Consider the following 249,375-nt stretch of genomic DNA (forward strand, 5'->3'; position numbering starts at 1 on the left):
GGATCACATCTGGATCCTTAAAGCAATTTAATCGTGGTGCAACAACAAAATAACAGCTCAAGCTGGCACCTCCAAGGAGGGACCCTACACAAAGGAATCCCTGGGCTTTTATATTCCTCAGTATTCATCATATTGATGAAGGAATTGTATCTCTGGGTGCTCTGAAATGTAATCTCTTACAGGAAAGATGGGCAGTTGTCCTCTTCTCTGATTGTGTTGTAAAACAGAAGGATGCTGCAATGGATTCTAAATTGAAAGTCCTGGATGAATGAAGGCATTATCCTGCAGCTCTGTGCCAGGATCTGTGTCACAGGGAGCTCAGCATTGTAGTGCTGTTGCTGTTGCAGAACAAACCTTTGCTGTGATGTGGTGGCACACAGCTCAGCCTGCAGGCTCTGTAGGTTGTCACTCTGACTGCCTTCCTCTCACTCATCACTGCAAGGACATCTTCTGCAGAGTTCTGATGTTTCCTCCAGAGATCAAATGCCTGAAGCCCTTTGCTGTTTCAGTTGTTTATTGCATCTGTCCTGAGAGGGCTAATGGCCTAGGAAGGATTCAGCCTTGTAGTTATTGAACATCTCCTGAGTAAAAGCATGTGTATGGATGTGTAAGAGACAGAAGAGAGTGTGGGAATGGGAAAGAGAGGAGGTGTGTACAGAAGCTGGTCTTCCCTGTAATATAAACCATGACAAATCCTCTTACACATAGAGAGATGTGAGTGCAATCTTAAAATCTGTGTGTTGGGTGGCAAAGCCAATTACATTACTTCATTCCTGATGTCATTTGATGGCTGTGGGCAGTGAGCACAAGCCCCCTAGCTGCAACCTTGTAAGATTTCTGCAGCTTATATGAGAACTTGACAGTAAATTGCAGTAGCTGACTACATACAAAGTACAGCAATGCTTCAGAATGGGGAGAATTTTTGTATTTTAATAAAGGCATGGGAAACAGCTGACATCTTAATTCAAACATGAGCAGAATACTCTTAAGGTAAACAATTTTACCCTGTTATCACGTTGGCTGTCCAGCAGCAGTCCTCTGGCCAGGATCTGTGAGGTGTTAATGATCCAAAGTGCCTGAACAATGCAAGCAGCATTGGTACTCAGGCAGTGAAAGTGTAGTGCTGGTGTTTAAAAGAAAGCCAAAGCACTGCTCTGTTGGAGGCATCACTGCTCAAGCGCCTAGAGGCTCTGAGTACCTTTCTGACAACAGCAGCCTGTTCAAAGGATTCAGAGGAGGTATATCCTGCCTTTAAGATTGTTTTTGTGGCTGAATCATCCATAGTCTGAGCCAGAAAGAGAGTAAAAATTATAGGATGACTCATGAGTGTAAGATCTACTAGTTCTAGAACCTTTATATGTTTTCAGCTGGAATCTGATTTTCTTTCAAGTGCAGTTTGACAAAAGAAAAAAACAAGTAAAAAAGAACAACTTCAGATGGCATAGAAAATGGGTCAGTCAACATTTTCAACTAGCATAAAAACTGTTTCTAAGTATGTTCAAACTATATTTACTTCTATTAAAATGTATAACTATCCTCCTACTTGACCAGAATGTTGGAGGTATTCAGTTACAATTAGCAAGGTAAGATAAACATTTCAGATAAATTTTCCTGCTTTAAATTTTTAATCATAATTAACATTTGTAGTTTAAATCAGGGTATAGTTCCTGCTCTCCTCCCCTATGGCTCAGAGCAATACAGACCCAGTATTGCACCCCAAGCCTCCGAGCACAGGGGTGAGCACACACGAGCAGAACCCTTTCAGGGGATCTCTGTCCTGTTTTATTCATCTGAATAATAAGGGTACCAAATAATTTGAAACAACAACTTTCAGGCCATCAGGAACTATGTAGACTTGCTAAACCTTGGTTTTATTATTCTATTCCACTGATACAATTGGAGGAAAAGAAAAGGTACACCCCTCCAATTGTGAATAGGTTAAATTTAAGAATCTTGCACCCATCAGAAAAATGAAATGCTTTACTCTCTAAACATTTCTACTAAACATCTGGGAAATCTTAGCTTAAAAACAGTGCAGCAGGCACAATGGAAAATCCTTGAGAGTGATGACAGCTCTGATTTCACATGTATTTATAATCCTGCACTTCGTTTATTTTCTTGGGATTTCTGAATTTGACAGAGACAGATATCTGAAAATAACTGACATGCTAGCTGTCAGCCTGTCCTTAAAATGTGTGGTCAATAGATCAAGGGAACTAAAACACAGGGGGCACAATGTTATTCTCTGTTACAAAATGTAGAGAGGATGAAGCATTTTATAGTTCTGGAGTGAAATGCTCATATGGGAAAAAATAAATAGCTGACAGTCTCTCACTTCAGCAACTTGTATGTGGTGCTGAAGGCAAACTACTACCTGCAGTCTGTGGAGGAAGGACTCTGCCACTGTGGCACAAACACGGGAGCACAAAAATGAGAGCTGTTGCTACAGGGGGCAAACTTTCACCTGGTTTGGCCTGAAACCAGGTCTGTGAAAGGTCCTTCCTCAATTCATGGGATCATTTTGTGCAGTAACTTTGAGATAATTCAATTCAACGTGCAGCTCAATCTCCTTTGCTCCTGTAGGCATTAGATGTAATCCATAGTTTTGGCAAGTAGGAAAAGCAGGAGAGACCTAAATGAAACTAAAGCTGCTTGAGACAGGAGTTTTGTGTTATACAAACTGCAGTTCCCAGTACAAAGAGGACAGTTTCTTCAAATTAAACAACATCCCATACAGGCTGCTGTGGCAATGAGTTAACATAAAAGGCCAACACGTTACTTTTAATTCAAAAGGCAAAGATAATAAGATTAATTTTTAAATTCTCCAAATATGAGGTGGAAGACAGCAGTGATTGCTTGCTGTCCACAATACTGAAACTTCTTGTGTGGTGTCAGTAGTTCTGCCAAGACAAGCAGGGAGAGGAATGAATTACTTACCTCCACTTCCTATATCTGCTAGGCGCTGCAAAAATTTCGGAGAGAGAACCTACCAGTGAGTGGCTGCAGATCAGACTAGACAAAATTTCTTCCACATGTTACAGCCACACTGCTCATTAACCACAGAGATCCATGAAATCTGCCCTGTTCAGTTATCTCAGTTGTGGGTGATGGCTTTGTGTAACAAGAGCCGTGCACAAAAGGCAACTAGGGCTGGGAAAACCTGCCAGAGAGGGATCCTGGCAGCTCGTTCTTCAGAGGGATAAGCCCTGCTTTTCCAAGGAAAATTCAGCAGGGGTATTCCTGGAGCACCTCCTTGCCTAGAAATAGAGCTGTAAGTGTGGGTGTGCATTTATATATGTATGAGGACCAAAAAACAAAAGGTAGGCTGCAGTGTGTATGACTGAATCTGCAGGAGCAATGATTTTGAGTCCCCTTAGAGTAAATATCTTGTTACAAAGACCTTTTGGCTTAGGAGATATGTCACTTACTATTTCATAAGTAAATAGAATCTGTCTTGCAAGGAGATAATGAAACATAATAGAGTTTTAATGTAATGTTTATTATTAATCATTAATTAATCAGTCATAGTTCTCTGTTCATACCACAACTCCCAACCACATACAATAGTGTGTGTGACCATCATGTCCCACTCCTAAAAGGAAGGGACCACCCAACATTCCCAGATGCCAGTGGTGGAAAATGAACAAATTTCAGAGGGTCTGAAAAAATTTATCAAGTATTTTTAGTATATTTGCTGTCACTGCAGCAACCCTGAGGTGCCTCTATTTGGATGTGGGAGGACAAGAATAGGACTGCAAATGAGAATATGGAGTTGAGAGAGGTTGTCAAGGGGTTTCAGATATTTAGGCAATTTCCCTGGGGAGAATCAGGCTGACAAAATCCTTCTGAATTTTGCAGTTTCAGCAAACCTTTTTATAGGTGTCTTTCTAAATTTTCTCTTCTACTTCCACTTTTTCTTTTTTTTTTTTTTTTTTTTTTAATAAAACACTATTGTTTGTTGTACAGTGCACCTATTGCTGTTGTGGCACTTTGTAAAATTAGAAGACTGGATTCACTCTGGCATTCTTGCTAGCAATGGCAATGACAGCAGATTTCAGAAATGCAGAATATGGCAACCAGGACAAGGAATTCCAGAGTATTCTATTGAGAATATGGGCTCCTCATACTTGTCTCTTGTATGAATACTTTTTCTGTGTACACAGGAGATTCGTGATGATATTAATTTCTTACTGCAGTGAAGATGTTTGTAAGAAGGCAGAGAAAAAACATAATTGTAACTGGAGATAGTCTTCAAACAAGTCTGAGATGAAAATGTCTCTTACACAAGCAGTGTTTGGGAGAAAGCCTTTGAAAGAAAAAGGATACATAATTAAAGTGGTTTCTTATGCTGCTTAGAAATGGACTTGGAAGGCAGAAAACATTGTACCAGCATTTCTCACTGCAAAAGTCTGCTGTAGCCTGATAAATGTTCTGAATAAAAGATAAGGGTGTGCACTGAAAAAAAGCTGTTAATTACACATGGCTGCAAGCATTATGCTGTCCTGTGGAATGGAGATATTTTTCCAGATGCTTGTTATTCCTGCTTGCTTGTCACTCCTGAAAGTCCAGCTGGTACCTTTTCATGGGTCCAGGGGAGCACGAGTGCTCCCTGTTGCACTGCTGAATATCTCAAAAGAAATCATCTCAGCAGAGAAAGAGGGTGAAATTTTGACAGCAGGATGATAGTTTGCCAAGCAAATTCTGTTTTCTTGACAAATTTATTTATTTAAAATTCAAATTATCAGTAGTTAGCTCAGCATATTCTATGGTATACCCTCTGATGAAGTTCATACCTCTGTCAACCCATCTGGAGCACTGACCATCAGTTTTGAGATGGACTTGGGAATCAGCTATGGAAGGCATAATATCATTTCTTTAAACCATCCTAAATATCTAGGTATGTGAATAGTCATTACACTTCACAGGCTGGCATTGCTTTTGCTTTGAATACTTAATTTTATGGTGCACTAAATATTTGAACGTATCATGATCTGTGATCAGTGCCAAAGAAAATGAGTGGCTTTTGTGGTCAACGGGCATTTCACTTCCATGTGTCCAGGCTTTTCCACCTGGATGCATTTTCCATACTTACCAAGAGCTTTGAGATCTACACAGTCTCTTTGCAGGTGTGACATACAAGAATACCCTCATCAAAACTGGAGTGTTTTGGGAAATGAGCAGTTCAGAACTTGTCGTACATATGAATAGGACTTGCTGTTCACCTGTTGGTCTCGTCATTTCTGTGCTCGCTGCACACTTGGTGAAGTGGGAAAAATCTTTTCAGCAGATCCAAAACTGCTGGAGTCACAGATCCCATTTGGTATCCCAGCCCTTAAAACAGCTGTTTCAGGAGCCAGTCTGATTCAGCCAATAGGCAGCACAGCAGAATGATAAGCACAGCAGGGGCAGGCTTTTGAGGTCTGTGGCTTTTGGTGGCACTCCTTTGCTGTGGGGACAGTGACCCGGGGATTTTTCCCTGGCGCTTTTGCCCTCTTGAAGGCACAAAAAGAAAAAATGAAGATGTTTAAGACAATACCTGTGTTCATTCTGTTGTTTACAGGTGAGTGAACATTTCTTTATCATTTTTCTTCAGCTAATACTTCCTCTTTAATACTTGCAATTACTTTTTGAAAATATCCCTAGGTACATTCTAAATGTTAATTCATATGGCTAGATCTATAAGTACAATAATTGAAAGTGTTTTGTCTGTGTATTATTATATTGTACCACAGGAATGATTATTTTCATTATATCTCTAACAGGAAATTAAGCTTAATCAGTAAGCTAATGCTTAAAAAGCACACAATTATTTTGCCATGTAATATAGGCACTCCTAATAATAAAACCTCAAACATAATTTAGGTTGTATTTTAAAGAAATCCTCTGCAGGTACAGAAAAAGACAAGTGTCAGTATAAAAGGTAAGACTTGTTGCAACATTAGTCATCTTAGACTCAATAATGAATGACAAAAATAAATGTTAATATCAGTTATGATCAATATTCTAACAATCAACAATAAAACTACAGAAATTACAACACCTACAGCTCATCCCTTTTTACTTGTCTGCACTACTGGTTACAGGTACAGTGGCAATATCTCAGTGATGCTGCAAGAAAACAAAAAAAATAATTTATTTCAGGCCTTTTAACAATAAGCACCAGGCTTTCCCACCTGCCCCACAAAGACTTTGTAAATTTACTGAGTAGAAGTGAGAATGGCTGGGATCTTCCGCTGCAAGTTTCATGAACTTCCCAACTGCACCATTTGCACTACTCAGGACCCCTTGTATCAGTTCTGTCTAATGAAAATGTTTTTGTTTGATACTCAGAATTTGTGACTGAATGTTGTATTAGAGAGACCTTACATCATTTGAGTATAATACTAGACAGTAATGAAAGAGATTAATGTTTCTCTGTAGGAATTTGTGACTATTAGTATCACAAATAAATCACACCAGAACACTGTTTCCTTGTGAGAAAAAAAAGAATAGGCTCAGTCTGGTGCAAAGACTTTCTTCTTTACACTTTGAAAGGCAGAAATAGAGGGAGAATTTAAGAAAGTGCAAAGAGGTGGAGGGGGTTGGCTAATGAACCTTCTTATCATGAGGGCACACGTGTTCTGAAATAAGCCTGGCTGAGAATTTCTGTCCCTCTTCTAAAGAGTCCATGGAAATACATACATCACCCCTCTCTGCTGAGCTGTGCCCTGCTTGGCAGAGTCCTGGGAAAGCTTCAAAGTGACAAAGCAAGTTTCTCTCCTGACCTGGAGTAAATTCAATGCATTGCTAACAGGTGCTGCGCGTTCTCAGGGAGAGGCAACATCCGCCCATTAGTACTGCTGGGGGCACAGGTTTGCTCTCTTGCAGAGGAGCTGTGGATGGATGTTATGTCTGGAGGGGATGCTATCCTTCTAGGAAGGACTTTGTAGATAGCAAATCTCAGGGGAGACCAGAATTAAATAAGAGGTTTGATGATGCTGATTTTTTTTAAACTTGTGCACCCAAGAATCTCACAGGGCCGAGCTTTGCCCCCCTGTGATGTTTCAGAGTCCATGTGGAATCTCCTGGAACTTCTGCTTCAATAGGAGAGGTTTTGCTTTTTGGTTTGTTTTTTATGTCATAACTGTGGCTGTGAAAAGCATCTCCTTAATGCTCCAATAACTTATAAAAGGGTATAGTTTTCCTCTCTTCCTGTCACTAACAAAAAGTTCAGGAAAAGTATCTTTCACCCCTCCCCAATTCTTTTTCATTAATTTGCAATTGAAGGGGAGAATAATGTGAAAGAAGGGATTTTAATTGAATTTGTTAATTAATGCAAGCAAATGACTGTCATCATCTCCATCAATGTGGTTGCTTCCCATTTGAGAAGCATAAAGGGAAAGAGGAAAAGTGAGAACAAGGATGAGCATATCAATAAACATCCCAGGTGGGCTGAGCTGCTATATCCTATCAACCCACATCAAAGCAAATGAAAATGGGTTTGGTAATTTTCACAGAGTGCCCAAATCTAGTAAAGGCTCTGCTACTGTTCCCTTATGGAATTTAATTTTTTACTCCAGAGCAAGGAAATAATAGCTGAAAAGAATATCTGTGATTTGTTTGTTTTGTTGTTTTTTTTTTTTTTTCTAAGCTGAGTAAATGGCAGTGAGGGGAGTTTTTCTAAGCTTTTTTTGAGAAATGTCTTAACAATTTCAACTGAAATGTTCACGCAAAATAAAGGGAGGGAGGGAAACATTCCAAATGTAAAACAGCAAGCAAGATTGTCCAAGTTACAAGCATTTGAATCTTATATCTGAAATTATCAAACAACCTTATTAATAAAGGATATGACATACTTCAGCAATAATTTACTGAATTTTTTTAATTTTAGGATATGTTTGTAACGCTCAGGAGGAAGAGACAACATTGGATGCTTCACCCATTAAGGAATTTACTACAACAGGTTACTACACTGTGGGTCCTACACCAGACCCACAGTGGAGTGATCATGATCCAGGTCTGTTTTTTAAGTTGTTGCTTCCTTCAAATCCTGAGTCAGTTCTTCCTTCAGGTGTGCCCATCTGAGTCTTGGGAATATATTGTTGCACTTTTGTGCTGTTGTTTTCCAGCCAATGACTGTCCTTAGAAAAATTGTGAGCACAAACCAATTTAAAAGCAATATAACCCTGTGATTGATTTAAACAGGTTTCCACCTGTTTCTACTGAGGTGGAAGCTGAAGCACAAAGAATATTTCAGACATCTCAAATAACACAGCCTAAATAATTGTCTGTCAAAAGGCAGGAAATGTATCATTTAATATAAAATGTTCTGCTTCTTATACTGAGGTAGGAAAGCCAGCTTTAGCTTCATTGCACGTGGCTGTGCAGTTATCTCAAATTTCTAATTTTTATTATTTTCCTTTTGGCAGAAATAAGTCTACCAACTCCAGAAGGTAAGCTGACAACTTCAACATATTGTCCTTCTGTTACATATTTTTTCTTTACCTAAGTTTTGAATTTTTAACTTCTTTTACTGCAGTTGGTTATGGAATACAAAAGCTATGTATGGAGCTGTCATTAGCCTGAAAGACTCTGTTTTCATATAATAGTATTTAAGACACTCCTTAATGGCAAGTCATAGTATTTCTCTGCTGATTTAAGTAATGACAGTATTCATTACACATGGCTGTGCATTTTTCTCAAATTTCTAATTTTTATTATTTTCCTTTTGGCAGGAAGAAGTCTACCAACTCTAGTAGGTAAGTTGACAACTTCAACATATTGTATTTTTGCTTAAATATTTCTTTCTTTACTTAAGTTTTTTATTTTTAACTTCTTTTACTGCAGTTGGTTATAGAATACAAAAGCTATGTATGGACTTGCCATTAGCCTGAAAAACTCTGTTTTCATGTAATAGTATTTAAGACACTCCTTAATGACAAGTCATGGTATTTCTCTGCTGATTTGAGTAATGATACTATCAGTCAACCAGACTAAACCAGAATAATTTGCTTTCCTATTACTATTACTTTGGGCCTTTTTCTTTTAATAAAATCCATAACACAAATATCAATTTTTGATCAGCAGTAACTTGCTCACAAAAAAAAAAAAATTAAAAAATTTGGAGCTTAATTATTTGGAGATTAATTATAGCACATATTTGCACTGCCAAAAAAAATACTGTAATGATCTCTGACATGATTGTCTTATTTCTGTACAAACCCAGACCTGAATGAGATTTTTGTTTGTAGGAAAAATCAAGACCTATATTTTATTGCCCCATAGAACTATTTTATGCTGCATAATTACCCACCACAAATGTAGGTATTAATTTTTTCCTTGTCTTAATGGCTTAGAGTCATGGTTACCTTTCTTTTTGCTCTTCTAGTGGCAGGAGTCAGCATTGCCCTTGTGTTGCTTTGTATTCTTATAGTTGCTATTTTTTGGTATGCATGGAAAAAATCACAAGTAAGTCCAATTTTTTTCTTTGGGTATTTGTCACTTTGGGTATTTGTTATATATTATAGAACACGAAATTTCAGCTTTTTACTTGTCACTCGGGTTTCTGATGTTCATTTGCACTGTAGTTGTATCTCCACTGGGAAGGGTTTTTTGTCACCAATGGATGGCATTCTTAAAATTAGACAGCTTATAATTAAAAATTAATTTACCTCAGCTGACCTCTCTTCCTGGATAGGACCTGCTCACATTTTTGTAGGAATGGTTTCTGGTCTGCAGGTTTTTTTCATCGAAGGTCCTGCATCAGCAATGATAATTGAAGTGTTCAAGTGAATTTTACCTGTCTGAATTATTTTAGATCCTATAATTACTTATTATCATTTATGCTATAATAACTTATCACAGACAGTTTTATCTGTGATGAGTTAATATTGATAAAAATTAAAATACTAGGTATCTTATAATAAGAATAAATGCAGTAACACTATAGAAACAGATATGCTAAAATAGTCTGTTACTGAAACAATTTAATAATAAGGAAAAACATGAGGAGAACTAGTATTGTATTGACATTACTGGTTTTCCATCTGTGCAGCTCAGTGATGATGATGCATTTGTCTTTCTTTCCCAGGAAGGTTCAATTGAGCTCAATCCCATCCCCTATGGTGAGGCTGGAGTGTCCCTACGGAGCCTTTCAGTGCCTGAGAACCAGCAAGAGTGGCCTTTTGAGAGAGCAGTGCAGTGACAGCAGGGGAGCTGCTGCACCACCCCCTGGCAGGAAAGGAAGGCCCTCTCCATTGTACATTGTTGAACAGCACTCTCAAAAGTGAAAAAAAGTTACATTCTTGAAGTTATAAATGTCCTGGTTAGGGAAAATGCCACACTTAGACTATTTTCTAATAAATTAAACCTGCACAGGAACATGACCACTGTTGAGGTTAGCTGGAATGGCCACTGTTTGTGCTTGTATACCTATGAATTTCCTCTTGGAAATGGCTCCTGGAAGGTTTTAGCTTCCAAAGTCTGGCTTGGGCCACAACTAGTTTACCAGCATAAACAGTGCTATTCCAGAGCCTGGGAGTTTCCTAGGCATTGTTTCCTTTGCTAGTCTAGATATTGTTATCATTTACCGTTCATTTTAAATTACACAGTTGATACAGCCACCCACTCCTGGTCAGGGATTATTCAAAGATGGCCACTGCAAACCTTTGCTTGCTCATTGTGCTACTCAGTGGAAGAAGTAGTGGAAGTGTGACAATAACATCCAATAAAATTCAGGGTTTTGGGCTTAACTGATTCTTAAATTTAAAATCAATTTAATAATAATCAAGAGTGATTCTTCCACTGGTTCTTCCCCTGACTGAGTGGCACTAATGTGTGCCAGGTCCCTTCAGCAGCCAGTGAGTGCTGCAGGGCTCTGGCTGAGCAGGAGCTGGGTAATGCGGGGCCCAAAGGCTGTAACTTGGTACAGGCAAGAGGTGCAGAGAGGCAAGGGGGTTGTCTGAGATGGCTCCCTCAGAATATTCCTGTGTGAGCTTTGGCAAGTGACCCTTGTTCCTGAGACTGAGCTCCTGGTCTGGAGTGCAAGACCAGTAGTATGTCCTTAGCTTATTTTTATCTCTGAAGATAAATATATTTGAAAGCATGCAGTATGTGAACCCTACAGCAATGAAGGTACCCCAGAACTCTAAATTGGCAGGAAGGCACAGATTCTGTTTTTATGTAAATCATCTCAAACCAGCATTAAATTACCCAGTAATAGAGAATGTCAGCTTTCAAATTCAGGTGCCAGCTGACATTTTCTACAAATAAAGGCAATTTCTTCATGAAACTCAAGAGATTTTCAGGTGACTTCTGTGAAATAAAATGCAAAGGAATATTTGAAAGCTCATCCCTTTTTCCATCAGCTCCATAGATGACAATATCTTTTTCATTTCTGTTCATTTACTCTGAGTTTAAGAATGTGGTAATTGTATTAATTTTATATTTTGCAATATTATTTAGGATGGGAGAGTTTGCTAAATCTGCTTGTATGGTATATTTTTTAAATGTGCATCTTCTGTTTTTATTTCATTTAATAGAAATTTTGTAACTGCTTAAATGCTTTTTTAGATATTAGATTAAGAGTACCCTGGGCAACAAACAGCATTAGTTGAATACAGAGGAAATAAGAATAACAAATATTTGTGAGGAATAATTCATATAAACAATGTTTACAGTGCTTTTTAACTGAAGTTTCCAAGCCTCTTTGTGAATAACTTTGCTTTTAAAAACACTTTCAGAGTGGTTGTATTTTTTTTCTGAGCTTTTACAGAACTTGTGTGCTAGAAAATATATTTAATATTTGTTATTTGGTGTTCATGTTGGTTATTGCACTGTTGAAGAGGTTTGTGATTGCTGAAAAAATTTTCCTCTACCTTGGGTGGCCAGTGCCAAAGAAGTGGGTGCTGAGTACTTCGGAGATAAACTACTTGTGGGCTTGAAATTACTTGTGTCAATGAAGCCTGAGCAGCACCTGTGCTCACAAATTATGGGGTTTTGGCCCACAGCTCTCAGTTCCCTGCACTTCCATGCCTGCCAAGCAGGGGAGCAGCTCCTGGGAATGATGGAGCCATGGAGGAGAGGGCAGTGCCAGCTTTCTGGGAAAGAGGAGAGATGGTATGGCAAAACTTGAGAGACACATGTTCTGTGGCTCTGATTTGGAAATGAGACAGGAAATAAATGAAAAGGGAGAGCTCTGTGGAAATCAGGAAAGCCCTGATGAGCAGAAGCTGTGGATGTGGAAGTCAGAGCAGCAGCACATCCTACCTGTGATTGGATTGTCCTTGCCTTGATTGAAAGGTAAGCACATTTTTAGTTTATTCACACTTCTTTTCCAATATAGGAGAGATGAGTAGGAATTGCCTCGATTTGAAGGAAATGAGTTTTATATAATTTAGAGATGAGTCTTTTCGAGTTCAAGAAGAGAAAAGCAAACTACTCAAAGTGGCATTGGAGCCTTGCCAACTGGGGATTACTTTTAAAAACAGATTACCCAAATTACCCTTATTACCAGCACAGTGTGAAGAAGGTTGCATTGAATAGTCTCTGCAGGTCCCTTCCAGCTCTGAATTTCCAGTTCCCAACAACTACCACAGCTAGATAGTTGTATTTGTACAGCAGCTTGTTTCATTCATGGATAACTTGCAAAAAGCTGTGCAGCCAGCAGCACTAGGAACAGGTACCTTAGCAAAAAAATAAGCATAGGGCAGATGTGGGTGATCTTCCTCAATTTGCATTCAAACCTTTTCAAATTTACTGCCTTTCTAAGCAGTGTAGACTTGACCAGTACAATGTGCTGAAAACATCAGTTACACCACTAAAGATCTCTTCTCCCTCCCTTTAAAAAAATCTTATAGAGTTGTTCATTGTCCTCCTCATCTTTTTACTATGAGAGCAGTGGACAGTTCTCTTTCCTTTTCCCCTGTCATTCATATTACAGAACCTCTAGCACAACTGGTTTGGTCTTCCAAACTAAAAGTGTAACTTATTCTTCATTGATTTCATGTTTAGCACTTCAAAAATGTGAAAGCACATCTGCTTTTAATAACTGGAGGTTAAAAAGGGAAAGCTTACTGTACTTTCTGGGGTAATAATGGCAATTTTTACAGTTACTACAAAATTTTTAGAAGCTGGAGTCTGCACTTATGGTGTTTGAAAGAAAAATGATGCATCTGGCTAAAAACCATGGTCACTATTTTACATAGTCACTGGTATTAGTTTTGTACATCCCTGGATTTATACACATTAGCCATCTTGGTCACAGCAAAAGATTTACTCTTGCTTACCCTAAGGATGAACATAAATTGAAAGGTTCACCAGAAGCTGCATTAACCTATGTTTCATAAACAGAAGAAGAAGAAACAGGAGAAAAATTTTCAGTATTATTAAAGCCAGGCTGTAAAACTTAGACATCTTTAACCTTTAAAACCTTTCTTATGCAAAGTCATCCCTCAGGCCTTTAAAATTTTATTTGTATCCAGTTGTTTTCTATTCCTGCTCTGTATATGCTAGAAACAAACCCAGCAGCGACCAGCATGTTTTCCTGCCTATAGAGGTTTAACTTACAAAAGAAACCAGATAGAATATTGTAAAGGGGAAATATGATAGGGGGTGATAAAGGGTGTTATTAACAATACGTGTCTTCATTTAGACAAAGAGTAGGTGCAGCCACTGCTGCCAGGCCATTTCACACCACCTCAAACAAGAATGTGAAAGCACCTTGCAGTGAATTGTCAAAACTCTGTAGGACTGCTCTGTTCTTCAGCAGTCCTTGCCAAGGAGCAGAGCATCCAAGAGGCACAAAGACCAGCACATGCAATGTCTTTCTGTTTCACAAACCTTCCTGCTAGTGAGCTCTGAGCCAGGCTGAATGGCTGGAAGCAATGGTGCTGGACACAAACTGGATGCTTTCTGTTGACAGCACTTTTGATAGAAAGACATCAGTCCATTGGCAGGGAGTTTCCAGCCAGCTGATTTCAAAGCACCAAGTTAAGCTGTCAGACACCACTTTAGAATCATGTTTTAGTAGTATTCAAACAATTGGCCATGGCTTTCTGTTCCCTCCTGTGTGTGTGCCAAAGCACAGGATGGATGTGTGACAGAGGAGGACATCTGTGCTCTCTGATCTGGGGACTCCAGCCCCCATAAAGAGCGGGAATGGGGTGTATTCCAATGTGTGCCAGTGATAAAGCTTGTGTGAAATGCCCCTGCAGAGATAGGTTCTCCTGTGCCCCTCCCTGGAAACACCCTCTTTGTAATTTCATGCTACTCCCTAACTTCATTTCTTTGGGGTTTGTTTGTTTGCATAAAAAGGATGTTTTGAACAAGAAGCAGCAGAATTTCTTTTGCCATATTTGTGCCATCAAAAGTACACCAGACAAGAAGTTTTTCCTGCAATTAGTGAGAGATCATCCCGTGTAGCTGTAGTGTAGCCTTAGCAGATGGAATGCCTGGGCTGATTTTAATGGAACAACTTTGTGCATATTTCAGGTATATCTGCCTCCATTTAAACAAAAATGAAAAAGAAATTTCTGGAGGACTATTTACTGAAAATTTTAATCAGACTAACTCTTATACTTTGTAGCAACCTCCAGCAAAAATTCTGAAAATTTAATAGTACAGACTGGACAGGTAAACATAAAGATGTATAAGCCATGTAGAAAAAATTGTGTTTCACATACTCTGGTTAACATAGTTTTTGAGTATGCAGAATCATTGACTGGTTTTAGGTGGAAGGAACCTTGAAGATCATCTATTTCAAACCCCTTGATGGGTAGGGATAACTTTTACTAGGCCAGGCTCTTCACAGTCCATTCCCACCTTGTGCAAACATTTTGTTTTTTCATTAATAAAGACAGCAAAATCAGCTCTGAAACAAAGCAAAGTCCAGCTCCCTCTCTTCTCCACAGAAGGCAGAAGCATCGCTGCTGTTAGCAGAGAGTAAAAATGTTCAGAGGAATCAAACCTATTTAGCCAGTGATTGATTGTAACAGGCTTTCAGTAACCACTAAGGAGGCTGTTGTTTTCCAGGGGGAAATAAAACCATTTTTATGTTGTTTATTCCATCAGCTTTAATGGTTGGTAAAAATCTGATCTTTGCTCAAGGAGCCCTTCTTCATCTAGCACAGGTTTTGTAACATTCTGCAATGCTGATGTCCATATAGACTCTTGTTAAGCAACTTTGTGACATTTTGAGAAGTTGGCCATGATGCTTTGTGCTTGTGGGGCTCAAGCCCAGACCATGCAGGAGGTTTCAGAAGTGTTGCTGATCACCTCTAAACCAAATTAATTTTTGTTGTAATCGTGAGCCAAATTGTGCAAAATTTTCTCACACCAGTAATTGACAGGAGTCATCAAAACCATGCACAGGAGCAATTTACTGACCTTCATTTCACTTGCTCTGTGCTACAGATACTATGCTGCTATTCTCTTCTACCATGCCACTTCTTTATAACTAGAACTCTAGACTCAGATCCCTTTTGTGTTAACAAAGGAATTCCTTTTACAGTTTCATCCAGTTTGGCATATTCTTTCACGGGCTATAATTCCACCAGTGCATGTTATTCTGAGCTTGCTAAGTGCCTTCTGACAGTAAAAAGTTGCTTTGGGATTCTAACAGAACAAATGAGCACAGACCTAGTGCCTGCAAGTTGTGTCATAAGAGAAGTGCTGTCTAAATAACAGGAGAGGGAAATAATCTGGCATTCTTCAGTCCAGATCTGCAATTTCAGCAGCAGATGGCTTGGATGCTGCAGGGTCTGGGTATATGAATAGGGACATTGTTATTCCTCCCTCAGCCTCATTACACCTAGGCAGTCTGTCTGTGCCCCATTGTCACCTCAGAACAAGCCTTGTTCAAGATGTATAATCCTAGCAGTAAATTAGTGCATTTTTAATGGGATTACGGTGAGGATGATTAACAAATCCCAAATTCTGATTTTACTGCAATTAGAAGAATTTATTAATCACCTCTGCATTTTGAATCTTAGCATCCTGAGACATTCTAGTGACTCAGGAGGCTGAAATTTGTTTCCTAAGTATATACTGAATTCCTAGATAGGCCCTGATGATAGAAAAATACTCTGTAATCATCAGAAAGATTCCCATTATAATAATGGCATTGCAAAAAAAAAATTAAGCATAAAAGGAAGTATCAACTTCTTGAAAGTGCATAGATTTGGCATTAGAGGGAAGAGGTTACAGAATCATGGAATGTGCTGAGTTAGAAGGGACTCATCAGGATTACTGAGTCCAGATCCTGGCCCTGCACAGCACCATCCCCAGGAATCACACCCTCTGCTCGAGAGCATTGTCCAAATGCTTCTTGAGCTCTGTCAGGCTTGGTGCTTCCCTGGGGAGCCTGTTCCAGTGTCCAGCCACCCTGTGGGTGGAAAACCTTTTCCTGATATCTGTCTGATAGATACCCAGCTTTAATTTAGGAGGAAGACTGAAAGAAAAAAGGGAACATACACAACCAAAATTAGGACATAGCATGTTTAAGGTTTTCGAAGATTAAAGATATATTCCATTCAGGATTTGCATTTGTTTTACCATCAGGAAGGGTCTGGAGCTGGGGGAGGGCAGGGGAAGCTATCTTTCACAAGGTAAGGTAAAATATCTGCTACTTCTAGATTTTATTAAACCCCTCAAGTTTCTGTTTCCAACATATTTGTAATACTTCTGTTTAAGAAGCTGAACACTTTTCTGGGATTTGTAGTGACTGAAATTTTTAAGGGTTTGCTTTCAGACAAGTATTTTCAGGAACACTCAGCATGGGTGAAAAGCAACAAATAAGAAAAAGACAAAGACTGAGGGAAGTGTTGCCATGACATAAAAGAGAAGGTGGCCACCAGCTGCAGTAAAACAGAACTCTGTAGAGTATTTGTGTCTGCTGTATTTGATATGAGCCATCACAGAAAGCTAGTTTCCCCTAGAAACCCTATATGGATTCTTTCCTTTCAGTAAGCTCTTGATCAGCTTGTGCTGGTGGAACTGAGATGAAGAGACTTTGTTCTACACATTTTATACTAACCAAGCAAAAGAGAAATGTGACCCCTTGGTCACAGGCTACTTATTTATCAGGAAAATTAAACTGATTCTAGAAATGTTGGCAGGAATTGCAGTATCTTTGGAAAAGTGGATCTTATTTCACACGTTTTACTAACAGGCATTTTGGTTAGCGCCAATAAAGGCCATGGGTTTTTTTTCTCCGCTGTGCAGGTATTTGCTAGGAAGCCAACTGAGAAAATGAAGCAGGTGTGCATGTGCTCATTACAAATATGATTGGGACCAAAACTGGGTTGTGTTACTGGGGAAAATAGCTGAAAACTTTATTTCAGGTGAAAGTTATTGAGAACACCATAGATGGTTTGGCACCTTTTTATGGCCTACTGGTTCTGCTCCTCAGTTTGTTTCCATACCAATGCCAGCTAAAGCCACCAGTTTCTCTCTGATAATGAATTCATGGCAAACCTGCAGCTTGTGAGCCATGCTGAGCTGTCTGCTCTTCTCTTGTGAGCAGGGTTGTGACATGCACAAAAATCCTGTCTTGTGCTGCAACTCTCATTTCATGGGCAAAGAAAGGGCATTCACTGAGAGTGCAGGAACTGAGATGGAAACATGAATGGAGCCTAGTAGGAAGGTCTTGGAAGGAAGTCATGAGCTCAATGACAATATTGTAATCCCTGTGTCTGTCCTTCTGCAAAATATTTGCATTGGATTCAGGGATTCTGATAACTGAACAGATAATGTCTGATCCCAATCTCCATGGACTTCATTACTGTTACAATTACTGAGTTTTGCCCAGAATGGAGCAATAAACATAACCAGTCAACGAAGAAAAATAAAACTGACGTGAGGGAGTTCATCCTTATTCACCAAGGATGAATATATCTATATCTTCCCCTACTAAGGCACTTCATTCTCTGCCCACTGGTGCAAATGGGAGGAGAACATGAGGAAGCAGTCCAGGCTCCTCCAAGGCACTGTCTGGTGGCAGGATCTGTCTCTCTGAGAACGTATCTCCTTTTCACAGAATCCTCAGCTTCCTGTCTGTAGGATATATTAGGTAGCTTTTAATGACAACTCCAGACTAGTGGAGGCTGGTTCTCAGCGTTTTGCAGCCACATAGGTTGTACCAAATTCAAAGAAACCACAAGTCTGGAGCTCAATGGCAGGTTAGAGGTAGATGTGGCTGGGCTGATTATTAACCAAAGAAAGTGGATATAGTAGCAGCCCTTTGAATAGTAGGGTTAGGTTGGCTTTTACTACAAAAAAGAATTTCATTTGGATTCACAGCTAAAAATGTCACTGTTGTGTGCACTCACTTCAGCTCAGAACGAGCTGTCAGTGGAAAATACGATCTTCTAAAAGAATTCCCTTGTGCTTTCTTGCCACACAGAATCCTGGAACCCTCAGAGGTGGTGCAGAGGCACAGAACAATGAGATTTTTATGTAGTCACACAACGTGCATGACCAAAATGTCTTCTGCATATAAATAATACAGATACAGATGCCCCCTTTGTGAAGATGTAAGAAATAAAGAAGTGCAGTTCTCAAATGCTGAAGCAAAAAGCTGTATTTTCAATTTGGAATGAGACCTGGGAGCATGTGAAGAATAAATGAAATGGAGAGATTAAGCAAGAGTATAAGGCTTTAGTGACAAAGTCAGATACCCAGGGGACAAGAATGAAGCAAGGACAGAGATCAGGGATAGAAATAGTTTACATAAATTGAAGTAATATCTCTAAGAAGTCCAGAAGATTATAAAAGCTAAAATAGCAAAAAAAGTTTTGAAAGATCAGTGACTGGAAGAACAGATGGGGAATTGAGATTTGAGGGCTGGAAGCAGCCAAGATAATAAGCAACCATGAAGTCTCTGAAGTGAGGGAAGACAATTGGAGGTGGTGGCTTGGAAGACTGAAGGCATTGGAAAAAAGGAAGTGGAAAGTAAATGCTGAGATTTAGAGACTGAAATCAAGAAATTCAGTGTTCAGCCTTGTGAAACCAAAGGTGACTACAAACCAAAATCACAACTATTGATTGAGGTGTCAAAAAGTGAGGAAAGACTCAGAGTAAGAGCTTAAGTGTGAGCTGAGTACTGTAGCCAAGGACTGTCCTCATAATGGGAAAAAAACCCCTGCAGCTTGAAGCAATCCTGAACTCAGAGTGTTTTGGCCCAAACATTGATGATGTAAGCATTCTTCTTTTAAAAAAAACAGTATTTTGTACCTTCAGCAGCTTTGCAAACATAGCTGTTGGGCACAGGCTTTAATTATATTTAAGTCAGTGTATTGGTACCAGCTTGCTGGTTAGAAGATACCTACCAATTATTTATTTTTTTACTTGAAGACCTTTTAGTTAACAGAGAAGTCCAAATGAACTGATATTTCCAGTTCAGACTGAAATCAGCTCAGTTAAACTGTGTCCTTTCAGGTGTTTGTTCACAAGATAGAATAGAACATCTTGCAGTCTTTGAATGTTACATAATGGGTAAATGGGGAAAGAGGAGTTTTGTCTGAAGGACTGGATGGTTCTAAATATGAGTTGTTTTTCTCCTAGTGATAAAAGCCCGTCCTATGTTAATTCCTACTCAACAGCCCTGCTGTCTGGTTGTGTGAACACATATATGAGTTTCAAAAACCAAGTGCAATGCAAGTTAATGATGCACACTATAGCCCTAAGGGAAAGGTTAGTAATAATCTTTTGTTTCTCCTTTACAGGAGAATTCTTGATGAAACTTTGTATTTGGGGGGTTAATGGGGGAGGGTTTGGTTGCTGTTGGTTTTTTGTGGGTTTTATTCACCAGGAGCCAGCTTCTGTTTCATCACTCATTTCTATGGTAACCTAACAAAAATCCCTCCCAATGAAAAAAGTTGAACTCTAGAATGTGCTCAAATTTCAGGAAGCAGTGTCCGAAACAATTCCAGTATGCATGGGGCTTCAAAGGACTGGAAAATTCTCTAAAAATTGGAAAATTACCTTCTAATAGAGATTTCAGTTTAACCTGCTGAGAATTCCTTAACAGAAGCACCCAAATAAAAATGGGCTTGAATACTATGACAGTGCATTTCCAGCAGCAATTAAAGCACCATGGTCTCTTCAGATGACAGTCAGGAAAATTAGCATCTCCCTTCAGAAAACCACAGTGAAACCAATGGACACCCAGAAATTTCAGGGAAATCTAATTTTATACTCCAGTGTATGGAACACAGTGTGATGGCAGTGGTGAGAATGACATCAAGGTGACACAATGCTGAGGAAGAATTCAGAAAAACCTGACTAGATGTTTGGGCAAAACACTCTTTGTTTTTATTAATTCTTCCCATCAGCCTGCTGTGAACTTCTGTGAAAATTTTCAGAGGTTTTCAGAGATTAAGAAGTATATCTTTTTTGCTTGAAATGGAATACATAAACTATCTCTTTATAAAAAGAAATAAACGTCAAAATTATTCCTTGTTTTCTTCAGGGGAAATAGTCTTCCTCTTGCCCCTACCCTCCTGTAACTCTACAATAAGAAGCTCTTGTGTCTATTCTACCTCATCTGTGATATCTAATTAATGGAGTGAGAACAAAAAATGAGACTCTATTGTAGGAGGGCTTCTTCCTAGGCATGTAGTCAGATGCCAGTTTCTGCTTCAGTAAAATGAAATAAGTGCTCTCAGTGTTTCCACTGTTGTTCCAGTCAGCTACTGGAATTGTTTCCCCTCTTGGTTTTAGAAGGTGTGGTGAGTACAGCAGTTTATTCATAACTGCCCTCCATTTCAGTGTTTGCCACTAACACTCTGCCTGCAGATGAAGTTTCTCTTATTCCCAAAAGAGCTGTAGGCCTCCTGCTAAGGACGCTGACTCTCTTTTGGGGTGCTTTGACATACAAGTGAAAAACATTAATAACAACTAGATAATACTGGGTTTGTTTATAAGACTCATTCCTCAAAAATAACCCACTTTGTGTGCTCTGAGACAGCATCTCCTGTTCTTCTATACCAGACCATAGCCTTTGACAGTGTTAGACATGATTTCATTATTAACTGATCATTCCCACTTCTGGTCTGGGAAAGGATAGTGGATAATAAGAGTAAACTAACTACATAAAAAGAAGTTTTAAAATCATGGAAAATAATGTCTGAATAAGTTGTGTTTGCTTCATCTTAACCGATTCTTAATTACATTTTATTAATTCGGGTTATTTCACTTTCTGGTGTGCAAAATGTCTTGCTTTCTTCTGCTGGTTCCAGTATTTTAACATCACTGTGAGACTTTTTGGTCATACATTAGGGTGATGAAAGTACTTGCTGACATGCAAACCCATGCTCTATATGTGCTCTGGAGGCTGTCTGCTTTAGAAGATGCAGTGAGGATGAGACGATACATAATTGCAGCTCATTTTTTGGTTGTCAAGTTTTAGTGTCTCCTTTTAAGCCTATTGTTAGAGTTTTGATAGATTTCATTGGAAGATTACAGACTGGTGCAACAGCTTTTTGATCAAAAATTGTCTTTACTTGGTTGGAATGGAATTCACGGCTTAAACAGGCTAAAGAAAAACTCAAATTCCAAGACAAGTTCAGAAAATCATGCAATTCTGCAGCTATCACACTTTAAGAGTTTGAAATGATAAAGACCACACAAATTGTTTCATGAAAGATCTTCAAGCAAAGCTTAATTTTTTCCCTTTGGAGAACTGGAATTTCTTCATCTTAATGAAATCCTTATCCATGGCACTGGTCTTTTTCATTTCCTTCCATAAAACAAAAAAATTACCCCTCTTTTTTTTTTTTTTTTTTCCAGCTGTAATCTACTCTGGAAATACAAACAAATGCACATGCTTATTGAATCCTACCAAAGTTAAAAACTAATTTTTGAGCTGTTGTAGCACTGGAATCTGAGGTGAATGCAAGAAGGGAGCATTTGCATCCAAGGAGGCTGCTTGCAGCTGTGCTGGAGTTGTCCAGCAAAACAGAGAAAATGATCTTATGTTAATACAAAATATAGAGCCACTCCTTTCAATCTTTGGTTCAATCTGAACTGCTCTAACAGTTGTACAAAATGAAGTTTTTATACATACACCAAAAATTCAGATGGGAGTGTGGAGCAAGTTGGGGTTTTTTCTATCTGACCTCAGTGATTAACAGGTGGACAACATCTGACTTTCGTATATTTAAAAAAAATGTAGAAATGTTTAGTCTATTGGTGTAGAGTCTTAAGAAAAAAATCCCCTCATTTTCAAAAAAGGTTTCTGCATGAAATTTTGATGCTTCTGTATATGTGTTGTTTTGGGGTTAGGCAGAGCAATTTAGCTTAGAGCTGCCAATTGAAACATGAAGTGTTTAGCAAAAAATGTGCATCTCTGGTCTGACATGGTTTTCAGAGAAGTGTCTGCAGTTTGTTTTGTCGTGGTATTTAGATACATATTCAACTTCTTTCCTCAGCAAGTCCAATTTTTCTTTCACAGTTAAAACTGGCCTCTGAGTTAACAATATACAGATTGGTCTGGACAAGAAGCACTACAGGTTAATCTGGACTGGAGATAGCTGGATCTGAAGAGATGATCATAGAAATGTGTAGGTAAATCCCCTGATCATGGGTAGGATACATATTTTCATTTGGTGCAAAAAGCTGAATGTTTCTAAATGTTTTATAAATATTTGGGACTTCTGCTGTATTTTGCAAAACTGTTTGTAGAAACTCTCCACAACAGACACACCCAGATCACCAATCCTGTCTGCTGGACCCAGAGCCAGGAATTCTATGCTTTTCCTGCCTATGCCCTAGTTTCTGATTATTTTTAACTTTTTTTATTTTCCTTGTAAATCTCCCCAAACCTTTGTATCCTGTGTCTTAACTCATTGGTAATTTAGGACATACCTGCCTCACAAAAAAATCCGGCAAATGGGGTTAATTTTAAGTAGTTTCTTGGTCCTCAGAACTCATGGTTGCAACAACTAACACCCAAGTGTGCCCACTTAGCTTTGCTTAGCCCAGGAGGAAATGCAGCAAGCAGTGTGGCACTGGCTGCAGGGATGTTGTTGGGTCCATCACTGCTGTTCAGCAGGAATCCCTTTTCTCTGCTCTCTCTTTGGTGTAGAGCTGGAGGCTGCTGGTCCTGCTGAGGGTGAGGGGCTGCTGTGTGGGCAAACACGGAAAGCTCCCAGCAGGGCATGGCTGTGGGGAAGGGGGGAGGGCACCACAGAGCCTGGAGGGGTGCCAGGAAAAGGGATGGGGCAGCTCTGGCTGCCCATCAGCTTCGGGTGGGGCAGCAGTGTGGTGATGTCCCCTGCGGCACAGAGCAGCAAGGCAGGAGTGGTGGAATGGGGAAGGAGAAGCCTGCAAATCTTTCATGGAAAAATACCCTGTTCTTTCCAGCTAATGAAGCTCAATGGCTTCCCTTCATTAACTTGGATCATTTGTTTCATCCCATGTGATTTTGAAGATGAAGTGCCATACCTGGACTCTAGCTCAGTAAATCTCAAAGTTATCTCAGTTAGACTCGTGGAACAAAATCATTTCTATATAAAGCAACATTTTATGTGCTAACATGAATATGAAAAGCTGGGGAAGGAAAATATGAGTTCTGATACTTGATCTCCTTGAAATCCTACAACTATAGCTGTGGTGTATTTCAAATAACTGCCTTACTGAGAAAAAAATGTCTTCTATTATTCAAACCCTTGCTACCTGATTTGAATTTATGACTGTCTAAATATGCTGTGTGGCTGAATTACAAGGCATGTGTATATTAAGCCTGGGGACTGTGGGAAGCAAGTAACAGTGATATACAAGGTAAAGAATGATCAAAACCAGGAGCTGATGTGACCAGTGGACTGTAATAGATGTAAGCAGTTTGAGTGCTTGTCATCTGTCCCCATGATCCCTAGTGCTGGCAGCCTGTGGAAAGTGATGCGTGGGAAACTAGTGCAAAGTGCTGATTTATTTTATGCTAATGGGGAGAAGTCCATATTGTTCAAATTAAATCCTAAAGCAGAAACAAATCATCCAGCCAAAGCCCATCCTATGGAGTTTCATTGAAACAGTTAGTGGTCTTTTTCATGACCTCAAAGTAAAAATTAAACAATGTTAGGGGCTGCTGTTTTCAAGTGCTTCTGGCTGCTGAAAGCAGCTGAGATTCTCCTACAGATGGCTATTTAAGTTAAAAGCCAAATGGGGGGATCACAGCAATTAGTGTGCATTGGCTTCTAACTGCACCAGAGTGAATAATGTGGGAGAAGGGAGCCAGGACTCTGCCTCGGCCCATGCTTTTTCCCACCAGAGGCTGAGTACCAGCAGTTCTTCTCAATTAAAAAAAAAAAATAGAGAGCGGGGGGAATTTCTTGCTGCTGCTTCACTTGAACAAAATAAAAGAGATTTGGAACAAAATAAAAGAGATTATGCAAAGATGGACTAAAGTGGGAGTGGGAGGAAAGAAAAAAAATATTTCAAAGAGAACAGCCCACTTCAGGGCTCTCCAACTGGATCTGTAGTACAATGTTTCTCCTACTTTTGCCATAAACTGCCTCCCCAGAGGCTCACTGCAGGGTTGTTGCTCTCCCAGGCTTTTTTTTTTTTAATGTAGCCTGAGGCCTAGAAAAGTGTAATAGGACTTCAGCATTTTTATTTAAAAAGAACTGAAGGGAGAAGTGATTTATCAGCTTGGAGATTTAGAATTCCCTAAGGAAAAACAGAGGGTCAGAAGGCTTATGAGTTATTTTTTTTTTTTTACTCATTTGTGCAAGAGATACAAAACTATATGATAGCATAACTCCCATTTCACTAAAATTCTTACAAGGTTGTCCTGTACTTTTACCCTCACTCCTGAACTCATTTTTCCAGAAGTTTCTAACTGTCCACTGGAATGGCTTGGAGCAGTGAGATGATGTTGGAAGATTCTGATCAGAGAACTGGTCTCAGATTTCAAGTCAGAAAATGTCTCTGGAGAATGGTGAAGAACAAAACCAGCATTTTTTCCTTCAGGTCTTTTTCTCAGGGTGAATGGAAAACAATGGCAACATGTTTGTGTGTCATGGTCTTTGTTGAAGCAGACACTCGGCTTTTGCCTCTCCCAGCTGGAGTGATAGAAATGTGATTGCCTTATGCTCTTTTCTGGCTTGTCATTGCCACCTTGGGACTAGTAATCTGTAAATTAGAATTTATTCTGTTGGTGCTCCCGTGAAAAGGTTTATTGGTGAAAAATTAAAAATGGGGATTGCTTTCTACACTGCTATTATAGCCTCCTTAAAAATGAGGAATGAGGAGCCCACAGCTAATAAATCCAGAAGAGGAAGGCTCCTAATATTGTGTGAAGGGTGGCTAGGGGCCATTGCTCAGTGATCTTTGAGTGGTCATGGTGATGGGGTAGATTCCTGAGGACTGGCAGCCAGCAATGATTTATGATAAGCCAACCTTCACCAACCCATCAGCCTTTTCCCCTGTAATCTCAGCCTTGGTGGAGGAGAGCAGAGCAGTGGATGTTGTTTACCTCAACCGTAGCAAGGCTCTTGCCTCTGTCTCCCAAACCATCCTCATGGATGACCTGATGAAATACAGACAGAAAGGGGGTTGAGAACCAGCTGAGGCACCAGCCTGGAAGCCAGGGGGTACCCCAGGGATCATTTCTGGGGCTGTGTCAGTGCACAACTGAAAATGTGACGAATCCTGCCCCTTGATGGCATCTGGCAACTCTGTGTCCCTACACAAGGGTGGTGCAAGGGGACAGAAACTGAATCAATGCCCAGGGCACAGCCAAGCTACCTCAGGTTTTACCAGCACAGATCATTTTGAGTCAAGGTTGCTGGGGTCACAGGGGGAAGCAGCGTTTGTGCAGCAGAAAGTCTCAAGCTGATTGTAAACGGAGAGAATAGAATAAATGGATGCCAGCCAGCTGTGGGAGCTGGTGACAAAGACAAGAGGCTGTGGAGCTGACCCTTGACACTGGCAGTCACAGTTGCCTGGCACAAAACTTCCCCTATTGCTGCAAGAGAAAGACTGGGAACAACTGCTGGTGCCAGCAGGGGCCTGGGGAGAAGCTAAGCCGAGCCCTTTGCATCGGAATTTATTTACTCACAGATCAGATGAGATACAGACCAGGGAGCTCAGCGTGGCTGTGGGCACTGAGGGGTTTGCACCACTTCAGGCAGCACAGGAGGCTCTTTGAGACCATGGCTGCTTGTAGGGGCAAGTACAGCATCACAAACCAGCAGCTTGTAGTGCTTGGAACCAAAGGGATCATTCATTGTTCCCAGGAAAATCACAGGTGCAATCTCAGCCTCCCTGCTTGACCTCTAGATTGGAATGTTGGTGAATGAAGGTCCAGCCACCTTCTCCAGTATGTTTTAGTAAAGAATTACAGCACCATGACTTTGAATTGACCATTTCTTTGAATAATTCTGGGAAGTATCTTAATTTAGGATAATATATGCTTTTTAATATTAAAACACATCCCACATTCACAGAACAGTGCAGTGAAGTGTTTGCCCAAATTCTGCAAAAAGCAGTCCCTGAGGTGGACAGTTTTGAGCAGGAATTGTACACACATATTTTGGACCAGAAATTATTCTATACAGTGCAAAACACAGACAGACACACAGACACATCCCCCAGCCCCCTCACCCCTTCTTTTTCCTATGAAATGCAAACTCCAGTGGCTGTTCAAAATGTTAATAAACGTACAGAGAATATGGGGTTCAATAAACCTTTCTGCAACTTGGTGTTTGGGAATATTGAGCATCCTCTGTCTTAGCACTGAAACTCTCTTTTAATGCAATTTGGGATTGAAATTCAGATGAGTGATACAAAAGAGATAATACAGTGATAAATTAAAATCAGCTATGCTTGTAACACCAGTTGTTTTTAAATGAGATTGAGGTGTTTGTGTATATACAAGCAGTGTGTTGCCTATGAGATGGGTTGTAGAAATTAACAGTTCTTTAAGCTTTGAGGGTGTTGGAGGGAATTTTTGATTTGAAATGTAGATTCTGTTTTTATATGTGTATATATACCACATGGACTATCAGAAATTTGCAGGGAGAATAGTGAAATAATATTGACTTCCATCATGTCTGTTATAACTGCAGAAATCAAATCTACAACGTGTTACACATCATCTGTGAAGGTGATCCGGTGGGTCTGTAGAGCTTTTGAAAAAATACTAAATACAACAAAACAAATATAAATTATAGCTCCACTAATAATGTATTTGCACATTCATTTTTATTTTTGCAGTAGTACACAGAAAGGAGAGTAACAGCTGATAAATGATAGCTTTAAATATGATTTTCTTAAAATAAAATCAACATTTAAGATAAAGTTAAACGAAGTCATGGGATGGCACATTCAGTAATGGACACTGAATCCATTTATTAAACCTGAAGAAGGAAGACACTGCAGAAAGAAGTTAACACAACCCACACTGGAGGGCAGTGTTGGCTGCCAGAATTACTGTCAATTCCTGTTAACCCAGAAGGGTTTGTGCAGCCTGGGTTTGGGAAAGGCTGGGTGTCCCATTAGGGGCTTCTGTGTTTTGGAAAGTTAAAGATAGGCATCTGTGAGGCATCTGCCTCACATGCTTAGACATCATATGTAAATTTTAATTTTTTTCCTTTTCAGGAGGAACTTTGGTGTGGGTATTGTCTTTATCCAGGGCAGTATCTGAAAGAGTTTTGTGAAATGTGGCATAAGCCACTATCTTATAGCTTCAGTCATGGACTTCAACCTATGTTTAACACAACTGATGTATGGAAAAAATAGCTGCCAGATGTAAATGATTTGGAGGAGCACTTTGATATATGTGAAGAACAACACAGATTTTAATAACACAATCCCAGGTTAAATGGATAACCCTTATTTGTTGTTGTTGAAAAAAGTTGTTCTTCTAAACATCAACTGTCTGCAAAACAGCTGAAGACAAATATCTTGGTATATAACCTCATGTTTAAAGGGCAATGTCAGTGTTTAGAAGAGGAAATAAAAATTCAGCAATATAAATGTCTTTATTAGAGAAAAATGTGCAGCAAAAAAGCAAATTGGTTTATTAAGCAAACGTTGTTACAAAAGTAGTAAATCTCATACTCAAAAAAAAATAAACCAGTAACCAAAGAAACCAAAATGGGAGTAAACATCTTCTTCTGTGGCTTTATCAGCTGATGACTGGTGGTTGATTTCCTCCTGCCTAGACATGTCACACATGATTTGCACTTCTCAGCCTGCAAGTCAGAGGCAGGTGAAAGCCTCTGCTGAACATGTTGTACTTAGATATTTGTCAGAAGCTCTCTTGCCTGCCTCTACCAACAAACAGAAATTGGCATTTCCAGGAAATGGGCCAGCATAGCTTTTGCAGTATTTTTATTACTTGTGTAAAGAGGTTGAGAAGGATATTCTCAGTAGCAATAACAATTTTTCCTTCAAACATTTGGCATCACAGTGATACAGGAATATACATATTTACATGTCAACCTGACAGCCAGTTCTACTTACACCTCCCCACAGCTGTGATGTTGATGGTTCATTTTTATCCTTGGTAGTATGTCAGTGCCAATATCAATTTCCCTTAACAGCAGGATTCTCTGTAAATAGAATCAAACAGAATCTGTCATAAATCAGGGGGGTTTGGGGGTTTTTTTAGAAACAATTTGTGAGATTGTGACTTTTCTACCCTTTTCCCAGTCAGAGTGTTTTGGGACCTCTCAAATGAGCCATGGAAAAATACAGTGAAGTCTTTCTAGGTAGCACTTTATATTCTGTTAATACACAGGATTTTTGGTAGCAGTTATCATGATAAAGAGGCTTTTTAGATAGCATTTATATATATAACAGAGCTCAAGAGATTACCTTTCATGTTTCCATGTTCTTGTTGCTTTTGGTGGGCATGGTAGTATAAGACCTTAAAGATCTGTGTCCATCAGGAATGGACAGAGTGCACTGGTAGGTTATTCACTGGTTTAGATGGAGATTCTCTCTTCCCTACACTTACAAGAGGTGGTCTCTGCCCTCCATGTATTAAACTGTATGTCAGGTTAGGGTTAGGGCTGCTTATGCTCATTTGGAAGTCTTTTCTATCACCTTCACACAGACCCTGGTCCTAGCCTCCAACTGGATCTCTGATTTCTCTCCTCTCTGATCTTAATTCTTCAAATGCTTTTGCCATTGGAAAGCCCACTTTGAATTGTGAATGAAGGTGAATTTCCTTACCAAAAGAAACTTGTGTTCACAACAGGACCCCCCATGTGAATCTCCTTACCAAGTTCATCCTTATCTCATCACGAGCTCTGCCCCCTGCCCTGGGGCAGAAGGGACAGGTTCTCTTGGTCTTGGTGTAACCCCAACTCTGCTGACATCTTGCTTATCTCTTTCCCAAGGCCACTGACTCAGGAATAACACACCTCTGATCCTGGGGTCTGATCAGGAAATACAAACTTCTCTCACTAAATTAGTCTCGAAATAGGTCTGATTTCCTTTAAAACAGGTTAATTATCTATTAAGTGCCTTAACCTTGTCCTTGTTTCAGTCTTTGCTTTAGTTCATCTGAGTAGATACTCATCCATCAGAAACAGGACTCACCATTCTTAGTCTGCCACTCCCTCTTGTATTCTTCCACGTGGGGTCCAAATGCCCTTTTCTCAACAGTGGACATTCTTAGCTGCTTGTATATCCTGCTGCTTTGTGTTGATGTGCCTTTGAAAATAACAAAATATAGTAAGAATTGTTAGAAGACTCTTTAGGGGAATTCTTCTCCATTTCTATACACTAAAACACTCACTTCAGATCCTAAGAGCAGGGAAATGTCATTCCAATGGAGTTAATTCAAATGGAGAACCAAGCTGAAAACGTTTTTAATCTGTTTCACTCTGTTTTGTCCTAGTGCTCCATTTGGATAATTAGGTACAGCTTCCTGAAGGAAATCAGCTGCAGTCATTAATGGCAATCTGGGTGTCTGCTGATTTCCAAAACAGGTGTAAAAGAGTAAGAATAAACTGAAGTTTTCAGTAAAGAGAGAATTTTGGTTTTAGATGAAATCAAGCTTTCTGGCTTGTATGTACAGAAGCTCTCCACTCCCTGTCCCTCTTGTATGAAACAATCTGTAGTTTGCTTTAATTACCGTGTAATTAATTCCTAAAGATAATACCTCCTTTATGGTCACTGCCTCTGCTGCAAGTCAGAAAGAAGCCTTTACACTAAGCTAGTCCTGCAAAAATCTTTTTGATCCTTCTCAAGTCTAGCTGTAAACAATGAAAGAAGCAAATATTCTCAGACTTCAAATGGTCCAGGACAACCTTCCTTTCCTTCATTATCTGGAGACAAGGCTTTCATTTTGTAGCCAAATAAGCATCAAAGCACCACAAACTTGGAAACAGCAGGTTATGGAGGATTATGTGGAATGATTGCAATGAACCCTTTTATTATTATTATTATTATTATTATGAGAGTCAGTGCAATACTCCTTTGGCAGCTCCCAGTTCAGCATTTGTAATAGACAGAGACACTGGTAAGTGAAACATTATGGCATTCATTAAGTGTAATTTTATAGGTTGTAACTAAAACCATTGACACTCAATAGAAAATTTTAATACAATGCCTTTTGTTGTACATTATATTGAAAAATGTATGTATATCCAAGAGAGTTTGGTCATGGTTATGTTTCTGTTAACAATGATTAAGGGCAAAATAACATTTCTTTTACCACATAGTTCAACAAATTAACTGCACAGAGAGACTGAATTCTAATCCAAGAACTAATTCCACGTAAGCAAGGAACAATTGCTAAATGCTGCTGAGCCAGCCAAGAGAGAACGAGTGTGTGCCAGAAAAGCAACAAATGAAAGCCTGCCCTGTACACTGCTGCAGGAACCACTGGGAACATCACAACTCTGGGTGTTCCTAATGGGGTGCCAGAAATCTTTCTTCTTGCCTGGTGGTCGGGGAAGATGCAGAGCACTGCCTTGTTGGTCTGTACAACTGAATGAAAATGCAATTTTTCTCCTTTAGATAAACTGGAGAACACATGTTTTGCAGAGGCAAGAAGATGAGGAAGAAAATAGCATGGGAGTAGACAGAATCTTGATTTATGTAACTCCCTTTTAAAGAACAGGAACCCCTTAGGTTCTGTCAGGGCCTTGAAGTAATTTCTTATGCAAACCAACCTGAGCTCAAAGCCAATAGAAATTATTCCTTTTAAAAAGCCCTCTAGCTTTTTTAGTGGGATCATGAAATTTGCAGGAACAGGTGAGTTGATGTGAGAAGAAAACAGCTTGGTATCAATTGCTTTGGGGCTTGTCTCTCCAAGTGGATTGTACTGAGAACCTGGAAAAAGCATCCTGGCATCTGCAGGGAGAAGATTTCATTCCTCTTTAGAAATTTGTGATATTTTAGCAAAGTACAGTGCAGAACTGAGGAACATCTATACTGTAGCCTGAGACCATTAGTGAGGATGACTTGGATTAAAACCTTCCTCTCCCTGTTAAGCCAAGCAAAATCTAATCAGAAGGGCAGCTGAGCCTTTGCCCTACCACACTGCTTCTTATCTGTAAGAGCTGGCATTTGTTGGACCTGAACTGAAGTGGTTTGTCTGCTTAACCAGATGGCAGATGACAATTTCTGTAGTTCCTAAGCTTTTAAAACAAATAATTATCACAGCGTCAAGTCCCGTTGAAATGCTCAAGACTGCATCTCAAAAAAGAAAGAGGAAAGATTAGCACTACACAGCAGAGCATTTGCAGAAATACCATAAATAAACCCTGATGGCACCTGGAGGATGAAACAAAGTCAGCCTGGGAGAGACAGTGCTCCCCTCCTGACCACAAACTGCTGCTGTACCCTGGTGAGCCAAGTTCTGTTTGACACGCTTGGGCACAGACTAATCCAGAGATTCCCTGAAGCTGAGGAAGGGGACCCCTGGCACTACAAGAAACTGTCCACACCTGCTCCTAACCCTAGGATGCCTCCTAATCCATGGGGCTGGGGATGGTATTTACTCAAATTCTGACCCCTAAGGTGCAGACCTCAGGAAAACAGACGTGAGAACTCCAGCAGCTTCTCTTCCAAAGACTCTCCCCTGGTATTTTTACAGTTCTGTATTTACCCAAACTGATTTCTGTATCCTTTTGTTGGACTTATTTGATTCCTCTTCTTTCTGCATTTCCTCACCAAGCCCCAGGCAAACAACTGCTCTAATGGAACATGGATGCTGCTTGGAAAAGTTAAACCTTAGGTACCCTCCTTTATGAGCTTTCCCTTCCTTTCAATGCTGCTGTCACAAACATTGAAATTATTGTGGGCAGAACTTGATGTCTTTGCATACATTTAATTATTTGAAGAGATACCTCAATGTACAATCACAGAAAACATTGGATTATTGGAAAAAAATAATAATAATAAACAGCTTTGGCTTCACTTCTGAAATTCGGGTTTTTCCATGGAGGCTTTGCCATCTTCCCCTGGAGTCACTGGCTGTGACTGGAGTCAGGAGTTACCTCACTCAGGGTGAGCTCCCTGTCCCAGCAGCTCCAGCCTTACCTGCAATTTCCCTGGAGAGAGGACTTCTTACTCTCAGCTTGCAGAGGCAGTAGTAAGAATTGGGATTTGAAGCTGTTCCTGTTGACCTACAAGGGATGGAAGGGAGAGGAGACATCAGTGCTGCCCTTTCCCTGCCTTTCAGACAAGCAGAGAATTTCCTTGCACAGACAGGCTTTCTGACAAGGAAAATCACCAAACCCCTGTTCCCCAAGAAGGAGGCACTCAGGGAGCCCTCAGGTACCAAGGCCAGACCGTGCAGCTGCTTTGTCCAAAGGCTCCAGCTCAGGCATTGAATGAAAAAAAGGTGGCAAGAAATTCAATTCTGTGACTTGCGCACTTTGAGCAGTGATGGAAACTCAGGGAGGCTCTTTACCAATCCAGACAGGAGAACTCCTGGAGCAGGGCCACTGCAACAAGAATTTCACATGTAAATTATTAGTTAATTGGATGAGAAAAAGCAAATTGACATTAGAGTGCTGTAGCAGCCCAACCCATCTCTATGATTCACAGATTCTTTACATCTCCTTCAAAGTACAGCTGATTCCTGAAAGAACTCATGTAAGAAAAGGCTTCTGCCCATCAGATGGTGAATGAATGTGGTATAAAGTCATCTCAATCAAAGAGACACAATCTTAAAAAAAAAAAAAAATCAAAACAGTACATCCCTGATAAGGTAGAAACCATCAATTCCAAGAATTTCTAATTTGGTGAACAAATCAATGAGATGGTTTGTTCACCTCCATGATGAAAAATAATCTCCAGATAATTTTTTTCATGGGAGCAGATTCCTGCAGCCCTGTTGCTCTGACTACCTGTCAGCTGCACAATCTTCTTTCATATTTGATTGCTATGCTGCAACTCTTTGTCCTAAGATTTTCTGTGAAAAGAGGGAATCCCTTATTAGATTCCTATTCAGGTGAGTTCTCAATCACAACAGTAACAGCACATTTAGCTACCTGCCCTCATCCAAGACACAAGAGCTACTGCCCAGCCTCCTTCCACTTAACCCAGTTTCCCAAGCCTGAACTTTTAGTATCACTGGAAGTAAAATTAGAGCTTTAATTTCATTTCACATATTTTTAGTTTTAAGATAGTATTTTCTACTTCCTCAGCTTTAAATGTACATTTGTGTTTTAAAGAATATAAGCTCTTGTGTCCCATTTTCCCATGCTTACTTCTGGATTTATAAAGAAAATTATTTTGCCGTTGGACTGCTTAAAAAAAAAGATACTTTAAAAAAATTCCACATTTATTTCTTTACCAATATTCTTGCAAACAAGTTTGCCATTTTCCAGTTGCCACCAGTCATTGCACTCTTGTGGTGCATGGTCTGTCCCGCTCACAAAGTGCCAAGGAATCACTGGAGAGGAACAGGGATGCATCAGGACCATGTCTGAACTGTGCTGTGTCAGCTACCAAATTGCAGTGTGGGATTTTCTGTTTTCCAGGGCAACTCTTGCCCTTACACAAAGTAACAGCAGGGGGAAGTAATGCCTCTGTCTAGAGTGATTCTTCTCCACTGGCTACAGAAATACAATGAACCCTTTGCCTCTTGTTTAATAATTATCACAGAAAACCCACTGGCTGTCAAGAGACAGGTTCAGGGTGCTAAAATAAATGTTGTGCCCAGGATCTGCAGATTTTTCTTCCCCTTCTACCTCAGCCAGACTGTTTATTCTAATCTACTCCCTTCACTCAGCTTACTATTCTACTTAGCACTGAATAGAATCAAGGTAAAAGTCTAATTTCTCTCAGCTGTGTGGGACAAAAATCTTAGAAAAGATTTTGTGCATTGACTGCAAGATTTACATCCCCAATGGCCCTCAAGTTCTGACCTGCCTGCCATGTCCTGGGCTGGAGCCCAGCTACCTTTTACCCACAACCTCCCTGGTCCAAAAGATTCTAACTTCTCTCAAGATACTACATTGTTTAAGTAATTACTCCTTTACAGTTGTTAAGCTGACAGGATTTTCTGATTCTTTCAAATGAAAATTTAAACAAAGACTTGAATTTACCACAGCTGTAGTTTCCAAGTAAAAAGGTACAGCAGGCATCTGGGAAAACCTCACATGGAACAAGTGAAAAACAGATGCATTTTGGAAACTGAAAAAAAAAAATCTGAACTATTTTTTCCATTTACAAGTATTTCTTCGTATGGAACTGCCCAGCAGTAAAATCAAGATTTCACTAAACAATCTACAAGTTTTGCAGATGCCTCTAACAGTGTAAAACACAGTCTTAATGCTGCAACATGAAGGGCTAGATCCAAAAAACCCCTCAGCAATACTGAGCAGGAGAGGAGGAAAAGCCAGTGGGAACTCTGGGAACCCCACACCTTGACAAAAGACATCACAAAGCAGCAGTCAGTGCACACTGCTCCTGCAGCATGCACAAGTTTCAGGGACACAAAAGTTATGGAAACATATTCAAAAAGGTTGATGATAGCCCAGGAACAGAGTTGGTTTTTTGAGACAGGGGTTGCTGAAACTGCAATTAATGTCAGGAAAGCACAGGCTGCCAAGGGGCTATTTTAGTATTTGGAGAGCAGCATAGGGCTGAGAAAGTGCAATCAACTTTAACTCAGCCGTTTTGCCAAAAATGACATTTGTTTTTGAAAAGGATAAGCCAAGCCAAAGGCAGAACGCAAGCTCATCTATAATCAATAAAAAAATCTCAAAATAAATTAACCAGGATTGCAAAATTAGGTTTGGGCAATAAAGACTCGATAATTAAAGAAACTACAACAAACTCTTATTGGAAAAATATTTTTGGCTGCGTTAGCCCAGGGGGGCCACAGCCCTGGGCAGAAAGCCAAGCTGGGCTGCCAACACTTGCTACAGCCCCACATCCTGCCTGGCTTCTGGATGCCCTCCCTGTTGGCATGTTCAACCCCATTTCCATCCCATCCCCAAAATTAACCCTCCCTGGGTTAATTTGCCCCAGCCCTGCACCAAGCACAATCCAAGAGTGCATTTCTGTGCCCAGCACCTGGAACAGCAGCAGCATTTCCAGTGGCATTCCCAGGTGTCAGCATCCCCTACAACTCACACAGTGCATGAGAAAACCACATCCGTGATTAGCAAACATCCTGGGGGCAATGCCTGCTGCAGAACAGACCTGAATCACAAAATGTATCCCAATGGTGAACAGAGATGCCAAAACTATTCTTCCAAGGAACATCTTGAAAAACAAAAAGTGGGAAAAGCCTCCAATGAGAAGTACAAGGCCGTGGCAGAGATCCCCTTGCACAACCAATGAGACAACTGCCACCACAGGGCATGAAATCCTGTGGGTTTCCTTGAGGGAAATCCTCCCCGCAGCCCTTCAGAAACCAACCCACAAACTGAGCCCTGCAGCACCTTTGTGGCAAACACAGAGCAGGACCCTTCAGCCACCACTTCTGTGCCTTGTCTCCTGCTTTTCTAATGTACCTCAGTGAACTGTCCAAAACCAACCTGTGGGATGCTCCTGCCAGGGAGGGCTCAGAGCCAGGCCCTGCTGGCTGCAGCAGCTGGCCCAGCACAGCCTTCCCTGCATCAGATTTGGGAGGGCAGGAGGAACATGTCCCAAGCGATGATGCTCCTGCCCCTCTGAGCATCTACATTTGCACCACTTTTGGTCATTAAGGAAAGGGCAAGGGGTGACAAACAGGGCAGCAAAGGGAACAAGAGACTTCTTGTACAGGAATTCATACCTAAACCTCATTCAGAAGGGAAACAGTGAGTCCATTCAGAGAAAAGCTACACTAGAATTTCTCTGCAAGAAGCTGAGAACACAAGGACTCTTGAAACACCTCATAACAAACATTCATTTATTGTTTATTTCCCCCATATGAATCAACCATCTCAGAAATTCCATCACACACAGGGCAGAAAAAGGTTATGTACAAGAGGGACATACATCCCCAAAATAAGATGCACAGATTTATCGTGGAAACCAAGAGGGATGGGAGAGGACAAAACCAAAAAACAAGGACATTGCAGTCAGACTTTGACTTTCAGTTACACAAGAGATCTCTATCTCCATGTAAGTGGGGTTTTCAACTATTAAATAAATGGCATCTTAAAAATAGAATATTTGACAATTTCAACGCATGTATTATTATTTCTTTTAAATAAATATTGCGTGGAAATGATGCTGCTTTGCCACCATAGCTGCCTCCGTTCTTTCTGGGATTAAACAATCACCCCTGGTTTTCCTTGGATTAATGGTTTGCTTCTGAATGGCAAATGCTATTTCCCCCACTGCTACGTTTTGATTTCTGTTTTTATTTAATTTTTGTTTGTTTTTTTAAAGGCCTCAATCGGCCCAAGTGAAAATTATGAGCTTTCTTCCAAACCCTCTGCAGGCCTCTGACCTGGCTCAAGGTTGAAATATGATGGCTTTCCTTAAAATTTCCTATTATGTGAACAGTCTTTCCCTGTGTCCTGAAACAAAACCTAGCTTCCTGCTGTGGAGTGATGCTCCCACAGATTGCTTTTGAGCTGAGAGCCCCCAAAGAGCCCCCACATGCCTGTGACACAAACTGCCTGTGATGTTCTTCCCCTCAAAGCCCAGGGGAGTTGGTCCTGGGAATGGGAGCAGCCCTCACACAGCCACTCCTGCACAGCAGCAAGCAGCTCTGCTGGCAGCAGGGAGGGACATGGATGCACACAGCAGGGGAGTACCAGGACACCCCTGTCCCTGCTGCCCCTTATGCTTTCCCCTCACACTCGGCTACGGTTCCTGCAGGCTCCCACAGTGGTTTCCAAGTTCAATAAAGCTTTCATCTTCCCTCCTCCTCCTCCTCAGCTGGTGATCCTAGAAATAGCTTTGTCTGAAGACAAAGTCCAAAGGTGGCATCGATCCACCAGCCTGGGATCAAGTTCCAAAGTGCACATCAGCCTCCAGGCTGGCTGCCCATCCCCACACTTCCTGAGAACAAAACAGTTAATGCTGAGCCCTTCTCCCACCCTGCTCTCTCTGAGCAGTCGCTGCTCCAGGGGGGAGGAGTGCAAGCAAAGCTTGATAGGTAAAATGGGGACATGGATCTTCCTTCCACTTGTTAGGACAGCTCATCCCTGAAATGCTCTGAGGTTTTTAACAAAGTGAACGTAAAAGGCCAATCCCTTCAAGGTGCAGAAAGGCACAGCCATGATCCCGGTGGTCCTGCCCTGCCAGGGAAGGTGACAGGAGAGATCCCCTGTGCTTGGGACCAGCACACTCACATCATCTCTCCCAGAACCAAGAAGAGCCCAGGCTTCCCTGTGGCAGAGGCCACTTCTACAGAACCTACTTTTGGAAATGCAAACCTTTTGCTGATATTTATTCACTGTCCATTTTCATGAGTCTCAAACCCATGAGCAGGTATGTTACAAAGGGGGTACTTATGCACCTCTGCAGACCTGTTCCTCCCTAACCATGAAATTATGTGGGAAAGGGACCTGATTCTTTCTCATAAACACAATTATTTATTTTGGGGTACCATCCTACTCTTCTCCAGTCCCAGGGGTCTGTGAGAGTGGGTGAGGGATGTGAGAGGGGACCAGTGGGCTAAGGCACACTATTGCGCATGAGGATGGCAGGATGCTGCTGTCACACCACAGGGAATCTCTGGGGAGAGAAGGGTGTCATCTCACTGAATACACAAATGCCATGGGTGCTGCCCTCACTGATACTGTGACAAGGAAAATAATGCTTGGCAACAGCTCATTATTCCCTTTCTTGTCCCCTTGACAGGTTTCTAAGTCACTGGGCCCATCCTGTGGCATGGCTGAGAGAACACAGGAGTTGTCTCCCACACAAAGACTCTACTTTGGTACAAATCCTGCTCTTAGATATTCATCAAGACCCTCAATGGTTTCAGGCAAATATCCAAATGCAAAATTTATCTTATGTTCCACATTCAGCCACTTAATCCCTCCTTAACCAGAAGCAATTCCTTCCCATGGAAGCTCTCAGAACAATGTTCAAGCAATCACAGTGAACCAGTGCAGCTTTCCACCCCCACCCACTGAAATGACAAAAAAATCAGCCCCCCAAAGAATCCTCATGGTGATATCTCTCAGCAAAGAGGCAGAGCTATTCCAAACACACCATGTAGTTTTGCCACCCCAGCTGTGTTTGGCTTGCAAGGCTCGAGCTGAGCCAGCCCCTCAGTAACACAGCTGGAGTGCCCGGGGCATGGATGACAGCGCAGCAAGGAGGACCAAAGCAGCGATGGCTTGAAAAGAACACTTGCAGCACTGAAGGCAGTGGCTTCCTCAGTTTTGTCAGCTGGCTGACAAAAGCAGGAGGGTGAGGCTGGAAAGCAGGCAGAGCAGATCCTTTTGCTGCTTTTCCTGTAACATAACGCTGTTGGGTGCTTGACGAGGCTGCTACTTGCTCTCTGAAGAACAAAGACACCAAAGATTGCATCTGTGCTTGCAAAAGCAACTCCTCTGGCATGTTGTCTGGGCACACAACTGCTGCAGACTGTGGGATGTTGCATAACCACCTCTGGAGGCAGATGATTTCCTTCTTGTCAGCATCATGTGCAATTATTGTCCTGCTGGTTATTTGTAAAAGAAATGTTTATAGACCATCAATACATCAGGCCATTCAGACAATTCATTGCACTTCATAGTTTTAAAGGAAGGTGCCATCCTCTGTCTCTTCTTTTTCAAGGTAGCAAAGTGCTACCCTAGAAAAACACAGTTCAAGGGTTTTCCAGTGTAGCCAGATAACTTCCAACTTTATTTAAAATATTTTCCCTTGCAGGTGCTTTGTATTGAACAATTAAAACAAAAATTAAACTGTTTCTGAGGCTTCAAAAGTGCAAAAAAACTTCAAGGTATTTAACCACCTGGAGAACCAGTTAAGGCATATTTGCTTCCAGTCTCAGCCACTGTAATCCCTGTCTGATGTAGTGTACCAGGTCTGTCAGGCTGCTGGTCAGTGCCAGAGCACTCGTCGCTCTGCTGAGTTCAGCAAAAAACTCTGGGGAAAAAGAAGAAAACATTTGGTTGGTTTCATACGCCAGGCACACCTGACAGGCGAGGAGTGACTGCAGCAGCACAGTCAGCTGGCCAGTCCTGCTAAACAGTGCAGTGCAGAGAGCCCAGCAGTGTCACAGGGCTGGGAAGGGTGACCAGCACAGCGGGCAGTGCAGGCAACAGGAAAACATTCACAGACACTGAAACACCTCCTCATGTCCTCACTTTAAAGGACACAGAGACTCCGTGGTAGGGCAGCAAAAGTTTGGGTGTTTGCACCACAGTCCCTGCTTCAAGTTTCTCCCAAATTCTAAACAGAACAAATTTGAGTGTCTTCCTGAGCAACACCCAGAAGCACACACAGCTGTGGCCCCTTTCCTTCATCCATCCTCAAACCTTGGAGATATCTGGATTTCTCTATTTGTGCAGCTTGCCAGGCTATATACAGCTCTGGTTTGGATTGCTTTTAGCTGAGCATGTCAGGCAGATCTCACATTCCTCCCATCCCACCAGCAGCTCCAGGCATCCCACTCCTCCTCCTGCACAGGAGGTGGCTCTGGCAGCACACCTGACCCTGCTGTGAGGGGCTGGCAGGCTGCAAGCCCTGCTCTGGGCTGGCAATCATCTGTGCAGGTGACCATGAGCTGTGGGACATTCTCACACCTGCTCCTTTGCAGTCACCTTTCCAAGGCATTCCTGCATGACCTGCCTCCCACTAACACAGGCCCAATCCCTCACTCTTCAGCTCAACCATGTTGCTAAACAGCTTTTCAGAAACTGGCCATTCTCAGCTCTCCTTTCTGACATCCAAAGATTGAAGCTAGAGGCGGAAAAATTCTACTTGGCTGTGCAAGGAGCTCTTCAGAAGCAAAGTGCACAACACTTCCTTTCTAATACTTGCCAATGCAGAAGCAGGGAACACATTCCCTCTGATTTTCCTGCTTTTGTTTACAGAATCCATGCCCTCCATGGGGAATAGAAGGAATTCAAGCCCCTATCTGAGCAAACAGAAGATAACCTGATCTGTCAGCACAGCATCATGTGAAAGGAGAGGGACTTCACATCCATGCCTGCAGCCTCAGCTTGTCCTTGCAGGGGGAGATCAGAGCACGAAGACAACCCTGTTACAGCCTCGTGATCCACAGTGCTGCTCTGAATTACAGTGAGGAGCTGGCACCTGGCAGGGGACCCTCCAGAGGGCACTTCAGCTCTGCACCAGTGACTTGGACAGCAGTTACAGCTCACTGCTTCCCAATAGCTCAGGACTTCCTTGCTTATAAGATCCTGATAGCTAAAGGCTGCTGCTCTTTCTTCCTCTTCTTATGTCCTATGAATTGCATAAAAGAATCAAGGATGTGGCCTTTTTTGTTCATTTTGTGTTTTCACTCTGTACCTCTTTGTATATTACACTGATTATCACTAAGTTCCAGGTCTGAAATGCTTCCAACTGTCCTGAACAGTGACACCACCACAAAGCCTACATGAGTATTTACAGGTCTCTGCACAGATCCTCTCCCTATAGAGTATTTAGTACCCAGTCATTATCCCCCTACGTCAGGACCAGCCACCAGAGCACGTTTTGAATTTAGTCTTGACTGATGCAAGGCTGTGCTCAGGCTGCCCTCCCACACATTTTCCTCCATGACTCATTCCTCTGGCTTATTAGCACCATCCACTGCTCCTATGTGCCAGTCTTTTATCAGCCTTTTGAGGACAGAATCAAAAATGCCACACATGAACTGCTGCTGCAGGCAGAGATTTGCTCAGAGGACAGCCAACAGCCAGTTTTTTATTCAAAGATGACTTGGAAAGCCTTTTGATTTTCAGCAACCGCCTCATTGGTGTGAGGATTTTTACAGCCTTCCAACAATCCAGCCAGGCACATTGTGCTTATTTTCTTTTGCAAGTTTGCCAACAGGTCATGGCAATGCATCTCTTCACCCACACTAGCTCACAAAACTTTGTGTTGTATGGAAAATGACACTGCTGAGGCCATGTGGGATGACAAGGTCACAGGCTGGACTGCACCCACCCTGTGGCTTTTGTGTATTCACCACTGCTTGAACCAAATGACAATACAACATTTTTAACAACAAAACTGTAAAATAGAAAAGTTGCAGCAATTCTAGGAATTGCTGCTGGCAAATACTGGGCACGTGCCCAGCAAGGACTCAAATTCAAGTGCTGCTCAGCTTCTCTGTTAGGCAGAAAAGCCAGCTTCGCCATTTTCCAAGACAAAATTACCTGGAAATTTAACAAAAACTAAAACACAAGGCTACAGGCCAAAATGATACTTTTAAACCCACTCAGAAAAGCTCAGTGCCCCAAAGAGAAAGACAGAAAAAACCCAAACCCTTTATGGTTCTTGTGTTACCACCAAGCAAGTTGGCTGGTTTCCTGCACTTGACACCCTCATGCCTTAGCTCCTGGACATTTGAGGATGCCAAGAAAACCTTTTAATGGGAACACTCATCAATATATCACCATCAAGTATCTCTGCCAATATGCCCTGGCAGAGATATTCAACATATTTCACGCTTTGAACTTTAGGTATGGTTCTTGCTGCACTGAGTGTCAGGATTGAAGCAAATAGACACATAACCATGACACATGAGCCAGAAAAAACAAAGGGCAAAAACTTACCTTTATTCTTCCTGGCCAGTGCATCAGCCTTTTCCCAAATTTCATATGCATGGAGGATATAGGAGGTGATGTTGACATAGGAGGAGGTGACACTGGAGATATGACAGGAGACAGTGACAGTAGAGCCAGTGCTGTTGCCAACGCTGCTGTGGCCAACGCCGTTGCTATCATTTGATCCTGGCTGAGAACTCACAGATCCAGCAGGAGAGGGTATTGGAGAAAGAGGAGAAGGCAAGCCTGTGCTTCTGCAGCAGAAAAGAAACACCATCATAAACATTCAGCTTCAGAGCTAAACATCTTTCCACAAGGCTGCCTCATGCCAGGAGCTATCCGGTGTCACCCAGGCCTGCAGCATGGAGTGGACTGCTGAAAAGTGAGATGTGTTCAGCTACAGCACAAGCAATTGTACCTCGAGGGCAAGACCAAGTTTTTGGAAGTGATTTAGAAGGACTCTACTCAACAAGAGAAAATGTGGGACCAGACACTGAAAAGGGCCACCCATCCATCTTCCAAAATCTATACCTGCTTGTGAAAGTCTTCACCAGATTACCCAAGTGCTTTCCCTAATGCCTTCCAAATCAGGCACACTGAAGCTCCCCTCCTGAGGAGGCTGGAGCTTTTGGCAGCTCCTTAGAGCAGCCAGGTCAGCCTACACACATTTATTTATAGACCCAGGGCAGATAAATGTGGTCAGCCGGCCGCTGTCCAGACACAGCCTGGCTCAGCACACCCCCACCACTTCAACCAACCTAATTTTAGTCACTGGTATGGCAGGGCTTCCACCACTGCTCTCAAGAGAACACTCACTTCTCAATGAACTATCCTGTGCAAGGTGGGCAAAAAAATGTAACTGGAATCAGCACCACTGTCAAAGTCCAAACAACCATCTCTCCACCACAAATTTTGAAAGATAAAAAAAAAAATCTTCCATTTCCTCTCTGCCACATGAAATGACCACAGAAAACAGAAAAGCTCCTGCTCCTTGTCATTGAAACACAAAAAAACACATGACAACAAATTTTTAAATCTTACCTTGCAACACCCGGAGAAGGTGCTTGTATTACTCTGAAATTACTCTGCAGCAAGGAATAAAAGTCTAGTTAGTTTTGGATTGTTCAGCTGACATCAGTAACAACCACAGCCATCCAGCTGGCAGCTTAGTGATACCCGTGCCCTACCTTGAAGTGGTCATTCAGGAGTCTGGAATACCTCATTGCAGTGTCCTTTTTGTAACCAAACATTGCCATGTGCAGAATGGACTGGCAGCGCATGCTGTGGACAGAAACACACCTGAGTGTCAGTGTTTGTGCCCAGCCCTCATCAGCCTTGAGGGATGGAGGCAGGCACACCTCAGCTCTACTGCAAGATCAGGAAAGCTCAAAATTTCTCCTCCTTCTGATCATGATCAAAAAAGACTTTGTGAAAAAAAAATCACAAAGGAAATAAAGAAACTCCAGGAAGGGCCTTCTCTGGTCTTTCATACAAACAGGTGCCCAGGCTCTCAAAGGTGCCAAAGGCTGAGTAAGTCCCCATCCAGAAGTACCTCATCCATGTTCAGCTACAGTTTCACTTACACAGCTCAAACATGGACAGCCAAATCACATTCTTTCACCTTAGGTGAAAGCCCTTATGTGCTCTCAAGTTACCAGAAGATCAAATTTTGAAGTCTGTGCCTTCTCCATGTGGTCCCTTGTGATCTCCCAGCTTACTTTAGAGATGTTTCAATTCATTCTGGTTTTTATACTGTTTTTTTTTCTGTTCCTTTATATTGTTTTTTTTTCCTTGCATAACTCTAACTCCCATTTAACTCATCCTTCCCCCCTGGAAGCAATGGACCTTTCCCTCAGTTCCAAAGCAGTGCACAACGGAACAGAAGCGCAGTTACTCACCGTAACACTGCAAAGATTTTTCCGTGTGAAGAGACTGAGGAGTCTGCAAATGGTTTCAAAGTCATGATGAATCTAGGGAAACAGAATAAAAGGACCTTGTCAGCCACCAGAGCACTCCGAAGCCCCACAGTTTATGAAAAAACAGTGCATGCCATTTTCTTTAAACCAGTTGGAAAGTGAGGAAACCTGCCCCAAGTCCTTAGTCCTGGGACAAGAAAATTTGTAAGGTCTTGAGCAGAGGACTGTGTGTCAAAATGCCCTCCCCTCCAAACATGCCAAACTGTCACCCTCTGAAAGCCACTTACTTGATGAGAACTATGGTGTCACTGAGTATGCTGTAAGCTGATTTTGGTTCCAGCACATCCGATTCCAAGGCAATCCCATATTCAATGAATAAAAGGGCAGCTTCCAAGTACTGAAAGGCCTTTCCAGTCTTGTCAGTCTATTGGGAAGAAAATTCTCACTTTTTTACTAAGACCAAACACACTTCTCTCAAGTATACTTGAACTCTCTTTTCTTCCTAGTTAGGCAGGATTTGAAGAAAGAAAAAGATTTCAGTCTGACCTCTGGGTGAAAATTAAAGGGTTGTCAGCAGAACACTTAACGTGATCCCAGTCTTCAGCTTTGTGGGCTCCATTTGTCTCTCTTTGCTCAATGGCTTCCTTGAGTAATTTATTATCTTTGCTTTTTTTTAGATATTGTTGTCTGATCTTGGAAGTTTGCCTCGCAGAGGATTTCCCACTGCAGCATTCCCTCACTTCATTTTCACAGGTAAACAGAAAGTAGCAAATGGACATTATCTGACTGAGAAAATTATCTGCCATAATTAGTAAAGCAATATGTTCCCTTGTGCACACTGTTAAACTGCACAGAGCAGAGAAAATCAGATCTGCCAAGGCCACTTCCAAGTCTCAGTCACCAGCAAATCAATGACTGCCTGACTTTTCAAACTGTCTTAAAACTAACTGTTCCATCTGTTTTCCAAGGAAGCTTTTATGGCTCTTAGCAAAGCCCTTGACAATGCCAGTTCTGAATCCCATTTTCTAGATGTGTTTGCATGCCAGAGAAACATCTGACTATCTGGCAAATAAAGACAGCCTCCCAACACATGACTGACCCACTCCATGTATGGAGTATGGAAGTCCTGGTAGCCAGTGAGCCTCACTCCCACCCACACAGGTACCAGGGAGCAGGAGCTGGTCAGCATTCCCAGCACAAGGTCAAGACTTACCATTGCATCAGCTTTGTGCTTCAGCCTCTGGGCCTGTTCAATGTAGTATTCCTTTGACTGTTGCCTAAATTGGGGACAGAGAGGAAAAACACATGAAAAAGGATAGGATAAATATCAGTTTTACTATCTTATCTAGAGGATGCTATGGGTTGATTGATTTCTTAAAAAATATATGTTGGAATAATATTGAAAATTTACATTTGGAAATAAAAAAATACCAAAGGTAGGGCTTCCATGGGAACAAGTTAAATTCCTCATTTCCATGGAAAGACAGTAGCTATATCATCTATCACTCCTCAAGTACAGACCCATAAATAAATTTTAATTTAAACAAAGTAAATTTGGCAGCAACCACACACTTATCTGAGACCAAAACTTGTATTCAAGTTACTTGCTTACAAGAGGAAAGGTCCCTAATTTCCAGAGCAGCTTCCCTCAAACCAAAACTGTTGTAAAACTTTGCTTGCTTGTAAACCTTTACTTTGTCATGGGTGGCATGAGAAGGCATTACAGGGCAGATCTCACACATCTCTCCCCTCTCTTTCCTCCCAAAGAAGTGCTCAGGAAAAAGCAGAACCCAGAGCGGTCTCATGGCCAGCCCTGCCTCATGCCTTCAGAAAGTAAAGATGAGGGGTGTCAAACAAAAACTTACTTTTCAAACTTGAGCAGAGGTCTCCTTGGCTTAGAGGTACCATTTGGCATAGAAGGCACTGGGAAAGGCTTTGTGACATCACCTACAGATCCCTGGAAAAGGATAGAGATAAAGCTTGTTAGAGAAATATGCCTAAACCAATTCCAAACCCTGGCTTTCCTAAATTTCAAGTGAAAATGTTTATCTGTCCCAAGCATAGTCTATTCTCCAGGCTCTCTTCCCCTTGCTTCTCACCTGACTGCTTGTCACGCCTAACACCATTCAAACTTCTCCCAAGCTCAGAGAAATTCAGCAGCAGGTTTCCTTGCACAATGACGAAGAGGGCAGTGAGGCTGCAAGCAGCACAGTTCTCATGTCCTCTAGCCAAGGCAGAATGATAAGATCTATTCACACTTATTTCCACCTTAACCACACAATTGCTGATTCCCCATTACTAACTACATGGAAAAGGAAAAAGCAAGCAGTTAGAGCCAGCTAATAGTGTCCACAGTCTGGCTTAACACACACAGAGCAACATCCCAGACCACACGCCCAAGCCTCCAGTAAACAGCCACGTAACCAAATTTTGTAACCCAGAAATGCAAATAATCAGCTGCAAGGATCATGAACCATTTTGTAAACAAGCTATAAAAGCTTACACCTGGGTTGTAGTCAATGCCACAGGTTGCTTGTTTTCTTATTGTTAAGCAATCCTCTCTTTCTTTTTGTAAGCACACTTATTTTCACACCAATACCATCAGTGTTGTATAAGCAGTTGCCTGCAGTCTGAAATGGTAATTAGGATAAACATGACTGTCATGCCTTTGGAGCTTACAGAGTATGTTTCTTAAGAGAATCACATATCACCCATGTTGGGGGGAACATCCCACCACTTATCCTGGATACCTACTTTGATGCCCTTGGACAGTTCCGTATGATTTCCCTCCACTTTCCTGCGCTTGGCAAACGAGGGATCCTTGTGGTTGCTCTTGTTCTTGGCAGGGTTATCAATGGCAGGCAGCTCATCAGTCTCATTTCTGGGTCTCTTTTGGGTCATCTTGGCTGACTTTGGGGCAGGTTGTGCAGCAGACATGGATGGCAGTGGTGGGAGCACATCTTTCTTCTGGCTTTCACATGAAGCTTTTGATGCTCTGGAAATGGGAAGCAAATTCATGAATACGGTGTACATACAATGTAGGGATTTTTAACAAACTTAGTTACATCGTGTGCCAATTCTGTTTAAACTCTTCTGGAAGTGGGAGATGACTTGTTAATACAAAGAATTCAACAAAAGTGAAACAAAACTTTAGGGGCTTCATTGTGCTTTAGACAGCAAATGTTCACCTACCACCAACATACAAGCAAGCTGCTTTACAAGTAGGAATAAGTCTCAGAACTTGTCCTTGGAGCTAACACTTGTAACCAGAACATCAGGACATCATTGTAAAAAAAGCATGCCTCCAATCCAGTGCCTTTTCACTCAGTGAGGGAGGTGATTACAGTGACTAAAATCCCTGGGACAAATCACCCAACAAGGCAAATGAACTGCAGCCTTGCCTGCCTCTCCCCCTTTTGGTAGATAGTATTTTCTGTGGTAAGAGATACTCACCCTGACACTTGATCGTGTATGTGCTTTGATAATATTAAGCTGATTCCTCCTTTAAGGCTTGCTAGATCAACTAGACAACACTCACAAAGTTGAGAGAGACTTAATATGCTATGCTTTTAAATGGCAGAGATTACCACATTTAGTAACATTAGATTTCTGATCATCTGAAGTTAGGATGAGCAGCCCTAAGTAGCACCAAATAGTTCTAAATTTCGTTTCACCACTGTTCATTTACATATTTTTATTCAGTTTCTCAAAGTTTCCAAGGAAACTCTGAGCAGGGAATCCCAGCTTGTGGACTGAAACATCAGAAGAGGAGGAAATGAAGTTTAACCAGTGAGGAGACTGAGGTGTGATGGTGCACATCCTGCCTCATTCTGCTGAGTGTGGGACAACCCTCTCCCCTCTTCCACCACACACTTTTCCCATGGTTTGGTCCCCACTCACATCACACATATGCTCTCAAGCTTCTCCACTTGGGCACAGCTGATGCTCCACAGAGCACAGAACCATCACCTGACCCACCCAAGTGCACTCTCTTCCCAAAAATGCATCCTATTCTTCCCAGTCCAAAAGCCAGAACATAACTAAAACAGGTGCTCATTTTCACTGAGAAAAAGAGAGGAATAAGCCCCAGAATTAAAGCTCTTGCATGACTACCACAGTTCAAATATCCCTTCACCCAACTAAATGGCAGTCCCAATTCCTCAGTGCTTGCAGAGTGCGTCGGTGTTTTCTCTTCAGAAAAGCAGTTTACTCCTATTGTCAGGACACAAACCTCAACACTACATACCAATCCAAGCCAACACCTCAAATTCAAGCCACAAGCAAGCAGGAATTGAATGCAGTAGCCCATGACTGAGGCATGAGTCTCCCCTCTCGGGAACACTGCCCAGTTGGAAACATGCTCTTGGAAGCAGTCACTGGAGCAAAGGGCTAGCCAGAATGCTGGCAGTGCTCTGCTATGCAAATGACAGGGCAAGCTCCAGCAGACCTACCAGAAGCACTGCAAATGCTACACTAGGAAAAAAAAGAGGAATTCTGGTCACAAAGGCCACCTGAAATTGCAGACAGTCAGGACTCAAAAGGCACATTGGTTTTGTCCACTGGGTCACTTAGGAAAACAAGGCAAAGACAAGAGGATGACTTTAGTGGAGAAGGGAAATGCTCACTGCCCTTACCCACCCACACCTACAGAGCTGCTTTCTGGACTGGTTGCTTCCAGGATGCAAAGGCAAATCTGCTGTAGATCAGGTTTCAGAAGGAAAATTGTGTTAGAAGCAAACTCATGAGTATAAGGATAGGAGATATAGTTCCTTGATCTTAGCTGTTTAGGAAAGATTTGGATTTATACATCCTTCTGCCATTCCACCACTGTATACTCACTTCAATTTACTGGAGTCTTTGTTAGCTGAAGACTGCAATAATTTGGGGTTTTTTTCAGATTTCATTTTCTTCCTATCAGTCTCCTCCTTCTCTCCCCTCTAATAGGAAGGAAAAAAAAAGGAAACATAAAATCACTTAGGTTTTCAAAGTTCACATAAAATACAGACCAACACAGCTAAGTTTGATTGAGTCTGGTTAAAAAAAAGAAGAAAAGATACCTTATTGAAACCAAAAAATTGCAGACCCACAGCACAGAAGATATAGATTGCAAGCTCACTGACAGGTAATCTAAAATTTTGCTTGGATAGATTAATTGCTTTGCAGTGGGAGGGGATGGGACTGCTAAACCTGTTGCTACTAACAATAATCAAAAGCAAGGCACTTTCATGTGAGATACTCCACACAGGTACTCCAGATGTGCAGAGGGTTTGGTTTTTATCACCAAGATGCTGATACAGGTGAAATTTTAAAGCACCAGTAACGTGGGGACCCCAGAGCTGATGCAGCACTGAAGGGGGGTGTCACCAGAGAGGAGCAGAGGGGCACAATCCCCTTCCTCAGCCTCCTGATCACACATCTTTGGATGCAGCCCAGGCATGTTTGGCTTTCTGGGCTGCAAGCACACACTGCTGGGTTGTGTCCAGCCTCCCATCCAGCGGAGCCTCCCACTCCTTCTCCGCCAGCGTGCTCCCAGTGAGTTCTCCTCCCAGCCGGTCCTCATGCCTGGGACACAGCCAGCTTTGTGCCACTCACAGGGGTGTGCTGTGACACAGAGTCTGTCTGGCAGGGTGCTCAGGACAAGGCTCCAGCACTGAGATCACATCCCTGCACTGTGTTCCAGGTTACCTGACCCAGCTGGGTGCTGTGAGACCTGAGTCCCCGAGGGTACTGATGCACTGACAGAGCTGACAGTGAGGCCCTCAGGGGGTTTCCCTGCAGTCAGGCACTGAGATTGCAAGAGAAGACATGTCTAACCTCAAATAGCTCCTCTCCTCTGTCTCTTAGACAGACTGACTGCCTGTTTCCCTTTGTCCCATTGCTCTGCAAGAGCAGAAATTTCTGAGCTCTCTCAAGTTTCTTCATGATTTTCCTGCTCTTCTCAATTCTCCCTCACAACTACAGGAAATTCATAAAATGGCAAAAGTAAATTAAACCCAAACCAAGATTACCCAGTCACCTGCTCTGTGAGGACCAATAAGGGACACAGGGACTGAAATACCCAAAGGGAATACCCATTCCCCACAGGGTCTGCAGCCAACTCTTTGTGCAGCTGACCCAGCTGGCTGGAGGTATATTCATAGTCTCCTTTGGAAGTCAGCTTTTCAAAAAACACTTGTGAGCAACAATCACCTCAGTTAAATAAAGGGCTGTCTTGTAATTCAAGGGAAAGCCACTGTTACAACTGGTTTTATTGTCTGAGAAAACCAAGATTTCAGGAAAACAGAGCAAAAATATATTCTAAAATACTAAAAGGTGTTAGACAGCTTACAGGGCTTTTCATTTGCTCAGGAAGGGATTTGTGACCAACAAGAAACATCTGCAGACAGTTTTGATTCCCATTCCCCTTGATAATAGCTTTACAGAAGGATAATGGCTCTACTTCCAACCTATGAAGTGGGAAGTCCACATAGGCCTTTCAAACATCACATCAGTCCTTGTACAAACCCAGCTCCCACTCCATCTCTCACCTTCTTTGCAAGGGACTCCTCAGGAGTGTCCGTGGCTTTCCTCTTCAAGTCCTGCTTCCTCACATCAGGAAGGTCCTTGGTCTCTGCTTTCCTCTGGTGCCTGTTTTTCCTGGAGGGCTGAGGGACTTTTTCCAGGTGACAGAGATCTATTTTCACCACGAGGTGCTCACGGCTTGGGGGATCCCTCACTGGTGAGAGCAACTTCTCCCCGAGAGGCAAGGGCAATTTCTCCTGGTGCAAATCCTGAGGCCTGTGCCTGCTGGTCCTGATTGGGGCTGTGCCCTGAGGAAGGGGACTGAGAGCATCACATGCCTGGGCATCTCCCATGAGCCTGGGCTCCAAGAAAGGTTTGGCCTTGGCCTGGTGGGAGCCCTTGTCCTTTTTTTTCTCAGAGGGCTCTTGAAGTCCTGGTTTCAGGTCTTTTCTGTCATTGGATTTTGTCTTCACTGTTTTTTTGACTTTTGGCTTGTCCCTGAAAGACTGGTCTGTGAGCTCCAAAGGACCAGGCTCACTCTCCACCTTCAGGCCCCTCCTGGGCCCCTCGTGCACCAGGGGCTTGCTGGGCCCTTTGATCCCCACGGTCTGCCTGGGCGAGGGCTCCTGGGCGCGCGCAGGAGCCTTCTGGCAGCTGCCTTTGGTCGGAAGAGGAGCCTCCTGAGGAGCTCTGGCCACTGGGCTCTTGTGAGGAGGCTCCCTCAGCTCAGTGTGCTGCTGGCAGGAATTGCTGCTGCTGCCCTGCTGCTGCCCCTTGCCCTCCTCACGCCCATCGCCTCGGGCAGTGTCACTGGGGCTCTCTGCTGGCACTGCTGCTGGGTTCACCTTGGTCAGCCAGTTGTCCAGCTGCCACTTATTAGAAGTTGGTGGCTCAGGCTGTAGACAAAAAGAGAAAGGGAGGATTCAAAGCTGATGCCTTTATGGGCTGTTTCCATCCTAGCACAGCTTACCAGAGCCCTAAGACTGTCGCCTAGAGGCCTCAAAGTGTTTGCTTTTGCATGTGAAGAACTAACTATAAACAAACAGGCCATGTGCACTAACTTACTCCAGAGTATCATGGATGAACAGTTGGCTGAATAAAAAAAAGGACAGAAAGGTCAATGGCAAGTAGCTAGGACTTCATCAGTATTTTCAGGACAAACCAGGCAGAATTTTGTAAAAGATGAGAAGTATAACATCTTCCTTCAAAGACACCATATCGCAGTGGGCAAAGTCTGTAACTCAGCTGCTGGAGGGCAAAAAGTATTAGAGTGAGATGGAAAGATAGGCAGTCTCAAAGCTTGTTTTTGACTTCTCCCTGTTCATGCACTTCTAAGGTGAAAAGAAAGAGAGCTACAGCTGAGGGGAGGAAAAATAAATTACAAGGGGCTGTGTAAGAGGACCTCAAACTGCCAGTGGATTGTTTTGCATCAGCTCTGGTCTGCAGACACATGCAGCCATGTACTTCCCAGTCACCTGAGAATGCTTTGCAAGCTGGAAGAACTGTTTAAAAGCATGAGCACTTCTATAGCAGATTTTTTTTAAAAATGCATGGTCTCATAATTATGAAAGTTTAAGGCACCAAGTTCTGTTTGTCTGCTTTTCCCAATAAAAGCCTCAGAAATGCCAGTGCAGCAGTATCCAAGCCAAATTCAACAGCAGCAAGACTAAGCATATTCCAGCCCTTTCTGGAGGTCTGATCCCTTCAGCTGCAGCCTGGGAGAAGCTGAATCTGTCACTCAGACACAGGAGCTGCAGGGAGGCAGCAGCTCCTCTTAAATTATCAGGAAACTGCTCTCACCCTGACACTGCCCATAAAGGCACCCAGAAATCCTGCACAGGAAGAGGTGGGCCCCAAACAGCCCAGCTGTGCTTTCCCTCTGTGCCTCCTCTTGTCTCCCCAGTGAAGGCACTGATTCCTCCAGGACAGCTGGACAACTGTGCCAAAGGACACGGGGGATGCAATGCCCAACAAAGGCTGGGCATCCGAAAGCCTAATTATGTTGGTAGTAAGGGTAACTAAGGTTGACAAACTCTAGAATGGAAGCCAAGGGCAAGAAAAGTTGAGTGATGCAGCAAAGATGTCAAGGGGACACCTGCTCAATAAGAGTGTTGCAGGTCCCCTGCCCTGAGTGCCTTTGGCAGCAGAGTGAGGCACAGGGCTGTGGGAGCCCCTCTGCCTCCCCTTTGCATTCACCTCAGGCGCCGGTGCTCTCGGGCGGTCGCTCGTGTCACTGTCACTCGAGGGGCTCTCTGTCTCCGAGTCTGAGGAGCTCTCTGAGTCACTGGTGCTCCCTGACTCCGAGCTGCTGGAATGTGCTGATGCCACACTCTTGGGCTGGGACTGTAAGGAACTGCAAGGCCACCATGAGATAAAATTAGAAAGCAGTATGGCTGAAGGTTACTCACTTATTATATTGACAGTTTTATTCAAAAACAAAAACTGAAACCCCATTATTTTGGCACTGAGATGAGAAGGCAGAGAAATACATTAGCATACTCAAAAAATAAAGCACCAGAATACAAAATTGCTGGAAATAATAAAACTTTCAACTCCAACCCAGTCAAATATGTAGCAGGATGCCACTACCACAATGAGGAGCTGCATTTTGCCAACCAAAGTTTAAAAAATACTGAAACTGCCCAGTGCTTCTCTGAAAAACCCAACTCTCAAAATGAAAAACTTCCAATAAAAGTGAATGAGGCAGGAACATATACTTCAGGATGGTTTCTGTTTTTTCTGTTCTCCCTCTTAAGTTTTCACTTCATCTGTGTTACTTGGTCATGCTGCTGTAAGCACTTCATTAATAGCCACATCAGGCAGGAGCATTTCTTGCAACACCCTGCTCTAACAAAAAGTGTTTTCTCCACACTGACAATGGAGTGGATAGAATCAAGGAAGAGCTCTCCCTTTTATGCACAGTGTTTTTCTTTTTGAAATGGGCTTACAAAATTAAAATGTAGATATTTTATTTTTTCTACTTTGGTTTTCCACATCAGTATCAATGCATTTGTATGAGTTGGAGGCAAACTCCTTGCTGATCCAAGACTGATATCATGAGAACACTCCCATTTTAAGAGTGTGCAGAGACACAGATCATGCCAATCATGCCATTGGTGTGTTCTGCAAGTCTGACTAGGTAGCCCACTCTTGTGCTTGAAGAATATACACATCAAGCCCAAAAAAATCTATGTCAGTGCTCTCATACAGGAAAAATTTTGAGCTTTTCCATCTTTCTTCCTCAAATGCGTACGGCTCTTCAGTCTACCTTGAATATTGCCTCTGACTAACAATACATGGCAAGAACTGCTTACAATCAGCTTCCTTATCAGGAGGAGCTGAAACAGCCTCAATGAGTCTTCCTAACCCTTTCCTGTTCTTTACCCACTTGGCTGTTTTGGGCTTCCTTCTGAGCTAAAACTGGACTCACATCTCACCCATGGCCACTACAGCTGAAAATCCCATTAGCTGCAGTGTGATCTACAGACACACTGGTGGAGGGGAGGAGGAGAAGAGAAAGGAGCAGTTGAGGAAATACAGTTCTGGTTCATAGGCAAGATCCAGGATACCTGGATAACTCATTTCTAATGGGAGCTTTCTGGAAAACCCCACACAACTAAAGCTGATTTTCAAGAGCAGCCAGAAACCAAAGAGAAACCAGGAACCCTTACCCTCCTAGCCCACATATAAAAAGCAGTTTTGTTTTTCTCCTTATGTGGTCTAGCTAGTAGTTTGGGAACAAACCTGTACCTTGGAGGAGCAACTGAAGAAGGTGACTTTTCAACAACCTGTTTTGTTCACAAAGACAAAGAGGAGAGGGGGAGGAAAGGTTAGCTCAGAACTCAGAACAATGCAACAAGTGGTGATGTTTAAAGGGAAGTCTGTGTGCCTAGTGTATAAAACAGCTAAAACCGACTTGATCGTCACCACTCTCTTCACTATCACTGAGCTGCAGGTCGTCCTGGAGCATTCTGAAAGACAACCAGAAGATAAATATCAGCCAAGGCAGACACATTTTGAAGCAGCAGGCAGTGATAAAGATTTGGTTTGTACTTGCCAAAGCAAAACAACCTCCCCCACCTTTTCTGAACATTTGGCATGCTCAATCTACTAAACCCTATCATGACTTGAAATTAATGGTTAAAATGTTTTACTACTTTTTTTTTTTTTTTTTTTTTTTTTTTTACTGGTACAGTAAGAGACTCTCATGCTGTCAGCCTGCACTGGGTCCCCAAGGGACAGAAAGCATCAGAAGTACCAGAAGATGTGCAAGTTCACACACTCTGCTCTCAGGGACTGCAAATTTTTCTTCTGTCCCAGGGGTTCTCATTTTGCTGCTCAAGTCTCCTATCACACATGTGTAAGTCAATGCCAAGGTCAAGCCTATCTCCCATCTCTTCTCTACTCAAGGAACTCCATTCTCCTGCACATTTCAGCAGTATACTGTCAAGCAGTTCAGGTACTCAGAGCAGTTTACAAGTGGACAGGCACGAGCTCTGTTTCACTGTTGCTAGAGAAGAGAGCAGGCTGCCCACAAACATTTCCAAAAGCATCATTTAGTCCTGTGGCTGCAGGTGGTAACTACTGTTTGCAATTTTTAATTAAAATGCTGGAAGGGAAGGAGAGGGACCCAAAGCTCTCTCCCAGATTGTAATCTCCCTCTCTGGCAATTGTGCAGGCATCCCAAAGGAGTTGAAAAATAGGCAGGTAAAACCTGGCTATTCAAAAGTATAGTTATTCAAATCTTGAAACTACCTGGCAATTGACTCCTCAACCCAGATGATTATTCAAGTGTCCTTTGAAAAATGGGATCAAAAGCTTGGGAGCTGAGACAGAGATTTTAATTTTAATCAATCAGGACAAAACTCAACTCTGCTTATTTCAACCTCATTTCAAACCAAGGGCTTTCTCTGAGAAATTTTTTTGTGGCCAAAAAAGAAAAATAGGACTCTGACCCCTCATGACAACATGTTTTATAGCAAGAAAACAACTATAAATGATCCCCAGTGAACCACATCACCCTGGAAAAAGGGGGAGAAATTAGGAAAAAGTCGGTGCTTTCTTTGTTCATTTTGACTACCATTCCCCTGTGATCTACCCTCCACTGCCTCATTTCCTCACACACCTTCTCGCTGGAAATCACCTCTTGCCTCTTCATTTAGAGTAAACACTGAAGGGAAGCACTATGAGACACCACCTTGGAAAAGGAGAGCTCCAAATTTCCTACAGAAGGCAAACAGCCTGCAGCAACCCTGCACGAGCCAGCTCTGCTGTGGGCCAGAGCCTGAGCTCACTGCCAGACAGATGAGGCACAGAAATGAAAAAAGAACAGTGACAGCACAGGCACTCTCCACACTTCTGGGCAGCTTGGCTAAGGATCTACTGGTATCTCAATGAATCCTTTTTATTTTCTTTTACAACTCCTAAGGGGAAGGAGTCCTTCAAAGATGGTAGTGAAGAAACTTTCAGGGATGGTAAAACATACTGAAAGGTTTTAAGTTTGGTTTTGGGGTGTTGTTTGTTTTTTTTGATTTTGTTCTGTTTCGTTCTGCTTTAAAAATTGTGGACTAAAGACTTATTTCATTTAGAGGTGAGAGGATAATCACAGAATCATAGAATGGTTTGGGTTGGAAGAGACCTTAGAGATCATTTAGTTTCGAAACCCTGCTGTGGACAGGTTCATGCAAAGACGCTACCTAGATCTCTTTAAATCTGATTTAACTGTTTGTAATAAAAAGGACTACCTTTTCCACCTGAGCTGCTGGTAAATAAAATATATCAACATAAAAGAGCACTGCAACTACTTATGCCCTATTTGGGATCAAGGAAGAACACTAAAACTTCAAGTCATACTTCTGCAATGGTAGACAAAGCCAATTTCCACAAAAGATTTTGACAAATTGTTAAGTAGCCTAGTTAAAGAAAATAAATCTGCCTTAATAATTTTAATGCTCCAGTTAGCTCAGGAATAATAGATGCCAAGGTTTCATTTGCAGGACCTGTTCATTTGCAGCTTATGTACACACCATTAATCTCCCTAAAGCTATTTAAAAAGAGTTCTTTTAGTGAGTGAAGTGGCACTAAAATTATTATCACTTGCCAAACAACCTCACAGAAAGCACAGGCTGGTCCCTCTCTGCTAGCCAGGTTAAAGATGCATCACCAAGAATGAGCTGGTATGTCTCCTTTTCAAAGAAGGGCTGCTTCCATTCCAGCACTGCCAGGTGCAAACTTCAGGGCTGCATTCAAGAATGAAATCCATCTGGGAAATCCCTGCACACTCTGAAAAGCTGAATGCTTAATTTGGGCACACAGATGCCCTGGGATTTCATCTTCTAATTAACAAGCACAATCACTGTTTGTTTTCAGCCAGCTACACTTTGCAACACAAGCCACTCCAGGCAGCTGAATTTTCAGACAGTCACGTGTGCTTTGAACCGCACAGAGAGCCAGGCTTGTTGTGCCAGAGAAAACAAACACAGAAAAGAAGGGATGTATCACTTCAAGGGAAAGATGCAGAAGAAATCCTCAGGCAAACTTCACTCAGACACAAACCCAGGCCATCCTGTTCCTCCTGCCTGTTCCACAGGCTCACACATCCCTTGCAGATGATCACTGGCTCTGAAGTGCCCAGCAAGGACACTGAGCAGAGAGGGGCTCACAGCTAAGGACAGAGCTCCATACTGTGCCAAATTTACAATTCTGGCCCCATGGGCTAAGGAAGGAGTCTCTTCCAATTCTTGTCTGCAGGAAAAGTCTCTTCTCTCTCTCTGCTGCCTCAAAAACTGACTAAAGGGCTAAAGGGATTTTTACAAGCAGCTGTGAACTGAAATAATGATGATGGTCATAGGATAGCTGGGGAGGAAGGCACAGCCTGGAGCAGTTGGAACTGCTAGTTTTAGTAGTGCAATGAAAATTTTCAGACATCATTGAGGAGGAACAAACTGGGGTAGATGAAAGTGAAGCAAAATAAGGAAGAAATTAAAGGAGTACTGCTCAGCAAGATACTATCCCATGCTCCCAGTGAGTGAGAGCTCCTCTGCATTATGCTAGAACAGTAGGAAAAGGGATGTTTAACAGACCCTACAGAGCTTAAGTGAAAAATTCTACAATCTCAGCCAAGATGGAGACATGGTTTTGCTTTTACTTGTGACTAGCCCAGTTTTGTTTAGTTTTTAATTAAATGATTTGTGATAAGGAAAAGGCAAACAAGTGGAGTAAGTGTTGTAGTCTGTAGTTTGAAGCCTTCCATGGAAAAACATAACATGGAGTAACAAGATCTTTATGTATCATATGAACTGACAGACATTTAAATTTAATGGTTCAGCAAGTGCCTTGCACATGGACCCCTGAGCATTCCAGACATGGAAAGATTTCTGTTTGTTACTGAGGGCTCAGAACCTAGCAATGCTGTATTTGGCCAAGTAAATCCTGAAAGATTAATGTCAGCCCACACAAAACTGCTTTCAAGCAACTTCTGTAATTAACCTAATTAACAGATAATCACTTTCACCTACAAGGACAGCACCAAGTTATTTTATCTACCTTTTTTTTTTTGCTTTAAAATTTCAGCCCTGTTTTTTATACTTCTTGTAGATGTAGCTTTGATAGCCCTCCCAGGCTTCAAAAGAATATCCAGGACCAATCACATTCAGTTTGGGCCTTTTGTAATTTATGTCAGTTGGATGCATTATTGTAGGCTGAAGAGCACAAAATGGTGATGTTAAATAGCCACAGATAAAAACAACAAAATACCTTTAATCTGGTACATTAATAATAATTGGGATTTTTCTTCACTTTTGTTTTGGTTTTAACAGTCATTTTAATCATGACAAGTACATTGGCATCATCAGGTTAAGAGTTGGACTGGGTGATCTTAAAGGTCTTTTCCAACCTAAATGATTCTATCATTCCATCATGAAACAATAATATTTCTGTTGGTAAAAAATCCCTGCATTGGAAGTTTTCTTAGAAAAATCAGACTGATAAAACGTTAATCTTCAGAAACATCAAGTAACCCAAAATTTAGTTCTTTCCTTTAGGTCTTTAATTAACTGCACAGTAGAGATGTGGGCAGGGTCTGGTTACTTACGATGTTCTTGGCTGAGAACCTGGCAACGTTTCTGAAGGTGCTCCATACTGCTCTGGAAATCAAAAATGAACTGGTTGGGTTTATTTGCTTCCTTTGTAGCCTATTTTATCCTATGTTCTCTGAGCACCAGATTAGACTCATCACTTTCTTCTAGAACATAATTGTCATCAGATTATTCATCCTTCCAAATGAGATTTCCTAATGAAATACCATTTGTCCTCTGATGAACAGCTGCCTTAATGTCTAGGTAATGAATGTACACAATCTCTTATGCCATTTCTAAATTCATCGCTGTTTAACACAGCACAGGAAATCACGCCTCTTCATCAATGCCAATCAATTGACATGTCATGTATAACACACAACACACAAAACTATCTGTCAATAAACATATTGTGTGTATTTCCTTTGGCTATCTACTTACTCTGATCCTTTGCTACAGATCCTCCAGGTTGCAATTCCTAGGAAAAAAAGGACAAAGTGCAAATTGAGAATAAAATAAATGAGCTCTCTTGTAAGAGTTATGTACCGACGATTTGTTTTCCGTGTGTTACTTTACTGTAATAAACATTTCATAATAAAGTAGCTTGTCAAAGTGTCCAATAGTCTAAGCTGGCCTGACATAGCTTAGCATGGACAGAAATGATAACGTGCTACTATCACCAAAAACTGGCTGTTGGCACATTAGGGGTATATGGATTCTTGAAGAAATATTTTTAAAATTTCATAAGATCTGCCAAGCACATCTGTTTAACACAGTCAGCAAATATTTCTGTTGACAAAAAGATAAAATACATTTTGTGCTTCAGCAGAGATACTTAAAATGTCTCACAAAAGTAGTTGTATATGAAGACCACAGTTACAACAAATGTCTAAGTTGCTGAAGCAATTTTTATTCACTCCCATTGTGCTTTAATTTATCTGACTACTTCTGAAGGTAATACCCCCTAACAGCCCTTATTTATAGAAGGGGGAAAAAATTGGATGGAAACACATGCAAGAGCCAGAAAGCTCTCTTCTAGTTTATCAAAAGAACTGGCAGAAAGAGGGTGTCTTACCTTTGTTGGGAATGGAAATTTGGAAGGCTCTGCTTTAGTAGGTGTATTAAGAGCTGTCAGAGGAGGTGGCCAAGAGCGGGTCATTTCCTGGAAAGAGATTGAGAGGAGCAGCTATCAGGAGTTTTGCTGATAGGCACAGAGATTTGGATCTACCTCTTCATGCATTTGGGCACGTTTCCCCATGGTTGCTACAAAAATAGTGATATGCATTACTAGGCCAGAACACAGGATATGCATGGTGAAACACAAAAAGATGTCAGACTTTTAGGAGGAGTCCTTGTGCTGCAACCCCAACCAGCATGGAGTAGCCAGTGGGCACCTGTGTGCAGCTCCCCTCCAGCTCAAACACTGCCCCAACAGCAGCTTCTGGAGACCTATCGAGGCATCAGGATTTTGTAACCTCAAGCAACTGCACAGGAAGTGAATTGCAGAAACCAAACTGTTCCACCAGGACTTCAGCATCTCAGAACAGCATTTGACATCAAGGAAGCCTCTCCTCAGGATCAGCACCACTGGCTTGGGAATCCCAGGGCATTTTCACACTGTGCACAGGGAAGGGATTCAGCCACAGCCTGTGCTGCTCAGAGAGGCAGTTCTGACACAAGGTCAGACTTGCAGACTTGGCTTTACTCTGCATGAGCAGACTGGAATTACAGTGAGGGAGCAGCAGCCCAGCAGCAGTGCCATGCCCAGGCAGGTGAGAAGGACACAGGTGTGTTCCTGCTCAGAGCCACGCTGCTGGGGCTGGCAGCACAGACACGAGGCAGCTTCTCCAGAGCCTTTGGAGGAAGGGCACTTGGGATTGGCAAACCCCTGACTTGATGCAGGAGTAGCTCTGGCTGTCTCGGATGACTTGTCAGCCTTGAACTGCGCCAGACTGTATTACACTTATGTACTGACAGAGAGACTGATCTTACAACTCCAGCTGTATTCGAGGCTGACTCTTATCTCTACTTCTCCTCAGCACACCCCAAAACTAGTGACAGCTACATCTGCTGAGTGAACAGAAGCAGAGAGGTATCTTTTCCCCAGCCATTACCTTAAGGCATGCAAAATCTAAGCAAAGACAGAGATCTATTATTTAAGAGTACCTACCCTCAAAATTTCTTCAATGGACTGCACATCAATGGGGTTGGTTTGCTGTAAGAAAAAGAAAGAAGCAGCATGAATTTGCTTGGGTTTTTTACCAACTGACATGAGATAGGCACACACTCAGTGAACATTTGCTTACCAACAGCTCAATAAATTTCATGGAAGCCCATCAGTAATAAAATGCTAGTAAGGATTAAAATCCCCATCAGAAGGACAGTTAATAATGCACTTCTAAAATGCCTCATTTTCAAGTCCTGGGCAGAGGTGATTGCGGATTCCGCCAGGACACTCTGCCTGGAATGAGGTAAAATGACTCAAGCAATGCCACCAATGGCAAATGGTATTTGCAAAGCTACTGGTGGTAAATGGAAAAGGGGGCATCACAGGACTTTTGGTGTTGAATAAAGCTGAAACCAGTCTGACTCATCAATCCCAAAGTTAAACATACTGATAGTGAGATAAAGATGTGGTAGACCTGGTAAAGTACTTGATAAAGGAACAAACATTCTACTGATACTACCAATAACTTATCCAAAGCTGCTCAGCTGACACAGCTGGCCTGAAGAGATCTGACAGTCAATCACTTGATACTATAAAAGCCCAGTCCCAAATTTTAATGGCAGAGTCTTCTAATGTATCCCTTCTAGGAGGGTATGTGTGCTTCCACACACTGATGTGCTCCAGCCATGGGGAACACCACTTCCCTTCTACACATCACCTTCTCTACTAACAAGGCATGTGTTTTAAAAGTATCTGTCATTTACATGTCCTTTCCTAACTGATATCATTAAAGGAGGCTGAAACAGAAAACAACTAAAGAGCTGAGTAGTTGTAACAAGCAAAATGCACACCAGATCAGTTTCTTGTCTATAAACAAGAAATTCTATGGAAGCGTTCAGTCATCAGAGTAATTGCTGAAAGGGAAAGGCCAGGAAGAATTTATTCACATTTAAGAAAGTGGACAGTGAGCTACAATGCCCAACCAGAAGGATCTTCCCTAGAAAAGAGTAAAGAGCAATGCAGGCAAATACTTCAGTAAAGTCCAAAACTGTCATTCTTGGCCCTTTCACAGGAAGTCCACTCATCTGTTTCCCACATGCTGCACTATTTACACTGGAAGGAGAAAAGGAGATGAGGAATGCTTTTTCCTTGTAACCTCATTTGTCTGAGTCTACATAAAGCTCACATTGAAGCAGTGCTCATTTGACAAAGCCTTGAATTTCTTCAGACAATCACACAGGGAGAGCTGCTTCTGACCTTACACACCCAAACAAACGAAAGCCGAGGCATGGCCAGATTAGTCACACAAATGAAAGCAAGGCCTGCAGATGTGTCCCACAGCAGGCAGGAGGAGGGGACAGGGAGGGCAAACTGCAAGGAACTACCACATGGCAAGAGACTGCAATGCTTCATAACTCATGGTGCCAAAAAAGGCACCCCTTTTCCTCTTTTTATTCTCAGCAGGCTTAACCCAGTAGCTCAGCCTAGCTTACTTCTTAATTCAGTAAGTGGTGAACAGCAGACACATTCACTCGCATCCTCCTCCGCAAAATGCTTCAGAAACTCCTGAGAAATCCCATGATAACACCATAGAAATAAACTTCCCATGAAACTGGTAAGAAATTAAGATCCTGCCTGGACAAAGTATTTCAAAACTCTCTCTATAATGGATTGATTGCAACAAGCCAAAGCAGTTTACTTCACCCATTTCAGAAACTTAAGTTTTATGAGGTGACAAGTGATGACAGAGTGGAATGCAATTAACCTGAGAATAAGAGAATAACTGTAACAGCCAAACAACCCACATTCCCCTTCCTGGAGTTCTTTCTGATGAGCCTAAAAAGACTTTGACATTGATACAGGTTTACATACACAGAGTATTTATAGTTCAATTGTCAGGAGGATTTATCATAACCCCCAAGGGTTCAGTAACTGGTTCTTCACAGGTCCAGGGGCTCAGCAGAAACCACTTTCTTCCTCATGGCTCAAAATTTAAAGGAAAACAAACACACAACACTGAACAAGCACCACACAAGTCTGCATCGGCAGCATAAGGACCTCTGTCTTTGTTGGGTTTTTTAGGACACCATAATCAAATACACGGTGAAATGATTGCTCTAGAGATTTCAGTCTCAGATTATTTGGAACAAGCACAGGGTCAAAACCACACCAAAACTGGTCAGAGTGAGCTGACTGCATGTGGGTTGTGCTCTGAGGTAGGACTGTGACTGTCCCTGTCCCCCAAACCTGTGGGGCACACCCCCTTTCCCTCCATCCCAGCTCCAGGGACTGAGGACAATTCATCTTTTACAAAGCTATCCAGTGCCTGAAGCAGCTAGGCTTTTCTGCATCCTGAATATTTTCCCCCCTTTTGTTTGTTGGGCTTTTTTTCCTTCAAGTCACATTTTGGCTGTGTTTCAGCTTGTTAAACCACTAAACCACCATTAAACCACAATTACCACCCAGCAGCAAGGGTGGTAACTTGTCACTCCTTGTCAGCTGTAAGAGAAGGGTTCAGGGGAAAGGAGAAATACGATGCTGCTGCAGGAAGAGCTACAAAGCCATAAAGCCAAAGAAATCCCTGAAAGGAGCTCAGCTCCACTGAGGACTGTGGGTGTGGGAGACCAAATATTCCACATTGCTGTCTATCCCTGCTAGCTCTTTTACAGCCTTTCCTGGGAACACTGTAACGTGCAGACAGACAACTCCAGTTAAGCCTGGTGCATATTTGGTGTCTGACACTGACATCTGTACAATCCCCAGCTTGGATTTCCTTATGCCACATCCACACTCTTGCAGTTTGGGAATGACACAGGCCCCTCCAAACATCGCTTACAAAATATTTTGATGGCCGTGATCGAGCACAATCATGGGACATCCAGAATTTTTGGCTTGCTGGGTTTGGTATGCTGTTTTAGAACCAGTGTTCCCATCCAAACTGATGCTGTACTTGTATAACAGCTAGTTCCTGCAGGAATAATACTAATTTAATTACTAATATTATTAATAAGAATACTGATTTAAAAGTAAAAAAAGGAAAACAGCCCCTGAAGGATTCATTACTACTTTGATCATGAACTGAAAAGGACTTCAAGCTAAAATAATTTCAAGCATCTACACAAACGTAAGAAGCCCTAGAAGTTACTTGAGGAATTAGTCTGTTTTTACTACAACAGGCATGCAGAAATGCACAGGTGCACATACCCACAAAAGAAGAGAGGGAGCTCTTAATTTAGAAAACAATTTAAAATCTGCACAGGCACTCAATTCACACTGCATAGCAAGTGTGTGATGAAACTCTCAGAAATACTTCCATGTCCTCTCCTCATGAGCAATTCCAAAATCCACACACTGTCATGAACTCACGCCCTGAGCCTCGCTCTGCTCTGTTAGGGAATAAATAAGGAAATCATGATAATAAACTAAAAATCAAACCCAAACTAAACTGCCTAAGGAACCACCAGGCACACAAAAGAGATGCCCCACTGGCCGTGATACTTTCTGGGCCAGAGATACTAAAAAGAATAAGCAGTTGTTGTTTTGAGTTTTGGTTTTGTGGGGTTTTTTTGTAATGAAGATGGGGTTAGAGAGCTTCTAAGGTTATTTCTATTTTAAAAGATATTCCATTAAAAATTACAGCACACACTTTCATCCCACTCTGTCACATGTGCCAAGTGGAGCTGAAGGACCGTATGTATGCTCTCGTGTGTGGAAGAAGGGGGCTGAGGCTTTCTCCCTGGTCTTTAAATAGCTTGCCTCATCAGGAGGCTGTGCCAGAGGAGTTCCAAGCAAGATGTCAAAAAAATCACCTCTCAGAGAGAGTTGGGCGTGCTTTATTTCAGAAGCCACCGTGTGACACCGCTGAGATGTGTGGGCTCAGACAAGGCCAGGGGCAGTCAGAGCACACAGAGTGTGCAAGGACAGGGACAGGAGGTCTGGAGCAGGCATTAACTGGAACAGATACAGGCAGCCTCTCAGGCAAGCATTAAGGTGTTGCAGACCTTTCTGTTCCTTCTCATCTCAGTAATTTCCACCCCACTGCTTATCCCTGCTATTTGCAAGCCTCTGCTGTCACAGCCCATTTGGAGCTGCCTCCTGACATCCTGTGTACAAACAAGCCCCTTGTTTCTCCATCTCCATCTTAAGTGAAACTGGTGCTGCAGGTACCCAGGCAGTGTAGGAGAGGAACAGCTACAGCACGAGTGCATTCCTGGTATCTCCTCCTAATTAAAACTGAAATGTGTGTGTGTGCGTACAGCTCAAGCATTCCAGCTCTTTGCCTGATCTCAGACTGAGTTATTAGCACCAACAAAACCCAAGCAAGTGGTGCAGCAACAATGAGAAAAGCCAATTATGAGTTCCATGCCCTTCATTCTGCTGTCAGGTTTTCTTTGCTTCCTAATGAGAGCTTTGCCCCTGCAACTATCAGCAGAGAAGGTTGCCAGCTCTCAAAACCCAAACAAACAAACCAATCACATTTTCAGCTGCTTCCCATTTAATACTATGCTTTAATATATTTGAATAAGATTATCTAGTTTTAAATTTATTTTTTCATGTCAAGTGCACAGTCATTGCCACTTGAATGCAATGAAGACCACAAAACTGCATACTTCACTGCATGAAGGCTTAATTTGAAACCAACAGGCAGGACAAAAATCAGACTGAAACCTACCATCCTGTCCTCACTTCACCCATCTGTGCTCAGCCAGTCAGAGCAGGAGGAGATTTTGCACATTAGATGCCTTCTCCTCCTCGCACACAAGTCACGCTAGTGATAGCAAGCCAACTTACTCTCCAAAGCAACTTCCCACCTGTATTTTTGTGCAGTTAAAAATCCATCCTCTCTGTGCTACAGACAGATGCAAGATGGACACACACAGGGCATGTTTCCAAAATGCCCCAGCCAACAAGAGACAAGGCGTATTTTAACCAAGCCTCTACTAATCCTGATGGCGGATGCAATAATGTTCTGCCATGTATTGAAAGAGGCTGCCAAAGCTTGAAGATCAAACCATATTGTTGATTGACACAAATACATAAACATGAAAATTCATAAAGGCTTTCACACACCATCTTGAGGAACACCAGACACCAAGCAGATTCTCTGCCAAGGCCATTTAAGCGTTCCATATCACAGAACATAAGTCCTAGAACTATTTTCATTTTACAAATCTGTAACACCTCTTATATTGTACCAAATATTTGCTAGAAAATAATTGCTAAATAACCCATAACTAGAAAATAATAACTTATAAACCTTTATGAAGTAGGTATTTTAGATTATGAGAAAAAGACAAGGAAAACCTGTCATGCAATCAATGTATGCTTTGCTACCAGCAAATTTTCTGTTCCCTAGAAAGCACACATGTGCAACCTGGTATTTTCCCATGTGCACTAGCCCAGTCCATGGCCTTGTATCCCCTGAGCTATGGATCAGGGATATTTTAATTGCTTGTATGGATTGGAAACAACAGAAAATTACTTGGTTTTGAAGCACATCCTGGTGAAACTTAGTAACCACAACAGCTCCCTGAGGCATAAAACCACACTTTCACTTCCAGCCCAAAGATTCCATCAGCACCCAACTCTTCTAACAAAACACAACTTCCTCAGCTCTGGCATCAACAGCCACTTGGGTGAACCTGGGAAAACATCACTGCTGCAGCTGCTGTAACTAAGAAAAACCCTGCAAACCACTAGAGAAGTGACTACACAGGGGAAACAGGGATGAAAAGCTAACAAAACCATCAAACTTGTGTAAACTAAGAAAGATGCAGGCAGATAGTCAACACAAGATTTTCTTCTGATTTCTTTCATGTTAAGAAATTGTAGGGATTTGGGGTTTTGCTTGTTTCCTTTTTAAAGCTCATGCAAAAAGTATTAGTGCTTTTAAAAGCAAAAAGGTGGAGTTTGAGCTAAAGCTTACAAGTGTAAGTCTTCGCACTGTTGCCTGTGAGCTTTGGATTAAATCAATAACAAATCAGGCTAAAGTGTGTGCAAACACTTAAAAGCAAACTGTATTTTAGGGATGAGACCATCCCTTCCTTGACTTCACACCTCCCTCATATGCAAGTGTGGGAATACTTGCATATATTTAGGTTTTCCTTGGTGCTATTTTTCTATTAAGCTCAAAAACATTTCAGAAATATACAACAAAAAGGGACTTAAATTACTGTAATGAAACCTTTATAGACATAATTTGTTTAAAATCTCAAATCATATGGAGCTCAGTATGGACTTAATGACTGACTTCATAAACTATGGCTACAGATTTTAAAGGCCATTTTATTACAGGGAATATTGTCTGAGGTTTCATTACTACTGTAAAATAACATAGAGGTACTATTTGGCAGCAGAGTCCCTTTAACAGCAGCTTGAGCTGTTCCAGAAAATTCAGGAAGCTGCTGTCACAGAACAACAAATCTGTGAGAAGGGAAAGCAATTTTCTCAGCAGGTTGCCCAAGACTAGGATTAATTTTCACAGGAGAAATTACTGCAAGGCACATCATTTTTGGCACAGAGGAAGAAAGCTCACTCCATTTCAACAGAAACATGACAACCACAACAACAAAAAAAACCCCAAACATAAGGTAGAACACAAAAGGACAAAAAGACAAAATTAAACACAAATAAAATTGAAATAGCTGAAGTTTTACAAAAACCTTTTATCAGATTCTCTTTGTGGAAAGCAGTAACAAGGTAGCACCCACTCCAGCAGCTGTAAGGAATACATGTTGGGGGATGCACTTATTTGAGTTTTGTGCCAGCTTCAGGCAGCCAGATGGGTGGGTTAAGCTATGGACAATGAGCAGCAACAAGCAACATATCCTGGGTCTCCCCTCTCACCAACCTAGTTCTTCAACCTCACGGAGTGAGACTGGAATAATTCCAGCAAATCAAAGCAAAGCTGAAGTAGATCTGCTTGACATTGCTTCCAGTGCTAAGTTCCACTTGTGTAGTTCATGACAACCAAAACCTATTTATGCTTTTTGCTGTATGCACACTAAAACAATGCTGAGGCACTACAGACATGTACAGAAGGGATTCTGTCTTATCCAGCCAGATAAAGTCTTTGAAATTATACTATAAAAGCATTTGTTTTCTCATTTGTGTCTATGCTGCTTGCTTGACATCACAAGACTTCATTGTAGACTACAAATCCAATCTACCAGTCTCAGAGTCCACAGGAGCCTTCTAGAATAATTTCTCTGGGTTCTACTTCAGGTCCTCTGTGGGCACCAGGGTTTCACCAGCAGCTCTCCTGTAGCCAAGTTCCCTGTGTACAGTTCCACAAGCACACTTAACTCCTTTGAGTCCACAACTCTCTTTTCCAAAGCAACACCAAAGTTATTCCACTAGAAAAATGCCACACCACCTTCTCTTCTGCTTCTGCCCACACCTCAACTGAGCAGCCCAGCTCCAAGTGAAGAGAGCAGCTCCAGCCTGTCACTGCCCTCGTCCCAGGTTTGAAAATAAATCAAACCATTCCCACGAGCTTTCTTCAGCTGACACTGAATGATCCTGGCAATTTAAACATTTTACATCAAAATACTCAGCAAACAATGGTTGCACTGTCCTGTTCCTGCGTGGGTGCCTGCAGGAAATAAAACATTCTTTAAAGATTTTACACACTTTTCTAACCCCGAGATGGATTATTTTGCTCAATCTAAAAATAAATACTCGGGCCTCCTTGTGTTCAAACAGCGTAAGAAAAACAAATTGCTGTTTTGTCTTTCTTTGACTGAAGCAGCCAAGGGGGTTGTGTCCCGGGGGAACAGACTGTTGATATGTTTTAATGAAGGATTCGTTACAAATCCTGAGCTGCTGACAAAAATTTGTGCATCTCTTGTTAGCCTCCATCTAATAATAATAATATAACTGAAATCCAAGCAAAGTAAGCATGGAAGTTAAGTGCAGCATCACCTGTACATCGCCATGCAGACCAGGACTCCAGCCAAGGCTGATTCTCTCTCTAGTAAATTGCTCTGCATGAAGAGCCTCCACACAAGAGCACCTCTCCACTGCAATGACCATCTGTACAGTAGCTCTCAAAAGTCTAGTTCTGACCCCTTGATTCCACAAAACTTTCTTACCTACTGTCCCCTTAAGGTCTCTCCAGTAAATAATTTTTAATACTGCTTTATGTGAATCTGTAAGTATTGTGTCCATAAAAGGCCGAGGTTGTGCACCCTTGTTCCCTGCAGAATGAATACACAATTTTCTTTCAATGGAAGCATTTGAGTGAGACCAGAAAGCCACTGTTTCAAGTATTTTCTCATGTCCAGTACCACCTCATTGCAATTTATGCTCATAGATATACTTTTACAGCATTTTGAGTAGCCTGACTCTAGCCTACTCCAGAAAAAAGCCAGTCACTGCAGCTGAAACAACAAAAGATAAGAAAATAATAACTGTGCTTGTTAAGACTATCAAGGAAATTGGAGCTTTTGGTGGTGAGAGGTATCCTGTGGCTCTGAGGATCACTTCAGTTAATTAACTGCTGCTGTCTCTCAGAAATGCTTTCTATTTCCAAAGACCACTTTCCCCTTGGAAAACAAGCAGAGTTAGATTTATGATGGCAGTGGTGGCACTTGGTGCACCTCCCCTTAAAGACTCAGTAAACAAGACCTGGAGATGCAGGCTCTCCCAGCTGTTTGAAAGCACCCTCAGCTCCTCCCTGCATTACCAACACTGCCAATAAAAGTTTGGGAAATAAAACAAATTGAAGAGGCAGGCTGGAGCCTGGAGCAACATTACCAGTCCCCTGCCAGCACCCAGCTCATCTCTGCTGCTGCTTGGGACAGAGAACACAGCCTGGGGGGAGCTAAAAGGCATCAGTCACCAGGACCAGGGCATCAAAGGAGAAGGCAAGTGGGAGGGACATGAATAAAGGGATGCTTGTTAGTACATCTAAGGATGGTATTCCCAAAGGAAAAAAGAGAAGAAAACACATGTGTTGAAAGGATAGGAATTGTATCTCTCTCCCTGAGAAAATGAAGTTCTTAACTCAGAAAGAGCCTACATGCTATTTTTAAACTTTAATGCAAATGGAAGAAATATCTTTAAATGCTTCCAAACCAAGGAACTTAACTTGCAAGGGAAAAAATAGCAGGATATCCTTTTGCTTGCAAAGGCAACTATCACTATTGTTTTATAACTGAACTAAATAAAAAAAACCCTATTTCTAGATTTTATGTTTTGTGGATGGAACAGCAAGGTGCCTTATTATTATCACCATTATCATGTCTACACAGATGAAAGTTATCTTCCTCAAGACAAATATTGGAAAAGTCCCTTGGAAGCTCCCTGTCTTGTTAAAGACAATGGGAAACCAAAGCAAGTCCTGTCCACCAGTTACCTGGTCACTCTTCAATTTTGTATGCTAAACAGAGTGACCAGGTAACTGACAGTAGCCTAACTTGGAAGCAGCTTAACTCACACTTTCAGCTGTAAAAGCAGCATCCGAGGTTGACACAGTCTGCTCCCAGGAGAAGTTTGTTATTACTCAGCTGAGCACGCACAGACACTTTCATCCTCTCCTCAGAAAACAGCTTTGTGCACTCAGCAAAAAGCTCACAGCACCCTGAGCTTGTTTGCCAGGTGGGAACAGAGGCCAGGGCTGGACAGAGCCTTCAAGAACCTTCTTTGCTTATGCTGTGCCTAGAACAACCAGTCCACAATATTTTAAATCTGTATATAGAAGACACTTGCCTTTGTTGTGATTCAAACACTTTTATCATTTTTATCATTCCCTAAACTCTGCATTAAAGGCTGCAGACAGTGTTCCCCAAATCCCAGAAATTCCTTATGGCCAGGCTTGCACACTGCAGAGCTGTCACACACAGTTTTTACCTGCAGCCAAGCAAAGCAGGAGCTAACATACCTGGCTGGCACTTGAGAAGTGATCCTTGTCACTCAGGTGTAATAGGAAGGCTACAGGCCATGAACCTCCCAGGCTCAAAAAGCTATCAGAAAAGAAAGCAATGCTGAGAGGATGGGAGAGGATCAGTTCTCTGTTTCTTTCCTTGTTTGTATAATCTGGAGGGAAGAAATGGCTTTTTTGCTTATTTAACATACTGTCTGAATGGCTTGGAATTAAAATCCAAGCAAGGAGAGATGGTTACAAGAAGTACCAAGACACCAACCAACCTCTGCCTAAGGAAAAGCTTTCTCCATCTTTTCCTGATGCATCCTAGGGACAACAAACTGGAGAAGACTACAAACATTTCCAGATTTTCTGTATCACTACTTCACTGCCCATAATTTCCTTCATACATAATTGCTCAAATGATGCCAATGTTTGTGAAAAGTTCCCATGAACCAATGGCAAAACACTCAAATAATTTAAAATACCTCAGGGATGTGAGCAGGCAGGTTCATAATTTGTCACCATGATGGATAGGGCTCACCACCTTTGTGTCATGTGACTTTTTTATGTCCTCTCAGGCAATGTCTCTACATTGTAATAGTTTCACATGCAATCCTTAGACTCCTGAAAGCTGGACAAGCATTTCCCTACGTGTGCACCACAGAAGGCTCTGAGGAAATGTCTAAAGGAAGGGTAGGACATACCCAAGGGGTTACTGCTACCATAGCAAACAGAAAAATAAATACCACACTGCTTCTCCTCTTGCTTTCATTATGAAAAAATGTACAATATTATTGTGGTAACATCAATACTGTGTTGGCAAAGAGGGGCAGGAATGGAGCTGACCTGCACCAAGGAGGCAAGGGATGTCCTTTGCACTGGTAAAGCACAGATGGCATTCCTTCAGCACACACAGCCAAGGATTAACAAAGCAAAAATGCAGACAAGCAATGTGACAGCCCAAGAGCACCTTCAGTAAAATGCCTACTTCAAGTGAAAACATTGAGGCTGAATATACCAATACCTTTCACCTCTAGAGAACAGATGGTGTCCAGCCAAGTCTGAATTACAACTTGTTCTGAACAGCAGTAAGCTGACAGGCTGATGAAAGAAACCAAAGTATTCCTTGTCTGAGGAGGAATAGGTTGAATCTAACATAACTTTGTCTCCTGTTACATGAATTCATCCTATATCCTCCTAAACCTCTAGCATTCTTCACAAGCCACTGCTATTCAAAACACAACATGCATAAGTCATGTTTAAAAAAACTAATGTTCTTAAACCAAGTTAAAAAATATAAGCTTTAGAAGAAATAGATACCACAGAGTTAATAAGGAATCATTCCACACACTGTTTATTTTACAACAAACTTGTAAAATGCTCAGTCACTCTGCCAGTGTGCTCATTCTACAGACACAGAAATATACTTGTAAACACATACAGCAGTTAACCTTAAAAAGCATGGGGACGTGCTCACTCACTTCTCTCCTTGGGGGTGCTTTCAATTCAATAGTGTATTAAAACAAATACTTGCATTTAGGCTCTAATTCAAGACAAAAGCTCTTAAAATTATGCTAACACAGAAACTGAATTCTCTCATCTCTCAAGAAAAGGAAAAAAATAAATATTGCTATGTTGTTGCTATTCTTTCTAACTTTGAGCAGTGAAAAAGATCTGAAAACTTTAAGTAGGTTTTTTGGGTTTTTTAATGGTCAATTTTTTCTTTTCACTTAGTGAAGCTTAGTCAGCCAGCCAAGATAACATTTCTGACTGTGGCATAACCTAAGCTACATGGCAATCTCTTGAATAGCAAAAGTTACTGTTTGTCTTCAAAGGAAAGTGCACATTTGAACAAGTCACCTAAACTGGAGTTTCTGTAAGTAATGGGAGTTTAGGTCAAGTTTCATAACTGGTTAAAAATTAGTCTATAAGCCAAGTACTGTTGAGCTCTATTTCCTTAGCAGCCAAAGCAAACATCACCCTTGTTCCTTCCTCCTTTGATTCCAGAAAAGCTCCATCTGAAGAATAGGCAGAAAGGCCAAAGTGGTTGAATTCAGTATCCTGGAAAGGAGGGACTCATAGAAGGCCAGAGTATCTTTTATGAGATGAAGGAGGCAGTGGGGAAAGGAGGGGACAGAGGACACTTTGCAGCATCCAGCCCTTGCTGGGTCTGAAATGAGCACAAAGTGATGCCCGCTGCAGTTTGTCTCCCTGTGGCTGGGTGCATGCAAAGGAAGCTGGGCTGATGGCAGAGCCTCTCTGGGAATGCACCCAGACCTTTTGCTTGGAGTATAATGGACTGCCAAGATACCCCTGAATGCATGCAAAAACAGCATCTCAATATCTAATGACATTTATGAACCATTTGACCCAGGGAACAAATTGGCAAGAAAATGCAACACTGCTAAAGCAGTTTGGAGGAGAAATTGGTGTGTCAAAAAGCAGGATATCAAACAATTAGGAGTATCACCTTTTCCAACGGGGAATTAAAATATTCTGCTGGCTTAAAACAATACAGCACTATTTTATTGTCTAAGTAATAAATGCTCATCATTATGAAGATAAAAACTGGCATCTAAAGCTTGGAAGGGAGAAGGATGTTAAAGATAATTCAGACAGCAACATTGTTAGACATCAGAGAAAATGAAAAATGAGACCTGAAACTTCAAAGCACAGAATAACAACACAAGGAAACAAATAAGAGAGGCATAACTCATATAAAAAGAGATTGCACTGAGTAGTGTGCCAGGGCAGGAACACTACTACTTGCTGACTTCTTTTCAAAAATTACCATTGCTGTAGTCAAGCTTTGGTGAGCTCTGGCAATCTCATGCCCTATCCAGGGCCATCAGAAGCTCTTCTCCAAGCAGGACTGTACCAGCTCATACAAACAGCAGGGGAACTCCTCTCCCCTTGATGCTGGTGCTCACTGAAAACCATAGAGCTGACCAACACCTCAGTGAGGCACCTTCCTGCTGCAGCACCCACGTGGGGCAAGAGCACTGCAAGCAGTGCCCAAGAAGCAAAGGCAGTACCACCAGACTTGCCATAACCCACATCATGTGCTGACCCATATTTCTATGGAGCATCCTCAAGCTGCAAAATGCCACTTCCACCGAGGCTCACTGGTAACCAGTAACAAAAACTCCCATAAAGTAAGAAATACAACACAAAGCACATGCTAGCTAAACATTTTCCTATACTCAAACAAAGCAAAGAATCAGATCAAAGTCCAGGAGGTGCTCAAAGTAGCATTAGGAGAGTGCTAATGTGATGACCAATGTAGGAAGATAAATCTTGTGTTTCATTCCTGAAAACACATCTCTTGAACCAGGAGTCTACAGCCAAAATAATTCAGAGGCTTGAAACAAGCAGATTCACTCTCTGAGGAAACATCTCCAGTGGCATTTGTGACCACCAAAGCAAAGACCTCCAGGCTGGCACTTACCCATGAAGTACTGCTTGGCCAGGGAGAAGCACAACCACACACAGGTGTTTTAAGACTTGCCTCGTTTATAAGCTTTTTTCATCCTTCAGTAACTAGAGAAGTTAATTCCATCTACAGGAGGCAGCCTGCAATTATTACAGGACTCACTGGAAACACTCCCCTCTCCCTGCCAGCCTGTCCTTCAGCAACCTGCTCCCAGTCAGATGTGAAAAGGCAGACACGGCCTCCACTGGACTTCACGGGGCCGGGTGCCTGCCTGGGTTCCACCTGGTCTCGCTGAAGCCAACTGCTGACCCCACCCTGGCACCGGCTGTGTGCTGCACTTACCTCTCTGAACATGTCTTACTGCCTTCCCACATGGCAGGGCAGATTTCCTGTTTTCATACATTGCCTTGTCAGCCCTAATCAGTGTCAATAGGTTATGGTGTCTTTTGTGCTGGCGGCGTCAGCCCTGACAGGAAAGAACTTTTAATCTCTTCCCTCACACCGAGCCATGAGAAGCTGCAGGCGCTCCCAGACATAACTCCCTTGGCTCCTCTCCGAAAAATTCTCTCAAGCACTCGGTTGCTTAGCAATATTTGCCTTCCCCCTGTACGGTTCAAATTGGCAACATCTGTCCCTTTGGCACTTTCCACTAGTGCAAGAAAGAGCGCGGAGAGTTTCAGAAATCTACAGAGAGGTTGGTGGAGGATGATTCGCGTGAGCCATCAGAGCTGCTTTGGCATTTTATTGCTGGTTTATTTCCAGCCTGGATAGAAAATGTGGCTTCTTCCAAAGGAGATGCACACAAGGGAAAATCCTCTTTTGCATCCAGTGGGACTGACCTATTAAATCAAATACAAGTAGCTTTTTCTGTTTACATAACTACACCCGTACGCTCTGGCTTGGTTTAGCTGAAAAACCCAAACAAAACACAGCACTGACATACAATTCTTTCCTGCCAACTGGGATTGACTCTGACTTCTCCTAAGATATTGCATGCTCATCATGTGAGGGAAAAACAAGAGAAGCCAAAATGTGTTTATGCATTTAAAAATGCAAAAGCTGTGTGCTATCCTGACCTCATAACCACTAGTCAAACCCCTAGACTGCCTGTGGTCCATGCAACCATCCCAAGAGGCAGCAATCAAGGTCATTGCCTATGGATGTACCTGCAACCCAGGGAGTGAGGGGAACAAGACATTACGATAATGTAAGAGCATAAAAAGTACCAACTGCTTTCACTTCTGAGAGCCAAAAGGGAACATGGGGAAGACCCAAGTGAAAGGATTTATCTTTGGGCACTTGGTATGACAATGAGCAGCAGAGAATCCCACAGTAAACCCTCCTCTGGCTGCAATTCATTTCTGCTTACACCACATCGCCCATCGTGAGAAAGGCATTGTATGGCACAGCTTCAGATGTTTACATGCAAGTTGTTAGGGAAGCCTACAAAGAATGACAGCTTCAGTTCTCATGGTGAGATTGAGGTTTACTTTTTTTACCTTTAAAACTTTTCTTATCCAAACCAGTCAGAAAAAGTAACAATTCTCATTCATATTTGATCTGCTTCTTTAGCAGTCACACACCAGCAGCAAGACAAATTGACACAATGGCTGTGGGGAAGCATGGAAACCCTTCTCCAATCACCTGAGGCACTTCTGATTATAAAAAGGCTGCAGAGGCGACACAGAAGTAACACCTTGTTGCCTGTCTTGGTGCAAAGCAAGGAAAATAAAATAGTCAAAAAAGGACTACAAGGGGTAAGGGAAAAAAAAACCCAAACAAAGCACAATCTCCCTTCTATTCAGTAAATGAGAAATACATAAAAGATTGGAGAAAGATAACAGTAGCTTAATGCTGACTACTGTGTATTCATTACATAAGGCCAACAGTGCTACATATGTCTTTAAAGATTTTCATTTTGAAAGGATGCAGAATTAAAACAATATATTTATTTCTACTCTACAGGGTTCACCTGACAGCTTCTGCCAGTAGAAAACCTCAAGTGCCATGAAGAGTAGTCCAAAACCAGACTTTTTATGTATTTGCCATTCAAACATCTTCGTAGGTATTTAGCAATTCCTATTTACTATATAACAACCACATTTTAATTGGTGAACCTTGATAAATGTTTACTGAGGAAAACAGCTCCATGACAGCAACTTGAGCACAAGGATAATACAGTGTTACCAAAATGACTTAACACATCTGGGCTGCTTCATTGTTGTTTAGGAGCTCTAAATTGGCTGCTTCCCTTTTTGCTTCCCAGTTCACAGGCAGGAGAGCCTGATGAGGCCTCATTACACCAGGTACAAGGACCCATGCCCTAACATCCCCAAAATTTTTGGGAAAACAAAGCCAAACCTTCAATCAGCATCAAGGGCTGTACATTCCTCCATACACTATGCCCTTAACAACGCTTGAGGATTTATAAACACTCTCCCTCAAAACAGCCTGGCTGCTTCTTCCCTTGCTGTCAAACTGATTCCTTTCACACATCACAGTCTGTGTCAATGGAGGCAATACAAGGGTCTTTGTTGGTGCTGCAGCCCTCCTAGAGACATGGAGAGGGAGAATGGCTTTAAAAGCATCTTTGTTTAGGTGCTGGAGAAGAGAAAAAACCTGACACATGAAGAGAAGGGATACATCCAAGCTTCTTCATTTGTGCTATATTTTTAAGCCTTCTCACAACAAATTTGGGAAAATGCCTTGAAGGAACAGTGATGACATTTGAAAGTGAAGGCTTTGATTTGGGGAAGAGGGGAAAGAGCTGTTCAGTGTCTCTGTGAATGCAAAGTGAGTCACTGCGCTGTTCCACTGTGGATTCATTCACTCTGCAGTGAAACTGTGTGTCTATTTGGCCTGGAAGGCTGAACTTTTCAGTGTTCCCAGGAGCAGGAGCTGTCAATAATGAATTCACAGCTGCAGGTGAAACATGCCTTAGAAATTCAATTAACCAGAACACATGTTGAGGAAATGGCTTTCCTAAGTCATGTCGAGGGAGATTACAGGAAAAACTGTATTTGGCATGTGGCTGTTCAGTAAGCTGGGGCCAAACAGTTCAGGGAAGAGGAGGGAAGAGCAGCAGAGTTTCTGCTAGTCTAGAACCATTCACTGCCAGGGTCGTTGCAGGGCAGGAGCCTTCCCACAGCTCCTGTTTCACCAAGAACTAAAGAGGGGGACAACCTTCCACCAACAGACCCCCAAGCAGCCTCTCTTGTACAGGACATCCAGCACACAGGTCATATACCCAGGGGTGCCACCTCACTGTTTCCCCCTCTTGTCCCTCCAGCTTCAGCCCTGGAGGGCTCTATTATCAAAGAGATGTTCATCATTGAGACCAAACAGAGGTAAGCAAATGTGACAATGACAAGACTGAAAAAAAGCAGAAATCAAAGTAATGTATTTTTCACTAGAGCTTACAGAGCCATTATCCAAAATGCCTGTATTCCTGCCTGCCTAGGCACAGAAAACAATCAGGGGCCACAGCCTAAAGATCCCTACTGCAAAGCAGGATCATTCAGCATATTCACAAAAAAGGTTCCTCTATCAGCTTCAAAATGGACTAAGCATATAATTAAAACCAGGGTCCTGGCTTGTGCAAAAACTTTTTTTTTTATTATCTTCAATTCCCTTTTTACTGTGTTCTTACTTTGCCACAGATGAAACAAGGAGCATGAGCAATGCTACTCCTGCACTGGCAACTGTAGGATTTTCATGGGCATTTGGACTCAGACTCATGTGCTCAACAGAAATTGAGAAAAAGGTCTCATTCAGCACACAGCATCATATCTAATGCTGCCCTATCAAAATCCATATTAAACCAGAGTTACATGAGATGACAGAAGAAGCATGGGGATGGGAAAAGAGATAAGACAGTAATAAAGATGAGACATTCAGATAATGTGGAAGGTGATGCCCTGCATTGCTTTCTTTCTCTGCCAGGAGTAAAATCTGGTTAAGCAAATAAGGTAATGTGACCTCAGTGAACTTCCTGTTTTGAGGTGTGATGTGCAATGCCAAACCCACTTGGTAGCAAATAGTCTCTCAGCATGAAAGTATTTTCACAACTTCTCAGCAATGTCATTTTGACAGTTTCCTCTCATTTCCCACAAGATACTGCCTACAGCCATTTGCAGCTGATCCACACCCTTTTCCATGAAAAACAGACTGCACCCACACTCTTTCTTTTCATTACAGAGGTGGCAAAATACAATTTGAAACAATCTCTGAACAATCTCTCCTTGCCCAGCTGCCTTAGGACCATGGGATCCTACATCCCATAGGGCCTAGCAATAACATCAGGGCTGAAGGATAAGCATAATAAATCCCCAAAATGTACCAGGGGACCAAGTGCCTTTGAGCTCACAGGAGGCCAAGTCCCAAGGCAGGCAGAGTCAGCATGCAGGTCCCTTGGCACAGCCGAAACTGGGCTTCAAAGGGCACAGGAAAAGGAGCTGCATTTGCTGAACAACACATGTACAATGTTTCTCTTCCTCTCCCACTGCTTTACCTGCTTTCTGCCTCCATCCCACATGACAAATCAGAGAGGTGGCATTGGGTCAGCAAAAACAGATGGAGTACAACAAGGAAACTTGCAATATCAAGTCATACTTTCCTGTGGGTCTACAGTGAGATTTTACTAACTTACAGAGGAGAATCTGTGCTGTTCACAGTCACAAAACCCAGGTGACCTCAGAATCCACTGCACTGGTGGCTGTCCATATTCAGTGAGGATTTGGGGCCTCCACCCACCACTCAGAGTCCTAACACTCTGCACTTGATCTTCTCACCATATCATTTCCCCTTTCTTTTCAACAAGCCTTAGAGGAAAACAAAAATTATGGGCACAAAGGCGGGTTTGAACCATAAAACCTGCTGTAGCCTCACTGAGAAAACAACAGAAAAATCACAGGAAGTGTAACATTTTGACCATTCAAACAGGTATCTTACACCCAGGTCAACCTCAAAATGCACCTGCCAAACACACACAGTCATCCCTGCTTCTGGCAGTCACTGCTGTTTGATGACCTGTTCTCCCACAGCCAAACTTACCCTGCTCCAACAGACATCCCCAAAAATTGCACTCACCTCTATGGGCTCAGAAGGGGTTTCGAATTTGGATAGTTCTACTTTGGCTTTTGCCTTCAAATCTGACAGATCTTCATCAGTCTCTTCCTTAGGCTCAGAGAGGGTTTCCAACTTGGATAGTTCAGCTTTAACTTTTGCCTTCAAATCTGAGACATCGTCATTGGGTCCTTCATGGTATTCCTCCAGGAGAGGTTTGAGCTCCAGGGATTCAAATGGTGCCTGATCTTGGCCATCCATGGGTCTGACATAGGCAGTTGGTTTCTGCTGCATTGCACTGGCTTTTGATGTTAAAGAAGGGGGAAAAGTCTGAGAGGAAGGCTGAGTGGTGCTGGTCAAGGTAACGGCTGGGCTGTCCCGACTTTCCTTCTCCTGTGATCCCGTCACCAAGTCCTGTAATGATTTGGTTTGACTGTAGGTTGACCCATGACTTTTGCTGCTGTTCTGTGACCTGGAATTGATATGCTGGCTGGAATGTAGAGGTGACAGGGGTGCCACGGGAGAAGACAACAAACATGGCAGGAAGGGGGAAAGCGCCAGAGGGGAGGCCTGCAGGCCGTGAGCTCGACCTTCCCCGCTGCCAGGCTTGCCATGGTGGCTGTGGGGAAAACCCGCCTGAGCGTCCCGGCCAGCCCGGCTGTGCTCTGGGCCGTGGCTGCGAGCGCTGGCTGAGCTGCGGCTCTTGCTGTGCAAACCCAAAGCTGGCTCTGTCCCGGGCTGTGCCTTTTGGTAGTGGCTGGAGTGGCTTGGAGGACGAGGGGGTACAACCATGGGTCCCACGGGTGGACGGCGGGTCAGGTGCTGGAATGAAGATGGCAATGTACGGATGGCCTTCTCAGGCGGCCCGGGGGGAAACTGAGGGGCAACGCTCTTTGGAATCCCTATAAGGTTTTGACAAGATTTGTTGCTCATGAACTCCTTGACCTCCTCATAATTGCCCAGCATGTTCTGAATTCGGCTTGACAACTCATCTCCTTTATTAGTCTGCAACAGAAGAACAAAGAGGTGGACATTTCAAAAGCCCCCCAAGAGATCCAGCTCAGGAAGAGACATTCTTCAGGATCTTAACTTAATCACCACACATCACCATGAGTCAAGTTAGGTAAGCTCATCTTGATCCTACAAATCTCTCCAAAGCAGATGGGACTGCTTGAGCCGCTATCAAGCCAAGCTTGGTGCACCTGCAGCCTCCAGGAGTGTTAACATCAGATTCATTTGTTACACCCACAGCTGCAGACAGACAGGCAGCCAAGCTACTCCTGAGCACCCTCCCTCAAACTACAGGAGGCCAGCCCAAAGTCCATACTGGTTCTGCACAATCCAACTGAGATTCAAGTACCTACTCTGAGGAATTGAAATTAAGCAGATGGGAAGATGCTGTGTTTGTATTTATCATGCTCAAGTCTATGCAGAGCCACAGCTTTTCTCTTTCACCCCAGCCCTCTCTCCTCCTCTCTTCCCCTCCCAGCCCCCATTACCTTGTAGGGTTCTGCAAAGAGGGGAGTTTTCTCAGAGAACTGTTTTTTGTCTTCCAGAACCTCCTGACTCCGTCTCTCTTTCTCTCGAATCCGCAGCAAGTTTCTGTCCTCATTGCACAAGCTTTAGGAAGGAGAGAAAGGAAGCATGATTAACATGGTACACCAGTGTTATCAACAAGTATCTACTCTGTGCAGAAACCCTGGTTTCAGACAATGGCATACATCCAAAATGAAAGCAACTTTGAAATCTATGGGATGGTTACAGCTGACAAATCAGTTACATCAAGAATTTCCTGCACAACACAGTAATGTGGCACACAAGGTATATGCATCCTTCTCAGTGATTTCTTCTCCTGATACCATCCTTCAGGAACAGTGGGAAGGAAAAAGCTATCCATCCATTTCATTGTGAAACAAATTGAGGAGCAGTCAGTGGGGGTGACAAGCACACCAGCTGGCAAATCCATTTGCAACAATAACTGTGAAAAACTAACATTCTTGTTGTTCAGACTTCCACCCCAACTCTTTACCCAGGAGTAAAAGAGAATCCATTATTTTGAAGGTGTTGCCACTTTCAAAGAACAAACTTTGCCTACTTGACAAAAAACAAGACAACACTACTTGGCAATAAACAGGCTTGAAAGCTGCTCACCAGGAAACCCAAGCAGCTGCATTTAAAGCAATTACACAAAAATATTTAGAAAGGTCTCAGAAACTCAGAAAACACCAGGTCAAATCCCCCTGTTCCTCCTCAACCACATCTGCATGGACTCAACTCCAGCAGCCCCACACCAAAGCACCAATAAACCTGTGTCACATGCACAGCAGAAAGACTTCACAGAAAGCCAGATCCTTTAAACTACACCTTGCCTGTGAAATTCTACTGCAAAACAAGGGAATCTCTTGCTCTAATCTTTATAGACATTGGGGAAGGAAAAGCATGCAGCTATCTCTCTCCTGCCCTATTTCTACCCTACTGCACAGTCTACTGTATACATACAATTCCTATATTCTTCTTCATACTCGCAAATTCTCAAGTGCCCACTTTGCAAGCCTTGTCCACCCCACCAGTGACATCTTCCCAAATGCTACACCAACAACCACCCTCTGAAAGTTTAATCATCCCTAGAGGAGAGGCAGAGGACTGGCTTTGCTGTAGCAGTTAACCAAAAGGTCTGACTGCTGCAGAGGGGGTTTCCTGATTCAGTGGGAGCTCTGGAAAATGATGCTGACAGATGGCAAATTTCTATATACGGAACTGCAGTAAGGATGTACTTGTACCACTAAGGCAGAAAAACATATTCAGGGGTTAGACTGTGCACGTTTAGCATAGTTTCCAACTTTGCTAGTGTCAAACTGTTTCCAAATATAGCAAAACAGAAGTGTCCAATAGTAGCTATGTACCCTACTCCTACAAACAATTTTAAACGTTCATAAAAGAAAAAAGAAGAAAGCAGGAATCACTGGCCACTGCTTCAGTAAATACATACAATCCTTCTGTAATAAACTGTACAATAGAACCATTTCCCCTGTACATCTGATGTAATTTTACATGTCAGCAATTTCCTATCTGTAAGCAGTTAGTGGGCAGTTGCACTGTGTGTGCCAGAAAAGCTTTGTCCAGTCAGGTGTGGGAAACACCAACTGCAAAACACAAAACTCAGGAAAAATTATAAGGCAAACTAAAAGCAATATTGGCTAGATTTACTATCTAAAATGGTATGCTTGCAAATTATTTTTTTTAAGTGAATGTGTTTCACAAAAAGGCAGGTCACATATTATGACCCTGAAAATTGCTTTTTACTAAAATACTGTGCTTACAGCCATGTGGATTACGGATGTCCTTCTATTTCTAGGCTGGCAAGCACCCAAACTCAAGTAATCAAGTTGTTTTGCTCAGAGGTTCTGATTACATTCAAACAAAAGGAAAACCCTAAACCACTTGAGTCTCTCACAACAATAATATTTATGATGAGAAGCAGCTATGTTTCCTATATGTACCCTGACACTGAACGTAAAGCAACTTATGTGCTGCTTACTGCAAAGACAGCAGCTGTAATACCTCTAAAGGCCTTTTCTTCTCCTGAACCTTCCTTGACCCCAAGCTCTCTTCCCAGCAATAAATTCTTTCTAAAGAGTGTGGAGGGGGGGGTAGAGGGGAAGGGCAGGGACACTGCCTATCTGCCATGGTGCCAGTTCCTGAAGGTTTAAGAGGAGACAAAGGTGCCTGCTCAGGACCCTCCCAGCAGACAGGGGTGCTCACACAGGTACGGGAGCACCGGGCACTGCTCAGCCTTCAATACCCTCACGGGGTACTGTGCCCGGGCTGCTGGCCATGCACAGCCAGCTGCCCTTGCAGCCAGGCCAGGGGTCACTCCCCTCCCCTTTGCTGCTCGGGATCACCACCCACCCTCTGCCTCCCTGTCTGAATTGGGTCAATGTAATTTTCATTCTGAGTTTTCCTCCAGCTTCATTGAACAGAAGGAGCTGAAGTTTCAAAAGCAGAAGGATAAGGGGAAAAACACTATGTAGCTACTCATTTCATAATGCAGTTGACAGCAGCAGCCTGCCCTTCTCTAAGCTGCAGACCAGACCTTAAACTGCCTGAAGACAAGAGCTAAAACCCCTTCCCATTCTATTTTATCATATAGGTGTCACGAAAACCTTTTGAGAAGCTGGGCTATGCTGTAAGTCACAGGGCAGCTCCCTAAGGTCAAGTGTCAGGAAGCCAGGCAGAAAGCCTCTGAGAACCACGGTCAGCTCAGGCCCTGCGTGGCCCTGTGCCAAGAGGAGAGGAGGGCTCCATGTCCTGCCAGGCGCCAGCAAGGAAACCCACACGGAGACGCCGTCTGCCAGGCTCCGGGAAGGCGCCCCTCGTGCACCAACTGCCCCAGCCCTGCTACTGCCAAAGCTGCGGGGAGAACCCCAACTCCTGCTCTTCAGGAACCTCTTCTGACTCACAGCTTTGACACTCAGATTCTCCTAGAATGAGAACTCAAGAAAAAACTCAAAACCACCCCCCAAGCTCTTCCTTACTGGCTTGTAGAAATGCTTTGGGAAATTGAACCTCGAGGCTTGGCACCAACACACCAAGCACAAGGGAGCCTGGGAGTTAGGGGATACATGCACAGATCACCTCCACCCCCCAAAAAAACCCAAATAGTGCTTTGATACAGACTGAAACAGTAGGAATCTGCTAGGCTCAAAGAAGCCCAAGGTGAAGGCTCCCATAAAAAGGGATTTGGTTCAGGAAGTTCAGCAAGGCACACGCCCTGATCCGCAGCATCATCCAGACTTGGGTCTGTAACAGAAGCCATAAAATGCCGACGTGCTCTGAAGCTGCTCTCAGTGACATGCCAGCCCTTACTACATAGATTCAAATGCTGATATGTGACAATCCAGACCATGACAACATTTTCAAAAAATAGACTGGTGCAGGAAGAAATTCTGCCTCTTATGTGCCCTGTGTTCTCCGAGTGAAAATGAAATTAAAATAAAAATCTGCTTTAATTGTAATAAGATCTAGTACTGGCTCCCAAAAAAAGGACTTATCCAGGAGCAAGGAAGGAATGTGGAAAAAGGCTAAAAAGCAAACACACAGAGAACACTTCCCTCTCAACATGCAAAACCTCTTCCTCTGAAACACAACATTTCATTTTAGTACAACTGCAGGAAAATACAAATTTATTTAAGCTGTTTTGTCATTAACGTTGACTCTTTTTTAATGTGAGAAAATGCTAATCACGATTGAGAGACATATTTTTGCTTAAGGTAAGACACATCATCCCCGAAAACAATTAAACAGAGATTAAACAGCCTTGCTGCAGCACCCCGGCTCAGTTCCTATTAAAATCTCCACAGAAAAATTACCACAATTAATAGAGCCAAGATCACATCTGCAAAGATTAAATATGCAGTTTCTTTCATCAGCCCATCAGCCTGAAAAGAAACATGGATAAAGTCATGGCACAGAAAGCTCCTGAGCATCACAGCTGTGCTCAGCTCTCACACTGGTATCACCTACACAGCCTGACAGTGAGTGCAACACAAGCAGATGGAAGGACAACACTACAGCTAATACCAAACAGCATCAAAAACTCCCTGTCCCAGCCTTTGCTTCCTTTCCTTTATGGAGACATCGACAAGTTGTGACTTGCTGAATCTTTTAAGTTCTGTTTCACATCAAACACTATTTCTCAGAAAATACACAATTTGAACACACACAAGTGGTAAGAGAAAAACACAGGGTAGAAGTACAACAGATGGTACAGTTAGTCAATTATTTTCTGCATCATCCTCATCAATCAGCTTTGGTACATGCTTCCCAAAAACACATATCTTCACACTGAAGTGATATGAATTGGAATTAGCTTTTCAAGATTTTGCCTCCTCTAGCTCCTTCAACTCATCACATCTATCCAGCCCTGTTTACTGACAGGGGTATCAGACCCACTGAGCAAGAGATCAAGACCTCACAGCCCACCTGTTTATCTACAATGACTGTAAGAAACCTCCCATCAAATATTTTTGGACAAAAAATGTGTTCCAAGAAAATGCAGCACTGCTGCAACCTTTCCTTCAAAGCATATGGAATAATGATCCTGAATACACCTCTTTTTATGTTTTAAACACATAACCCTCCAGGTTACACAAAAAAAAAAAATTGAAGCAGAGAAGGCTGGGATGTTGTAACAGGCAGAAGGGAACTGCCACTTTGCTTAAGTAGAAGCTAAGTTGGCCATTGCCAGAAAAAAAAAAAAAAGTTCTACTTTTGTAACATTAATCATCTTCTCACTCAGCCTCTCCTATGGTAATCTTTGGGTTCAAATTCTTACTTATTTGTTTCCTCCCACTGTTGCCAAGTTTAAAATTATATTCATTACTCAGCCATTAAAAGGCTTTTGCTTCCTTTCAGCATCAATAGGCCTTTGATCATCAAGCAGTTCCCAGGAGTAAGCCTGATCTTTTCCTAAGAACTGAGCCCCTGCAGCGCCCAGCGACTTTTGCAGGAACTGGGAACTCTCAGATGTTCTTCAAACATGACAGATCCTTCATAGACTCAACTTAAACCCCAGTGCAAATGGCTATGCACTTAAAAACACACCCCAAGATTTCTCAGCCTGTGGTCCAGGAACCACTGAAGTCTCAAAAGAGGAAAAAGCAGATTTGTCAAAAGATGCAAATATCTGACAGTAACGACCTTTTTTGTGCCTACTCAAGAAAGGCAAACAAGTGAAAAGTTTATGACTTGGACTTTCCCTCACACCCTGAAATGCTTAAAATCTATTATTTAGTCATAAACTGCCACGTACAACAGCAACTTAGGAAATCTGAAAAAATGTGACAATTATAGAGCACATAACTATGGTGCCACAGCCGAAGACCTGAGCAAACCAAGAGGCAGCATCTGCACTTGTGTTGCTGCAGAAATGAAGTCTCTAAAGTAACCCAGGCTTTCAGCCTCTCCCCATGTAGGTGACGTTAATAGAACAGTCAGAAAAGGTGTTAATTATAAGTTAGACGGGGAACACGAAAGCTGTCATTCTCCATTTAAATGCAAATATATTAGAAGGGCTTTTAAGAAGGTGTGATTGTGTGAAGTGTAATTACAAGGAAAGCAGACAAGGAGTTGATGAATTTAAGGCTTTGTTTGTTCTGGATGTGGCAGGCAAAGCAGGAAATGTGAAAAATTTAAATCACCGGGTATGTGTAATGAAAAATCCTGACCACTTCGCCTGTGCAAGGCGTTCTGTACGCGGCAGGCTCAGGCACACATCCCAGGATTTCCTGCAGCCACGTGAGTGCTCTGACTGCCATGCAGCCCCGAAGGCATGCGTGTCTTTGTGGCTAGGTGAGTAAAGATCCGCAACTCCGGTGCTATTTCAGGGATCAGGTGTGCAAGAGAGAATCCAAGCTGCTGGCGCTTTGGCTGCAGCTGAAGGAGCAGCTCTAGAAGCGCAGCCTCGGATGGGATCCGAGTCCAGGGCGAGTTCCCCAGATTTTAAGAGCCCTCTCATAGCTGCACACCAGGCAGCCTTGATTGCGGTGACCCAACCGTGACAAGACTGAATTTCCAAGTGAGCAGCATTTGCAGGCAAAAGGAGCCCATCCAGGTCTCTTGTCACCTCATCAGCAAGGATCAAAAAGTTACCTTTGTCAGGATACAGATATAACAGCTGCCCCAATGGGTTTATTTTGCAGAGGTGACACTGAAAATTAAGTTATTCTAAACTTCACTCTCTGTAGCAAAATGGGAAGCATCAGTTTGCCTCTAACTCATCTACAGTGCTCTGCTGCACAGCTGAGCAAACATTTTCACACAGCCCCAAGTGCCTCCTCGCGCAGAGGAGCCAGGGCCAATCTGGTGAGGCTCAGCTGGTACACCCAGATCCCTCTGACAGCCTGCTACATCCTGCCTTTGTCTGAGAATCCGCTTCCACGGAGAATCGGCATTCCCTGCCGAGCAGATCCTGCTCCAACCGAGAGAGGACTTTGACTCACCCACGATTTTCTCAGAAGTGACCTTTTCCCATTTTTATGGATTTAAAAGCCAGCTGCAGTCACGGAGTCTCTCATCCACAAAATGCAACCTGGCATTATTCCCGACTTGCCAGAGGGCAAGCGCAGGATGCTGGCACAGCAGGGTCACCAGCCCTGTGTCCCAGCCGCTGTTGCACAACTGTTCCAGGCACCTTCCCTGCCTCTGCAGCACCTGGAGCTTGCTGCGAGCTGGAGTTCTCCCTTAATGAAAACGGAGGTAAAGCACCTGGCAAGTGCCGTGAACTGAGCATGTAGACTTGAACTCACAAGTGGCCATGTCAGAGCAGCACGGGAGCAATTTGGATTAAGCCAGTGTTCAGGTAGTAGGCAGGCAGCAAGAAAAATTAAGTTGAATAGACCCATTAGAGACTCAGCTTGACACGTTCTGCTCTCCACCAGGATCAACAGCACCCGGAACACCTCTCACTACTTGGCAATGGACTGCCCTGCAGCATTACTCCCTCCCAAAGTGCTTCTTCCTCTTGATTACCTACATGTCACTTACAATAAAAAACATCATGCATTTCTCCTGATTGTTTAAGTCAGCCTGAGACATGTAAACAAATTTAACTCATTGTCTTACAAACTCCAGCTCAGGAAAATTATGTGACTGAAGTAAAATCGGTAGAAGAATGCCAAATCTCAAGTTTTGTTAAGCCTGGCCAGATCCTCCAGCACTCTGCACTTCAGTGCCCGGCTTTAGTTGTTATCTCTAAGCCAAATCTTTCTGGCAGGGCTCTTTCAATCAGCTGCCTGAGCACAGGAGCAGGGTAACCACCACATGATGAGCAGCAATCCTTTCAGAGCATGTACACGTGTGCACAACTGCCCAGCACGGGGAGAAGGTGTTCCCCAGTGGAAACAGCAGCAGGATGGTGATATTTTATTAACTCACCCACCAGTAGCAAAATATCAGTGTCTCTAACGCTGACAAGGCACACTTGAATAGTCAGGAGTGGTTATCAGCTGCTGCCCGAGCAGTCTGAAGGCTTTCTTCAGTGAAGTGGTGCATGAAATCTCCCACTGTACCCATCTGCCTCTGAATTCCTCATCTCAATGGCAGAAATCCAGCACCTGGGATGAACTGCCGGAGGCTTGCCTGGGAAAATGCATAGGGTACAACCTACATTCTACCTTACATAAAACCTATCCTACCTGTTAATTTGCTTTTGCCTTGAAATACCTTTTTTGCTGTTCTTGTTGTTCAATAAAATCAATAGATTTAAAGGCAGCAAGAGAACTGTGTGTTTGCAGTAGTAATGCACAGAAAGCAGAATGCAAAAATGAAATCAGGTTTCTATTTTTTTAAATGCTCTAATACAATGTTCTTTACTGGCAAACCATGAGAAACTAGGTAAAAAGGCTGTTGCAAACTAGTACAATCTGAAAAGGAACCAAACAATTAAGGGATCAACAAAAAGCATTTTTACCGTTGATATTGATTTCCCAGACCTATTTAAATTCATTTTTTCATACAATTGCAACATTTTGGTTCACACATATTTCCACCTTAGTGGTTATAGGAAATTAAGCCATGCTTGCTGAGACCTACTGTTTCTTCCCACCCGATATCCAAATATTTTATTTCTCATGTAGCACAGAAATATTCAGTCAAGCAAAGCCCAATGGTCCCCTCCAACCCAGTTACAGTTTCTCCAGTATCCTCATAAAAATGATAAAGCTTTGAAAGAACTCTCAGCTAAAAGGCCTTAAGATAAAAAGCAAGTTACAGCAATGTAAAAAAAGAAAAATAACAATCCAGGTGATAGCAGCTGTTAAATTTCAGAAAATTAATGTTTAATTTTCTATGTCAAATAATTTTTCAAGTTAAATCAAAGATTGAAATCTTACAATCTATTTTACTACCTTAGCTCTTTGAGAGGATACTGAAATGCTTACTGCATGTGCAGGAAGTCAAAAGCAGTAAATATTCTATTTTAGGACTACATTAAAATTATTCAAGTGGACATGCCTATTGTTCATTGATTTTATAGAATTTCCTAAATGCTACTAAAAAAATCCCAACATTACTGTTCTCCACCACAGTAAAAAAAGAATTTCAACAAGATACACAGTTTGTAGAAGAAAACCTGAAATGTTTAGTGAGCAGCTGCTTCATGGGTGTGCATTTTAAATCCCTTCTCACACAACACTTCTCCCCACATCCCTGCACATCTGGCCAAGTGAATATATCACTGTTTTTTCCCCAGGAGCCTGCTATCAGCTGACCTTGTCCATGCTCTGACAAGCAGCTCCTATTCCATCAGTCACTCTGCCATGTGGCCCACAGGCGCCTCAACCTACACATACTGCCACATTCTTGCTTCACACACAGCTCAGCTTAGCTTGGCTCCCTTCAGCCATCCCCAAACCCCCGTTTCTTAAAGAGCTGACTTCATCCAGCTTGTTGTAAATGCTGTCAGACAGCTTGAAAGGGCTGGCAGTGAGACCTCTGCAGAGCCCAAGAGCCTTTCACCTCAGATTTCCTGCACAGTCCAAAGGGTCCTCCTTTCTTCCCTCTGTGACCATCCCAGCCGAGAGACAACACAGGCTCCTGGAGCTGACAGCTCAATGCAGCTCAAAGCCCAGTGTGTAAAATGTAACATCAGCCTGAGAACTTGCTCCTTTCCCGACTGCAAACCTGAAGCTGTTCAAAGAATTAGCTCCACACATCAAATGCTATCAGTGGTTTAATTTGCTGTGAGACATATCAAAAGCAAAACCTGCAAATATGAGCATTTGAAACTGTCTCAGAAATATGGATATGTGCAACTCTGCCTCCTGAATCTTTAATCCCCTGCAACCTATTAAACACAAGAGCAATGTCTTGTGAAACATTCTTACTGTAAATCCTTCCTAAACAACTGAGTAAATCAAATCTAACATGCTAAGAACATGATAGTACTGTAACTAAATTGAGATTAAGAAAAGTTTAAAAATATGAAAGAGATTAATTCTTTCATACTTTCATAGGAATTAGCAGCAAACACATCATGCATGAAAGAAAGGTTTCCTATCCTTATGAGTTTTTCACTTACATAACAGCATGTACCAAGTAACAGGTTGGACAAGTCTTATCTGCATAGCAAGGACTACGTAGAAGCATAACGAGATTAGCAATGTTTGTTGAAAAGATCTGTTTATATGCTGAAAAGCCTATTTAAAAACCTTTCCTGCATTCTCTGCCAGATTCTAATTATTCCAGAAGTTTTTCTAATTTTTTTCATCTATACACAGAAGGGCCTGCTAACTTTCTTATGGTTTGTATCTTTTTTTCCATTTTATTAAGAGGTGCACATGCTCTGTAGCTGACTACCTCTCTGTGCTGGAGTTTCAAACTGCAATCGAATCATCAGCCTGAACAAAGCAGCTCATTGTCATTCTGAAAGAACTTGGCAAGTGTTCAATCTAAGCAAGAGCAATAATCCATGACAGGGTGCATTAGGCAGGTACTGATGCATGCCTAATGCACACTGCAAAGCACATACCCCTCCAAAATACACTCTGAATTATTTTATCTTTCCTTTTTCCTGCTTTTTAAGAACGTTTACATAAGCTGTTACTTTTAGCAACTACAAAAAACTATCCCTTTAAAGAATAATAATAAACTGGATACAAATACTCTCCCACTTCAATTCTGTACAAAAGTATTCAACATATTTCTGTTTTTCCAATTCAAAACCAAAAACCCAAACCAAAACAACAACAATAAAAAACCCAAACCAAAACAAACACAAGCCACATTTTCACCACATCACCTGCACCTCTGTTTAAAAAGCACCTATTTTCCCTTGGTGCTGGAAGCAGGCAAGTGCTCAGCTCCAGCATCATTAGCCACACTTGCATGCAGGCAGTGGGAACATCACCCTCTGGCTCGCACCAAATCAACAGCCAGCTCCCGTTCCCACGGGACAGCAGCACGGCTCTGGCATTGCCGAGGCCACTGCAAACACTGTAAATCTCTGAGCTGCCTGCTGCAAGCCTGGTGCTGGGTCTGCATCTGTGTGCGCCTGGCAGAGCCCAGCAGGCACCGGGCCTGTCCCAGACGTGCCAGGAAATGCTTGAGCAGCACAGGGGCTTCTGCAGGCAGGTGAAGTCGGGCATCCTTGCCTAAGGCAGCACTGGGAATCCAGGAACTACCTGTACAAGGAACTACACCTTGGGAAAGGAGAGTGCTGCTGGGAACCAGCGAGGCCAATTCCAAAGCACTTACCTCGCCTCCCTGAGCAGCACCTGAGTGCTCCTGGAGAACGTGCTCCCTGCTAACCATGCCCTATTCTGGAAAGCACACAGCTGTACACCACATCCACAGCCAGCTCAATACCCACCCAAGAGTTGTTTCACCTGCTGCTGCCTAACCTAGGTGAGACATCTGAAGGATGGACACAGCTTCTCTAAGGACTACTGTATCTTGAAAGGCATTATCATTGACATGATAATGTCAATGTGCCTCTGAGCACATCTGCTTGGCTGTCTAAAAACATGAAGTATTTTTTGTGAACCACATAATACAGCAACCCCATGATTTTTACAGGGAGGCAGAGGGACAATGTATTTTCTAGCTGAAGTAGCAAACTACTACATACCAGGAGTTATCTGCCAATAATTGGGCAATGTGCTGATTAATACTTTTTCTGGGTTGCCTAAGGACACTGCATGCATGAGTATCTCGCCACTATTAATTAATCACTCTTTGTGCTTTTATCCTGGTAGAATTTACATGTTGCACACAGTGAATACCCTGAATGAGGCAATTTCTACCTCCAAAAGCACTTACTATTGTCAGTTTATTTGCCCTGCTTAGCCCGATGCTCAGATTGGCAATAAATCATCATTCTTAGCAGCTGAAGCGTTTAGTGTCTTTCATTCAATATTCTTTCCTCCTTGCTGTTCCCCCTGGAAGTACAGTAATCATGTGCTGAAAAGTCATTTACATACAGCACTGCAATTAAGAGATTATTCCATTAGGCTTTGTATTTCTATCCGGTTTTATGTTTCCATTAAAAGCACTTTGTTAAACAATTGAGCAAACAACTTCATGCAACAGCAGGAGCCTCACAAGCTGATGCCTGTCAGGCAGAGTCTGGTGAAGCAGCCCAGGATGGGCAGGAGGGGCTCATGGATCCACAGAGACCCTCCTCTTAGGCAGGATCCCAAAACCAGGGACAGGACAGGCAGCACGACTGCAGATGGGCCAGTGTGGCATCAGGAGTTGGGGGAGTGACTGCTGCCAAGAGATTGGGTGGAACTGGGGAAGAGTCCCTGGCCAGACACCTGTGAGTGGGTGCATTCCTCTGTAAACACAGCATCATCTCTTGTACCTCTAAGAGCAGAGCAAAATTGCCAAGGAAGTTCTACTTCCATAAAAACTGACCATCTGCTCAAGGAGCAAAACCTGAGAGCCAAAGGAAGTCACATCTGCCCAGGCAATGACTGTGGTGATTTCACACCAAGCTTGAGACCAAGGCTGGAAAATCCCACCAAAATGCCTCAGAAATACACATGAGGAGTTTCACCAGGCACACCCAGCATTCTGTTCACTCAGTGGTGACTCCGGGCACTTCCAGGGAATAAACCACCTTCTCTGATAAGGTCCTTCCAAGCCTCTGCCCTTACGACTATTTTCATGGCAGCAGCCAATGAGTTCCTGTCCTCAACACCACGGTGGCAACAGACTTGCAAGGAGAATGAATCAGCACTGCCTCTCCCTGGGGTTCCTTATCCCTGCCCTCCCACACATGATCCCAACAACAGCCACTCCTTGCCCTCAGGATGAAGCAGGAGGTCTGTGCTCTGCTCACCGAGGGACAGAGCAGATGCCCTACAGGAACCACTGCACCGAACTCCTGCAGAAGGTTTTCCATCCTTACATGCAGGCTGCTGGACTTTTCCTCACCCCCTGAGTGTCTGCCCAGAGCTACACTCAGTGCCAAGCACAGAAAGCCCCTTGAACAACCAGTGTCCCAGCAGCCAGCTTCCCGCAGCGTCACAGGGATGCGCTGACTCAGGATTGCTTCATCTCTCTGTGCTCTCTCGCTGGCCCTGAAAGTCATTCATGAAACATCCACAAACACAATGAGTAACACCCCCAACAGCACCTGGCACCTCACATAACCCAGGTAACATCCAGCCAAGCCAGCTGTAGAAAGCTAGGTATTTTCAAGAAAATGCAAGTTGATCATAGTAATTTGGAACCATGGGATAACATTCTCCACACACACTTTTTAACACATTCAGTAACTTTTCCATCTTGCCCAATTTCTTGGTTACAACAGTGACTAAACATGGGCTGAAAAAAGAGTAAAATTCTGCAAAGCAAAACTTGCTGCAAATATTTCTGGAAGCCACTTGAAAAAAGGGAGTAAGGAAAGAGTCTCACTACTTACGCATTTTTCTGTTCTTCTTGAAACTTCCATTAATCCTCAGAACAGCTCTTAGAATCCTTCCCAACTAGCAAATTGTGCCTTAACTCCACATTTTTTCACTTAACAGCCCTGCTTAGAAATGTGGAGCTTGTAGTAATGCATACAACAGGGAAAGAACACAGGAAATTGTAAGGTTAATATCCCTCCCTTTTCTACATCTCTTTTTCTGTCACTCCTCAGTTTCAAGCTGTGAATCAGGAATCCATTTTGAGCACTTGCTTATACACATGCAAAACCCATTCTCTGTGTAAAAGCTCCAGGTCAAGAATTCTTTTTGAGCACAAGCTCAAGCAGAGCTCTTTACCAGGAACACCCTTTGAAGTGGACTTGAAAACTTAAAAGCCAAAGGAAACTAGAAAATTAGATAGTAGCATAGATTCCTCTTTTCACTAAAGTACAACATTGCCTTATAATACACAGTTGAAGTTTCTCAAAAGATATGGAAGAGGTAGATCAGCTGGAACCCCGTGCACAAGCTGAAGGCTACAATTTGGCCCCAGATGAGGACAGCATAGAAAAACCCAGAGGAACCAATAAAATTTGGAGCAGCAGCTGTAACAACACCTTGTGTGTTCACCCTGCTGAGCCCTGGCACATCAATTCTCACCACTGCCTCAGCTTTCAGCATACCCTTGGCCAGCTGAACTCACACAAACCATTTCAATCCTCCTCTGGTTTCCTACTTTCCATTGAGACTCAGCTGTGTGTAAGCAGGATCCTAGATCTGTATCCAGTCAGTGCCTGCACCTCCCTTGCACTCCCATCTCGTTTGCACTCACCCACATGAAACAGAAGAGGAAGGGGTGAAAGAATAGTTCAAGGGCCTTCTAAGAAAACTGCATGGCTTAATTAAAGACCTTTTAAATGTATCTTATTAACCTCAGCAACTGCTACTGGTTGTTCAGACCTCCCCCTCTCTGGGGGAAAGAAAGAAATATTGAACAAGTAAAACCAAACCATTATTCACTTGGCAGATTACTGTACACAAACAGCCTTTCAAGTTGTTACATTAAAGTAAACACAGCTTATATCAATATCATCTGTACTTTTCCGTCATTAGGCTGAGAGGGAGGAGATGGCCTATTTTCAAGGAAGCAATTTTTACAAAAGGAAACCATTAACTTGATATTTAATCGATGAACAAAGGAACAGGGAAGTGAAGAAGAAATAGCCCAGAAGATGGGGATGGGACACAGAAGAGAGTTTTCTTCACGATACCTTCTTTTACATGGCATTTCTATCGACTTTTCCATGGGGACAGTGGGGATATTTTCAAACAGGATTTTGATGTTTTCTCCTGCTATAGTTGAAAATAGGACCTTTTCTCCTATTTCTACTGTCTTGACTGGCACAAATGACAGCCAAATCAGAAAGTTACAGGAATAAGCACTGTTAAGGGAGCTGAGTGGAAACAGTACTGAACACAGGACCCCTGGCTGAGACACCGTGAGCTCCATACGTGTCTCTTTATAACTAAGTACAGCATAGATACCAAAGTCAGTTCTAGCTAAGAACTGAAACCACTGTATTTGGCCAATGTTCAGCCTAAAGGACAGAATGTCAACTAAATGTTCATTAGATTTAAAAATTAACCCAGACTGCATCTGGGTTTATAAGCATTACAGGATGGGGGTTGTGTGTGTGTATGGTCATCGTCTTCTTTGATTTGGGGTGTTTTGGTAGGGTTTGTTTAATATGCACAGCTCCTCAGTTTTCACAATAAATTCTCTCACAAGTTGTTCAAATAGCAAAACAACATCAACACACACCAATACAGTTGCCAAACCAGATCCCAAGAAGGTTTTGGTTGCAATTACCAGATTGTGCAATAATTACAAACTGCTTTCATTTATTCAAGAAGTACAGAAGGAGCTTCTGGCTGTGAAACATAGTGCCACGCTACATCAGCTGTCTATATTGCAAGAGGAAGAAACAGCAATAGGTTCCCTGCACATAAATTCTGTCTGTCCCTCCAAACATGCAGAAAAAAGGGATGTGTAATGAAAGAAACCTATTTACTGTCAGTCAGTTCATCCAGTTTACTTAACTGACTTGGAAAGAAAACACCCTTTCCAAATCATTAAGAACCAGACTGATTCACATGTTTAAGTAATGGAAGAACCAGCTTGGGAGCCAAGTTTTAATGTTATCAATTTCTGCAGACTGGCAATTTCATCCATCTGTTTTACTCCACTGTGGTCCCACTTGTGCAGAGCTGCACTGTCAGTGCACCATGGCACTAAACAACAGCAATACTCATCAGTGACATGCTCAGGTAGGTACAGAAACTCCACCTGGAGGCTGGCTCACTTGGAACCAAAACCAAGGCTGAAGTCATCCCACCTGCCCACTAAGAGCTTGGAACTGGTTTGGAAGGAGGAGGGAACAACAGCAAATAGTTAAAGGCATCTTCAGAGGAAAATTCTAGACTGAAGCTGCTAATGTTTTTTCTTCTCCCATCCTTGGCTAAACTCTTAATTTTGATTACAAATAGAGAGCTGCAAGGGAAAGCTTTGTGCCACTTAATTCACTAAATGACCAAGCCTTTTTTCATATGTAAAACACTGAGTTACTGAATTTTCCCAGCCAATTTAGGAAGTTATTTAGGTCTATTGTTCTCAATTCCTCATTGTACAAGTCAACTTCTGCAATGGCAGAAGTACCCCAGGTCTCCAAATAATAGATCTCATTATTACAGTGTTTCTAAAAGCAGATTAGACCTTCTCAAAGAACAGCACATGATTTCACCTATTTTTCTCTCTCCCCAATATGGGTGGTTGCAGAGAATGTTCCTATGCTCTAGGACTAGTAGTTTTTTTACCCCTGTAGTGCATTACACACAAGCAGGCATTCCCTCTATGGAGGGCCACAAACCCAGCTAAGCAAAGAGAGCCTATTATTAGTTTGCTGAAGCCAGTCCATGTAAAATGGATAAGGGTTTGCAAACAGATAAAGATCACCTACAGTGTTCCAAAACCTCAGCAAAGTGATCACATTCCCTTTAAATATTAAGGCACTTGTTCATCTTGCTTCCAGAATGAAAGTTACAGAATGTCATGCATTAAATCAGAAACCCAAAAATCAAACCGATGACCAATTAAAAGTTAACTGCTGGATAAAGCTGAGCACTCTGCTGCAAGGGACCTGCAGAGTCTCAGCAAAGAAGTGAGACACAGTGGTCCTAAAGAGCTCTTTGGCCAGCACTGCTTGCACCCACCATCTCACAGCCATCCTCCCAAAAGCCATATGCCAGAAAAAGCAGCCTCCTTCACCAGTATCATGGAGCTCACACTTGGGCCAACACAGTTATCTCACCTCTGCAGTGCACTTGCTGCCTTTCAGCTGTGCCAGCACTTTTCACAGTAAAGAAGGTCTGCAGTGACAGACAGACAGACACACATGGCAGCTTCCAGGTAGTGGCAATTCTAAGGGAGTCTTCTAAAAATCCAAGCAAAGCTCCCTGCTCTGCAGCAGAGAGGGACAAACCAGGCTCTCTTTCTGTTAGCATGTGTTATTTTAGTAAAGGTAAGAAGAAAAAGGTCTCTAGACTGACAGCCTGTTCTCAGCAGAGCCACAGGTTTACTGACATCAGGAAAACAACTTTTCCTAGAACAGCTTGTTCTGCCGAGGGTTTTGGGGACAGGGAAAAGAGAAGAATGTCATCAAAGCACTTCTAAACTGCCAGAATATTCCCTGCCTTCAGATTAGGATGATTTTTCCAAAATAGCCTACAGGGGGAGAGGAGTATTGAGAAATAGCTGCATACCAGTTATGAGGGAGAGTTTCTGAGCTGTGCTTGAAAAGATTAATTACGCCAGTAATATCTTTTTAAGCAAAACCTTACAAACTGCAGAAGAACAAAAAACCCAAAAGCAATTTCTTATCACGTCTCCAGTTCTCCAGAGATGTAAATATCCCTTTACTGCTCCACATTTTAGTGATTCCTTTCCATTTCAGATGCAAGCAGACAGCTGTATTTCAAAATGCAGTGCTCACAGCTCAGCTCAGCTCAGAGGCACGTGCACTGGAGCTTCTCACACATCTCACATGCACACACCACCTGCTAAACACCGTGCCATGAAGGAGCTGATCGTACACTGCTGAATACATCCCTTGCTGCTTACAGCTTATACGCTATTCTAGGAAGCAAAGATACACAGAATAAAAATACTACCATATGCTCAAGAGTTTCCTCTTTTGTTTCTTATTAAAATACTTCTTACTCAGGTTTTGGTTGAACTGGTGATATAGGTGTTTTTGTGGTTTGTTATTTTTTGATGAGTTTTTGAGGTTGGTTTTTGTTGCCTTTTTTTTATTTGCAAGTACAGAAATGAAACCCACAGTTCTTGCAGTTCTGAAAATGAGTTTTGCTGTTGTCTCTGAGGTTAACCATTAACAATTTGCTTGTTGAACTTTCTCTAAAAATTACAGCAGGGACATTATTTTCTCTTAACCTGATGGTAACATTGCAAAAACAACAGTAACGAAAACTTTAGGTTGCTAGTACAATAAACACTCGGAACAACTGAAAATGACAATTCTACAAACAATAGCTAAGCCTAAACTAATCCAGAAGTTAAACATCTTCCAGAAGCATTTGTGATGAAGGTTGCCTAATCAAGTGTGCCTAGATACCTCAGCTTGACAATTCTGGAGCATTAACAGGAGCAGATCAACTTCTCAAATGCAGTTTTGTGCCCACACACCTGCTCTTTTTCCCCGTTTGCTACCTCCCCCTTCCTATACAAGAATAAGGCAGCAAAAGAAATGCACTTTTTAAAAAGCCATGCAGTTCATTAAGGTGATCAACAACTTCTGCACCTCAGCAGCAAAAGAGCTGAGCTGGGGGCTGGCTCTGCACACAGCAGCCACTCCAGCTGAGAGGGAAGATGGGCTACAAGAGTTCTACCTCTCACCGCTTCCCACAGCTGCTTGATTCTGTACTGATAGAGAATTTAACTTCACTTCCCTGAATTGTCTATGAATAGGCAACTGTGGAAAATCTTCTCCTAGCACACACAGCAGCTCTTGTCTGTTCCCCACAAAAGCATTCTGCTGGAGAGGCAGCTCTATCTTAATCTACTATGGTAACACCTCATTTGGGAGTGATAATTGCCCCAGCCAGTCCCACACTCTTCCCTTTTTTATCACGGACACAGATGAACTGCAGCAGCCGAAACTGCAAAACATAAAATAGCCAGTACATTTTCCACTATAACATACCACAGGGGTAAAAAAAGCTCCAGGCTGTGTTCAAGACTGAACAGAAAAAGTACTTTCTCTTTTTTCTGAGGCTCGTGCATCTCTACAGTAACTCTTTTGTCATGCCAGGTAAGCAAACTCTGCACCCCCAACCACCCAGCACCGAAGCCAGCTCCTAGGATGACACCTTGCACTCTTCCTCACTTCACTGCCCTCCACCTCATGGAAAACAATGCCATTGTAGCATTCCCACTTAACTTCAAGGAGACACCTTTTCTATTCTATTTTAAAGGCATTTAAAAGCTTCATGTATCATTCACTATGACTCCTCTCAGAAGAAAAGTGCTGAGGAGAATTTATGCACCTCATTAAAAGCTTGTTTCCTGCTCTTCATGCTGCATCTTGCAGTTGTACTAGCAAATGATTTTCTCATAAAAAGCTGTGAGAAGAGGCCTCTCTTTGTAACACAGATTCAGACATAGGAAAATTACATGACCTAAGGAAACATTCCCTTGTATACCAGCTCAAGTATGCCATGACAAATGTACTTCAAAATTTTCAATGGCCTATTGCAAATTGGAATATCTACTGCTAAAAAAACCAAACCAACCTGAAAAATCCACTTCCCTGTGAGCATCTCTCTCTTCAGTGTGGGAGTATTTCAGCTGCAGGTCTGCCTCAGAGCAACTCCACGCTCAGAAAGTCCAGGCAATAAGGAACTGCAAACTGAAAATCCCCAGCAGCCCACAAAACAGGCCATAGATCATCCAGACATCTGGTTCTGGAGAAAACAGGTCTGTATTTCTAGGCAGGGCTAGTAGCAAACAAAACCAACAGGGTTTCATGGCATGTTTTAGCTTTCAATAGACAAGTAAACTCCAACAAGATATTGTTTCAGCCCTTCTTGACCTCCATCAGCTGACTGGAACCCAGCATCACCAATACTGGCAGTTGCTTGTATCAACAGGACCCATGAAACAAACAAGTTATGAAAAGTGTCTTTACATCTGGCCTGGAAAGCTGTGAAATGACACGGAATGAACTAAAGCTGCATCATTCAATGTAGCTTCTCCTCAGGGAAAAGCCTTAGCTTTACTCTCTTCAGAATTTACTGCGTTTTAAATATAGATAAAGTCACATTTTATTTCATTTCTCCAAAGCATCACCTTTTTTCTACCAGAACAAGCAGTAGTACATTCTCCTCTCAAGACTCTTGTGGGTTTAGCTGGTACAACTTGGCTTTAGGGGATGGAAACAGAGGTTTTCCCAGGCTGCTGTCCATCATTACCCTTCCCTGCAGGGCTGGCTCAGGAGAAAGAGCAGTATGAGCCCAGCAGGGATGACAGCACAACACTCAGATTTCATGTTGCTCTGACTGTGTACTGTATTCACCTATGTCCAAAGATTTGAAAATTGCATTGGTTCTGCACACCAGAAATTATGCTAACCATGACCACACTGAAAAGCAAGTTATAGATAAGACAATCCGAAATTCTTAGCATCCAAAACAACAAAGTATTTTGTTTATCCTCCAACTGTAAATAAGTGTAACTGACAGCGTCTACAGACAATTTTAAATTACCTCAAGCAGCCTGAGAAAAGCAGCCTGCATCTTTAAAAAAAAGAGGCAGATATTCATCTAAAGATCCTCACCCTGCAATTGCTGCACCAGAGCAGGTATTTTAATGAAAAAAGAAGCAGAAATGATGGGCTCTGTCAGTCTGTCCCACACTCCTCCCAAGGGTCCTGCCATATTCCCAGAGCAGCTGAATGGCACATGATGAACATCACACCACCGTCGACAAGAAACTAAATTTGTCCTTATTCAGATCAGCTCTGCTTCTGCTCACAAGTTGCTGAATACACCACAAAAACCTGACACAAGCCCTGTTGCCTGGGGACACCACAGGCATCAGATCATCTGTGCACTCCAGAAGGGAGCACACAGAAAGCTACAGCTGCAAACCTACGGCTCAGCGAGCAACTTAAAAAACCCCCACAACCCCACATTATACACAAAAAAAAGCTAACTGGAGGATGGTTTCTCCAGCTAATAGCTCCAGATGTAAGCTACTTGCAGCAGCTAATGGGAGAAGCTGATCATTCTCAAACAGCTGAAACCAAAGCATGCCAAACTCGCCCTGCAAGCATTTCTTATTTCTTAAGATCACGATTTTAAAGAATCCTGTGGCATCCATTAGCACATCAGTTCCTCAGTTATCACCGCTACAGTTTTTGAAACGCTAAGGAGCAGCAACAGGTAGGTTTCATCACCTTGTTTTCCCTACCCTTCCACCCTTCAAAACTGTGAAGCCCAAATGCCAGGTGAGCTGCTGAGGATCTGAGGAAAGGATGCTGGATTTTCTTGTTTCTAAACAAGCATCCTCCCCTGTGTCACATCACTTTCACTAGCTAAAGCAAACAGCATGTGAGAAATAGAAAACGTGAGCAGATGGAGGAGAGCCTGAAGGCCTCGCACAGAGTGATACACAAACCACTACTGAGCTCAGTATCACACCACCTCATCAGTAATTTACTGAGCTTGCAAAAATTGCCTGTATTTTTTGCAAAGCACAAATAAACACAGAACGCTCACCCATTTCTTTTGTCAGCTGCCTTGCAGAGTAAACCCCCTGACATGTTTTGGCAAAATGAATTCTGGAGACATGTGGCTTCTCAGTCCCATGCAGCAGAGTTCTAATTATTTATTGTGAATATTAACTCATCCTTTACTATTGAATAAAAGCTTCTACACACCCACAAAACACATTCTTTTTTAAATGGGATGGATACCCCTGGAGATCTATGCCACTGAAACAGAAACATCACAGGCCTTCTGGCAAATGCAATCTCTGTCCTACAGACTCATTTCTGCTGCTCATATGCACTCCTACTCTCTTTGTCTTAAAACAAACAATAATCAGAGATCTTAACACTGATCTTCAGGCATACAGAGTAACCTCTGTACTCACTGTGCTGAAATGCTCTGACACAGTTTTACAGCTTGAGCACCTCACAGCATCCTGACAAAAGCAAAAGCGAACACACAGATGGAAAAGGAAAGAGGGTACAGAATGGCAGGTGCATGTCTCGTCCCCATGTCTGTCTCAAATAGCAGGTGTGGGGCACAGTCCTTCCACCTGCCCTGCAGTATTCAGCCCCACAGTTGCAGCCCTTGGACCATTTTCCTGCCTTCAGCCTGAGCCACTCAGTCTGTAACACTTGGTTCTCTGCACCATTCACCTGACAGGTCAGGGATGTGGCTCCCTGGCCCCCGCACCACTCTGCCCTCCCTTGGCCAGCTGGCTGAAGCTGGGGGCTACTGCTGGGACCCGGCTCCCTCGTGGCCTCCTGCCACCCAGCAGAATGGCTGTGCGACCTCTGAGACATCAGGCACGTCCCTGGCCTTGGAGCCAAGCCAAGCTCCAGGGCCAGCCAGCATCCCTAGGATTTATGCTGCATCCAGCATGCGGTCCTATTACAGCAACGCTGATAATGCAGGCCAGTAAATCACGCAAAGGGATGATACAAAGGAAAAAAAAAAGATGCTAGAAACTCAATCTTCACCTTTTTGTTAAGTACTCTATATGCAAAATAGTCCCAGTATTGGGAGAGTAGGCCATGGAAGCTGGAGAAGAGCTCAGCTGTTAACCAAGCAATCAATCTTCCCCTGCTTCTTCCACAAACCGCAGGGCTCTGTCCTTCTCCAGTTTGTAATTTAAAGCCAACTCTTGGCTTCAGACCTGCAGAAAGGCACCACTGTGAAAATGCACCGTGAGTGCCAAACTTATGTGTAGGATACACCTCCATTTTAATGTTTTTTTTCCCTGACTGCAGGAAAGGGGAGCAGAGTGCCTGTTTGGTGTGGGACTAAAGAGCAAAACTGAATTTCTCTCTTTGGCATTTCTGAAATGCCCATTAAGGCATCGTAAAGGCTAAAAGGCATTTAACAGGTACCTTAAATAGCACTGCTCCATCAAGTACTACTGCTTAAGAAAAGCTGCCTCCCCCATGCTGAGTGTGAAATTTACTTTAGGCAGGACACTCCCCAACTCCCCCGAGAGCAGGCAAAATGCTGCTTCTTTAAAACCACAGCTGAAAAGTATTTACCCAAGATCGGCGTTTTCGCTTGAATTTTGCTCCCTGACAGCAACTAAGTAACTCATTCCCGTACTCTTCTCTGTTGTAACCATACCTAGAAAATGTAACTTAACATTTTCTATGCTCGCAGCTACCCAGCAGATACAACCTGCTTCCCCCGGCCCATTCCCCATTCCAGCAGAACCATTCCCCACCTTCTGAGCCAGTGCTGGAGGCAGTGACACAGACCCGCTCACGCCGGGCTGGTTACGGGCGAGCAGAAACAAATAAACGCGAGAACAGAATCAAAGAGCTTTTAAGCAGACAAGTCCACCGGGGAGAAGGAAATCGGTTTCAAGGAGCTTTTAACTTGTTGGACAGGGAGAGATTTGACGGGGAGCAATTAAGACACTGTTTTTCCTGCTGGAAGAAAGTTTACGCTGGGAAGAGGGAGCGGGCACGGCGGTGAACAAAACGCAAGGACAAAACCCACCGGGGGCTCGGGGTAAAGCCCCACAGCCAGCTGAGCCTGAGCCAGGGCATCACAAACCCAGCTCCAAGCCAGATGCACCGGGCGCCACCAAAGTTATTTAGTGCCGTACCTCGACTGGGCAGCCATCGCGGGGTTATCCTGCCAAACGTCCTCTATCCATGAGCTCCGTCCGCAGCTGTCCAGGCGCTACGCCGCTGCCGAAGCCCGCCGTCCCATGTGCCGGCCGCCTCCCCGCCGGTGCCCGGTGCCGCCGCGCCGCGGCTCCCCCCGCCCGGGCGGCCGGCGCAGGGCTGGGGCTCGCTCATTTTGATCGACATCCGGGCGCCCGGCCCTCCCCCGGCCGCCGCCAGGGAGGGGGGCCCGCCCGGCCTCGGGGGACGGCCCCGCTCCGGCCCGCAGCCGGCGGGGCCTGGTGCCGCCGTCCGCCCGGGCCGCGGCCCCGCTCGGTGTCGCCGCGGTGCCCGGGGCAGCGGGACCGGCGGCTGAGCGGGCCCCGCGCCCGCCCCGCGCCCGCCTCCCCCTGCCCGGCCGAGCGCTCGTGGTACGGCCCGGCCTGGCCCGGGCGGGCGGCGGGAGGGCTGGGCCCGGACCGGACCCCTCCTGAGGCGAGCGGGCCGAAAGGGCACGGGCCGGGCGGGACGGGCCGCGGCTGCCCCGGCAGCCGGCCCCTGCCCTCCGCCACGGCCCCGCGGGTGCTCCGGCGGCGTCTGCTTCACTTATCTGCTGGTTTATGTGGGATTTATTATTTTATTATCATTATCATCATCATTACTTGGGGGGGGGGGGGGGGGGTTTAGAAAGACAGAATAAAACGGCACGAATTTTTCAAAATTTCTGGAGTTTCCAAATTTTCGAAGCGAACACAGAGCTCAGCTGCAGGCACGCATCCCAGGTGTCCCCACAGATTCGGCAAAGGAAGTCCTGAGCGCGCTGCTGGAGCCAGAGCTGGAATTGCAGGCTGAGAACCTTTGGGGAAGGGTTTGTTGTGGCAGATGAAGCTGGTTATGCAACTTCTGCCGGGCTCCGGTCCTGGCCGCGGTTTGCAGACGCGCTCGGAAAGCAGCAATACCTGTCCTTTGCCCTGGGTGTTTCTTGGCACAATTATAGAAACAAACTGCTCCTGCAACTGCTCTTAACTAGGAATTAACCAAGCACTCAGCAGGCAAAAAACATTCATCCAAGGTCCCCTCAACTTTTCTCCACGACTGTGTGTGTCTAAGATTTCTACGGACGCTGCAACAGCATTATGTTCCTCCTACTTTTATGGTTTAAAGCACCGTATGTGTCAAAGTACTTGGCAGATACCAGGAGGAGGGTTTGTACTTGATTGTTTTCCTATTCCAGATAACCTTTATGAGAATCTCGAGTCTGAGCTATCTCCTCGGAGATTAAGTAAAATTCATATCAGCTCTTTCAGGCAGAACAAAATAGAACAGAAAAAAAAATATTCTCTAGATTTTCCCCAACAGCTGAGCTTTCTCCAGGAAGAAAAATTTGTTTGCTTTCACCCAAAGTTTCTAGCAGTTTTCTACCTGCCCCCTTCAAAAGCACTTGTACATCTGACATAATCAGTGTTTCTCCAAGGAAAGCTTTCTGTCAGAATATGTCCTGTCACCTGTTGGCTCCTCCCTCGTGCTTGTTTCCAAAATCAGCTTTTCTCACCTGGTTCTAGTCACTGATCAGGGATGTAAGTGTCCTCTTTTTTTACATTGTCTTTGTAGGATGTATTGCAAATGAAGCAAAACTTAAGTAAAATGCAAACAAAACAAATCAATAAAATAAGCTCTTTGTACTCCTCAGCTCATCATAAGCTCAGAAATGCACCACTGAGCTCTCTGTCTTAAAAACCTAACAGGAAAGGCTTCCTACAGGTGATCATCATTCCAAATGCTATTTAAGCTGTATAATATTTGAAGATCCATTCATATCTACCTGTGCATTGGATGAGAATAGAGTTCTCCAGAGATGAAGCTTGTGATTTAAAGACTTCACAGAAATGCAAATCCAACCAAAAAAAAAAAGGTGTGCAGGCAGCCTGGATGCCATTTTTACTTAATTCCAAACTCCTGAAAAGGCCAGACTGGCAACCTCAGACATCGGTGGTAAAGCACAGGCTGTGGGTACATTATGTTTCTTTTAAGTCCCCTCTCACCTGCTTATAGACCTACCTGTATCTGGACATGTTGAACAGAAGGACATTTCAACAGAAAAGAAAAGAGAAAAAAAAGATCCAGAATTTTCAAGCATGAAGCAACATTATTTCCAGATAAGGTGCAGGTACTGATGCATTGCCACAAAATTTACCCACAGCATCTACAGCAGAGCCTGTAGAAGGAAGATGGGATCTCTCTGTTCACCACTAACCGTGCTGGCCATACCCAGGTGTTGGTTCAGGAAGGGGAATGTAGCATCCCTTAACTCCAGAAAAAAATAGAGCATGGCATTATCGTAATAAAGGTACGATAATTCATTAAGTTTGTGGGACAAATGCCAGAAGCTTGTGGCATTGTGAAACAATTAATCAAGCATGGAGTACCAATGAAGAAGGAGCACATACCAAGCAATAGTAAAATCATTAGAATAAAGACATGGTCAGTAAGCTTTCCTGAAACACATTTGCTGTAGAGTAAAACATGTTATTTGTTTATACACAGAAATAGGTCAAATCCATGCCCTTACCATGCTGCTCAAAACACTTCATTGCACTGCACTGCACTGCATCAGGTTTTTAAACAGACACACCCCTTTACCTTCACTCTCCAGGAGTCCCTGCTGTCCTTTAATTACCATGTGTTCTCCCAGCCCTGTTGACAAGGAATCCATCTTACCACTGCAGTTTATTGCCCCTGATGAGCCCCTCACATTTAGAGGTGAAAAGGGTCCAGTGGATATTGTGTTTCCCGGCCTGAGGGAGCCGTGGGTGGCCTTTCATTTGCAAAGGGCACTTCTGCAGCGGGTCGGGAGGCAAGGACTGTGCTCCATAAAGGCTCTGCTGGCCCAGCCCGGTGGAACAATCCCTGACCCCTGAGCCCCTCTGGCTGTCAGCGCCCTTCTGCCTTGCATCCCCCTGCTGCCTCTACAGAGAGCCAGAGGCTACACACCTGCGGAGTTGCTTGTGTTCTGCCAATCCCAAACCCTACACAAGCCTGCCAAGGGCTTGATTCTCTTGTGCCTTTCCCCGCGGGTAGGCTAGGAGCCAGTCATACTGCAGATGTGTGTGTTGGTGCTGTAAAGCAAGGGCTACAACCATAAAACACAGGGTTTCAAGAGTTCCACATATTTGGAGGAGTTCGTTAATCTCATCCTCAAATTCCTGCCTCCAAAGCTGAGTTGGAAAGTGAGCAAAACTCAGAAACCCATCCAGGCAAGCACACACAAAAACCAGTTCAACAAGGTAAATGAAGCTGTGAGAAATGATGAGTCTGAAGAAGGCTGAGGCAGCAAAACTCTCTGTTAACCCTGATTCAGCAAAGCACTTCCCTCTAGACTTGTTTTATTGCACCTCCTTAACCTTAGCACTTTCCAGAAGCAAAGCTGACTGCCAGGAGCACATCCTTGCTGGGCAAATCCTGGAAAGCACTTGCATTTCACTGGGTCTTACCCACCCTGTGTAGCTGCAGTGAGGTTAGAGGAGCTGCAGGGCAAAGAAAGAAACAGCTGAGTACAACACTGAAAAAAGGGGTAGGGAAGAATACAACCAAAAGGATATGTTGACTTTAAGAAAGAAAACTAACTTGGGTACAGTCTGTTATGCAGGTAATTGCTCTACAGATGTTAGGAATCAAACTTTTCTGAGAAGAGAGGAAAACAAGCCTTCATCTTTCAATATCTAAATTGAAGAAAACAGATTTTAAAAAGAAACCACCTTCTTGCAGGCACCAGACTGTACTAGAGGCTACGCCCTACTAGCTTTTGGCAGCCAACAGGAGCAATTTCCATCATCTTACTTGGCATTACTCACTTATCACTCAGAATGCCTTAAAATGTTCCATAACGCACATGAACTTTCACAAGTTAAGGTTCATTCCTTGCAGATGTATTGCCAAAAAAAAAAATAGATGTAATTTGGAGAGTGATAGCAGGTGGTATAAGTGTAGAGCACACTGGCAGCTGTTAAGATCTAAATGAGAAACAAATGGAAACTGCATAACAATTATCCTTGGGAGGGTTGGGCAGGGACAGAATAATAAATTTTGCAAGTTATATGTGTGTAAAACCCTCATTGTCCGAACTTCCAAAGAATTGTTCCTGCAAGCACTGTACCCTAAGCTTTACATCTGCATGAGGGTCCCACTGAGACCCAGTGTCCAGCACTGATAATTTCTCAACAGATTCAAGTTACAAAAGGCATCAGTTGTTTGGTAAAGGACAGCATGCTAGATTTAAACCTCCTTCCACTCAGTGGTTATGCTTCTTGCATTGAGGGGGGGATTATTTTGTTTAAACAGTCTCAACATTTGTCACAGCACCTGGGAAGCCAAGATTTCAACAAATTAATTCCTAGTTATTGCCACTGTTCTGCATGTCTGTAAATTCCATTATGAAGGCTCAATTTGGGTCAGCTTCTCTAGAAGAGAAGAAGCAGATATTCAACATCTCTTTTACAAAAGAGCAGCATTGTACACAATAGATGCTACCCAAGCCTTGCTTCAACAGCTAAAAAGGTCAATGCAAAATGCTTTCTTGGAGTCAACAGTGGGGAAAAAAAGGGAAAGTTAAGCAAGCAAACATGAAAAACCTTCAGTTTCCAAAGCAGCAAGTCATTCCAGTAATTGCTACAGTGAACAAAAACTGGTATCCAATGTTTATTTCCTCCCTCGATGTGTGCCTGTGGGTGCACACTCTGCATTTAGGTTTGAGTGTGTTACATCTGAAATCTCCATTTTAAATTCACTCTCCAAAACAATTTTGTACTGCAAAATTAAAACACAGAATACTCACCCCCAACACTCCCTCAGAGTTGTGTGAATCTCTAGATTCTCCCTAGCATTCTAAATCATCATTTAGCTATGATTATGTTCAGTGAAATACTACACAACAGGAAGGTTAGATGGAACTTAAAGAACAGATTGCTTACCTGAGGCAGCAAATCATTTGAATTTTTGATGTGTACTATGTTGACAGCTTTTTCCACACAAGATTCCCAATACTGATAGGCTGAGGCACAATCTTTGCATCAAACACACAGCTCAAGAAGCTGAGTTCAGGAAAAGCTTGTGAATGCTGGGAATTCTTCTGTAAACACTCCTTTCAGTTTCAGAGAGACCTCTTAGAGCCACACACACTCATCAGTAGATCGTGATGAATGTTTGCAGAATTTTGCCTTAACTGTTAAGAAACAACAAACCAGATTTAGCAATCGCCTGTCTAGAACTGCGAGGCAGTGGAAGCTGCCATGTGATGTTGGCTCTCATGGCAGGTTTTTCAAAGGACCAGCAGCTGCCAAAGCCAGCATCTCTGCTGAGCTCTTCAGAATTCCTCACAGGGAACTCAGCTGCAACTGGATGAGGGACACTGGCTCAAGATCTTCAGGGACTTGCTAGGCAGAGAGCCAGGAATGTCCAACTGGCAGTCACCAACAGTGCTCCTAAACATACAAGCCAAACATGTGCATCATATGTAGCTAAGAAAGGGAGAACCAAAAGATCCATTTTTCCCTTCTCCCATTTCCATTCCCATTTCCCTTCTGCTGCATTTCAGGTCAGCTCCTACAGAGAACTTCAGACCTGGCGAAGAGCATGACAAATGAGGCTACTGCTACTGGCTCCAGGACGTTTTGCTCAACTTTAAGAATAAATGAGCTGTGAGGGCCCTTTCTTTAGACAACCAAAGAGGCCTCCAATGAATGTCAACATTCATGAAAAGAGAGAAGAGAAAAAACAAACATTAAAAGGACAGCTATAAAGGCAGCACTGGGTAAAAATTCAAAGCAATGTTCAGGAAGCAAAGAGGAAAGAGAAGGGGAAGGATCTTGTAGCAATTAAGCTCCTCATGTCACTGTAGGGTGAGTTCCACCTTGTAGGGTCCTCAGACACAGCTAAGTTTCAGTCACTACACAATTGGCACCATTTTGGCTCATCACAGTAAATTAAAAAAAAAATCCCCTTGCTTTGTCCATGCAAAGGGGGTGAACTCACTCCTACAAGGATGTTCACTCACAATGGCCACCACCTATTTCTCACCATCCTGTCTGGCCCAAACTTGTCTTTGGTTCACAGTAGAGCAGAACTGATGACATTAACATCATTGTCATGAGATCTGGCCTGGCCCATGGGTGTGCTGTGCAGCCATGTTCTACAATGACATTGGAAGAAGCGAATCCTGCCTGTAAACATTTTAAAGAAGCCTTGATTAATTAAATGCAAGACCACCTCAGCAAAAGCAAAGTCTCAAACAAGAAGAAATAGGACAGAAAATGTTTACATTTACATTCATTTTGTGACATTCATTTACAGCATGCCACGCTCCTGATTGAGTAAAATGACTTCTGGCAGGGTGGACTGTCCAGGCTACAGGAGCTTTATGTGAAGCCTTGTGAACCCACCCACTTAGAGCAACTGATATGAAACAGGACCCCAGGTGCTTTGATGATTAGATGAAGCAGCTGAGCTCTAGGTCATGGCTTTAACACCAGGTGAGGGACCATCAGACAACCATTCTGCAAGTCACAGAAGGAGGGGGTTTCCTCGGCTGAAGCACAGACCTCACACTGTAACAACATGGGCAGATGGAGATGCACGCACATGTGACTGAACAGGGTGTGGGGAAAGCCTGCTCTGCTGTCAACTCATTTTAACACAGCTAGAAAGCATGTGAGCAGCCAGCAGTGAAATCTAGATTTCACTAGACAATCTACAAGTTTGGCAAATGCTTTTGACAGAGTCAGGTTTTCAACCACATTGATGCCCCACAGATTTGTGGTTGTGTGGGCATTACTAACCTGACGTATTTCCCCAAGTTACAAATGCTTTTGCCACCAAGTTATGTTTCAGTTCCTGGAAGAGCTACTGAAGAAATCCTCCTGAGGCTACCATAAGAAAAATTAAGCAGGTGATTGGGAAAAGCCAGGATGGATTCACCAAGGGCAAATCGTGCTTGACAGAGCTGATCACCTTCTGTGGCAAAGGAACTGCTCAGTCCAAGTGGGGCAGGCAGTGGACATTGTTTACCTGGATTTCTGCAGGGATTTCCAAATGGTTTCCCACAGCCTCCTCCTGAACAGACAGACACATTATGGTCTAGAGGGGTGGTCCTTGCAGTGGGTGGGGAAAGGGCTGGCAGGAAGCACCCAGGAGGTGCCAGTAAACAGCTCCTTTTCCGGCTGGTGACCCATCACACGTGGGGTCCAGCAGGGATAAATATTGGGCCCAAAACTGTTTGATATCCTCACAAGTGATCAGTGTGATGGGACCAAGTGCACCCTGGGGAGGTTTGCCAAATGGGGAAACAGGCACTTGGGATGTAGGACTCACCCTGCAGGAAGACCTGGACAGGCTGGAAGAGTGGGTACTATGGGTAACTTGGGCTAACATGAACCCTATGAAGTTCAACAAGGACAAGTGTAAGGTCACAGAACCTGCTTGAAGAGACAAAGGTAAGAGCTAGACAGAGGATGTTTTTAAATATACATTTCACTTTGACTAGACCCTTCGTAATGGCTTCGTTAGAATTATGATTGCTCGGCACAATTCCCTTTTGGATTCCACTCCTGGATGAGCTGATTCATACACAGTGAGTGAGGCAACCTTATGTTCCAGAGGAAGGGGAACATTTTGAAATGCCCTTTGTGGAAGTCACCTCTTTCCATTCACCTCTTTCAGCTATGCTGAGCTCCTGTGGACTCTAAGGTGAATTTTTACAAAAATTAACTGGAATGTAACATAATCTACCTCTCCACATACATAATATGAAAAATTTCTCATGTCAGGTGCTGATTTGTGTTCTTACCTAGGGTCAAGAACACTGGCAAACCTCAAAAAATTAAGTGAATGAGACAACTGGACAACATGACACAGACTGCACAATAAATTGTGCAAGGGAAGCCAGGAGGTCTTGAATGATAAGGTACCTATGTGTTTCCCTTGGTTGCACTTGTTTTCTGCCCAGTTTCACAACCTTGGAGTGCAAAATAAGGTTTTTTATGTCCAGGAGCCTCTGATACTATGCCCAAATTCAGAAAACAAGTTCTGAAAATTCCATTATCCCTATGTGCCATAAACCATCAAGTCACTGGTCACCCAAGAGACACGTAAATAACGTCTCTCTAACAAGAGAGTAATAAAAAGAGAAAGAAAAAAGATAAAGTGATTTGGGGGTGAAGAAGGTAAATGTTCTTGAGGTAAATAAGGCAACCCTCCCTAGTACACCCATGTGGCTGGACACACAAATCCCACTTAGGCAAATATTTCTGTTGAATCCTGTGCTGAGAAAATGCTGATTTCTAAAGCAACCATCAACATGCCAGGGCTACACATCACTAGACAAGGAGTTTATATCAAAAGTCCCAGGACCAAAAGGCCCAAGGCAAGTAGCCTGAGCTGCTGGGAGCACAAAGCAGTCATGGTAAGGACTTATCACAGCAGACAGAATTGCTGAATGCTTACAGCAATACAGGGATTTGAAACAAACAAAACAAAATTTAAGCTCTGCTGGGAAAAAATGCAGCTGTGCATAAAAAAGCAGGTTACAAAAAGAGGATGAATACAGAATAATTATCATATGAATGGACAACCTTGCAGGGCTCACATAACTCCTGCCTAAATCTAACCTTGCTTGCTAGTGCTTTATGATTCCCTGAGAAAAGCAAAGCAGGTAGCTGTGCTTCAGGGAATTATTTCCAGTATGGGACTGGGTAGCATAAGCAGATTGTGCTGATGGGAAGACTGGCAGTGCTCTAGGAACACCACCATTGAGGAAACACCTCCTGATAACCTGTTATCTGTAGCATCAGCATGATTATCTTTTCATAGAAGAACTGGGAACACAGCCTTTGTGTCATTATACCAAAACTCAGCTTTAGGAGGAGCCAGGCAGTGTCACCTCTGCTTCAGAGCATTCAGCATCTGTTGAAGATATTGAGGGGATAAATAGAATTGACCTTACTTTATAATTTAATTTAGTGTAAATTAACATTTTTTTCCTGGATGCATCAAGATGTCCCAGACCAGTTATTTTAATTACCAGGTCAGAGGTCACTGTTCTTTGAGACATTACTATTCCTTGTTAGAAGAACTAACTTTAAAAAAGCCTTGTCACATTCTAGGACTGTACTGAACACTGCAGAATCTCAGGACAAATTTGAACACAGGAAACCCACAATTGTGGGACACTGCCTTATGGGATGTCTTCATTCTCTATCCAGCAGTAGGCTACATGCAGGAGATACAAGAAAATGCAAGGAAAGTTCTGCTGCACTACCCAGCACCTTACCACTCAAGGCCAGGGTATTTTTAAACCCACAAATGTTTGACAAGTGAAAATTTATTTCCTTGACAAGTGCTAAAGGAGCTGTGGAGAAAGCGACCCCATTCTACAGTGCATGGCCAAGAACTCTCTTGTTTTATTTTCTAACCCTGTCCAGCTTCCAAAAGGCTTCTGCAGATTTGCTTAGCACATCAAATTTGGCTTACCCACCTCAAGGAGACAGAGTTACACACCAAATGCTCAGCACACTCCAATTTCAGTGGGCTTGGTCTGAAAGCTCAGCAAAAACCAAAAATCAAGTTCCAAAATCAAGTTCCTTTACTGAAGCTTTGAGTTCCATCTCTGACAAGGCTTCAAGGAAAGGGAGTTTTAATGGGATATCCCCGTGTATCTGTTTTTGGGGCAGTGCAGGAATATCCAATCTGGCTTTAAAGAGAGCTGAGAAGGTAAAACAGACCACACAAAGCTCCTTGTTACTGAATACCAGGCTACATCTGTGACCAAGTAAACTTGTTTAGAGATAATAATTTGTTTGGGAATCTGGCTATTGTACAGTCAGAGCCATACCAGAGAAAATTTTGACTATGGAGGTCATCACAGTACAAGGAAGATGAAATTCATTTCCTAGAATCCACTTGAGGAAATTAGCAATTAAATCTACTCCCAGTCCAGTGATTTATCCTTCAAGTCACGTTCTCATAGCCAGCAAGATCTTTCCAGCACTTCAATAAAACAAAACCAACCACCCTTTTCCTAACATCTCATTAAGAAGCAAAGCTCCCTGCAGAGCCCACTGGGCTGGCCAACACAAAACACTAGGAATTAAGCCCAAGAAGTGACGTTCAAACTGAGGTCTGAATGTCAGCCCCAGGATGTGGTGTTCTGCCTTTTTTTTGTTGTTTACCCAAAGCAGCAGTGGAAATTCAGTCATCATGTCCACAGCAATACAAGATTTTCTTTCCATGATGGATCTTATTAATTTTATCAGAGCTGACATGAACTGGATGGACCAAGATGCGTATTTGCAAGAGATCTATATAGCCCAAAACTTCAGACACAAATGGTCGTTTTCATCCTCACTTGCTCGTGGGAGAGGCTGGTGTGAAACATCCCACTCCACAAATTCTCCAATGCCCAGAGGATGTGATAGATTCACCACTGTCATATATAACACCTTGAATCAGTCAACACTCCACGGCACAGGTCACTTGAAATTGAATAGGAACTCCAGGAGGAATTTTCCAAAAGACAGAATCCAGAAGTTCAGTTTACCTCCAATTCCAACCCAGTGGCCGTGCTCCAGTTTGCAGCAATCGCTACTCAGAACCACGTGCCATGGGAGCTTGTTATCTCATCATGTATGTGTAAGTCTGCTCTTCATTGTCTTTTCAGTATATCCAATAAAACATTAACTTGTATCAACCACTTTTTGTCAGCATTTTCTTTCCCAGTGTTGAGCTGGCCTTTTCTTCTCTGCTGGCTCGTTCATTCATTTATTTGCCACTTTGCCCAGCCAGGAGAATGTCATTCTCTGAATGAATATTTGGTGAATGAAAGCTCTTAATATTCAGAGCCCTTGCTACATGGCCTTCTTGAAGCTGCTTAAATGCTGAGTAACATTTCCCTGAGTTTACTGCTGAGATCAACTGCACTGAGAAGGCAGCACAGGACAGATTCTCCCCTTCAGCTGTGCCAATATCCACAACCCACTTGGTGTTTGCCCCAGGTCATTGCCCCAATGACTTGTCTATCAGTGGATGTCACAAATTCAAACTTCCCCCCAGATGATGGTTCTTTTTTCTCCATGCAGGTAGTTTTAGAAGGACTTCAGTTGTAAGGAAAGAAGCTGCTGAGAAGCATTCAAGTAACAACAGTAATGAACTCTCAAAACAGTTTCCAAGGAGCAACTGGAATCCCTCCTTTGTTGCCCTTCTCTTGAAGGCAAAGACCAGTGAGGAAAAGTAAGATATGATAAACTACTAATGGCACAGGGCTGCTTGTGTGGCAAAGCATTCGTGCTTCTGTCAGCTAATTCTGGCTGGAAAAACAAAAGGATCCTTTCTCTCTTGGGTTAACACACAGGGTCAGTTCTTTAATTAGAACTATAATGGATTAAATGTCAGTTTTTTCCCTAGTCTGGTACACTTCCTGCTAAAAATCAGATACCTATATAGAGGAAAATCCCTTTCAGCTGGAGCATGTCTTGGATGCTTACTCAGCAAGGCATCCCAGTTCTAAATAAAAAAAAAAAAAGCCTCTCAATTTTTTGCCCCTGCAAATAATATAGTCAGCATAGAAAGAAAGCACACAGCAATTTTCCTTTCAAGGAACTAGGCTGCTTAATAATTTTACTTCTCATTTCTTCAAAGAAGGCATAAGGATTTTAAGTCATCTAATCATTTGAAGAATAAGATAAACATATTTCCAACCAGATTTTCCACAGAAATCAAGTTTAGGCCATCCCACAGCATAAGAACATCCATTTTTTTATAATGAGTTTTGAGCTGTGGGGTCTGTTTTGACCAAAGCGACCACACCAGGTGTCACAGAGAAGTTCCACCTGCTTACCAGAAAACAAACAACCTTCCAGTGTCCTCAGCAAGTGTCAGACTAGAGAGCATTCAATCTTTATTCAATATTCTATTCCTCAGCATTGAGACAAAAATCCAAGGAAATTCAGAGTACTTCTCAAAAGAGGAAAATGCCACCTTTCACCATACATGCATGATTTCTCAGCAACATCTGAATACTTTGTGTGTGCATGTGTTTCTCTTTTTTTGTGCAGATCTCTGCTTTTTTTGTTTGTGTGTGTGTGTGTGTTTGTCCTTTTTTTGAGGAAGGGGAGGTTAGGTCAGGTTAGTTTTCCTCTGCTTTTTTGTGTGTCCACCAGTCAAAGGAAATTGGGTCTAACACACCATACCACAGATCATCATCATATCAGTGAGGACAAGCAGCAAAATCTGGAGTTGTTTACTGATCTGTGTTTCCCATAAGCTGTAATCTGAAGCAAGCTGTTTGTGCTCTACCTGCAGCACACTATACAAAACCTGTTCGTGTTTCTACATTGCTTGGCATGTACCTGAAAACATTTAAAAGAAGAATTTAACTGCCTTAACTGTGCTATCTGGTTACCATAACACTTTCTTTTGTTTCTAAAACCCAGACATGCCCAAACTCTGAACTCACTATTCATGTTCAAGCAGCTGCAGTGTATTAACTAGCTGTGTTTACTTACTTTGCCTGTATACAACTGATGTCTTGAAAATCTTCTGTCTTCAATTTACAGCTCCTTCACATAGGTATACTGCCAACATGGCTAATCAATTTACCTCTGCTTCTATCTACACAGAATTGATTTTCCTTCCTCAAACTATGGTGCTCTGTAAGATGCACAATTTTGCTGGTATGCTGGAGGGAATAAAATACAGAGTATTACTGAAAAGTGAAAAAGGCTCTTTCCTTTTTTAAGTCATGCTCTTGCAAGGCAACGGTCACCTCAGTTTTGGGACACTGGAACACTGTGGGCAACTATTTTGAAGAGTCAAAACCTTGAATAATAACCAGCCTCTGAATTTACTTCCACCACTTCAATGCAGAATGCTGTTAAATTAGCACTCTTACACCTTTCCTGACAGCACAAAAGCTTCAGTTCTGTCAAGGATTATTGGGACAGGAATATTGCCCTGGCCCTCAAATGACCACTCCAGGCTGATGGCATTTATTCACCATCCAAGGTACCCACAGAGCTTAAAATGAAAATTTTCTCTCAGAACAGTTTTGACTGTTTACAGTATCAGTAAACCACAGAACTACTTAGAATCCAATATCTTGCCTCCAACCTCAAGCCTGGTGGCAGTAAGCAGAGCAGGTTACACTGTTGTCAGAATGCTGCTGTAGCAGGGCAAACACACCCTCTAAAAAAGTGATGCGGTCTCAATGCCCAGGTGTGCTGAAAAACAAGGAGGGAGGGAAAAGAAACTCTTCACCATAGTGTGGAAACTCTCCAGAAAGGAGCCCACAGTTCTGCCAGATTTTTCAAACAGATACTGGAGAACAGAAGGACACTGAAAACTTAAAATGTGCGCAGCCTTTATGTCGTACAGGCAGCAACCACAAGGAATGATGGCATGGAAGGCCAAGAAAAATCAGTCACAGGGACACAAAAATACCCAGACCCACTGATCAGTGTACATTAGGTATGTTTTTATTTACAGAGATGCCTAATCAATTATAAGGTTAGACATCAAATAATTCAGCTTTTTTTTTGTGTAAAAGTATATAAATATATACATAAAATTCTATGAAGTAAACATTATTAACTGTGATACAGTTAACATTCACTACTATCCTTATGCTAACAGGCATCTCTTAAAGCTTAAATGCCGATTTCAAGATACCCTCTATAAAATACCTCTAATTGTACTAGAAGGGCAAAAATTCTGTGCCATGAACAACTTTTCAAAAGAGACTAGTAAAAGGTCTTTGTAATAAAGTTTACAAGATAAGAATACTGCTTCATCCCTCCCACTTCCCCACCCTGAAAGAAACAAATACCCCAAAACAGTTGCAGAACTGCAGGAAGTAGTATAGGATTACTTTTTTCTTCTTCTTTACTTTTCTTTTTAAATTAAAATATTTTTATTTCTGTATTTCATGACATATTAAGGAATCTGCAAAAAATGCAGCTTTATTAAATATTGTTATACAAAAATCTCACATGTGCATCCATGGGGCTGAAGATTATAGTGGTATTGTATGAGCTATCTCTTTTCCTTAAAACTATATATCTTATTTGGAATGATGGAGAGACTTCATAGAAAAGGCATTGGACAGCAACTGAAGAAAGGGATTAGAAAACTATTGGCAAGACAAATAAAATGCTCCAAAGCCTTTTAATCTCCTTGCTTCCTTATTTTAAATGCACTTCTGCTTCAGTATTTTATTTGTCTCTCTGTTTTTCTTCATCCTGGAGTTTGTTCAGGACATAAAGGACAACTTGATAGCAGAAAATGTACTGATCCTGTAAGGAAAAGAAAAAATGTGAAAAATGCCTGCACACCTAAGTGCTCCCACTTGCACTTCACAGCTGCACAGCACTTTAAATACTAATTACGCTATTAAATAAAACCACCATCACCAAATCCCAAAGATAACAAAAGATCCCAAACAACAATAACAAAAAACCACACCAAAACAAAACAAAAAAACAAACAAAAAAAGCCCCCCAAACAAACAAAAAGCAAACAAAAAGGCCACAGTGGAAAAATACGCAACTTCAACTTAAAGCAAATACAGACACTCTTCTGCCACTAAAGATATATTTCATATGGGACATTTATCTTTCTTTCACACCAAAACCACCTAAAGGAGACTAGGCACTTTATGTAAGCAGAAATGAAGACTGCAAGAGAATTTCAAGGACTTGCATCAATGCCAACTATACAGAACTCAGAGGACAGTGGAACTTCTTTCCTTAATCTGAGTGACAGAGGTGTGGGGGCTGGTAGATGTTTTGGGGTGTGAGGTGGGGATGGGGTGGATAGTTTGCTTGTTTGATTTCAGGTTTGTTTTTTTTTTTTAACTATGACTTCACAATTCTTACCCATTCAAAGAAAAAGTGCAGATTTTAACAAGACCTTGTGATGACCATCTCTAAAGTTAATTAGCTCTAGATCCAGATTATTCCTAAAAGATTGAACTTCTGGATGAATATATTACCAAAATAGATGTCAAGACATATCATTGATTCCCAGCAGCTACAGTTAGGCCTTCTCTTCAGTTTATAATGCAACTTGAAACCAAAAAAGCTTAGCTAACCTCCTCTATAAATACAGGCTTTTGAAGATGAAAACTCACATTTTTTTAAGCACAGATCAAATCAGTACAGCATGTTAAAAACAGCTTGTGTTTATAAATGTTAAATACATCCTGCTACTCATCTGATTCAATTCTTGTGTTACAAATGTCACATTACAGTGCACAAAGACAACTGTTGTGTGCATCTTGAAGCTCTCTGGCACTCCAGGTGGTTCAGTGAGTGCCAGGGGAATACAGACCCACCTCTGTCTGAACCATTCCGTGTCTCTGCAGACGCATGGTGCGCACCAGGTCCGAGATGTCGAACTGCCAAAACAAACAGCAAAGTAAACGCTCAAAAAAGACAGACATGCAGAACAAAGGAACAGCCCCAGCATCAAACCAGGGAACAGAATTAGGTACATCAGTAATGAAACACATAATTCACTACAGCCTATGTTTATCTAGTAGATAACCAGCATGTGCTGTCTCTGGGCAATCTGGATGTGGCCCTACACCAGACAGGCCCCCCTTTTCCAGTGTTCTTTCTGGACACAGGCTCTCTTGCTTACTCTCAGCTAAGTATGCAGAAAGAGAGTTTCAGACATTCAGAGGGAGCTTAGAAACTCCACTGAGCTAAGCATGACACAGCTCATCTTCCTTGGAAATTCACCACAGTTTTGCTACCCCAGGCCGCTGAAGGACATAAACATAAGGAAGCTAGCACCCTCCTGTGGATCACCCTAGAAAGCAATCAATCCCTGGTTGTGCTGGAAAAGTCAATTCACACACCCCTTCCACCAATTGCCCAAGCCACCATGGCAACACCATTTTTCCCATGCCATGTGCCAGAAGGCCACTATGGTAGAAGATGATCTTGCAACATACTTCAAGTGGTGCCTGGCTGCTGAGGTTCCCTGAGCTAACCCACTGGATATTAGAGCTCTCCCCACCTGGGATCACCAGCAAAGAAACATAGTACTGCCAACAGCACGGCACACTGTTTGAGAGATTGCATGGATTCAGTGGAACACACTTCCTGCAGGTCGGGAGCACCCCTGGGCCGTCCCCTGGGATACTCACATCGAGGTCTCTGCTGATGAGCCCCAGGACCACATCTATGCAGATGAGGGTGCCCGACCTGCCGATGCCCGCGCTGCAGTGGGTGACGATGGGTCCTGCCTTGTGCACGTGCCTCATGTAAGAGATGAAGGTGAGCAGATCGTCCGGCTGCGAGGGCGTGTCGTGGTCAGGCCAGGCCACGAAGTTCAGGTGGGAAATGTGCCGCACTTCACCCGTCTGAGGGGCAAAAACAACACCATCGTTTGCACGTGGCAAGAATGAAAAGAAAGAAATGGAGTTCCCAAAGAAAAGTCTCAGAACAGAGGGATTTCCTCAGTGAAGGTGCTTTGTAATTCCATACAGCAAGAGCTAAACTGGAAATAACTAGTAAGTAATTTAAAAGTGTAAGGTTCACTGTGCAGACTGAGCTGATCACACAGAGGAGTCAACCAGCCAGGCTGAATTATTAGTGAATTAATATCCTCACATATGTTTCTGTAGCCAATGGGGACCAAAATTTAGAGTCTTATTAGTGTAATTAAATCACAGCCTGGCCCAAATGCTTTCTCCTGTAAAGGTCACAAAGCAGCACAAGCTGCCACAAGGAACAGCTGCCCAGTAATGATCTCTGGGCAAAGAGGAGAAGCCCTGGTTGCCTCTTGATGTAGACAATGCAAGTGAAAGCAGGAAAGGCAGAAGTATAAGGATAATATGGCAACACTCAGAAAAAACTCCAAGCATGCAGAATTAGATTCACTCACCTGAATCTCTTCGAGCTCCAGCACCCTGATGATGAAGCCCTTCAGCTGCTGAAGTCTCACAAGAGCGAGGCGCAGTCTGTCATTGATCATGGTGGTTTTATTGAGCACATCTGGCCAGTAACGCTGACACTTTATCTTTTCTCCCTCGACCTCCTGAGTCATCATGGCAATCACAGTACAGTTCTGCTCCCAAACCATTTGCCAGAAATCTGCCACAGTAGTAGGAAGAGGTCCTTGGCAGGCAATGTAAACGAACTCCTCGTTCCCCACGGGCATGCGAATGAAGCTGGCATTGATGTATCCACCTTCCACTCCGAGAGGGACTCTGGTGGTGTCATCTGTCACCCCCACACAACAGAGAGACCTCATGTTAGCTGTGCACATTATCTCACCCTCACACAGTACAGGTGCTGAGCCTTACACACCCATACAGCACTTATCTCCACTGATGCTTCCACAGCTTGCTTTAGAAGAAATAAATCACTTAAATACTTAAGACACTATTAAGTACTTTTAATAAAGAAAAAGATGTCTGCAGGAGAAATATAAATCAGCAGACAGGTGGGATAAGTGATTTGAACTGCAGCAATTCTGAAAAACAGAGGTTGAGTTTTTCTGACATAGAACTAACCTCTGTCAGTTCTTACTTCTCAACAGCTAACAAGCAGAATTTTATGGCAGGAAATTTACTGACAATAGTACACATATCTGTTTTTCCAATTCTGCATGGGTAAAACTGAAAAAACCTTATCTGGTTCCACATGTATACATCATTTAAGACATGAGATCTGCTAAAACAACTGAAAAATCTGTGAACATCCATCCCCACCTAACACAGCATTGTAGTATATTGTTCACTGATCTTAAACTGCTTCATAAATGCTTGCTTTATTTTCATCCTTACTAGGATTAGGAATCAAACCACCCCACCTCTGATCCAATCCATCTGACCATACAGGCGGTGACAGAATGTCAACTGTGAATTTCAAATGAGTTAGGACTTACAAGGAAGTATGTTTTTATATCTGTTCTTTCTCCTGTTCTCCTTTGCTTGTCCAATCAAACACTGATCCAGAGGTTTTAACTCCTGGAGGTTCTGAAAAGATGCAATTATGTGCATTAGGAAACACTGATTGGAAATAATAGCAAGATTGGTTATGTTATCAAGTTATTAACAAAGAGAATAATTAAAAATCAAATCCTAAGGTGGATAAGCAACATAATGCAATCACAGGAAGGAATCTTTTACACAGCCAAGAAAATGAAATGAACAAAAAAACCCTCGAAATCAAACCCTATACACTATCAGTAAATATTTTATCTCATTCTCTCAAAAAAGAGATCATGTAACATGGCTGACTTAAGACTTTGAAAAAACTGATTTCACATTCAGCAGCTGGACTTTACAGCCTTTGTCTATGCCTGTTTACATTATATTCACTTGGTAATTTACCAGAAACAAGAATGATGCAAAAAGCACTTATGAACTGAATTCAAATTGATCTCATCTCTCAGCAGCTTGTGGGAGAAGGGAAAGAAGTCTTTGGTGTCAAGTCTTTTCATCTCTTTTGAGCTTCCAATTAAAGAGCTGTGGAATTCAAGGCAGTGATGATCCAGCCATTCTATTTTTGTTTCATACTGGGAAAAAGGACTTTAGAGGACAAATAGTTACTCACTTCAATCTCTTTAGAAGGGACTCCCTGTTCCAGCAATCCACGCAACATCCTGATCACTGACTTCAATTTGGCTCCTGAATATTTGCCTCCAGGGAGCACATTCACAGTAGGGAGTGCAGAGATCTCTTCATTTGTCACTAGGGGGAAATCTAGCAGAAGATATAAATAAATAGCTAAAACCAGGGAAACATAAACTGAAGCTCACAGTTGGATTTGCATGTTGCTGTTCACCACTGCACTGCCTGTTTTCTCCTGAATGCCCCCATACACAGAGAGAACACAGCTCTCCTCTTAGTTTGGCAGGCAAATCAAATTAACTAGCAAAACCAGTAAGACACAAAATCAGCTCTGATGAATCCAGTAACTAGGGGGAGTATTTTCCTGAACTTCCAATAAATACATTGAAACAAACTTCAAGTGCATTTTAAACCTAAGTTCTTCACACAATAACCTACAAAAATGGATGGACATGCACAGGGATAATTCAGAACTCTCCACATTACAGCCTGTGACTTGTTTTTAGCACTAATACTCGACATGCATACGGCACATCTTACAGTTATCTCTTGGAAGGACATTCTTTTTCCAATACAGCTTGCCTCCCATCAGGCCTTCAGTGCTTCTCTGAAGCACAACAAAATTCATAAATCAAGTATCTCTCTGGTACTGCAATTAGAAGTGTCTTAAATATACTGACTTAGTCTGAAGTATCACATGGATTACCCTTTCTTCTTTAAATGAATGCAAAGAACTGCTGTATATGAACTTCAGGAACTAACATTTCTAATGCTAGCTTAAAAAAAGTGAAGACTAAATTCTGCCAAGCACATCAAACTGTACAGATGCCACTCTGCCACATTAAGCAGCACTGGAAGAATGACAGTCAAGACAAAAGTAGTGCCTGATCTGAGCATGGGGTAGCTGGTATGTGAAACACATGATGTATCAATCTAATCACAGTCAAACATATATTTATTCTTGCAGCTTTTGTGAGACAGATACTGAGGAAGGAAGTATCTCAGCTAGTCCCAGCTTTCTACAACTACAAACACAACATTGCCAATACTTGTTCCTATTAACTCTCACACACTTACCACACAAAAATGTAGAGATCCTTCCCAGTGCATTGCTGAGCTGTTAGAATCCTCCTTATACCTGCCATGACACCCTCAAAACATATCCAGGACATCTCAAAATTCACTTCTGTTTATATAAAGTGACCCTGAAGTTTCCCAGTGATTATGCAAAATGTCCTTGCCTTTATTCACACGCTCCTGGCTGACTGATTCAATCGGCAGCTCGTCGCTTCCCCACGTGATCTCCTCCTCATCTGCCTGGCTCAAGGAAGGCTGTGGAGGGGATCTATGAGAGGACAAGGTATGGAAGTAAGAAATGACACCTAGAACCAACACATTTGCAACCTAGTTAATAAAAAACCCAAAAAACAAACTCCACCAGAAAGTAATTCATAGCTACAATTATTTCTGGACTGGACCCCTACACCAGTAATCTCAAAAATTTAACTTTTTTGTCCCCCCCCGCCCCTTTTTTTTTTACATCTCCAAAGGGAATCTGAAAAATATAACAGAGGAAAAAGAGCCAGGAATATACAAATCTAGCAATAACTACCACTGCAATAATTTTTCAAAGGCTAAGCAATTAAATAGCATCCAATAGCAGATTTGTACCACTCACACAATTCACTACACTCGACCATCTATTATCAATTTCAACTTTTCTAGCTTTGTTGAAGATACTAATGAATGTATTAAGTACTTTAGGTAATAATGTCACCAAGTCTCAAACTCAAACCTCCCACAAGCTTAACAACATAAAACCATATACATTTTCATTGAAATTTCACTTGGACTAAAATTATTCCACCAAGAAAAACAACTTGGGAATATCTAAAGCTCAAAGCAGCTCAAAGGGACAACTAGCTAGTAACTTGGTCAGTCATATGCTTTGTGCTCCATGGAAAAAACAGTAAGCCATGTACAACAGTAAGCCCCAGGCATCCAAATGGGAGCTGATGGAGCAGGGGAATTCTGCATTTGAGTTGCAGTGGTCTAAAACCAGAATATGTAACACTAACAAACATTGTATAGATTTGAACTGAAGACAGCATTGACTGAATGTTTTCTTCACATCCAAGTACCCAGTTGTTAGCACAATGCAAATTATGTTATTTGGAGACATCTGAACACAGTTCAGTTACTTGCTACAACCACATATGAAAGGAACAGATAAAAGTAGGGTGTAGTAAACCACATAAAGCTGACTAGTATTCAGGAAAATTACAACTTTTAAAGTAAGGAACAGACCAAGAGAACAATTCAACAAGACATTGCACAGATATTTTATTTGGTTTGTTTTGGGGATGGTTTCTTGGTTTTTTTGTTGCTGTTTTTCTCTCATTCCAACATATTACACTTCAGACTTCCAGACTTCATAGGTTTGCTTTCGACCAACACTAGAAAAGAAATTTTACCTTTCTGGCACAGCTTTTACTTCACAATAGTCTTCACAACCATTTACATGTGTTGCCTAGAAGAAGATGCATTTCAAAACACATTAAAAGACATAGTTGCAACATTCACATGCTGCAAATTTTAAACAATTAACAATTACTGGGACTATTTCTGAAGGGTACTAAGTTCAAAGCAGCACATAATGGAGGACTTTCCTCTTTTAGACATCTCATTAAACCAAAATAACAGAGGACGAGAACACTGAGCACTTGGAAAGATACTCTACTGTAACAAGGCCAAAAAGCTATATTAAAATCACTCCTGACTCTCAGCAGCAGTAGAGTCACCTAAGTTTCCCCAGCTGGCTTTTTTTGTTTCTAATACTTAGAAACCCTTTATGAGCTAAGCTTGATAGTGAGAACTTCTGCCTCAGAGCTGTCAAGCCACAGTTCCTTTGCTGTGGATATGGAACACACCTCTAAATGACACACTCCTATTCACACCTTCCTCAGCAGACAATGAAGACTCTGCAGCACAGAGGAAGGCATTTCCATCCTTCTTTCAAGAACAACTCTAGAAAATAATTTCTACTTTTTAGGCCAACTTGCTTTTCCACTGCCATACTGGGACAATTTTACTCGTGGCCCTCCCTAGAGCACATTGACACACAGCCAGATTCCTAATTTGATTTTCAGCTCTACTAACTGGACAGAAAGCTGCAAGAGCCAGGATGTGCTGGAGAGACAAGAGTTCTGCTGATTTGAAACAAGAGACAAAACCCAGGCTTCCAGTGACTGATGTAAACCAGGACACACAATAACATAGAGTAAACCACATATAGAAGTTATTCAAGCTAATGAACTTATCCTAGCAAAAAGCAGCAGGAGTACAAATTTTAAATCCATATTTCCACATTTTGGACAGGAAGGTCTACATGGCACTCATTTTCACTGTGACCACTTCCCTTCTTTGAGCAGGAATCACTGAAATCTTTTAGATTAAAAAGCTGAAGTAGCATCACCAAAGTAGTTTTATTACCACTCTTTTTGAAAAAAAAGCTGAGGGACTTCATATGATAGTGTAAAATAACTTTATGCTTTGTTCTCTTACGTAGGTAATTTATGATAATCATATGCTATTTAAAAATAAATGTTTACACATCATTTAAAGCTACTACCATTTAAATGCTCTCATTTAAAGGACATCCACCAATTCTATGCCAATAAGGAAAAAACTGAAAGCACTTGCCAGCTTCTTGCCATCCTACCTCTGAAAAATCTTCAGGTAAAGATGACCCATCACAGTCTGTGTCCTCAGACTTATCTTCTGTCACCCTTCCATTCATCTCTGCTGAACAAGAAAATCAGGGGATACAGCATAAGCACACCAGAAAATGCCCAGGAGCCAGCCTCTCACAGATGTGGATCCTGTTCCACCTGCCTGGCACTGGACAGGGAATACAGGTGCCAGAATAACCAAGAAACACATTTTGAGGCCCTTTGCTACCAGAGTGCTGGAAAAGACTTCTTACTGCATAGGATAAACAGACTTTAGGTTTCTTTATTTTATAACTGGAACAGCTGCCATGTTATGTGAGGTTGTTTGCACAGAATATCTGTGTCACAGCATAACTGATGGACAGGCTGCAGATACTGAGCTATCACATTCCCCCTGCCAGTGGCTCTTCTGCAATTCAGTTGGATTCAGACCAGCAGTAGGTCCAAACCAGGATTTTACGCACTCTTTGCAATAACAGAATGTAATTAGGACACGCCAGATAAAATCTGACTTGTATCTGTCTGCTGTGGAAGAATTCTGCTGCCATACCCTATGGATTCAATTCATCTTCAGTCACAAAGGACAGCCTACAGGAAACTGGAAGTACTGGAGCTCCAATGATATTCTTCAGCTGAGATCCTGGCACAGCCAGAACTTCAGTGATCCCTGACTTCTAATGCAATGACCAATGACAATAACCCAATGGCCTTGTAGTCATGACCTGAAATAATTACAATTTTGGAAAGTGTATCTTGGGTTTTAGAAGGAATCTCTACAGAAGCATCAAGCATCTTGCTTGAATTTTTGGAGCATGCATACAGAGTGTGACACCACAAAGGAACTACAAACCCTACTCCTCACTGCATTTGAGTTAATAACAAGTAAAGCTGAGGAGATGGAATGAAGCAAGAGAAAGGTGTACAGTCAGAAGGAGGTACTGAAAAAGAGCCAATCTTTCTAAAATAGACAAAGCAGGTTGGTGAATTGTTTGGTTTTGAGAGATCTCAACACATTTCCAAGTTGTGCAATCTGAAGTCAATGAAATACTGAAATGCTTCAGCACACCAACATGCCTGCAGCTGCAGGACCAGGTACTCAAACAATAGGAATTTCACTCAAGAGACAACTCTAGAATGGGAATAATTTTTCCAGATTACTTAAAGCAAAATTCAGATTTTTCAAACCAGAACCTCACTTATTACATCACATCTCAAATTCGTGGTAATCAGCAACTATTTGTCTGTGTTCAGCTTGGAAAACTTCCAGTTCAGATATCAAATCAAAGTCAATCAACTCCCCCTGTTGACAAATCAACTGCTTACTTGGCACCTTGTTTCAGAGTTTTGCTGTCATGGATGTTCTTTTCTAATGGCTCATATTACCTGGCAGGTGATTTTCTGTTGCAGCCTTCTTGAGATGTAGAAGACTCTGAGCCTCTGAAGTTGCATTATTCTGATTTAAGAGGTTCTGGGCTTCCTCATCTACAACATCCAACAGATACTGGACAACTTCATTGTGGTCATCCTCATCATAATACTCATCATCTGGAACCTCTGTTCCTGAAGACAAATAGTGCAAAATGACAAGTTTTCTCAGTACAGAATGGTTTGCAAGAACTAATTTAAAGGGGCAGACACAAGGCATTATTTCTAGCTGTTACCATGGCCTTCCTTTATTTCTCTCTAGCACAAAATCCAATTTCTATAAATCCACTTTCAACATCAACTAACTCCCACAAAGCAAGGCACAAGACTTGGAAATGATCTTCTAAAAGCAACTGCCAGCCTAGCATTTAATTATTTCAGCATATTCAACCATGTTGTGATTCTCTTGTGCAGGTACAATAAATGCAGAATGATGCAGTGTCCATCTCATCCCCTCTTACCTGATTTGTCAGTGTGTTTAGGAAAATCTGACATCTGGTTGGTAAATCCAAGGGAAGGTGCATCTTCTGCCCCTAAGAGGTTCCTCAGTGCTTTCGTGTGATGGATATTGTTTTCTGTATTTCCCTGAGAAGGTCCCAGGATGCCATTGCCATTGACCTGAGGAAGCAGAGAACAATTAACAAATTGTTACAAATTAACTCTTAAAGAGCCTGGCAGCTTGTTGAAGCAGCAAACAACCACTAAAAAGTTCTCACCTCTCCTCAGCAACAAATAAAAACCTCTATTCATATCATCTGAGATATCTGGGTGATGGGTGAGAAGTTTCACATTACAAGAGCAAATAAAAAAAATTAAAGCAACTAAGAAAAAAAACCCACATGCTGATGAAGCAGCAGCTTCTACAAGAGAACACGTGGTAGTAGTTAACATTAATTTAATCCCTATAAAATGTATCCAAGCTTCAGTACTTTTGGTCCCACAACATCAGCATTTCTATGGAAAAACTAAGGGGGGAAAAAAGAAAGAAAACCACCTAGCAAATACAATATGAAAACATCTGCAGAAACTGTGGGCTGAATGGAGTATTCTGGATGATAGCCTTACATCCTTCTCATAGGACAGTTTGTCTTGCAACAAAGCAGTGCCAAAAGAAAGAGCAGATCAATTAAAAAAACTTGCATATTTATTATGATCACTGCTTATTCATGTCAATTGATAAGAGTGGGTTTGTATACTTTGATCAACAGATTGTTTCATCCATTTATTTAGTTTTATAAGTGTTTGAAGTAGATACTTTTGTCTGGTTGATGGAAGAGAGGAGCATTTACCTTGGGCCCATAAGCATCAGTTGACGTCTCTGTTTTATCACAGGGATCACCACAGGAACAACCTAAAAAAAATGTGGGAAAAACAACAACTTTTTCTCTGAAATTAAATTAGCCCCCAGTGATTATTTTTATAAAAGAAGCAAGTATTATTTAATACTACATTACAACATGAGTAGCATTTCTGCCTGGTTTCTGTGCATTGCCAAACTTTTCTGTCTGAATGACTACACTTCATATAATGGCTTTTTGAATGTTCTATTTAATGTGATCAGAAAGCATGAATGCTAATATAAGTCACCAACTCAAAGCAAAGAGAAATGTTGATAAATAGTTTAACAAATTACAGTGGAAACGTGCACCTTTGAGAACAGTGTTGATTCCCTTTTCCTCAAAATGTACAAGATACAGCCCCACAAACACCTGTCATTGACTACTTTTTTTGTTATAAATATTATCTGACACCTGGGTCCTTCTTCAAAGGAACTCTTCTGCTCTATATTAGAGAGAATTTCTAAACTACACAAGAAATTATATATAAAAACACGATTGGTGAATCTCTTTTCATGGAGCTTTTAGAGGAAAGATCAAGCAAACTCCTGTTGGAGCTAGACACAATAAGCTGGACTAGGATAGTATCGTATGGTCCATATCAGTTCCTTTATTTTTATGAACAGGTGAATTTCACTTGCTATAAGTAAGCCCACAAATCTTACCATTAGCTTTCATTGGCCATGGAGTTGAGTTCTCAGGGCTTTTGGATTTTGGGAACACTGCATGACCGTCTCTGTGAAAATAAATATTTACAGGAGTATTTATTAAAAAAAAATAAGTAAATCACTGCAATCATCTGATATTTAAATAAATAGTACTACTTGTAAAACTGCTAATTATTCCCAACCAACTTCGTGCCATTTGCAAACTAAGTGAGGACACATCCAATCCCCTCTTCCAAATCATCAGTAAAGAAATGGAACTGGACTGGCCCCAAAACTGAGCCTTGGAGAAACCCTACTAGCACCATTCACCATCACTCTCTCACTCCATCCAGGTTTTAACCCAGTGAAAAGCATCTCTCCAAGGCATGGGCTGCCAGCTTCTCCAGGAGAATGCTGTGGGAGACAGCATCAAAGACTTCACCCAATCCAGCAGACACATCCACAGCCTTTCCCTTATCCACCAGATGAGGAGCTTATCATGAAAGTAGATCAGCTGGGCCAGGCAGGACCTGGCTTTCCTGAACCCCTGCTGGCTTGATCCCCTTGTTCTGTACGTGCTGTGTGGTCACTCAAGGTGATCTGTTCTGTAACCTCCCCTAGCACTGAGGTCAGCCTGACAGGCCTGTAGCTCCCTGCATCCTCCTTCCAGGCCTTCTTGCAGATGGGTGTCACACTGCAGTCAACTGGGACCTCCCCAGTGAGCCAGGACTGATGACAAATGATAGAGAGTGGCTTGGTGAGCTCTCCTGCCAGCTCCTTGCATATCCTTGGATGAATCCCATCCATCCTCACAGAGGATCCTCACAGATGGATGGGGATTCATCCCATCCTCACTGTGAGTGTCCAAGTGCCACAGCAGGTCTCTGACTAATTCCTCCTGGATAGCAAGGGGTCTATTTGAACACTTGTAGCTCATAGCTGGACACAACCTTGTGTTCCCAAGAAGCACAAAGCACAGCAAGTACCACATACCCTTGTGCTCCACTGCAGCACAAAAGCTGTGAATTTACAGACCCTTTCTGTAGAGTCAGTCCTCAGTAACATGTGGTGGTTCTTGTCACACCAGGAACAGGTTTTACTCAGACACACTTAGATATACTCATACAATCATGCAAGAAAAACAAAAAGTACAGGAAAGCATCTGCTTCCAGAACACACCTGGTTGCTTTGAGCACCACTGTTGGAAGGCATGTTTCCAGCATTCTTTTGGCTTCTTTCAGAGTCATTCCTTGTGTGCTTACTCCATTAATGTAATGGATAATATCTAGTACATGGAGACTCTCCTCTCTGGCAGCAACCGATTTGGGGAGAATGTCACTAATATACACAGCTTGATAAAGGCTGTCATGGCCTCCTGATAAGGACAAACCTTTGCGGAGAAAGAAGGGGAAAACAATAAAAATCAAGGTTTCTTTGTAACAGAAGGGGAAGGTTTTCCTTTAGGGCAAAAAGCATATTAATTCCGTGTCACCTAGCTCCTCCTTATGGCACATCAGTGTGATGTCAGGCAGCAAATGAGGCAACACTGGCATCTTTGGTAACTCCAGAACACGCCCCAGTACTAATCTGACAGTCCTGGGGGCAGCTCGCAGAAAGTTGACAGCATCAGTATGGCTCATGTTGGTGACATCAATGTCATTCACCTGCAAGGAACAAACCAACACAGGTGTCCTTGTTAGATGCCAAGTAAGACAGCATTATTGAGGAAGCATTCATCGCTGTTCTCAAGTGCTATTGAATCATGACTCTCAGAAGGTGCTATCTTTGTCCTTTAACGACATTTGACTTAGCCTACAACACAGTTAACTTTTTTTTTTGACTCAAAGTTGTCCTTTTTGTGCAAGGCCTGTACATGAAAAGGTGAATTCTCTCACTTTTATGAGTCGGTCTCCAGGCCGCAGTCTCCCATCGCTTTTGGCAGGATCCTGAACAATGTCATGCACGTAGCAGCCAACACTGTCATTACCTTTGGTCACTGTAAAGCCCAGACTGCCCTTGTCTGACTTTGTCAGAGTCACTCGGAGCTCCACTTCCTAGGGGGACAAAACAGCACCTTACAAACATGCAATCAGAAGAAATAAGAACATTTTACTGAATTTAAGACAACTGATTTACCTACTGATTTAAGTGTGACACAAGCCTGGAACAAGACATATTTCTTATCAGGCTCAGCTTAGTTGCTTCAAATAAGTATCTCTAATGAGTTCTAGACAGAACCAAATAATATTTTACATGGAAATAACATGGGGCCAAAAGTCTATGAATTAAACAAAATATTGAAGGCACACATCAAAACTCACACCTTATTTTACCCTAATCTAGTTGCCATATATAAGAAAGGCTCTGTATTTTTAAATATCTCAACACATCCATAATTATTCAGAAGAAAATAAGTGAGCATATTTTGCTACAGTGGGACACAAAACTATAGAGCTTTCTGGAAACTGAAGACATGCACGTGCTTTGCCCACTTTAATTTGCATTAATTTTTATTTGAAAGATATGGATCTGTCTCATTTGCATTAAAAAAACACAGAGTACCAGAAAGGATGGAGAAAAACTTCTGAGGTAGGGACTAAGAAAAATACAGTTTCTTGTCAAAATGGAGTATTGGCTACTTATAACATGGAAGACCCTCACAACTGGGATGTATCAAGATTCGATTTCAATTTTTTTCAATATTTGAACAGATTACATGATGATATGGAAGTCCCTTTGATACACAAGACATTTCTGTGGTGTCAAAAGCTTTCTCAGAAGAGCCTCAAAAATAGGCTCCATCTTGCAGCACAGCAGAAAGTCTTTGGGATTCATATTTATAAATGCAGCAAAGAACAGGGTTTCCTGATGCCCTTGATGCCTCAATTTATCCTCTGACCTCTGAACAACCACCTAAAACTGAAAGAGCAGAAGCAAGGTATCTGCCATTTAAGCTTCCTCTAAGCACAAGGTTGAGAGGTAGGTAAATATTTAATGCCAAGGTTTCCAGGATGAAATGACCCATGAAATGAACATACAAACATCCAATATGTACACATGGATGCCTCCACATCCACAGAGGGAAATGTATCAACTCTTCAAGAGTCCACATGGAAAATACCTGCAGACACTGGTATGAGCAGCTGCCACTGATTACAAATGGCAATGTATGTGCCATTTATTAGGCACACACACAGAGTAGTGCAAGTATAACCTACAGCTGTCCCATTTGTAAATTAAAGTGCCTAATTTCTATCCACTCTCAAAATCATGGCTAAAACAACCACAGCAAGACATTCATGCTCCTGAAAGACAGAAATAGTGTATTACTGGCTCATATTCTTCAGCATTTTTTTCCAGTTGGGTGAGTAATGAATCTATTTCTCCCAGGTGTGAAGTCAGCTCAGAGACAGGAGTAGCATAACAGTCATTTATTAACATGGATGTGGTAACATCAGGTACAGTTCTACAGGTGGGGATCACTGGCAAATCCAAAGGCAGATCACTACAGATAAAGCAGAAAAAAAAAGAAAACAGGAGTAAGTACAATGTGGCTGTCATTCATAAATTAATACATGAACCAAGATTGACTTTATGTAAATCTAAAAAGCAAACCAGGAGAAGCATTTCTATGAATAGGTCCAGTTAACTACTTTTATAAACATTTCTGCAGGATGATGAGGATCATTATCAGCAGCATACCTGTCCTCCAGCTCTGCCTTGCCGGGAGCCTCCTGATCAGGATAGAGGATGGTGCGGACAGCGTCCCTCTGGCCAGGGTGTGCCTCGTACTGAGCCTGTGCCCGTGCCTCAGCTTGCCCTGAGCCCTGGTACAGTGCTGAACTCCAGCCCAGGCCCACCTGGGCTGCTGACTCCATCACCTCCTCATCACCACTTCTGCTGCTGTCACTGTAGCTGTCTCTTCTGGAGGGAGATTTTAGCCTTTTCTTGCTCAGATCAGTAGTTTCATTTTCATCTGAGCTGTCACCTTGTTCTCTACTTGATGGACCAGAAACTTCTCTGCTGACCTCTGGAAAAACTTGTTGGGGCGAATGGATGGGGGTCTACAAAAGCAAAAGCATTTCATTCACAATAATCTGGTTCTTATGACAAAAGAAAGTTTCAAGGACCGCATAAAATTACCAAAAAACAAGGAGTCAGTGGTTACTGACTGAACTGTTGAAACACATCATAGCAGAGTTCCAAAAAGTTCAACTTGGCCAAGATAAAGTGTGCAAAACTCTGAAACTTACGCTGCTAAAAACCTTTAAATTCTTTAAAGGAAAACAAAAATACTTTAGCTTCAGAAAGCTTACTGACAGATTCTTTTAAACTATGCCCAGCAGTCTTCTATGCAACTACCATGAAATCCCTTCCAACCAGAAGCTGAGGCTCACAGAGCTACTGAAGTCAAACCAACCTCACAGAGCAGGGAATCAGAAAAGCTGTCAACCAAAAAGCAACAGTAACAGACTACAAAGACTAAGATAATTTATGCCAAATGGTGACCGTTAACCAAGTTATTAACCACCACCAGACTGAATAACAATTTTGCCAATTGTCACATATTTGAAAGAATTATGTCAGCCAGCAGCTGACAAAAAAGCTTCATTTCTGCTTTCATGCTTGTATGCATGAACACATCAATCTGTGATAATGTAAAGAAAAATTTTGGCTTTCCTCTTCTTTTAATATGTGCACTGTTTCATTAAAGTTCCTGCTAAAATTTGATGAAGTTCTAATAAAGTTCCTGCTATTCCACATTACAAACATGTCTATTATAGGAATAGTTATTTATATTATTAGTTTGCTCAGTTGCTTATCTCTCACTCCAATCATAACTTCACTTAAATTTGTATTTGTCTATTTAAACTTCTCTCATCAGACTTGAATGATTTCATTGTTTGAAAGTAATGTTAAAGTAACTCAGAATCACAGAATCAGAGTATCCTGAGATGGAAGAGACGCACAAGGATCATCCAAGCCCAATTCCTGGCCCTGCACAGGGCCTGAGGTGCGAGGACAGCCTCAAGAATCACACCCTGTGCCAGAGAGCCTTGTCCAAACACTTCTTGAACTCTGGCAGGCTTAGTGCTGTGATGAATTCCCTGGGGAACTTAAACTGAAGACCTGTCTCCATTAGTTTTACACTTTCCTGTATTACGGAAAGCCTAATATTCAGGCAATTTGTCCTCAACACTCTCTTTTGTTGAAACACATTTCATTTCCACTTCTTCAAGTATCCTAAAATGGCGTTCTGTTCTTTCAATTTATTTACTGGAGCATTTTGAAAATATTCTTTGGGTCACCTCTAATTTCCAGGAGGTAAATATGACAATATTTTCCCTGTTTTTACATACATCGACACCAAATTGATGTTTTGCAGAATATCCTTCACAGAAATATCCAATTTCTATCTGATGCCAACTTCAAAACATTGGGCTGCAAAGAAATCTCTGCTCCAGAAACACTGTTAAACCAATTTCTCATGCCTTAGGTCACAAAATGGAGGAAAAAAGCTTTTGAAGGCATACATTCCTTTAACAGTGCACTCCTAAGGGATTCATTCCAAGAACTACATTTCTGTGAGCACTCTCCCCATTATTCCATCTGCATCTTGCAGATGGAATAATGAAGATGGAACTAACCCATCCACCCACCAGATCGAATAAATGAACCTTAAATAGCAAATTATGTTTAAAAAAATCCCATTCCAGACACCTTACCAGCAATGAAGGGTCAATGTCTGGTAGTATTCCAGATGGTGGCCGGCAAAGGAGAAGAGAGACCTCTGGAGATGTTCCCCTCAGAGCAGAGATGACTTCCTGTGGCCACAGAGGGATTCACTGTCAGATGCAGACTTGCAGGGCTACCACAGTATCAGTTTCACTATTATGGGTACAAACCTGCTGGGACAAGCCCTTCAGGGACGCCCCGTTCACCTTCAGGATGACGTCCCCGATCTCAATCTGCCCGCTCTCTGCGGCTGGCTGCCCAGGGAAGAGCTTCTTCACCCGCACAATCGTCGAGCCCAGCTGCTCTGGGGTCAGGTTGTCCTCACGGCAGAAACTGAACCCGAGGCCTGAGCTGTTCTTCAGGAGTTTTACCTCAAACGTGTTCTCTGTAAAAGAAACATGAACTGTGGGTGTACCAGCTGTTCATGGTTCCTCTGGGTCTGGATTGAAGGCACTTGAGATGGTAGTTCATATTTGGACTCAAGTGTTTATTATTTCTTATCAGTAAAACAGTCTCACTACTGTGAGTTCAGCAGCTTTTCATTAGAAGGCACAAAATGGCCAACAATCTCTTGTTACAAGGTCTTTTAAGACTAAACTATCCAATTAAGAACTGACACCTACATTATTTTCCCTTTTAACCCAAAACCTGATCCCCATAAGCCCGCAATGCAGACTTTTCTGCCCAACGACAAAATGCCACCCAAACCCAAGAAGAAGGAAGAAGAAGCATGAAGAAGAAATCCAGGATGACACCCTGTGCCCTCCATCTTGCTTCCATCCACAACATACTAAAAATCCCAAAACCTAAATTTCTCATCAAGTGAGACACATACACTACTCTCTATAATCTATTTCACACTTTTGTGGATTCCAGTCTATCTTGAAGTCTAGGAAACTTTCTCCATGAATGAGGGTCAAAGTCAGTGCTCCCCTGGGTGTCAGGACACCCCAGAGCAGACAGAGAAATAATCCCGGTGCCCTGGGTTTCCACAATTAACTTATTATTTCCTATAGCACATGGCCATGGAAAGAGTGTCTGGTGCTCATATTCCAGACATGACAATGTGCAATCTCCCCCTCACATGGTTCTTTCACTGAGTTGAACAGAAGTGTTACCCAAAAGATCCCTCCAGGTTAAAGAGGACAAAAAACTGATCACGACTTCTCAGTCAGCTTGCTTGGCCAGACAACATCAATGTGCAGGAAGGCAGAGTGTCTCCAAAGGACTTATTCCCTAGGAAGTCTATTAAGAAACCTTTCAAAGCACAGAGTGACTCAACTTTTCCAGCCACTGATCAGGCATTAGTGAGAGCAGCAACTGGAGCTCCTGGCAGACAGTTCAGAGCCCATGCAAGAAGATCCAAAGGTATCTGCAGGGGTTCTGCCATCTGGGTAGGCTTCCCTTCACTTGCACAAGTCACCAGCAGGAGAGGCTGAATTATGTCAACCTCTAGTCAGGGGCACAAATCTTTCTCTCTTCATCTAGCTCTTGATGTCTTCTCTCTTCTAAGACAGGAGCTGCAGACCCACAGAAGCACTCATTTATATATAAATATCTAAATTCCCCTTGGCACCCCTTAGCAACACCAGATACAGCAGCACCTCCTAACTCCAAACTTGCTACAGCCTTGGCATCTAAGGTGACACTAGGAAAGAACATGAAACAGTGAGAGAGGAAAAAGTTAACAGTAGTTAAACAAAGTAACCAAGATGTGAAAGGAAGTCTTTAAAAGAAACACAACAGCACAAAAAGAGACTGCATTATGTGCAAGGGCTTGGTATAGATTCTTACCTACTCTATTTCCATCCTAAGAAGTAAAGAAAATCTTATGAAACTAGAGGATGCTTTGACAGTTAAGACAATTGTTCTGTGGGAGCTGACCTGCAGTGACAAAGCTGTAATCTTTGGCATTTGAAGAATCTGCTGCTGGCTTCTCCTGTGGCTCACACTGCCCCACCTGATTTGGGAGCGTGCACTGTGGTGTCACTGGAGCATGAGCCTTGGCCCCTGATAGCTGACCCTTTTCCAACAGCAGGTGCACCACCTAAAGAGATGAAACATTCTCCAGTTAAATGGCAACAGAGATAACACAGTCTAGAGTATGTGTTTCCTTCTAACTTCTCAAGAGTCCATACTTTTACAGCAGCAAGTGTTATAGACACTTTCCTCCCCATATACATCCTCCAATTACTCCTTATTTTTTAAGGGCTGTTAAATGACAACCTCCAAAATACACTAATGGACTTGCAAGATACTTGCCAATAGAGTAAGAAAGGGTTTTCTTACTATAAAGTTGAGGGTGTTAAGAGGTGTCAAAGATAGTGTCACTTGCACATTTGTACAGGGAATTAAGTTAAAAGCATTTTATAAAGTGAACACAAATAGCAGTTCTCAGCAGTTCTGAATGTGTACACTCAATGGCTATTTTCAGGTGTGCCGGGAAGCCAAAGAGTCCAAGAAAGCAAATCTAAAGTAACCATGACAACACTGGGGAGGATTCCAGTCTTGAGGTTCCTTCACCTCTTTTCACTGATAGAGAACTGGTTTACCACAGACAGGAGTGGAAGCAGCAGCCACTCACCTGGCCTGTGTTTCTCAGGGTTTCAACAGCTTGCTTATGGGTAGCTCCTTCCAAACTGATCCCATTGACAGAGAGCACGCGGTCACCTACATTAATAATTTAAGAAAAAGTAGGCAGAGCATCACCTAAAAAACATCTATGATGCACAGAAACTTTCAAGTCTGAGCTAACAAGGACAGTTATTTAAGGAAATTCTCCCTCCCTTCCATATTCTGAGTCAAGAAGAGAACTTTGCAAACAAACTATATGATTCAAATCAAAGGTCTTTTCCAATCTAATGATTCTGTGGGATAATCCCATGTCAAAACTAGTATTAACCACCAGAGTGACAGCCTGCCAGAAAGCTCAGACTCTTTATTCAAAACAAATCTTAGTCCACAGCAGGAATGCTCACTTCAGTGAAGAATGTGGCCTGGCTTACTAACAAGAAGAGCCATAACAATTACAGCATTTTCTGTATTGAGTTGTCAGGCGTGCCAAGCAAGAAGGCCACAAATAACACAAAGCCCTCTCTCTCTGTGCCTGGAACAGAGAAGCATTCTCCATTAACATAGGCTGCTTTAGAGAACAAAAATCCCACAAGCTATCTCCTATTTTTCCCTTCCACAGCCTCAGCATTGCTGGTTCTGCAGTTGCTCTACATTAGTTTTTTAATCTTCACCTGCAGAATTAGCTATCGAGGCAATATTTAAAATGACAACTGCAACAGCTTGGAAAAACAGTTCTTCTTCCCAGTAAAAAAGGTGCAAGGACAGGAGGCAAACAGAGTGCTAGTTTCCAGGCCACAGGATATTGTCAAGTCCCCCCAGACAGTCCTCTGCCCTTTTTTCACATTAAGAGTCTCCACTGAAAGAATGGAAATCCTACCTTTTTCTATTCTGCCATCTGCTTCAGCTGCTCCCTTGGGAATAATTGCTTTCACATAAATACCACCATGCCTTATGCTAGTATTTACACCACCCTAAACAGAAAACAAAAATAGGATTGTTAGTCTTTTTGCAGTTAGAATACTTAGTAATCAAACACAGTGTGACACAAGGAAAACTGTTCTTAGGAAGCATTTGGGCTACTGGCATGTAGAAAAAACAGAAAAACTATCAAAACCAAAATGTTACATCAAGCATGTTCTGTGCAGTCATGCAATTTGCTATGAATGAAGTTGGGATGGGAAGACTGTAAAAACACAATGCATCACAATGCAAATGCACAAAACACAAACAAATGTCCTTCAGCAGAAACATGTCTGCATTTTGTTGGACTTCACATGCTTGCATGCACACCAAAGCTCAGAGATGTGCAAGAGCACAGCATGCCAAAGCAGGAGATGCACAACCATGCAGTGTCCTACTCCAACACAACTTCTCTGATGTAACTGGAGATTAGGGAGCGCTGCTTTCTCTCAGTTCAGACAAGTTAGAAGGTCTAAGCTGCTCAAGCTGAACTGACATTGTTTCTGGAAGGCCCTGGCCTTTCTGCTGATTGCAGAAGGGGTAGGACTAGATGGTCTTTAGTTGTCCCTTCCATCCTAAACCATTGTGTGATTCTGGCTCACTGTGCTCCACAGACTTGGAGGGAAGAGGAAGACTAACAGTGTGTTAATGCTCACTACCAAAGCACCCAGGTAACCCACAGCTAACTGCACACCTCTCCTCACCACCACTGCACAGTAAAACAATGAAGGGGCAGAATGGGGGCTGGAAAAGCAAAGGGCAGTGAAGACACTGCCTGGTCACCCCTCAAGGGAAATCTCTGCATTGGCTGGCATCTTCTAGCATCTCTACAAAGCCAGTGCATGCACACAGCAGGTCTAGTGCTACTCAGTAAGCAACCCCTGCTCAACCACTGCTCCTCCAACTCTCTGAAGTAATGGAACATGACTTTTAATAGAATGGGATGCCAAACTAAGAATTTCCTTCTGCTCCTCTTACAATCCTAGCCATATATATGGAAACAGCACTAGGCTTCCAAATAATTCCTCCACCAAAAATAGCTGAATATGAAAATACATTAAAATGTGCATTTTAATACAGGAACAGATGCAGTGGAAAATGTATGTAAATTATTCTCATCTTCCCTGAAGTGCCACTCTGCAGTAAGACAGGCCCTAAATATAAAACTACCTTCAAAATCTTACAGCCTGAAGAGATATCAGTCTTAAAAAATATGGTTATGCCTCATATTACAAGAAAGTAGTGTCAGCCAGGTCTTATCTGGGTTTATGTAGTCTTTTGCTTTCTGCCTTTTTTCCAGCAGAGGGAGAACACTGAACATGGTGAATGTGACTGAGTGTGCACAGATACCCTTAAATAACACTACTCCTTCCACTGCCTGCAGTGCCAGTCTGGGAGGGTCTCACTTCCTTCCTTGCAAATATGCCACAAGATTAGGTAGCAAGGGACAAAGACCATCTTGCCTTTTGTACTCACAAAGCAGCATCTGTGATAAGAGTCTATTAGGACTTTGGGGCTCCACCATAAAACAAAAAACAAGAATTACTTAAAGGGCAGATGACAAGAAAATTAATATAAATTAATAGTATTACTTTTCAGCTTTGGTAAGATTAACCACACATCAATAAATCTATAAATTAAAGTGATTCCAGAAAATATTTTGCTTCCTTGTAATTTAGCAATTTAATGGGTTGCTGGGAGTAGAGAAAAAAGAGAAAACATCTAAAAACCTTGTCAAACAGTACCGTGACACTTATTCCCAAGCCGTTATCTTTTTTTGCTAGTTCAACCTCAAAGATATCTCCAGGTTTAAGAAGTGTTGTAGAAACCTTTTTAGAATTCACTTTGTTTGCTGTATTTGATGAGGATGAATCCTTTATTTACAAAAAAATAAAAAAAAAAAAGGGAGAGAGAGAAAAAAAAACAAACAAAACAAAAAGAGACAATGATTTGCCTTTTGCCTTTGGAACAGATGCTTACAGCTAAGACCCTGAAGGGTGGGGGTTTGAGTCAGACACAGCCACAAGGAGTCCACCTGGCAAAGTACCAATTAGCAAGACTCAAGGCTCACAGCTTCAACTCTTCCATTCCTGCCATTGAACAGGTTTAGCACAGAAATATGCTTGGCCTTTAGCAGCCAAGTCTTTACTCTTCAGGTGAGCTGGTTACAGAACACAAACTGCAGTACCTCAGCAGTTCAGCAGCCTAGAGTCTGTTGGACTAATTAGCATGAGCTGCCACAATTTAATTGAATAACCTCCATCAGATGAACAGAGGAATCACTGGAAGCTGGAAACAAATTTGCAGTACTTGTGACTGTGGCCTTTTGGAAAGGTGAAGCAGCAACTGTGTCTGCTCAAGAGCATGACTCACTGCTGAATTTTAATGCACAAGAGCAGTTTTTCAAGGATTAGATCAATCCCAGAAGACAATGAGTTCTGCTGCTACCCACTCCAGACATATCACTCCTAGTTTCCTTGAGGAAAAACTTGATTTATCTGCCAAGTGAATAAACTTACCTCTAGGACTGGTCACTAGGTTATGAATATATTGGACAAACACACAGAATTGAAAGGTTTCCTACAGCTTCAGGAAGTGCACTGTAGGTTCATCCCAAAGCACAATCTGCCTCTAATAAGACACATCTTGTGACACTGGAAAGCTGGAAAGTTGTTCCAAGTTACAGAAGTGATTTTCTCCATTTATTTTGCACAAAATCACCATGCTATTAGAAATCAGCTACTAGCATTAGCTGCAGGCTAGGCCAGGCTACTCTTCCCTCACATCCTGACACCCAGAGACAGCTATGTCAATACACTATCACACTAATGGGAAATATTCATATGAAATCCACTATGCCTTTTTAGCTGGCTGCTGCTCCTGACTGCTGGAGTAAGTTGCTTCATCCATGTCGGAATCCCCTCGGTCAGAATACTCCACAGGCTCCACTACCCCGGGCCTTTTACTTTTCGCTCGAGCACTGTCCGACGAGGATCTCCTCTTCTCGAGGGCTTTCGAGGCCCCAGCCTGGGGCTCGCTGTGATGCTGGGCATCCTGCTGGGCTCTGCCACTGGCACGTTTGCCCAAGGTGGGCTGGCCCTGGGACAGGCTGGCGCTCTCGGTCCGGGAATCCTGGGAGCTCACGCTCCCGTCCCGCTTGGACAGCCCGGAGAGGCTGCCTGAAACGGGCCTCTGGTGAGCTCGGCACCGGCTGTGCTCCTCGGAAGAGGACTCTGCCTCGGTGTCCTGCACTGAGGAGGGCCTCCTCAAGTAACCCCTGGCTCCATTACTGATCTGAGCAGTGTTAGACGATGCTGCAAAGCAGGAGACAAGACAGCCATCAGCTTATCTGCAGCACGACACCCTTTTCTCAGCTTACAGCCCAGGAAGGTTTCACCCGCCTGGATATCCTACAGAAAACTCTCTGCTCACACTGTACCTGCCCCAATGGTTACCCTCGCACACCTCCTCTCCATCCTGTCTCTGAACACAATTCCCAGCTAGCTGGGGTTGCTCACAGGGGAGACTGCACATCCCTACCTTTGGACAGCTTGTCCTTGGGCTGGGAGATGACAAGTGTCACATCCTCAGGAGCATTCTCCAGGATTTCCAAGGCTGCATGCTGGCTGACACCTTCCAAACTGGTGCTGTTTATGGATATGAGGCGGTGCCCTGCACAAAAGGAGTTGTTTAGATACAGTCCAGCACCTACATTTTTACCCATCAGAGACAACATGGAGTACAGGTCTGACAACCTCTACACAATGCACAGATTAAAAATTACTAAACTTCAAGTGATGCTGGAATAGGGAACTCTAAGCATGAAAAAAAAAAAAAAGCCAAACCCCAAACCCCCAGAAAAACAGGTTATATTTCCTCTTTTTAAACCTGTCAAATCTTTACATGTTCTGATTTCTACCTTCTCTTTTACTGTATAAGAAATAAGAAAAAACAGAAATCAGATGTTAAATGAGCAATATGCAGTTCAGTTCAAGACACAGACTACAATGAGAAGGAAAAAAAGATACATTTTTCTCCTCCCCCCCACTACAGTTATGGTTATATATGGTTCCATTTCACTTTTTAAAACTTTAAAATTTAAAAATTTAAAATTAAAAAAATTAAAGTAGGTATGTATACTGAGTTTTAAAAACTTTAAATTACAATGCATCTGCAAGACACACAATGGAAAATAAAGCCCTTATCTTTATATATAACTTCAACTTTCTGCTACTTCAAGCTTTATCATTTTTACATTGATTTGTAAGGTTGTTGTTTTTGTACAGTCTAAGAATGAAGCATCACTAGTTTTCAGAAATTGTCTGGAAGGTGACTGAAGGTCACCATTGTAAGGAACTGTGATACCCAGAACCATAGATGGAATTTTATGCTATTCACCTGGTTTTAGAGTTCCTTCCAAATCAGCTGGCCCTCCAGGAATAACTGAATGAATAAAAATTCCCAGATCAAGTTTCCCTGTCTTCTCTCCACCGATTATTTGAAAGCCTATGAAGAAAAGGCCCAAAGCAGGAAAAATGTCAGTGATCACCGTGTAACTTAACACAAGTCCATCTTCTAGAACAAACAAAAACTTAGTCATTCTAAGAAATGTAAAGTAAAAAACCCCAGACACCTCAAATTTAAATCTGCATGGAAACAGACAGCAAAGCTTTTTGATAAAGCTTTATTGTATACTCTTGTTTGAAGCAACTGATTTAGACTTTGTCTGTCTGTCTGTTCAGGACACTCCAGCAAAGGCTACAGAAGACAACTCTGGCAAGAGAAACACACAAACAGGTGACATGAAATGTACATTCACTGAGCAGATAAAGATTGTTTTCTATCACATAAAAATTTCTGGTTTTCTCCATTGTTTGATGTTTCACAAAGAAGTCTGACCCTGGTCTTAAGATACAAGTTTTCAACGTCTCTGTTTTATTTTGAGGCTTGTAATCTATTTCTGTTCATTCTACCACATAAACCTGGGACAATTGTTCCAGAGGTGGGGGAAAAAGGTAGAAGATATCAGGTCTTCTCTATTCAGCTTAAACAGCAAACTACCATAAATTGCATAGGGAAGAAAGAGGAGAAATAGTACATTTCTTTGAATTTTGTTTTCATTTCTGCTCAACTTATACATTACTGTGCAGTGTAAACACTAAGTATTACTGTCTTGTAGTCTTTTTTGCCCTCTCAAATTTACACTACAGTCTGATTTTGAATGACAGAACAATGTCCTTAAGGACACTTTAGAGAGTCTTCCTGAAGCACAACACTGACATAAAATTTTTCATTACTCATACAAGGAAAAATTATGTGTGCCTATGCAAAAAACTCAGTGGCAGAGAAAGAAATGTTATGCAAATATCTAATCTCCCAGGCTCCTTAAACATCAAATCAGTGTTCATCTGATAATACAGGAATAAGGAAAACACTCCACAATTAGCAAGCACATAATGCTTTTATTGTGTCTTTTTTTTTTTAAAAAAAAGCATTCATTTAAAATATTTATCACAGCTCAAAGCTGTGAGGTTCCACAGAGACAAAATTCTACACTGAAAACAGAGATAAACTTAAAAGGCCAACTTCAAGGATGACTAGTTCACAATATTAATATTATCCTACACTTATATGGAAAAACTGAAAAACAGACTTGCTTAACATCACAGAAACTGCATTTTAAAAGCCTTCAAAATCCAGCTACTGCCTGCACTGCTTTGCTCAGCTACTGCCTGTGCTGCTTTTCTACAATAAATGCTTAAACACAGACCAGAAAACTTTATTTTGCTTTTGGCTTCTAGAAATACATGTCAACAATTTTAAAGCCACTTACCTAAGCCAAACTTTTCATCCTTTTTCAAGTTCACCAAAGTGATCTCTCTCTCTGGTGTGGCAACTCTGTTCTGTGTTGTTTGAAGAGAGTCAACTGTAAAGCCAACATTTCATGATCAGACACTACCTCAACACTTCCCTTCAGGTTTACTTTAAAGTTCTTTTCCATTAGAAAATATTACTTCTCTGATAACTTGAAAAGCTGTTTTGATCTGGTTGGTTCAACTTTCATCTTCTAAGCCATGGCTAAACACAGAAAAAAATCTCCACAACCCTTCTAACCCACTTCCATCTTCAGCAGTTAAAAATCTTTTACTCCTCCTAAGAAAAGCAGCTGGCACAGTCTCGTGGAGGGACAACATCATTGAGTCCTAGAATCTTTAATTTCATTAGTCTTAATTCAGGAAAATGTTTAGATCTGTGTTTATGTGCTCTGCTCATAGGTAGGGAGGATGCAAACACATAGGTGAAATTGAAACTGAGGGTCATTATATGAAATTACTGAAAGGCTACTCAATGAGTTCTCTTAATGGTGTCTCTTCATTAAAAAGCAACCAAAATTAGAAACATCTACTAAAACTTCTCTTGCTTCAATTTACTTCCTCATTCGCAACTCCACAGGCTGCAGATTCCACCTCTTCTAAAATCTGCGCATCCTCACAATGCAACTCTGACTCCTGAGGCTTCCCATCAGGCTGGAGTAGACCCAGGCATTTAAGAGACCCAAGGAGAATAATTTGGTGAAGAAAAAAAACCCACTAACAAACACCAACCAAAAAACCCCACCCCACAAGTAAACAAAACAAAATACAAACAAATAAACAAGCCAAATCTCCTGAAACTTCAGGAAACACCGACATTCTACAAGTCTGAACTCATGGACTTGCTTCCTAGAGAATGCATTCATTTGGTCCAGGAGCACCTGGGATCCTTTTGCCCTAAGTGGAAGAGGCCCAGCTGCAGAAACCTAATGAGCTCCACACACTGGTACAAGCACAGAACAAGTGATGCAAGAGAGTGCAGCAGACTGCACATCACCCAGAAAAGGAGTCTTTTCTCCCTGAAAACCACATCAAGCCTAAAGAGTGAAAGAACTAAAAAGAAAACACAGAAGCAGTAACCTCCTAAGGGAAATGAGCTTTCAAGAGCATGATTCTGATAGGAAAGAGCACCCTTCAAGTGTTTCACCCTTCAAGACACTATTCATATCTGAAAAATATTACACACAGATGTCTAAAGCCCCCCCAAGAAGCAATCCAAAATAAATACTAAGAAAGGAAATACTAGGAAAAGGTCCTATCTAGCTAACTGGCAGAGGCACTCAAGAACACCAAAGGCACAGGACAGGTGGAACAGTGAAGCATTTGCAAGTGACAAACTGACTGAATTAATTACTTATCAACTTACCGCTCTCTTTTAGTGCTGCTGATGACAGAAGATTTTCTGAAGTATTCATGCTAACACCTGTGACATGCATGGAAGTATTAGACACTGTTATCAATTTTTTATAAACACAAAAGCTACCAAGAATTATTTCAGTCTTTACACAGGTCACATGAGCTCATTCACAATATCAAACTACTTGTTTTAAAAATGAATAAACATAAAACTAGCTTTGTATTAGCAAATCCAAATTACTCATGTGCTCTAGTGTAGTTTAAGGTTCAGATGGATGGTAGCTCATGCAAAGGCAACGAATTAAAGGAAGGACAGAGGTCTGGTCTTTATGACCATGGTTAACTTCAGATAAAAGTAATGGATCTTGAGCAATGAAGTCAAAGACTAAATTTTCTAACAATATTGGATATTGAATATGCTGAACCTAATAAACCAACACAACAGGACTCTTGTAAGATTTTGTAAAGGAACAAATAAGCTGCTGCAGTAACAAGCAATTTGAACTACTGCTATTGAAAATTGTTTGCATATTAGAATCATGTTTACTTTGGAATTATCACAGCCAAGCAAATGTGGCCCTACTTTAGAGGATAAAATAATAAATGTACCAATATATGAAAATAAATGAGGGAAGATAATTCAAGCTTCTTAAGAAAGCAGCCCTGACCTTCTCCAAACCTATAAACCCCGAAGTTCCATCTGATGTGTTTCACCATGCAAAGAACCTATGTCCCTCAGCACAGGCAGTATGATCCAGCAGGACTTTCTGACATGTGGCTAAGACCCTCACCAGAACTGCTGCCCAGAAGATTATGGGCAAACACATGATCCTATTAATCACAAAACTGAAGGTACAGAGTAAATGGCTGCAATCAGTCACTACAGAACCTGCACACCTCATCTCACTCCTCAGCATTTATGCTCTCAGCACTGAAAATGCATCATTCCCAAGTCAGTCCTGGTTCCAAATGCACTGGGAACAGACATGGGATGTCACACACTGCTTTGTTTGCCTTTTTTAGTTCGTTTATAATGACCCCATCCCCAGAAACTTAACCATCTTCCACTTTTTCTTATGTCCTGTAACTACAGGAAAGCCAACCAGCAGCTAAGGCTGCAAATATTTCAGTTGTAGTTTCTATTGTTATAACAGGGAACCTTCTAGAACCAGAAACTGGTAACACACAGATATTAAACATCCACTTCTAATAACCCAGTGTTAGTTTAAGTCTATTTAGCTGCTCTGAATGTTTGGCTTTTTTTTTTTAATGTGAGCTCTCTCTTTTAGTTAATAGTAAGACTACTTGTGTGCATTCCAATCCTTGCCAAGAAAATGGAGTAAGCGCATCTGGCTTACCTCACTACAAATGTGTTTTTGTAACACGCCCAGTGTACTACAAAAAAATATTTAACTAATGTATTATATCTGAAAAAAAAACCCAAAAAAAGAAGAAAAAACTCCAAAGTGTGGAGCTACTACTTAGAGGCACTGGCCAATACCCAGCTGATGCCAAGCAGTCTTTTCCAAAAAACCACTCCTGACATCCTTTCCACAGAAAATACTAAAAAAGTTCAGCCTTCACAAACAGACTGAAGACTAGCAAATTATTAAAAGATCCATACAACCAAATGGCACCCTGAAGTGATAACCTGGAAGCTGTTTTCTGCTACAGCTTTTACTTTACACCCCTGTGCACAGACTGGTGCTGACCAAAGGAGGATTTTTTTGGATTCACTGCAATAATGGCCTGGATTGCTTTAACAGGTGATACTCTGCTCCCACTTTCAAATCAGAACATTACCATCAGTTAATAAACATATCAAAGCATTACACCCAAAGCAATTTTAGAAGTTTGTTAGTAAATACAGTAATATTATTTTTTGCATGCTGACCTACAACATAGGCTTGACCGGTATCTTCAATGGATGATGAGTCTGATTCATTTTTCTTTCTTTCAGGGCTTCTACTTAAACCTGCATGAGATTTTGAACTTAAAGGGGAGAAGGAGAGAAGGGGAACCAGACAGAGGGAAGAGGAAGTTGGGAGAGGGAAGGATCAATGTAATAAAATAATGGCATGAATAATAAATCAAAACTGATGCAAAATGTACATTGACTGTACACAAAGATACTGCAGGGTGGTCAGAGAGACTCTTACTTGCTCGGTTTTAATGCTCCCGTTGCTGATCCAGTATCAAATTTTGGCATTTGCTGAAAGACCTTTCCCATGATATCTTCTATTTTTTTGGGGGAAGAGTCGAAAGCAGTAATTACATTTTTCCTCGGGGGGTAAACAGAGATGTGACTCTGACTCAGATCGTGAAACGACTTGCTCATAACTCTGGGCCTTTCCTCCCATGGACTCTTCTCGTTCTTGTCCCTTGCAGAGCCAGGAAGTGGCTGGAAGAGCGAGAGCTCAGAGCAGGACAGTCTCTTCAGGATCTCTGCCTGGACAGACAGGGGTCGGACAGCGAGTCTGTTCAGAGTGCTGCTGGCCAGGCTGCCAGTGCTGATGGCTCGGCCCATGTTGAAGCCCTTGACAGAGTCTGCATGAAGGTTCAGGCTCCTAAATGAAGCTCTTTCTGTGGAAATTAAAAAAAAACCAACAAATCAACAAAACCCAAACAATTAAAGTTATTTGGTAGAGCTGGTGTGACCACCTTGTGCAAAGTATGCTTTTCAAACAACCAACTCACACAAAATGTTTTTTCTCAAGATGCTTAGCAGAGATATATAATCACCCACCATGGGGTTTGCTCAGGAAGCAAAGTTTGCAGTTCATGACACTACACTAACGCAAAGTCCAAAACCACTGAATATTTATCCTCTTATTAGCATGAAGACTCATATTCCCTGCCAGGCTGCTGTGCCTTAGACAAAGACACATCATCTCCTTCTGCAAAACAAATAATATCCTCAAGCCAAGTGACCTGGAACACTACATCTTCCTTTAATAAAAATCTTTTCCAGGATTTGAACAAATAGGTCTCCCCTATGTACACACTATTAGATGCTTCCATCCATCCATTGCTTTGTTTTCTTGGCATGAGCCCCTCCACATTTACAGTACAGCTGCAAGGCCATGAGGGCTTGGCAGCATCTCTGCACAGATACAGAGCACCAGTGCACTCAGGTGCACTTAAGGACCTCCCTGCCACAAACATCCTAGCACAAAACAGAAAGTGTTGACTGAGGTTTGCCAGACTTTTGGACTCATTAGCAAGGATTCCCTTAAGCAGCAGTGAGAAACAGGTCTTGGGCTGTAATTAAATTACTGTCAGCTGAGTCGTGGGAACTGTCTGGGTGGATGTTCTTAGCTGAAAGCAAATTCATGATAATACATCTTAGCCTAAACCCCTCTTAATTCAGAGCAAAGCTAAGCAGGGCTCCTTTCTATTACCTTAACAGCCTCCTAAGGCTAGCAGGCTGTGGTGGCTTGGCTCTCACACAGGAACCTGATAAGCTCTGGCAACTGGTTGGCTGGTTAGATACTTTAAAGGAAAATCAGGCCACCTGGACCCTTCATAAACTTCACTGATGTCTTGGAGTCAGTTCACAGGGAAGTCTCAGGAAAAGCAATCTTCAACTGCATATATATTTCTGATTTAGGGTGAACCAGTGGGGGGCTTTTAACACTATATACATGTAGAAAAAAAGCTGCTTTATAAAAGCTGCACTGTAAGTCAAAGAGAAAATTAGACTTTTTTGGTACATATCGCCCATTAGGTTTAATGGTAAATACCGTGGCATTTAGAAAAGAGTGTATTTGACAAATGCAGCCTTAGTCCTACCATTCCAAAAGACTTTACTGCCTCCAATACCTCAGGCAGGAATTAACTGCCACAGTAACTCAAGCTCTGTATGACAGGCATAGAGATGGTGAAGATTTAGTTGTGGAAGGTATGTTTTTCTGTCCTTTCATCAGGTGAATTAGCATACAACTACCACTTCCTTACCCACACCAAACACCTCTTCTAGCCACAGCCACCAGACTAGATAAGCTACAGAAGAATGATTTTGCCCAATCAGACCAGAAATCCACAAATCCGAATTTCCTGACTCTGACAGAAGGCATCAATGACAGCTGCACTTGCTGTGCTGCCATCATGAGGAAGAGTACCCTAATAAAATGTGCTGAGATCTCTTCTCTTGACATTTTATTTACCCTCTGAGAACATCAAACAGAATTTCTATGGATTTCAGATGAATACTTTCACACCATTAACTATATTATATAGGCATTAGGCTTTTCAAACCTTCTGCCAATTCTGTAACTGAAAATTCTCATGTGCTCAAAACTCATCATCTGTAAGGTTGACTTAACCCTCCTTTGTTTGTTTGTTTTTTTTTTTTTTTTTTCCATATGCCCTTTCTGGAATCTAGAATTTCCAGCATTTTCCAGAATGCCCTTTTCTTTACTGTTATGTATGCCCTTTCCTTTACTATTTTGCTGAGTGCCAGCTTTTACTGGCATATTAAGGGTTCAATGTAGATTTAGCAAAGTTACGACAACAGCAAATTTTTTGTTTCAATTGTTTTTACTTTTAATAATCAGTGTGCTGGAGTTAACCATAATGCTGATTTGTTTGCTTCTGATTACAAGTGATTGGTGGAATCTGGGACACCTCTGATTTCCAAGTGATCTGCACTGTACAGAAGCAAATTATTGTTTTCCAGACTCCCACAGCACAGCACCTACTCCATCTGTCAAAAGAAACCAAGTTTGCCTAGCCAAGAAAGCCTTTCCTGTTTTTCTCTGCAATTCAGGATAAGCAAACTCTAAATCAGAGAATGGTAAAAAGGCTTTAAGTCACTTGGTCTTATTTCTTTGCCTGAAGTTGGCTGAGCCCAACAGAACAGAAAAAAGGCTGGATAGTTGCCACAAGCCTTTTCCCACTCCCACTCCCAACCCCCCTCCTTCTTTTCTTTTCTTTTTTAAATTAGAGATCACAATATCCACAGCAATGTGGTCAAACTTCATCCCAGCTACACTGGTGGAAGTCTGGATTAACTGGAATGCAGACAGATAACAGGGAACAAAGAGAGCATGAGCAGGCAGACTGACCAAAACAGCATTTCCAGACCCCACTGAAGGCCATCCAGCCAAGTGAGCTCTGTTCCAATCAGTGAAGAAATTTGTACAGAGGGGTTTTTTCACTGATTACATTATCCAATTAATATTTTTTATCTAAAAAAAAGAATGCCTTTACATTTTTCTGTTATGCACATAAGTTATGAAGGAAATGGGAATTATGAAGGAAAGATTAATATCCATGTTGTTCCTTACCAGGTCCACCCAACACAAAGCAAAATAAGACAGCTGTATCCACAGCTTAGAGATGGAGCATCATGGAATGTCCCCTATTTTACTTGCACTCCCATGATCACACCATTAATTCCACATTATCAAGCCAGTCCCTTTCACATTAAGCAAAAGGTAAAAGTCCTGTTATTGAAATACTTTCAAGATACTTCTGAAAGAAAAGGCAAAAGCCTTTATTTAATTAAAGAAGGAAGTACTATTAGTGACCTGTTTTTAGATTCCTTTTAGACTAGAGCAGCTGCTGTGTGCCAGCTTTTCTGTCTTCTCCCAACTCCCTTCCTACCCCTTAAACAAAATCTAAACAATCTAACTTATGTGCAAGCTTAGCTAGTGGGGTTTCTTCATAGTATAAACCCTCTAAATGTAGATCTACACACACACAGCACTCAGCACAATTACTGAAGCTCCAGTTCAGTTTTCCTCCTTACAAAAATACATATAGATTGCTAATACAAACTAACACAGTATCACAGTCCTTACCAATGTCCTGAGTGTCTTGATTGCTCTGTCTGGTTCTCATCTGTAGCTGGAACTTATGCTGGGAAGAGCAGAGATGCAGAAGGTACTGGCAAGTCTTACTATTGTCAGTCTGAAAGGCATGCTTGATGCCATCTGATGTGTTCTGCAAAGTTATTTTCTTCTTCTACACAATGGAGAAAGAAAAAAAGTCAAAGACAAATTATTTCTTTTAGCCTACAAAGAATTCTGTGTTTGCTTGTGCACAGTTGCAGCATTCAAACTTTCCTGAAGCAAAATGCACTGATGAAAGAGATTTCTATTAAAATAGGAGTCAAAGGTAATGTGAGATTTATAAAGTAGCTCTTTAAAGCTACTCCTGGGCTAGATGAGAAGGTGCTTTATTATTATTTAATCTGTCTCTCTTACTGTTAGTGCTGAGTAATGACAACCAGAGCTATTATATTTTTCAAGATGGGGTTTTTCAAAAGCCCTGAGGAAGTCACAAGGGATGCTGCCATTTAAGAGAAAAATAACTACATGCTGATCTAATTACCAAATCTCTCAGTTAACGTTCCAGATCTTGAACTTATATTTTCAGTAATTTTTAAACTAGAATTTATCCATTCTAGTTAAAACCATCTCACAGATGAAATAAGCTGTAGCTTTTCAATAAGGTATCAGACAGAATTAGAAGTGTTTTCAATACCTATATAAAGGTAAGCATTTGAAGCTCAATGCTTCATTAAAAACTGACACATGATCACCAGATTATGGTGTACCCACTCTTGGCTGGTGTTGTCCAGATCAAGTGTCAGCCTGTTATCTTTTATCATTTAACTTAACTACTCTTGGAAATATAACTTGAAAGCAACATAGGTGCATCTCCTAATTATACTGAGTACTGGTATTTGCCTGTACCCAGTCCTCTAATGCAGGATTCTCAGTCTGGTGCTCCTTCACTATGCTTGTCCATGCAAGCTAAGGAAAAAAATAAAACCTTCCAAACATGAAAGCTCCTATTTCAATCCCATAATATGACAGCCATCCAAAACACAGTCAGACTATGCTGTAAAGCAGCTGCTTAATTTGCAAAAATAACCAACCAAAACTCACAGTAACTGGACACACAAATATAGATGTGTACACACAGAGGAAAAGAGAGCAACTCACACTAAAGGATATTTTCTTCGTCTCTCTCCACGGGAAGCGCAGCACAGGTGTACGTGCACCATTGTGAACTTCAAAAATGACAACTCCTTTGCAGCACACTCCCAGAAGGATTCCTGTTTGGGATCTCTTCTCAGGCAGCACGTGATGAAGGTGAACCCCATATTCTGTGAGCCTCTGACACAACTGCACAGATCAATGCAATGAAACTTCTATGAGTACGAATTTTAGGGCCATTACAAGTTTCCATAGCACTATATGGAAATATTATATATCTCTCTATAAATGTGTACATGTAAATATATAGATTTTAGCAAAATAATCCTCTCTGCCTGGTGATTCCACTTATAGCTTACAGCTATTATTACAGACACACATCAGCTGAGGGTTTTAAGACTTGGTGGTACCTCTTGACTTGCCAGACTACAGCAAATGAACCCAATGTTTATTAAAATCAAACAGGGAAAGCACAAACAGAGAACATGTGTGAGTAAATCAAACTTGCACAAAGCAGTTGTTAGCAAGGAACCGTAACCAGACAGATGCACTTGTACTTCACACATTTTGTAAAAGCAGAATTAAACTAACACTGCAATTCTGTGACCATATTAAGGTATCATATGCAGTTTCACTCTCAGATTTTCACTGGGAATGAAACTGCACTTTGCAGTCCCAGTTATTCACCCCCGTTGTCTCTTCAGTACTGGTGTAAGGGACTGATGGAATGAATCAAACAAGGGAAGCTAACTCCCCCCACCATACCCCCAACCCAGGCTAGGTTTTAGCCAGGATCCTGTCCCCCTGCTTTGTTCTCTGCAGCTAAGTTACAGGAACACTTCTGCAAAACAAGCCACAGACTTGGAATGGACAAAGCTGAGTGCCTCTTCCATCACATACTCAGAGATGGTGGAACTGCAGTGTGGCTGTGGAATTACAGTGTAATGATTATTTGGTGTTTCAACAGCAATCCTTCGCTCCCTGAACTCATTTTGATCAAGGGAGAATCTGATTATTATCCCACGAGCAAACACCATAATTAGATTTCTCAATGAGTCCTTTTAGAATAATCCAAATATATCCATGGATAATGGCTTTCCTATCATCTTACATAGAACCTGCACAAAAAATTCTCCTTGGCAGTACTTCTAGCTTGCTTCATACCAAGGATCACACAAAGTACTAGCTGTAACAAATCTTTTTGTAATTTATGAGCTTTTCTCCCTCTACAGAAAGCACAAAATGCATGGGGAATACAGGGTGTGCTGCCTCATAAACAGTGCTTCCTTTAGAGCAAACAAAAATCTTCCTTTAGATTAGTAGTTGCTTTTAGCTAGCTTGAGCTACTGATTGGGAAAAAGTGAGAGAACTTCCCATCTGTTACAATTTCTTTTGGCTTGTTATGATGTGTCCTTTGGACAAAATCGTTTCAGCTTTCTTCCTTTCAGTGTAATTCAGAGCCTGAGTTGTTTTACTGTGCTTTCACTTGAAGTCCATGCACCCACATTCCAACAAGGGAATTTTTAAGCCACAGATGAAGGAAGCCAACTGCTGCCCACTTACCTTCAGAAATTCTAACTCTGTCTCTTTTTCAGAGGCACCCACGTAAGTGCTGTGCAGTTTTGGCAGCTCCTCCTTGATGTAGGACAGATCCAGTTTCTCCATCACTCTTGCTGGGACGTAGTGTTCTACTCTGAAATAGGACAAGCCGTGCACCTGCAACACAAAACATTTTTGTGATGGCACCTCCACATACTTCCATGCCCTATGAGCACAACTGAAGCACAAACATTCATTTTTACAAACAACTGTACATTACAACTCAGAGAATCATAAGATTCTGAGTAAGGGGAGGGAATCACAATCTCCATCTTGACCAACAGCTTAATTCATATGAGCTTCTCCATATTCAAGCCTGACTCTACTTCCACTGGAAAAAAAAAAAGGCTTTAACACACAGATTCTGCAACTGTGTTAGACTTTAGGAACAGCTGCTCACAGTAAAACCTGCCAAGAGCATAGAGCATATCAGCTGAGCTTCCAGTCTGGGGCAGAGCTGCAGAGCACGTGTGGCAGAGCACAGTCCAGTCTTTTATGAAGCAGCAAGATCACAGCTCAACAAGATCAAAGGTGGATTTGATGATGTACCTCTGCCTGGTAATCTCCATACTCAGCTTGGAGAGCTAAGGATGCTAATAATAAGGCTGTCTCATCATCACAGTGCATCCTGTCTTCTAGGATGTCCTTCCTCAACTGCAGGTAGTACTGGTGACATGTCAGTGTGTGCCTAGAACAGGAGTATAAAACAAAACCATGAAAAAAACTCACACACCACCTTTGGTCCTCCAGTACAGATTAATATCCAATTTCTGTCCATAAATTTAGGGCTTAAGGGGCTATAAAAAATTTCATACACTCACTGTATGAGACTGACATCATCCACAAAAAACTTTATGCGAAAAAACAGAGTGAAGTTGACAGGAGGCTTGTTCTTCTTCTTTGGTTCTTCTTTCCATCCTTCTGGAGCTACTTTACTTAGCTTTATGTCAGGATCCACGAAGAAAAACTCATTGTCTGCCACAAACATGAAAGAGGTAAAAGCATGAAAACCAAGTATTTGCACTAGATGGAGGATAAAGACCAGATTTATAATTCTGAAACTGGGCATTGAACAGCAAAGTTTTCCATTGACTAACATCGACTTAATAAGCACAATATCTCTTAAAGAGAGTGCTGAATAAGGGCAGTAGAAATAATTTAGCAGTTATTCTTACCTCTTAAAGTAGCCAATCCAAAGAAGTGATGCTCCACCAAGCCAATATGGGCCACAACCATATCAAAGACATCTTTACATATTGTTTTGGTATCACAGGTCAGCTCCAGCTTCTGCCCACTCAGAAGCATCACATTTACTTTTCTCCTGGTGTCATCACTCTTGCCTTTCTTAGTCTGCATTTTGTGAAATGAAATCTCTCAACATTCACACTTGTGATAAAAACACATTTGTTGGTTTAACACACTTCCCCTGCCACAGATGGCTCAACAGCCCCTTTCTTACCAGGATAGACTTCGGTAGATCCAAGGAGATGAACGGCTCAATTGTCATTTTCACAAACTCTGGGCCAAAGAAATTCTGCAAATCACAACAGAGTATGAATGAACACTGTGTTGCTGGGACAACAGGCTGGGGCACAGTTAACTCCCACCCTGCAAATGCAAAAGAGGGACCAAAGGCTAAAATTTGGCAATTACCTGCTACCTAGTCTGTATTATATGCAAAACACTTTCACAAAAACCTCTTAAGGGTTGGAGGACAGAGAGGGGAACCAACATGGTTAGTTAAAGCCTACATGAACTAACTCATCTTAATGTGATGGACTGGAGACAGATACAGGAGTTATTAGCCTGCATTAGGGCAACCAGTGCCTGAGTCTTGCTTCAAGTTTTCCCATCCTTACTTTAAAAAAAAAATTAAAATATCCAGTTCATGGAAAGCAGCAGCAGAGGGCATCAAGCCATCATCTATTCCACACACCAGACACTCTGTTTACTTCTGTAAATATACCTATATACCTCTGTCTCCCTCTTTGTGTGTAATTCCCTATTTCATCCACATACCAAGACAGCTGGGAAAGCAAAGGGGATTTGCACAGGGTGAACTTGTGAGGCAAATGAATGCTCTCTTTACCTTCCCAACTTGTTCATTTAATGACCTCTGATGCTGGCAGGGCACATCCACATTCCATGAAGAGAAATGCAAATGAAGTGGCTGAAAACACCACAGAACAGAAGAGGAAACCTATGCCTTACCTTTGTTAGGATGCTACACTGTTTAATTGATGCAATTGTCGAGCCTTGCTGTCTGTTTTAGCATCTCTTGATGCCACTTTAGGCTCTGTAGCCACTAATGCCACAAAATCTCAGAAGTTTTACCCTGTGAAAGTAGGCCAACCCCACACACCTGGTATTTCATCTCCTGATGACTGTTTATTACAGGACCAGGCTTATGAATCCCACATACCAGAGTTTCAGTCAAGACAGCACTGCGTTTCAATGAAAATAAGAGTTCACCTGAGCTCAGGGCATTACCCTCAGTTTCCTTTGTGTCATGGCTGTTTCCAGGGCTATTTCCCTCAGTGGGTCTCTGGTGATGTCAAGCATTGAGGATCTAATTGCATCCCCAGGGTAGAGGTTAGGCCGGGACTGCCTCAGAGCCATCCTAGCTTGCAGTTGCATCATTTCTTCTTCCTGCCGCTTCAGCATCACCTCTTGGCTTATTAGCTTGCCTTCAAATGGTGCTTCATGCTGCCTGCAGGAGGGTCAGAGGGGATGACACATCAGCAGCTATGCCTAAGACATTCTGCTGCTTTAAGCTTATCCCTAGGTGGGAACACAGAGCACAAACACCAGCCAGCAAATGCTACATTGAACACATTATTTGTCAGCCAGGAGGTTACCTCTGTGCAGCAGTCCATCACTGCAGAAAATAACACACCAGCTTTCTGCAGCTGCCTGCAGAACTGCCTCATTTATTCATATGAAAAGAAAGGCTCAGCTGCAGTCTGAAGAAATACTCAGCTATAAACCCAGTGAATCAGTGCAAAATTAGTAGATGCACCAGAAGAAGAGAAGTATTAATGCTTTGCAAATATCTTAATTTCTGTGTTCATGGGGGGACTGTGAAAAAGGCATGGTCAAAAACATGTCATTAAAGGAAAAACTAACATAATAGTCTACTTTCTCTAAGTAAATATTGCTTCAACACTTTCTGCTTGCATGAGCCTGATATTTATTCCCTGATTTCTCCTGAGAAGTAGTACAGCTTGAAATATTTACATAAAAATGTTTATGTCATAAACTATATACTAAACTATTCTAAATATCATACACTAATCTTTCCATAATCTTATTTTGCTGAAAATAGTTCCTTTTTTTTTAATTCCCAAGAATGGCTTGGCTGATATACAGTCACTCCAATGACTAAATTAGAGTCTAAATTTATAATCTGAAGGAAAACACGAAAAACAAACAAAAAATGCATCAGTATTTCAAAAAACACAGCAACATATCTGCAATTTCTTTTCTGCAAGTATTGATCCCAAACTCCTATCAGTCTCATTCTTTATACAAGGAAAGAAATTCATGTCCTGTTTGGGTAAACAAAAGCCATCTTTTATTTGAAAAATAAAATAGCTGGTTAGGAAATGTGAACAACTGAGAAATCAAAAAAAAAACCCCAAACAAAACAAACAAACAAACAAACACAAAGCAAAAAACCACCCAACTTCCACTCCCCTTCTCTCTGTCCCATGCTTACAGAAAAACACCTTCAAACGCCAAACTAAACAAAAATCAATTGCGCCTTCTGTAGAAATCCTAAACCAAGAAAAAGCGATGTTCTCCCCCTGTTAACATAACTATACAGAGGCAATTCTTAAACAAAAATGGACAGGCAAAACTAAGGTGGCTTTCATGAAAAATGTCCTTTCTTTGGCAAGTCTGAACTGAGTGTTAAGCATACCACCCAAACTGAGTAATGAAAAACGTGAAAAAGCAAAGATGTTTAGAAGCCTGTGTATCATTGCAGTCAGGTTTAGAAATGTACAAAAACAGAGAGTAATTGTGCACTGAGTGATACAGGGCCCTTTGTAGTAAGGTAACATACAGACTTGTTAAAAATACTTTACATTTATATACCTACTTCCTAAGAGAACCTAAAGATATGTTTGATGAGTGACAAATCTGTTAATAAGCTAAGAGAAAAATGCCCCTGTCCAAGCCAGTACACTTGCCTACGCTTGCTAAACTGGATGTGATTTCAAATTTTATTTTCATCTTTTTACAACATTACCAGTTAATACCAATACTTTTAATACTAAAGCGCCATTGGTTAGCATAGAAAACCAGCCTTAAAATAAGAAGAGTTAAATATAAGAGAACAATGCTAACATTCCTCAAAGAGAATTTCAGGGAACACACAGAGTAGTTGTGGAACAAATGTATTAATGGAAGCCTTTCCCCTGTGCAAGGCTATCACAGCATTTATTTACTTTCTCCCTCCTCTGTTTATTTTTCTACAAAAGACTGAATAACATGCACCTAAAGGGACAAAGAAATGAGAAAAGGCTCCAGACCTGCCAACACATGTGCACATGCTTAGCTTTTCACAGTGAGGAAACTTGTTAGGATCGACATATATGGGAATATTGACAAAACCCTAAGTTAAATACACCCACAAGAACCCTTCAGATCAAGGTCTAAGGATGGGCTCTGAAATAAAACAAAAACAAACACTTTCTGAACATAAATATCTATGAATTATCAAAGACATTTGAAAAAGACATGTTGCAACTGGCTCTCTCTAAAAACTTGCTACTGTGAAAACACCACGGCAGAAAAATATCTTTCTTTTTAAAAACAGCAACAGCAGCAATGAGAAGTTTTTATGCACTAGGTTGGTTTTATCATCTCTGTTGACATGTACTAATTTCTCTGAAAATTGGGGTGGGTGTGGGGTGTCCCTGGAGGAAGCTCAAAAACCTAAGAGTTTACAAATGTTCCTGTCGTAGTACATAAGCACTATCACCAAACATAAATGTGCACATTTCAGAATCCTGGGTCAGTAAAATGAACTCTGGCTGGGTCAGACTGCCAGTTTTCATGGGGGGGGAGCAACATGATTCAGTCTTTAGGTTCCAAGACAAGGAATGCATCTCTCCTACACAAAAGGAAATACTGCTGAAATGAGGAGAGCTCATTCGTGAAGTTCTGAATATGCAAATGTTATTACTGGAAAAAGGAAAAAAAAAAGAGTCAAGAGTCTAAATTACATTCCTAAGAGATAGCATCACAGAAGTGTGTTTTGTGTGGTGTTTCATCAGACAAGTACTTGGCTGCTAGTCTGTATTTTCATCAGTGTCTGACTGCAAACCAGAACCTCACAGCTGCTTATTAACCTGCAGATGGTAGGGGAGCACGAACCTGGAAGGCTGACACTTGGAACAAAAAAAAGGGGAAGTGAATTCCCTCTTCACCTGGTGTACTTACCAAGAAATTAGCAGGTATTGGATCAGAGAAGGAAGTTGGAAGAAGGGAAGCAGGTAGGCATTCCCTAATGATTAGTGCAGTGGGAAGGTCAGGAATAGACTGAGAAAGATGGATGCCTTTTGGGAAGGTAGGAAGGGTATGAAAATGAAATCTACTGGAAGGAAAAGGCAACAGAAGGAAGAGATCCATGTCAGCTGCTGCTCCTAGAGAGAAAAAGGAAGAAATAGTAAAGGAAGAAAAAGAAAACAGAAGTAAAAAAGGAAAAAAACCAAGGAATATAAGAAGCAGAGAGGAAACAAGACACAAGCCATTGCCACAAGGAATGCATTCCAAGAAGCTTAAAGGATAACAACAGTCACAGACCACAAGAAGGGTAATACTGAATGTCTATGGCTCCTGCTAATTTAACATCAGGGCATGCCCACCCAGACAGCACAAGTTGCATCTTCTGACAACTCTGAACAGCTTTGCTGCTTCTCTTAAAAGAAACCTCCCTCAAATCCAAATCCTCCTATTTGATTTACAACTCAATTTTATCAGGATAATTCTGTGGATAATTAAACAGACTGGCTCTAAGAATATGCCACAGGAGCAGTAAAATTAAGATGTACTGAAGTACAGTTGGTGTCTCTTGAACACAAGAGAGACACTGAAACATGCTCCCCAGTGCTGATGAAATTTAAGTAAAGGATTAAGTTGCATATACTTCCCCAAACTGTGGAATCAAATGGCCAGCCAAAGCATGTAAACTCTGAGATCCCGCTCCTTGGAACTACTTGTTATCACCAGTTTTACTTTGAGACCTGAGGTTTCTGAATCCATAAAAGCCATGGTGTGTTGCAACACAGGACATTTTAGAGCAGCAACATGCAATGTCCTGGATAAAAATATGAAGTTATTTTCTTAGAAATCCCCCATTTAACTAACTACCATCTTGGATGGAATTCCTTTTACACTTGTTAGCACTGGAATCTTTTATGAGCTGCTGTAGTAAGACAGAGAGAGCACGCTGTTTTCTATTCAGCTCACATTAGTAACAGAGGTATAATCTAAGTATTAGTACAGGACTGAATTCTGCTTGTGGCTGCTGTCCTGTTTCTCAGTAGGTCTGCAAAAAAAGCTAGTAAAACTAGCTGGCAGTCTTATTTTTTCATCTTGGATATATGTACTGTCTGGTAGTTAGATTAAGAAAAAACCCAAACTTCCTCATCTATAAAAATGGGTGAACAATTATGAAAATCAGTAAATAATTACCTGTGGTACCCTACCATGATACTTTTGTGCAAGTGCAGTAGTATCAGAGTGGAGGTCAAGGATACAGGAGATTTTAAAAAATACTAAAAAATACTGTATAGTTACATACATGCAAAATTCATCCCGTTGCTAAGTACAACAGGTAAGTCTATGCTGTGCTTGCAAAACATATTTTCCTTCTTGATTTCACTCATATACAAATTACATCCATTAAAGGCACCAGTCTGAACAGAGTAATATAAAATAATGTGAAACAAACCATGAGAAACTATGTGCTGCTTCACCTCAGCATTTTCACTTGCATAATAGGCCTGATTCATTTACAACAATGACTCACTTACAATGTGACTCATTTACATACCACATACTACTTTCTGTTTCTGAAATACTTTGTAAATAGAAACAAAAGCTCTCTATCAGCATCCACAAATTACTGCAGGTTTATTTGGAAGCATAACTACGGTGCTGAATGGGCAATTTCCTGGGTTCCAGGCAAAGCAGGAAGGTTGACTTAGCAGTTTTCACCAAAATTAAAAAAAAAACAAAGGCAAATAAGAAATCTATATATTGTTTCTGTACATACAGTGGCAATAATCTGATTTGCCTTTTTAGTGTGGTGCTAAAACAGCATGAAACACAAAGTAAACATGTACAGTTCTTTATCAGGGTTACATGGAATATAAACCAGTAACCCTTGAAGTCTGCCATAAAAGCACATATATTATGTGAAGACAGGCAGGATTCCCATGACTGCTTGGGCACCGTTAACACATACAGCATCACACAGATATCATATTCCTGACAACAAAACTGTGTGGACTCAGTTAAGCTGCACCCAATCACTTCTTCCCTGCCAGAAATGCCAATATACAGGTTTTTAGATGACTTTGCATTTCTCAGGCAAAGTGCAGGTAGTAAGGAAACCAATTCACCAAACGAGGTAACCAAAAGCTGCATCACCCCCAAGGAGCTCTTCTCATGCTCACCTGCCCTGAGATGCAGTTCAAACTGCCCTGCAGTTCATTTGAGACCCTGCCTTACCCAGATCCACTTCTGGCACACAATAGAGTGCAAGGAGCAGACACTCACTTATTTCATCTCCATGTTCAAAGCATGGCTCTAAGCCCTATTTACCCTTTGCTTTAAGGACACATTCACCAGCAGCGTCACATCACCCAACACGGGCCCAATCTTCACACATTTCCAAGTTTCTTTAATAGGATAGAGCAGGATTCTCCTCCAACATATGCCAAAACCATATAAATATCCTAGAATATTCAGCACAGCAGCAATATTGCTCCTGATCTACAGAATACAAAGCAAAAAGCTGCCAAGGGGAGGCTTTGTTGCTGTGATGTGATGAGGGAAGAAGGGAAGAAAGAGATGTGCCTTTATTTTTTACCCCTTGCTTCAAAAATTATCTGCATAATTTTGATAAAATCTTCCAAGGTGATTAGGTATCCAGAAGAGACCAGAAGAAACTTTTAAATCCAGAAAGTCAATGTCAGTAAAACTTTTCAAACCTTTAGAGGGGAACCATTCTCAAAATGTAATAGATATGGCAAGATATGCTTCTGCTGTATTAAAAAGATGCTGTAATCAAAGGTGATGTTCAAAGTTTCAAAGAACCTAGTTTTTAAAGCTGTACTGGTGAATGGCACTTGGAAAAATGAAACTCATATGGGTCCTGTATTTGAATACACTACTCAGCAAAGTAATTTTCAAAAAGCATAAACTGTTGCTGAATTGGCCTGCTTAGTAAGTGCTGAGGTATTAAAAAAATGAATCCAAACACAAAAACATGAACTAAAGATTTTGCCAAAACAACCAAACCAAATGTATTGCTTCTGATGTATTTCAAGGAAATAAGCATGCTTCCATTTTGTTATTAAATGAAAAAAAAACCCCACAAATAAATCTGTATTAATATCAGTAATTTGAAAAACTTTGTTCTGGAAAAGTATGATTTAAAAATAATTAAATATTTCCAAGCAGAACATGGCCTCTGACCTTCTGACATTGTAACAGCCTGAGTTCAACCCAGTCTCCATTAAACATGGGAACTGAATGTAGGCACCCAACTGACCTCTACATTACAGATCATCATGAGACTTTTACTTCAGAATGCAATATTTAATTCTGAAACACTATTTTCATTCAAGTATTCCATGCCTTGTTTTTATAGTCTTAACCAGAAGCAGCGATGGGAGTGAAAAACTTCACCTGCAGATTTAGAATACATTCTTTGATAAAGAAAAAGCCACATTGTTTTCAAAGGGTTTACCTTGTTCTCTGAGAATTAGGTTGACTTGATGTGGAGATATCATCAGCACCTGATAACACACCACTGGCATCATCTCTCTTGAAAACTTCATTTCTTCTCACTAGCAAACCAAAAGACAAATTAATACCTGACTGGGCAACAAAACACACACATTACAAAGAGTAATCCATCTAAACCTCAAGGATTTATCAGTCATATGAGATTACTCAGAAGGAATCGAATTTATCTGTTCTGCACAATGGCACTACAGTATGAAACAAATTAACATTATGAAGCTGATTTCAGTTTTCAGAGCTACCTTACAGTTTTACCCCAGCAAAAACAGCTGACAGACCTTTGAAGAAGAATACTAAGGAAGGTCTAAAAGAAATGACAATAAAACTTCACAAAATTTCATAGACCCCTTCCCAAGGAAACATATCTTTTTTGTCAGCCATGAGTTGAAACAAACATGGCAGAGACATCATACAAAACTACTCCAGACCAGAAAGAGAGCAGCTAGTTAACTATGCATCCAGTACACAAAAAAGGAGCTAAGAAGGCAGTATCTGAACTTCTAATCATTATCTCTGGAATCTGACTCCTCATTATAATTTATAGGGGTTTTTTTCCTTTTGGCAATACATTAACCTGTGATTCTCTTTGTAAAATTACAGCTTTTGCTGGGAGATCTTCCTGTGGCAGCACCTGAGATGCCACACTTCAGGCTTGATTTTGCACAGCACTTCACTTCCCCCTCTTACTGTACCCTCAGCAAACAGAGCTGTCAGGAGAGCTCCTGCAGAACACACTAAAGCCACATTGAATTAGAAATAGTTGGGGTTTTTTGCAGTCAGTTCACTGAGCCCAGATATACTTCTACCAGAAGGCAGCAGGAGGCAGCTCTATCTTGCCTGTACAAACTTAGGAGTTGTTGACTTTGGACCGGAACACGTAAACAGTCTGTTCCAAATTGCAAGCAAGCAAAGGGAAATTACAGGAGCCTCAGAATTTGTTACTGCTCCTCAGGCTTCTGGCCCAGTAAGCACAAGGACAGACAATGACAAAGGAGGTTGAGAGAGCAGTGAGTACATGGAGGCTGGGCTGGAATTCTGTGCTTACAGAATACATATAGTGCAGCTACATTCCAGCTTCCTAACTATTGTTTTCTTTCCTAATTTTCATCAAATGATTTGTCTCCATTTTTTAAAATGATTCTGTAAAGATGATTCTTCCTGCCATACATCAGCAAATAATCTTTCGTATCATCTCCTGCTTTTTCAAGTGATTGATTTAATATAAACTACTTAAATTTACCTTACTAACAGCCTGTACTGTGTAGTACTTTAGCATTACACTGAAATCCTTGGCATATAAATTATAAACCACTTAACCATCATAATAAATCCCACTGATATAATTATACTATGGAGGTCCCACATGAAGCTTTTGGAATTCTTGGTTACTGTGCACTAACAACAACTCCATCATTTTTCTGCAGCATTTTCTGTTATTTAAAAAAGAACACTTCTAGTAAAAAGTTAATTATTTCCAGCTTTTCCTACCAAGTTCCCTCCCAGAGTGCCTCATGTCAAACTTATTTCTGAACAGACTGCACATTATGCTGATCTGTACATCAAGTAATTTCATCATCTTAGAACTGCGTATCAGGACAATTATCAAGACTCCTGCTAAAGGCTTTAGTGGTCTGGTTTTCATCTCAAACTTTTTTCTTTAGGTTTTTTTGTTTCTTTGGGTTTTTGGTTGGTTGGTTGGTTTTTAAACATAGGTCTTACCTTGCCTGAAATCTGGTTCTGAAGAAATAACAGATGGACTTTCACTCGAAGTACTATAAACATCGCTGTGATAAGATTTGTACCTTCTCAAAGGCTCTGAAAGTTTAAATCAAGGTGTCAGAAGTAGAAAGCAAGAGTCATAATGTAAAAATCAAACACAAACATTTGAATTTTTAAAAAATATTTTTAAACCAGTTTAAAATGCCTGTGGCTCTGGAGTCTAAAAGCAAATGCCCAGGGGATGCTGCGCAGTCCCATTCTGTTCCCATGGCCTGAGGGTTCTGTGGTCAGCCTGGCCACTCCTGACTATCCCAATGCAGCCACCTCCTCTGAGCCTCCCTCAACATCACTTCCAAGTTAAAACTGATATTAAAAACCTCATTGAGACCCAAGACAAAACCAGATCCCTCCTGCACAAACAAACCAGGTGCAAGCATTTGGTGTGCACCTCTTGTATGTAAAAAGCAATCACCAGAACTCAGTCCCTGGCTCCTTTATGACATGAAAAGAAAAATATCCAGAGAGATAAAGCAAGCACTGGAAAATTATAATTCTGCTCATCTTTGACATCCACAAAATATGATTAACAATCAATTAGTAAGCCCCTAGAGGATATTTAATTAACCAGAACAGCTAAACTGATGTGATGAGAAATCAATACAGCAGTCTCAGTTCCTACTCCCAGGGGATTACATAAATAACATACTGGAGCAAAGGACCCCACAGAAGGGGGTATGTACTTGACATCTGCAACCATCTCCCAGAACTCTCCTAAGCACAAGCCAACAACCATACACAGAATGTGCATTAAAGCAGAACACACACACACACACACACACAAAAAGAGTCTCTACATCTTGGGAATACCAATGCTTCACTGTCAAAATGAGGCAAAAAACCTCAGGTGTCCTCATTTGCAGAAGGCTGTTTCTGGTCTGACTATAGTTAATGCTTTTGAAAACAAAAGCAGTGATATAGAGAAAGCACATATAACTGCTGTGAAAACAAGTGCCAGTCACTACAGCAAGGAACATGCAATGCAAGAATACAAAATGGGGAACACATGAGCAGATGTTTCTGGAGGCTGCAACAAGGAAATCAGAAGTTCCAACTTTTCACACCCAGAAAACAAAATGTGGTGAAAAATTCTGAGGGACCAATAAACCTGCTGCTTAACTTCTGTTAGGTCAGATGACAGGTTAGTCAACAACACTACTAATACAGAATTCCTACAGAAGTAGGAAAAATTTCAAAGATGAAAGAAGCATGAAAAGAAGTAAGATAATGCAGCACTCTAAGAACTAAAGTTTGTTCATGTTTATTTTGGACTGTTTCCAAAACCTTCCTCTTTAAAAGCCTTTATTCTCCCCATTTTTACGCAGCTCACTTGAGCTGTGTAGGCAATCTTTAAGAAAACTGGGAAAGGTAAGCAAAGCTACAAATCAACTCACGAAACCAACAGGTCTCACCAGCCCATCACAGTTGCACAGTTTAGCAGGATAAATCCCACTTTATCCAAAGAACATTTTACCATTTAACTCTGAGAAAGGAACAGTATGGACCTACAGCAAGATGAAAAGAATCCACTGGGGCTGTGTGGGAGCAGTGAGGTTGCTTCAATCTTCCACAATGGCTACCTTCAACATTGTGGATTTTACAACAAAGAAATCTGCCCCCAGTCTAGCAATTACTTGCCTACCATGGGAAATAAAAACCAAATTCAGTGGGTAGCTTTTGGAGATGTGTTTTCAAAATGCTCCTAGCCCTTAAGTGAGGCATCAATCCACACACAACAGTGGAGCTACAGTACTGAAGTGTTTAACTAAAACCAGACCTCTTGTTTCCCAGTAGTTTTATTAGCTGTAGGTTTTTCAAGTCTGCTGAACTGACTTTGAAGCAAGATGATGGAGAGGGAACAATAAAAAATGACGTGAGATTTTAAACAGACTTATTTTTTTCCACTTAGTCAGCAGCCAGAGCTTCTCAAATTGCACACAAATTATGGCTCCATTCTGGTTCTTTGAGACATTAAATTTTAAAAACACCAAACCCATGATAAAACAGAAATATGCAGTTAAACCACGAGACAAGTGTTTGTAGGTGGTGGCATGCTATGGGACTCTGCACGGTGTTTGATTTCTCCTGACTCATCCTGTTAGCAGGGGCTGGTGCCATGCTGTAGGCCAAGAAGTCCATGAACCAAGAAACAAAAAGCAAAATTTCCACACACCATTTATCTCAATGTTGTCACAGATCCTCACATAAGGCCCAACAAGGCTCAAACCTACTCACAAATAGAGCTGGAGACAGCACCTCGCTCCTGTCTTGCCACATCCTTCTCCCTAATCAAGACCACACAACTTAACCCAAGAACACAAGCAAATGTATTCTTTTCATCTGCTGGAAGCATTCAACAGCCTTTCCATGCTGGGCTATCAGGCAAAGTTTCAAAGCAATTAAGAAGCTACATCCTGAAATTTCATGTAAATTCTCTAGATTTATATCCATTTTGCTCAGTTTAGAGAAAACACATACAGATGTGGAACTGTTTGCTGCTGGGGCATCTTCCTTCCAGTTCTCTGCTGGCCTACACAAACATCTGTGTACACCCCTTATACATCCCCCCAGCACTGCACTCCCTCTTAACCAAGTGCCTTCCTTCCAGGGCACAGACAGAATATGCACTGCAGACCTGAAAATACTCCATTAAAATGTAAATATTGAGAATATTCTATCTATAATGCTTGCGTAGTCATCCAAATAATTTATGCTCTCTCCTCCAGCAAGTTCTCCTCAATTCTAATGTAGCATATTAGGATTTAACTTCAAAGAAGGCACTTGGATCATGTCCAAGCTAAGCTTCTAATTAAGAATTGCCTTCCAAAGGCCACAAGTCCCATTTCTGCGATCAAATTAAAGTTTAGATTTTCATACAGTAGTTCCAAAAGTAAGGACAAACTTCTAGACAAACTGTCTGTCTGGGAAGGAGCTGAAAAATGACAACAAAAGCTAGAGACTACAATAAAACAACTTATCTCTCATCTCTTTACAATTTTCCCTGGGAATTCTGAATGGCCTTGGTTTGCTCAGTTTCTTGGGTTTTTTTTGTTTGTTTGGTTAAAAATTTTTGGTGACTGAAGAGAGACTTCAGAACTGATCAAACTTTTATAAACACAAAGCACATTGTAGCAAAAATAATGGCATCAGTTACCTTCCTTAACATTTCACTGTTTAGATTACATCTTTTAACAGAACACTTAGAATGATTCCATTCCTTAATAGAAGAAAACCCATGAGTTTAAGCATGTTTTAAGAGCACGTAACTAAAATGAATATATAGAATTTGTACTAATAAGTGAAATAAGCATGATGCAAAGGTAGATGATGCATTACAAGTTGGAGCGTCTGTCTTTGTACTGCTTAGTGCTCCAGTGGTGCTTTTTCAAGTTCCCTATCAAAACCAGCAGAGCACAACCTCCCAGGCACATCGTGCAGCATGAAATAACAAAACACGCTATTTACGCAAGGCGAGACCCGCAAGCCCAGACAAGTCACTTACAGAGAGCCTCACCTCAGCCAACTTCAACAGAAATCAGAGAACCACATTCAGCTTGGAATTTCATTACCCTGAACACCAGTCACATCAGATACCCAGGTTTTCAAATACACATCATTACAGAATTATTTCTGGCGGCACAGAGAAGGCGGCAGAATTAAACCGACGGTTTCGTGACAGGGAGAGAGCTCTTGTTTGCCCTTTGAAGTTTGCTGGTGGGTGTCTATTACAGGAGAGTGGTACTATAACACCACTTAAAACACATTAACTGTCCTTCAGGAGAAGCTGGGACTCACTTCTTTCCCATGAGTTAAATCAATAGATTAGCTTCATGTTTGCTTTTCCTTTTTCCCTTTTCATCTAAGAAAACTTGAACTATCTCATTCAAGCCAGTATAGGTTTAACAGGAAGGACATCGAGATCCAGTTCAAATTCCTGGTAGGGATTCATATCCAACAACTGACAAAGGAAGCTATCCCATTCAGACTTCCAGGGGGGCAGGCTCATTCTAACTTGCAAGGTTTCCACCACTCACATTCCACATGAGAAAGCTGTACTGCACATGCAGTCCAAGTCACCAGCTATCCAAGCAACCTCCAGGGAGCCCCATCTGGTGCAGAGGGCCTGGCAGGACCTAATGTACCTTAGATTAGATGTAATCTAATGTAGAAAAATGTAGCCTTGGAAAACTGCAGAGGACGCACATCTCTAGTGCTAGGCTGGAAAGGAAAACAGAGAGATTAACAATAACAGCGCCAGGGTCTGGTAGGAACTCAAGAGTCCTGTATTTAGAGAGACACCCCTGTTTTCTGGATCTGGATCATGCCATCTGGGATAAGGTATGTAAACTAACACAGCCCCAGACAGAGTTTGTCTAACAAAGTTGTTTGCCTGTTTTAATTTAAATGTTTTATCCAACTGAGAATGCAATGTATTGACCAGAAATTGACAATCTCAGATTGTGTGAGCTGCTGAAAGCTTGATAGATGAGATAAAGCAGATGCCATTCTGCTGTGCAATTATGCAATTGCTAGAGCTGGTTTACTACCCAATGTTAAGCTGTGAAACTCAGCACAAAGTAATAGCCGCTGATGCCACAGTACTTGTATTTTACAGATATCCCACAAATACCTTCTTCCTTGAAAAGCCAGCATCTCTTGTCCCAGTAAAATCAACAGCTGGAGTTCTCTAACCAAAATAGCATCAGTCCATTATCCTACCTCTCAGATTAATTAAAATGATTTCTGAATATTGTTCTACTGGACACACCAACCACATGAGAATCTATTTTGTTACAAATGAATTTAAATCACACTGCAGCACCACAGAGACATGTGCAAACTGCCCCTTCCTTTGCTTTCACATGCAAACAGATGTGCCATTGTGCATGACTAGAATGGCCCACAGTGAACTCAGAAACCCAGAACACAGAATTCTAGAGAAAAAGGAAGTATGTGCACTTCAATGAATCCACAGTGCTAAGTTTGTAAAGCAACTATTCACTTTTTCCCCCCTAAATCAAATCTCCCATTTAACCCACTTCTACAGAAACTCCCAAATTCAAACCTCTGGGGCTTAATCTACTGGGATACATTTGCTACCAACAGCTACCTGATTACCTGCAGAAATTTTCCCTTATTCAAAAATGCACCTTTAAACTAAGAGAGCACCTAAAATCCAGGCATTTCGAGTATCCCTAACTGTAATCTTTAACTGCAACCTTCCCAGCTAAACACAGGCTGTCATAACATGGAAATTTCATAAATGGGGTCCAAATAAGTCTTCAAGGTAGCTAATCAGAAGTTTCATGAGATAAACACATGGAAGAAGACTTAGGAGGAAAAGACTCTTCTCTAGAAATATAGACTATTACTGCCACTTCTTGCTGACTCTATGAAGCAAGAACAATAATTGCACAAAAACCATAAAATCTGAGGACTTAATAATCTGGGTTTTTTGTTGGAAAAAAATAAAGGTAGAAATAGAGGGGAATAAACACAACTTGTAGGTCTGGAATTCACATGGTCCCCGACTTCAAAAACATTTAGCAAAGCCTTGAGAATATTCTCAAACCACCCCCATTTCCCCACCCCTGGATTCAGCATTCCAGAGCTTCAGCAAGATAAACTTTTTCAGTATCCTCACATCTTTTTTTGCCCTGTATACTATTTCAACCCACAGCCAGCTATATTACTACTCTCATACCTGGTTTTGTCCTCCTGTATTCCACAAGGACATGGGCAACCTTTATGCTTCTATCTCACTTACAACATCCTCATAAACAACACTGAATTTAAATTTTTTTTTTAAAAAAAGGATACTCATTCAGTCAAGTAACATATAAATCCTTTCACTTTGAATTATGCATTTGTCACAGACATCTTTCATGAAAAATCCTTTCTTAGGATTTTTCCTTGTGAGAAACTGCAGTTTCAGCAACCAAAAGTAAACAATGGTTATCTGCTGCTGTGGAATGCAACAGGTAGACCCATAATTAGTCTCCTGTAGATGTTTGGATTTCCTGACCACTCATGGCAGAGCTAGCTCTTACTCTCTGTCTGAGACACAGATCTTTGTTATTCATTCTTTTCTATTCTTAGCTTAACTAGCTTCTGAAGAAACCTTTTCCTTTCTATTTCTTTTTAGTATAATCTTAATGTAACATATATAATAAAATAATAAATCAAACCTTCTAATCATAGAGTCAACATTCTCATCTCTTCTTCATCCTGAAAACCCTTGTGACCACAGTCACATGCATTCACCCAAAACAAAGGGGGGGGGGGAGCTGCCTAAGCAAAAGGAGAGGTTCAGACAAGGCTACCATTACCATCTCACAGCCTTGTGCCTTGCTACTGAGCCACTGGAAGGCAGGCCTAGGATAGGAAAACTTGAGTGTGTGCACACTTGCCAAGTATCAGGAGATACAGTTTGGTGGGAGAGAAGGCAAAAAAACCTGGAGCATGGGGGAACAGATGACACCTTCACACTCTAGAGCTGCAATGCAAGCTTGAAAAAAAATGTAATAGATTGTTACTTTCTCTCTGAAAGAAATGGGACACTATCAGCAGGGGCCAGGCAACAATTTCTAAGTTTCAAAAGAACACTAAAAACAAAACCTGCTCTCTGGGTACAGGTAAGATGTTTGGGTTTAACACCTAACAACTTCTTAACTCTAATAAATTCTAAGGTCACAAAACCTCCATAAGAAAACAAGAACGAAGAAAAAGGCAAAGATGAAGAACTTACTGTCTTGGTAAGATTAACACATACTTTTGGAGTCCCTTATTAGTGATCAGAATTGGCTACACCATAAGTCAAATAGCAGACTCTTGGCCTTGCCCCATCTGGCTAAATGGCACCTAATCATAAACAATCATCTTCAGTATAGAAGTGATAAACAACCTCAACCCTGAAACTGTACAGCAGATTAACATAAGCCAGCAAGTTCAAGAGCAAGGCAGTCACAAGGACCATGTCCTTGTAAGCCTTTTGAGGCTAAATCTGAAATGTTCTAACAGTATATTATAGTGCAATTTAGATGGTCTGCAGCTCACTACAAAGTACCACAGCACAGCTGTAATTAAAGCTCTGTCATTCTTCCCACTATAAACTCTGCTTTTCATGAGTTTATAACTTAGATTGTAAAAATCTGTTCTGAGTGAAAGCTTGGCAAACCAGAGCCTGTGCATAAGAACATGTTCTTTTTCCAAGGCAGTCAGCTGCTTAAGGTTTTATGAAAAGCAGAAAAGTTTTCCAGCTTAACCCAAAGTAAGGTAAAGAAAAATAAGCCATATGTCACTTAAATTCCTTTGTAGTTTGAGGAGGGAAGTTTTATCTCACCAAGTTCAACTCACAGAGAGTCCAATGTCACTTCACAATTCAAAAATGGAAAAACAATGCATACAGCCAAAAGCAGAGGCTTAATACAATTTACACAGGCTTAGCTGTAACCTAGACCTGGGCTCAACTGCAGTGAAAATATCCCCAGACCTACCAAAGAGAAGGCAGATTGTGTCTCCTCTGCTACGCAGCCATAACCCTGTTTCCTGTGACTCCTTGCCCATTCCTCCCCCTCCAAACTGAACTGAACTCTTATTCCAAAGTGCATGAACTTTTGAAGTTAGTTATTCTCCTTCTCTATTTTTCACTCATGCCTCTCAGCTGCTCTGGTCAGAAGAGTAATTCCACACACACTTGACACTTGATAGTGTTGGATGTGGAAATATCTGTCTACCCACTAAGTACTTCAAAATTACATACAACAGTAACACACAAAAACTCAAGACTGTATTTTTCGTTTCTTTGACAGATGAAACTGGCAATAGAGTTTTTACAAAAGATCTCAAGAGACATGTCTCGTGTAAAAAAATGTAAGATGAGGATTGGTATGGAACAAAAAAAGGAAAAGGGAAAGAAGTCTTAACAGACCAGCAGACTTTATGTATTAAGACTTTTGTGAATCTGCTTGCTAAGGCAGAATAGATACTTCCAGTCTGGCTTCTCAAGCCCTAAAAGACATAACAGCAACTAACTCCTATGTGAAAAAGCGTTCATCATCCATCTTACTAGAATACTCCTTTAAACTGGTTCATTAAAAATTCACATTCACAGCTAGTTTCTGGTCCAAAAGATTTTCTTTAAGTAGTTAACTGACCAACGAAATTGAACAATTGAGAGCCTAAAATATAACAGTAAAGCAGACATGCCCACCTTCACGAGTGAAACACACCTTCCTTGAAAATAGAAAACTCTGAAACTCAGCTACCTGTTGAGAAAGTGTCTTTACTTTTTTCCTAGCAAGTAATTCAGAAGGATGGGCAGTGAGTCATTGGCTATTGCCTCAGTCTTCCCGGTACATGTTTGTCCCTCAGCCTCTGTGACTATTAAGGCCCAGTCCCCAGTTTACTTTGACTACACTTTCACCCATTCCCCTTCTGAATTGAGTAGTTTCACACATCTGACCGATCTCAGTTTGCAAGGCACGGGCATGTTTTGTTTTCTGCCATCTCCCAATCTGCCCGAATGAGAATGATAAACCCATTGCTCATCAAGGGGTTTGGCCATGCTTTTGGTTTTGCTCTTATGCAACACAAACCTGCACAAAGCTGCACTCCTGAACAACAAGGCTATTGAGCTTTCCCAATGCTGGGAGTGGCCTCCTCTTAAACCCTGTAAGCTGCCTATCCCCAGCGATACCAGTTGACTCATAAACTTGAGATAGACCCTGTTGATTTCAGACTCTTAAACCAAAAGCCAACCAGCTTCCCTCATTAGACATCCCGGTAGATAACAACAGATAATAAACTTCTACAGAGATAAACAATGGTAATGATACAGTGTTGCTTTCATCTGTGTTCAGTTCTTCAATGATAACGTGACCCTCACTCCTCATTGGAAGATGCTGATCTGATAGCACAGGACAACTCCAGCTGTACAGAAATCACAGCAGCTTTTTAACCTGCCTATGCCACTTCAGTTACACTCCTCCTTTCTGGAACAAAAGGCTCACATGCACAAGAGAGGATCAGCTTCCCATGCTAATTGCAATACAAGAATCTCCCAAGCTGGCTACAAAGGGCATGAGCAGGCATTTTCAGAAATTCAACCTTTACAAAATGCTTTATCATCTCTCCTTAATATGGAGGTGTTTACACCTCAGCCAGAAGAAGGAAGTCAAGGTAGGGTGTGTTTTCACAGTTACTCCTGTCACACAACAGGCAGGCTAACTCATGAGTCTTTGAGTGCCCCTGAGTAAATGCCTGAGCCAGCTCTATACGTACAGCTCTTGCACCATACACCTTGGATGACCAAGTGATGCTTTCTGGCCCAGCATAAGCAGGATCCAGCTCTGCTCTCAGTTTCTATCCAACTGTCTCAAACTTACAGCCCCTGAAAATCACCCCACAAAACCAAAGAAAATAAAACATGTAGTTCTAGTTCCAGAGGGTTCTGCATCAAGGTAATTTTATAACTTTCCCCACAACAATTACAAAGACTTGTTCTTCCCCCATGCATTTTCTTAATGAACTGATGGAACTTGTGTGAAGTGCTCCCACTGCAGTGAAGATCTGAACACAAGGCCAAAAAAAAAAATTCATATTTAAGGGCTTAAGTCCAGAGTTATACAGCACAAAAACAGAGATCTGGAGATTAAATTCTGCCTTTCCTCAGGGGCATAAATCCATCTTGAATAGCTGGAGATGAGAACCTTCCTTTAAGGAAAATTGCTTGACAATTGGCTGTTACCAGCTTTTTTTTTTTTTTCTAATTGTAATTTATGAGCTTGATACTGGTTAGAGATCAACTATTCTGAGTGAGCGATCTGGACAACCAATTTATCTTCATTGACAACAGAGTAATGACTTCACTTTATGTAAAAAAAAGATGAAGCAAAGCCCTCAGCTGTTTCAAGAACTGCTACAAGAGAACTCAACTTTATAATAATGAGACATCTTTGTTTGACGAGTGGAATACTGAGAAAATCAAAGCTTCACTAACCTTCTACATTCATAGCTTCCCTCAGAAGCTGCAACTTCTTCTGTCTCTCTCTTATCCTGTCAAAGGCACTTGATATTGCTGCAGAAGTTGATGTCTCAGGCATGTGGCGTGTTTGGTCCAGCTTTTGTGGTCCGAAGACATCCAGTGCTATGCTCCCATCAGAGTACCTTGCTTCCTTGTTCCTGGCAGCAGTAGAAGTCCTTACTGTAAATGTTTCACACTGATGGCTGTGCCTGTGAGGGCCTCCAGCATGGTCCCTCTCAGCTGCCTTGTCAGTAGTGCAAAGCAAATCTGTGGAAGAAGCCCATATTTTCCGTTTGGGAGGAACATCTGTGTGAAGGTGACCTTTTTTCTCAAGCTCACTGGTTTTACACCTATGAGGACAGAAAACATCTTCCTGACCCGAACTGTAATCTGCAGAAATGCCCTGGAAAAACTCTTCCTCGTCTTGTGTTCCTCTAATGGACAGAAATCCCATAGACTTGCTAAGTCCTTTGTTAAGGGTGGTCTGTTGAGAGAAGTGAGCTCTGTGTCCATCAGGCGCATCAACCGTCAGTGTTTTTCCTGGAATGAGGAGACATTTCATATATGTAATTTTCTACCTAATACACAGGAGTCCAACACAAATTAGTCTAAGTATATGATGAACACACGCTTGGGCATTGGTTTTACCCCACAAAGCATTGAGAAGGCTGCTCCAAGGGCTCCCTCAGTCAACAAAGGCAGAAATACGACTGCTTCATACATGATGACCATTCTATTTCTTTTATTTCTAAAAAGCTCAAGAAAAAAATAAGGCCTACTGTAATTCTGCATTAACAGTAAAAACTCCCAAACTACCACATACTTGCTGAAAGTTGTTTCCTCATAAGTTTCATTTTCAAAATAGCCTGGACTATCACCAAAAATACTACTTAATAATCAATCTGAAATCAGCCATTCCTCTCACACCCAAATACACCGCCTACAGGTTTTAATAACAAGTCCAGGTTTGTTCTACAGATTTACAGATGCCCTGCAATAGAGTCAGCAGTAAGAAAAGAATGACTGTGTACTTAGGAATTATAAAAATCCTAGATCTTCCTCTAATGACTAATTTTGGTGACTACAGTATTTCCTGGTAAAGAATACTCTGAAACAAAACCAACAAAGCTCCCAAGGTTAAAATGACTCTATGAGTCTGCACCCTTTGAGTTTCACTAATACACAGATCTGCCAATTCTTAGGAATTCTTCTCCCTCTCCCTTCTCATGAAATTACTTCCAGAATAAAAGAAACTGCCAGAGGTGGAACCATATCAATGAAATATGTGGTCTCTGAAGAATATCATATCATGGTAATCAAGAAGTTTTTTCCCAGGTGGAGTCAGCATGGCATGTGACTGATGCCTTCCTTAGAGCTAGCTCCATCTTTATGGTGATATTCCCATGTACATTCTTTAAGAAGGAGCAGCCTTAAAGATTTCACTGCAAAAGCAAGCACTTATGAGTTCAAAGTAATCCCTGTGCTGTATCTACTACTCCTAAAGGATGCATCACAATCCTGTCTGAATCGATTGAAATTAACTGCCCCACTTGCACAGCAGGCTCCTGATGATCTTTATCTAGAGTATTATCCTTCCAAACAGAATTTCACAGAATGCTTTAGGGATGTTTGGAAATGTAGTCACTAATGCTTTAAAAGCTTATGGCTTTTAAAGGTGTAAACACCTTTCAAGTCTGATATACTTCTTCAAGAAGGGCTGTGCTTTTAGATTGTAGTTGTTATTTCTGTGATATTTAACTAACAATCTAAACCAGCAAGATTTAAGCCAAATGCAACCAAGTAGCCCCTTGCTTCCTACCACCATGCAAACACATGATGATAAAATGTTAGGGTTTGGATTGTCTAAAGGTGTCTTGTAAGAAATCACACACAATTCCCACATGCTCTAGCCAAGAAAATAAAAAACGCTTTTTCCAGTGAGAACACACTAATCTTCTAAAAGGATCTGATACCTCATTTTGTATTTTACAAAGATAGCTTTAATATTAAACTAAACATAATTATCTTTGTGGTCAAGTAAATATTACATTATTACCTTATTCTCAGACTATACATCATCCTAAGGCTGGTATACGTATAATTCACACACAAAAAAGCCTTTTAAAAATAAGTGCTCATTTTGAAGTTCCCACTATCCATCTAAAGCAGTGGGATGATACCCACTCTGCAAACATGTACTTCACATTCATGTACATGCACCAAGGACAAACATTCCTGAACAGAACTTTAACTCAGTCATTTGTGAGACAAAGAACTAAATACTGCAGTTGGCTTTTTAAGATGGCCAACAGGAACACAAATCAAAAGGAGCTCTGAGAATCCTCCCCAGTAATGAGAGTTCCAGGATAATTTTAGGCCGGAAAAAACCAAAACAACCTCCTCTACACACTTTAAAAAAACCCCAAACACCCACTTCTTTAACACTGAAAGCATTTACATGCAGGGTCCTTACTGAACAAAACAAAGGCAAACAAAGCAGAAAAATACCAAGAGAAGCAGGCAGCTGCAACTCCCATGCACTACCACAGCTATGCACACAGGATTACTTGCTACAGAATTGGTCATGACTCAGAAGAACATTCCTGCTTCAAAAGATCATTTAGGTCTCTGCACACTGATCCTGTTGCAGGATCACATGCAATGAAAAGAGTCACAAGATACTTTCAGAACCTGTGGGTATCCTCACCACAGCACAGTCCAGAGACACAACCCTCTCTTGCTGTGGGCTGGTGAGAACTCCAGCAAAAGAGCCCTGTCAGTGAAAGAGAGTGCTGGGGGTAAGGAGCATCCTCCTCACCAAAGCTGTGGACTTGGATATACCAGAAGCTATTTCCTGTCTGCACAGAAGCACTGAAGACCCAAGCTCCTTTGCCTGAGCACACCAGAGATTCTCTCTACTCCCCATCCACTGGGCCTTCCCTAACAAGAAAAGTGAAGTCCATGAGCACTGGCTCATGGGCAGTGGCTAGGGAAGTGCTCATGGCTACAGCTTTGCCACTCAGCCAGCCAAGGGCATGATGAGGCAGGAGATGAGTTGTCCTGCCAGGAAGCAGAGCAGGAGGTGTTCCACTTCCACACTGCTCTTCCACTCTACAGGTCTAACTCAGATCCACACTGACTTCTGCAGTCAGTGAGAGATTTCTACACAGTACCAAAATGAATGTACAGCTGGCCTCGATATTCAGGCTTGAGACTGTAAAATTCTCTTAGAAGTCTTTCATCTGTCCTTTATTACTCTCCCCATTCCCACTTCTGCTTTTTATCAGCCTTGCCAATTCTTCCCACCTGTGCAAAACCCGTCCCTCTCTACGGGACATTATTTCAACAAGCTCTGCCCTAACTGACTGACAGTGCCAACATGAGCTGGTTAAAAATCAAACACATGATTTTAGGGAGACTTTAGGGCAAGGAGTGCACAGCCTGGGTATCTTGAGAGGGCAAACTGAAACAAAGCAGCAATAGAGAACTCTGAGACCTGTACTTTCCCAGGCAAAACTGCATGCTGCTTTTAGCACCAGAGCACAGAGGGATCAAGGGCAAGACTTCTCAACACAGAAGTAACTCAAGTGCAAATACCAGTAGTAAAATTGGATTAGGCAATCAGTCCAAGCCAATATTTCTGTTTTTAATAAGGTAAATCTGTCCTCATCCCTTCTTCCTTTTTTGAAGTACTATTACAGACTTTGTAAGTCACACGATCAACTGTTAAGGTATTTTCACTTTTTTAATCCTGGACTTCCTCCACTACCTCAGCACTACTTGGATCAAGAGTCCTAAATGACTGCAGGAAGTCTCTTTCAGCACAAGGCTCATGTATCAAGATTCCCAAAAACAGTACACCTCCAAAACAGAGCAGACTGGAATAATATTCCCTCTTAAACATGTGGATTTTCAGTTGAATGGCACGCTCAATTCCAAATTCATAAGTCATAATGTGGTTTATTCTTCAGCTTTCCCCCCCTGCCCCCAGCTTTTATAATCAAATGTGTGGAAAAATGAAGGAAAGCACCACTAGCAAAAATCAATATATAAGGAATAAATATCTAACTAAATGATCAAAAGGAACCTGCATAAGGGAACTTGTATGTCTTTATAATGCAAGACTCATTCTACGACCTTCCCCTTTAAAACAAAAAAGTTTGTATTGGTAGTGAAAACTCTGGAGACCTATCCCAACGGCTCGACTGGAGACATTAATTACACCACCTGAGACCACACAGAGCTACTCCAGGCTTCAGTTACCCAGGTGTGCAACAGGACAGAGCAGAGCCTCCCTGTTTGTCAGTGAGGGTGACAGAACAAGCCATTGGCAATTAAGATGCTGCAGCATGTAAGCAACTTCAAAAGGAATACTTTCCCCTTCCCCAGTTCCTTCTCTGTTGCACTAGACTCTCCTCCTTGCTCATCTGAAGAGTGTATGGGTTCTTGATTCCTCATATCGCCCTCGGGTGTTTATCCTCCACTTGATGTTACATTAGCGCAATTATTTATAATTACTGCAAATAATTCAAATGCAATTACAGTAACTGTATCATTCCTGTGTATAATATATAGTGAGGGAATATATACAATAAAAATAGCAATTAATCACCAGGAGTTCACGATTAAATTCCCTTCTGGTGCTAAAATGAAACTCTAGTTTTCCACACACACCTTCAACTGCCAGATGTTACATTTGCTAAACAACCATAGATCTGCTTCCTTCTTCCTTTGGTGTTTCCAGCTATGAATGCATCTACACCCTTTTACAGGAGTGTCATTCACAGACCATCTTTCTCTCAGGCTGACAGTAATCTGGTTGATTTTCCTCTGAGAGAGAGCTGTTGTCTAACTAAATCCAGTCTGTCTGCTATTACTTGTGTACCAGCCTGATCATACAGGCAATTAATCCAATATTAAGTCAGCACAAATACTGTTGGTACTATCACACACTGTATCTGTTTTTGCTGGCTTAACTCAACTCAATTTTCTTTAAAGTTTTTCTGCCTGCCCCTTCCTTTAGTTTGCACAAAATAGAACATCTTTTTCAACTCTGTTATAGATTTTGACTTGTGGATGTATGTAGATGCACACATATGGGAGTGGGGGGTGGTTAGGAAGAGGGGCTGGGGGGAGCAGGGAAAGACTGCCCACACGTGCATGAGAACACACACCATCTCTGCCAGATTGGAAGGTCTCAAGAGAGGAAATTATTATACAGGAGTTTAAAAAACATCTCCCACGCCATCTTTGTGCAGAAAACAAAGCAATAGGAAAAAACTCTTTCTCCCCAGACAATGTGGTTAGTTTCTAAAATATGAGTGGGTAGCTGATGGAGGAGTTGGGTTTGCAATCCCTTTGGGGCAGGCTAAAAGCCAAACAGAAGACAACAGAGCCAGATGTGGCCTGTGGCTTCACTGCTAGGAATGGCACCCCCTCTTTTCCTTTCTAAATTGTTGAGAAAAATCCAAGTTTCAGATGGAAATACTCCTAAACAATGTATTCTCTATGAAGGAAGAATTGAACTGGACACAAGGATTGTTGAAAGCACTATATGTAATGGCCAAATTATAAATCCTGCATAAAAACTTGCAGTCTGCTTTGGACTGACAGCTTTCCTATCAAAAAACACCAAACAGCTCAAAAAACCAGGCATCTTGTTCAGAACAGTGGTAGTGAGCTTTGCCAAGCAGTACTTCATATTTCATAAATGCAACATTTTACCTCTTCCCTTCCTAGGCACCTCTGCAAGAAAAAGCAACCATTGCTCTTTCCCACTCAGCTTTATGGGTCAGGGTATTTTTGTGGTACATTTCTCAACCAAGTAGGCAAAAGATCCACCTAGCTACTCCTTTCCTGGATTTTTGTGTATCCCAGGAGAAGCTCAGTGATACAGCTGCTTTTCTGTACAGAGACAGCATTTGGCATCTCTAGATTGGTTTCCTCATTGATCTTTGTGTCTGCTCTTGTTTTAGCTTCAGAGTTCTGAGTTTGTCCTCAGCATTGCTCTGGAAACATTTCCAATAGCACCAGGCTGGAAGCTCCCTATACCTGGAGAAATTATACCTAAATTTAAAAGATCTCCACCAATGTCAACCACCAGTACACTAGATGCAACACAAACACTTATTGGAAGAAAACAGGCATGACTTTTGGAGTGAAAAAGAATAAATTTTTTTTTTCTTTCAACAAGAAATCTTCATCTGGCTTTCATTTGTTTTTGCTGAACTCTGGAAGTTATTCTCCACCTACTCAGTTCTTTTTTTCTGGAACTGAGGAGCCAGGGGAAATTAAAAGAAAAAAGTTCAAAAAGTATATTTAGCAGATTTACAGATGACAGACTTTCAAGCAAATAGAAAGAAGTTTGTGCTGCAGTTTTTAATAATTTAAGTCTGTGTGTTTGCATTTTTCAAGATAATGTTTAAGCTACTTCAGTTCACACATGGAGGTAATCCTATATACTATAGGATGTGCAGTAATACTATAAACCATTTCTTTATAGAACAAAAGTAGTGTTTTCACCCAGATCAGGAACTAAAACATAATGCACAGCCAACTTCACTGGATCAATAGAAAAAAGGGCACATTTTCATTTATTTGAGTTTTTTGTTGCTATTATGGAGAGTGGTAAATAAACTGTAGAATATTTTTAAAATTAAAATCAGCTGCACTTAGCCTTAGCAATTTCCATTCAGTTTACAACACCTACCATTTTTGTTACACCTGAGAGTGCATACAGTCTAATTAAACAGGGAGTTGACCAATATCCACAATTTTGATCACTATTTCTAAATATTTCCTATTGTGTACAGTTAAGGTGAATCTAAATGATATTTCAAGCCTTCATTCATGGAGCACATATTTTTGGCAGAGAAAAAGGTCAGAATACAACTGTAATATTATATGAATTGGACTTGTGATGGTCTACCACATTGTAAAAGTCAAGTTAAAATCAGGGATCCTCATGGAAGGAAATCCAAAACACCTGTTAGCTGCATCTCTTCAGAAGATGAAATATCTCCAGCAAAGGTCTGTCCTTGGTGGTCATGGATCATCAACTTAAATTGGAACTTTGCAAACAAACACACAAGGTGCAGAATTTCAGGTATTTGATGGTTGGGAAGGAGGTTTCCAGGCAAGCACAAGTTAGGGAGATTTCAACTGAGCATTAAATAGCCTACACATCTTTTTAAAAGATAAATTGTGGCAAAGAGTAACAGAGTGAATTAATTCTTGCTTTATGTTTGGAAGAGTTGGACAGTTATTTAATCTTTTGTCACACCAAAAGGACTTTATGAAGCCAGTTAAGTAACTTTCACCTATAATTCTTGATCTAAGAACACTTTTAAGGTCTAAGGTGCTTTTAAGTACAAAAATTAAGTAACTCATTGGCTCAGATGACTCATGACAGGTCTTACTGCTTTTATTTCTGCTGGATCAGTCAGCAGAAATAACACTGTGTTCCCAATATGACTTGACTAAAACCAAACATTCTGTAATATTAATTTACAATAAATTACTTCTGCAGCCAACCCTGCTGTAAAACTCATTCACCAAGATAGCCACAGAAAGTGAGTCACAAAAGAGACAAAAAAAAATTTAACTGGGGAGAATATTAACACAAAGCTGTTTATTAATTTAATAATTATCTTGAAGATAAAGATGGAAATGAATAGCTGAAAATAGCGAAGCTGGTTACATAAGGTGAGCAAAATATTTGATTTAAACATGCGAGGTGAAAAAATTTCAAAACATTTATCCTAAGTCAACAATAAAGTCCTGGCAATTATAATTGTGGATTAACATGGTATGGAAAACTGATCCTAAGAATAATAAAATTCAAATAAAGGAAAAATTGTATCATTTTACAGAGACTGCATGTATCTAAGGCATTAGTTGGCTACTCTCCAATTAGAAGCACATCTCTCTTACTGAACCATCTCTTGTATTCATGAACTTAGCATGACTTAGCAGCACAATTTAAGTTACATTCTCCAAGTAACTTTCCAATACTCTAAAGTTCACAATAAATGCCATACCCCTTATGCTGCTTTTTCTCCATGTGACAGATATTCTATTCAACATGAATTCTAAGATTTTCACAACAACTCAACAGAACTTCACCTCAGTAAGCATTAGGCAAGTCCTCTGTCCTTTCCAGCAAAGATTGCTGCTCACTGTATTTACTTTACTTACAATACACTAGGGAAGTGACTAGGAAAGTTATACACATTCTTATGTGCACCCACCTCACCTCCTCCAATCATCCCCATGCTAAACTTGACCCAAAAAGTGTTCTCAGAGGCAGTTAAACCCAAGAAAAGGGTAAAAGATGACTCACAGAACTTCTAACTCATCAGACAGATGAAGGTTCAAAATTGTCTCTTAGTAGCTTACTGACCTATTAAATGCTTGCCAATTTGCAACTGGACTAAGAGGCATTTATTTCAGCTACAAACAGCAGCAGAACAGCACAGTGACAAATCAGGGAAAAAGGACTTTGTGCCTTCCTGAGTTGTTTTGGGTTTTTAGCTTCTTTTTTAAAAGGTAACATTTTTCTTAAAGCTTCATCTGGCCTTCTACTTGTGGCTCCTCAATTTATAAGATTATGAGATTATATTTAATCAGCACTACATTCTATAGCTCACTTTGCCTGAAATTTACAGCTGTGCTCCAGGGCTGTGCTATCTGTGCTGTTATTGACTGAATTTGCACCAGCAAATCTGCACAGCATTGCAGGAAAAGAAATAACAAGCACTGAATCTCCCTGAATCAAATGCAAGCTGTTGCCCATTAGTATCAGACAACCATTTCACTGGGTCCTCATCAACTTCCAAATACATGACTCAGTGTACTTAACATCAGTGTAAAAACAGAACTGAAAACAGCAAGAACTGGTTTGGTTATTTGAGGGGTTCTGTTTTGTATATTACAATTCCCTGAGGTCTCAGCAAAACAAAGATCAAGCAATGGATCGAAGATCAAAATAAAGAGAAGATGGTGCTACTAGGAAAAGGCATTAAGGGATTAAGGCATACTAGGAAAGCTGACTGATAACAGAAGCAGAATTGGGAAAGGTTTTGGAGAAGCTAAGAAGGTAGTAAAGGTTCCAAAGAAAAGGAGAAAAATTAGTTCCACAAATAAATAATACAGTGATACAGAGAAATTGGAAACGTTTGAGTGGAAACAGGTCAGGCAACACATAAAACGAATGAGTGATTTCCATCTTTTTAAAATGAAAATAGAGACTCAAATATCAGAAAACATGAAAAATATTTTCTGCTTCAAGGGATGGGGGGGAAGACAGAACCATAATACCAAAATATCATAAAGCCTACAAGGTAAGTGAAAAGCAGTTGTGCTCATTGAGAGCTCATCCTAAAAAGAATAGAAAAAAATCAAGTATTCAAGAGCATCTCATTAATAACTTGTACCTTTCAGACCAAGCTTGGAATTATGCAGATAATATAATGTTTGCACTGGAAGAGTGAAGCACAAACATTTATTCTCTGGGCTGCCACACATTTTCTGTAACACACTACACATGCAAGCACTTTCCATGAGCTTCACAGGAACAGGTGTTAAGGGATGAGGACTATTCAGCCAACTTTGTAGTCTGGGGGTTGTCAGGTTCTCTCATTCCACAAATATTATTTGAGTAAAGATTCTATTAAATTAGAACTCTTCAGATAGTATGAAGTTCCCTAAAAAGAGAACTTTTCTTTCAGAAAGTAATTTTGACTGAGGTTGCTTAAAACTCTCTGTTAAACTTACTGGTTGATAGCAGCTGAGCCAAGTGGCTTCAGTCTCCAAGAATAAGAGGAAAAAATGACATTTTTTTCAAGTTAGAGAATATGGTAAAAAAAACAGCAATTGGATCATCTAGTCTACTTCCTCTGAGTTAAAGACAGAGTCCTCAGAGGAAGTTTCAGACATTACATCTTATTCACCCTGATGCTGACCCAGAAAGCCACGAAGATATTGGCTGGAGCTAATAGAGCGATCTCCAAAATTTAGTAGAACCTAAAACAAAAGGGTTTTTGTTAAGAATAATGAAGAGACTGGGGACAAGCATTACTTCAGGAGAAAGAAAAATCTGCTAAAAGGTTTAAACAAAGCTGTGGGTAGGAAAACAAATGTACAGAGAAACAAAACTCCTCAAACCACAAACATTTAAAAAGAGTTAAAGATTTTCTACGAAAATGAATAACAAAACAGCAAAAGACTGGTCAGCTGTATTAGAGAACAGAAAGCTAGAAACAACAAAGAAAAGAATAATCAGAGTTTGCTAATGCAGTGAGAACAGACTTTAAAGACAACCCTGCCATGTCCCCAAAACTTTACAAATATTTTGCTCATTCCCAAAACACGGTTAACTATGGTTACAGAATAAAAAGCAGAATAGGGGATGGAAAGAGGGTATAGAAATGAAAAACTTGAGGTAGTAAGGCATTTTGCTTAAATAAAGTTCTTGAAAAACATACGGAATAGGGTAGTACAGGCAAAAGAACAAAGGTGTGTAAAGAAACAGTGATGTTTATTGGACAACACTGGAGACTGGGAAGCATAGGGTTAAAGAATTAACAAATTAACAACCAGGAAAATAAGGCTCTGGTTCAAACCTTAAAATTAGTGGGAACCAAGGAAAGAATTTATTTTAAGAAAGCTCTTAAGAAATTCAGAAAAGGCAGACATGACACAGTTTATGAATCCAGTGAACTAGATTGATCCAGTCCCAAAAGATCTCCCTATTGCTACAGAAGTATTCTGGGGAAAAAAAAAAAAGAGAAAAAGAGAAGAACCAGTAAGAAAACAAGAAAACAAAGGCCCTGAGAAAGCTGTCAGAACAGTGAATTTGTGCCAGAAAATAAGAAACAGCTTGTACCAGAAACTGTTCCTAAACACACAGTGCTGTAAGGGAAGGGCTGACAACCACTGCCATAAGTGTTTCATATGAAACAGTAGCATAATCTAGCCTCATCTTAAAAAAAATTATATATATATATATCTCAATAAATGAAGACCACCAATCCCTTGCCAGACTTGTGTCTAATTTCCGCAGTTCATATTGTCCCTGACAACTTCATGGGTTATTTCAGTTCCTGCTTTTCACTGCATTGTTGCTTGACACAAAGCCAAAGAACAGAGGAGCAACTTGAGCACATCAGCAACATATCTTTGTTGCAATGACTTAGACTGGTCCAAGCTGATGCCTTATAAAATGTTCCTGCTCAGCTCCACAATTCTTCCAGAAAAATTAGAGACTAGCCTTTTGGAAGAATACATCCTCTTGTCTAAAAAGCCAAGCACAGAGCTGATGCTGCCAGTGACCTTAAACAACATCTGTGATCTTAAACAACAAAAAGTCATGGCAAACATCAGCATTCAACCTACATCACTTTAACCTTTTTCCTCCAATAGCAACCATCTGTCTCCTCCCTGGTCTCCCAGCTTCCTCTGTCCTTACTTCCCTGAAGTAAAGTACAATCCTACCTGGCATACATATCTACCTCACACTATCAAAGCATAGCAGAACTGTTATAGAATATATACCACTTCTCTTCAGGAAAAAAAATAGGCAGCAAAAGAGCTTTGTGTGCACGGAAAAGAGTCCAGGGCTCCTTGGGATGCAGGAAGAGATGTCTTGTGCAATTAGAGCTGTGATGAGGGAGCAGAGTCCACAGGAAAGAGGGACCAAGGGAAAGCTGCTTCCTGTTCCTCTAGCTGACCAACCTCCTTTCAGGTCAGCTGACAATCTCCTTTCTCCAGAAGCAAAACATTTGGCTGAGAACCTTTAAAACCTGTTCCCACCATAAGGACTGAATTCAAAAACAAATATTTTCTTGAAACCATCACCAACTTTTAGCTAGATACTAAACCACCAGAATTCTGTGAATGTAAGTCCTCCTCTATTTGATTTCTTTGTTTGCAAAATCTCCCCAAACCTGGTCTTCCCCAGGGCTGCAATGAAGCACTTACCTGTGGGAAGCCCTTTTCCCCTCAGCCTCTCCCGAATAGCCTGGCTCCTGTCTGGCTGCAATTTTCTATCTCCATTACAAGACAGCTGATCCATCTGCAAAAAAAGGCAGTAACAAAGTCAAAAGGTAGGAAGAGCTCATATAAGTATAAAACAAGCATTGTTTTTATGTAAATGCACAATATTAGTCAGTGTCAAAGAGTTAAGTGCAGAATGGGAGTTCAAACTTTTTAATAAAGAACTGATTCATCAGTGAGAATGTCGCCTTGAATTATCCATATTTAAACAGTGTGACCTTTATTTAATGACACATTTGGTCTACCTTTTTTCCACTAAGAATAAATTAAGTTCACAACTTAAACACATTCCACCCCTACAGCATACTGAAGGGACAGAAGCACTCAAAAACCATCTTCCATGATTACAACATGACTAGAACTTGCCTAGTTCTACCCAGGAGTTATCTGCATAACAGGAAGAACTGTCTTGTACCCTCACAGGACTGACTGCACATGCCAAATCACATGCACCCATTTGTGAGCAGCCTCTTCAGCCCCTCAGGCACATTCCTTTCACGTGTCATTCCTTTTACTCCCACTAACTTTTCACTTAACCTTATTTTTTTTAAATCACTACTTCCCTAGGAAAAAAAACCTTTCACATGTACAATCATTCAAAGAAGAGTTTATTTGCTACAATAAAACATTCTCAGTGAGATCTTTCCATATAGTGGGAGTGTAACCTGGACAGCAGGAGGGAAAGAGAAATCAAGCAGACTTCACAGTTACAATACAACTCAGTTAACATGAAACAGACTGAATCAGCCTGGGGCTATATTGCCCTTCACAAACCATATTAACGTGGCAAATGAAAACATTCAAATGGGACCTCTCAGCTGTGCTTCAAATGACCAGTTAGAGATAAGACCCCTGGAGCCTCTCATGAGGCCCATCAAGATTAGAGCATGCCAACCTTGGAATAATAAGTTGCACTCTGCCTCTGAAAAAACAAAATTTATACATTTTTCTTGTTAACTTACAAAATTTCAACACACATACAGAGCACTGAACATTAACACCAGCAGGGCTGGCTGGCTAAGGTGCACAAAAACCTAGCAGCACAGCTATGCTGTCATTGCTCTGTTAACTCTTGGTTCTATTCAGCTAGTTTTATTTCTTGTCTTCTTGTAAAGCCAATGCAGTGACACATTCAGAATTAAAAAGGTCACTGGCAGAGGAAATGAGCAAAGCTTCAGCACTGGATAACTGCTAGTCCCACTCCATTAACAGCATGGACAGGAGACTGGGAGCACACTTGCTGGATTCAGCTCTGCACTGGATTTCAGAACAAGTACTTGGGAGCACTGTTACTGTCTTGGGCAGGCTGGTTGAGATCCGTCTGCCACACTAACCCCAGACTCCCTGGAAGCCTGCTGACAAAAACAAGAGGAGGGAAAGCAGAAAACTTGCTACCCTGAAATGGCCATCAACAGCTTGGAGAATAATGACTTAGAGTGGCTGTTTCTATAGATTGTGGTCTGATATAAAATTTGGATCTTTATTTTAACAGCACCACTGCTGAAGGCCCTGTAGCCTTTTATTTCACTGAACCACAGACTTGGCAACTACACAAGACTTCAGACACTACAGTGAGGAGCACTGGACTGACAGATATACCTCACAGGCTAGACAATGCTTTGTGGAGCTCAGGCTCAGCACTATTTCTGGAGGCCTGGCATAATCAGCTGCTGTCAAATATTAGACAAATGCAGGGGACTCTTGCCTTCTGCATTTCCAAACCAGATACATAAAGCAACTATCTAACAATCAGATCATACCTTTCCATTAGGGAAAAAAAAATTAAAAAAGGAAGCATCAGCAAATTAATCATTTTTCATGAATTTCAGTTCTGTCTCTCTAAACAGAAATTTTTAATTTACATGGACCTGCTGCAAAGAATCCAGAGAAAGGACACTAAGCTGATTAGAGGGATGGAGCACCTCTCCTACAAGGAAAGGCTGAGAGAATTGGGGTTGTTCAGGCTGGAGAAGAAAAGGCTTGGGGTGACCTAATTGTGACCTTCCAGTACCTGAAGGGACCCTACAAGAAAGACAGAAAAGAACTATTTACAAGGGCATGTAGTGACAAGGCAAAAAGAAAATGGCTTCGAACTGAGAGTAGATTTAGATTAGCTCTTAGGAAGAAGTTCTTTACTGTGAGGGTGGTGAGGCACTGGCACAGGCTGCCCAGAGAGGTTGTGGATGCCCTTTCCCTGGAAGTGTTCAAGGCCAGGCTGGATAGAGCTCTGAGCAATCTGGTCTTGCAAAAGGTATCCCTGACCGTGGCAGGGAGGTTGCATCTAGCTTTAAGGTCTCTTTTAACCCAAACCATTCTATGATTCTATGACAATTTATGGTCTTCCTTGATTTACTTAAAATTACTTAAATATTCTGAAGTTATGCTGTAATGGTTTAGGTGAAGAGAGAAGTTGCCCATCAGGAATAGTAACTTTGCAAGATGAGCTCATGTGATTTCTTTCACTTCTAAAAACAGTTTGGTCATTATTAGACAATAAAATCCTTCACAATTCTCATATTCAAGAGCTGAGCAGAAGTGCAAGAGAATTGGTACACTTCCTAAAGAGTCCTTCTTTCTGTTAATAAACAACTCTCCAAAAGCCAGGCATAACTTCAAGTTAAAGTAAACTCACAGCAATCATTTCTGAAGCATTTCAAGTAGCAACAAGTCTAAGCCTTGCCCTACAGTTCATCGCTTTGTTGTCCTGTTTCTCCCTACTTTTTTTTTTTCAATGAAGACAGTTCACGAAATGACCTCCTGAGAAACTCATGAATGCATGTTCCAGGAGGAACTGTCAAGTGCACAAACTGCTACATGGGGACAGAAGCTGTTCTCTCCTTTCATCACTCACCCTTGTCAAAATTGCAACATACCAAAACAAAAGGAAGAAAGACAGCAGAGTGACTCTGAATTAGCACTTTTGCTCTCTTCCTGCTCACCTCTATTGTTTCCTCAGATGCTGACACAGACTTACCCCAGACAGGCTTCCCAGAACCAGCCTGACCAACTGCTTCACATAGGAGAAAGAAGGGGCACAGTTACTGTTCCGTATGTGGGCACTGCAGGCATCCAGAACCGTCCGTACAGACACACGGGCGTAAATGACATCCTCACACATGCCCAAGAGGATGCTGTTCAGGTGGTCTCCAAGCTTGATGGGCTAGTGGCAAACCAGAACAGGGGAGACAGGAGAATCAGTTTTAACAGTGACTTGGGGAACACTCAGAAACAAAAGACACTCAACAACGCACATTAACTATTCATGAGACTTGTTGCCTACATTATCTGAGTGCCAGTTTGAAAGTCACCATCTAGGAGGTGAAAAAATTGTGGCTGTAGAACAGGAGAGACGCATTCAGCCTCTGGATTCAACCCTGACTCTACAATGACCTGGCCTAACCAAGCTGCCTGATCTGCAAGGTCAGGACACCAAAGACTTTCTCAAACATTTAATGAATAAGTGAAAATAAAGCAAAAGGGAAAAGGTTCAGAGGAAGCTTTAATCCTTAATTTTGACCATTCTGCCACTCACAAATATAAAATTCAAACCCCATGACAATAATTTTGTACAATCCTCTGTGCTCATTTTCTGCAGTTCCTCACCTCACCAATATTTTGCAGCAGATGTGTTAGCAAATCCCAAATTCCAGTGATATCACCAAACAGTATCAACAAAAAAGGAAGGAATAAAATAACCAAGCCACTGGTTAACAAAGCAGAGCTTCATAACTGCAGGACAACACCCATACAGAGTAAAAAAAAAATAAATCCAGATGTCTTTCTGTTGTCCCTGTTGTTCTGTGAACGCAGCACACTGAATGTGGAATATCCCTCCCCAGGCTATGCAGCAGTCCCTGATAACACTTGTTCTCTGGTGCCACAGGCACTTGGGAACTGAGCTTTCTGATCTGCAGCTCTCCCAAAGTGGGTGGTTACCCACAAAGTACAAACACTGTCAGGCTTTTTGCATCACAGAGTGCTTCAAACAATTGCAATCTTTCAATCTTCCCTGTGTGAGCACTCTTAAGGTGAACCATTAAAAAGGCATTCTGGACCACCCCGATTTAATTAATGTAGGCTTTTCCCATCTATCTGTTTATCACTTCTAACTAATAATAAAAATCATGTATGTGAATAAGATATGAATCTCCTGTTTAGCCACACTCCCAGCAGAGAAGCAGCTCATTAACCAACACAGGCAGAGAAATACAGAAAACATAAAAAAAGGGGGAAATCTGCACATGCAAATTAACACACAAAGTAATGCCATACACAAGACTGTCCTTTTGCCAACACTAACTCCACAGGACACAGGACCCATATGACAACGTCCCAAAGGCAAATTCCTTCCAGGCATACCCTCACCACATTGTCTTTGGGGAAATAATCTTTTATTAGCAGGTAGAGCATGCCTTCCCTCTACATTACTGAGAAACTGCTGCCACACTCTTGACACCAAAGAAAGAAACAAAGAAAACAGGGACTAAAATTTATGCCTACATTCCTCTCAACACCTACCTTCTTTAAGTCACCTACTTTAAGGCACTCTCCTACTACTGTTGAATACTGCTCCTTTCATCTCCTACAAGACAGGAGAGCAAAGAGAAAAGCCCTGGTACCTAAGAAAACTCTAGGGATTTTGGGACAGGGACAGTAGGCATTATGAACAGGTACCCTTAAATAGTCAGAGCTTCAAAGTTTTTTACCTCATTAGCTGCATTCAGGCAGCTACTTCCAAATAAGTACAACTGACATCCCAACTACAACTCTGTTAAAGAAAATATTAGGAACTAAACACCTAAAATGCTGAAGTCTTTAAAAATTTTCTTCCTCAGTCTTATATACAATATCAACTAGTAGGAACAAACCTAAATCCAAACCACAAATTGCTTCACCCACAGCTGCAAGTCCATCATTAAATGCTTTTCCAGAAGCATTTCACCTTATTTTCAGTATTCTAGATATTCACTTCTTAAAGTTTAATTGGGGGCAGGGAAGGAGCACTAAGATAATGAATCACATTTATCTTCAGTCAGTTTTGGCAGGACAGTCTAAGAGTTCTGCTGGGTGTGTAAAATAACCACATTGAGCAATAACACTCAGCTCTAAGCAGTCTGCAACTGTGTCTGCATTGACTGACAAATCCATAGCAAGAGTCTACTCCCTGTTCCACACAATTCATACCCTTTCTTGGCCATTGTGAAAAGTAAGTAAGTATCTATATGCGCCAAATCCAGACTCACAGAATCTACAGCAGTGTGGAGTACCAGTTTATTATGTGTAAAGCAACATTGTTACTTCAATATTTATTTTTATATAAGCCTAAACCAAAACAAATTATTTTCTCCTTTGTCAGCAGCTTAAACCACTGTCTTTCAGCCTGTGGCATTACAGGATAGACCAGCCCAGATGTATCTTCATGGAAACTAACACAAACGTGCTATCAGCACCTTCTCCCTGCAAGACAACACCAGACTTCACAAGAAAAAGCTCCAAGTATGGGAAAGGAAACTTCTGTACTGTGCAGTGACTGAAACAGACTGCCCAGAGAAGCTGTGGAATCTCCCTCACTGAACCATCTGGATGCAATCCTGTGCCATGTGCTCTGCGATGACCCTGCTTGGGCAGGGAGGTTGGACCCACTGTGGTCCTTTCCAACCCGATCCATTCTGTAAAATTCTGGGCAAGGCATCTTACTCCTCAGTGTCTCAGTATGACACCCTGCCATGCAAACTCAAATGCAGAGTCAGTCAAATAACATCAAGTCTGAAGTTGCAATATTAAACAAAACCAAATTTAAACTTACCTGACTTTGAGGAACTTCATGGTCAGCTCCCCAAAAGAGTGCCATACCAAGAGAATAGATATGGACCTGCCACAAGACACAAAATACCTGTCAACTCATTGAACAAGACTGGAAATGCAAAGAGGACTTCTTAAAGGAGAGCAACTAACTTAACATCACTTTGCTTAGAAATACATTTCTAGTATTTAAGCTCAGCTGTCTTCCACATCCCACCTCTCCTTTACATGAGGTTCAGAAGAGCAAATCCCAGTGCTACAAAACATTCAGCATCCAACCAGTGCCACCATCTTCTCTGCTCAGTTTTAAGCTTTCATCTCACACTGAAGCCAGAAAACTCATGTAATGCATACAATCAGCCCAGTGTGGGGTAAAGACTGCATGGTTGTGTCCAAGGATCCTTAAAACCTGTGTCTGAAGGCAAGGCAGACCTTAGCATGACTCGAGCAGGGGGCTATCCTAATGAGATCACAAAGATTGAGATCAAAGGAAAAAGAAGGAAAGAACAAATGAATATAAACATTGAAAGCAGTACCTTAATCTATAACTGATATTTTAAGGTACAAATACATTAACCGTTATACACATAATTAACAATTAACATATCTTCAACATAATACACCCATCAGTACAGGGAATAAGCCCTTTAAAAACTGCAGAATTAAGAGCACACCTAGAGACCCAGCATGTGCTTAAATGTCAAAACAAAACAGGTAAGTGTAGAGAGAAAGCACAGTTTTTCTAAACTGTGTAAATAATATACACTAGTCATGGCTCTTTATACCATATTATTAGTATTATTTGTGGTATTTAAAGCAACAAATATATTGAATAATTCTGAAGACAATGAACAATAATTACAAGGACAGCAATAAATTAAAAGCTCACATAAGCTTCTTCAGCCTCTTTACCAACTAAAAGCAAAACATCTTACTTAAATTCTAGATATATAAATTGACAAAAATCTGAACAGATTAGGACAGTAGTAAGAAAAATGCATCAAGAGTTCTAAGTCAATACCACTGCCCTATCCAATCAGAAACATTCTTTTTCAAATACTGAGAAAATTGCTCTCTATCTGGTTTATTATCCATTACCCTTTCAACTGAAAAGCTACAAAGTCTTCCTCAAATATCAAGATATACCACAGCTATACGGAAAAAAGTGAATATGCTTTCAAGGCAATAATGAATGCAAAAAAAACCTTTTCAGAAAAAGCCAACAAAACACAAAAGACACAAAAGCAATTCAGAAAAAGCCCCAGCCAAACAAAAATGGAAGTTCCTCAACTCTTTCAGTCCCCCAATAATGGAAGAACAGCAATCAAAAAGACTATTATAAAATTAGTTAATTCCAATTAGAGACACCGTCATAGTCGTAAGCCTGTCAGTGTTCAAGAAAAATTAGGACAATGGTCAGATACATTTCTGGGTTACCCTCTTTGGAATCTGGAATTGGACTTGATGATCCTTGAGGATCCCTTTCAATTCAGGCTATTTCATCATTCTATGATTCTGAGCTTCAACATACCCAAATATATTTCCAAAAATGAAATGTGCAATCAGTCCTCTTAACTAAAACTTGCTACTCTACTAATCCATGTGAAAACAGCTTTCAAAGCAAAAGCATTTATTCAAAAATTCTAATTAATGTTTGTACTGTACTTAAAATATGTTCCACAATAAATAGATCAACATGAAATTAATTTCCCAAATCAATCTCCATTTTAATTTTGAATGGTTTGGTTACTCTATTTCCAATAAGCTTGCAGTTACTTCAGACATATTTTGGATTCAAATTGACTGTGTCTTGGAATAAAAGGGGTATTCTTTCACTGACTGTAATTTATTTTTAGTATTTCTCCTTGAATACACTGTTAATTTGTAATAGCAATTACAATCATAACTGAAAAGACAAAGGTAAGCCTGTCACTGACACAAGGCCTTAAAAAACAAGGTGTTTTTCTGCCTTCAGCAGCTTTTAGTAGAACAATCAAAAAGGAAAACACCAACTATTTCCAGTAAATGAATTCAGTGAACTACAGCCAGTTGTGACAGAAGAAAAAACGTTTAAACGTGTCAAAAGTTACCACAGTCAGCAAAGAAAGATATGATGCTGTGATCTAAGAAGCACAAAGTCAACATATTCCTTACAAAGGATCAGTGTACACCTGATACAGAGTTTAATAGGAATGCAAAGGGAAGCAGTGAAGAAAAGAGGGGTGCACATATAAGCTATTTATCACCCTTACCAACTTCAACCAATAAAGTTGTAACAGGACACCAGTTTTTGTACAAAGCTACGTTTCAGGGAGCTTCCTTCTTCCACATCAGCAGCTAAGTGGATCACCTTCCATCCAGCAAGCAGGGTTATGCTGACATCAGCAGGGCAGAAATTCACACAGCCCAAATGAGCAAGGATTAATCAGCCCTGCACATGTACAGAGAGCCAGCATTTGCTCATGGCCTACTGACACACTCTGTGCTGGCATTTACAGGCCACAAAGGTCCCTCTGAGTGCTTCCTTCCTAAAGATTAAGAAACATCACAGCATGGCTTTTCATAGTAACAGTCCTCCATTTATTTCAAAAAGAGAAAAAGTAGCATATTGAATGCTGGCAGAGAACAAAGAATGCAATCAGCTCTGACCAAGGTCACAAGCTTGTCACTTCAGAACTATTTTTTTCTGCCATTTTTAAAGGCTAGTTTTGTACATTAACTTCAGAGTTGGCACTAGAGGTAATGTTATTGTCTTCAAAAGTGTTGTCCCTCTTGAAAGCAAATAAACAACTCCAACAGTATGACTACAGGATTTGCCAGCTGCATCCTACATAACTGAACCTAAGTCTTCATTGATGTCAGTGTTATTTTTTACTTCTCCATTAACTTTCAGCCTAGGTTGCTAATTGTTTATAGTTTTGCCATAGAAAAAACTGTAAACATATTTTATTATACCAATTATTTTGACAATATGCAGGGCAAGAAGGATGTCTAAATGGCTTGGGAGTAACTGTGGATTTTCAGTAGGTGTTCAGTGATACAGCCCTGAAGAAAACTGACTATATACAAAAAGCTGCTAAAATAAAATATTCAACACAGAAACACATGTTTTAATAGTCCTTGTGCACACAACAGCAACTCATGCCAATACCACTTTCCTCTGAAGTAAGAGCTGTTTCTTCCTGGAGGAACACTGCCAAGTGTCATAATTGTTCCCAGATTACAACACTGTCTGTGGCTAGCTTCCCTCTAAGGATTATTGATCCAGGGAAGCCAAGGAGATAGAAATAGCTCAGCTTCCTTTTCACTCACACCCACCACTAAATATCTTTGGGAATGGTTTCCTGAGGAAAGTGTTACCATTCACAACAAATTCTTGTCGAGAAGACAGCTGAGAAGATAATAATTTTGACTTTACCTGTCAGTGACCTGGAGGAGACCACATATACAAACCTCACCTGTCTGAACACTTACTCTTGTGAAAGAGTTAAATGGGAACAATGGAAATTCTGTGCAGCCATTGCCCAAGTATGTATGTGGCCAGGGCTTGTACAGACTCTTCCTCACAACTGCATACAACTATGATCACTATTCCACTTTAACCAGAAAAAACAAAGTAGGAGGATCCCTCTCCCACCTCACAAAAGAAATTACATGAATCACAAACCATGGGGAGACAAAAAGGCCAGTTTAAAGCTATTTTGTGAAGGGATCAACAACAAAACCCCAGAGCTGTCTGCCAAGGAAGAGGCACTGTACCTTTTCAACATCCGACAGGGATGACAGCGAGTGGTTCTGCAGAAGCTCCGGTGCTGTGAATGCTCGCAGGTCTTGTTGGGACACATTCTCATCAGTAAATGACACACTGCCAGATGGAAGCAACAGGAGAGACCACGGAGAAATTATGAATCCCAGAGCAGCAGGATCAGCTGTAATTGAAAAGGGAAAGAAAAACAAAAACCACCCTGAAAATGAAGCAATGTTGTTAGATGCCCTTGCTGGATGTTAGTTTATTATCAGCCTACATACTATTAGTGGAATAGATTCATGCTTCCTTTTCCACCTGTGGTATTTCATAACCACAACAACCACCTCAATCTTAATCACACTGGGGAGTAACACCTATCTTTTATGACTATTCTTCACTATTACTCATAACAGCAAGCTTAGGAAGAGCTTGCTAAAATAGTCACAATCCCCTGTCCTGAAGTTATTTCATTTATGTTACAGTTGACATATAAAATGTTCCCTTTGTGCAGTGCACATGTCATTAAGGCTAATTCCTGCAACAGGAATTCCATTCCAAACTCCATTCCTACAAGGGGGTTTGCTCCTATCCTAACATAGCACTACTGCAACAGCAATGCCTGGAAGAGAGTAGACAAAGTTAGTGGGGAAGGAAAATACTCATTACAGTGGCTAATAGAAGGGGAGAAAACAAAAGAGTTTTGGAGCACAGAAGTCCTTTTTAGCTTAAAGTGAAAAAATATTACAAATACTTGAACATTCCAAAAGAAGCAGTGAAATTGCAGAACCAAAAGTAACCAAAATATGCAATTTGCCAGCTAGGTTTTTGATATCTGATGATACCGCTGTCAAACTAACTAAAAAAAAAAAAAAAAAACCACAAAAAAAACCCAAAAAAACCCCCCAAAAAAAACCAAAAAAACCCCCAAAAAAACCCAAAAAAACCCCACCAAAAACCAAAAACAAAACAAAAAAAAAAAGAAGACCATTTCCTTAAGTCAAAATGTTTTACATGAATCAACTCAGTTTCACTGAAGGAGGCATGAGGTTTCACTAAGTAAAGCTAAAAGTTAGCTTCTATTTTTTCATAGGCAAAAAGGCAACAGCTCTGCCTTCTGGTACACAATATATTAAAGACCTGAGGAAACACACATTTGAATGATATGTCCTTTTCCCTTGACATAGTAAGGAAAACCAGTAGAATAATAATTTCCTCCATTAACATCACCACTAACATTTTCCATTCTCCAGCTCAGGATATTCCTACAGTGCTGGCTCCTAGACTGATGAACTATCTTGTAATCTAGATTATTTCTAATCTCCTAGGAAATGTATTAAATTACTGCTTGCAGGTATCAGGTGTAAAAGGATCTCCCAAGTAATTCCTTCCACTTTCTAACCCCACTTCCTCTGAAACAAACAGAACAAGGACTGGTTGCTGTTATGGCAGCAAGTTCAGATGTTAAAAATAAAGAAATAAAGATGGACAGGCTATTCCTATTATATGTAACAAAAAATACCACATTATAGAGCAAAGCTTCCAAAAACATTTTCAGGAAGACTACCTTAGTTGGCCTTTGACTTTCAAAAATTATCCTGTGGGTAACTACTGGATTCGGCACCACTTCTGTGTATATTCACCACTGATATAAAACCCTAAACAACCAACACCTTATAATATTTTAAGATTTCACCTCATGAGTCCCAACTCAGGAACCTTAAGAAATGTAGAGGTTTTAATGTTAATTTAACATTTTATATAACAAATACTTGAAATACATAAAAACTCTTCATATCCTGAAACATACTAAGACAAAAAATTGATTTAGTTTTGAGAATTAACCCCCCCCAATTAGTCTGAAGTCTTCCCAATATTAATTTCAACAAACTTTAGAGCATTTGTCCCCTACAGAGTCTAAATTTATTGATCCACCCCCACTCAAGAATCTTCATGACCTGAAGCAATGTAAAATTAATGTGATAAATAGGAAGTTTAGAAAAAGGACTGATTTTGCCAGGCTCAGTTTACTGACATTTTCTCAGCTTCCTTGTTCATTAGCTTATAATTTATGTAGCAGATCATAGTGCTTACATCACAACTCCAGGGAATCTCCTCTATTGTTATGAAGGATGAAGATAAAACAATTAATTCTCCAGTTTCTTCCTTAAGGCATGGATCATAAACCAAAATAACTAATCTCAAAGTTATAGCTACCTGGTTGGAGCTAAGGAATTACTTTTTAGTAACACTACTCTAATGTGTTTGCACCATGGATAAAAAAGTAGCAAAGATGCAACGCATCAAACAGCCAGAAACTATAGGAAAAAAAAAGAAACTATTTTCCAGTGATAATATTCATGTCATCTTCTGTTTAGGCTTTCAGAATCATTTACAAGAGCAGTAAGGGTAACATACTCCAGAAAATAATGAGGAAAATTACCAAAAAAAAAGGGTTTCAACCCCCTTTTTTAAAGGCACTGGAATTCAGGATATGGCTCCTGGTCAATTTTCTATCCATTGGGCTTTCAACTGTGCTAGAGCTGCCAGCCTTCTGAGTTAACTCCAGAACTATGAAAGTGGGTAACAAAACACTTGTGAGAGCACAGCACTTCAAGCAGTGCCAAGACAGATAAATAGCATGGTCTTACTTAAAGGAAGAGAGTGAACTGGCTTTAGACAATAAAAACAGAAATAATCTTCAGCTACAGAGCATCTGCCAAACAAATGAGAGAGGAAAAGAATCCTTTATGTGCTTTAACAGCATACAAATAGCCTAAAAAGGACCCACCACATTCCAAGAAACATAATAACAAATATTCGAAATGGATCTATTTTACATTATTGATGGCAGGTAATATTGAATTCCCAAGCTACAGCTTGGGAAAAAGATCAGTCAGTCCTTCAGGATCTTTTTCCCCCACTTCTCTCTTAAGCCACAGCCATTAGCACAGACACACACAAATCTCTGAAAAGCACAGAACAACCCAAAAATATACACAAGGTTTTCAATACACGTTTGTTTCCCTCTATAGCCCTCACTGAGACAAGTAATCTGAACAATTGTACGCTCAGGCCAGGCTGGAAGCAGCCAGAGCAGTGACTCCCCTGCAGCCTGGCCAGGAATCCTGCAGGATTATGCCAGCACACAGGAGCACTTGTGCCGGAAATGCTCTCGTCCTTGGGCTGGTGCAGCGTGTCCCTGCACGCCTGCTGCACAGGGCAGGCTGCGCTGCAGCGTCTCTGCTCCCTCTGCCTTCAGCACAAAGGAATAGGAGAGCTCTGATGGGACACTGAACCCCTTGGAAAACTCTTTCCTGAGGGTACTGGAGGAAGAAACAGGGTGAACAATTTGTTTCTGAGATCAGTTTCTGCTCCTGAGCTGCCCCACAGTCCAACACCACACTACACTTCACTGTGGTGCTGACCACATGCAGCAGGGCTCTGCCAAGAGTGCAGAGTCACTGAGCCTCTTTGCTGGGAGTAGGGTGGGTGGAGGTGGAGGAAGGGATGAGGAATAGAAACGAAAAAATTTTTAAAACCCCAATAAAATTACAAAAGCTAAATCTCTCTCCTTCTCAGCAACCAAAAGATCAAATGTCACCAGATGATGAAAAAAGAAAAACCATTCCCCAAAAGCTACTGGCAAAGGGAAAAAGCAATCATTTATCACCTGCCAACAAGGATGAGCTAGGAAACGAAAATTTGGATTTTTAGCCCTTCCTATTGTATTTTTCTTCTTGTCAACCAAACCAGTCCATTTCCTGCTCCATCCCAACTCTGATTGCTTTGGACTCACCACTAGTCCCCATCAACACATCACACTTTGCCTTCCTTCTTTTCATTACACTTACTCAAGCAAAACGGCTCCAGTAGTTGGACTGTCAACAAGATTTACAAGTCCCTGAAAACCATAATCTTCCTTCTTCATATCCACTTTCAGATATAACTTTTCTTTACATAAATAATTTCTCATATGCAAATTTGCAAGACATTCAACTTGCAAAGACTTTCTTTCTTTGCTCAACTTGTATTTTCAATATCAGACTCACTTTCCTCCTTCTCTTCTCCTTCCTTTAGATACATGTCTCCAAACTTAAGGTCCAATTATTTTCAGAATCCTCAACACACACTTTAGAACAGGAGTGGCCTAACTGACATATGAAGGCTTTCCCAGTTTGCAGTTTAGATAAATCTTTTCCACTTAAACCCAGCAAATTAGAGGGATGCCTGTTTTATAATTCTCAGCAGTAGCGAGCACAGCATTCTCCTTATGCTTATACACTCACATTTGAGATTACTTCAAAGACTTGTTTCTTTGACCTCATGGAGTTCTGAGTGCAAGATAGAGCACGTCTGAAACAGCTGATACACCCTTTCAACAACAAAATAGTTATTGCAGATAATTAAACAGATGTAAGAGAAGGGCAGGTCTGGTATCGGCCTTTTCAAATCTCCAGATTAATCTCAACATCGCCGGCGCAACTGATGTCAGATCTGCAACTGAGTCCCAGATTGCCTTTCTCCTTCATTTAACAGCTTATAACCTGCTGACAAGACAGCTACCAGAGCTGATCTTCTAAACTGCTGATTAGCAACTGGGCACTTCAGTGTAAGCTTTCATTTTTTATAATGCTAGAAATAAATGTGTGAAGTATTTTTAAGGAGTTCAACATCTGTTAGAACCATAAATACAAAGAGGGATAAAAATATGCACATTTCTGTATCTGTTGCTGAATAAGATATGATGTGATATTAACCATGAAGACAATGGATCTCCATCCTGTGCTCCTCTTATTCAGTGCTTTGATGGATAAGAAGATAGACTCACTAAAACACATGCACAATTTCTATATATTGAGAAGTCCTCAAATCTGTACCAGACCTTGTTATGGACTTTTTTTCTAATTTCCAGAAACCAGTTTAAATAAGAAATTAATTGAAAAACCGGTTCTCAGTTGACTGAGGGATAGCAAGATACCCAACTTGAAACAAACTACCAAAACTCTGGATCACATACATAGATTATTACTTGGGCTGGTAATTCCTTTAAGAGTCTGTGGTTCCTGGGCTGGTATGAGGAGGCTGCCAACAGATGGCAATTTGAAAGCTGGCTATTTCCACAGCCTTTTTTATCCTCCTCATTTCAAAACAGCTGGTGCACAGACCATTGAACATTATGCCTAATTTATTTTTTTTAAATGAAAAATTTACGGAACACTCAGCAACGCTTATCTTTTGTTACAGAACAGCGAGTTCAGAGACTCCAGGACTCTGTACAGGGAGGCAGAACACTTTTGAGAGCTGCTCAAAGCTGAACATGCTGTCATCTTGCAGAAGCTAAAGCTTGCCCTATCTCCCTCTGCCCAGGAGTGATCAGTCAGTTCTGAAGAATTTTGGAAACTCACTCTCTGCCATAAAATAGCTCTTCCCCACCAAATGCATGGAAGAAATGGGCCTGAAATTTGACCAAGGAAAACAAGCTTTCTTTAGAATCCCCTGTTTGCTACAAGTCCTCCACAAATAAAGAGCAAAATTGAGTCAGACAAGCCTAGAGGAACCTCCACATTTTCTATCCCTGCATGTCAACATCACCTTCATAAGCCAGCATAGAAACTGATATTCAAGATGACAAAAAAAGTTTCTAGATTGCTTCCTGAGTGAAGATAACCTTCATTAAAGACTGTCTGGTTATCCAGCTCTTGCTGGGAGGAATTAGATTACCTTTATCAACCTTAGCTACACAGAAAAGCTTTTTCATTTGAGTGTCTCTTGAAGTGTATTTTACCAAAGGCTATATCCCAGGTTAATTAATAGCATGCAACTGAAAATGGTTTGCTGAACTAGCAGAAAAACAACTCAATAAAAACAGCTTCATCTCCAAAAAACAGACAGATTCTTCTGGCACTGATTTTATCTGAATTAATGTTTTGGTCTTCATGGATAGGAAGTAAGATCAGAAGCTTCTGCCACCTTAGCCAGTCTTGGCTGGCAAACATTCCCCTGCCTTAAAAACACATATCAGAAGTCCTGGGGCAGATTTCTCTGTTGTGCTCTTATCTTTCAGTACTTGTTCTTCTGAAGGAGGGCTAACTGTCTTCTTGTTGTTGATGCTTGCATGCAGTCTTCATGGAGATTATGGTAACTTTTCTGCACTACTATTAGGACAAGAAGGGGTGAGCTCTTATTTTCAGTGGAGACTCCCTTCCGGAAAAAAAAATTAGAGCTAGGATAAAGTTTTAAATGGAAAATTACTAGTGAAACCACTACTAATGTGCTCATACAACTGTGATCTTGCAGGTGGATTAAAAGATGGAGCTCCATGTGTCAATTCCTGTGAAGTTTATAAGAGCAAACCTCTAATCATTCAAGATCCCTCTTAAGTCAAGGTCTTAATCTGCCCTCTTAAAAGAAATAATTCTCCTGTCTCTAAGAGACAACAAAGAGTGAAAGAGAGGAAAGCAGATGCCAGCTTTCCTTTTCTTGCAGTATGAGAAGCAGGAGGACAGGTCAGTTGTTCAAAATGCAACAATAAAATCAGCATTCCTAATAGGGAAAGCTTTTTACTACACATAGGCTGTGAGAACACTGGTAAAGGGAAGAAGGTAAATTTGAATGGGATGTCAAAACTACCTATAATTCACCAGGCAAAAAATATGTGGGAGAAGTTGATAAAATTCATATTTGTAAAGCTAAGTCAAATGTAATCAGAGATCAGGCACCATATAGCAGTTTCTGCCCACATCTGCCTCTCTGGAGCCTGTGAAGCATCCAACAGAGACCACTCCCAGAGGCTGTGCAATGCATTAAGGCAGAGCCAGTGTAGGACTCAATACATTGTCTAAACCAAATCTTTAAAACACCAGCCCAAAACAACCTAAATGTTGAATCTTGATAAAATTCTAAATCAAATGCTTGCATTTTGCCCTAAATAACAAAGATGTGCCCCTTGCATAGTGATATCACTAAACAATGACTATTTTCAAAGTGTGAGCCTCTGATTTATCATTAATAAAACTGAATAAGCTTACATATGCATGCTTAGATATAAAGAGATGACCTCCCATAAAGGTGCTGAAATACTAGGATGCATCATGGGAACATATACTTAATCTGAGAACAAGTTAAAAATGTGACTGAAGTTCAGTATGTGGGTTAAGCATTTATTGCTATTAAAAAAGCAAGAAAGGGTGGGAAGGGCCTTAAGGACTTGCAGCTTTTAAAGAAAAGAAAGGAAAACATAAGGAAGGGGAAAAGTTCCATATTCAGACCTAGTGCTAAGATATGTATTATTAGCAGTATTGCAGATGCTGAACTGGGAGCCTGCTGAGGTGGAAGTGGGGGGGGGAAGAAGAAATACTTCTACTCCTTTGAAGTACAAGTCAGCACCACATTCCTTCAGTACTATGTAGGTGCTGCGACTTGCAATGATGATTTTGGGCAATCATACCTAACCCTCTGGTGAAGTTTTCTGTTTTTCACCTATGAGACCAAATCTCTTCAGAGCACACTGGTCATGACTGCACAATTCTGTACCCATTTCCATGTCCCCTTCAGTACCAAAGTGTTCCAGTGGTCTCAGAATTAGTTATCACTTTTTTCCTATGTTCCCATCTCACTACAGAGGGTCTAAAATAATTGAAGTTACCACCACAACAACTGGGATGTGCCACAGGTTCTGGCAGAACATGAAATGCAGGTTGAAAGCAACCTTTGGGCTGTGATGCAGAGAGGCACTTACAGAGACAACACAGAAGCAAGGTACTGTTTGGGTTTAGAGCCTAGGAAGGACAAGGCAGTTTACTTATAAGGCACATTAATATAATCAAGATGTTTCCAGTTAGACTGTACTTATCAGTCTTAAACAATGCTTACCTTTTCTGAATAGTTCTTGAAGGCTCTCTGCACTTTGATTTAAAATAGCCCATATTTCCTCTTCTTGCAGTGGTCCCCCCCGAACCTCCAGAGCCTCTGCTAGTGACACATGCATGTTACCTGGGAAATAAACAGACTGATGTAAGACTAAATAACATCTTTTCTTCTCCATGCATGCAGTATTCGAGTAGTAATAACCCATCCCTCAGTCACAAAAATTCTCCAGCATTAGCAGAACCCATCAAATATCAATAATACAAAATGTTCCCTGTGGCAATAAAGAATTTTGAGCACGCACTCCAGAAAAACTCAGGTTAAGAAAATAATGATCCATATTAATATCAGAGGCTCTACATCCATAAATTTAACAAGCTAGCATTAATCCACATACTATAGGCAAGAGCTTGCTGTTTATAAATATGACAGATTGATCAGTAGTTGCAGGTTTATTAAAATAAATCAGCTATTAACAAGATTTTGACAGGTTGAAGTCATGAAGCTGTTCTTAGAAAATGAGGAAGAGCTTCCTTTTCTAACAACAGCTTCATGACTTAAACCTGTCAAAATCTTGTTAATAGCTGATTGATAGCATCTCAAGACCATATTATGAGACCACTGCCAGCAAATATGCACACAAGCAAAATAGCTATGGAACTGATAGATAGCTATGGAACAGCTTCTCCTTGCAGTTAAATAAAACTGTTAGCAGAACTCTACATGTTACATCCCCAGAAAACAAAGAAAGATTTCTTCCCCCAGATAAACGAGGTTATGCTTCATTATTTTTTGAAAGAACTAATCCATTTTCACCACACAACAACATAATATTCTGTTGTCCAAAACCATCTGAAAACTGAAGACTGCATTACTAAATATTCTGGCAAAGCAAAGCTTCATCCATTTGATAAGCTCAGGAGCAAATAAACCATGTGTCCACTTAATTATTCCAGCTTTCTATGGAATGTTCTCAGATTGAGCACTCATGCCAATTTATATTTCTTATTAGGATGCAGTGGCTTCTCTCTGTGCTTCTCTCCATCGGCCCAGAGAACAAAATCTTGAGGCAGCGAGCTGCAATAAGAGCCTGAGGTGTACTGTCACTCATCACTGGTAAGTTTGTCATATGTCTCAAAGGCTCCAAAGTTGTTGCTGGAAATGGAAAATACAGTTCCACAAGCAATGCTTATGGTCTGGAGACCAGTAGGTGATACCAACAGTTGCAGATGACCCAATGGTACTGCTGGAAACTCCTGCCCCTCCTGTCAATCACCTATCCAGAGCCTGTCCATCACACCATACAATCCTGGCTCAGGTGTAGGACATTAACCTAACAAATTTAAAGAGGAACAGGCTTACAGGCTATGTTTAGTTTCCCATAGAGCTGTATAGGCAGCTCTATGCCTTCCATGTGTTTTTAACTACAGATAACCAACCTAAACACGTACAATGGCAACATAAAGGGCTGAAAATCCTGCAGTTTCTAACTGAAAACATGGGGTTTGACAATACTTGCTAAAATACTAGCCTTTTCACCTACAATTCCATACTACTACTGAAAAATTACATATTGCTGGCTGCTTTTCAGTGCAGCTTATTTTTCCTTATTTCACAACTTGCCAGTTCGTAGCATTCAATTACTGTGCATATTTACTAAGCCAGATATATTTTCAAAAATTAATGCTCAAAAGTCATCATCAGAAGACAGTGGACAGTGGAAGGGAAAGCAGACTCAGATACATTTAAAAGAAAGATGAAACCTGAATTCCCAAAGAGAAAAAGGAACAAACCATGAAAAATGGCAAGGTAGGAACCAATGCAAACTTGCAATAAATGGATGGAAAACCAGAGAAAATTGTGCTTCCAGTCAGCATGAGATTCACATACACCAGGCACAGAGTGAGTGTCTGGTCTCACTGTTCCAGGAAATTCTGTGATTTCATGCCACTGTCTCAAATTTCAGTAGGTACATCTAGAATCAAGCTGTCTGGATTATTCAGATTAAAAGACCTCATCTTCTCCTAGGGACTAAAAATACATGAACTCCAAATGAAAACTTTCTGTGATAAATATTCTAAAGGAGAATGCCAAGCATAAGAACAACAATCCTCTCTCCCCAACCCCAAATCCTTCTCTGCCACTCCCCTTCTCCCCATTCTGCAAAACACTGCATCCTTTCAGCTGTGATTAAATAGTGTGTTCTGTTCTGTAGCAGATATAAGCCAATTCCCTATTTAACAACACAACAGAGACCATAAGCATGTCTGCTCAAACTCCCAAACACATTACATCAACAGTAAAAGAATCCTACAGCAAACAATTCCTTGATCACAGTAAGAAGCAGCATGAATATACACACCCAGCCACCCAGGCCTCTGCTGCAGCAGGGCAAGCAACAAGATCTGCTTGCATTTTACACATAGCAGGAGCTTGACAAATGAAAATTAAACACACAGCAAAACTAAATTATGATTTTGAAAGCCCAAGCAAAATCTGTCACAAAACCAAGCACAACCTGTCACAAGCACAACCAAGTCCAAAATGCCACAAGCTGGGATTTGAGTGGGATTCTCATTGAAGCAGATCTGTTTCACCAACTTCTTGGTAACTTAATGACTTGTCTTCCTCAAAGTTATCTTTAAGCTGCAATGCTTGTCTGTCTCAGCAATGGGCAGAGCAACATGCTGCTTATGAGGATTAAAGAACATCCCACAAAATGGTTCTCTAGGACCAAGGCACTGACTGAGGGAAGCTGGGGTGAGGCTGTTGGCAGGAAAATGCAAGGCCAGGTTTCTCCAGCTGTCCAGCCAACCTGGCATCAGCCAGGCACCGATTTGGAGCTGACAGTAGAAGTGCCTGGCTCAATATATATTTCTCCCCCATCAGTTTGTCCATCTTGAATGTTTTTCACAAGAAGATAATTGTAGGAATGCTGATGTTTGCAATGCATAACTCCAAATTTGCTGTCTCCTTAGATTCTGGGAACCCTCAATAGTGTGTGGTCCTTTGTAAATACAGAAACCTAAATGCTCAATTCATGCAAAAGCTTTTGGTTCTATGCAATACACAAACATTATGATAAATTGCAATATAAGGACTACATTGAGTAAGTTTTCTAAGAGAAAAACATTTAAAGTTTTTGTAGAATAACGTATCAAAATGATGCTCCTGGCAGTCCTTGTGTCTTTCAGTGTTCCAGGCTGACCAGCAAAGAAATCCAGATGCACTGGTAAAGTTCTCTATGGACTCATGGTTCATGTCAAGCCATTTTTTTGCTACAAGTCTTCTCCCCATCTCCTCTTTAGCCAAGAAAAGCAAGATCTGGGATCCTGTGCCCTGTTCCATTCACTCCTTGTAATAAGGATGCACAGACTAAAGAACATGGAAAGGTGCACCTTCCAAGGATGAGTTCACTTCCCCTTTTCTTGGGACAGAATTATGATGGCATCTTAATATGAGGCCACAAGGAGATGGGATTGGAGCAGGCAAGTCTCAGGGTTAGGTGCATGAACTCCACAGGAACTGCTAGGGCAAGGATTACTCACACACCCAAAACTCACATGAGATCACAGGCACAGGACATCTCTCCAAACAGGGATATTCACACAGCAGAGAGCACAGCACAGCGTAGGAAGGTCAGTGGACAAATTAAACCAGTTAGCACTGGAGGTGCATAGACATGAACCTGACAGACTTCTTGTTCTGGGGCAGAATTTACTCCCAGACCACACAGGAATACTATTTCCACAGGAAGGGAGTTGCATTGTATGGAGGCAACTTTTATGCTCCAGGACAAGAGAATAAATTCAGGTGTAAATCATTTGTATTAACAAGCTCTGAGTGCAAATTTCTTGGCACCATTCAGCCCTAAACCATGTAGGCAGCACAGTCACGGGGAAAAATGTTGCCTAAGCCAGAGCCTCTCCTGTATTTCAGACACTTTTTGAAAAGAGCCTGCCTACCTCACAAGGAGCAGCTGCCAGCTCCTCCCTCTAGACCTAAGACAGCTCTCACACTCCCCAGTGAGTGGGATGGGGCTCTGCCTCTTGCCTCAAAACAAGCTCAATGACCTCCTGGTCTCATTTTAAAGTCCCAGAAACCGATGTTAAAAGCACACCACCTATGGAACATCCAGCCAGAGCCAACCCCATGAGGCAGCCTTCCACTTGCTCTGTCCCAAGGAAGACAGAAAGCACAACAGGAGCAGCCCCTCACACCAAGTAATTCTGTCACAATGACTGTTTGCAAGCTATATACTTTTATCCCTACCACTTACAAAGTCTTCAATTTTTTAATTGCCTATGTATGCAGAAGTTAAACACTCAGAATTCTCATTTCCCCCAACCACCACCATTTCTCCTCACACATTTTAAATTTTAAATTTGAAATTGAAGGTTTCCAACAGCAATGAAGAATTTGGAAAATTTTAAAGGCCTGCTCTTTCCAAATTTTATTGAACTGTTGCCAGCCAAAATATTAAGAAGCTTTTGCCATAACACTGATTATTAAAGACTGTAATACAGTAATTTTTGTCAAAAAGTTCCTAGAAGCAGACTAAAAGTCAACAGGCTAAATTGCTTCAACTTAACTGGTGCTTGACACTTGGTGTTTTGGTTTTAGTAAGATATCCCTTGCTTTTTTCCTTACCTTGTGCATCAACATTTTTCCCCAATGTTGTAACTTCAGAACAAAAACTTTAAGTCAAAAGCTGTGCTTTAACATCAGCTAACTGAAATGCTTGCACTACCTCACACTTGATATTTCATAGGAATATGATGCCAAGAAACACAAAAAACAGCTGCTCTGGCATACACTATGCAGATGTTTTTAGATGTGCAAGAAACAGTGAAAAAATCTAGAATACAAAACAGTGTTAGAATTTCTCAATGATCACATAAAACATTCTGATACTAATTTTTTATCATTTGACAAAATTTAAAACAAAGAAGAGAGCAGGAAGGCTCTATATACATACAAAATACTTTCTGTAGAGAAAGAACCCACCTTATTTGTCCCATGTAAAACACTGTTAGCTGACCTTAACTGTCCTGAATATGAGCAGTATTGCCCCCTTGCTCCACAGGGGCACTTGGGCAAAAGGTGGCAGGTTCTGAGGAGACTTTTCTCTTAGCAGATGAGCCAAGAGCCCCTTCTTGGAGGGGCCTTCTTCCTCTGGAGATATAAATGCCTGGAGGCAGAAGTACATTTAACAAGGCAATTCTATCCAAGAGAATCTCTTAAAATTCACCTTTCTCATGCCATGATTAGCTGCCTGAAAATAAAACACTGACACTTTCATTCAGCACTCACTGAGCACAAAGTGCTTTCTAAAAGCACTCGACAGGCACAAGTCTCAGTGACACTCAACTGGGGCTAGACCTGGACACTTTCCAGAGTCTGGTCTCTTCCATTTCAGAACCTGAGCACCTTGAGCCATTACCATGCCCTGTAATTTCAGAATCCTGGCATCTATGCTATTTATTTACATTGGCCCACATCTTACACCCCCAAACAAGGTCTGGACTACATCTACCAATTAGTTTATCCCCAATAATACTGTTGCTGAAACTGGGCTGAAGTGCAGAACGCTGGAGCCAAGTTAGAAAGTTTGCACTTCAGTAGTCTTTGAAACTTTATTTTCAAATCTACACATAAAATGTGGTTTTCCTATAGCTGCAGGTCCAATTTGCATAGACTATCCAGAAAATAAGGCATTATTTGCAAATAGTCAAGTCAAGCATGCAATCAAGTCAAACACACTAGCTAATCAAGTCAACTGTGCTTAAAGAGTTTTCTTTCATTTAGAGTCCTGCTCTTAAGTTAATTACTGCACATTATTCTCAATTATTGTCTTAAAGGATAAGGAAACAAACCCTTGTGTCACATCCACTTTTTTCTTTCTCCTACAGATACAAAGAGGGGGGACACAGCCCCACAAGATCCAACTACCATTTCCCCCCTCTTTTTAAAAGTATTTAAAGAGCCACCAGAAATCAAAGTTTTTGTGAAGATATCCCACAGTCCCATGGTGCTTTTCATTCAACCTGTGACCTGATAATAGCACTATTCCTTCTCTTTCATTTTAGAGAGGCCAGCAGAGATTAGTATTACCACCCAAGTATTTCTCCCCTCTTCCTGGTATGGAATAGATTAGCTTCTTCCACTCAAATATTTTCTTTCCATGTTCTCCTCTTTCTCCCCCACAGCAGACAGGATGAAATGTCAGCAAAACAAAAATCTCATGCTCCTGGGCAAATCCTCAAACTATACCAAGAAAATTTTTTTGCAACTGCATTTCCTCTTCAAACTGATAGCTTGCTGCTTGAGCTTAGACCTCCTAAGTAAGGAACAGAAACTAGCTCAAATTTGTGAGAAAACACAATATGGAAACACTCCCAGAAGTATAAATCTTGGCCTTTTATCTGAGCATACACAGATTAACAGATGAGATATTAGCATTTCTCCTCCCAAAGCCTTAAATCAGTATTCTATTCCCAGATCTGGACGAGACAGAAGAATGTGACATACTGAGAATCTTGGCTCACACCTCCAGGACAAGCAGTGTTTATTTTACTCAAAAAGTGCTTGCTTTCTTTCCTGGAAGGTGGAAAGAAATCAGCTTTTGGCATTGGCCTAAACACACAATAGAAGACAAGCTAGGGTTAGTGTTGACTCCCTCCTTTGCTCTTCTGTCTCCATCACCAGAACCAGATAAACTTGTTTATCTGAAGCTTCGTGTTAGGCAAACTAGTAAAGCCAGTCCAAATTGCATATAATGATCATGAAAGTCATGTTTTCTAGGCAACTGCAGAATGCCTTTTTATACATGAGGGTAGCTGATGTTTCACATTTGATATTAAAATTTTATTCAGAAGAGCATATAATTATCACTACAAAGTAAGCTTAATCCACATAAATCGTAGTATGATTCTTGTATCCCTCTCTTTGTTTAATTGTCAGTGTAAGATTGTTGGGCAACTCCCTTATTTTGCTGTTGATCTGCTCCACCTCGGAGAGGGCACGTCTCCTTGATGCATTTCTCATACTTGCAACTTTCATTTTAATTGCTAAGTAGCAGCAGAAGACCTGTGACTAAGGCAAGCTTTAGGAAAAAAAAAAAAAAAAAGAAATTTCAGGACTACAAAGCAGCTTGGCTATAGTGACACTTTTTAAACAGCACATGAGCCAGTAACACCCTCATTCACACATAACAAATTAAACCCTTCTAATGACCTGAAATAACCAGAAGCAAAAAGGCATCTTGCTATAGGATGGAGTGATGATGTGCTGTCTATCAGACAAAAGGCACTAAGAATGGCACCTCCAGCTTTAGTCCAGCAGTTATTCCATTGTTGCATTCCAGAGCCACACATTCCTCACATACTGGGAAAAGGTCATGACTGAAGTCTGTCCTTACTCACTCAGCTCTCAGCACAGCTGAAGAGGGAATGAAAGCTTTTGTCAGGGGAGCAGAAATAGTAGCAGGCACCTGATTTAAATGTCATGGAGCTACTAGAAAGCATTATTCTAAGTCTGTAAGTAGTGCTTCCCACCATCTGTGACATTCTAAAGCTGTCTACAAATAAAACACTGGGGCTCTGGTGAGCAAGTACAGGAAGCACTGATAATTCTTTTAATTCAGAACATTATTTTATAACTATATTATAGTATTATTCATAATCAGTTCCCAATGTTTGAGAAGAGTAATGCTCAAATATTTAACACCAAGATATAAATTGCCACAGATAAGAAATTCAGTGACTCTACCAATAGGTTTCATTAATGGATCAACTTACTTTAGAGCAGATTTTTAAAAGCTTAGCTTAAGGCCTCTCCATGATAATGAAGTGATAACTTTTACTACATCAGACAAATTCTCTAGTTCCAAAGGGCTCAGATTGTGTCAGAATCCTTTCAGTCTCAGTAACAGAGAATGCTATCTTCCTTTAAACATGCCTCTTCTTGGTAAGGCAGTCCCCTTGCAGTAGTGCAATAATTAGTGTCACGAAGGCAGTGCAACTGGATCAGCAAAAAATTAAGCCAAGTGACCAAGAGTTCTCTATTTCCTTGGATGTGGCACTTGAAAGTCCTTCAGACAGGTACAAAAATAATAAGCTAATGTGCTACAATACTGGGGGGGAGATGGGAAGCATCAGCACCCACCAACCTTAGTGATAAAGAAAAGTGCTAGGTTTGCAGCATATTGGTAAATAACATAGAAGTCAACATACTCTTAAGAAGTGTAAAGACTGGCCCTGCCACATGTTATTTCAAAGCCTGACTTTAATTCTATATCTTCACATTTAGTCCTTCCACAAATGGCTTTTTAGGCTGTTGAGTAAACTGCATGGTTCACTTGGATCTTGAGATTTCTTCCTTTCATGGGCAAAAGGTGGATCTTAGGAAAACAATCTTTGTTTATATTTGTCTATCAGACATTTAGGAAAAAGAAATTAGCACAAAAGATATTCCACTATGGCATACCAGTTTTTCCATAGTTAAAAATGACCTCATGTATGGTACTAGTAAAGAATGCAACGGATTCAGAAATAAGGTTTGTGTTCTTCATTTGAAAGCAGCATCCTTACACACTCACAAGAAGAAAGAGAGCTGCTGACTTGTGTACTCAACCAGAAAAAACCCCCAGCATTCAGAGGACAGTTCATACTAACAGCTACCTCACATCCTCCCTGGAAAGGAAATAATATTCAACAATGGAGATAAAACTGGCTGAATAACAGAATGAAGTCTGAATGACATCTACCTGCATGTGATTCCTCCAGCAGTGCTTTACCTCAGGTGTATACAGGTAAAGAAGCTGCACTGCTAAAACACCAGGAGTTTTTTGTTGAAGCACACATTCAATTTGAGAGCTAACAAACTCCCACATGGATCACTCTACTTACCATATTCCTACTAAACTGCACTTGCATATTTGTGTGGGTTTTGCCATGAAAATTAAAAAAAAAAATTCCAACCAATTTAAAAGTTACTACCCAGCCAGCATTCTCTGCAGCTGCTTGGTTCATACTAATACTCCAATATTTTTAATGGTTCCCAATGACTTTCTTACCCAATGCCCTAAGCTGCACTACCATCCTCACATGTTTTTTTCTGCCTGTGACTTGGTGAAAATAGTTGATGAGTCCAAATAATTACTGATGGAGAAAGATCATCTGAAGGGTCTATTGTGCACCAAGTCTTCAGTCTTTGATGCTCAAAGAAGTAATATTCCCAGCAGCTCCTAGAAAATTTACATTTCCTTAAGCAATTACATATGCTTTACAACACAGAAGTTGCAGCAGGAAAAAAAAAAAAGGTGTGTTGCCTTCTCAGACAGTTATGATTTCTTAGGTTCATTTCTGGGGGGGAAAAAAAAAGAGATATGGCATAAGGAACAGAACATTAAGAACATTACAAGGTCTGCAGATAGATAACACCATGGATATCTTATCTGTGAACTCACCTGTCTGGGAGTAAAGCTATTATTCACACAAGTGATGACTAATTATTATTGTGAAAGTCTGAATTTCTAGACTGAAAAACAGACAAGATGGAACAAAGGCCTACATTTCAGCTGTCAAGAACTGTACACACAAGAAAATCTGTGTCTCTAGAACAAAGCAGAAGCTGAGAGATTCTTGCTCAGTTTTCCTGTAAGCTGAAATAAATGCTAATTCAAGCACAATAGCAAATATCAAGTCTCATTTGAAGATTACTGCATTTTCTTCACTGGTCTATAACAGAAGAAAAAAAGTAATTTTGCTCTCAGAGAGAGAGCCTCTCTATTCAGACATGGTAGTACAGAGTGTGAGATTTACACTTTTTATATGCATGAAAATACAATTTTAAATGCCTGTGATATGTTATCCTCCTATTAGGTGCTCCCCTGCTTAAACCTTTACAAAGATTTAAGCAGGGGAAATCAGTGACTAATCTTATAAAGCAACTTCATACACTTCCAAATGAGAACCATAACTGACAATGCCCTGGTGCCTCATCAGGAAACATGAACACTCCAAGGAATGGTAGAGATGTGAACAGGCACCTGGCTGGATTTGACTTGTCCATGCTGCCTCAAATGAAGGGAAGATAATTCTACAGAAATGAGAAGCACTGGCAAATGCCACTACATACCTGGCTCACTGCACTTGATGTCTGTTAGCCTTCAGGAAGAATGTGCTTTTGACAGTGCCCACTCATGTTGAGAAAGAGTGTGTGCATGTCTCCACATTTGCATGTGCTCCCCACTATCTATATAAAATGTGTGGGTGCATGCATATACTCCATATGGACCAAATATTTCACTTTTGTTTTATGTTTCTGCTGAAGGACAAGAGAAAAGCCCTGAAGGACAAAGAGAGTTACAAATGGGCAGGAACACTGATCTATTTTGAGAATCAACATGAACTACCTGAAGGCCTTGTTAGAGGGTCCCTAAAGCCAATTAAAGGTTTTGGCCAAGGCAGATTTAAATAAGATTCTGTAAGCATTTGGAAAAACAGATTTGATACCAGCAGATGGGCTGCAACTCTAGTAAGAGGCCTCCATCTGTCCAGAAACTAGCTCTTCACTCTACACACATAGACAGACACATGGTCTTGCAAGAGCAGCACCAACCATTTCCTGCAAAGAACTTCAAAAGCATCCATCATGTTTAAAAACCCCTGTCCTCATAAGAGACTTCACACCACTTCCTTTTCTCCATAAGCAACTCATTTTCCAGAGGAAAACATTATCTAGTCAACTGCTATTTCTTGAAAGCACCTAATTGCTGTTAAAATTATAGGAAAGGTATTTCCCTCTCAGTGATATTTCCCTTTCAGTGATGCTGAGCTGAAGAGCAGACTGTTGGAAATTGTCCTTGAACAGGATACATCTCAGTTTTCCCCTAATAACTGAGAATCTGTCTGTGTAACGTAATTTAGGTGACCTACCAATAAGGTCCAACACACCCTACACAAAACAGTGTTTGGTTAAACCATAATACAGAAGATACCAGACCTCTGAGTTAAATGCACACTGTGCAAACATGGAGAATCTCTTCTTCTGCCTAACACCTGCTTGTCCCACAGAAACTGTTTCCACATCACAAGGTGATCATTTCTCTCAGACTGCAGATCCCTTCTTTCTCCACTTCCTTCTATGCTCAAGCATATAGAAAGGAATTTATGACTAAAGTTGTGCTTAGTCTCTGCATATACACTCCTAACCAGTAACCAATTTACAAGGCACTTAGAAATCTGAGAGCAAGCAGAAAATATGCTGTGTAGTCTTCCATGCTGGGAAACTCTTCCATTATCTTCAGAAAATGGAAGACAAGCTCTACATGAAGGACATTATTCCCTATGGAGTCATTATAGGATTTCCCTAAATTGTCAATTTCCTGCTGCTGATGATTTCATATTTCAGCATTTCCAAAGTTCTTTGACTTCTCTGTTAAATCTGTTATTAGCAGGGTCTTCAAGCATATTACCCACAGACATCTTGCAAATATTGAAAAAAAGAGGAGATTTTAAAGGCAGATTTTCTTTATCCAACCATCCATTGCTGATCCATTTCCTGCAACTGATAGTGTATACATCAAAATTTACCTATTTTTCACCCACTCAACTCTTTAGGTGTGGTATACACCAAGTACTGAGAACAGTATGGTCTGTGTATCAACTATTTAGCAGCATGTCTAGAGACAGCTATCAGTTCAAAGATTCCACATAACACATGAAGATTTTTGGTCATGGAAACTTGCTTTTTAAATGAGCTCTTTATGGAGGCCAAAACCTTCCCGAGCAGCTTATACTGTCTAGTTTAAATCCTGCAATTAGGAGGTTTTAGCTCCAGATTAATTAGTAGATAAAGCCACTTGAAGACTTGGAATGCCTATGGTTAGGAAATCATGATCTTCCTTCAAAACATGAGTTGACACAGCACATATGGCTTTGTGCCAAAATCATATGAGTTAATCATAACCTGACCAGTTAACTCGAGTCCCTCAGCCTGCCACTCTGCTCCCCACACTTCAGAAAAATATATAATTATATACTGTGTGATTCAGTATGTGTTTACAACTGAACAATTGTTAAATTGACTATACTACCCCTTGAACAAATTTCTAACACACACTCAATTTATGATTCATCTTAAATTCAGTGGTTACGCATGATTTATTCAGTCCTACAGCCACGATATTCTCCATGGCTTAACTGCCCTCAAAGGTGGTGTGATAATTAGTCCTTTTCCTGTTAGGTGGGAAAACTTGGCATTTCCCTTTCACAAGAGATTCACCTACTTGCTATTTCTGCCCACCTTCAAATGCTTACCAAGTTTATGGTTTCTGAGCCAAGAAATTGAGTGGGATTTGGAGTGTAGAGAAAGATCCTCACCACAAAGAACATAAGTCTCAGTATCATTTGACCGCAGCATGAAGAACCTGCAAGAGTGATTTCTATAACTCCTTAGTAGACCTTCCATACAAAACAGACTGCCTGATTTACAGCAAAGACAAATAGTGAATGATGTAACATTTGATTTAGCTTCACACACCAGAATGGACAAAGAACTCCATCTGATCACTATCTGCACTCCATAATGTTTTGGTACTTGGACAGATTACAGGACAGAACAAGCTACAGAAGATGGCATTGCCAAAAAAACAGGAAAAACAAGACAGCAGCACCTCCTCCCATGACATGATATGAAGCCTACTATCACCAAAAAGAAACCCAGAGTTCTGGGAAGTTTTGCTTTGTCTGGATGATAAACATTCATATTAGAAGGACAAAAATCCATATTACACCCTTGGGCTGCATAACAAAGGCAAACTAGCAGAAACTTTTCCTCTACAGGCCTAGAAACTGAGAGGGAAGTGATTCACAGCATCATCCTTCTTTCCTTTTCTTTGAAGAACATTCCTACAAATAGCAATGGAAAGTTAGTCAGACTGAGGACATACACAGGTGCTGCCCATGTACAAATTGTATTTGCTGTGTTGGAACAGAACCAAGCAGAAGGTCACATTAATCTCTGAAGCCATTGCCCAGAGAGGGATTAAGTGAAAGGAGAATAGAAGGATAATATAACAGCAATCCTTGAATCTTTTATTCAAACAACTGGCCCAAAGGGAGTTAGATCGGCTAAAGAATGCATCAAACCTTGCTGCCTTCACACTCAATTTGATGATACTGTGTACCACAGCTTAAATCTGTGACTGTTACAGCATGGAGACTCATGCAGTAAAACAGTAACTACAACTGCCTAAAATAAACAGAAAAACCTGATGCTAAAAAAAATATGTCCTCCCTTCAAAACATTAGAGCTCAAGTCTTATATAATCTAGTCTGCATACAATACTTTCATCCTTTCCATGTATGTCTAGAACTTTGGCAACAATGTAAATTTTCTTCCAGTCCTGAATTTTGTATTTCAATTTTATTCTTGCAAAATAAAAAAGGGTATATTATTTAAAAAGTATTATTTACATTTTCAGTATACAAATGGCATTAACTCCTAGGAGAAAATTCAGCTTCTATCAGAAAATTTTCACAAATGTGTGAAAAAAACATGGGCTGAACCTCTTCAACTCCCATTTCTATCTTTTATTGCTAGCTAAACACTTTGGAGATTATTCATTGATACATCACATAGAAAATTCATAAACGTAACACTTGAAAAACACCACTTGGAGAGTAGTCTGAAACGGATTTCAAAACTTTCAAATGTTTCAACAGTTTCAAAACATCCTCTGATAAACTTTGCTTACAAAATACTGAATTTGAATGAGAGTTTATCAAACTGGACCAGTTGTACTGGTTTACCTCAAGTTGCATACACACTTAACCTGAGAAAAAGCAGTAGCAGCAATCAATGAGAAGCATCAAGTGTTCACCACTTACAGCAATATCCAATTTGGTATTAATGTCAAGAGGCAAAAAGGAAATTAAAAAAAGGTGGGGAGGAACAAAATTTTACAGTCTTGAGATGGAAATCTTAGAGACAGGAAAATGTATTATCTTAGTCTACAGTGGGAAGTTATCCATGGACTCCTCACTGCGCACAAAAGCTGGAATCAAGACTTCATCAGAGAGCTGAGAGAGAAGAACAGAGAGTGTGCCTGCACTAAAGCACACACAGGCTGTTTTAGCCAAGGAAGAAATACCCAGCTTACAGACAAAGCAGCAGTCAGGAACATTAGAAACTTTCACACAAGAAAAATAAAATTGAGAAATCATTATAGATACTAAGCCTTGCTGGCAAAATTAAGGGATTCAGTGGACCATTACTAATCAATTCCAGAGGAATAGTACTTTTTCCTCCAAAAATTGCTTTACCACTTGGTTTTACACTACTGACCCTTTTCCTCCATGTACCTAGACACTGAATATTAACCCAGTCATTCAGGGGAAATAAATGTATAGAACGATTCACAGCCTGCATTTTAAAAGGTATAGATTAAAATTTTGAGCTTTGGCAAAAACTTTAACTGAAGACAGCTGGCATTAACCCAGATTTTGCTTCCTACCATGTTGATGAGTGACTTCTCCCATTTTCTAGGGATCTTTTATAATAATTACTTGTATAGAGGTTGCTATAAGGCTTCACCCTTGATTTTAGACCATCAGTCTACAAAGAGGTAATAAAAAACCCCAATTTCTCCCATTAGCAGATGGGAGTGGGGAAAAAAGGAAGGTGAAGGAAACCCAAACTTTCCCAACCCAGAAGTCACACACACTTTACAGCTGCTTTATATACCCAGGTGCCTGCTGGTGACTAATTAGAGCTTTTTTCACACAGCAAAATCTGAATTCCACAAATTCTTGGAAAAGAGCTGGAAGACTTTATACTTTGAGGTTCCAAAACTATTGTAAAAAGCAATCGCACTTTTTAGATGCATATTACTTCTTGGCATAGTTTCTCTTCCATTTCTCCAAAACCACTGAAGAGGAAAGCAGAACATGCTGATTTTGCATCAGCAGCAGACTTCCCAACCAGCAGTTCATATTACAGTGAAAAGTTAAATTCTGTGATCTTCAGCTTTTTAATATTCTCAAAGCAAAGGCAATGGGTGGGACAGAATCAGTGATAATTAATGTGTATATCAAAGAGTTCAGTTAATGTCAAGTACAAAAATATTTTCTAAAACATTGCAAACTATATTCTGCACTGTGCAAGCACCAGGAAAATTGCCACGTATCATGTTAAATTCAATTTGCTGATTCTATTCTGCTCACTAATATTGAGTAGTTGAAGACACAAATTCCTTCAGTGTCTGACAATATCACAAAACTAAGGGTTTTGTATTGAAAAATGCTCTGTTAACTACTCTGTGAAAGACCAAAGAGCACACACAGCACACATGGTAGTATCAGCAAGCACAAGAATCTGATGTTGAGGGAAGTAAGAACAAAAAAATGCCTCTTACACAGCATGTTCTTCCCTTCTTAAGTAATATGCTTCTCATCTGCAAAAGAAATCCAATTATTTGTCTCCACAAGTTGGTTTTTGTTGTACTTTTCATGTGATGCCATTTAAAATTACAGTTTACTTACATATTTTACCATTTAACCTACTAGTATATTTTCACTTTCCTGTTAACAACTAAAACTACAACCTAAACTGTGATATCACCAAAGCGTTCCTGTCTTTTTCTCTTCTCTTCCTGAGCAGCTATTTTTACTCTAGAGTCACATGCATGAAAATTAATTCCCCCGATAATTTGACCATCCATCATTTATTCCCTTCTTAAGCAATCTGAACAAAAGGGAATACAGATTCCAAGAGACAAAGGATGAAAACACCAGGGAGGAATTGCAGCTGGAACCAGACAGATGTTCTTCTCTGAACATCAAGTCAAGCCCATGTGGTTACACATGAGCTTCAGAGGCAGATCACAATAGATTTCTTATTAAGCTTTTTTTTTTTTAATGGGTTTAAAGCAGTTCTCAGTTTGGAAGAGCTTCCCATTTCTGTGGTTTCAGAAACTTCAGCAATGTTTAATACAAGAAGTACTAAACTGGATCAGGCCAGCTCTCCCATCCCCTTTCCTGGCAATCACCAGTTTATTGAGTTCCTGAGCTCAAGCTGCACAGTCAAATCTAATAGTCACTAATGGTCTCTGTTCTGTTAACTTCTCTAATCCCCTTCTGAGCACATTTACACTTTCCCCCCACATGACATTTTGTTCCAGTAACACAGCTGCAATTAAGCAGTTCACAAAGAATATTTTCTTTTGTTTGCTGTAAGACAGCAACTTCTCAAATTTCACTAGAAAAGAACATGCTAAAGGTCTTGAAGGACCCAGTCATGCCTCAAAGTTGCCTTTTACTAAACACCAATAATTGTTTGCAGCTATCAAAAAGAACAGAAAATGGTTTCTTCCAACAAAAGCAATAAATCTTCCAGCATACTAAATATTTTCTCTTCTTAAGGCATTGCAGGATATAAAATTTCAAAATTATTATAAAACAATTTTTAGGATTTTCCTTAGTATTTTGTGACAAAACAACAAAAACCCAGCTTAAAGTTTTCTCCCTTTACACACTATATTCCTCAAATACACAGAGGATAGAACTGGATCAGAGATGAAGGAAAACCAGAAAAATTATTCTTACCAAAACTGTTTGGCAATAAATTGAAACAAACTAATGTGATACAATAGTATCAGAAAACCTCTAAAAACAAGAGTAATTAAAAAAAAAAAAGACTATTTTTATAATGCATCACACTTCTGAAACACCCAAGTCTTGTGCCAGTCATGGTGAGCACACACATTTTAAATGGACATAAAGGAGCTTTGCACAGCTATTTCAGTAATTCAGTTCTACGTGTTAGCCCATGTGCTTAAAGCTCCAGGCTGATTTGGCTGCTCCCACACATGTGATAACCTAACTGCAAAGCCACTCAATAAATGAGTCTATATTTCTGATGAAACAAACTTTCAGCACTGCCAGCTAGCAAATCTTTTATAATCAGATAATCTTCAAATTCTTTATTAAGGTCATTCAAGGGATTCAATGACAGGGCTCACTGAAAAAAGAAGCTGCTCAAAATTTAAGGTTCTTTACTATTAGCTTGGTTGCTAAGCATTGTCAGATTATAGCATCAGAAGAAACCTCTTTCAGGGAATCTAAGTCTAAAGTTCTGGGGTTCCTGAAAAACTTATAGCATAGATTTCTTGCAAATCTTATTAAACAGATCACTGTAGCAAGACTTCCCAGACAAACTTCTGATTTTCAGAGTCTGAACAACCTTACAATAAAAATGGGTAAGAGGATAAATAGTTCTTAAAAACCTACAAAAAAACAAGAAAACAAACAAATCAAGAACCACAGAGAGAAATCAGATAATTATTAACCCTTGAAGACCTTAAACACATAACCACTAAGCTGGGAACACCAAAAGTACTTGCAGCTATGAAGGCCTGAAAACTCATCCCAATCTTTATGAGGAAGAAACCTCAGCTCACAGAAGCCTCCACCACCAGCACATGAGATAAGGACATTCTTGCAAAGCCCATAAATCTGAACTAGAGGGAACTGAAAATGTGCCAGCACATCTTGAATGAGCCCAAGCCTTTCTTTCTCCCCCACTTCTTTACCCCACCTTCCTTTTGTTCTAGACTGTGTGCTCCTCCAAAAATTAATGTTTTGCTAACAGTTTTCACAAGCTAGACCTTCTAGGTCAAAATTTTCCAGATGCTTTACAGGTATTCTTACTACCATGTAAAATAATTTCTTCTTTTTTCAGATACAAGCCATTTGACAGCCCACAGCTGCTCTTCCTGTACAGAGCACTGTTAATTTATGGACATACAGACATATACTGCATTGTCTACTGTGATGTTATGTATCAATAGGGATGTCAATAGCATTTGCACTCCACTTTCATCCCACTCAAATTTCCAGTGAAGTTAGTAGGGAGAGCCTCATTGCTCTTCAGGGTGTACCAATTCAGACATCAACCATAAATGTCAAAGTTATTTTTATGGAAAAATATCATCAAAATTTAAGTTTTCCCTAGACTGCAACATATTTTTTTAATATTTCAGTGGATTCATTAGCTGCACTATTATTTTTTGCTGACACTTTCTGTACAGTTTTCTAACACTAATTAATAAGCTGAATGTTTGTTCAGGTGTTTCTGAAGCTCTTTCTCTAATGGTTAAGAGGAAAGCCCTTCAGGTGCAAGGTACTGGTCTAGGAACACAAAGGAAGATTGAAGTTACATGAAAATTCTAAAATACAGAGTCTATGAAGGCTGGACAGAATCTCTTTCCTCCTAGAAACCTACCCAAGATAAATCCTTTACCAAAAAGTGCACAGGAAGCTTATTAACAAATAAATCTCTGCATAATGCATGCATACAGGCACATTTATTTCCTAAACGTCAAATTAATGTGAAGAAGTCCAATTTCAAGACTTATAGAAGTTGAAAGCAAACTGGCTTCAGAAGAACGAACAGAAAATGCGTCTCAACCACTGAAAAATGGTTAAAACACACTAAGGCACTTGAAAGACATACCATAACAAATCCCCTGAAGGAGAAACCAGTACTTATCACCTGTTGAAGCATCCCATTTAAGGAAGTTCCATACAGTCTTTAATTAGGCTGCTGGAAGGATAGCTTCACATAAACTTAACCACACAATTGTCCAGTCAGTGACACATACTACAGAGATGTCTCTCCAAGCACCACGTGTGCTGTTCCTCACTGACATTAAAAAGCAAAGGATAAAAGCAGCACTTGGACCATCCTATCGACCATTTGCTTGCCTGGGATTCAAACTCCCAAGTTAATTCATTGAAGGCAAATACAGCTTTTGCACTGACTTGAGAAAAGAGAGCTATTATTCCACTGGTCATAATCCTAAGCACTAGGAGGGGATTTTCTGACTTTACAGTAAAGGTACTAAAAGGCAAAACTTCTGCTCCATTTCCCTTCTCTATCTTTTCTCTGCTGAAACACTTAGTTCTGTGAAGAGAGAAATGGGTAAAATCAGTAATAACATAATGCTGGCCCTTGATGAATTGTGGTGAGAGAAGAAAACCCATCAAGATATTTTACAGCACTGATACCCTGATAAGCAAACTAGGTAGAAAAGTTAGACTGTCTATGTATGACATGGTTAAACATCCACATGCTTCATTTTTTCACCCCTCTATTGCTTAAGGCAATATCCAAGTCCAAATCTATCACCATTTAAACCAGGCATGACTTTGCCAGGAAGCATAACTATTTCTAACAACTGAAGTTTCAGACTTTAATTTAGCTCTGTCTTTAGTCATAGATTTCATTTTTAAAAATAACAATATATAGAAGCGGTTAGCAGAAAAAGTCAACAGTCCCAACAAGGAAGATGGAACACATTTCAACACTAAATAAGGTTGCTTACAAGTTTGAAATTTTGTAGTTAATATTTCAACACTAATGGTCTACAGGGTAGAACAGACAAGGTTTTATGAGTCAAGACCCATTACCTTTCCCTGGTGACCCTAAGAAAGCCCTGGGACCATGTGCGTCACAGGTTTATTGGGGTGGGTTTTTAGGCCCTCCATGTAGCCATTCATGTCTATCTGAAAACTGGAAAAAACACGGTGCAATATGCCATGCTATTGAGATGCTGAAGAAATTAATATTAAAAGGGAAAAAAACCTTATCTCAAGCATAAAATTAATCACTGGGAACCAATTCCCCTGTGCAAACAAGGAGCTGCAAATGAGAGTCTCTATATCCCTAGAGATTATGAGATAAACCCTGTTCTGTCTGTACTCAGCAATTACTTAGAAAACCTTTGCACTCAGTTCCTTGGGTTTTTTTCTCTAACCTTCTAACAGATTTTCTAAACCTTCTCTTTCTTTCTAAACCTTCTCTAACAGGTTTTGAGGGCCTGCCCACTACATGACTGGAGCACTGGCTGTGACATGAATAAAGGTAAAGACAGACTATAAAACACACACGAGACTCAGAGACCCTTCCATCTCCAAGCATGCAACTTTACACGAAAATTGTTTACATTAACAAATCTTTATGCCTTTCAATGCTATTTCTGAAAGAGCATTTAAGTCAACAAAAAATGCAACAATTTCAACAACATTGTTGCAATGTGCTACTGCAATGAACTCGTATTTATTGTTAGTTTCATACAGCACACAGCATGGTGCTAAGATTCCAACACACAAGGATATCCTGGAGTGTGCCTGGAAGATTACCCATCTGCCTGCTAAGACCATCAGCTGCACCTCTATACATATACAGATGTAGCCAAAAAAGCTTTAACAGCTGCTGTCAAACTGGATGTGAAACACACAAGAACCTGGTATTTCCACTGATTTATCAGCTTTCACTATGATGAAAAGCACATCAAAAAATCAGGCATTTGTATGCTCTAACAGCCTTCTCCCCTCATCAAACAAGGGGAAAAGCTTTCAAGGACAAGTCTGATAGGAAAATGCCTCTTCTTAAGTTCTTTTACTTGAGAAATAAACAGGGGGGTTTCCTAACAAGCTCAGCATCAATTTCAAGCTTACAGCACAAATATAAGTCACCTGCAAGGGCATTGCTCAAGAAAAGTCACCCATAAAGACTTCAGCTCCAGATCTACTTTTCTAAATAAGCCAGACTTCAGATACACCATTTCCAATGTACCTCTCTGCACATGCCTGAAGCCAAGTACCCACACTACATACAAATACTCAGAGAAGATGTCAACACCCCATGAAAGCCATCTTCAGATTCACTTTCAAAAATTTCAGCCATCTCTATAGAATGGTCCCACCCATGTTTCCCCCACAGACACAGACAAATGCTCTTTAGGAAGACAACCTCCAAGAAACACACACACACACAAAAAATTTCACCAGAGTTGGATAAAGAAACCATGACACCCCAGAAAATCATGTCCTTCTGCTGACAAGGCAGAAGCACATAGAAATTAAAAGTCTCAAAGTCTGCTAAAAAAGCATGATGTTTTTGACAGCATCAGATTAGTTCATTAAGAGGTTTGTGTTCAGTTCAAATCTGTGCACTTAAATTTTCATCATTTTTAGGTCAGTCAGTTCTCCCTGAGCTTTAATTTTAGCTGCAAAGCAGGAGATAAAGCTTTTGTCGCTTTTCCAAGTGTCCCATCTCACCAAATTTAATGACCAATTGTTTGAAGCAGAAATCAGGAGCTAACACAGCACCTAGTCCTAAATCTGACATTAATTACCTTACCACCTGCACATCCTTAATACTCAACATTCTGCAAAACTACAGTATTCCCTATAAATACCAGCAATCAAAAATTAGCAGTTTTAATACCAGGTCTCCTTTAATTCTTGACATAATACTTGCAGACATTTCTGTGGCATATTTAATTTACACATAAAAGATAAAGGACAGATGAAACCCTGAGAACAAAGCCTTCCCACGTCTGTTATTCTTTCTACAGTGTCATAACTGGAGCAGATCTCTATCCTAACCAATTGGATTTCAAACTCACAGGGCATATCATTGTCCCAAGGCAACCTACTCAATTAATTGCCTTTTATTTGCCTTTTATATAATTAAATGCCTTTGCATTTGAATAGATAATGATGCACAAAAGACATGCCTGGTTCCTCACCAGGTATTTAAGTGGCACAGGAGAAAGAGAAGCCCAGATGAAATAAAAACGGCACCAAAGAGTCGTCTTGTGCCCTTCCCATCTGTAAATGCCAGCTTCCTTCTCTGTACTTCAGGAGGAGGTGGGGCTGGGAAACACTTCTTTCAGAAGTTCCACCCTTCTTTACAGATGCACAGATTTCATTAATAGTTAACTGGCGACATACAACATTAACTTACCCTGGTATTCACAGCTTTCCATCCACGCTTGTCCCATGTAAGCGACAGCTTGGGGCAACTGCTTACCAATATTTTCTGCACCATGACACCCTACACCAGGACTTGCTTTTCAATCTTTTAGTCTCACTGACTAGCTCACTTTGAAACAGTAAAATTCCAGTCAAATTTTTCTGTGAGCAGAGGGAAAAAAGTGACAGTCTATTGAGCTGATAACCAACACTCTTTCCAAAAATACAGCAATACTTAATGTTCTTAGGTTTAACAAACTACTTGCAAAATCACTTTGAGTTTCACCATAGTGGACTAAAGGTTCCAGGCTTGTCACGCAAGTAAACTGGAAAGCCCTTCCAAAGAAAATCATTCCTCTTAAAGAGCTGACCTTACTCTTGTTCAGGTTAATAAGTCTTCACAGGTGCTCTGGAACAACCACTACAGAGGCTCTTGAGTGCAAGGTGTCCTTCACTGTGAAGAACTTTGAACAAGAGAAGGTCAATATTAACAAGGCCCTCTAGGCCATAATGTCGTGTATTCCAACATATAAATATTTGAAGCCATTTAAGTATGGCAGCATTCAGAGACCTCAGTGATAAAGAAGAGCTTTGTGAAACTGACAGGCACTTCAACAATAAACTCTATTTAAGAGTCTGCCCAGTCTCATTTTATCTAATTACTTACCTCCCTTGCAGGAATAGCATGCTATTAAGGTTTGCTGATTAAGATTTGAAGGCACTTTGAAGATTTATTGTACCATACAACCACTAATTATTATTGTTCATACCTGCATTTGGTTGGGAGAAAAATAGCTATGTGCCAAATAATTTCTGTTCCAGATGTAAAAATAAAAATATTTGCCCTGCTGTGCTCTTTAAGAAGTGAACAGCTAAAAGACTGCATTTTTACTTTCAGGCCTTCTCTGTGATAGTCAGTCTGTGTTAATCACATGGCTGAAAAAATCCCACCATAAAGGGAAAAAAAAAAGCAAAGACACTACAATTTCCTGCCACCAGAACAGGTAACATTTATGCCCTGGTAGCTTCCCAGTCTCAGGAATCCAATCTCCTCCCTTTCCTGGACTTCTTCAGTGCTTCCCTTCAAGGCACTGAAAATGCCAATGCTTCGCACAAGTTACAATGCTATGCACAAGTTATCACTGGTCATGATGAGCAGTCACAGTGGCTATTTACCACTCATCCACACAGTCCATTTTTACTTTCAAAGGCCTCTGAAGCTGTAAATAAACTACTGGGTCACATCCTTTCACCAGGCTCTGTTATCCTGGTGAAAATACACGCAGTGTACTCACTTGTGCTTTAACATTCTGCCCAATTTTTTCACACAGATACTTCCTCACTCTTCCATCCACTCAAATATCCTTGAGCCTGGGGTTCTCACAGCCTTCAATTCCACTCAACAACAGTTTTGGAATTAAGAGGGGTTTTCTTAATTAAGCTGTTAGAACAACACCCTGTGATACAGCCTGTCTTTTTTTACATCTGGTATATTTGAAAGTGTTTACTTTGACTGTACCTTCAACTTAAAAAAAAAACCAAACCACCACACTCTGATTAGGAAAAAATCAATATAAAAACTCTAATCTAAATAAGGTTCTTTTTCTTTATCATGCACAGCAAAAGAAAAAAAATAGCCTCGTTATGGAAGGAATACATTATGTGCCTTTCCACTCACCAAACAGGGTTGTTAGGTTAAAAATGAGTAATAAAGTATCTTGAAAAGTTAGACTGTATATTTTTCTCTTTCTTGCTGTCATTCGCTTCTTTCCTTAAATTACTGCTTAAATTCTAGAACTGTTCATGGAAAGACATGCTTGTTGGCAGGTGAACAAAAATACTCCAAGTGAAACGCATCTGCTGCATGTGAAACTGAACAGATATGTCCAATTGATAGCACTAGGAGCAGTAGCAAATTCTGTTGTAACTGCACTACCAAAAGATCCTCTGACTAGATTTACTCTTTCCTCATCAATATTTCTTGCACAAGACCCAAAGTGTCTGTTTTCTCATTTGTACCTCTATTGAGGCTGATTCTAACTCTTGCAGAAATGACTTTAGATCCTATTTCTGGCCATCCAAAGACCAACTTGCACAGGTGACGTTCAGTCAGAGGCCTGATGCTCTGATGTGAACAGTGACAGCAGTCCTGCTCTGGAATGGGCACTAAATGTCCCCATTTCACCAACCTGAGCCCAAACTAATGACCTGGGAGTCATGACACCTCGGAATGTATATATTCAATATACAGATTTCTCACACGAGGTTCTACCCTCAGGAAAATGTCTGTGCATTGTGACCCAGTTTCGCTGCACAGTTTCACAAAAGACATCCTCTTCCCTGAAAAGGTTTCAGGAACTGATCACGGTTACTGCCCCAGCTAGTTCCACATGCAAAGACTTTCATATTCCCTTCTCCAAAACTCACACCTTAATAAGATGGCTAGACACAGATTACCTGCAACCAACCTTACAGTTTCCATGTCCTACATTTATTTCTGATCCTACCTACAAAACCAAACCGGTTCCCAAATGTTTCCCCAGTAAACAGGAGGGGTACGGAACAGCTCCTGGCGGTTCCCTATGAAGTCACTGCCTTTGTTGTTTTAAACATGCAATTTAAAGAGAATGACACAATCTAGAATATGAGAGAGATTATCCTGCGGTCTGCGGAGGTGTCGATTGCTGGGAGATAAAAAGCCAATGAAACCTACGCTATTTCTCATCACCGGCCAACAGATTTATCCTTCATTTCTGCTCCTCCAAAAACGTTAATGAGGAAAAAGTTTCCTCTCTGTTAACAAGTCCGAGGGCCGCGGGTGCTGCTTTGTTTGCGCAGGCAAACCCAAGCCCTTCTCGGCCGGCAGAGCGTGTCCCGCTGCTGCCGAGCGCCCAGCCCGACCCCACGGCACCGGGGCTGCGAGTCCCGCTGGGAGCACCAACATCCCCCGCCGCTGCGTGCGGCCTTTCCGCACCTCTCCCACACCCCGCCGCCGGCCCCGCCGCGATCCGAGAACCAAAGCCAGGCCTTCCCACGCCCACCGGCGGCCATCCCTCCGGGAGAGCCCCCATCCCTCCGGGAAAGCCGCCGCCGGGATGGCTGCCCCGCTCGGAGCGGGAGCCGCGCACCTACCGCCGCTCTGGAGCCGCCGTCCGCGCTCGCAGGGCGCCCACGGAGCCGAGCAGCGCGGAGCTTCGCCCGGAGCGGTGGCGCAGGGCTGCGCTGGGAGCGCGGAGCAGCATCTCCTCCCCGCCGGCCACCAGACCCGGCGCGGAGAGGGCGGGAGCGGCGGCGCTCCCCGCCCCGCGGCTCCCTCCTTCCCTCCCTCCCGCCGTGCTCGGCCGGCCCGCAGCCGCCCCTGCCGGTGCCCCGGTACCTGCGGGCTCGCACGCGGCCTCCCGGCCCCGCCGGCCCGGCGCTCCCGCTGCCCGCTCCGCTCCTCCGGTCGCTGCCCCTCAGGGCCGCCAGCAGCAGCGCGGGGAGGCGGCGCGCACCGCCCTCCACCCCCGAGCGCCGCGCCTTCCTCCCCTCCCTCTGTCTCTCCCTACTCCTCTCGCTCGCTCTCTCTCTCGCTCTCTCTCTCTCTCTCCCTCTCTCCCTCCCGCCCCCGGGGCGGCGGGGAAGATGCCGACACACGCCCGGCCCCGCCCGCTCCCTCCGCGCCCCGACCGGCCCCGGTCCCGGCCCCGGCCCCTTCCCGCCCTCAGGGTTCAGGGTCCGGCCGCAGTTCCACAGCCACTTGAGAGTTGACTCGGGACTTGCCTCTCCTGGGGGCGAACTTCAGCCCCGTTCTTGGCCCCAAAGGCGATTTTTTTCTTTTGTTTCCTTTTTTTTTTTTTTTTTTCCTCGGGGATGATCTGGCTGCTCCCAGACCTTGGCTCTTCAGCTGGAAGTCTTGGTCCGCAAACTTGAACAAAAGCCTTAATGCCAAAGCTTTCAAACACGACCAATTGTTCATAGCTGTCAGACAAACTTTGGTGAGGGAAAGGTCCACTTCATGAGGTGAAAAGTTGGGGTGGGTTGCCTTTTTTTTTTTTTTAAGACTTCTTTTTCCACTTCGAATGTGAAATGCACTGTGGGAACCCACTGCGCACTTGTGCAGTGGGGTTGGAGCTTCCCCGACGGGTTCCTCTGGAGTTTTTGTAGTAGCTCTCTCTGTGGAGCCAGACTCTGGAAGAAAATAGTCACAAAATAACACTTTTAGTTGCAGAGAGTAATGCCCCAAATTCGGGCTGTGCAAAAATGAACTTTCAGAATGATAGTCTGGAAGAGTAATTTCTGTTTGAAAAAAAAATTAAAACATTGTGAGAACAGTCGCTTTAAAGTAAATAAAAATATTTGACTGTAACTGTTTCCTAGTAAAATACCAATTGCTTTGTCTTAACCAAAGTGTTAAGGACTCAGCATAAAAGTCAGTCTGCCATAACTAATAGTGTCAGGGACTTTGTGTAAATCATAACAAAAATAAACATGAGTAGTAAAACTAATTTACATAGTAAGAGGCTACAGTAATCTGAGAGGTTGTTAGTTATGTAATTTAAATATAATTTTCTTGTAATACAAGTTCTTTAAGTTGATAACTATCTACTTACATTTTAAGGTGAACTGACTGTATTGGTATGCACATTCCCAAAAGGAGCTCATTTTGGTCCCTGTACATATATACATTCTATGGCATCTCCTCTTTCTACAGGTCACTGTCTCACTGAAAGAGTTTTTAATATGTTAATGATCTGTAATAGATTTCATCTTAAAACTCTGTTTCCACACTTCAAACCAATTCATAGTGGCCCTAACCCATGCCACTATATATTCTGTCTTCACTGTATTTGAAGGTAGGCCACAGAAAGAATTCTTTGTAGGAATATGATTTTCTGCAAAGGTGCATTATTAACTCAAGGAAACAGAATGAATGAAGCAGGACTCGGGGAGGTGTTAAAACCCAACCTATATAATCAGTAAATATTGTATACTTGTACTAGAACACACCTCTCAATATACAAGTCTCCTCCCCAGAGAGTCATCTCCCTTAAAAGACTGTAAATTTGATTGTAATTTACTTTCCTCAAAAGAAGATTTATTTCCTTGTTCTTCATTCTCCTAATGAGCATCTGTTAGGGACAGCATTTTCCTTGGTCTTGTCAAATGTATGTGAATGCCTTAACAATTATCTCATTAGACTATTTGATTATATTTTTAATTAAACATTTCAACAAGGAAACTTGGAGCTTAGGATCAATGAAAAATATAATTACCATCTTCATCTACTGTGCATTTTACAGGGATGCAAATACATGGAAAACAATGCCATTACTTTAGAAACTTCTTACATTACTGGCTAAAAGAAAGACATAGCATGTGCACAAAGACTGATGCCTTGGAATGCCTCCACTGTGGGAAAATGAAATGGCTTTTGTCAGTGTGGTGCCTCTGGATTTGTTGTGAACACAACGCATTTACTGCAAAGATTGACATTCCAGTACTTAAGAGATTCCTGAGTGTGACTTTTTTCTTAGCTGTTCCGAGGAAGTTTCCATCCTAACCAGAGTTGCAAACATTAAATTTTCCTCTGAAGAGATTGTCTGGTAAATAAATGTCCTCCAATTACTCCACCATCAAAATCTTGCATCATTTACTTATAGCTTATGTTTAATGTAGTGCAACTTTGCTTAAAAAAAAAAAAAAAGCCAATTTATATTATCTACTGTTCATGTTAAAACTTCCTTAATACAAAGCTGGGTCTCTATCTGTGCCTAAACTGGGAGGTTCAAGAGCACCTCCAAGTTCCTGGTTTGGGATGCATGTCTGGCCACACCTCGACTGTGTACTAGGACAAAACCTGTACATAAACTGGACAGAATCATCCCTTAAGCTCAAGAGTGTAGGCAACTGAGAACCAAAAATTGTGTGGCCTGCTGCAGTGTATATGTAAAGGTCAGTTTAGAGGGAGACTAAGTCTGAAAATTCAAACTTTGTGACTAATGAAAGCCATAAAAAAGAAAAAAGAAAAAAGCCCAACATAGGGGCATCTTACAGTAATTCACACACTTGGCCCAGAAAGCACATTCTGTTTGTCTGTATTAGGTGTTGTCCTTATATTATCTAAAAGATCCTAAGCAAATTACATGAGTGGCTCAGAAAGAAGCAGCAAAAGGAAATAGCTCCCACAAAGATTAAATCTCTGGGAAATATTAAGACAGTACAGTGACTGTCTGGGATTTTCAAAAGCGACAATTAATTTTGGGTGTTTCCCTGTTTTGGTGCACAAATGGGGACCTCATTTTCAAAAAGTACAGAACAAGTGGTATCTGAACTTTGGCAGCTTGATTCACAGATCCCTTTAGAACTATTGGCCATTTTATATTCTTTGGCTAAATGACAATCAAGGGATAGGGAAAACGCTGCCTACAAACATTTGATGAGGCTCAGTGCCATTGGGAGGAAGTATTTTCAGTCCCCATCTGCAATAAAATCTATTTGTAGGTTAGTGCCAGTGAAGTCTGTGCCAGTGCTCCTGTTGGTCCTATATCAGCACTGTTGCAAAAAAAAGAGGCGTGAGATATATTTGGGAATATTGGTATCTTGTAGGAAAAAAAAAAAAGGAAGTTCACTAGGAAAGTAGTTCTTACACCAAGACTTTTAGCTCTTGAGGATAATCTTCAAAAAAATCTAATTTACAGGAGCTAATTAGCTCTAGATACTTAAAACCAGACTGGTTGAAATAGTAGTAAATATACAGTAGAGAACAATCTTGCCCAGACAGAAACTACTTGTTTGAACTGGCCCTCTCTGCATTTAACTTTGGAGTCTATCTTAATGAAGGTTTTGTTCAGGAATATTACAGTGAAGAGTTAAATCAGAGAAGCGGAAGAGAGACATTAGAATGTGTAGGGAGAGTAGGAAAAAAGGACTTGTTTTCATCTGAGATTTGAAATGAGATGAAGGGTCACCAAGGCTGAGGAATACACAAAGGCTGTCCCAGACTGCAGCCTGTTTGGAAGAAAAGGCTCTCACATCAACAGTAGCTAGATTGTATGGAGGGACAGACCAAAGTCTAGACAAGTTGCCAGGGGCACAGGGGCGCACAGAGAAAAAAGATTTTTTTTTCCAAAATTTTAGTGTTTCTATTATTTCTATAACTCTATAATTGATGTCTCTCTGCTGACCAAATTGTAAAGGCCAGGCATTGTGGATTTTGAATATTCTTCTGTTGTAGCTCTCCAGCATCTACAAGCATTGTGTTTGTCTTCAATCAATTCATTCCTCTTGCTGTAATGCAACTTGGCATCATCCTGTGTGCAAGTGATAGCACAGCTTCTGCTGAGAGCTCCATGGCTCCCTCAAACAGAGAAGGAGTGACTTGTACAAATGACAGCTTTCTATTTGGCTGTGATCTTCAGTACTCACAGGTCAACAAGAAATGCTTTTTATCTAGTGGTGAATTCTGTGATTTGGGGGTCATCCCCAAATTTGTTTTTGGGTTTGGTTTCATGCAAGGAAAGTTGCACAATGACAGTTTCAGTAGGTGGCTGCCTGCAGGCAAACAATCCAACATTTGCAGTGTGTGCATGGCTTTATTACTCTTCTCGAGCTGTTGGAATTCCTCAGGCGTTTTTGCTAAGGTGACAGAAATGGCTGGAAACTAAGTTGTTCATATTCATCTTTAAGGATTGCATGATTTTGCTATTTTTGACTAGCAAATATGTGCATATTCAGATGGGGGATCTTAAGCCTAACTGGAAGGGATGAGAACTGAATGTAGTAATTGCAGTGCTTTTCTTTAAAAGGTGGTAAATCCAGTAAAAGTTAGCAAACCAAATTAACATAACTCAACCCTCTTTTTCCTAACTTTTTTACCACTGATTGTTGACATCTGTAAGGTTTTCTTTTTTTCAGTTTCTGTCATGGATAGCATTCACTCAGGGACACTGGTTGTAACAACAATGTAACAAACTCTTGGGTCCTGAAAATTGTGCTCAATATTTTCTTCATGATTTTTTTATGTTCCCAGTGCCATCTTTACAGAGGCAATACCAGGGTCCTTGCATTTCCTAGTAGCAGCCAAAGGTACATAAACAAATGTCTGACATTACAGGTGATGAAATATTTCAGTAAAGGTGAAAATATCTGTGGATGAAGAGATAATGATAAGATTGGCTGATGCAAACATGTTTGTTGAGTAATTAAATGCTTTGGAAAACCAGCAAAAAAAAGTTTGAAGATAGACTCCGGGAGAACATAGCAAGAGAAAAGTAGAATTAAAGAAATAGAATCCCTGTATAAACTACTAAAGGAGCTATCAAAGAGTCAGAAGAAAACAAAAATAAGAAAATATATCTGATGACATTGAAATATTGTACTTGCAGTAATGGTGCTTGAATTTCTTTTCATACTCCTAGAAATCTCTTCTGCCTGCCTGAAAATCACTTAAGGGTATCATTCTCCACAAGAGTTCCACCAGAATTGTTCCAGAGTAATTACATTGAAATCTGTGGAATTAGTCCAGTTTTGCATTGAAGTTACAGTGACCATAATTTGACTGTAGCTGACAATTACTGTGACACCTATTTACTCTACAAACCATTGTAATTTATATTTCTATTCACATTTGCCATAAAAAGCTGTGAACTAATTTGACCAAAAAGTTTTCTTGTGTCCTATGTAATAATAAGGATTATTTTAATATACTTTTAAAATTTTTTTGTACAAAACTGTGCTTTTAAAAGCTATGTGCAGAGGTATCTGATGATAAGTTTGTTTTGACTAGGTAAAAAGCTGTTTTGTCATACTGAAGTTAACCTTTTCACCCTAGACGTTAACCTTTTCAAACAGTTGCACCCACTGAAGTGGATTGCTTTTAATTTTATTGGAATAATAAGCAATAATAAGTATGTGCTTTTGCATTTCTGCAAGCATTTTTATCAGGATTTTACCTTGGTTTCTTAATTGCTTATTAACACTAAGCTTTCATGGTAATTTTACTCTTTTCTTGCAAAAGTCATTATCAATTAGTTTTGCTCTCATGGATTTTAAATCAAATGTCTTTTAAAAAGAAAGAAATACTTTTGAAGAAGAGAACTCCTCCCACAGAGTGAGTGGCATCCCTTCATCCTGGTAAATTTTATCTCTAGTAATACACAGGCCAGCCACTCTAGCTGACTTCTGTGAAAATTGCATGTGAACAGCTTTTGAAAGTTTCATATTTTGGTGATTTAAAAAATTATATTGATTAATATCATTATGTAATAATTTTTGAACAATTCTTTCCAGCTTCCATTTAGTTGTGTCACACTGCTTCTCTTAGTAATGTTTTACTGCTTTGTTAACTGGAGAGTATTTTTGAAGCACAAAGCAGATGGAGCAGTGTGGACAGTCTTCCTCATGCTTCTTTTGTATTATGTATTTCCACAACTTGAAACATAAACAGATTTGCTAAAAGTTATTAGCCCCAAAGAGAAATTTCTTTAGTATCTCCTGGCCATAAATTACTTTTAGAACAAGCAGAGACAGGAAACAATTTGTAACAGAAACACGCCCTTGGAAAAGTTTCTTACTTCTCAGAGACAGGTCATCCTTTAATCCCTGTGAAGGAAACACTTGACAATTGGGGTGAAGTGTTAATGAATTGCTTAATTTTCAATTCTGCCTTTATAGTACTAATTATATATTTTTATGTATGCCTGATAATATTTTGGCATTTTTAACTCCTGCCTCTTGAAGGTTTCAAAGCAGGTGGCTATATGGGATTTGCTAAATCTCACAACACATGGAAGAGTAAAATTATCTACATTTCAAAGAAAAAAAAGCTGAGGCATGGCTTGATATACTCAGGATTATGCAGGAAACTTGGTGCAAAGTACTGACTTGGTGTAAAGCTTTGGTTCCCAATCCCACATTCTTCCTCCAGAAGAGCTGGTAGTCAGAAGGAATCAGACCCTTGCTCTTCTGGAAGGTGTTCCTCTGGCTACATATAGCAGTAGTTAATCATCTATTTTCACTTACTACCTTCCATAGCGAGTCCTGTATTTTTTTTTAATTTAAAACATGCCCTTTTCTCCCTTCAACTGTGGAGATTGTTCGGTAGAAGACTATCTTATTTAAATTTCAAAGGGCTTCTTTGTAAAGTACTTCCTTATGGTGGAACCACTACTTTATGCTTTTAAATAAAATCTTTACTCAGCATGTTTAAAAATTACAGGGCATTGCACACAAGGAGCATTTCAGGCTACATTTGCAAGCAAATTTAGTGTGTACAAATGCAGTCAGAGCATAAGAATGTTGTGATCTTTAGAGTAGCCTCTGCTGTTCTGAAGTTGCCACTCTTTGGCTCGATACTACCTAACGTGCAGGAGCCACCTAAAAACCAAAGAAACTGTATCTCGTTCTTTTTGTTTGGCAGCTTGTGTTTTTAAAAACCCAAGCACAAAATATACCACATGTCCTTACTTATCACATGACTAATTAAAATCCAGCTGCTTTACACTCAGGGAATGCATCTTCTTATGTCAATTACAATCAGGCATCATCAGATCCACACAACTTTGGCTGAATCCATTAATGGGAGAAATGCAGGGTGAACTGAAGCAACAGCATGTGGTACCTGTCTTTTTATAGTATCATTAAACTCACAAGCACTTCAAATACCTTCTCTTCAATGTTAACATCAGGGCTCCATGCCATCAGTGAACAGGGACAGAACTGTACAGCTGGCAAGAGGAAAGTCTGCTAACTCCAGTGCTTGCTCGGTGTCTGAAAGGGACAATCTGTGATGTGGTGCTTGGATAATAACACAGCTACCCATGAGATATTCTCTGTCTTTTATCACCACTGGTGTTAAGAATAATCTAATTCTAAAATAAAAGAGGATTTTGAAAATATTACCTTTTCATCTAAGTGAGAAACATGGAATTTTTTTTTCTGTTTCTTGAGCTCGGATTTGATGGTATTGTCAACATCTCAATGTAATTTATCCCATTGCATGGAAAGAGAAAATCATAGTGCTCTAGGGAAGGCACACCTACCATGAATGCAAAAAATGTTGGAGGGATATGTCCAAATCACACAGCATGCCATGACAGCAAATCATAACCACATTACCAATTTAAGATGGAGGAAAAAAAAAGTTGTCATTAATAGAGTGCTTTTATGACTTGGATTATGTATTGCACAACTACAAATAACACTTAGTCCCCTGTGGTACATATCATAGTCAGTCTACCTGAGGTCAGAATTGGGAAACTGCCATTATTTACAGAGAAAAATATAGGCCACAGCATATTTTCTGACCCTCATGTACCAGAGGTCCATCGAGATGTACCCTGACAACTTCAAAGACAGCAGACTAATAGGAAAAAAAATAATTCAGGGGAATGCACTCAAATTCAGTGTGACCAAATCTGTCTCTAAATTACCTGGTTTGAATGAGAGTTTAAAAGGAAGCCTAAAATAAGAGTGTTAAGCTGTACTATTGGATCAAACCCTTAGCTGAATGTGCCTGGAGAGAAGTCTCTCTTCTGTTACAGGAAACTCTCTGGTGTCAATTGTTTCCTTTACAACTTTTAGATAGACCCATTGTCTCTAAGGCTTATCAGGCAGAGATTTAAACAAGCAAACTTAGCCATATGTTCTGCACATTCAGGAAACAAAATATGAAAAAAATATATTTTTCATTTCTTATTTTAATCTTAGTGAAATTATCATTGCTAGATAACTGTGGGAATGCATTAGGTATGAAATCACCAGAGGGGAAAACCCCATATTTTTTAAGCTGTATAATAGTGGGAATAAAACCATAACTTATTGACATAATTTTCTCTGAAGATTGCTGAAAATTGCAGAATTTATCTGTTCCTGGAGAAAAATATTAGTATTTTAAAAATAGTTTTTTAGATTTATATTCCCTACTGGTATGGCTGCTCTATTCCAATATGAGCAGTGTATTTTCTCTAGGAAAGCCTGAGAGGTTCCAATATTGTAATTTTTCTTTATTCAAAAGAGAAGCTGACATGACATTACTCAATTTTAATATGAATCAAAGGTTTTCTTTTTGACAGTAGGCTGGTCAGTGTCACAATATTCAACTTACCTGGTTAGTGGAACAAGGCTGAGAATTGGAACTACATTAGCTCAAAAGTTTCTGAAGGATTTAGCCAGAGAGGTCTGCCCTCTAATTTAAGACTTCTCTGTATGTAAACTGTGAAATTATTTTTTAAGTGGTCTGATCAGCAGCTGTATAACTAAACATGAGCCTGTGTACTTTGGGTATTTGACATTATTCTAGCAGACCAAGTGACTGCAAACCCAAGCCAAATGCAGTGGTTGCTCTTCCATGAGCAGGCTCCCAAATTTGGGAGGTAGAAGTACATATAGATGGCAAGTAAGAAAAACCAACATTTTCTTTCTTGTTGGGCCTTAAATTGGAGTCCTTTGAGTGTTGCTATGTATAAGATGTTACTGAGAAGAGAGGTACTTACCAAAAGAAAACCAGGGAGAACCAAAGCAGTCTATGATGTAGTTTGGAAAAGGCAAAAAAAGGAATCACTTTCAAAATTTCACTCTGTGGGCAAGTATTTTTTAATTCTCAAATCCTTTGTGGTTAAGAGTTGTCCTTTCTCTTTCTCGAGCAAAAATTAAGAAACAAAGCAACCTGTATGGGGATCTTAAACACTAAGTACATGAGCCATCAGCGAATCAGCAATCATTTGAGTTGTGCACATTAACTTCCTCTCACCTCACTCCAACCTACAGCAGGGGTTTCCTGTTACATCCCTGCGGCTCAGTCTCCTTCCCTGGTGTAAATTGATATGGTGCAGGAGACTTCACTGGAGATAAAGGACTCCTAGTAGTGCCCCACATGAAACATCCATGTGACCTGCTCTCGGAACCTAAACATTCCCAGATCCAGGGAGGTTACAGTTCTGTGGCTTGTCCACACTCTTTCTCCAGGAGTGCAGATGAGATGACTTCACTCTTGGCTGCCTTTTTTGCTCAAGTAATGCTTGCTGCTCATGGGTTTGTAATTCTCTACAGACTTGTTTCATCTTTTGACTTGAAACATTCTGTATATTTCCATCCACCAGCTCATCTCTTTCCATCTCTTTTCTGTCCTGCTCAGGCTGGGAGTTGCTTTCACCAATGGTGAAGCATCCACTTTATTTTATACAGAGAAGATATAATTTCAAAGCTTTTTTTTTTTGTTTGAAGTGCATTAGTCTACTCCAATGCCATTTGTCTTTCTATCTAATACCTCTGATGTTCAAATATGGTATGAAGCATAGGAAACATAATAAGAATTATTCTGTTTTAGAAGATGGAATTCAATGTGGTTTTTCTCTGAAAGGAGATATTCCAAGTAAGTTAATTGACTGATACTGCCACAAATACACTGAAGGCAATGGAGTTGCAGTGATTAACTGTGCCTGCTAAAACTCGGACTGACATCTTTGTTAGCATTGGTTGTGTCATTATTACCCAAGAAGGGGCTCAGAGGATATTTTTTATGACACTTCTGGAAAGCTTTCTATTGTGGAATGCTATCAAAATGGATATCCAAAAGCAGGTATCAATGTACTTGCCCACTTATAAGTGCCTTAACACTGCAGGTACTCTTTTCTGCCTCAGAAACATGATTTACTGCAAACCTGTTCCACAGACAAGCAGTTAAATGTTCAAAAAAGAAATCTGAAACTCTGCTGATTTTGTTCATTTTGTCTTGGGAATGTTGCAGATTGCAATATATTTCTTTACACAAAGGACTGCAGCATGTGATGTGCATCTGTTCTGGTCTGAAGGAAACAAAGCAGCTCCCTTTTTGCCCCGTTCATCTGTTTCATTGTTAAAGCAAATAATGAACAAAAGCAGATAGTCTCACAAATGCATTTGAAATTAGCATGCCATTTAATCTTTCAGTCTAATATTTTGCTGTCTGCATGATTTGGGTGTTTAGCCTGGGTTATATTCTATATAATCTGTTTCAAGTACTTGCAGTGAAGCTGCACTTTCTTGGCACAGGTAGCACACCATTAACATGAATGCTGTGACCAACTCCAGAACAGGCAGTTTTCAGCAATAACCCCATGGTCCTGTAATGATGTTTAAATAAGCAGAAAGTGTAGCTGAAATTCCAGTACTATTCATACAAAATATTTTCATGGATGTCTTTCCTCTGTACCCTCTTTTACTTTTCTAGTAGTTAAATTTACCTGCATTCTCTTGCTGGCTTCTGCGTGCTTCAGCATCCATAAATGAGTTAATAACAAATCCCTTTCCTCTGTTTCTCCATTCTGTAGGTATGCAAGCTAACTTGTTATAATTTATAATGAGATGATATCCAACTTTACAGATTCTTAAATGCAGGGAGGTCCAAGCAAATTTATTTCACACTATGTGCAGGATAATAAAAAATTATTTGCATCATCAGCATAAAGAAGTACTTTAATGCACATCATAGTGTTGTTATTTGCAACCCCTAGGACAATTTCTTGTCTCTGATAAAAACAGGTAGGGAAGAGGGAGGTGATTGAATTCCTGCACATGATTTAAGTGGAGTTGTAGCCATCTCGGGAAGTTTAGCTCCAAATGTTGGAGACTGAATTTGCAGCTTGTTTAAATAACACTCTCAGACGGCCTGTTCTGATTTCTTAAAGTTGTGCTATTTGCACCAATAGTTTTGTAAAAATCTAATGCCGACACAGAATGAGATTTCCCTCAATAAAACCTGATTTAATTTCCTGGTGGTGTTGAAACTTCAGCCAAAGGTTGGAAATGCTAGACATTTCATTTATATCTAGTATCCTAACCAAAATTACAAGAAAACAAATGACCAAGATAAAATATGATTTTTTTTTTTTTATACTGAGAGTACCTTCCTATTTCCATTCTAATCAAATCTCTCATTGAATAAAGTCACAGCTTTGTATAAAAAGTATTTATGAACAATGTCTGGAGGAAAGACAAAGTGACTTGTGGTTGTAAATGGATTTCAGTAGCTAAAATAACCCAGTTGTAATCAAAGCACTGGAGTAAGTATAGGCAACATTTTTATGCTATTCCCCAATATCAAAGTATTTGAAAATAAACAAAATAGAGTTAACCCTGGCAGTAAATTATTTTCTCCTTCAGTATATTACTCAATCTTCAATTGTCCTGTAAAAGAAGTGGCTGAAAATATGGTATCATGTCAAGTGTTTACTACCACAAGCCAGAGTATTGCCACAGCACAGAAATTAACTATATCCAGTATATCTACACTGGAAGACAAAGTATTTTTCATTTACTTCTCTGTCTTCCACAGTGCAATTGCCAAACATGGCTGCACTTCATTTGATTATAATGACACCCTTGCAAAGCAAGGCTTGAGAGGTGAAAGTGCATGACTGATTTCAAAGACTTGCTTTTATTTTAAGTCACATACAGAGTTATCCATACAGAAAAATTTTAAAATCTTGAGCCCCTTTTTGTTTTTTTCTTCTAAAAAGAAATATAATTAGTTCAGGATGGAAGACACATGTAAGTAATTTTCTGAAATTATTATACTTTTTTGAAAATCTGGTGGCGGTTGGATTGCGGGGAGCAGAGAAAAAGATGGAGCTGTCAGACTCTTGCACCATACTACTGTAGAGAAACTGCACTTAACTCCTTCTCACACACACAAAAAAATCAGCCACTATCTGTTAAAAAGAAAAATGAGCCAAAACCATCTGAGTTGCTATTTATTTAGTTACATTACAGAAAATAATTACACTTAAGCCTCACCAGATAAGGAGTTTCTTTCTCAGTGTTCATCTCTGTATAAGGCTTGACCTTGATTCTGACCTTGGTCAGCCAAATCTCCTCTTAGACAGTGAAGGAGGAGTTTTTGTTTGAAGAGGGGATCCTGAGTGAGTAGTGTTAGTGAAGGAGAATGTACACATGAGGTCTGAGGTGCAGAAATGAGTGCAGCAAGTACCTGAATTTCCCTTTCTCACTGAGGTTTTAGCTCTATTCTGCTGTGGCATCCATGACTGAGATGAGGAGGAGACTAATGCATCTCACTAGTGAACACTGCTCCTACAGCATTTTGTCCTGAAAGGCCAAGACAAGATTTTAGTGTGGAGGGAAAGAGCTAAACATTAAAGGGTACTTTATAGGATACACCTCCCATACTTTTTCACTGTCACATTAGTCCTTTTAATTGCTATTTTAAGTCCTGCTCAGTGGAAGAACAGTAATTTTCTTTCCCAGCTTTAAGAGCTGCCTGCCTTAGTCTTTTAATTTTGAAACTCTTTGAATGGGTAGGTCAGAACTGTGTGAGTTTGTTAGAAGAGGCCTCCCACAGGCAAAGCATGGATTACTTCTTAGCCTGTGTGATAATAAACATTCCAGTTCCCACTACTGAACCTCAGGGAAAATATTATGTTACCAACTGAAGCAAAACCTACACGTCAAATTATTTGGCATCAAAGGCCACAACCACCAAACCAGCAATTGTTCACAGGGCACCACAGAGAATCAAAGAACTCCTCCTGCCATGGAGTGATGGGGAATCCACTGCTTCTCTGAAGTGCAAAACTATCACACCTGTATTCACACAGTGGGACAATGTGTTGGCCACTCCCAGCTCTCCCTCTTTCCTTACCCTGATGTGCCTTCCTGTGTGTACCCTGTGTTTTAGGGGTAATCTTACACATGGTAACAACAGCCTAAAGCTCCAAAACCTCACGTGGCATTTAACCAGCTTCTGACCTTGGCTGAAGGTGAAGTTCTGATTTGGTGTTATTAACAGCCACTTGCCTACTGTTTCCCATTTGCAGGTGTTGTTTTGTTCATTATGCTCATTGAACTTGGTATTTCCTAAAAGAGTGATGGCTGAAACTGGCTGTCAGGTTGTCAGGTATTTATTCATCAGATCAAAATGCTGAACACAGCATCAGCAACCTAATTGCCTGTAGTATCAGGGCTGTTTCAACCAGCTACTCATCAGTCCAGTATATCAGTTCATTTGGGTTGATTATTGCAAAAAAAATGCCACTGTGGTAGATGGTTTTGTTAATGCTACTGAAATAATTGTGCTCCTCAGCAGTTTAAAAAAGTGGAGGAAAGAGAACATAAAATATCCTCTGCATTGCTGGGACCTGGGGGCAAGTATACACCCTTATTTCAGTGTTGTGTTGTAAGAAAAAAAAGAAAAAGCTATTGTGCCAAAATGTTTCCAGGGATATTTTCTCCTAACACCGCACTAATTGTAATGAACTGCTGCCTACATGCAATGTCATTTACTTTTCTAATTTGCCTTTGAACATACAAAGCACTGTGATACAACTAACTCACACACACATAGCACAGATAAGAGGTAATTCCTGCTTGAAGAAACACCTGACAGAAACTCACTGCCTGAGACAGGCCTTGCTGGATTCTATTTTACAAAAAAGTTTGGTAAGGAAATATTTTTCATTTGGCTTGTTGAATGAATTGCATTTTTCAGTTAGTGGCTATGTTGTTATTACTCTGACTGTTCTTCCTCTTCAATGAAGAAAAAAAAGAGAGTTCTCTTGTCTGCATTTGCTGTGTTATGTACCTGTTCCCTGAACATTAACTCCAGACCACCTCAAACATCAAATCAATGACAATATGAATTTCTTGCATGGACTTCACTAGTTAGTACAAATCGTTAGCTCCTCACAGCAAAATTGCAATGTTGATGCTACAGTATTTTTTTTTCTTTACTTGTAATACACTTCTTGCAGGCAATGTAGCAGGAATTTGCATGTGATCCTCATTTCAAATGGCTTCTCTGACATGGTGAAATGAGAGATGTGATAATTACTGAATGCTATTATTTTTAAGAGAACTCATTTCCTGAGCTGATGGAGTAGCCTCTAATAAATAAATGCACTACAGCATAAAACAGAACATGAAAAGCTGTATCACTTGGCAAGATGTGTAAGTTTTAAAATGTTTGCTCTATGTGGGAGCAGCAGGTTCAATTGTACAGATTTAAATGAAAGTTTAGCCTATTACTAGTAGTCATTGGCTGTTTCCACTGCTAAACAAGTCGTTATAGAGGTAAGGGATAATTATTAATTAATTAATATTAGGACAAGGTTGATCTCTATAGTTTGGTGGTACTGGTGAGACCCCATCTGCAGTGCTGTGTCCAGCTTGGGAGTGCTCAGCTCAGAACTCATTGGAATGAGTCAGGGGAGGCCATGGAGGTGATCAGAGGTCTGGAGCACCCCTCCTATGGAGACAGGCTGAGGGAGCTGGGGTTGTTCAGCCTGGACAGGAGAAGGCCCTGGGAACACCTTAGAGCCCCTTTCAGTACCTAAAGAGGCCCACAAAAGAGTTGGAGGGGACTAAGGTAGTACAGGGACAGGACAAGGGGGAGTGGCTTTAAACTGAAAAAGGATGGGTTTAGGTTAAGATATTGGGAAGAAATTCTTTACTGTGGGAGTGATAAGGCACTGGCACAAATTGCCCAGAAAATACCTTTGTGTTAAAGTGAACATGAAAACAAAAAGAGCATAGATTTGAAAATAACACAAAGGAATTTCCCAAAATGGCAGTACTGTCCAGCTGTCCAGCTGTCTGATGGTTGAGCTATCTAAAGGGAAGAGGAATATCCTAACATAAATTATCTATTTGGATGCAGCTTTGCATGTTCTGTTGGAAGAAGTTTCCACTACATAATTTCTAGTTGGTCACAGACAAAAGAGTTAAAAATGCATAAAAGGTAATTGTCTGAATTCTTTTTGGCCTCTTACTTTCAGGACTCCAAACAGTTTTAAAGAGACTGAGGGTGCCTAAATCTACTCAGATCCCCAACTGGTTTAAGCACCACTCTCTTTTACCTCTCAGTTCTGTTCACTTGACCACCTTTCTTGTCCTCCCCTGAGCTACAGGGAGCCTTTTACACTCAACCATACAGAAAAACTATTGGAAACGGAAGAAAAAATTAGCAAAAACTTACTGAAAAAGTAGAATTATGTGTTGTCCCTAAACCTGGAGCATCTAAGAAATGCTCCAGACCATTAAGTCCACGATGAACTGTCCAGGGTCCATCTGGCTGGAGAAGATATCCAACAAGCTGATGATTTATAGGCTGAAGAGCTCGCTGAAGTTTGCCCTTGCTGGAGCCTTGAGTGCATTTGTGCCTTTAGGTGTCACTGTTCACCTGCACCGTGCGTCCTCCTCGCTGAAGGGAGCTGTGTCTGTGGCACACCAGCAGAGTGAAGAAAAATTCCAAGGCTGCTCTGCTGCTACAGCTCTGCAATACCACATTCAGAGGAGCAAGACGAGTGTGACATTAACCTGAGGTGAGGGATCTGATCTAACACAGAGCTGGGACAACCAAGCTGCTTGTCTTCCTTCTTTAACACTGCACATTCTGATTTTAAAATTTATTTTCGTCCTCCCCAGTTGCTGGATGCTCCTGTGAATTGGTTGCAACACAGTGCAAACTCGATGTACGTTCACAGTCCTGGATTTAGTGTCACAACAGTGGTAGTAAATTTTTTGCAGCACATGTGTGTGTGATAACTGCTTAGAAATCCAGCACTAAAAGTGATGGATGGCTTGGTGGTCCCGTTAGTTTGCTCATGCTCATAATTATGGCCAAGAAGGGAAATTAAAACAGCCTTCATGTATTGCAGAAATCACATGACAAGGTTGGCAGATGAATTATTTTAGCAATGCATGTTGTAATTTGTTCTGCTCACTAACCCTCTCTTGTGCTTGTGACAAAATGTCAGAAAGCTAAAATTGATGAGTACAAGTGTGCTGAAACCTGACCAGCATCATCCCACTGACCCACCTGCAGCCAGCAGCATGGAATTGTGTTGCAGTGTTGTTCAAGATGTTATTTTTCTCCTTTCTGATGAAAAACATGGGAGTTCTGCACTTTGCCAAAAATTAGTGTTTTCCTTTATGTAGAGAATCACAATAATCCTTCAACTAACTGTCATTGCAGAAAGCCATGCACTAAAATCCTCAGACTACTCCTGCTTTGAGAACATAGGTGTACTTTCTGGTCTGTTCCATGGCATTAGGATTTTGAAAACAAATTTGGACAATGTTCTGACTGCTTGGAACTCTGAAATCAGTGGGATTCAGACATTAGGTTTGATTCCTGGACTACTTCTCATAATGCTTTTTGATTTTAAAACCAGAACTTCATCCTTTAGTCTACCCAGTGACATGCCGGACCCTACAGTACTTCCAATTTTACTAAAGAGAGCTTTTCCTTTTCTTAATACTCTGAATTTATCTGTGTTCAAACCCTGTTAAGTCTGAATTGAGGCTGACATCACAAAGAGTCTCCATTCCCCCTGAACCCCCATATCCACAAACCTTTCTCTGAAAGGCAAACTGCTCTCTGGAAAACAGATGTGGGGTAGGCACCTTTATCAGCACCCTTTGGTGAGGTTTTCACTATTAGGGCACCCTGGACAAATATTCATATTAAAAAAAATAAGAAAACCAAAAAATGAACATTTATTCTAGCTATGATTTAGCATTCTGATGATACACTTAAAACATATCCTTTTCCTTCTAAGATAATGCAACTGAACTGAAAAGATAAGATGATTCCAAGAGCAGGGATATTGTCTAGAGAATGCTGAGGACAAATGCATCAAAGCATAGACATAAATGTATCTTCCAAAGCAAAAAATTCCAGAGGTAGTCTTTCTGAACATTTGTTGATGGCAAATCAAGACTCAAAGACATTTTTATAGGATTTGCCATTAATTTGTTAATTACTATCAGCTTAATCTTGTAACATCAGACACATCTCTACCCAGTTGTCATTAACAGCAGAAAGGGGTCTTTTTTTTTACCTCATCTACACCTTAAGCCATTAACTGTTCTGGAAAATAGAAAGGTAATTTTGTTGCATTAGATGCTTCTTTGTAATTTCTTCCTCATGGGTTTGTAAGTATCAAAAATAATTTCCCGTATTTTCCACTGGCAGATGTGGAGTAGAGTGGGAATAACTTCACACATTTTAAATTTAGCCTGGAGGAACATTAAATGCCCCCATTGTTAGTAACAGGCTAATGATGCAAGAAAGGCTAAAATCTTCCAGACAGCAACAATCAACCATTCGCCATAATGGGACTTACTTAACAAAAGCCCCAGTCAATCCATTAAATAGACACATTCAGAAAGGGAGCTATTTTATCCAGGACCCTAATTCCTGGATAAAATTTTATGTGTAAGTGCTCCTGGAATGGGGCAGAACATCATATGGAAGCATCAGGTGACAAACAACACTTCTTCCCAGCAGTCAATTTCAAAATAAGACAAATACCTTAGGAAATTGGAATTAATTCACCAGCTAAACCTTCTCCCTGACTTCTTCCATTGCACAGGAAATCATGTTTTCTTGGAGGCCAAGCAGTTTTGCAATTCAGGCTCTAAGCTCTGCCATTAACAGAGGGGCTGGGAGAGGGAAAAGCAGCAGGAGTCTCTGTCTGTACTTGAGGAGAGTCCCAGCCGTAGAGGAGCAGATGGAGAATCATTGCTTTCCAAGCATCAGCACACAGAAACAATAAAAACTGAGCAGCCTTCAGCAGAGGGCTCCAGAGGAGCAGCAAAGCTTCACCTCTGCCATCAAACCAGGGAGTTTGCCACACGCACACCACGCAGTCCCACTTACCGTGAGGGCACCATGGGCTGGTCTCAGCGCACCCACAGGGGCCTCCCAGCACTGTGCTCAATAAATGTCCATGGCTGGAGCACAGGGCTGGTCACTGACCTTCATCCCCTTGGTCTGCCTCAGTCAGAGAGCTTGGGGGGTTTAACAGAGGCACTTTGATCTCCTTCCCCACAGAGGGTTCCATGGATCTGGCGCAGGCCCCGCTGCGGCCTCGCAGCACACATGGGGTGCTCAGGCCAGCACACGGCCTGTGGGGAGCTAAATCACACTTACAGCTTCAGAGCTCCATGATGTATAAATCACTGAAATATGGCCATAAAAGTTGTGTCTCCTGAAAAGGGCAAACCTCTCAAAAAAAGATGACCCTTCAATTGTTTCAGAAGTACCCAGTAAAACAAAAAAGATGGTCCTTGTGGTATTCACACAGCCTCTGAAGAGAGAGAAGCTGTGGGACAAGCAGAGGAGAAGGAAAACACAATTCTTATCCTGCTTGCTGTGCCTGTGTTGTGCTAAAGTAGAATGCAATATGGAGATTGTATACCCAAAGTGAGGATGTTTTGTTCCCTTGGCCTATCAGGGCCAAGAAGTGTGTGTGTATAGGACTGTCATGGGACAGCCATGAGAGAATCAGAGATGAGTGCAGTTCTGAGCAGCTGTGAGCAAGAGTGAGGCAGGGCAGATTCGGTTTAGATGAAATGTACATAGTATAGTATAATAAAGTAATTCATTAGCCTTCAGATAAGCTGGAGTCCTCATCATCATTCTCTCTCCCCTTCGTTGGAGTCGCCTTTGATTTACAATAGATCCCTATATAAAATGGGTCCCTCCCATTTTGCAGCAAGAATCACAAAGCCAAAATTCCCCAGCCACTGCAAATCAGAGGTTTCTATTAGATCATGTAGCTTAGCCAATCTCTGCACATAGGAACTGGAAGAAGAACAGCAAGTCAAAACAAGAGTACTACTGTGCATAGTAGGCTTGAAACAACATTCAAGTACCAACAGATATAAGAATTTCTTTCCCGAGAGTTCTCACAAGGAGCTTTAATTCATCCTTTTCTGCAGCTCCCATCTTCAAATTGTTTTGGCAGAGAGCTGTTTGGGATTTTAATTTTCATCTCTATACATGATAAATCCAAATATAAAAATGTCCTTTGTGTATTATGGTTTGACTTGCTTGGAAATATTCTGGACATAGCTAGCTTGTGCAAGAATTGAAAAATCAGCAATCTTTTCCAAATGATACATCTCTTTCCTATTCGTTCTTTTTTTCATCTAGAATGAAGTGTGTTTAAATTTGTGAAAAATCAATTTCCAAACATTAGCTCTGCAATTAGTATGGGACTTTGGGGATT

At 41.2% G+C, this 249,375-nt stretch overlaps 2 protein-coding genes and 1 long non-coding RNA gene across 3 annotated transcripts; all 3 read right to left on the bottom strand.

Annotated features, from left to right (window-relative positions):
• Positions 1 to 27,161: 27,161 nt before the first annotated feature.
• Positions 27,162 to 34,369, bottom strand: LOC136555386 (uncharacterized). The gene is made up of 3 exons (XR_010783481.1): positions 32,479 to 34,369; positions 29,527 to 29,640; positions 27,162 to 28,532 (listed from the first exon to the last, which is right to left on the bottom strand). It is a non-coding gene; the product is annotated as an uncharacterized lncRNA (long non-coding RNA).
• Positions 34,370 to 36,262: 1,893 nt separating this feature from the next.
• On the bottom strand, positions 36,263 to 103,552 carry AFF1 (ALF transcription elongation factor 1). The gene is made up of 21 exons (XM_066547994.1): positions 103,438 to 103,552; positions 80,589 to 80,709; positions 79,114 to 80,094; positions 60,728 to 60,772; positions 59,633 to 59,719; positions 58,999 to 59,035; positions 58,575 to 58,626; positions 54,399 to 54,453; positions 54,233 to 54,270; positions 52,679 to 52,835; positions 50,509 to 51,378; positions 48,821 to 48,918; positions 46,736 to 46,976; positions 45,847 to 45,938; positions 45,195 to 45,258; positions 44,269 to 44,405; positions 43,964 to 44,035; positions 43,253 to 43,346; positions 43,107 to 43,150; positions 42,075 to 42,319; positions 36,263 to 39,435 (listed from the first exon to the last, which is right to left on the bottom strand). The coding sequence occupies exons 1-21, from the start codon at positions 103,452 to 103,454 to the stop codon at positions 39,314 to 39,316; spliced, it is 3,669 nt and encodes a 1,222-aa protein (XP_066404091.1). The 5' UTR covers positions 103,455 to 103,552; the 3' UTR covers positions 36,263 to 39,313.
• A 13,381-nt stretch (positions 103,553 to 116,933) lies between these two features.
• PTPN13 (protein tyrosine phosphatase non-receptor type 13) lies at positions 116,934 to 229,588 on the bottom strand. Its single transcript, XM_066547996.1, has 48 exons — positions 229,520 to 229,588; positions 204,567 to 204,686; positions 196,706 to 196,875; positions 192,951 to 193,016; positions 190,119 to 190,304; positions 187,070 to 187,163; positions 175,067 to 175,630; positions 165,010 to 165,105; positions 163,235 to 163,334; positions 156,739 to 156,958; positions 155,708 to 155,782; positions 155,424 to 155,598; positions 155,070 to 155,223; positions 154,798 to 154,936; positions 154,213 to 154,365; positions 152,656 to 152,838; positions 151,507 to 151,669; positions 147,862 to 148,285; positions 147,597 to 147,694; positions 145,713 to 145,769; positions 144,307 to 144,399; positions 142,872 to 142,979; positions 142,014 to 142,145; positions 141,333 to 141,787; positions 140,219 to 140,347; positions 138,391 to 138,484; positions 137,524 to 137,609; positions 136,824 to 136,986; positions 135,110 to 135,324; positions 134,930 to 135,028; positions 132,906 to 133,267; positions 132,534 to 132,708; positions 131,099 to 131,257; positions 130,696 to 130,867; positions 130,383 to 130,593; positions 129,222 to 129,292; positions 128,509 to 128,570; positions 127,681 to 127,837; positions 127,178 to 127,354; positions 125,785 to 125,867; positions 124,538 to 124,593; positions 123,305 to 123,408; positions 122,047 to 122,195; positions 121,376 to 121,466; positions 120,371 to 120,708; positions 119,631 to 119,846; positions 118,812 to 118,874; positions 116,934 to 117,771 (listed from the first exon to the last, which is right to left on the bottom strand). Exons 2-48 carry the CDS (start codon positions 204,679 to 204,681, stop codon positions 117,691 to 117,693), a joined length of 7,533 nt encoding a protein of 2,510 aa, XP_066404093.1. The 5' UTR covers positions 204,682 to 204,686; positions 229,520 to 229,588; the 3' UTR covers positions 116,934 to 117,690.
• Positions 229,589 to 249,375: the final 19,787 nt, after the last annotated feature.

Source organism: Molothrus aeneus, chromosome 4, assembly GCF_037042795.1.
Source record: "Molothrus aeneus isolate 106 chromosome 4, BPBGC_Maene_1.0, whole genome shotgun sequence".
NCBI lineage: Eukaryota > Metazoa > Chordata > Aves > Passeriformes > Icteridae > Molothrus > Molothrus aeneus.

Bases quoted from the DNA above. Each gene is read 5' to 3' on its own strand.
- AFF1 (XM_066547994.1), bottom strand. The intron at 80,095-80,588 runs GTAATGGGGGCT...CTTCTGTTGCAG, and splicing joins TCTTTGCAGAACCCTACAAG to ACTAATAAAGGAGATGAGTT. The intron at 43,151-43,252 runs GTAGGGCACGGG...TCCTTGCTGCAG, and splicing joins TCCTGAATGACCACTTCAAG to AGTAATTTCAGAGTAATACA.
- PTPN13 (XM_066547996.1), bottom strand. From the start codon at position 204,681: ATGCATGTGTCACTAGCAGAGGCTCTGGAGGTTCGGGGGGGACCACTG. The intron at 155,783-156,738 runs GTAATGCCCTGA...TGTGATTTGCAG, and splicing joins TGACACAAAGGAAACTGAGG to AATTTCTTTGGCCCAGAGTT. The intron at 125,868-127,177 runs GTAATATGAGCC...TTTCTTGTTCAG, and splicing joins AACAGAAAATCACCTGCCAG to CAGAGATGAATGGAAGGGTG.